The sequence below is a fragment of the Tursiops truncatus genome, chromosome X, assembly GCF_011762595.2.
Source record: "Tursiops truncatus isolate mTurTru1 chromosome X, mTurTru1.mat.Y, whole genome shotgun sequence".
In the NCBI taxonomy this organism is placed as follows: Eukaryota; Metazoa; Chordata; class Mammalia; order Artiodactyla; family Delphinidae; genus Tursiops; species Tursiops truncatus.
In genome coordinates this window covers 96,701,847-96,990,204 of record NC_047055.1, presented here as the reverse complement: position 1 = coordinate 96,990,204, position 288,358 = coordinate 96,701,847, and the positions used below count along the sequence as shown (strand labels likewise).

Below are 288,358 nucleotides of genomic sequence, written 5' to 3'. Positions count from 1 at the left end.
CTGTACAGAGACAGTGGAGAGCACTTGTTCATTAGGTGAACTGGGTGAATAGACATAGGTTTGTTAAATGAGCTCATGATACATTAAATACGATATAAAGTACTTCCGTACAAAAGAAATCTGAACTAGAAAGCACGGGTGGCCTGACACTTATGATCTCTCAGTCTCCCAGGACTTCGATTAATTCCTTGTACAATAGTGAGAGCGGAGTTACCCATGGAAGGGCTATCCTAGATGAGGGAATCTCTTGGGATTCCTTGGGGGGTGGTAGAGGAAAAGGGAGAGGAAATGCACTTTTCTAGTGCATTTCACGACCTCTGCATATATTACGGAACACAGGGTTCTCTCTAGACCACACAAGTCTAAGGTCCTTATTTTAATCAATGCAAATTAAAAGGCTCCTTCTGTAAAACAAGATTACTTTTACCACACAGCAGTTGGCCAAGACAAATGACATTTTACAACTGATTATAACAAATTAAAGTTTAAAAAAATCCTGCATGCCAGATGTCTTCACTCAACCCTGGTTAATATAGTACTCATATTACACAGGTTTGTTTGTTTTATTATTGAGATCGTGCTCTACAAAATGTGAACCTAGTATGTGTTTTTTTGGTAAAGATGGCGGAGTCTGAAAGGTTAAGTCTCATGGTGGAGAGAAAGAAATTCCTGAAGTCAGGGAAAAAATGGGTTGAATGAGGTGTGTGTGTGTGTGTGTGTGTGTGTGTGTGTGTGTTTTCAGAAAATGTGAGTCACTGCTTTCTTATCCCAAAACAGTTTGTAAGTGGATCAGGTGAGAGACTATATATGAGAGAAACAAACAAATAAAAAGCAAGAAAAAGAGCAAGTTTTAAATAAGAAAAAGTAATCATGTATACTTTATTTTAAAGTGCCTTTTTAAAATTTCTGTTGTTTTCGTCTACCTCTTCCTCTCCCTCCCTCCTCCCTCCCTCCCTCTCCGTTTCATAGAGGGGCTTAGGAATAAATATTAAATAAATGAAATTAGAAAAGACTAAGAATTTAAAATACATCATAAATGAATGTAGAATTAAGAAGCATGGAAGGAAAACTTTTATCTATTTATTTTCTCATACAATATTTTACAGTGAACTCAGAAACTGGAACAGTAAATGAAACCAAACTTGGTTTTTCTGTGTGCACATTTTGCTTCTTTCTCTTCAGATGAAGCCTGTCTCTGATATAAAAAATAAAAAAAACATATTCCAGGACAATCATGAGTATTAGGGGTGCCCATCAATTCAGTTTACGGAAGACGATGTGGCCCCCAGGAGGCACATACTAAATCTTAAAACATATGACCAAATGAGTGTTCCAAGACTGAAACAAAAGTGGCAGTGAATTGGTAAAAACATTCAAACCATTAAAAAATTTATTTCAGTAGGTACCAAAAAGAATATATTGAGGGGAGAAAATATCTGAATGTGATCATGATTCACTTTATCCTTCTTACTTTATTAAAATTTGTGACAGCTTGTCAAGTAAAGATACTGAGGTATAAGAAACTCCAGCTTCCCTTTTTGTACTCCAAGGCAATAGTTAAAAAAAAGACTCTGCTCTTCATCACTGTGATTCTATGCCAGGCACGAAAAACTGCTCCCTACAGGGTTATCCTCTTGTCTTTCAGTCTTAACTGTCAACTCTAATGATCAATAATGCTTATTCCTCTTTTATTTTTTACATGACCTACCAACTATTCATATAAATTGAACCTTTATAAATTTTATCAAAAACAAACTGTCTTTCATCCTAATTCTCTCTCCCTTGTCCAGTTCTCTAGATTCCATTCAGAATAGCTCTTCCACCCAATAAATTGGGGAGATGGGAGCTGCCCTCAGGTGCTGAGTCTACCGGAACAGCTCTTATGCAAGGCAGAACTGCTGGGGCCTGGGTACCATCTCTAGTTTGAATGCCATGGTGTCCCACTATTCTTACGTAGTTTTCATAGGTTTTGTTAAATAAATGTTTTTCTCTTTGTTGTATGCCCTTTGATGCATGTTTATCCACGAAAGACTTTAAATGCGTGTCTATGCCAATTTCACCAGCTCAACAGACATATCTCCAAGGAGAAGATTTCCCCAAATTCCGTACACCACCATTCTGGAAGTCCAACCTCGCTCAGAACCTTAAGGGTGGGTATTTGAAGTGCCCTTGGAAGGGCATCATTATTTATCTTTATCCATCAGTTACCCATCACCAGATGCATGAGCTGCAATGAGAATAACAGCTCTGAGAAGTGGGAACATAATAAAGCAAGGTGGCTGAGAACCACTGAGTCTAGAATACACTGATGCCAGATAAAACAAACAAAGCTGACTCACCATTTCCAACTGGACCAAGTCAGTGGCAATAGAGCGTGCTGACAAGTTGACATGAAATAAACACCTTTCTCCTGGTCACCAGGTAATGTGTTGAAGAGTAGGGTACAAAATGTTGAATTTTTATTCTGTTAGCAACTGCTTTGAATTGACTTCTTTTAGTACAAGTTGAAGCTGGAGAGACCTGAGAAGATTCTGTAGATCAGTCCTTCTCAAACTTTACCTTGTGCATGAATCACTACGTATCCCATTAAAGTACAGATTCTGATTCAGTTGGTCTGGGGTCCGGCCAGGGATTCCGCATTTCTAGCAAACTCCCCAAGGATGCCAGTACTCCTGGTGTCTGTGGACCTTACTTTGAGTAGCAAGGATTTAGAGCCTTAGGGATGGAATCCACTGAATGAGCAGATGGAGAGTGGAGGAAGGGATGGCACTGACAGAGAAGAGAGGACAGATGTGGATTCTGAAGAGACAAGCAAGGTGTGAAGACTTTCCTCTTTATTATGTAGAACCCCTTCCTCATGACTTCGCAAGTCGTCAAGATTAGTAATTCAAAACTATATTTTTCTGGGGAAAAACAATCTTTTCGACAGTGCTCAGAAAACTGGATACTCACGTGCAAAAGAATGAAGCTGGACCTATACCTTACGTCATATAAAAAAATAACTCAAAACGATTCAAAGACCTAAATGTAAGAGCTAAAACTATAAAACTCAGAAGAATATATAGGGGGAAGCTTCATGAAAGCGGCTTTGACAACGATTTCTTGGATAAGATGCCGAAAGCTCTGGGAACAAATGAAAAAGTAGATAAATTGCTTTTCATCAAAATTTAAAGCTGTCGTCATCAAAGGACAGTATTAAGAGAGTGAAAAGGCAACCCATAGATTGGGAGAAAATATTTGCAAATCATATATCTAATAAGTGATGCATATCCAGAATATATACAGAACACCTAAAACTCGACAACAACAATAACGAAATCAACAAAAATACCCAATTTAAAAACGGGAAAAGAAGGTGAATAGACGGTTCACCAAAGAAGGTAAACAAAGGGCCAATGAGCACATGAATGTTCAGCACTAATCATAAGGGAAATGGATGTTAAACTACCAGATACCACTTCCCATGCATTAGGGAGGGAGGGAGGGAGGGAGGAAAAAAAAGATAATAAGTGTAGGTGAGGATGTGGAGAAATAGGAACCCTTGCTGGAGTGAAAGTAAAATGGTGTAATCGCTATGGAAAACAGTATAATATTTCAAAACATTAGAAACGGAATTTCCATATGATGGAAACTTTACACTTCTGAGTGTATACCCAAAGCAGGTAAAAATCAGGATTTGATCAGATACTTGTAAACCAGTGTTCGAAGCAGCAAGATTCACAAGAGCCGAAAGGTGGAAACAACCCAAATGTCCACTGACAGGTGAATGGTTTAACAAAACGTGACATATGTGTATCACACACTCAATGGAATATTTCTCAGCCTTAAAAAGAAATTAAATTGTGATGCATGCTACAAATTGGATGAGCCTTGAAAACATTATGCCAAGTGAACTAAGCCAAAGTAGTTTTACAAATCCACTCATTTGGGATACACGAGAGGGGGACCACTTCCAGGAGCAAGGGGTGGGGGCGGGGCAGGCTTGAGCCTCTCCAGTCAGGAGCCAGAGCTGGACCCTGAGCCATCAGGATGCAGAACTGCAGACCCTCCCCGGTGGGCAACGCCTCCAGCAGCCGCGGTGGGGCCGGGGCGGAGCGAGCACGGCAGCGGGGCAGAACGCTGCGCGGGGTCGGCGGCGAAGGTTCACGGCGGGAACGACCCGGTCCCCGGCCGGCCGCCCGGCAGATACACCTTCGTGGCGCGGCGGAAAGCGCGCGGATCCCTGAGGGAGTGAGTCCCCGCGCGTGGCGGCTCGGCTGCTTCTCTCCGTGGGAGGTCGGGCTCCCGGCTCTCCGGACCCGCCTGGCATCCTAGTCTCCGGCGGGGCGGGCCGACTGCGGCGCCCGGGACATGGCTTCGGCGGGCAGCGGCATGGAGGAGGTGCGCGTGTCGGTGCTGACCCCGCTGAAGCTGGTCGGGCTGGTGTGCATCTTCCTGGCACTGTGTCTGGACCTGGGGGCCGTGCTGAGCCCGGCCTGGGTCACGGCCGACCACCAGTACTACCTGTCCCTGTGGGAGTCCTGCCGGAAACCCGCCAGCTTGGACATCTGGCACTGCGAGTCCACACTCAGCAGCGGTGAGGGCCCGGCGCGCCGCGACCCCTGCCTCCCGCCCCGGACCTCCCCGCGCCCTGCTGCCTGGACAGCTACTGCCTCTACCCGCCTCTCCTGTGTCCCCCACCCTAGTCTGCCCCCTCCATCCTGGCCCTTCGCGGATCCTCGGGCTCCAGCCAACTCCCTGATCTCCACCCCTCACCTCTCCCCAATCCCGGTCGCCAAACCCAGTGCAATGTCCCACGCCCTCTCCTCCCGTGGCCATTCCTCGGGCTCTGGAGTAACACGTATGCTATTTTGGGTAATTGTTATCATTTAAGGCGAGAACCATGTGGCTGTGTTGAAAATGCAACGCCTTCCACACCCGCGTTAAAAAAGACACAAGCAAAAGCGTTCCACCTCCACCAGGATGCTGTGGGTTCTCTCTGCCTTCCCCACTCACTTCTCCCTCCTCTCTCGAGAAAGACTTTGCCTGAGTTTACCTCCTAGTGGCCCCATTTCTGCCTGTTCTACTCCACTTTATCCAGAGTTTTCCCCAGTGAGTTAAAGCTTGGATTTCACATCCTTAAGTTTTTGAGGGATGTAGCGAGTGGGGTAAGGAACAGGCTTAATTTCCTTTCCTTGTTTGGTGATACTGTCCTTGGTTGCAAGGTGCCCCTCCTTCTCTCCCACTCCAGTGCCTCCTCTGTCCTCCAGAACTTTCTTTTTCTTCTCCAGGAGCTACTCACAGAAGCCTGAAAAGTTGTGGCTTATTCAGCCAGCACTGGAAGCTGCAAATGGATCTTCACTGTGAGAGCTCGTCAGTTGATGTCAGAATTAGATCTTGGAGTGAAATAAAAATGCTCCAAAGGACATTATTGGAATGATTCTTGAGTTCAAATAGGGATATTAGATAATATTAATCAATGTTAAATTTCCTGATTTTGATCATTAATAGTGCGTGAGTAAACTATTTTTTATTTTTTATCTTTTTAGGAAATACACAGTGAAGTGTTCAGGAGTAGAGAGGCACAGTATATCCAACTTTCTCTGAAATGATAGAAACAGTGTGTGTGTGTGTGTGTGTGTGTGTGTGTGTGTGTGTGTGTGCGCGCGCGCACACGCGCCTACAGGGGAGAGAATAAAGCCAATGTGACAAAATGCAATTGGCAGGTACTGGTAAATGGCATTGTTTGTAGTATTCTTACACGTCCATTTAAAATTTTTAACTTAAAAATAATATTGTTCACTGGTATCAAGTACTTTCAGCCCAGTGCATTTCAAAGGAGGATTTCCTTTCCTTTAAACAAAAATGATAAAGTAGGATGAAAAGTCATTAGCTTTGTGAAAACTCTAGAATATCTGCAATGTATTTTCCTTGACAAAAACACAATATGAACAACCAGATTTTGTTTATGTTTTAAAAACATGAGCAAAATTGTACTCCAAACATTCTGTGATATTTGGTATAGGTAGTGAAGGTTCTAAATAGCATGTAGGTCACGACTAAGATCAGCACTTTATTCTATTTAGAGGATTTCATAGCTCGTGATTGGTCTAGGAATATGGCTACTTTAAGACAAAGCCAGTTATGTTAAAATACACACACACACACACACACACACACATTGACCTACACACACACACACAATCATCTGAAGCATCTGAGAGTGAGAATCAAGATGTATTTGAATATCTTTAGCACATCTGACATCACTTGTTTCGTATATAGTGTTATTCTCATGGTTGGTGCACAGGAGTGGATCTTTCTATAAAGGTGCCTCTGGTAATGTCATTTGCAAGCGTGGAGCAGTTCCATAGAATTTGCACCAGTGCCTTCTGCTTTCCCATCCCTGTTCACCTTGAACAGCAATTGGTCTAGAGTAAAGAGAGGTGGAGAGGTGTCTTCTCAGAGTGGGGAGGGGCGTTCTGATATGCCTTTTCCTTTGTAGGAGAAGTAAAATGTTTTAATACAGTGTCACTACCTATTAGCTTCCTCTGCACTTTGTCTGTGGTCAAGCATGGTATGGTCATGACGGTATCTGTAACTTTACTGAACAAAGCCTTGTGTAAAACATGCTTCCACCTTGCTGAGATGATCATCTCAGCTCAGCAGGGTCCTATGGAAATGGAGCTCTCAAAGACAGACCAGCACACAGGGGAAGTGAACCTAGGTCTGTCACCCACACAGTATTCTTAGGTGCCACATTCAGAGTCCTCTGAGAGGATAGTTTTTAACTGATAGCAATGCACACAATTTGGGAATGCAGATTTCAAATATACACCATGAAGGTAGGCAAATCTGTGAACATTTTAAAGAAATTGAAAATTTACTTATGTTTTTTTCATTATTTTCAAACTTGTCTTGATTCTTCGAATGTGCAGTCTTCTTTGCATTCACACTCAATAATTCCCTGTCTTATGTCTTCAAGAAGTTCATTAGCTCTTGAGTTGCCTTTTAATACTGAGTTGTTTTTTTCTCCTGTGAAGAAAACTAAAAAGAGCTATTATTATAAGCATAAAAATCATAATAAAGAACCATGTGGAAACTTAACCTATAAGATGAAATCTGCTAAATGCTCTTTAGAAAATATAGCCAACACCCTAAACCTCTTTCTCTAGGTCAGCAGTGAAGTGACTTTCAGCTCTCAACCACCACATCTGCTGTCTTCCTCATCATGTGAGTGTGTCCTTTCAGTAGCCAGTTGCCCTGGGCAGGGACAACGACATGATTAACGATGTTATATCCAGACTTTAGCACATTCCTGCCAACCATGGGTGTTTAAATATAGCAATAATGATACCAGTACTTGTGCTCATTACTGTAAGAGGATGCCCCCAGGTGTTCTGCTGTTGGATAGCAGCAATGAGATCAAAATCCAGTCTGTGGACTATCAGTCTTTGTCTGCCTAACTAAAAATAAATAAAACTCCAGTTGACCTAATATAAACCCCGAGACCCTTAGCTGTATGAAAAGAAGAGATAACAAAACAGCATTGAGGGAAAAAAAAAAAAAAAACAGCATTGAGGACTTAAGATAAATGTGGCCATATCTATATCAAGGAAGAACTAATTATTTTTTTCTAAAAGTACTTGAGTAGTATATAGTGTGATGCTTTCACATATCTAACCCCATTCCATTCGCCTTCAGCAAAAGAAAGTTCTTCTGTGTGATCTATAGAGATATTGCACACAATCAAGATGAACACCCAAGATAGCCTATGCAATTAAAAGGCCATACACACACACACTTACGGGGAATTCTTTTTATTTTTCTATACAAGTAAATATAAGCTATAATTAAATTACATAACTCTAACAAATATTTCTAGTGTGCAGACATAAATATAATGCCACCAGCATTTAATCCCTGTTAATGTAAAGGGTTTAGAAGATTTCTTAACCTTATAAACTCTAAGACTGAGAAAGGCACATTACAGACATTTCCTGATCATTTTTTAGTCTGTACTTTGCAACAAATTTTGTTAAAGTATTTGTTTTCCAAAGGACATGTTGAAATACATAAATGGAGAACAGAAAGTGGAAGTATCCAAACTGGAATCACCTAGATGCACTTGCATGTGGTAACAATGGTCAACCCACAATGACTGTTTCCACCCTTCCAACCTTATCATGGTAGCCATCTAGAACACAGACTTTGAGCGTGGCTGAATGAGCTCAAATGAACGAGCGTGGTAGTCGGCCAGTTCTCTTCCAAAAAAGTAACGACAAACTGGAGATAACCATTTCAGTACTCTGGAAGTTGATAAAAAGCATACAACAAACGAAGAATGTTTATGCAAGAATAACTGAGAATTTGTGGCATTCGTAGCCTAAGCTGCTCCTATTCTGCCTCCCCGCCCCAGGACTGGCATAGTAGTTCCACTAAGGTATAGGAGGCATGAGGCACAATGGCCTAGATGATCGAGAGGGTTGATTTCATTTACATGTGGAAAAATCTATGCTGAGGGCTGTTACTGAGAACAGTGCATATCTCTGTGCCAAACCCTTTGGGAAGAGCTACATCACAGCTACCCTGGGGGTGCAGTCTGGGTTGGTGTGAACTAAAAATGGGAAAATCAGCCATAAATTTAACAGAGACTTCTGGCAACAGGGCAACTATCCTACACTTAAGAAGCTCCCACATATCACAGCCATTCTGGAAGGCTGTGTGCACTCAGGAAGGACCAGACAAGGCCACAGGTAGCTACCCGTCGCTGGCTGAACATGAGGCCTTGCATACCCAGGAAGTAAAAGCCAAGGCAGACTGGTAAACTTCCTGAACTTTGAGTGCCTTCCCCAATTCATGAGATACATCCATCAGGAAAGGCTGAACTTCTTGGCTCAGGTTGTATTATGGACAAGAAGTTTGTGTCCCCTCGAAATTCATTTGCTGAAGCTGGAACTCACAATGTAACTGTATTTGGAGATAAGATCTTTATGGAGGCAGTTGTGTGGGGCCCTGATCCTATAGGTTTAGTGACCTTAGAAGAATAAACACCAGAGCCTTACTTTCCCTCTCCCCCATGTGAGGACATAGCAGGAAGGCCACCATCTGCAAGCCAAGAGAAAAGCCTCAGAATGGCCTACCTTGCCAGCACCTTGATCTTGGAACTACCAGCCTCCAGAACTGTGAGAACCCCAGAACGGTGGCTTTGTTTAGCCGCCTGATCGACGGTATTTTCTTATGGCAGCACCAGCTGACTAAGGGTGTTGCAGCACAAAATCTGACCAATCAAAGCCGACCACTAAGGTATACTGACACTTGGGTGACCTCTAGGTAGCCAGGTTTGAAAATAAAGATAGGAATAAAGAAATGAGCGTACATCAGCATTCACACACTACAAGGGAGACAGCCTCTACAGAAGAAATCCAGGCAGAAGTTGTAGATGCTACAGTACAGGATCTAAAATGTTCACTTTTTAGAAAAAATTGTGAGATATGCAAATAGATAAGACATTTTGACAAACACACAGGAAATAAAGCAGTAAATAGAAACTCCCTGAAAGGACTTAGATAGTAGACCTAGAAGACAAAGATGTCAAAGCAGCTTTTATTAATACATGCCAAAAAATTAAAGGGAAACGTATTTAAAGATTAAAATGGGGCTTCCGTGGTGGTGCAGTGGTTGAGAGTCCGCCTGCCGATGCAGGGGACACGGGTTCGTGCCCCGGTCCGGGAAGAGCCCACATGCTGCAGAGTGGCTGGGCCTGTGAGCCATGGCCGCTGAGCCTGCGCATCCGGAGCCTGTGCTCCGCAATGGGAGAGGCCACAACAGTGAGAGGCCCGCGTACCACAAAAAAAAAAAAAAAAAAAAAGATTAAAATGACAGTATGAATAAAATGATTTGTCAAGTAGAGGATAAAAATTGTCATACAGTAATTTTAAAAGAAACGAACTTGAGATTTTGGGCTCCACGAGTACAATAATTGAAATGAAAACATTCACCAGAGTCCTCACAGCAGATTTGAGCCGGCAAAGAAAAAAAATCAATGAAGTTGAAGTTAAATCACTAGAGATCATATAATCTTAGGAACAGAAAAAGAAATAAAGAATGAAAAATGAACATCGATTCAGAGACCAGTAGAACATCCTCAAGCATGTGAACATATGCATAATTGGAGTCCCAGAATAAGAGAAGAAAGGGGCAGAAAAAGTATGTGAAGAAATAATGGATGAAATTTTCCCAAATCTGCTGATAAACATCACTCATCCAAGCTGATCAACCAAATCCAGTTAGGAAAAACGCAGAGATCCACCTCTGGATACATCATAGTTTAATTTCCAACACAGAGACAAGGAGAAAATATTGAAAACGGCAAGGAAAAATTACTTGAGACGTAGAAGAGAGCCACAATATACCCTAAGCTGTCTTCTCAACAGAAACAGTGGAGGCCAGAAGGCTGTGAGATATTCAAATGGCAGAAAGGAAAAAAGAAAGAAAAACCTGTCCACCAAGAATACTTTAGTAAGCAAAATTATCATTTAAAACTGAAGGCAAAATAAAAACAATTCCAGATGAATGAAGACGGACAGAAATCATTGCTAAGAACCTTGTCTCTTTTTTTATATAAATTTATTTATTTATGTATTTTTGGCTACATTGGGTCTTAGTTGCTGCGCACGGGCTTTCTCTAGTTGCGGCGATCTTCGTTTTGGTGCGCGGGCTTCTCATTGTAGTGGCTTCTCTTGTTGCGGAGCATGGGCTCTAGGCACGCGAGCTTCAGTAGTTGTGGTGCTAGGGCTTAGTTGCTCCGCGGCATGTGGGATCTTCCCGGAGCAGGGCTCGAACCCCTGTCCCCTGCATTGTCAGGCGGATTCTTAACCACCGCGCCACCAGGGAAGTCCAGAACCTTGTCTTTTAAAAAAGTTCACAAGAGTTACCCCATTTGAAAGGAAATAACACTGGGCAGTAAGTAGAATACACACAAAGAAAGAAAGACCACAGATAAAGTTAATTAAATATAAAACACTGTAGAAATATTTTTCTCCTTTTTTTAGTTGTTTTTAAAGAGAATTCATAATTAAAATAATTAAAGCATTTTGTTGTTGGATTTGTACCATATATAGATGTCTATGAGAGTAGCAGCACAAAGAAGGTGTAAGGAGTGGAAGGAAGCTGGAAGAAAGTTTCCGGGTTTTACTGGAAGGTATTAGTATTAAGGTGAAACATAGGTTGTGGTAAGATACACATTGTAATCCCTAGAGCACTCACTAAACAATAACTAAAACATAAGAAAGCAAACCAACAAATGAATTAAAAAGGTAAAATAGGGAGCTTCTCTGGTGGTGCAGTGGTTGAGAGTCCGCCTGCCGATGCAGGGGACACGGGTTCGTGCCCCGGTCCGGGAAGAGCCCACATGCCGTGGAGTGGCTGGGCCCGTGAGCCATGGCCACTGAGCTTGTGCGTCCGGAGCCTGTGCTCCGCAACAGGAGAGGCCACAACAGTGAGAGACCCGCGTACCGCAAAAAAAAAAAAAAAAAAAAAAAAAGTAAAATAGGGAAATATCTATTTCATACAAACATAGAGTAGAGGAAGATCAGGGAAACAAAAAAGACATGAGATGTACAGAAAACCTATAGCAATATGGCAGACATAAATCAACCGTATCAATAATAATATTAAAAGTAAATAAACACTCTAGTCGAAAGACAGATATTGTCACAAGGGATAAAAAAGGAGAGCCAATTACATACTGTTGACATGAGATACACATTATATTGAAAGATACAAACTGAAAATATAAAGAATAAGGAAGATATATCATGCAAAGACTGAACAAAAGAGTGGGAGTAGCTATACTCATTTCAGGAAAAAAAAATATATATTTTAAGACAAAAACTATTACTATGTGCAAAAGGAAACAATTTATAATGATAAAAGGCCCAAATCATCAGGAAGAGATAACATTATAAACAAACATACACATAACTAAAGAGTCTCAGATGCATGAAACAAAAACTGACACAGTAGAAGGATGACATAACTAAGTCAGAAATAATGGTTGGAGTCTTTGATTCCCACTTTCCCTGGTAGAATAACTAGGAAGAAAAGCAACAAAGAAGTAGAAGACTTTACTAAAACTATAAACCAACTAGACCTAACAAATATGTATTGAACACTGCACCCAACAACAGATGAATACTCATTCTACCCAAGCACCTATGAGATACGCTCCAAGATACAGTTGATACAGTATATTAGGACAAGCCTCAATAAGTTTAAGAGGATTACACTCTTGCAAATAATATTTTTTGAGCAAAATGGAACAAAATTAGAAATCAATAAGAGAACACACAAATATGTGTATCAATAAGGAAATGAAATCATATGAAATGTGCATCAATAAGGAAATTCACAAATATATGGAAATTAAACCGCAAACTTGTAAATAACCAATGGGTCAAGGAAGAGATTACATGGGAAATTACAAAATACTTTGAGATGGATGGAAAAGAAACACAGTATACCAAAACATATGGGATGTAGTAAATGCAGTGGTTAAAGAAAAATGCATAGCTGTAAATGCTTATTTAAAAGAAAGAAGATGTCACATTACATCATTTTCCAAATTAAAAAAAAAAAGATGACAGCCAACTACACTCAAAGGAAGCAGAAGTAAGGAAATATTAAAGATTAGAGCAGAAGTAGAAGCAATGTAGGACAGAAAAGCAATAGAAATAATCAAAAAAAAATCAAAGGAGGTTCTTTATAAACTCAAACAGCAGCCTCTGGGTAGACTGTACAATAAGAAATAAGAGAAGACACATTATTCAAATCAGGAGTTTATCTGCATTAGATAATTACATATAAGGGAATACTATGACCCAGAGCTAGGTACGCCACCTAGATGAAATGGAGAAACTGCTAGGAAGACACAAACTACAGAAACTGACTCAGAAGAACTAGAATATCTGAATAGACCTATACTAGGTGAAGTGATTAAAATAGTAATTTTAAAACTTCCCACAATCAAAAGCCCAGGCCCAAATGATGTCACAGGTGAACTCTATGACGTATTTAAAGAAGAATTAATACCTATTCTTTGCACACTTTTCTGAAAAATACGACAGGGAACATTTTCTAACAATTTCCCTGAGGTAATACTTACAGCACATTCAGAAAAAGGCATCCCAACAATACTACCGACCAATATCCCTTATGAATATAGATACAAAAATCTGGATTTGGGTCGTGGGCTGTAGTTTGACAACTCATGTTATAAAACAAACCAGTTTGTGATAAAATAGCGGAATGGACAAAATCCTGTGTGTGTGTGTGTGTGTGTGTGTGTGTATGTGTATGTGTAGTCAGCAACTGTTGATTCAATAATTGTTGAAGTTAAAGTAAATTTTTAGTGTGATTGGTCCAGGACTTGCATGATGGTCTGACTGAGTGAGTTGTGTAAATCGAGGCATCATCATTATTTTCCAGCTCTCCAGGTGATTCCACAGTGCAGCCATGTTTGAGTACCAGGTTGTTAATCCACGTTTTTAACACTTCAGAGTGCATATTCGTCACCTGAGATCTTGTTGAAATATAGATTCTGATTCAGTAGGTCGAGAGTGGGGCTTCAGATTTTGCTTTTCTAACAAGTGGCCAAGTGGCTTCTGATCCATAGACTATACTTTGGGTAGCAAGGTGCTCACACTGGCTTCCACTGCCTGGGATATCAGGGTCCTGCCCCAGGGGACTCTGATGTACTTGGTCTGGGAAGTGGCCTGTGCATCAAGAATTTTAAAAGCTGCACAGGCGACTTTAACGGCAGAAAAAGCTAAGAACCTTTGTGCTAAAGTGCATGATGTTTTATAAATTTTAATTTTTGTATTATTGGGAGCCCTAATATGGTCCCTTTTGCCTGTTTCTTGCCCTATTGTACACTCTTCATGACAAACATCCATATATATGGTGGGAATCAGAGTGAGCCCTTTATCCTGCTCTTGTCCATCTCTGACGAATGAGAAGTAGTTCAAGATGGAAAGAGAAGGATCAGGTAAGCCGGATTGGAGAATAAGCTAATCGTGTCTAGGGGGCTCTTTACAAGGAAGGTTGGTTGAGACAAAATGGGCGGATTACCACGGAAATTTGTCACAGTAAAACTCATTTCCGGGCTTGGCTTGGGGCAACATAGACAAAAATCTTCCTTCCTGAGTCCTGGCTGAACCTGACAACCAGAGAAGCGGCAAAGGATTTTTTTTCCTTCTCAATACACAAGGTGACACGGTTGGCCAAAATGCAAGAGAGAATTCCAATGGCAAAGTCTAGACATGCGGTCTTTTCCGCCAAAGCATAAAGTACAACATGGAACTTAAAAGTGACTGGAGACTGATGATAAAGATGGTGATGTTTATGGTAATGATGACGACCAGATAGACGGCTAACACATAAAGTACTTCTACTGTGCCAGGTGATGTTCCAAGAGATTCACAAACATTAACTCGTTTAATATTCACAGGAACCCAGTGGAGTCGACACTTTTATTATCCTTATTTTAAATGTGAGGAAACTGAGGCACAGAGAAATTAAATGCCTTAACCACAGTTAAGATGAGTGGCTAAACTGGCATGTGAACCCAAGCAAACTGAGGTTAAGAAACCCTACAGCAGAGAAGCAGGTCTGTTGTTTCCTTGGGAAATCTTTTTACTGGGGAATAATTTCTTTCTACCCATAGCCAAGACAAGGTAATAGGCTAACGCCTCTCCACATGTAGAAAGGAGAAACCAGCGGCCACACTGAAGTTAGGAACAGGCTTATTCTGAGACAAGCTCTGAGCAGACACAGGTGGCCACAGTCTGGAATGAGGTAATGGTCCAGGTGGGGCCAGCAGCCCTCCGGATGTTCCAACACCTCATCCCATCCTCTGAGTGTTAGCTGCCCTGGGTGTGGGGCTGCCTGTGCCATAGTCTCTCTCCACGCTTTTGCTAGTGAGTTTATCCACTCTTATGACCCCAGCACCATCAAAAGGATGATGTCTCCCCTTGTTTATTTTCAAACCTGATATTCCACCTTGTTACTCAACCAAACTCTGGTCCACTCCCCCAAAGCACAGTGAAGCCAGTCTACTGGCATTGGTTTGGTGAAAGAAAGTACATTTTTTATTACAGACCAAGCAAGGAGAACCAGCCACTCATGCTGAAAAGACCCGAACTCTCCAGCTACTTTACGGGGAGGGTTTTTAACAACAGTGTGAGGGAGAGGGTCTCGGGGTGTATGATCAGCTTGTGCTCAAGTCTCTGATCGGTTGATGGTGAGGTAACAGGGTGATGTTTTCAGGAATCTCAGTCATCAGCCTTATGGTTTCAGCAGGTCTGGGTTATACATTCTTGTGGTCAGCATGTAGTTAACTTTTTCTACCTGGTTGGGTTTTAGTATCTGCAAAACAACTCAGGGATATGGCTCAGGATATTATCTAAAGCCCTGGAGAAGAAACTGAAGGTCCTTGACTTTGTTTTATGGCTAAGCTCTTATTTTGTCTTAGTTGACTGTTTTCATTTGTTTCTGCACATTCTCGCTTCTCTGATGCAATTTGCTCTAAGCTTTTCTACAAACAAGAGGTGGGAGGGGGGCCTACGGGGTCCTATCCCCAGAAATGACCCGCAGAGTAGTGCTTGATTTCAACCTGAGATTCACATTCAGTTTTCTGGCTACGTGCAAGACATTTCCACTTGCATATCTAATAGGCATCTCAGACTTACATGACAGGCTTTCCCCCATCGTTTTTGTATCGCTGCTAATGTTCCCAGATGAATTTATAGCAACACCTTCAACCCACGTGTTCAAGTCCAAACACTGGAACGTAGATTATTTTCCCTCATTTCCCATTCCTCACCTCTTGCCCATAGCAAATCTTGTGTCCTTGTCCAAAATCCATCTGGAATGTGTGCAGGTCTCTTCATTTCCTCAGTGACCACTGTATTTCAACCCACCACTCTCTCTCTGGACCTGCTACAATGCCTCCTAACTTGTCTCCCAGCCTCAACTCACCCTCACTCCCCTACATTCCTCAAAGCAGTCAGAATCACTGGCTTAACATTCAGGGAGTTTTATTCTATTTTATATTCAGTATCAAAAATTTGACCTTCACAGTGAGCACATATTTTTCAGCCCTCCTCATGAGGTAATTTGAGCTTTTTTTGGTACTGTGTTAGTTTAATGGAAGAAAGGATACAATGGAAGGGGGGAAAATATATATATATATGTATGTATATATACATATGGATGTTTTTTAAGGGCAATTTGCATGACTAGCATGTGACCTAGGAAGTCACTCCCATGCCTATGGGAAAGTCAGCCTCTGGCTCAGTTACCATTATCACTGTTGTCCTGGGTGACATTGTCATAGAGGGACCCTGCCATACCTGTTCAGGACCCCAGGCTGCTACCCAGAAATGATAAATGTTCACATTCACATAATTTAATGAACTAAAAGTTTTCAGGAAAAGTTGAAGACACCCTTTATTTTATTTCCTGTCCAATCCGATTCTTCACTTCTTCCTAAGAGGCAACCAGTATTTTGTATTCCATACTAAGGTTTTTTATATATTGATATATAATTTTACCATGCACAGGTACCCACATAGACTAGGGCTTAGAAGACCCACCCCACCCCACCCCTCTACACTGATTTTGTTTATAAGGGGAAGATCGATTTTGTGTTTTCCAGGGTCCCAAGGAAGACCATCTCCCTCCCTCTGTGGTGATCCTGAGCTGCATGTGGACCAAGCCGGGATGTGTTCAGAGACTCCTGGATGCCTGCTTTAAAATTTAAAAGGTGAGAGATTTGCCCACATGAATCAACCAGAGACCTTTATTTATTTATGAACCAATAACTTTATTGGAAGAAACGGAAAAACTGGAAGAAAAAAACTTAAGTGAACTTCTTCTGCAAGGGCACTATTGCCGTCTGCATGGCAGGCACGGTGACCAGGGCTCTGGTCACCCCATGGCTCTGGGGAAGTCCAGTCCAGGCTCAGTTCTTGTCGCTGTCGCCCAGGGTGAGCTTGTCAAAGAGGTACCCTGCCAGGTCGACGTCCGGGGCCCCCATCATGCTCAGGGTGGTGACACGACCCTCCAGCTCTCGGATGAACGCCACCTGCTGGCGGAGGTAGTGAGTTTCCAGGAAGTGGTGCAGGTGGGGGTTGCTCTTGTCGGTGACCAGCTGGTACAGGTGGAGCAGGCGTTCACAAGCTTCTCCAGGAACAAGGCGCACTTCATGGCCTTGAGGCCGCTCTTCCACTTGTCCCTGACTGGCTTCCTGATGTGTTGGAAGTCGAGGCGGCCCCCGCGCTGGTTCTGCGGGCGCATCAGGCCCTGGGCCCGCCCGCTGTGCTCGTGCGAGCGGCGCAGGAGAAACCGGGTGAAGTGCTTCAAGGCCACGTCGTCGCGGTCGAGGTAAACGGCCGCGGCCAGGCACACGAAGGAGGCGTGGAGCTCCAGGGTGAAATGGCTGTTGATGGCGGCCTCGCAGTCGGGGTGGTAGCTCTGGCGCACCTGCGAGGGCGGCGCGGGCAGCGTGGCAGGCCTGAAGGCCAAGGTGAAGGCGAAGCCGCTGGGCCCGCGGTAGGTGCCTCAGAGCACTCCCATGTGGTCGAAGACGGCGGCCGCTCTGCGATGGACTGGAAGGCGCGTCCATTACCCGGGTTTGGGAGGGGGGAAAGGAGTTTCCGGTTCCGTTACGGGGGGTGGGGTCAGGGGGCGGGGGGTTGGGAGGGTGGATGTGCATGGAGGGCGGGGCGCGAAAGCTGTGTCCCAGGTTCCATCCAGGCCTGGGTGAGGCAGGCTGACTGCGCTGAGCACCTGGCATCTATTAATCTTTAAATTTTGCAGTAATATTTCTATTTTCCCAGGACTTTCTCTTGTTCTCTAATTGCTCCCTTTTACAGCACCCTGTTCTCATTTTATAAACCGACTGTCTTCCTTAAAATTCTGAGAATATGAATTTGGATTTTTTTGGTAAATTCTTTTCCGTTTCCTGTATTATATTTATTTTTTCTCCAGAAATACTTCTGTTTGTTCATCGTGATCTTCTCTTTCACTTTCCTCAAGTATCTGGCAACCATTTGTCCATTCATATTTGGGAGTAAAGGACTCATGTGATTAGCCTAGGTAACTAGCATGGATCTGATCTACAGTTGGGACGTCCATTTCATTAATAGGCATCTCCTCTGTATGGGAGAGTGGAGCATGTCAATTAGGGAGCAGTCTTCTCCTTTGCGAGTACGTGGCATAAAACTCTCAGGTAGTATAGGGACCCTTCCAAATGCCCAAAGCATGGCATTTCTCTGACATCGGAAGACTTAAGTGGATCTCTCTTCAGATAGATGTGTCCTTCTGTTTTGTTTCCCTTCTGTTGTGCGGGTCTGCAGTTGTCTCAAATCTGCTCTAATTTGGGTTCACTTCCTGGACAAGTAATTCACTGTCTTTGGAGTATAGTTTTGGGAGATTAACACAGATCAGATGCCACTTTAACTTTGTCCAACGTAAGAAAGATTGGCGTAGGGTCAGAGCATGGTAGCGGCAAACAGAACTGTTGTTCTGAGAGTAGTTCTTTAATCTAACAGTCCACTCAGTACCTTCTGCACTGCTTTGATTTCATTGACTCTGTTCTTGAACTTTCTTTGAATGTGCTCGGCTTTCTACTACAGGTATATTGTTTTATTTTCCTTTATTTTTAAAACTTGAAGTATAGTTGATTTACAGTACTATATCAGTTTCTGGTGTACAACATAGTGATTTAATATTTTTATAGATTATACTCCATTCAAAGTTGTTATAAAATATTGGCTCTCTTCCCTGTGCTATACAATATATCCTTGTAGCTTGTTTATTTTATACATAGTAGTTTGTACCTCTTAATCCCCTACCCCTATCTTGCCCCTACTCTTTTTTTTTTTACATCTTTATTGGAGTATGATTGCTTTACAATGGTGTGTTAGTTTCTGATTTATAACAAAGTGAATCAGTTATACATATACATATGTGCCCATATCTCTTCCCTCTTGTGTCTCCCTCCCTCCCACCCTCCCTATCCCACCCCTCTAGGCGGTCACAAAGCACCGAGCTGATCTCCCTGTACTATGAGGCTGCTTCCCACTAGCTATCTATTTTACGTTTGGTAGTGTATATATGTCCATGCCACTCTCTCACTTTGTCACAGCTTACCCTTCCCCCTCCCCATATCCTCAAGTCCATTCTCTGGTAGGTCTGTGTCTTTATTCCCATCTTACCCCTAGGTTCTTCATGACATTTTTTTTTCTTAGATTCCATATATATGTGTTAGCATACGGTATATGTCTTTCTCTTTCTGACTTACTTCACTCTGTATGACAGACTCTAGGTCCATCCACCTCACTGCAAGTAATTCAATTTTGTTTCTTTTTATGGCTGAGTAATATTCCATTGCATATATGGGCCACATCTTCTTTATCCATTCATCTGTCGATGGACACTTAGGTTGCTTCCATCTCCTGGCTATTGTAAATAGAGCTGCAGTGAACATTTTGGTACATGACTCTTTTTGAATTATGGTTTTCTCAGGGTATATGCCCAGTAGTGGGATTGCTGGGTCATATGGTAATCCTATTTGTAGTTTTTTAAGGAAGCTCCATACTGTTCTCCATAGTGGCTGTACCAATTCACATTCCCACCAGCAGTGCAAGAGTGTTCCCTTTTCTCCACACCCTCTCCAGCATTTATTGTTTCTAGATTTTTTGATGATGGCCATTCTGACTGGTGTGAGATGATATGTCATTCTACTTTTGGTTTGCATTTCTCTAATGACTAATGATGTCGAGCATTCTTTTATGTGTTTGTTGGCAGTCTGTATATCTTCTTTGGAGAAATGTCTGTTTAGGTCTTCGAGCCATTTTTGGATTGGGTTGTTGGTTTTTTTGTTATTGAGCTGCATGAGCTGCTTGTAAATTTTGGAGATTAATCCTTTGTCAGTTGCTTCATTTGTAAATATTTTCTCCCATACTGAGGGTTGTCTTTTGGTCTTGTTTATGGTTTCCTTTGCTGTGCAAAAGCTTTGAAGTTTCATTAGGTCCCATTTCTTTATTTTTGTTTTTATTTCCATTTCTCTAGGAGGTGGGTCAAAAAGGATCTTGCTGTGTTGTATGTCATAGAGTGTTCTGCCTCTGTTTTCCTCTAAGAGTTTGATAGTTTCTGGCCTTACATGTAGGTCTTTAATCTATTTTGAACTTATTTTTGTGTATGGTGTCAGGGAGTGTTCTAATCTCATACTTTTACATGTACCTGTCCAGTTTTCCCAGCACCACTTATTGAAGAGGCTGTCCTTTCTCCACTGTACATTCCTGCATCCTTTATCAAAGATAAGGTGACCATATGTGCGTGGGTTTATCTCTGAGTTTCTATCCTGTTCCATTGATCTTTCTGTTTTTGTGCCAGTACCATACTGCCTTGATTACCGTAGCTTTGTAGTATAGTCTGAAGTCAGGGAGCCTGATTCCTCCAGCTGCGTTTTTCGTTCTCAAGATTGCTTTGGCTATTCGGGGTCTTTTGTGTTTCCATACAAATTGTGAAATTTTTTGTTCTAGTTCTGTGAAAAATGCCATTGGTAGTTTGATAGGGATTGCATTGAATCTGTAGATTGCTTTGGGTAGTAGAGTCATTTTCACAATGTTGATTCTTCCAATCCAAAAACATGGTTTATCTCTCCATCTATTTGTATCATCTTTAATTTCTGTCATCAGTGTCTTATAATTTTCTGCACACAGGTCTTTTGTCTCCTTAGGTAGGTTTTTTCCTAGATATTTTATTCTTTTTGTTGCAATGGTAAATGGGGGTGTTTTCTTGATTTCACTTTCAGATTCTTCATCATTAGTGTATAGGAATGCCGGAGATTTCTGTGCATTAATTTTGTATCCTGCTAGTTTACCAAATTAATTGATTAGCTCGAGTAGTCTTCTGGTAGCATCTTTAGGATTCTCTGTGTATAGTATCATGTCATCTGCAAACACTGACAGCTTTGCTTCTTCTTTCCCCATTTGGATTCCTTTTATTTCCTTTTCTTCTCTGATTGCTGTGGCTTAAACTTCCAAAACTATGTTGAATAATAGGGGTGAGAGTGGGCAACCTTGTCTTATTCCTGATCTTAGTGGAGATGCTTTCAGTTTTTCACCATTGAGGATGATGTTGGCTGTGGGTTTGTCATATATGGCCTTTATTATGTTGAGGAAAGTTCCCTCTATGCCTACTTTCTGCGGGGTTTTTATCATAAATGGGTGTTGAATTTTGTCGAAAGCTTTCTCTGCATCTATTGAGATGATCATATGGTTGTTCTCCTTCAATTTGTTAATATGGTGTATCACGTTGATGGATTTGCGTATATTGAAGAATCCTTGCATTCCTGGAATAAACGCCACTTGATCATGGTGTATGATCCTTATAGTGTGCTGTTGGATTCTGTTTGCTAGTATTTTGTTGAGGATTTTTGCATCTATGTTCATCAGTGATATTGGCCTGTAGTTTTCTTTCTTTGTGACTTCCTTGTCTGGTTTTGGTGTCAGGATGACGGTGGCCTCGTAGAATGTGTTTGGGAGTGTTCCTTCCTCTGCTGTATTTGGAAGAGTTTGAGAAGGATAGGTGTTAGCTCTTCTCTAAATGTTTGATAGAATTCACCTTTGAAGCCATCTGGTCCTGGGCTTTTGTTTGTTGGAAGATTTTTAATCACAGTTTCAATGTCAGTGCTTGTGATTGTGATTGGTTTGTCTATATTTTCTATTTCTTCCTGATTCAGTCTTGGCGAGTTGTGCATTTCTAAGAATTTGTCCATTTCTTCCAGGTCGTCCATTTTATTGGCATAGAGTTGCTTGTAGTAATCTCTCATGATCTTTTGTACTTCTGCAGTGTCAATCGTTACTTCTCCTTTTTCATTTCTAATTCTATTGATTTGAGTCTTCTTATTTTCTTGATGAGTCTGGCTAATGGTTTATCAATTTTGTTCATTTTCTCCAAGAACCAGCTTTTACTTTTATTGATCTTTGCTATCGTTCCCTTAATTTCTTTTTCATTGATTTCTGATCTGATCTTTATGATTTCTTTCCTTCTGCTAACTTTGGGTTTTTTTCTTCTTCTTTCTCTAATTGCTTTAGGTACAAGTTTAGGTTGTTTATTTGAGATGTTTCCTGTTTCTTAAGGTAGGATTGTATTGCTATAAACTTCCCTCTTAGAACTGCTTTTGCTGCATCCCATAGGTTTTGGGTCATCGTGTCTCCATTGTCATTTGTTTCTAGGTATTTTTTGATTTCCTCTTTGATTTCTTCAGTGATGACTTCGTTATTAAGTAGTGTATTGTTTAGCCTTCATGTGTTTTTGTATGTTTTACAGATCTTTTCCTGTAATTGATATCTAGTCTCATAGCGTTCTGTTCGGAAAAGATACTTAATACAATTTCAATTTTCTTAAATTTACCAAGGCTTGATTTGTGACCCAAGATATGATCTATCCTGGAGAAAGTTACATGTGCACTTGAGAAAAATATGTATTCTGTTGTTTTTGGATGGAATGTCCTATTAATATCAATTAAGTCCATCTTGTTTAATGTATCATTTAAAGCTTGTATTTCCTTATTTATTTTCATTTTGGATGATCTGTCCATTGGTGAAAGTGGGGTGTTAAAGTCCCCTGCTATGAACGTATTACTGTCGATTTCCCCTTTTATGGCTGTTAGTATTTGCCTTATTTATTGGGGTGCTCCTATGTCAGGTGCATAAGTATTTACAATTGTTATATCTTCTTCTTGGATTGATCCCTTAATCATTATGTAGTGTCCTTCTTTGTCTCTTCTAATAGTCCTTATTTTAATATCTATTTTGTCTGATATGAGAATTGCTACTCCAGTGTTCTTTTGGTTTCCATTTGCATGGAATATCTTTTTCCATCCCCTCACTTTCAGTCTATATGTGTCCCTAGTTCTGACGTGGGTCTCTTGTAGACAGCATATATATGGGTCTTGTTTTTGTATCCATTCAGCCAGTGTGTGTCTTTTGGTGGGAGCATTTAATCCATTTACATTTAAGGTAATTCTTGATATGTATGTTCCTATTCCCATTTTCTTAATTGTTTTGGGTTTGTTTTTGTAGGTCTTTTCCTTCTCCTGTGTTTCTTGCCTAGAGAAGTTCCTTTAGCATTTGTTGTAAAGCTGGTTTGGTGGTGCTGAGCTCACTCAGCTTTTGCTTGTCTGTAACAGTTTTAATTTCTCCATCAAATCTGAATGAGATCCTTGCTGGGTAGAGTAATCTTCGTTGTAAGTTTTTCTCCTTCATCACTTTAAATATGTCCTGCCACTCCCTTCTGGCTTGCAGAGTTTCTGCTGAAAGATCAGCTGTTAACCTTATGGGGATTCCCTTGTGTGTTTTTTGTTGTTTTTCCCTTGCTGCTTTTAATATGTTTTCTTTGTATTTAATTTTTGACAGTTTGATTAATATGTGTCTTGGCGTGTTTCTCCTTGGATTTATCCTGTATGGGACTCTCTGTGCTTCCTGGACTTGATTAACTATTTCCTTTCCCATATTAGGGAAGTTTTCAACTATAATCTCTTCAAATATTTTCTCAGTCCCTTTCTTTTTCTCTTCTTCTGGAGCCCCTATAATTCGAATGTTGGTGCATTTAATGTTGTCCCAGAGGTCTCTGAGATTGTCCTCAGTTCTTTTCATTCTTTTTTCTTTATTCTGCTCTGCAGTAGTTGTTTCCACTGTTTTATCTTCCAGGTCAGTTATCCGTTCTTCTGCCTCAGTTATTCTGCTATTGATCCCTTCTAGAGTATTTTTAATTTCATTTATTGTGTTTTTCATCATTGCTTGTTTCCTGTTTAGTTCGTCTAGGTCCTTGTTAAATATTTCTTGCAGTTTCTCTATTCTTTTTCCAAGATTTTGGATCATCTTTACTATCATTATTCTGAATTCTTTTTCAGGTAGACTGCCTATTTCCTCTTCATTTGTTAGGTCTGGTGGGTTTTTATCTTGCTCCTTCATCTGCTGTGTGTTTTTCTGTCTTCTCATTTTGCTTACCTTACTGTGTTCAGGGTCTCCTTTTTGCAGGCTGCAGTTTCATAGTTCCCGTTGTTTTTGGTGTCTGTCCCCAGTGGCTAAAGTTGATTCAGTGGGTTGTGTAGGCTTCCTGGTGGAGAGGATTAGTGCCTGTGTTCTGGTGGATGAGGCTGGATCTTGTCTTTCTGGTGGACAGGTCCACGTCTGGTGTTGTGTTTTGCAGTGTCTGTGGCCTTATTGTGATTTTTGGCAGCCTCTCTGCTAATAGGTGGGGTTGTGTTCCTGTGTTGCTAGTTGTTTGGCATAGGGTGTCCAGCACTGTAGCTTGCTGATCGTTGAGTGAAGTTAGGTGTTTGTGTTGAGATGGAGATCTCTGGGAGATTTTCGCCGTTTGATATTGCGTGGAGCTGGGAGGTCTCTTGTGTACCAGTGTTCTGAAGTTGGCTCTCCCACCTCAGAGACACAGCACTGACTTCTACCTGGAGCGCCAAGAGTCTTTCATCCACACGGCTCAGAATAAAAGGGAGAAGAAGTAGAAAGAAAGAAAGAAAGAGAATAAAAGAAAATAAAGTAAGATAAACTAAAATAATGTTATTAAAATAAAAAATAATTCTTAAGAAAATTTTTTTTTTGAAAAGTAAAAAAAAAAGAAAAAACGGATGGACAGAACCCTGTGACAAATGGTGAAAGCAAAGCTATACAGACAAAATCTGACACAGAACCATACACATACACACTCACAAAAAGAGGAAAAGTGGAAAAAATAATAAATCTTGCTCTCAAACTCCACCTCCTCCATTTGGGATGATTCGTTGTCTGTTCAGGTATTCCACAGATGCAGGGTACATCAAGTTGATTGTGGAGGTTTAATCCGCTGCTCCTGAAGTTGCTGGGAGATATTTCCCTTTCTCTTCTTTGTTCGCACAGCTCCCGGGGCTCAGCTTTGGATTTGGCCCCACCTCTGCGTGTAGGTCGCCGGAGGGCGTCTGTTGTTTGCTCAGGGAGGACGGGGTTAAAGGAGCCGCTGATTCGGGGGCTTTGGCTCACTCAGGCCGGGGGGAGGGAGGGGCACGGATACGGGGCGAGCCTGCGGCGGCAGAGACCAGCAGAAGGTTGCACCAGCCTGAGGCGCGCTGTGCCTTCTCTTGGGGAAGTTGTCTCTGGATGACGGGATCCTGGCAGTGGCGGGCTGCAAAGGCTCCCGGGAGGGGATGTGTGGATAGTGACCTGTGCTCGCACGCAGGTTTCTTGGTGGCAGCAGCAGCAGCAGCCTTAGCGTCTCATGCACGTCTCTGGGCTCCGCTCTGTTAGCCGCGACTCACGCCTGTCTCTGCAGCTCCTTAAAGCAGCGCTCTTAATCCCCTCTCCTCGCGCACCAGGAAACAACGAGGCAAGAAAAAGTCTCTTGCCTCTTTGGCAGCTCCAGACTTTTTCCCAGACTCCCTCCCGGCTAGCTGTGGGGCACTAGCCCCCTTCAGGTTGTGTTCACACTGCCAACCCCAGTCTTCTCCCTGCGATCCTACCGAAGCCCAAGCCTCAGCTCCCAGCCCCCGCCCACCCCGGCGGGTGAGCAGACAAGCGTCTCGGGCTGGTGAGTGCTGGTCGGCACCGATCCTCTGTGCGGGAATCTCTCCACTTTGCCCTCTGCACCCCTGTTGCTGCGCTCTCCTCCACGGCTCCGAAGCTTCCCCCCTCCGCCACCCGTCTCCGCCCACGAAGGGGCTTCCTAGTGTGTGGAAACCTTTCCTCCTTCACAGCTCCCTCCCACTGGTGCAGGTCCCATCCCTATTCTTTTGTCTCTGTTTATTCTTTTTCCTTTTGCCCTACCCCGGTACGTACGTAAGGAGTTTCTTGCCTTTGGGGAGGTTTGAGGTCTTCTTCCAGCGTTCAGTAGGTGTTCTGTAGGAGTTATTCCACGTGTAGATGTATTTCTGATGTATCTGTGGGGAGGCATGTGATGTTCGCATCTTACTCTTCCGCCATCTTTCCCCTCTCTGCCCCTACTCTTTTCTTTCTCCTTCTTCCCTCTTCCTTTCCATCTCCCTTTTCCTACTAGTGGAGCCTATTAACCACTAGTTTGTTCTTTATATCTGTGAGTCTGTTTCTGTTTGTTACATTCAATCATTTGTTTTATCTTTTAGGTTCGAAATATAAGTGATAACATACATTATTTGTCTTTCTCTGTCTGACTTATTTCATGAAGCAGAATACGCTTCAGGTCCATCCATGTTGTTGCAAATGGCAAATTTCATGTTTTTATAGCAGAGTGGTATTACATTGTAGTATTACGTACACACATCTTTATCCATTCATCTGTTGATGGACACTTAGGTTGCTTCCATGTCTTGGCTATTGTAAATAATACTGCTGTAAACATTGGGGTACATGTATCTTTTCAAATTAGTGTTTTTGTTTTCTTCAGATATATGCCCAGGAGTAGAATTGCTGGGTCATATGCTAGGTCTATTTTTAGTTTTTTGAGAAACCTCCATACTGTTCTCCATGGTGGCTGCACCAATTTACTTTCCCACCAACAGTGTATAGGGTTTCCTTTTCTTCACATCCTTGCCAACACTTCCTATTTGTGGTCTTCTTGATGGTTGCCATTCTGACAGGTATGAGGTGATTTCTCAAGGGTTTTTGATTTTCATTTCTCTAATGATTAGCTATGTTGAGCATCTTTTCATGTGCCTGGTGGCCATCTGTATGTCCTCTCTGGGAAAATGTCTACTCACTTCTTCTGCCCACTTTTCAATTGGGTTGTTTGGGTGTTTTTCTTTGTTTTTTTTTTTGGATATTGACTTGTATGAGCTGTTTACATATTTTGCATATTAACCCCTTATCACCCATATCATTTGAAAATATTTTCTCCCATTCATTTGGTTGTCTTTTTGTTTTGTTGATGGCTTCCTTTGCTGTGCAAAAGTTTTAAGTTTAGTTAGGTCCCATTTGTTTATTTTTTCTTTTGTTTCCTTTGCCTTAGCAGACAGGTCCAAAATACTGCTACCATTTATGTCAGGTAATGTTTTCTCTTCTATGAGTTCTGTGGTTTCTGGTCCTGCATTTAGGTCTTTAATCCATTTTGAGTTTGTTTTTGTATATGGAGTGAGGAAATGTTCTAATCTCATCCTTTTACACATAGCTGTCTAGTTTTCCCAGTACCACTTATTGAAGAGACTGTCTTTTTTCCACTGTATATTCTTGCCGCCTTTGTTCTAGATTAATTGACCATAATGTGCATAGCTTTATTTCTGGGCTCTCTATTCTGTTCCATTGATCTATGTGTCTGTTTTTGTGCCTATTTTAGCTACTGCTTTGATACTGTAGCTTTGTAGTATAGTCTGAAGTCAGGGAGCATGACAGCTCCAGCTTTGTTCTTTTTTTCTCAAGATTGCTTTCGCTATTCAGTGTCTTTGTGGTTCCATATGAATTTTAGGATTATTTGTTCTAGTTTTGTGAAAAATGTCATGGGTATTTTGATAGGGATTGCATTAAATCTGTAGATCGCTTTGGATGATATGGACATTTTAACTATTAATTCTTCCCATCCATGAACATGGGATATTTTTCCATTTCTCTGTATCATCTTCAGTTTCCTTCAGCAGTGTTTTTATAGTTTTCAGAGTGTAAGTCTGTCACCTCCTTGGGTAAGTTTATTCCTGTGTATTTTTTGATGTGACTTTAAATGGGATTGTTTTCTTGCTTTCCCTTTCTGATAGTTCACTCATTACTAATTCAAGTTTACTACTAGTGACCAGTCTGTTCACATTGTTTATTTCTTTCTGATTCAGTCTTGGAAAATTGTGTATTTATACAAGTTTATCCATTTATTCTAGGTTGCCCAATTTGTTGGCACATAACTGTTCATAGTATTATGATTTTTGTATCTTTGTGGTATCGGTCATAATTTCTCCTCTTTCATTTCTTGTTTTGTTTACTTGGGTCCTCTCTTTTTTTTTCTTGAGGAACATGGCTAAAGACTTATCAGTTTTGTTTATCTTTAAAAAAAACAGCTCTAGGTTTTATTGATCTTGTCTACTGTGTATTGAGTCTCTATTTCCTCTCTGATATTTATTATTTCCTTCCTTCTACGGACTGTGGGCTTTGTTCTTATTTTTATAATTCCTATAGATGGTAGGTTAGGTTGTTTCTTTGAGATTTTTCTTGTTTCTTGAGGTACGCCTCTATCACTATAAACTTCTCTTGTAGAACTGTTTTCGTTGCATCCCATAGATTTTTGTTGTTGTTATTTTGGGGGGGCATGCACTGCGCAGCATGTGAGATCTTAGTTCCCCAACCAGGGATCTAACCCACACGCCCTGCATTGGAAGCATGGAGTCTTAACCACTGGACTGCCAAAGAAGTCCCCTCATCCCATAGATTTTGGAAAGTTGTGTTTCCATTGTCATTTGTCTTGAGGTATTTTCTGATGTCCTCTTTGATTTCTTCATTAACCCATTGTTTTAGTATTTTCCCATTTTTCTTCCTGTAATTGATTTCTAGTTTTATACTACTGTGGTCTGAAAAATGCTTGATATAATTTCTGTTCCCTTAAATTTGTTGAGGTTTTTTTTATGGCCTAGCATGTGATCTATCCTGGAGAATGTTCCATGTATACTTGAAAAGAATGTATATTCTGCGGCTTTTGAGTAGAATGTCTTATAGATATCTAAGCCCAACTCTTCTAATATGTCATTTAAGACTACTGTTTCCGTATTGATTTTCTGTCTGGATGATCTGTCCGTTGATATAAGTGGGGTGTTAATGTTCCCTACTATTATCGTATTATTGTCAATTTCTCCCTTTATGTCTGATAATACTTGCTTTATATATTTAGGCGCTCCTATAATAGGTGCATATATATTAACAAATGTTATATCCTCTTCTAGTATTGACGTTTTATCATTATATAGTGCCCTTCTTTGTCTTTTGTTATAGACTTTGTTTTAAAGTCTCTTTTGTCGGATGTGAGTATTGCTACCTCCACTTTGTTGTCATTTCCATTTGCATGAAAAATCTTTTTCCATCCCTTCACTTTAAGCCTGTGTTTGTCTTTAGCTCTGAAATGAGTCTCTTGTAGGCAGCATATAGATGGTCTTGTTGTTTTTTTTTTAATACAGACATCCACCCTTTTTCTTTTGATTGGAACCTTAAGTCCATTGATATTTAAAGTGATTTTTGATAGGTATGTACTTATTGCCCTTTTGTTATTTGTTTTCTGGTTGTTTTTATAGTTATCCTCAGTTCTTTTCTTCTTTTAGTTTATTCCCTTGTGGTTGGATGGTTTTCTTTAGTGACGTGCTTGTGTACCTTTCGCTCTAGTTTTTGTGTATATGTTGTAGGTTTTTGATTTGTGGTCACCCTGGGGTTCAGATATGTTGACCTGTAACTATATCTACCTGTTTTAAACTCGTAGTTATTTAAATTCAAATACATTCTAAAAGATCGACAGTATGTTAACTCCCCTCCCCTACATTTTGTGTTTTTGATGTCATATTTTACATCTTCGTATTTATACCTTAATGGTTATTGTATTTATATTTGATTTTTCAATTTTTTGTCTTTTAACATTTGTACTAGCATATTTAAGTGGTTGATCCGCAGCCTTTACTATATATTTGCCTTTACTAGTGGGATTTTTTCCTTTTCTATAGATTCTTACTTCTTGTTGTAGCCTTTGATTATCTACCTAGTGGAGACTCTTTAACATTTCTTTTAGGGTAGGTTTAGTATTGATTAATTCTTTTAGTTTTTGCTTCTCTGGGAAGTTCTTTATCTCTCTTTCAATTCTGAATGATAATCTTGCTGGGTAGAGTATGTTACGTTGTAGGTTTTTCCCTTTCATCACTTCAAATATATCATGTCTCTCCCGTCTGGATTGCAAAGTTTCTGCAGAAAGATCAGCTGATAGCATTATAGGTGTTCCTTTGTATATGACTCTGTTTTTCTCTTGCTGACTTTAGAATTCTTTCTGTGTAACTTTTGCCATTTTAATTATGATGTGTCCTGGTATAGGTCTTTTTGCTTTCATCTTGTTTGGGACCCTCTGTGCTTCCTATGCCTAGATAACTGTTTCCTTCTTCAGTTCTGGGAAGTTTTCATCCATAATTCTATCAAATTCATTTTTGACCCCCCCCTTTTTTTTACTCTTCTCCTTTTGGGACCTCTATAATGAGAATGTTAGTGCACTTGATGTAGTCCTAGAGGTCCCTTCAATTGTTCTCATTTTTTAAACCTGATTTTTTTTTTGTTCTGATTAAGTGGTTTCCATTATATCATCTTTCAGATTACTTATGCATTCTTCTATATCACCTTGTCTGCTGCTAATCCCTTCTAGTTTTGTTTTTTTTGTTTTTGTTTTTTTTCATTTCACTTATTGTATGCTTTGGCTCTGACTGGTTCTTTTTATATTTTCTAGTTCCTTGTTAAAATTCTCACTGTGTTCATATATTCTTTTTTTTTTCATATATTCTTTTCTGTAGTTCAGTTAGCATTTTCATTACTAATTCTTTGAACTCTTTATATGGTAAATTATTTTTCTGTTTCAATATTTTTTTCAGAGTTTTTTTCCTTGTTCTTTTGTGTGAAACAAATTCCTTTGTCTTCTCATTTTGTTTAATTTTGTCTCTATGAAATTAAGTGAAACAGTTACCTATCCCATTCTTTAAGGAGTGTTGTTGTGTGGGAGCATCCCTGTGCAGTTTGTGTGTGCCCAGTAGCTTTGGTGGCATAGCTGAATCTGAAATGAGCACAAGTCACATCTTCCCCCAGGGTTTCCTGGCAACTATCACCTTGGTGGGCAATGGGGCTGGAGATGGAGGAGCTCGAGTCAGAGCCAGATATGAGGTGGGGCTTCTGCCGTGCTCAGTGGCCAACACCACCCTATTAGGGGTGGGGTTGTGTCCCAAGGTGCTGGAGCAGAAGACTAGAAAGTCGGCTCTGAGCTAGTTATGTTCCCTCTAAGTGTATGCTATCCTTTCTCCCAGCATCGGCAGTTTTGCCCTGGAAGGGAGCAGTGCTGGATCAAGAGGGGCCAGAGTGGGTTCCTGGTGTGGGCTGGGCTTCTGCTAGGGTGGTCCCAGCACACCAGTCTGAGTTCCAGATGTTCCTGATCTGCTGCCTCCTGTATGCCAGCAGTGGCTGCCCTTTCCCCACTGAGATGTAGTGCTGGTTCTGAGCCAGCTCCATACCCCCCAACTATGCACTCTCTTCAGCAATGGCAGCCTTTGCCCTAGTGGGGTGCTGCACCATGGAGCAAGATGGGCCAGAGCAGGCACTTTGTGTGGACTGGGGCATGCACTGGGGTGGTCACAGGGAACTGGCCAGGGTCCCAGTCAGTCTCAATCTGCTTCCTCCACCTTGTTTTGACAGCAAGCAAACGTGTACATGAGTGAAATCTAAGTATCTCACAGCACCCTTGCCAGTACTATTGGTCTTCAAACCAGCCAAGGGGACTCATCTTCCTGGTGTCATACCCTAGGTCTGGGGTGCCCAATATGTGGTTTGAACCACTCACTCCCCAGGGAGGACCTCCAAGCATGTGTAATCCTCCCCCTTCTATGTTCCCTACTAAGGGCACAGGTCCCAATCCTATTGCTTCTCTTCCCTTCCTTCCTGACTGTGTGTATCTTTCTTCCAGCCTTCATTGTAGAAGAGCCTTTCTGCCAGTCTCCAGTTTGTTTTGAATGAGAATTACTCCACGTGTAGATGTATTTTTCATCTGTTCATGGGGGGAGGTGAGCTCAGCCTCCTCCTACTCTGCCATCTTGATCTCCCAGTAGCCTACTGCAGGTATTTAAAATTCTCTGGTTTTATCATTGTGAAAGCATCTCCTGTTTTTATCTTCCAAGCATTCCTCACAATCTCTGGTTTGCTAACTATATCCTTTGTCATTTGTGTACGTGTAGATAGTAGTTTTTGTGTCTAGTCTACCACTATGAGTAAGTTATCACTTTTTACTTTTTGAAAATACAAATACTTATTTTTTGAAAAGTTAATGCATCTGTATGGCTTAAAACCCACATAGTTTTCTCTCTCTAGTCAATCAATGGCGTATTACTTGTTGTAATCAGGAGAAGAAAGAGGAAGAAAAAGAAGAAATAATACTCATGTTAAGAAAATCATAGACACATAAGAGAGGAATCTTTAGAAACATATTCTTCAGAAGCATATTATTTTTGAGTACATGTGGAGCATTTACCAAGACAGACTGTATTCTGGGCCACACAACAGGTCTCAATAAATTTTAACAGATTCAAATCATGTGAGATATGTTCTCTGACCACGATGGAATTAAACTAGAAATCATTAACAGAAAGATGTCTGATAAATCCCCAAATATTTGAAAACTAATAGTAAAGTACACTTCTAAACAATCCAAAGGTCAAAGAAGAGGTTAAGGGGCATTAAAATTATTTTGAATGGAATGTAAGCAAAATACAACATATCAACATTTGTGAGATGGAGCTAAATCAGTGCTTAGATGGAAACGTATAGCCCTAAATGCCTATATTTAAAAAAAAAAGGAGTCTCAAATAAATTATCTAACTTCCAACCTTAAGAAACTGAAAGAATGAGGAACAAAATAAATCTAAATCAAACAGAGGGAAGGAAGAGTTTGTTGCAAGCCAGGAAGTGTTTTATAACCTGGGACAAAGCTAAGATGTTGAGGACTCCGAATAAAGCAACGGTGAAGCATGTCTACTGTTATTGGGGATTGGCCCCAGGGAGAGGCCAGTGGGCCATATTTAGGGTCTGTGGTTGAGCTGGTCATTTCAAATAGAAGTCTCAGTGAGAACTCTTTCTACCGTATGGTGACAAAAGATACTGAATCAAAGACCTAGGACAGACTGAGGGTTCCTTTTAGGCTTTGGGCCAAGGTAAATTGAGGTGACTACCCAAGGCTTGGTCCTTTGAATGACATGTACCTGTATGCCTGGAAGCAAGTGACTGGAGAAAAAGAGCCAATTCAAAATCATATATCCTTCTTGTCAGTTATCTTTCTAACTTCCTGCCCCTAGGGAAAAAAATGGAAATCCAACCTTCATGCTAAGATTGCCCTTGAATAATGATACTTCTCCTTTCTAGATTTTCCTTGATGTTTCTTTTAATGTTATTTTACCTGTGTCAAAGTGTTCAGAGTAAGAAGAGAGCTAACAGCATAATTTTACTTAGGCTCTGCCCTGGCCCTCTCACTGGGGAGGATCTACATATTCATATAAAAAATGAAGAAGAATAGACATGTGCTGCTGCTTTCTAGAGGTGATGTAATGGTTTCTCCCCAGGCCAAATTCGACATAGAATGTAAATTTAAAAGAGGAGTGGTAGTGATGGTGGTGGTCATAATGGTGGTTTGGTGCATGTCAGAGAGAGAGAGTGTGTTTGTGTGTCTGAGTGTATATAGGCTAAAGTCACAGTCCAGGGAGTTCTGGAGAGTTCAAGTTGACAGTCTTAAGATCTGTGATAAGGACACAGAATTTAAGTTAACAAGTCAAGATTGCTTAGATATTATCATATATGCCCATCAGAGCTGAGATTATGTTCACCTTTCATTCCTTTAGTTTCACTCTCTCTTTCCTTTATTCTCAGTTTTACTCTTCCTCTTTCCTTCAGTGAGTAACTAGAGATCCAGAAAGTGAAGTGATTTGGGGAAAGATGAAAAAATCATATTTATTTAGCAACAGAACAACCTAAGGAAAGTGGAAGAATTAAAGTGGCATAGTGTCAGAACCCGAACCAGACAAAGCCATCACAAGAAAAGAAAATCACAGACAAATAACATTAATAAACATTGCTGCAAAAATTCTGAACGGAACACTAGCAAACTGAATTTAGCAACATATAAAAATGATTACATACCATGATCAAGTGGGCGTTATCCTAGGAATGCAAGGCCGTTTCACCATATGAGAATCAGTCAATGCAGTGCATCATATTAATAGTATAAAGGACAAAAACAACATCTCAATAGATGGGGGAAAAGAATTTAACAAAATCCACCACGCTTTTATAAACAAAACAAAACCAAAACCAAAACCAACTAAGAAGAAAAGGAAACTTCCTAATCCCCCACAATTAACATCATACTTAAAGGTAAAAAACTAAGTATTTCCCCTAATGTCTGGAACAAGCCAAAAATGTCTGTTCTCAGCACATCTATTCAACATTGTAGTGGAGGTTCTAGCCAGGTATATTAGGCAAGAAAAAGAAATAAAAGGCATTCAAATAGGAAAGAAAGAAGTAAAATTATACTTTTTCTTGGAATCATATGATATGTAATTATATCTCAGTAAGGTTATTTTTTTAATCAAAGGAACAGTGTGTCAGCCAAAGATCAGGCTGTGCAATGGAGATGAAATTCAGAGTAGTGACTACGCAGCTCATTTGTCATGAAATAATATTACTTTCATGATTTGGCAATACTGAAGGAAGCAAATTTTCATGTTAATGATGGCTTCTTTTCTACCACCCAGCAGTATAATAAGATGAAGAAAGCATTCAGAAAAAGGGGCTTAATACTTCTTAAGGGAAAAGGAACCTGGTAAAATTGAATTCATCAATAGTTACTTGTTAATTTCTGTATGTGAGGCTCTGTTCTAGGTATACCATAGAAGAAAGAAATCCTTGAGAAACAAATTCCTAGCCTATAAATATTTTGTCCTTAACATAGGTTAAATTTGACTTTTCGGCCATAGTCATAGTAGATGTACTGTTTGTTTTCGCTTTTGTTTTTCCTGTAACATGCTTTATTCATCCGTCTTGAACAGTGGCTCTTGGTGGCCACTAGATGGAAGCCTAACAACACCCCACATTTTCAAATGCTTTTTTTTTTTTTTTTTTTTTGTAATCACTTGATTTGTTCAAACTAGATTTGAGGCATGAGCAAAAGCTGTCATTGGCTTTTTTTTTTTTAAGCTGTCGTTGGCTTTTAAAGTCTGAATTGTCATCTGTGTTTATTGCATAATTGCCCAGTGTGAGTACTTTATTGTTGCTGTCACTCATTGCAGTCATCCAAACCATAAGTCAGTCTAGGTCTGCCACCTGTTTGGAGACCCAAGATAGAGTGAGCTTGGGCTCTTACCATTCACCTTCTCCATGCCACTCCAGGAACTCTGTTGTACTCTCTTTCCTTGTGGTAGGTTGTATTATTTACTCACATTTCTTTCTTCCCTCCCTGTCCTAATCATGACTTCACTGGTGGTGGTAAATACTTCCTTGCTCCCTGATCTTGGGTGTCCCAAGTCAACTTTTTTAGACAGTAGTATGTGAGAAGACATAAGGTTTGCCAAATTTGACCAAAAGATGTAAATGTCCCTGCATGGTTGGGCTTGGCCTCTTATGTATCTTGCATCCACCATTTGAAGAACATGTCCTGGGCACATTGCAGAATAATGGGACATGTAGAACAGACATGAATCCAGCCCAACTAAACTCAACCCATACATAGCCAAACCTAGCAGGTACCAGCTGACTCCAGCAAAAGTCATTCTGTAGACCTGTGAATGAGATTTTGAGGTTGCTTGCTAGACAGCTTTACTGCAGCAAAATTGCCTAAGGCAGCTCCCCCAAAATGCAAGTTTCATACCTATTATACTAACAGCAGCCAGAATTTTGTTACTCTCAGTTATGCATACAGTGGCTATTAGCCATTGCAGATTGGTGCCTGGTAAAGTCAATTTTCATGTTCTAATTCACCTTAGCAAATGGTTTAATAAAAATTTGTCAAAGAGGAACTTTACCTTTATGTAGTTTCTAAGACTCAGTTACCATGAAAACCAGTAAACTTCAAGGAGCAACATGGCACTGTATTATACACACAAAGAAAAAAGTACCTCCTAGGTGCAAGTTATTTGGCTTTATTTCTTTTTTTTTTTTTTATAGAACATGTACAGTCTGTTTCTTGTATAAAGTAACTTGCGGTGGAGATGGTAGACAGGCACATGAAAAGATGCTCAACATCACTAATCATCAGGGAAATGCAAATCAAAACCACAATGAGCTATCACCTCACATCTGTCAGAATGGCTGTCGTCAAAAAGCACAGAAGTAACAAATGTTGGAGAGGGTGTGGAGAAAAGGGAACCCTCGTGCACTGCTGGTGGCAATGTAAATTGGTGCAACCACTATGGAAAACAGTATGGAGGTTCCTCAAAACACTAAAAATGGAGCTACCATATGACCTCGCACTTCCACTTATGAGTATACATAGGAAAGAAACAAAAACACTACTTCGAAAAGATACATGCACCCCAATGTTCATAGCAACATTATTTACATTAGCCAAGATGTGGAAGCAACCCAAGTGCCCATCAACAGATGAGTGGATAAAGAAGATGTAATGTATATATGTATATATATATATACACACATACATATATATGTATATGTATATACAATGGAATACTACTCAGCCATAAAAAGAATGAAATTTTGCCATTTGCAACAACATGGATGGACTTGGAGGGCATTATGCTAAGTGAAATAAGTCAGACAGAGAAAGACAAATACTGTGTGGTATCACTTATATGTGGAATCTAAAAAATAGAGCAAACTAGTGAACATAACAAAAAAAGAAACAGACTCATGCATATAGAGAACAAATTAGTGGTTACCACTGGGGAGAGAGCAGGGAGGAGGGGCAATATAGGGGTAGGGGATTAACAGGCACAACCTGGGCTTCCCTGGTGGCGCACGTGGTTGAGAGTCTGCCTGCCAATGCGGGGGACACGGGTTCGTGCCCTGGTCTGGGAAGATCCCACATGCCGCACAGTGGCTGGGCCCGTGAGCCATGGCCGCTGAGCCTGCGCGTCCGGAGCCTGTGCTCCGCAAAGGAAGAGGCCACAACAGTGAGAGGCCCGCGTACCGCAAAAAAAAAAAAAAAAAAAGAGGCACAACCTATTATATATAAAATAAGCTACAGGGATATATTGTAAAACACAGGGAATATAACCAATATTCTATAACAACTATAAATGGAGCATAACCTTTAAAAACTGGGAATCACTACATTGTACACCTGCAACTTAGGTAATATTGTATATCAACTATATTTCAATTAAAACAGGAAAAAAAAAGTAGCATGTGGTAGGCAGAATAATGTCCCCCCAAAGATATTTACACCCTAATCCCTGGAATTTGTGAATATATTACTTTACATGCCAAAAGGGAATTAGTCTGTGTGATTAAATTAAGAGCTTTGAAATGGGGAGATTGTCATGAATTACGTGGGTGGGCAAAATCTATTCACATGGGTTCGTAAAAGAGGAGAGATTTCCCAGTCAATAGTCAGAGGAAGATGTAACTACGGAAGAATAGTGATAGAGATGGTCATTGCTAACTTTGAAGACTGAGGAAGACGGATACAAGCCAAGGAATGTTGGAAACCTCTAGAAGCTGGAAAAGACAAAGAAACAGATTTTACCCTGGAGCTTCCGGAAGGAATTAAGTCCTGATTACACCTTAATTTTAGCCCAGTGAGACCTGTGTTAGACTTCTGACCTACAGAACTATAAGAGAAATGTATGTTGGTTTTTTTGGTTTTTTCCCATGGAACATGTTCCTTGATTTGATTTGATTCACAATGTTGTGTTAGTTTCAGGTATACAGCAAAGTGAATCAGTTGCACATATATCCTTTTTTTTTTTTTTTTTTTGTGGTACGCGGGCCTCACTGTTGTGGCCTCTCCCGTTGCGGAGCACAGGCTCCGGACGCACAGGCTCAGTGGCCATGGCTCACGGGCCCAGCCGCTCTGCGGCATGTGGGATCTTCCCGGACCGGGGCATGAACCCGTGTCCCCTGCATCGGCAGGCAGACTCTCAACCACTTGCGCCACCAGGGAAGCCCTATCCTTTTTTTTTAAAGATTATTTTCCTGTATAGGTCATTATAGAGTATTGAATAGAGTTCCCTGTGCTATACAGTAGACGCTTATTAGTAATCTGTTCTATATACAGTAGTGTGTATATGTCAATCCCAATCTCTCAATTTATCCCTCCCTGCTGGTAACCATAGGTTTGTTTTCTACATCTGTGACTCTATTTCTCTTTTGTAAATAAGTTATTTGTACCATTTTTTTTAGGTTCCACATATAAGCGGTATCATATAATATTTGTCTTTCTCTGTCTGACTTACTTCACTCAGTATGACAGTCTCTAGGTCCATCCATGTTGCTGCAAATGGCATTATTTCATTCTTTTTTATGGCTGAGTAATATTCCATTGTACATATGTACCACATCTTCTTTATCCATTCCTCTGTCAGTGGACATTTAGCTTTCTTCCATGTCTTGGCTATTGTAAATAATGCTACAGTCAACATTGGCGTGCATGTATCTTTTCAAATTATGGTTTTCTCTGGATGTATGCCCAGAGTGGGATTGCTGGATCATATGGTAGTTCTCTATTTAGTTTTTTAAGGAACCTCCATACTGTTCTCCATAATGGTTGTACCAATTTACATTCCCACCAACAGTGTAGGAGGGTTCCCTTTTCTCCATACTCTCTCCAGCATTTATTGTTTGTACACTTTTTGATGATGGCCATTCTGACTGGTGTGAGGTGATACCTCCTTGTAGTTTTGATTTGCATTTCTCTAATAATTAGAGATGTTGAGCATCTTTTCATGTGCTTTTTGGCCATCTGTATGTTTCTTTGAAGAAATGTCTATTTAGGTCTTCTGCCCATTTTTCGATTAGGTTGTTTGTTTTTTTTGATATTGAGCTGCATGGGCTGTTTGTAAATTTTGGAGATGAATCCCATGTCATTTGTTTCATTTGCAAATATTTTCTCCCTATCTGTGAGTTGTCTTTTCGCTTTGTTTATGGCCTTTTATGTTACCCTTGATTTCAATACTGTACTTCTGACTTACAGATGACATTTCTGTATATATATGGAGGTGGTTTTCCATCCTTTTTCAATGGGAAAGATCAATAGCATATTGTCAAGGTAAAGAAGAGATTTGGATTGCCTTTCCTTGTTGGACTAAAACTAGTTTTAGGGAAAGGTGTTTGACCCCCTTCTCCCAACCTAGTTTTCCTTGGTCAATTCAACTAATAGGCATTACTATTTCTATATGCTTATTTCCAACGAGAGTGTACTTTGTGAGGGCTGCACAGTATTTTATCCCCCCCTCCCCTCTCAACAGTTTGGAACACATAATAGGTCTCAAATAATTGTTTAGTAGATTAACTACTAGTTACTTGGATTAACTAAACCAGCACTTCAAATGTGGCCCACAATTACCCACTGCCATTTTTTTCTATTATTATTAGTTTTTAATTGAAGTACAGTTGATTTACAATGTTGTGTTAATGGCAAGTATTCCAAATTACAGGTAAGAATTGTTTTTTCTATTCATGCTGGAGTCGAGGGAATAAATAAATGCGCTCTTTGTTTCCCTCTTGAGCCAAAAACCAGTTGAGACATAAGACACAAGAATCAAACAGATAAGCGAGAAAAATAACAGCTTTGTCACTCTAAGATTGAATTGTACAATGAAATGGAACATATGGCCATAATGAGTCCCCCAGAACCTCCCTGCCTGACAGCATGTCTGAGAATGCAGCCTCCCACTTGCAGGGGGAAATCATTCCCGGGGAACTTACCACAGGGAGTTTGTGAGAGAGGGTGAATCTTTGGGGTGGCGGAGGAGAGAGAGAGAGACAGACAGACGGATGGACAGAGAAGGGGTAAAGCTACAGAGCCACACTGTGTTTGTTGGGTCTCCTGAGAGGGCGACTCTGAGACACAGGAGTGCAAAACTTTTATTGAGAGGTAAAGTTTTGAAAGATAAAAGAAGGAGAAAGCACAATTGGGCAGGAGAGCCTGGGATCTCAATGCACATTTGGCAGGACGTCTGCCAACCCATTGGGGAGCTCCACAGCAAGCACTGTCTATTAAAGGGGTACCACCTTGGGCTGAAATGCCAGGCCTTGGCACTCCTGCTACGTTCAGTCATTGGTTGGGGCTGCCCAAGAAGAACATGGCTTTCAAAATCTGGAGGCTGTCAACTAACTTCACTCGTTGCAACTCACTGTCAAATTCTTTCTTGAAGGGGGATCTGAGTGGCATCCCTCCAGGGCTGCCACACAGACCTACTGTGTTCCTTTTCCTACTGTCTCTGATTAGAAAAGTTACTCTTTCATCCCTGAAGAGGAATGGACAAGGGAGCAGAGAGAAGCTAGCTATGTTGCTCCCATGTGTTTCTTTCTCAAGGGATGAAGTGGAAACACAGAAAGAAATACCGGTTAAGGAAAGGTCCTTTACACAAACGTGAGACATAAGAAATAATTCCCTCTGCTTCTTGCAACCAATACCATGTCATCCCACTTGCCTTCTCAAAAGGTCCTGTTAACTGGAGACCTTTTTATGTTGCCGAGCTAGAGATCTGGAGGGGACTCTGCGTAGCAAGAGGAAAGAGAAAATAAGTAGGGGTGAGGATGACAAGAATGGAGCCAATGACGCTGGGCACTGTATGGAGGAAGGACAGAGAGAAAATCATTGTATCAAAGAAGGCTAAGAAGGGATTTGGGAGAAGATAAATGTCAGAGATATTAAAGTTGATTACTTTGGGTAGCATGATATCAATTCCTTCTTGATCTCCACTGTGGAATCTTAAGAAAGGCTACATTGCCCTCAGCTGCCCTTGTGCGAGTGGATTCTTCACAGGATCCTCGATGAGGTATTGACATGTATGCCTGGAGGAATAAGACCACGCAACAGAACTGAGTAGCTGAGACACAGTCTACCTTAGGTCTGCGTGATGCCCAAACCTATGCTCTCAACTGCTCAGCTTATACTGCTGTTGGTTGGCTTCCAAGGAGGGTGGCAGTGGTTCACAAAGTCAGCGGAACAGCTTAAACATTCTTTTGCCCTGAATATGCCAGAATTGTGGAGTTCCTTCTCTAATGGGCTTGTGTTCCAAAACCCGGGGTGTGGACCCAGAGAGTAGAGACACACTCTTCGTTTTCCATAGTTGCTCCAGAGTAACTCTGCCTGGTTAGTCAACCCCCAAGGGTTGACGTGACTTGCCAAAGAAGATAGCCGTGATCCTTCCTATCGTTGCATTCAGCCGTTACCGTGGAGTTTCTCCTGGGTCCCCCCTGGAACAGGTTACAGGTGATCAGAAGCAGTCCCTCTGGGCGGAACTACAAGGCCAAACAGCCAAAGCAAAGGAAAGAAGATGCAGTCTCTGGTGAAGAGCAACGGAGAGAAGCTAAAAGCACAGATCCTGGATATAGAAAGTGAATACCCTCCAATCCTCCCATCACCGCCATTATTGTTATGACTAATAACAGATCAGTTGGAGGAGTCAGAAAAGGTCTGTTTCTCTCTCTTCCTTTTCCCCTAGGCTGCAGTGAGTATTGCTCGCCCTGCTTCTGTCCAAACCCCGCTGCGTCTGATTCTCTCCGGTCCTCATCCCCTGGCCTCGTTGCCCACTTTTCTTCTTCCGCCGCTAGTCCACTTTCTCCTCTTCCATAGGCCAGCCTTTGGTCTCCTCTTCCAATAAACATGGCAGCACAGAGCACGTAGTGTACTGAACTGCCACAGACAGAGGCCAAACAAGAACGGGACAAGTATTGACCTCACCTCTGGTGAGCAAGCCCCATGTTTCCTTTTTATTTTATATATATCCATATATATATTTTAAAATTGCAGTATAGTTGATTTACAGTGTTGTGTTAATTTCTGCTGTATAGCCAAGTGATTCAGCTATACATTATATATATATATATATATACACACACACACACATATATATACATATATATTCTTTTTCTTTACATTCTTTTCCATTATGGTTTATTATAGGATATTGAATATAGTTCTCTGTGCTATGCAGTAGGACCTCGTTGTTTATCCATCCTATATATAAAAGCTTACATCTGCTAATCCCAGCCTCCCACTCCATCCCTTCCCCACCCCCTCCCCCTTGGCAACCACGAGTCTGTTTTCTACATCCGAGATTCTGTTTCTGTTTCATACATAGGTTCCTTTGTGTCCTACTTTAGATTCCACATATAAGTGATATCATATGGTATTTGTCTTTCTCTTCCTGACTTACTTCACTTAGTATGATAATCTCTAGTTGCATCCATGACGCTGCAAATGGCATTATTTCATTCTTTTTTATGGCTGAGTAGTATTCTATTGTATATATGTACCACCTCTTCTTTATCCATTCGTCTGCTGATGGAAATTTAGGTTGTTTCCATGTCTTGGCTATTGTAAATAGTGTTGCTATGAACATAGGGGTGCATGTATCTTTTATCATTATAGTTTTGATTATATATGCCCAGGAGTGGGATTGCTGGATCATGTGGTAATTCTATTTTTGGTTTTCTGAGGAACCTCCATACTGTTCTCCATAGTGGCTGCACCAACTTACATTCCCACCAACAGTGTAGGAGGGTGCCCTTTTCTCCACACCCCCTTCAGCATTTGTTATTTGTAGACGTTTTAATGATGGCCATTCTGACTGGTGTGAGGTGGTACCTCACTGTAGTTTTGATTTGCATTTCTCTAACAATTAGTGATGTTGAGCAGCTTTTCATGAGGCTCTCGGCCATCTGTATGTCTTCTTTGGAGAAATGTCTACTTAGGTCTTCTGCCCATTTTTGGATTGGGTTGTTTGTTTTGTTGTTGTTGAGCTGTATGAAGCTCCATGTTTCCTTAATTCTCAAAAAGGAAACCATTGAACAAAATATAAGCCAACAAAAGTAAGCTATCATCATGACAATTCTAACATGTTCCATGTTAGGATTCCATAAAGTATGGTTGCCTCATGAGGCGTACTTCAGAAAAGAGGTTAGCTGTTTAAAATATGTATTAGTACCCATCCAACACCATGGAGAGGAAGGTTGGTTGGTTTCTACAGGACCAGTTCCACTTATTCAGAAGAATTCCTATAGTAGAAAATTTACTCATTAATTCATATTACCTTATTGTGACTATCACTTGGGAGAAAAAAGGAGTAGCAGATGCTGTTGATGCCCCACTCATATCGCCTTGACATCTCCCATGTCCATCCATGCTGCCCAACTTCCAGCTGCCAGCACCTGCCACTCTTTGCCTGAATCCTCTGTCTGGACACTGGAGCCCTGTCTGCCCTCTGCCCTCCCAGAAGCAACCCTCACCCAATGGCCGATGGAGTTACTGGATAAATATCCCCACTCCCTTGCCTCAGGAGTAGAATAAATCTGAGGCCTGTTCTATCAGGAAGTTGCCCTTAGTGATCCTTGTCATCGATGCAAATTTTACTGGCTTCCTTCCCTTCCCTGCTTTTTACACTTCTACTTGTTACTGGTATTTCCAGGGATTTTCTGCCAAGTAAATACTTGGCATTTAAACCGTTTTCTCAGCGTCACTTCTGGAAGAACAAAAACCAAGAAAATTTGCCTGACCCACTGCTTACTAAGCAGCCTTTTGATGTGTAGTAGAGTTACATTAATGGCTAATTCCTGGTAGGACGTTCTTGGGAGGTAATCTGTCCTGGTCATATGTGAGTCTTATCTGGCTGATGAGTGACTCTTGGAAATACTGTTGGTGTAAGTCAATCTTCTAGAACAGGGATTGGCAAACTACAACCTGTGTGTCAAATCTGACCAGCCAGCTAGTTTTATAAGTAAAGTTTTATTGGGACTGCAGCGACACCCATTCATTTACATATTCTTTGTGGCTTTCACACTACAGTAACAGAGTTGGATAGCTGTGACTAAGACCATAGGTCTGTAAATTCTGAAATATTTACGCCTTAGAGAAAAAGCCTGCTGATCCCTCATGTAGAACTGTTCACATTTGGGTTCACTGAGAAAAAGCAAGCCATGTATTTGTAAAGATGAGGGTCAGAACTTGGACCAGTGGCTTCTCACCAAATGGCAGCAGCTCAGCCTGAAATCCAGACTGATCACCACCCTCTCAGTTTGTCCCAGTGTTTGGTTATAGCATGTCCAGAATCATGTCTTGAGAATTCTAGAGTAAAAATGAGCAGGAGGGCATGGGCTAGAAAGGAGTATTGAGAAAGTGTCTTTGATTTTATTTTACTTTTTTGTTTTGTACAAAGATAAAACCATTTTTATGTTATGTATTTTTTCACATCTTTATTGGAGTATAATTGCTTTACAATGTTGTGTTAGTTTCTGCTGTACAACAGAGTGAATCAGCTCTATGTATACATATATCCCCATATCCCCTCCCTCTTGAGCCTCCCTCCCACCCTCCCTATCCCACCCCTCTAGGTGGTCAGAAAGCACCGAGCTGATCTCCCTGTGCTATGCAGCAGCTTCCCACGAGCCATCCATTTTACATTTGGGAGTGTATATATGTCCATGCTATTCTCTCACTTCGTCCCAGCTTCCCCTTCCTCTGCTGTGTCCTCAAGTCCATTCTCTACGGCTGCATCTTTATTCCTGCCCTGCCACTAGGTTCATCAGTACCGTTGTTTTAGATTCCATATATATGCTTTAGCGTATGGTATTTGTTTTTCTCTTTCTGACTTACTTCACTCTGTATGACAGACTCTAGATCCGTCCACCTCACTACAAATTAACTCAATTTCGTTTCTTTTTATGGCTGAGTAATATTCCATTGTATACATGTGCCACATCTTCTTTATCCATTCATCTGTCGATGGACATTTAGGTTGCTTCCATGTCCTGGCCATTGTAAATAGTGCTGCAGTGAACATTGTGGTCCATATCTCTTTTTGAATTATGGTTTTCTCAGGGTATATGCCCAGTAGTGGCATTGCTGGGTCATACGGTAGTTCTATTTTTACTTTTTTAAGGAACCTCCATACTGTTCTCCATAGTGGCTGTATCAATTTTCATTCCCACCAACAGTGCAGAAGGGTTCCCCTTTCTCCACACCCTCTCCAGCATTTATTGTTTCGTAGATTTTTTGGTGATGGCCATTCTGACGGGTGTGAGGTGATACCTCATTGTGGTTTTGATTTGCATTTCTCTAATGATTAGTGATGTTGAGCATCTTTTCATGTGTTTGCTGACAATTTCTATGCCTTCTTTGGAGAAATGTCTGTTTAGGTTTTCCACCCATTTTTGGATTGGGTTGTTTGTGTTTTTGATATTGAGCTGCTTGTGTATTTTGGAGATTAATCTTTTGTCAGTTGCTTCATTTGCAAATATAGAAAGTGTCTTTTCAAATGTGGTTCATCCGCACACTTGAAAATTTCTCTCCAAAAAACGTTCTTTCTTGATTGACATGGTGCTTGCTTATCATCCCATTGTGCTATACCCTCTTGGATCTTAGAGGCTCAGCATTAATTATTAACCAATTTGAAACTGGTTAATGGAGGTCCTCTGTATGTGATCCTACGCTGTGGATGCCCTGATTCTAGCTAGCTTGAGCTCCTTCTGCATAGAGACACTTTCTGTTCTTTCTTGTCAACCGTCTAACCCCCAACAATTGATCAAACAGTATTCTATATATAATAAATGCTCAGTAAACTGTGTCTCATGTCCATCACACACAGAGTCCTACCCTTGAGCCAACATGGTAATAAAACTGGAATCATATGCCAAATATGAAGTAATTGTGCATAACGGGTGAGCGATAAGGAATATAGGTTGGAAATATGCGAACACAGTGGGTGAAATCCTTCGTCCTGGCCATCCAGGCTTATGTTCAGACATTCGAATGGAACAAATTGCTAAGTCACAAAATTTTAAACCTGAGCCCTTCCTGAGTAGGTAATAATGAAACTAGAAAAGAAAGAATAAATCTGACCCCTTTGGGAAATTAACCAGATTGCATAAACTTTATGTCTTGTTATGAGATACTTTTGGCCAGAGACTAATTACTAAAAACTTGTTTTTGCTCTATCATCCACAATCTAGTAGGGGGATAAAATAGGTACGCCAATAACGACCTTTAGAAAGACATTTAGAAACGACGTTGGAAAGAATAGCCTAGCACTACATTTATTGTCTCGTCTCTCTCACTTCTATGCATTTTTTAAACCACTGTGATCTGGCCTTTATGTTCAGTTAGGTTCAGCTTACCATTTTTTTTAAAGTTCCTATTACATGTATGCTAGTGCTTAAGGAGAGGGGAAAAGACCCCACATACTCCCTGCCGTCAAGGATTCTATAGCCTATTAAGGAATGTGTATAATGTGCATGTGTATAAAAAAATTGTCATACAGAGTGGTAAGTGTGATTGAAAGAAATGAAGTAGGAGTTGTATTGCCTGTGTTTAAGGGTGGATTTTAGGTTGAGTTTTCTGGAAACAGAGCCCGAGACAGGGGTTTATTGAAGGAGTATACTCAGGGGAAAACTGTACACAAGTAAGGGAAGCCGAATAGGGCAGGAGAAGGAATCAAGCAAGGATGTGATCTTAGGCAAAATCTAACCTTGGCTTGACACAAGACAGATTCTGGAGCACAAATCTCACTGCAGAGACAGGGCCAAGTGTTCAGGTTCTTTTGCCTCTATCATTGGCCGTCCCAGTTAGCCAGGGGCACTCCTGAGAACATCACAGACGTAAGCTGTCAGCTGCAGCACGCACAAGCAGCTGGGGGTTTGGCTGTCCTGGCTGGTCAAATTGATCTGGGCAGAGCACCAATAGCGTCTACAAAAGGAGGGTTAGAAAAAACTAGATGATATGTTTATCCCTTTGGACAGCTCAACATCTGAGCACCCTTCCTGTTTGGTGAAAAATGTCAAGGCTGGAAACACTCCCATTTACCATTGCAACAAAAAGAATAAACCTAGGAATGAACCTACCTAGAGGAGGTAAAAGACCTGTACTCAGCAAACTATAAGACACTGATGAAAGAAATCAAAGATGACACAAACAGATGGAGAGATATACCATGTTCTTGGATCGGAAGAATCAATATTGTGAAAATGACTATATTACCCAAAGCAATCTACAGATTCAGTGCCATCCCTATCCAATTACCAGTGGCATTTTTTTACAGAACTAGACCAAATAATCTTAAAATCTGTATGGAGACACAAAAGACCCCGAAGAGCCAAAGCAGTCTTCAGGGAAAAAAACGGAGCTGCAGGAATCAGACTCCCTGACTTCAGACTATACTACAAAGCTACAGTAATCAAGACAATATGGTACTGGCACAGAAACAGAAATATAGACCAGTGGAACAGGATAGAAAGCCCAGAGATAAACCCATGCACCTATGGTCAACTAATCTGTGACAAAGAAGGCAAGAATATAAAATGGAGGAAAGACAGCCTCTTCAATAAGTGGTGCTGGGAAAACTGGACAGCTACATGTAAAAGAATGAAATCAGAACACTCCCTAACACCATACACAAAAATAAAGTCCAAATGGATTAAAGACCTAGATGTAAGGCCAGACACTCTAAAACTCCTAGAGGAAAACATAGGCAGAACCCTGTATGATATAAATCACAGCAGGATCCTTTTTGACCCACCTCCTAGAGAAATGGAAATAAAAACAAAACTAAACAAATGGGACCTAATGAAACTTCAAAGCTTTTGCACAGCAAAGGAAACCATAAACAAGACGAAAAGACAACCCTCATAATGGGAGAAAATATTTGCAAACGAAGCAACTGACAATGGGTTAATCTCTAAAGTATACAAGCAGCTCATGCAGCTCAATATCAAAAAAACAACCCTATCCAAAACTGGGCAGAAGACCTAACTAGACATTTCTCCAAGGAAGATATCCAGATTGGCAACAAACACATGAAAGGATGCTCAACATCACTAATCATTAGAGAAATGCAAATCAGAACTACAACGAGGTATCACCTCACACGGGTCAGAATGGCCATCATCAAAAGTCAACAATAATAAATGCTGGAGAGGGTGTGGAGAAAAGGGAACCCTCCTACTCTGTTGGTGGGAATGTAAATTGGTACAGCCACTATGGAGAACAGTATGGAGGTTCCTTAAAAAACTAAAAATAGAACTACCATATGACCGGCAATCCCACTACTGGGCATATACCCTGAGAAAACCATAATTCAGAAAGAGTCACGGGCTTCCCTGGTGGCGCAGTGGTTGAGAGTCTGCCTGCCAATGCAGGGGACACGGGTTCGTGTTCCGGTCCAGAGGATCCCACATGCCGCAGATCGGCTGGGCCCGTGAGCCATGGCAGCTGGGGCTGTGCGTCCGGAGCCTGTGCTCGGCAACGGGAGAGGCCACAACAGTGAGAGGCCTGTGTACCGCAAAAAACAAAAACAAAAAAAAGAGTCATGTACCACAATATTCATTGCAGCTCTATTTACAATAGCCAGGACATGGAAGCAACCTAAATGTCCATCGACAGATGAATGGATAAAGAAGATGTGGCACATATATACAATGGAATATTACTCAGCCATAAAAAGAAACGAAATTGAGTTATTTGTAGTGAGGTGGTTGGACCTAGAGTCTGTCATACAGAGTGAACTAAGTCAGAAAGAGAAAAACAAATACTGTATGCTAACACATATATATGGAATCTTAAAAAGAAAAATGGTTCTGAAGAACCTAGGGGCAGGACAGCAATAAAGACGCAGATGTAGAGAATGGACTTGAGGACATGGGGAGGGGGAAGGGCAAGTTGGGACGAAGTGAGAGAGTGGCATGGACATATATACACTACCAAATGTAAAATAGGTAGCTAGTGGGAAGCAGCCACATAGCACAGAGAGATCACCTTCGTGCTTTGTGTCCACCTAGGCGGGTGGGATAGAGAAGGTGGGAGTGAAGGAGACACAAGAGGGAAGAGATATGGGGATATATGTATACGTATAACTGATTCACTTTGTTATAAAGCAGACACTAACACACCACTGTAAAGCAATTATACTCCAATAAAGATGTTAAAAAAGAAAAAAAGAGGGAGGGGATATGGGGATATATGTATACGTATAGCTGGTTCACTTTGTTATGCAGCGGCAATTAACACAAGAACGTAAAGCAATTATAGTCCAATACAGATGTTAAAAAAAAGAAAAAAGAAAACAAGGCTCTGCTCCATATGATGCTTCCCATTTTCTGAGCAAAGTTCTAGGGCTTCCCCATCGGCTACCAGACATCCTTCTAAAATGCCTTTTCTGTTTTGATGAGCCAGGGTCCCATTTTGTGGTTTGCCACCAAGAACCCTGACAAGTACAGAGATTATGGAAATTGTTAGATCATAGATGATTAGAGCCTGCAAAAGATGGGGGTGTCAGGTAAGAGAAGAGCTAATGGAGAGGAAAGAGATGTTCAGACTGAGTAAGACCAGAAGTCTAGGGTCGACTCTGAAATGTTTTACTTGTGACACTCCCAGAAGGTGTGTCAAATCTAGGGGGAGTTTAGTGAAGGGGCAGTGAGTTCATCTGGGGACTTGGGGAATCTGAGTTTTCTGGCGACATCCAGAAGGAGATGTTTCACAGATGGCTGTGCAAGTGTTATAATCAAGGGAAGCGTCTGGGAGTGGGGGCAGAGGGAGAGAGAGAGAGAGAGAGAGAGAAAGATTGGCCCATGGATGTGGCTGAATTGGAGGGGAAATATATATTGAACAAGGGTTGAAGAGGCCAACAGCAGAATGCAGGAGAATGGTTCGCTTTATATAGTTCTCTATAGATAAACCTTAGGTAAACCACGAAAGGACAAGGAAGGTAAGAAAAGAAGGACACTGTTAAGAACTGCGGAATGATCAAGCAGAGCAAGTGCTGAAAAGGACTTTTGTGATGTGAATTAGTAAGCCAGTGATTACTTTTGAGAGAGGAGTTTTGGGAGAGTTCCTTAAAGGGGAAAACTCTCTCCCTCCTCCTGTGTCACGTAAATCCACTGCCTCTCCCCTGTCTCCTCTGGGTCTTCTCTCATTAACTGTATCCCAGTCCACTCCTGAATTTGTAACCTTTCCCACTCTGTTGGCTCCTCTGCAGTAAATGAACATAGCTAAAATACCCTTTCCACTCTTCTCCACTCGTAGAACTCCAGTTCCTCTCTGAAGACTCCGTGTTACCTCCACAGCGGATGTTGCCTTCGACCCAGGTAAGATCCAGACTCTACCCTTTCCTCTCCTGCACTCACACGGCACCTTGTAAGCCTCCTCTTTTAGCTCTTACTCAGATAGATGGGTGGTATCTCTCTGTGTGTGCATCTTTTCCACCACGCTTGTGAGCAGGAACTGTGCCCTAGTCATATTATATTCCTAGTGCCAAGCATAGCGCAGAAAACTTCCAAGAATCCAGGATAATTTGTTGAAAGAATTTGGCTAAAAAGTCTTGGCTATTTTAATTGGGCCATTTGGCTAAAAATGTCAAAAGCTGCATGAATGCTCCCTCCTAGAATGTTTTCTTTTAGGTTTGTTTCTTGAATTACGGTTCTAAAACATATTTTAAGGTGGAACTTTTACTTCTCCATCAACTTTATAGAAGAATTAAACTTTGGGGAGAAAAAACAATCATGCCCAGGGAATTAGCGCACAGAAAAAAAAGAGAGAATAAATCTCCTCGTTGCATGTGGCACAGTTAATATCAGATATAACATGTTGTAAACCAAAAGAAATGTTACCAAAAAATAAACGTTAAAATACAGATGAAAGGGAAGGAGTCTATTCCTCCTCAGGCAAGGCAGTCGCTTTGCATATTAATGAACCTTAAATGCCTCACAGTAAGAAAAATGATTGGAATGGATTGCAGTAACTTAAAAATGAGTACACTTTAAACAGCTTCTGTGACGAATATGTGATTATGGAGAATCAAAATGGCTAGTCCCACTCTGATGCTCCCAGAAGAGAGATGACTGCTGGCCCTTAATTAACAAAGCCACATGTGGAGCCCAGGAAACTGAAGACACAAAGAAAGTTGACAGGTTGACGTGCTGAAATTCGCAAAGATGTCAGTCTGGACGGTGACAACTACAATTCTGGGGAGTGTGAGGGTTAGGGATGTGTATAAAATATTATAAACATCCAAGCCATTCTGGAATATTCATTGAAAGCGACCCAAAAATGGAAGGAAACGGGAAAAGACAAAGAGCTGCATAAAGACAGGTGAAAAGTTTAAAATATTTGATGGCTTGAGATGACTTCAGGGCTTGCGGCAAATTACTGTAAAACATGGCTTGGCAAAGATTTCCTGTAACGTGTTAGGCTTTGCAGGCCACACGGTCTTTGTTGCAATGGCTGACTCTGCAGTTGTAGTGCTAGTGCGTATGTCGCCACAGACAATGGGTAATTGATTGGGTGCGGCAGTGTTCCAGTAAAACTTTGTTTATCAAAACCCTTTGGGGCCAGATGTGGCTTGCAGTCTGTAGTTTGCCAAGCCGTACTCTAAAAACACCAGTTTGTGACAAAACAGCACATTGCGCAAAAGCCGGTATGTAAATATGTGTGTGTGATCGATAGTTGTTGGTTCAATCATTGTTGTTCGGGTTTTTATTGTGCTTGGTATGTTTTTGTTGTGCTTGGTCCCGTACTTACATGAGGGTATGGCTGAGTGAGTTGGTTAAATCGAGGCATCAGTGTTATTTTCCAGCGTCCCAGGCGATTCCAAGGTGCAGCCACGTGTAACAAATAGGATGCTGAAGAATGCTGCGCAAAATTCAATGTGCATATTATTCGTCACCTGGGGTCTTGTTAAAATGCAGATTCTGATTCGGGAGGTCTGCGGTAGAGCTTGGGATTGTGCATTTCTAACAAGCTGTCAGGTGACACTGACCTGCCGGTCCAGGGACCACATTTTGAGTAGCAAGGTGTGCTTGCACTGGCTTTCAATACCTGGGATGTCGTGGTCCTGCCCCTGAGACTGATGTAATTGGTCCTGGAGGTGGCCTGGGCATTGAGAGCTCTAAAAACTCCCAGGTGGCTCTAAGGTGCAGCAAAGCTTGAGAACGTCTTTGCTAAATCAAGTGCGTGGTGACATACATTTTCGTTATTATGTTATCAGTAGCCCTGTTGCCCGTTCTCCCCTTCCAATCCACCCATTCCTCTCCTTTTCAGGTCCCAACATCCAGAAGATGGGTGGGATCAGGATTAGCTTTTCATCCTTTCAGTCTTTCCCACCTCTGAGGAGTGGACTGTAGTTCAGGATGGAAAGAGGAGGGAGGCTCAGGCAACCTGGGTCGGGGAAGAATAAGCAAAACAATTGTTCTAGGGGCCGACTTAAAGGGGAGGCTGATTGAGACAAATGGGGAATTACCACAGAGGGTTGTCACAGCAAAACTCACCTCCAGGCTTGGGCCTGAGTTTGGGGCACTGAAAACAGCAATCTGCCCTCCCTCAAGCCTGGCAGCAACTGGCAGCCAAGCAGCTAGGAAGGATTTCTCCTTCTTGATATGCAGAGTGACACAGTTGGTCGAGATGCAAGAGAGCCCCCTAGTGGCAAAGTATAAATGTGAAATCCTTTCATCAACAAATCATAAACACCACAAATGAACTTAGAAGTAAGTGAATGATAATGATGGTAATGATGATAAATGGTGGCTTACAAATATATGTACTATATGTGCCAGGCACTGTTGTAAGTATTTAGAAAATATTAACTCATTTAATCTCAGCAACCCAATGGGGTTGATGCTTTTTAAAAATTTTAGTTGATTTACAATATGTTTCTGGTGTACAGCAGAGTGATTCAGTTATACATATATATCCGTTTTTCTTATTGTTTATTCCAAGATATGGGATATAGTTCCCTGTGCTATACAGGAGGACGTTGTTGTTTATCTGTATTGTATAGAGTAGCTTGAATCTGCTAATCCCAAACTCCTAATTTATACTGCCTCCCCCCTTCACCTTTGGTAACCATAAGTTTGTTTTCTATGTCTGTGAGTCTGTTTTTGTTTTGTAAATAAGTTCATTTGTATCATACTTTAGGTTCCATATATAAGTGATATCATATGACATTTGTCTTTCTCTGTCTGACTTAACTTCACTTAGTATGATAATCTCTAGGTCCATCCGTGTTGCTGCAAATGGCATTATTTCATTCTTTTTTTACGGCTGAGTAATAGTCTATAGTATATATATATACACCACATCTTCTTTATCCACTGATCTGTCGATGGCCACTTAGGTTGCTTCCGTGTCTTGGCTGTTGGAAATAGTGCTGCTCTGAACACTGAGGTGCATGTCTCTTTATGAATTATAGTTTTGTACAGATATATGCCCAGGAGTGGGATTGCTGGATCATGCTGTAGCTCTATTTTTCGTTCTTTAAGGAACCTCCAGACTGTTCTCCACAGTGGCTGCATCAATGTACATTCCCACCAACAGTGTAGGAGTGTTCCCTTTTCTCCACACCCTCTTCAGCCTTTGTTCTTTGTAGATTGTCTGATGATGCCCATTCTAACTGGTGGGAGGTGAGACCTCATTGTCCTTTTGATTTGCATTTCTCTAAGAAGTAGTGGTGTTGAGCATCTTTTCATGTGCTTCTTGGCCATCTGTATGTCTTCTTTGGAGAAATGTCTTCTGCTCATTTTTTGATAGGGTTGTTTGTTGTTTTTGTTACTGACTTGTATGAGCTGTTTGTATATTTTGAATATTCAGCCCTTGTCAGTGGCATCATTCGCAAATATTTTCTCCAATGGGGTTGACACTTTTATTATCCCTGTTTTACATCTGAGGAAACTGAGGCGCAGAGAAGTGAAATAACATGCCCAAGTTCCCCCAATTTAGTAAGTGGCTAAACTGGGATTTGAATCCAGTCACCCTGTGGTGAAGGATCCAAGACACCGAACTGCTTCTCCACAACAGGAGAGTAAGAAGGATCTTCAGTCAATTTATAGCTGTAAACACTGATGAACAGCTGCTCAGCCTGTGCTTCCTCATATCTAGAGGAGAACAGTTTATATATATATATATGTATACATATATATATGTGTATATATATATATGTATATATGTATTGAGACTGTATCAGAGAGAGAGCAGGGACCTTAAAGCAGACAGAGAAAGAGTGAAAAAAACAAGTTTGACTAAAAAGAGTAAAGGGGGAAATACCATTCAACACCATTTTCTGGAAACTAAACTCAAAGGACCATAATCCTCATTTTTAAGAAAGTATTGAAGCAGAGTTATAGGGAAATGTAGAAAGAAATTACTCCTTAGCTACACTTGTTCATATTTCAGTAAATGTTAAAACAATCTAGTTAACTCTAAAATGACTCAAGCTACTCATGTGTCTTTGAATATAGGATACGAAGTCTGAAAATTTCTAACTCTGACCCTTGTAAACTATACAGGACACAGAAGAAATTATATGTTTTGAGTATTTTTTCTCAGACCTAGACAACCTTAGGGTTTACATGGGAACAGATTTCATCTGCTGAAATAGAGAATGGACTGAGAGAGGGGAAGAGTTGTAAAAGGGGAACGGAAAAAAAACCAAAAACCAAACATAGAAAAGCAGGTCTGTCGTTTCCTTGGGAAATCCTTTTACTGGGAAATAATTGTCTTTCTACCTATAGTCAAGAAGACAAGGTAATAGGCTAACGCCTCTCCACGTCTAGAAAGGAGAAACCAGAGACCACGCTGAGATTAAGAACAGGCTGCTTTTGAGATAATCGCTGAGCAGACACAGGTGGCCACAGTCTGGAATGAGGCAATGGTCCAAGCGGGACCAGCGGCTCTCTAGGTGTTCCAGTGTCTCATCCCATCCTCTGAGTGCTGGCTGCTCTGGGTTTGGGGCCGCCTGTGCCATCATCTCTCTACTTCCTTTCTGGTGAGCTTCTATCTACTCCGTGACCTCAACCCATGTATGTATATATAGGCTAATATGTCCCATATGTATTTTTCCAAACCTGACATCCCCCCTGAGCTCCAGATTCATTTTTCTGGCTACCTGCATGACAGTTCCACTTGGGTATCTAATAGGCACCTCAGATTTTACATGACATGCCTTCCCAGCTCCTCGAGTCCCCCTGCAAATACGCCCAGCTTAATAAATAGCACGACCAGCAGCCAGGGTGTTCAGATCCAAACTTGAGCCTAGATTATTTTTGTCCTTTCCCATTCCTCACCTCTGGTCCATATAGCAGATCCTGTAGACTCATCCAGGTCATCTGCAATTTGTCTGCATCTCTTCATTTCCTCTACCAACACGCAGTTCAAGCCACCATTGTCTCTCTGGGCCTGCTACAGTGATCTCTTAACTGGCCGTTCAGCTTCAACTCTCCTCATCCTCTACATTCTTCACAGCAGCCAGAGTCAGAGTAACGTGGCTTAACATTCAGAGAGCTTTATTCTACTTGATATTCAATATCACAAAGTGACCTTCAGCCGGGACCTTATATTTTTCAGTCCTTCTGTTGAGTAATTTGGGGTTTGTGGTACCATGTTACCTTAATGGAAGAAAGAGTACAGTAAAAAGCCTACATTTGCATGTGTTGTAAGGGCAATATGCATGTCCAGCATGGTGACGAGGGAGTCACCCCTGTGTTTGTGTGCAGGCCAGCCTGAGGCTCAGTTACCATTATCACTTGCTCAGGGTGAGCTTGTCAAAGAGGGACCCTGCCAAGCCGGCTTCTGGGGTCTCCATCTTGCTTCCCAGAATCAACAGACACTAACATTTGCATATTTTAGTAAACTCGAAGTTTTCAGGTAAAGTTTTAAGGACCCTTTATTTTAATCCCTGTCCCACCCCATTCCCTTCATTCTTCCTCCAGAAGCCACACTACTGTGATTTTTATACCGCGTTTTTATACTCCTGCTATTCGCAGGCACCCGCATTCAGCAGCGCCTCACCTCACCACCCCTATATACCCACACTGTTTATAAGGGGAAGATGGATTTTGCACTCTCCAGGGCCCCATGGAATGCCTTCTCCCTCCCTCTGTGGAGATCCTGAGCGGCATGTGGGTGGGGCATGGGTGGGTGGAGAGCCTCCTGGATACCTGTTTTAAAAAGTGAGCGATTTGCACACAGGAACCAAGGAGAGACCTTTATTTCTTTAGGACCCAAATAAGTTTATTGGAAGAAGTGGCAAAGCTGGAAGAAAAAAACTTAAGTGAACTTCTTCTGCAATGGCACTATTGCCGTGTGCATGGCAGGCACGGTGACCAGCGCTCTGGTCACCCCGTGGCTCTGGGGAAGTCCAGTCCACGCTCAGTTCTTGTCGTTGTCGCCCAGGGTGAGCTTGTCAAAGAGGGACCCTGCCAGGTCGACGTCCGGGGCCCCCATCATGCTCAGGCTGGTGACATGACCCTCCAGCTCGCTGACGAACGCCACCTGCTGGCTGGGGTAGTGAGTTGCCAGGAAGCGGTGCAGGTGGGGGTCGCTCTTGTCGATGGCCAGCTGGTACAGGTGGAGCAGGCTGTGGTTCATGAGCTTTTCCAGGAACAAGGTGCACTTCATGGCCTTGAGGCCGCTCTTCCAGTTGACACTGACTGGGCTCCTGATGTCTTGGAAGTCGAGGCAGCCCCCGCGCTGGTTCTGCAGGCGCATCAGGCACCGGGCCCGCATGCTGTGCTCGCGGGAGCGGCGCAGGAAGAACCGGGTGAAGTGCTTCAAGGCCACGTCGTCGCGGTCGAGGTAAAGGGCCGTGGCCAGGCACACGAAGGACGCGTGGAACTCCAGGGTGAAATGGCTGTTGACAGCGGCCTCGCACTCGGGGTGGTAGTTCTGGCGCACCTGCGAGGGCGGCGCGGGCAGCAAGGTGGACAGCAAGGGCATCGTGGCGGGCGTGAAGGTGAAGCCGCGGGGCCTGCGGTAGCTGCCTCGGAGCGAAGAGGGCGGCCGCTCTGGGGTGGACCGGAAATGGTGTTCGTTTTGGGAGTCAGGCGGTGGGCTCCTGGTCCTGTTACCGGGAGAGGTCGCGTGGCGTTGGCGGGGCACAAACGCTGCACGCACGTTGCGTCACAGGCTGGGTGAGGCAGGGTGACTTTGACGTACGCACCTGGTATCTATTACGTTTTTAACGTTGCAAAAATATTTCTGTTTCCAAGGGCTTTCTCTTGTTCTCCAGTTGCGCCCTCTTATAGCACCCTGTTCTCATTTTATAAATCCACTGTCTTCCTTAAAATTCTGAGAATATGAATTTGTAAGTTTTGGTAATGTTCTCTTCCGTTTCCTGTATTATAGTTGTTTTTTTCTCCAGAAATAGTTCTGTTTGTTCATCATGATCTTCTCTTTCACTTTCCTCAAGTATCTGGCAACCATTTGTCCATTCGTATTTGGGAGTAAAGGAGTCATGTGATCAGCCAAGGTAACTGGCATGGATCTGATCTACAGTTGGGACGCCATTTCACTAACAGTCTTCTGCTGTGAATGGAGGGGCTCAGTGTGTCAGTTAGGGAGTCTTTTCTATTTGGGGTACATGGTGTGGAGCTTGTAGGTAAGATAGGGACCATCCCAAGTGCCCAAAGCTTGGCATTTTCTGACATTAGAAGACTTTCGTGTATCTCTTCTGTAATAGATCGTGTCGTTCTCTTTTGTTTCTTCCTCTTCTGCTGAGCGGGTCTGTGGTTATCTCGAACCTGTTGTCATATGGGTTCCCTTCCTGAGCCTTTGAATGACACAAGGAGACTATCACCCCATCGCCTGCAGCACCACTGTGCACTGGATCTTGGTAAGAACAAAAAATAAAAATGTACTGTCTTAGGCCAGCAAGACTTGGGATATTTGTGACAGCAGTGAGCCTACCCTGACTAGTTACCCAAAGGAAGTTCTGGCTGACTACGGGTTATAAGCCATTGTAAGCTTATAGCATTTCCTCTTGGTGGAAATGCAGATGCAAAAGTTAAAAAGTCTAGATAGAGCCAAATCATCTTGCTCTTCTTTCTTTTGCTAAATTCATCAATAATATGTATCAGTCCTGCTCCCTTTTTCCCTCATGGAGAGTGGAATGAAAAATCCCTCAAAGACCCATGAAGCACAAGGAGTAAGTTTTTCCGTTTCCCTCAGTGCTGGGGAAGAAACCCAGGCTGGTCCTCAGGTGGCCGGCCTCAAGCCGACAACAGGAGGCGTAAGGGGTGGGAGTGGGACTGGCTGACTCCTGAACCAGTCAGCTGTGGTGAGGGAGATGTGGGTCACGTAGGAACGGGGGACGGCCCCAGAACCACATAACCGGAGGATGTGTTTGTGTGGGGCAGCTCCCCCGAAGAGGAGGATACTGGTCCAGAGCTGGCAGCGGAGCTAGGGAGATGGTCCAGGGATTGTACCAGTTAGCCTTCCCGATTGGAGTGTGAGGGCTGGAGGCTGGAGGGAGTACCAGACCTGTGTGTGTCCTCTCCACCACACAGCACGCCGGGCGCTAAGCACCTCATTCACTGAGCAGTTGTTCGCCTTTGGAAAAGCGTAGAGAGAGAGAAAGGAGCAACAACAGTGGGCTCAGAAAGGCCTGGAACAACCAGTTTGAGCCATCTGTGGGGGTGGAAAATGGCTTCAGCTCCCAAACGCAGCCTCGGGAGGCCCTGGGGCAGCGCTCTCCACGAAGGGCAGGGTTCGGGAGCCTGGCCGCAGTGAGCACCGGCTAACCAAGGGGACCAGGGCGCCATTCCCAGGGAAAGATTTGATGAGTCCTCACCAGACCCGGTGATTCCCTGCCTTCTCACTAATCCTCGCGATTCTGTGAGGGAGGATTGTTTATCATCTCCCACACGAGGAAACTGAAGTCTGCGATATAAACTTCTTGAGCAAGATGATGTGGAACCTGGAGTAAAGTCAGATCTGACTCTCAGCTACACCCCTGGTGACCTCAGTCAATAAAATGGGGTATACACAGGACACTGTCATGTGGATTCTTGAGGCCTCTCCCAGGTTTCCATAATGAGAGAACAAAGAGGTGCAGACAAACAGCTGTTCTGCTTCTGTAGCAGCTCAGTTACCCGCCTGCCCCCCTTCTCGGCACAGTCCTAACCTTCAGCAAGGCCAGGTTTCCCATACGCGGCCATACAGGACAGTCTCTTCTTGCTCAGCTTCTACTAGGAAAGAAGTTTAAGTAAATTTTTGAAAATTTGTGAAGGACCACAGTTTGAGATGGAACAGAACTTTTCCTCAGCAGGCCGCCAAGCCCCTGACCATGGCCGGACGAGGGCGTTGAAGTTGGGCATCACTCCTGTCATGTGCCTCCTGGCCAACGCCTCCAGCGGGGTTGTTCTTGATTTACATTCTGCTGGTCTAATTGATAGGTGACATCTCCTCTGAAGTTTGTGATCTCTCATCCTCTTTCAATGGGGGTAATCAATATTTCATCCTAGGGTTAGGACAGAGACTTGGCCTGCCTGTCCACATAGACTAAAATCAGTTTTCTAGAGAATTATTTAGCACCTCTCTCCCAAACTCCTGTCCCTTGGTCGATTCTCCAAATAACCATTGACACGTGTGTATGCTTCTTCCCAACCAGACTGTACTTGGTGAGGTCTTGTGAAGATCACCACCCGTCTCCCTCTCTCCACAGTTTGATGCACGTAAATCCCCCCAAATTGCTTACTGGTTCTGTGTACCTCTTTGGTGTAAGTAAACCACACTTCTCAAATGTGGACGGTAAATCTTCACACCTGAGTTTTTAATCTGGGGTAGGGGTGGGGCTGACATGTCCGAAAACCACCCATGTTCTGCACTTAGTGGCCAGCAATGGACTCAGACCCATTTCTTGGAGAAACGAGCGCAAAGAGCGATGGGGATCATCCCTGGTCCTCCGTGCATTTCTGACCGTTACTTTATGATTGAGCACGTGTTGTTCAAAAATCCAGTACCTCAGTTGTACTTCTTCATGCAGAAGGAGTTCAAATGATTCGTCTGTCACGTGTGGCCAGAGACTGTGACTCTCTTGTGGAGAGTTGTAGTCTAGCTGTGGTCCTGTGGTTACTGACTGCGTATCAAAGGATCCATTTGACCCAAGGAGGGGTGAGGAAGAACCCCTCCAGGAGGAAGGTAAACAACAGAAGTCTTGGGGGTGGGCTCAGCCTCTCAGTAGTGATGCTATTGTCCAGAAATGCCTGGGGCACTCACCTGGGCCATACTGCTTGAGGCAGCCCTCACAGACATTTCCCCTTTGGGAGCCAGTATTGTGATTGGACCCGCCGTTCCCCCCCACCCCCCACCCCCGCCACCTTGCGGATCTTATTATGATTGCAAGACACACTTCAGTAACAGCCATCAGAGAACTTTGAAGAAAAAACATGATTTATTACTCACAGGTCCTGGAGGACACATGGCATGCGTGGAAGCACGCAGCGAGGTCATGGGTAGAAAGAGTACGTGTGCAGGCCTGGGCTTCTTTGACTTGGGTCTAGCACGGGATGCCTAGGGGTTCACAGGTTCAGTCTTTATTGGTGAATTTAAAACATGAGCGGGAATTACAATGCCAGAAGGGAAAAACAAGTGGTCAGATGGTCAGTTCCCTAAGTCGACCAGAGATCTCCGAAACAAAGGAAGCTTCTGGGGCGGGGCCGCCTGACTCTTCCTCTAGTCCTGTAGCTGGCAGTGTGTTTATTCAAGATAGCTGTCTTTGATGTGGGTGCCTAGGCAATCCGAAGCTTAAGGTCAGGCACTTGCATTACAATAAAAAAAAATACTAACTCAGCTGCTTATAGTAGAATCCCCCCTGTGATGCTGAAGCATCTGAGTTAGTGGTGAGGACGTTAACACCCTTCAGTCACTTGTAGGCGGGGAGCTGTCTGGTTTGGAGCGCACATTGTGGCCTGCTTCCGTGGGGAAATATGATACAGCGCTGTCCTGCTGTCGGCGGGGGACAAACTCACAGTCTGGCGAGCCTCTTGGTATAGGGTAGGGTCAGCCAGCAAGGACCTAGCAAGTTCTGCAAAATCATATCATAGTAGGTCATCCCCCGATGCCATCAGGGCAATGCGTTTACTCTACTGTTTCTGGGAAGTCTTAGTCTCCGTGGCAGTGTTCCGCAATATAAACTTTACCTTTTTGAGCTTAACTTTCTACGTATGTAGTAATGTATATCTTCGAAGGTTAACTGAATCACAGGGAGATTGTCATTGAAGGCTGTTTTCCCTAAGCAAGTGGGCAGCTGCCCATCCAAAACATATAATAAATACAGAGGCACATTGTAAATCAAACTGAAATAGGGCAGCCTAGTGTAGTGGCTAAAAGGATGGATTCCGGAGCCTGATGCCTTGGTTTCAAATCCAAGCTTTATCATTTAACAGATGTGTGGCTTCAGGCAACTTATTTCATCTTGTGGCTCCAGTCTTCTCATTTATAAAGTGGGAATAACAATAGTACATACCTCAAAAGCTTGGTGTGAGGATTAAATGAATTAATACGCTATAACACTTAGCACAGTGCCTGGCACATACTAGGCGTTCAAGAAGGCTATCTCCTCTTATTATTGATACAAGTGTTGTTAACACTACTACTAATAAATAAATAAGTAAAGATGATAGATGTAGAGATTGAGATAAAGGATGATACCTTGGTCTCTAGCTTCAGCAACTGGTTCTGTAGTGGTACCATTTATTGAGATGGAGAAAACCGGGAGAGGAGTAGACTTGGGCATAAGTTTGGGGAATGGCAAAGTTTAGTTTTTGATGTGAATGTGAGGTGCCTGTGGAATATGAATATAAAAGTTTCAAATAGGCAGTTTTTCTACAGGTCTGGGGTTCACAGAATTATGGACCAGGGATATACTTTTGAGAGTAGTCAGTATACTGTAGTTTTAAGATTATGACACTGGATGACATAACCTAGAGAGAGAATTTAGAAAGAGAAGGAATGAGGGTGTCCAGGATCAGTCTCTGGGGGTATGGCTAATGAAGAACCAGTGAAGGAGATGACGAGGTATGGCAAAAATAAAAGAAGGAAACCTACCTTTTAAGTAGGTTTCAAGAAGGAGGGCATTGTCAACTGTATAAAATGAGGGCAGAAATATCCATTGAATTGGACCCTTTTGAGAAGTTTGGTTATGAAGAAGCATTAGACTAATGAGGATGATAGCTGGATGTGTCATCAAGGAAGGATCTCTTTTTTAAAATATCGAAAATTCTAGCACATGTTCATATGTCAGCAGAGGTGATCTGTTAGAGAAGGAGCGATCAAGGAAGAGAAAACAGGAGGAGATAGAATCCAGAGCATAAATGGAGGGGTTGGCCTTTGACAGCGGCAAGAACACTGCCTTTATTTCTATGAGATAAAGCGCATAGCACAATGCTTGACATATAGTAACTGCTCAGTAATTAGTAGCTGTTATGCTTGTTGTTTTTGTTGTAAGCTCAAGAGCCATGCTGACTTGGACATGGAAAAGGCAGTTTGAGTATGCTCAGAGCCCAAGCCTTAGTGGAAGGAAAGCCTGGGTAAGGAGTTGGCATTTAGGGTGTGCTATTCTAAACAAAGACCCAAGAAATGTGAATTTTGAGATATAAATGCATTTGGCTAGGTTGCCCCACCTAACCTAGCCATATATTTTATATCAGGGGAGGGTACGAGGCATCTCTGATTATGACATGGACAAAAGACTAAGTACTTTTATTTTATCAAGTATACTTCAAAGACGTGGCTCTGAGAAATGGGCAGATTGAGCTCCATTGAGATTCACTGATCAGCATCTCTCATAGTGCGTGTTGTCCCTGTGACACATGTAATTAAGGAGAAAGTGTTCCCATCCATTATATGTACCTCAGCAAAATGTGCTTCCATATGATGACATTAAGCAGTAAGTGCTTTGTGATTTATGCTGTTTCTATGATGTCATTGTCTGTGCTCTCAATATAATAAGCTGAAGGCGTTTTAGCTATTATTCCTTTAGAGACAAGTACCTTTTGTTAAGGGCCGATTTTTCCCAGCATCCTGAAATGCCTTTTGCCTAATCATCTCTGAGCATAAATGCAAGCTTTGTGATTTTTCAAAAATGCTTCAGAATATCCTATAAATGTGTGCTTTTTAATTCTTTCCTCTAGTGGTCTTTGTGCAACCAATAGAAGTCTAAATGTTTGATTGTTTTTTTCACCCTATGTTTTGTAGATTAAAAAAAGAGTTTGATTGGCATTAGATAGGAAAGATAGAATACGCTTTAAAGCTTTCAAACTGTTCTTTGAGATCAGTATTAGAGAGAGAGGCTCTTTCAACAACTATCTGTCGTCCTGGTTAAAGTGTGTAAGAAGCTACCTGGCCAGGAAATGGGCTGCATTGGTTTTGAACCTGCCTTGTTATTGGTACCATCTGTCTGTTCTCCTAAATACTGAGCCAGGCCCTTTGGTTTCTGTGAATTTCCAGATTCCTGCATATTTGCCTTAGTCTCTAGGATTTAGGCCTTTCTAGTTCCCATATCTTTGCTTGGTCTGGCCTGTCATGCTTTGTCCTGTGTGTTTCAGATATGTGTGTGCTTGCCTGGTGTAATTCACTAAGTTTTCTCAAATGCTCAATCAGGTATGCCTTCTGACTTTTGATTCCCGGGACTGATCTCTGTCCTGGAGTACCAGCTTTTTACCCTGGCCTCCATGTTATACTGTAACTCCCAGCACCGGCATTGAGAGCTGAATAAATCACTGATCTGACCCAGTACAGCATTTCTGATTTTCATAGCAGTAGTCGTAGAATGTAAAGGATGCTGTGCTTGACGTTTGAATCTCTGGGGTTAAACTCTGGCACTGCCAGAAACTCACTAAGTGTCTATGAGCAAATAGCTTAGCTTCTCTGAATTCAGTCTCTTCTTTTGTAAAATAGGGATAATTTTTGCTTCATTCACTTTTGTGAGGATAAAATGAGAAATAAGATATCATATGTTGCAAAAAAACCCTAACATGATAACTAGCACATGTCTGTTAAATCTGATATTTTCATACACAATTGTGTGTCATTAAGTAGTTTCTTTTTACAGGCAAGTACTTTGTTTTCAGAGCAAATACTAGCCCATAAGTAAAAAGTATCAGTGACAAAAATTTCCTGCTTAAAAGTCAGAAAGATATTACCACACAAGTTCATTTTAACAATGATCCCAAGTTTCCCAATTAATTTATCTTCAATTCTTATGTATTCTGATCACCAATTGCATTATGTCCCTTCTGAAAACAATTCATAGGACAACTTGTAAATTTCTTGCAGAGAAACTGGATATTCAGAACTGAACAAAAACATGACAGTGATCATAAGAACAAATATTTGTGTATTTGGTGGTGAAGCTTTTTGTTATCCAAGAAATCATTTGAACTTTTGTCCATTTATAAGATGTGATTTGCTTCTTATGTTCAATGTGCCATTCATTAAAACAGCAACATAACATGCCATTTTAATCTATATATTTTTGGTGAAGTCATGCTCTTGAAATACAACTTCATGTGATTACAATGATTGCTGTCACATTATCTAACCATAAAGAAGATGAGAAAGTAAATCAGCTCTTTTCGAGTACTTGGTGCATAGAGAGGTATTCAATATACAGCATTCTGTTCAAAGTTCAGGGAGGCAAATATCATTATTCCTGATTTACGGATGTGAAAACTGAAGCTCAGAGAAGTTGAGTAACCTATGTTTATACAGCTAGTTCAGAGTGTAGCTGAGATTCGAACTCATGTCTTCTTTATTCCAGTTCCATGTGTCCTTTTCACTACTTGAGGTAAACTACTACTGTCTCCTGATGCCAGAATGGTAGGGAAGACCCCCTGTACTTGGAGCTGTTCAACGGTTAATCCGATTCCTGGCAGTGAACACATACAACTGAGTGTGAAAGGATAGGTTAGTAAGGGAACAGAGAACAGGCAAAGGCTGAATAGCTCACATTCAGAGGCATGTTGTATTCAGCTAATCCATAAACACTGCACATTGGACCTGCAGGTACGTAAAACTCAATGATTGCAACCTCCCGTGTTCAAAAAAGGGAAGGTCAGTGTAGAGGAAGTATATCATATGTGGAATGAATCTGTAAGTCATTTTAGTGTCACGTCATTCCTGTTACTGTCTTACTAGGGGATGGCAGCAGTGTTTTTTACTCGATGTGTGCATGTGTGCAATTGTTTTCACTGGGAAATAAATCAGCAATGCTATAGTCTTATGACCCTAAGAGAAGTGTATAGGTTTGTAATGCATCTATCATGGATCCTACAGAGAACTTTGCCCAGGACAATTCAGCCATCAGTTTCATTCTTGTTGTTAACATATACGACATCCATAATGTTATAGTGTAGATCAGGTTTCGTATTTCAGCTCTTCCATTTTTGTTTAAGTGTCCATGATCAATTACTTAATGTCTCTGAATCTCAATTCCTTCTATGAAATAGGGCTAAGACTACCTTATAGATGTATAATAAAGAGGAAATGAGGAAAAATAGATGGACATATTCCCTTATATTCTGTTCAAATGTTACATGGAGATGAGTGAAAGCCAGTTCCATTGCTGTTCATGACAACACTCTTGTAGTAGCTTAAGTTCCACTAGCTCTGCACTGCTCATGGAAGCTATTATGTGTGTATGTGTGTGTTTTGTTTCCACATCTAGACTGCTTTGCTCTTGAGGACAGGGCAAGTGTCTAATAACATTTTTGTATCTCTAGGGCCTTTCATAAGTATTTAATACATGGCGGTTGCTCATAATGATTACAAAGTGTGTGCCTACAACAGCAGTATTCAGATCGCCTTTCTTTGTTGTCCACATTCCATTCCATAAACCACCAAAGCTGATGCAGAGATGGAGCTCCTTTAGGCCTACTCATTCATTCATTCATTCGTTCATTTATTTATTTATTTATTTATTTCCATAGCTCTTTGCAGTGACTATCCTAGAAAAGTTATATCGTTATATTTTGAAGATATATTATTTTGAAGATAATTACTAAAATTTTAAACTATTTTCACTAGGTATTTTTTCTGCAATTAATGAAAGCTATAGGTGGGAGTGACTTTCATTATGTCATGTGGTTTGACTAATAGCCTTTTACTGCAAGAGTAGTTTATTGAAGACATTTTTTTCCAAAGATGGAAATTCCTATTTAAATAGCTAAAATTAAAGATTCTTAGTAAACACGGTATTTTAAAACTAGCTAACTAACAATTATCAAGTAGTAATTATGTGTCAGATTCTATACTAAGTCCTCTGTGCACATTAAATTATTTAATCCTGATAATACCTCTGTGAGGTAGAATATTGCTGTGATCCACATTATACAGATAAAGAAACTAAGGCACAGAGAGGTTAAGTAACTTGCCCAAGCTCACACAGCTAACATGGGCAGAGATTCACACATAGGTGATCCAATTCCAGAATCTGCTCCTAGTTTCAAAATTATGCTGCCTCTTACTATACCTTGGTACTAGGTTTTTAAATGAAATGAACTCTGGCTGTCATTATCATTGATGCTGAAACATTATGCATTTATTCCAGTTCTTGGTCTCAGTCATAGACCTTAATTAGGATTTTTCCTTTATAATTTGCTTTGCTTCTCTTAGCTGGGAATCCAAAACTTTTGTTTTGTTTTGTTTTTCCCAACTTTGCATCAGAATCCATTGCAGGGATGTGGAATATTCTCATCACAAGAAAAAACTGTGAATATGTGTGGTGACAGATGTTAACTGGGCTTAACTACGGTGATCACTTTGCAGTATATACAAATATCGAGTTATTATCTTGTACACCTGAAACTAATATAATGTTATGCTAATGATACCTCAATAAAAAAATCTATTGCAGTTACCTTTCTTCATGGGCTGCCTAATTAAAATATTCCACTTTGACTGTTCCTATATTTTAAAGATATGTTTATAAATATACTTATATATTTATCCATCCACATTTTCTGATATTTTCTTGCTATTCTGCCTATGTGAAATTGAAGCTCACAGGTGTCTGTCTCATGGAGACTTAACATTGACATGCAGTTAGATATGCAGTCAAAAGAGAGCAATTTTAAATTGTTTTCTTCAAGAGTATCTCTTTGCCTGTCTGCCAGTATAGGAATCTGTCTGCTGTGTTCAGTGTTATTTGACATTTCTATACAATGTGTTAGCCTTTTATAGCCTTGGCTACATACTGCTTTAGAAACGCACTTGTCATATGAATTTAAAAACCAACAGATATGTATGCCTCCCAGACAAAAGATATTTTGAGGATACATGTAAAGCATTTTCATCATAACGTTTGAGTGAGTCCTTTGGTTTCCAGACACTAAAACATTAAACATGTCTGTTCAACTCCAGTTGCCTTTTATTAATCATTATGATGTTTTCAAAAATATTATTTAAAGGTAGCTAATATCTGATTTTAGGTTCCACATATAAGTGATATCATATGACATTTGTCTTTCTCTGTCTGACTTAACTTCACTTAGTATGATAATCTCTAGGTCCATCCGTGTTGCTGCAAATGGCATTATTTCATTCTTTTTTATGGGTGAGTAATAGTCCATTGTATACATATATACCACATCTTCTTGATCCACTCATCTGTTGATGGCCACTTAGGTTGCTTCCATGTCTTGGCTGTTCTAAATAGTGCTGCTATGAACACTGGGGTGCATGTATCTTTACGAATTATAGTTTTGTACAGATATATGCCCAGGAGTGGGATTGCTGGATCATGCTGTAGCTCTATTTTTCGTTTTTTAAGAAACCTCCAGACTGTTCTCCACAGTGGCTGCATCAATGTACATTCCCACCAACAGTGTAGGAGTGTTCCCTTTTCTCCACACCCTCTCCAGCCTTTGTTCTTTGTAGATTGTCTGATGATGCCCATTCTAACTGGTGGGAGGTGAGACCTCATTGTAGTTTTGATTTGCATTTCTCTAAGAATTAGTGATGTTGAGCATCTTTTCATGTGCTTCTTGGCCATCTGTATGTCTTCTTTGGAGAAATGTCTTCTGCCCATTTTTTGATAGGGTTGTTTGTTGTTTTTGTTACTGACTTGTATGAGCTGTTTGTATATTTTGAATATTAAGCCCTTGTCAGTCGCATCATTCGCAAATATTTTCTGCAATGGGGTTGACACTTTTATTATCCCTCTTTTACATATGAGGAAACTGAGACGCAGAGAAATGAAATAACATGCCCAATTTCCCCCAATTTCGTAAGTGGCGAAACTGGGATTTGATCGAGTCACCCTGTGGTGAAGGATCCAAGACACCGAACTGCTTCTCCAAAACAGGAGAGTAAGAAGGATCTTCAGTCAATTTATAGCTGTAAACACTGATGAACAGCTGCTCAGCCTGTGCTTCCTCATATCTAGAGGAGAACAGTTTATATATATATATGTATACATATATATATGTGTATATATATATATGTATGTATGTATTGAGACTGTATCAGAGAGAGAGCAGGGACCTCAAAGCAGACAGAGAAAGAGTGAAAAAAACAAGTTTGACTAAAAAGAGTAAAGGGGGAAATACCATTCAACACCATTTTCTGGAAACTAAACTCAAAGGACCATAATCCTCATTTTTAAGAAAGTATTGAAGCAGAGTTATAGGGAAATGTAGAAAGAAATTACTCCTTAGCTACACTTGTTCATATTTCAGTAAATGTTAAAACAATCTAGTTAACTCTAAAATGACTCAAGCTACTCATGTGTCTTTGAATATAGGATACGAAGTCTGAAAATTTCTAACTCTGACCCTTGTAAACTATACAGGACACAGAAGAAATTATATGTTTTGAGTATTTTTTCTCAGACCTAGACAACCTTAGGGTTTACATGGGAACAGATTTCATCTGCTGAAATAGAGAATGGACTGAGAGAGGGGAAGAGTTGTAAAAGGGGAACGGAAAAAAAACCAAAAACCAAACATAGAAAAGCAGGTCTGTCGTTTCCTTGGGAAATCCTTTTACTGGGAAATAATTGTCTTTCTACCTATAGTCAAGAAGACAAGGTAATAGGCTAACGCCTCTCCACGTCTAGAAAGGAGAAACCAGAGACCACGCTGAGATTAAGAACAGGCTGCTTTTGAGATAATCGCTGAGCAGACACAGGTGGCCACAGTCTGGAATGAGGCAATGGTCCAAGCGGGACCAGCGGCTCTCTAGGTGTTCCAGTGTCTCATCCCATCCTCTGAGTGCTGGCTGCTCTGGGTTTGGGGCCGCCTGTGCCATCATCTCTCTACTTCCTTTCTGGTGAGCTTCTATCTACTCCGTGACCTCAACCCATGTATGTATATATAGGCTAATATGTCCCATATGTATTTTTCCAAACCTGACATCCCCCCTGAGCTCCAGATTCATTTTTCTGGCTACCTGCATGACAGTTCCACTTGGGTATCTAATAGGCACCTCAGATTTTACATGACATGCCTTCCCAGCTCCTCGAGTCCCCCTGCAAATACGCCCAGCTTAATAAATAGCACGACCAGCAGCCAGGGTGTTCAGATCCAAACTTGAGCCTAGATTATTTTTGTCCTTTCCCATTCCTCACCTCTGGTCCATATAGCAGATCCTGTAGACTCATCCAGGTCATCTGCAATTTGTCTGCATCTCTTCATTTCCTCTACCAACACGCAGTTCAAGCCACCATTGTCTCTCTGGGCCTGCTACAGTGATCTCTTAACTGGCCGTTCAGCTTCAACTCTCCTCATCCTCTACATTCTTCACAGCAGCCAGAGTCAGAGTAACGTGGCTTAACATTCAGAGAGCTTTATTCTACTTGATATTCAATATCACAAAGTGACCTTCAGCCGGGACCTTATATTTTTCAGTCCTTCTGTTGAGTAATTTGGGGTTTGTGGTACCATGTTACCTTAATGGAAGAAAGAGTACAGTAAAAAGCCTACATTTGCATGTGTTGTAAGGGCAATATGCATGTCCAGCATGGTGACGAGGGAGTCACCCCTGTGTTTGTGTGCAGGCCAGCCTGAGGCTCAGTTACCATTATCACTTGCTCAGGGTGAGCTTGTCAAAGAGGGACCCTGCCAAGCCGGCTTCTGGGGTCTCCATCTTGCTTCCCAGAATCAACAGACACTAACATTTGCATATTTTAGTAAACTCGAAGTTTTCAGGTAAAGTTTTAAGGACCCTTTATTTTAATCCCTGTCCCACCCCATTCCCTTCATTCTTCCTCCAGAAGCCACACTACTGTGATTTTTATACCGCGTTTTTATACTCCTGCTATTCGCAGGCACCCGCATTCAGCAGCGCCTCACCTCACCACCCCTATATACCCACACTGTTTATAAGGGGAAGATGGATTTTGCACTCTCCAGGGCCCCATGGAATGCCTTCTCCCTCCCTCTGTGGAGATCCTGAGTGGCATGTGGGTGGGGCATGGGTGGGTGGAGAGCCTCCTGGATACCTGTTTTAAAAAGTGAGCGATTTGCACACAGGAACCAAGGAGAGACCTTTATTTCTTTAGGACCCAAATAAGTTTATTGGAAGAAGTGGCAAAGCTGGAAGAAAAAAACTTAAGTGAACTTCTTCTGCAATGGCACTATTGCCGTGTGCATGGCAGGCACGATGACCAGCGCTCTGGTCACCCCGTGGCTCTGGGGAAGTCCAGTCCACGCTCAGTTCTTGTCACTGTCGCCCAGGGTGAGCTTGTCAAAGAGGGACCCTGCCAGGTCGACGTCCGGGGCCCCCATCATGCTCAGGGTGGTGACATGACCCTCCAGCTCGCTGATGAACGCCACCTGCTGGCTGAGGTAGTGAGTTGCCAGGAAGCGGTGCAGGTTGGGGTCCCTCTTGTCGATGGCCAGCTGGTGCAGGTGGCGCAGGCTGCGATTCACGAACTTCTCCAGGAACAAGGTGCACTTCATGGCCTTGAGGCCGCTCTTCCACTCGATACTGACTGGTCTCCTGATGTCTTGGAAGTGGATGCGGCTCCCGCGCTGGTTCTGCAGGCGCATCAGGCGCCGGGCCCAACCGCTGTGCTGGAGGGAGCGGCGCACGAAGAACCAGCTGAAGTGCTTCAAGGCCACGTCGTCGCGGTCGAGGTAAACGGCCGTGGTCAGGCACATTAAGGAGGCGTGGAACTCCAGGTTGAAATGGCTGTTGATGGCGGCCTCGCAGTCGGGGTGGTAGCTCTGGCGCACCTGCGAGGGCGGCGCGGGCAGCGTGGCGGACGGCAAGGGCATCGTGGCGGGCGTGAAGGCCAAGGTGAAGGTGAAGCCGCGGGGCCTGCGGTAGCTGCCTCGGAGCGAAGAGCGCGGCCGCTCTGGGGTGGACCGGAAATGGCGTTCGTTATGGGAGTCAGGCGGTGGGCTCGCGGTCCTGTTACCGGAAGAGGTCGCGTGGCGTTGGCGGGGCAGGAACGCTGCACTCACGTTCCATCACAGCCGGGGTGAGGCAGGGTGACTTTGACCTGCGCACCTGGTATCTATTACGTTTTTAACGTTGCAAAAATATTTCTGTTTCCAAGGGCTTTCTCTTGTTCTCCAGTTGCGCCCTCTTATAGCACCCTGTTCTCATTTTATAAATCCACTGTCTTCCTTAAAATTCTGAGAATATGAATTTGTAAGTTTTGGTAATGTTCTCTTCCGTTTCCTGTATTATAGTTGTTTTTTTCTCCAGAAATAGTTCTGTTTGTTCATCATGATCTTCTCTTTCACTTTCCTCAAGTATCTGGCAACCATTTGTCCATTCGTATTTGGGAGTAAAGGAGTCATGTGATCAGCCAAGGTAACTGGCATGGATCTGATCTACAGTTGGGACGCTCATTTCATTAACAGTCTTCTGCTGTGAATGGAGGGGCTCAGTGTGTCAGGGAGTCTTTTCTATTTGGGGTACATGGTGTGGAGCTTGTAGGTAAGATAGGGACCATCCCAAGTGCCCAAAGCTTGGCATTTTCTGACATTAGAAGACTTTCGTGTATCTCTTCTGTAATAGATCGTGTCGTTCTCTTTTGTTTCTTCCTCTTCTGCTGAGCGGGTCTGTGGTTATCTCGAACCTGTTGTCATATGGGTTCCCTTCCTGAGCCTTTGAATGACACAAGGAGACTATCACCCCATCGCCTGCAGCACCACTGTGCACTGGATCTTGGTAAGAACAAAAAATAAAAATGTACTGTCTTAGGCCAGCAAGACTTGGGATATTTGTGACAGCAGTGAGCCTACCCTGACTAGTTACCCAAAGGAAGTTCTGGCTGACTACGGGTTATAAGCCATTGTAAGCTTATAGCATTTCCTCTTGGTGGAAATGCAGATGCAAAAGTTAAAAAGTCTAGATAGAGCCAAATCATCTTGCTCTTCTTTCTTTTGCTAAATTCATCAATAATATGTATCAGTCCTGCTCCCTTTTTCCCTCATGGAGAGTGGAATGAAAAATCCCTCAAAGACCCATGAAGCACAAGGAGTAAGTTTTTCCGTTTCCCTCAGTGCTGGGGAAGAAACCCAGGCTGGTCCTCAGGTGGCCGGCCTCAAGCCGACAACAGGAGGCGTAAGGGGTGGGAGTGGGACTGGCTGACTCCTGAACCAGTCAGCTGTGGTGAGGGAGATGAGGGTCACGTAGGAACGGGGGACGGCCCCGGAACCACATAACCGGAGGATGTGTTTGTGTGGGGCAGCTCCCCCGAAGAGGAGGATACTGGTCCAGAGCTGGCAGCGGAGCTAGGGAGATGGTCCAGGGATTGTACCAGTTAGCCTTCCCGATTGGAGTGTGAGGGCTGGAGGCTGGAGGGAGTCCCAGACCTGTGTGTGTCCTCTCCACCACACAGCACGCCGGGCGCTAAGCACCTCATTCACTGAGCAGTTGTTCGCCTTTGGAAAAGCGTAGAGAGAGAGAAAGGAGCAACAACAGTGGGCTCAGAAAGGCCTGGAACAACCAGTTTGAGCCATCTGTGGGGGTGGAAAATGGCTTCAGCTCCCAAACGCAGCCTCGGGAGGCCCTGGGGCAGCGCTCTCCACGAAGGGCAGGGTTCGGGAGCCTGGCCGCAGTGAGCACCGGCTAACCAAGGGGACCAGGGTGCCATTCCCAGGGAAAGATTTGATGAGTCCTCACCAGACCCGGTGATTCCTTGCCTTCTCACTAATCCTTGCGATTCTGTGAGGGAGGATTGTTTTTATCATCTCCCACACGAGGAAACTGAAGTCTGCGATATAAACTTCTTGAGCAAGATGATGTGGAACCTGGAGTAAAGTCAGATCTGACTCTCAGCTACACCCCTGGTGACCTCAGTCAATAAAATGGGGTATACACAGGACACTGTCATGTGGATTCTTGAGGCCTCTCCCAGGTTTCCATAATGAGAGAACAAAGAGGTGCAGACAAACAGCTGTTCTGCTTCTGTAGCAGCTCAGTTACCCGCCTGCCCCCCTTCTCGGCACAGTCCTAACCTTCAGCAAGGCCAGGTTTCCCATACGCGGCCATACAGGACAGTCTTTTCTTGCTCAGCTTCTACTAGGAAAGAAGTTTAAGTAAATTTTTGAAAATTTGTGGAGGACCACAGTTTGAGATGGAACAAAACTTTTCCTCAGCAGGCCGCCAAGCCCCTGACCATGGCTGGACGAGGGCGTTGAAGTTGGGCATCACTCCTGTCATGTGCCTCCTGGCCAACGCCTCCAGCTGGGTTGTTCTTGATTTACATTCTGCTGGTCTAATTGATAGGTGACATTTCCTCTGAAGTTTGTGATCTCTCATCCTCTTTCAATGGGGGTAATCAATATTTCATCCTAGGGTTAGAACAGAGACTTGGCCTGCCTTTCCACGTAGACTAAAATCAGTTTTCTAGAGAATTATTTAGCACCTCTCTCCCAAACTCCTGTCCCTTGGTCGATTCTCCAAATAACCATTGACACGTGTGTATGCTTCTTCCCAACCAGACTGTACTTGGTGATGTCTTGTGAAGATCACCACCCGTCTCCCTCTCTCCACAGTTTGATGCACGTAAATCCCCCCAAATTGCTTACTGGTTCTGTGTACCTGTTTGGTGTAAGTAAACCACACTTCTCAAATGTGGACGGTAAATCTTCACACCTGAGTTTTTAATCTGGGGTAGGGGTGGGGCTGACATGTCCGAAAACCACCCATGTTCTGCACTTAGTGGCCAGCAATGGACTCAGACCCATTTCTTGGAGAAACGAGCGCAAAGAGCGATGGGGATCATCCCTGGTCCTCCGTGCATTTCTGACCGTTACTTTATGATTGAGCACGTGTTGTTCAAAAATCCAGTACCTCAGTTGTACTTCTTCATGCAGAAGGAGTTCAAATGATTCCTCTGTCACGTGTGGCCAGAGACTGTGACTCTCTTGTGGAGAGTTGTAGTCTAGCTGTGGTCCTGTGATTACTGACTGCTATCAAAGGATCCATTTGACCCAAGGAGGGGTGAGGAAGAACCCCTCCAGGAGGAAGGTAAACAACAGAAGTCTTGGGGGTGGGCTCAGCCTCTCAGTAGTGATGCTGTCGTCCAGAAATGCCTGGGGCACTCACCTGGGCCATACTGCTTGAGGCAGCCCTCACAGACATTTCCCCTTTGGGAGCCAGTATTGTGATTGGACCCGCCGTTCCCCCCCACCCCCCACCCCCGCCACCTTGCGGATCTTATTATGATTGCAAGACACACTTCAGTAACAGCCATCAGAGAACTTCGAAGAAAAAACATGATTTATTACTCACAGGTCCCGGAGGACACATGGCATGCGTGGAAGCACGCAGCGAGGTCATGGGTAGAAAGAGTACGTGTGCAGGCCTGGGCTTCTTTGACTGGGGTCTAGCACGGGATGCCTAGGGGTTCACAGGTTCAGTCTTTATTGGTGAATTTAAAATATGAGCGGGAATTACAATGCCAGAAGGGACAAACAAGTGGTCAGGTGGTCAGTTCCCTCAGTGGACCAGAGATCTCGGAAACAAAGGAAGCTTCTGGGGCGGGGCCGCCTGACTCTTCCTCTAGTCCTGTAGCCAGCAGTGTGTTTATTCAAGATAGCTGTCTTTGATGTGGGTGCCTAGGCAATCCAAAGCTTAAAGTCAGGCACTTGCATTACAATAAAAAAAAATTAAAAAAAATACTAACTCAGCTGCTTACGGTAGAATCCCCCCTGTGATGCTGAAGCATCTGAGTTAGTGGTGAGGACGTTAACACCCTTCAGTCACTTGTAGGCGGGGAGCTGTCTGGTTTGGAGCGCACATTGTGGCCTGCTTCCGTGGGGAAATATGATACAGCGCTGTCCTGCTGTCGGCGGGGGACAAACTCACAGTCTGGCGAGCCTCTTGGTATAGGGTAGGGTCAGCCAGCAAGGACCTAGCAAGTTCTGCAAAATCATATCATAGTAGGTCATCCCCCGATGCCATCGGGGCACTGCGTTTACTCCACTGTTTCTGGAAAGTCTTAGTCTCCATGGCAGCGTTCCGCAATATAAACTGGGAAGTCGGGCCATCTGGGTGAGCAGCTAGGTCTCCAGCTGGTGCCACGGCCCTGGGGTGTCATGTCTGGTATAGGACGCATAGGCATCTCCAGTGGTGAGCTCTTGGGCTGGGGTGGTATTGTCTGGAATGGTATCCTCTCCAGCAGTGAGTCTGTCTCACTCAGGGGTGAGGTCCTCTGGAGTGGTGGCCACCCAGGGGCGGGTGCATCCTCCCATGTGGCTGTGCAGTTGGGGTGTTGATCATGCGCTGGGCATAGGCTAGCCTGATATAACTTAGAGGCTTCCCCGAGGACCGAGCTGCACGTCTGGTGCCTGCTGCTAGTGGAACAAATGGTTAAGAGCTCTCTGGGGTCATCAAGGGCACCTTTAGCAACAGAGTGGGATGCTGTCCTTTCCTTCCCGGAGGAGCTCATCCAAGCACATAAAGATTCTGGGCACATTTATATCCCAGGCTACGGGAGATCTTATGGGTGCTCCTTAGGCATTCCTGGGCTCAAGCCGTGAGGGCAATCAGTGGACAAATCCTGGGAGCACAGTCCCTGTACCCAGGTGGGTTTTATGTACGAGCAATCATAGGGCCAGTTAGCTTGTAGCAGTGTTTGATGTTGAAACTGGGCGAGTGTCATTTAGACATTGCTTCCAGTGGGCCCCTTGCCTATAAAGGGATGCGATCCCCTTGCCGCTCAGACTCAGTGGCACACTAGCCTGAGCCCTTCCAACAGGGCTCGCCAACATTCCCTGCTTTTCCACCCTGTGGTGCTACTGTGGGCCGCAGCAGTGTTTTTACAGCATTCTATCTGGGTGAGGGTTAGGCCCAAGGGCTCTACCAGTAACCCTATCACCCAGGCGGTACAAAGCAATAAGAATAGCCATCAGCAGATGGAGCGCTGACGTTCGAATGAGCTGGGGTCAGGTTCCTTCTGGATGAGCTCTCTGTGTATTGCTTAATGGCTGAGCGCGGTTGCTTGGTGGGGGAAAGTACTGGGTCGCCTTGCCTGGCGTGGGGTCAGGCCACGACTTGCAGCTTGCTCGGCATGTTCTCATCCCCAAATGTGGCCTGCGTCCACCAAGCAGAGTTCCTTTCCCTCTTTCAGACACCCAAAGTGCGCCACTGGTTGGTCCCGGGGCGCTGACTTCTGCTTCCTCTAAATTAGCCGGGGCGTTCAGTTTCATCAGCCAGCTCTCGTGGCCACTGTATTTGGTGAGAGCGGCCGGTGTGGAGGTGGCTGCTTTTGGAGAGTCGTCACCGTTGGCAGGATTTCCAAAGAGATGATCTCGCACTGACCTGGTGGGCTTGTGGCCTGTGGGGCATTCAGTGGTGAGGGGACCATATAGGACTCTCTGCCCTCGATCAGGCTATATCAGAGGGAAGCGGATGGTCAGATGATGAAAAAGAAAATCATAGCAGCATAGGGAAGTGGAGTCAGAGGTCAAAACGTAAAGGGCGTCGTGCTAGAGTGTGAAAGCTTGAGGACTGCCAGAAACGACCCGCAGTGGCATTTGGAGGGTGTGTGATAATTGTGTAATCATTGGTATGAGGGGTATAAAGGCTCAGGGGGTGAGAATTAAGCAAGATGAGGGCCTGCGGCAAGAGTTGCATCCATTTCGAGAACCACTTGCTTGCAAATAATTTAAGTGGTGTCTCTTTAAGGAGGTCATTAAGATGCTTGATGAGGCCAGCCACCTGGGGGCGGGATCCTAGATGGAAGTTTGGAAGAATGTTGGGTGGGAGAGCCCACTGTTGAACGTCCTGAGAGGTACAGTGGGTGCCCTGGTCAGAGTCAGCAGTGTTTGGCCATCTGAAGGGAGCAGCATTGAAGGTAGTAAGGAAAGAGATTACCTGTTTTGAGGAGGAATTGTGGGCGGAGTTCATCAAGGGAAGCCTCGTGTTAAGTATCAGTGATGGTGATGGGTTATCTGGAAGCCCCAGCAGAGCGGGAGTATGGTCGGTCTCCCCGGGGGAGTGGGTCCCCGTTGTTCGGTTTGGGTGCAGAGAACGCGCTCATCTATCACCACCTTGGCTGCCGCTGAAGAGGGGGGCGTCCCCTCGCATGAGCACGAGTTGTTAAGGCACGAATTCCCCGATGACCTGAGGTTGTGCGGGTCCATTTCGCAAGCTGGGGAGAAGGGTCGGTACCCTGAGGCATCTACAGGGCAGAGAGTGGAGGGCTGAGTGAGGGGGTCTGACTGCAGTATTCCTAAAATGGCCTCGGGTGTGGAGTGGTTAGCGTGAGCAGAAACGTGAGAACTGATGATAGGGATGGGGGATTCTGCTAGTTCCTTGCGTATCTTGGAGCCCCAGATGGCCTTGCCTTGTATGAGAAAATTGTCCCGTAGCCATTGGCCAGACCCAACTGCAAGGCTGTTAGCAACAGCCCGGAAGGCTGTGAAAGGCCCCTTTTGGTGGCCTCCTTAAGGGCTGGGTGAACAGCTACAGGTTCTGCCAGTTGGGCTGAGCCAGGAGTGTCCTCCTCGACTAGAAAGGTGCCCGAGGCCGGGTGGATGACGCAGCCCTCCAGCGAGCTGCATGGCATGCAGCGATGGCACTGCCCTCGGTGAAGAGCACTGACTCCCTGTCCATTTCAGACAGGTGGTCCCAAGGGGCTCCCCAAGTAGCCACAGGAGGAGAAAGCGGGGTGGGGTGGGGATGGGGGCTGTCACCTCTCGAGGCTCTCCGGCAAGGGGCTGAGCATGGGGGAAACCACATCCTCCTGTCATTTGGAAAGGCCTTTGACATCAGGTTTAGCCCTCCCCTGAAGGTACCATTTCCCTGTTACCAAGGAGGCATCAGTGGCCGTGCTGAGCTTTTCTCTTAAGAGGCATCTCTCACCCAGGGCACTTGAGGAACTTGTGTTCAGAGTGATACCTGGTGGGGGCTGGCTAGGGGCTCAGTTCCTAAAAGAGCCCGAGAGGCTGCCAAAAGCTGGTGCCCAGGGGGCGTCTATGGGCCTGCCGCTGGGGTAGGTGCTTAGTCCACAACCCCATAGGAAGCCAGGTAGACTCCTGTTTGGTCCCGAGACTGCAGGAGGCCACTTGACATGGAATGTGGAGCCAGTGGGGACTAAAGGTAAGACTTGCTGGACTGCGTGCTGGGCACCTTGCAAAGCACACTTGTCGGGCTTTGCCCCAGTGGAAGGTGGGTGACTTGTGTGCGATTGCGTATACGATAGGGCGGGATGAGGGATGTGTTGCCTCCAGAACAGAAAAAAGCCTGATATGTGTTGTGCTTGTCTGAGTGTCGTGGGTGGTTGAATGGTGAGTAATTGATGTTTGGCCGTTGGGGAAATTTCTCAGCCCTTAGAGGACTAGATGATGCCCAGAAACAAGACAGATGAGGCCGGGCCTTGGCTCTTGGGGTCCGGGTGGTGTGCGAAGGGATGCGAATCTGCTCGTACTGCTTTCTCAGAGGAACCCCTGAGCGTAATGTCATCAGCGTAGTGCCCAAAGCGGCACCTTTCCAACTGTAAGGTGCTTAAGTCCTGGTGGCAGAGGTTATGTATGGTTGCAGGGCCGTTTCAGTATCCCACTGGGAAGCACGTAAATGTATAATCTGCCCCCTTCAAAAGTGAAGGCAAACGGAGCCTGGGATTCCTCCAAGGTGGGAACAGAATAGAAGATGTTAGTAGGTCAGTGAACACAGAGGACGCTCCTTGGGCCGACTGGACATCCTCAGTCAGTTCTATGTTATTAGGGATTGGAGCCTTACTGGGGAACCTGAGCCACTGAGGTTTTGATGGGCAACGGTCAGGTGCCTTTGGTTGGTGGCTGGCTTAAGTACTGGCCAAATGGGGCTACTGAACGGGGAGATGGTGGCTTCGTGACTCCAGTCTGAAGCACCTCTTTAATGACGTAGGCGTAGGCCTCCAGCGGCCTGTTTAAGTCCCTACTGGGGAAGGTTTACCGTCTTGACCAGGGGACGAAGAGTCCCTGGCGTCCATTTGGAGAGTCCCACCAGCAAGGCCAAGAACTTGGGCTTATTCCATGTGGCACGGTGTTGTGTCAGTGCCTCCATGCCTATAATAGGAAAGAACGAGCTGGGGGGCCACCACCAGAGGAAGCCATTTGAGGTGAAGGGTCCCAATAGTGATATCCGAATAGCTTTGTGAAGCTTTGATTGTTTTACCAGCAGTGCCCTGTAGGTGGAAGGGCTTCCCTTTTGGGGATACAGAGGGATTGCCTAGAATGACAGTGACTTGGGTCCCCATGTCTAGTAGGGCCAAAAAGGACTGCATTTTTATTGTCCTAATGGACCACCAGAGTGGTACAGGGGTAATTGTCCCCAGGTGGTGGGACAAGCCCCTGGGAGCGGCTGATTTCCTAGGGTAGGAGCTTAAGTGGCTGCCAGTCCTGGAGGTTAGGGAAGGGGGCAGAGCGGGTAGCGGGGACGGGCTTGGGGCTAGAAGATGGCCGGCAGAAGAGGGCCGTAGCTGGGAGAATGTGAGTTTTGGGGCCTGGAGTTTAGAGAGTGGCTGTCCAGAGGTTAAGTAGCCAGGAACCCCAGGTTTTCCTAACTCCCAGTAGAGGTTTTGCCTGTGTATTCCCATAAGGGACAAAATTAAATCAGAGGTTTATTAGGAAGGGAGTGGGGAACCCTTCCCATTGAGGGACATTTGTTCGAGGGAGACCTTCCTGGAGCGGTGGTGACGGAGGGCCTTGAGTGTGACGTATTGGGGCATCTGGGCAGCAATCTCCTCTGTGTCTAGCAGCCATGTCAGTGCCCTCCAGTTGCCTGATGGATGGTTTCAGGAGTCCCCCCGAAATGTAGTAGCGCTGCCCTGTGATTAGGGGGGTGCCTTGTAAAAAGGAATTCTCTGGGCTTAGGGTCAGATGGGGCCTATTCAGGGTTGGAAATTCAGGGAGTCGTTTGGGTCACTGTGGTGATGGAAATGACAAAGCCATTGGATCATGCCAATTTTGCACAGCAGGAGGCACGGAGGACCCTCACGTGCATGAATGGTCAATGAAGGCCTTTTAAATTAGTGGTCTGACTGTCTCATTCGACCGTATGGCCTTGATCACGGCTGCTCTGGGGAGATCATTGAATTATTATGGCAGGAGTAACATTTTGGCGTGGGTACCGCAGGCAACACACGACAGAGGCGATATGCAAAAGCACGTAGCAGCATGGCAGACCTCCAGCAAGCGGTGTTCCGTTCCCAGGTGGTGTTCCCCCCCTGGGCTGGTCAGCTAGTAAGCCAGTCGCAGCTAACGGGTATTCCTCGTGATTAACTGCACAGGCAATCATGCAGTCCTGCCAACAAGGCCAATTGTTTTGTGCTGGTCTCAACCTATCAGTAGTGATCTATTGGCTAGAAATGCCTAGGGGCACTCACCTGGGACTGAGGTGAGCCCTCACAGACATTTCCCCTTTCAGAGCCAGTGTTGTGATTGGACCCGCCCTGGTGGTTCTTATGATGGCAACAACCATCAGGGAACTTTGAAAGAAAAAAAAAGAAAACCAAGGATTATTACTCACAAATCCTGAAGGATACATGGTACAGCTGGGGCCACTCAGCGAGGTTGCGGCAGAAAGGTAGTGGGCCTGGGGTTGTGTCTTTATTGGAGTCTAGGATGGGGTGCCTGGGGTTTCACAGGTTCACTCTTTGTTGGCGAATTTAAAACATACGGGTGGGAATTAAAACTCGGGAAGGGAAAAACAAGTGGTCAAATGGTGAGTTATCTAAGTGGACCAGAGATCTCCAAAACAAAGGAAACTTCTGGGGCCGGGCTGCCTGGCTCTTCCTCTAGTCCTGTAGCCTGCAGTGTGTTTATTCAAGATAGCTGTCTTTGAAGTGGGTGCCTAGGCAATCCGAAGCTTCAGGTCAGGCACTTGCATTACAGAAACAAAACAAAACAAAACAAAACCCAACTGTCCGGTGCTTACACTATATTTACATAAAGATGCCCTATCTTATTGTACATCCTCTAGGGCAGGGATTGGTTACAAAAATGGCTGAGGGAGCAAGAGTGTCCTTCAAATGCGTAAGTCTGCCATATGGTTTTTCTTCCAGGTTTACTGAGATATAATTGACGTGTAGCACTGATAAGGTTAAGATGTACAGCAGAATGGTTTGACTTACATAGATCATGGAGTGATTGCCAGTATGCGTTAGCATCGATCACCACATATAGATACAAGGAAGAAAACATGTTTTTCCTCGTGATGAGAACGCTTAGGATTTACTCTTAACAACTTGCGTGTATACTATAGAGCAGTGTTAATTATATTCATCATGTTGTATATTACATCCCCAGTACTTATTTATCTAAAAGCTGGAAGTTTTCACTTTGTGACCCTCTTCATCCAATTTCCTCTCCCCACATGCCCCACCTCTGGTAACCACAAATCGAATCTCTTTTTCTGTGAGTTATTTTGCTTTGATTCCATATACAGGTAAGATGATACAGTATTTGTCCTTCTCGGACTGATTTCACTTAGCACAATGCCCTCAAGGTATATTCATGTTGTCACAAATGGCAGGATTTCCTCCTTCTTTATGGCTGAATAATATTCCGTTGTATATACGTATCCCATGTCTTTGTCCGTCTACAGATGAAAGGATAACATTTAGGTTGTTTCCATGTCTTTGCTATTGCAAATAATGCTGCTCTGAGCATGGGGCGTGGGGTAGGGACAGGTATCTCTTCAACATAGTGTTTTCACTTCCTTCTGATGTATTCCCAGAAGTGGAATTGCTGGATCATATGGTTGTTAATTTTTTTGAGGAATCTCCGTACTGTTTTCCATAGTGGCCGTACCAATTCGTAATTTCGCCATCAGTGCATAAGGGTTCCTTTTTCTCCATGTGCATGGTGGCATTCGTTATCTCTTGTCTTTTTGATGCTAGCCATTCTAACTGGTGTGAGGTGATATCACATGTGGTTTTGATTTGCATTGCCCTAGTGCTGTTGAAAATCTCTTCACGTAGCTGTTGGGCATTCATGTATCTTCTTTGGAAAAATGTCTATTCCAGTCCCTTGCCCATTTTTTAGTTGGATTGTTTGTTTGCTATTGAGTTGTATGTGTTCTTTACATATTTTGGATATTAACCCCATATCAGATATTTGGTTTGCAAGAATTTTTTCCCATTCCATAGGTTGTCTTTTCATTTTGTTGGTCGTTTCTGTTGCTAAGCAGCTTTTTAGTTTGATGTAATCCCACTTACTTATTTTTTAAATTTTGTTTGCTTGTGCTTTAGTGTCATGTACAAAAAATTCATTGCCAATACCCATGTTAAGGAGCTTTTTACCTATGTTTACTTCCAGTAGTTTTATGGTTTCTGGGTTTACATTAAAGTCTTTAATCTATTTCCAGTAAATTTTTGTGAGTGGTGTAAGATAGGGGTCTCATTTCATTCTTTTACATGTGAAGATGCACTTTTCCCAGCCACAGTTATTGACGATACCGTCTTTTCTCCACTGAGTATTGTTGCCTCCCTTGTCAAATATGACTTGACCATATATATTTGGGTTTATTTCTGGGTTCTTGATTCTGTTTCAGTGGTTGAGGTGTCTCTTTTTATGCCAGCACCGTACTATTTTGAAGATAGTAGCTTTACAACATAGCTTGAATTCAGGAAGTGTGACGCCTCCTGGTTGGTTGTTTTTCAGGATTGCTTTGACTATTCAGGGTCCTTTTTGGGTCCATCTAAATTTTAGGATTGTTGCTTCTATTTCTGTAAAAAATGCCATTGGACTCTTGGTATGGATTGCATTAAATCTATGGATGGCTTTGGGTAGTGTGGCAATTTTAACAATATTAATTCTTCCAGTCTATGAATGAGGAGTCTCTTTCCCTTTATTTATGTCATCTTTGATTTTGTTCATCAATGTCTCATAGTTTTCAGTGTAGAGATCTTTTGCCTGCTTGGCTGTATTTTTTCCTAAGTATTTTATTGTTTTTGATGCTATTGTAAGTGGGATCATTTTCTTTGCTTCATTTTCAGATAATTCTTTGTTAGTGTCTAGAAACGCTACTGATTTTTGCATGTTAAATTTGAATCCTACAACTTTATGGAATTTATTGATTATATGGTAAGTTTTTTGGTGGAGTCTTTAGGAATTTTTTTAGATATAAAATCATGTCTTCTGCAAATAGAGACAATTTTACTTTTTCCTTTAAAATTTTGATGCATTTTATTTGTTTTCCTTGCCTGATTGCTCTGGCTTAACCATCCAGTACTATGTTGAATAGAAGTGGTGAGAGTGGACACTCTTGTCTTATTTCTAATTTTAGAGGAAAGCATTCAACCTTTCCACCTTTATTATTATATTAGCTGTTGGCTTGTCAACATTATGACCATGTTATGTTATTAAGTTGAGGTAAATTCTTTCAATACCTAATGTGTTAAGAGTTTTGTTTTAAATCATGAACAGATGTTGAATTTCATCAAATGCTTTTTCTGCGTCTATTGAGTTGATCATATGATGTTTTTTTCATTCTATTAATGTGAGGTATCACACTGATTATTGTGGATGTGTTGAAACATCCCTGCATCTCAAGATAAATCCCACTGGATCATGGTGAATGGTCTTTTTAATGTGCTGCTGAGTTGAGTTTGATAGTATTTTATTGAGAATTTTGAATCTGTATCTATCAGGTATATTGGCCTGTAATTTTCTTTATTGGTGGTGTCCTTTCCTGGCTTTTGTACCAGGGTAATGTTGGCCTCGTAAAATGAGTTTGCGAGTGTTCCCTCCTCTTTGATTTTTTTTGGAAGAGTTTGGGAAGTATTGGCGTTAATTGTTTATTTTTATTTCTTTTTTATTTTTAAAAATTTTATTGGAGTATAGTTGATTTACAATGTTGTGTTTCAGGTGTACAGCAAAGTGATTCAGTTATACATGTACAGACATGTATTCTTTTTCAAATTCTTTTCCCATTTAGGTTATTGCAGAATATTGAGTGGAGTTCCCTGTGCTATACAGTGGGTCCTTGTCGCTTATCTTTTTAAAATATAGTAGTGTGTATGTCTGTGACCGCCAAACTCCCAGTTTATCCGTGATCCCCACCTTTCCCCTTTGGTAACAACAAGCTTGTGTTCTAGGTCTGTGAGTCTGTTTCTGCTTTATGCATAAGTTCATGTGTATCTTTTTTGTAGATTCCGCATATAAGCGATATCATCTGATATTTGTCTTTCTCTGTGTGACTTACTTCACTTATGAAGTAAGTAGGAAGTATGATAATCCCCAGGGTCACCCATGTTGCTGCAAGTGGCATTATTTCATTCTTTTTAATGGATGAGTAGTATTCCATCATAGATATATGTACCACATCTTCCTTGTCCAGTCATCTGCTGATGTACATTTAGGTTGTTTCCATGTCTTGGCTATTCTAAATAGTGCCGCAGTGAACATTGGGGTGCGTGTATCCTTTTGAATCATGACTAACTTTACTGTTGTGTTTGGGTTCCTTATTCTTTTTTGTGTTTGTATCTATTGCAGATTTTCAGTTTGTGGTTACCATGAGGTTTTGACATAGCAGTCTATATACAAATAAGGTTGTTTTCAGTTGCCGGTCTTTGAATTTCAAATGCATTTCCAGTATCCTGCATTTGTACTCTCCTGTTCTCACGATTGCCGGTTTTGATATCACGTTTGTGTGTGGATGGTTTCATACCTTTACTTTATGTTTGCCTTTACCGGTGAGCTTTCCGATTCGTAATTTTCTTGATTCTAGTTGTGGCCTTTTCTTCTCCTCCTAGAGAAGTTCCTTTAGGATTTCTTGTAAAGCTGGTTTTGTGGTGCTGAATTCTCTTAGCCTTTGCTTGTCTGTAAAGCTTTTGATTTCTCTGTCGAGTATGAACGAGAGCCTTCCTGGGTAGAGTATTCTTGGCTGTAGGTTTCCCCCTTGTATCACGTTAAATGTATTGTGCCACTCCTTTCTGGCCTGCTGTGTTTCTGCTGAAAAATTAGCAGATAACTTTATGGGGATCCCCTTGTATGTTATTTGTTGCTCTTCTCTTGTTGCTTTTAATATTTTTTCTTTGTATTTACTTTTTGTCAGTTTGATGAACACGTGTCTCAGCATGCTCCTCCTTGTGCTTATCTTGCACGGGACTCCCTGCGCTTCCTGGGCTTGAGTGTGTTTCCTTTCTCATGTTAGGGACGTTTTGGGCTATATTCTCTTCAAATATTTTCTCAGCCCTTTTGTCTCTCTATCCTCCTTCTGGGACCCCTGTAATGGAAATGTTGGTGCGTTTAGTGTTGTCCCAGAGGTCTCTGAGAGTGTCCTCATTTCTCTTCATTCTGTTTTCTTTATTCTGTTCCATGGCAGTGATTTCCACCATTCTGTCTTCAAGCTCACTTATTCGTTCTTCTGCCTCAATTATTCTGCTACTGATTTCTTCTGATGTGTTTTCCTTTTTAGTTATTGTGTTCTTCATCTCTGTTGGTTTGTTCTTTAAATCTTCTAGTTCTTTGTTAAACATCTCTTGTATCTTCTCGATCGGTGCCTCCATTCTTTTTCCGAGACCTTGCATCGTCTTTGCTGTCATTACTCTAAATTCTTTTTCAGGTAGGTCGCCTATCTCCACTTCATTTAGTTGCTATTGTGGGTTTTTATCTTGTTCCTTCATCTTCCACATATTTCTCTGCTGTCTCATTTTGTCTGACTTTCCGTTTTCGTGGTCTCCTTTCTGCTGCTGCAGGATCATGGCTCCTCTTGCATCTGGTGTCTGCCCCCCGGTGGGTCAGGTTGGTCCTGAGGCTTGTGCAGGCTTCCCGGTTGGGAGGGACTGGTGCCTCCCCATTGGTAGGTGGAGCTTGTCCCTCTGGTGGGCAGGGCCGTGTCAAGGGGTGTGTTTTGAGGGGGCTGTGAGCTCAGGACAACTTTAGGCAGCCTGTCTGCTGATGGGCAGGGTTGTGTTCCTGTGCTGCTGGTTGCTTGGCCTGAGGCGTTCCAGCACTGGAGCCTGTAGGCTGTTGGGTGGGGCCAGGTCTTGATGCCAAAATGGTGATCTCTGTGAGAGTTCACACCAATCAGTATCCTCTGTGTCCTTTGCCACCTGTGTCCTTGCCCCCCCACCAAGTGAGCCACAGCTGACCCCCACCTCCCTAGGTGATCCTCCAAGACTCATAGGTATGTCCAGCCCAAGCTCTTATGGAGTTACTGCCTTGTGCTGGGTCCTAGTGCATATGAAACCTTGTGTGCACCCTTCTGCAGTGGCATCTCTGTTTTCCCCAGTCCTGCACCCAAGCTCAGCTGGCCTTCGAAGGCAAACGCTGTGGGAGTTCCTCCTCCCGATGCCAGACCCTCAGGCTGGGGAGCCTGACGTGGGGCTCAGGACTCTCACTCTTGTGGGAGAACATCTGTGATATAATTATTTTCCCGTTTGTGGGTCACCCACACCTGGTGGGTATGGGATTTGATTATGTCATGAAAGTGCCCCTCCTACTGTCTTGTTGTGGCTTCTTCTTTGTCTTTGACTGTAAGGTATCTTTGTTGATAGGTTCCAGTCCTTTTTGTCAATGGTTGTTCAGCAGTTAGCTGTGGTCGTGGTGTTTGCATGAGAGGAGGTGAGCTCAAGTCCTTCTGCTCTGCCGTCGTTTCCAGAATCGAGGGGCTGCTTTCAGTTTGCATGCTTGCTGCCTCTTTCCTCCGTGTGTGCTGGCAGTTCTCCCCTTGATATGGGGTGTGCAGGTGCAGCAGCCCTTGCGTGCTCCCAGGATGGCGGGGGCAGGGCTTGGCACCTGCTCACAGGTCTCCTAGGGTCGGCTGCGGTCCATGCACTCCCGGGACCTCAGGCGTAGGGCTTGGCGCCTGCCTGTGGGTCTCCTAGGGGCAGCTGCTCTCTGCGCTGTCCCAGGGCAGCAGGAGCAGCGCTTGGCACCTGCCCGTGGGTCTTGTGGTGATATCCTGTGCCCACTTCTGGAGCCCACAATAGCGTTGGTGACTCGCTCCTGCCCTGGGAGCTCCTGTAGTTGGTGTCTCGTTGCCTGGGAGTGCTCACAGGGAAAGAAGCTCTTACAGTGGTCCCACCCCTCTTCTCGTGTGCCCCCCAGTAATGGCACCTTGCCTCTCTGGCAGGCCCTGGCTTCTTCGGAGTACACCCTCAGTTGCCACAGTCCAGCCTCTTCAGGCTGTCTCCGCACAGCCAACCCCACTCCTGTCTCTGGGCCTGACCTCTGAAGCCTGAGCTTCAGCACCCAGCCCCCACCTGCAACAAGTGAGGCAGGGAGACTGCACTGAGCTTCTGGCCGGATCTTTTTAAATGTTATTCATGAATGTAAGTGCAGGCGTTTTGAGTTAATCACTTGTGTGATTTCTTATTTGAATAGTGCCCTAGTGTGATTCTTTCCTTAAACTGTTCTTTTGTGGTATCATTGGTTATATTTACTGTAGCAGAACTCTATTGGAAGTTAGCTCTCCTCAGTGACTTCAGCACCCATACTAATGACACTTCTGGTAGCCTCTTCACTGGGTTCCTGGACCTTATTAACTCCAGTGATCTCCACTTTTCTTTTTCTGTTTCTGGTCACGTTCACACTTGTCTGACAGCAGAGCACCACCTCCAAAGTCTCAGTGAATCTTGCCACCTCTCCAACTTTCACTCGTTTTGAACTTGGTCTTGGCTCCCTTTGTTGTCTCTCATCTCTTAATCTTTCAGCACAGCCCTAGAATCACAGCCCCTTTCACCTGATTTACCAATTCCTTCCTCTGGGGTAGGTACAGACTTCTGTTTTTTCTGTCAGAAAACAAAAGGCTTGGATGCAGTCTTAGAGAAAGCTCTTAACCATGTGGATGTATTCATCCTCTCCAACCTCATTTGTCCTTTCACTGCCACTCAGCCAGCATTTCTTTAACCCCTCAATTATGTTGTATGGAATGAGCCACAGTGGTAGGAAATACCATTGATCTCAAATTATCTTTCATTCATTCATTCAACAAATATTTATTGAATATTTATTATCCTTACAACTTTACTCCACAGATTTTTAAAATAATAATACTCTTGAATGGTTATATTCGTACTAAGGGGTGATAATGGATGGTGTTTCTCAGATATTTTATACCTCAGCATTACTTCCTAGGTAAGTAGGTAACAGTAGAATATATGTTATCGCTAAGAGAAACCTAAAACTTAAAAACTACCTTTTCTAAGGGAAAATCAACAAACAAGCATGGACTGGGACCTCAAATTTCCACAAAGGAAATATGCATATGTATAAACAAAAGCCTTTCATCCAGTGTTCCGTTAACGAAGAATGTAAACTAAGTAGAAAGACAGAGTGAGAAACCTTCAGAGCAGATAGATTGTATTTTTTTAATGTGATTATAGGACCATAAAATGAAATGTTTGTGGTCAGTATTTGTATTAGTCAGTGTTCTGCAGAGAAACAGAACCAATAGGATTGATTGATTGATTGTAAGAATTGGCTTACGCAATTAAGGAGGCTGACAAGACCCAAGATCTGCAGTTAACAAGCTGGAGACGCAGGAGAGCCTGAGTAGAAAGAGAAGCCAGAGGAGCTGATGGGTCAGTTTAAGTCTGAAGTCAAGAAAAAAACTGATGTCCCAGATCGAAGGCAGTCAGACAGGAGGCGTTCCCTATTGCTCAAACGAGGGTCAGCCTTTTTGTTCTTTTGAGGCCTTCAGCTTATCCACGCTAAGGAGGGCAATCTGCTTTACTCAGTCTACCAATTCAAGTTTTGTTTTTTTTTTTTTTTTCCCCTTGCGGTACGAGGGCCTGTCACTGTTGTGGCCTCTCCCGTTGCGGAGCACAGGCTCCGGCCGCGCAGGCTCAGTGGCCATGGCTCACGGGCCTAGACGCTCCGGGGCATGTGTGATCCTCCCAGACCAGGGCACGAACCCCTGTGCCCTGCATCGGCAGGCGGACTCTCAACCACTGCGCCACCAGGGAAGCCCTCAAAGCATTTTTTAAAATATATTTTCTTGGCCGCTGCGCCACGCAGCACGTGCACTCTTAGCTCCCCGACCAGGGATCAAACCTACGCCCCTTGCATTGGAAGCACGGAGTCTTAACCACTGGACCACCAGCGAAGTCCCTCAAAACATTTTAAAAAGTAGGTTCATTGGCTTATTCATATTGGGGAACGAATTAGGGACAATCAGTTGTCAACCATCACCTGCAAAAAATGTTCACATAAAAATAGCAAAAATTGGGAATTCCGTGGCGCCCCAGTGGTTAGGACTCAGTGCTTTCACTGCCGAGGGCGTGAGTTCAGTCCTTGGTTGGGGAACTAAGATCCCACAAGGCACACAGCAAGGCCGGGGGAAAAACAAAAAAAAAAAGCAGAAATTGTAGAAGAGGGAAAAGACTAAAGAAAATACAGAGTGACTGCGGAGGGGACAAAGATGTAAAAAACTGGGGTATTGTGTGATGTTGGGACAATGCAAATCACTGGACTTCTGTATTACATTTATTTTATCACAGGTCCCTTGGTGAAGAAGATCTTTGCACATGGTCACTTCTATCTCAGTGTGTCTTCTTCAGACAGTGACCACCAGGCAACTCTTTAAAGGAGCAGTTGCACAAATTAGTTGCATTCAAGGACTTTCATTTCTTCAGTTTAGCCCAAGGCTCTTAATCTCAGCAACAAAGTATATCTGAGACTGGTGCACTCAAGGAGTGTGTCATCTCAAGACAAAAACGCAGAGTACCATTCATCCATTGCTTTCTGTGCCACTGCCCACCTTCTACGCCTTAATACCTTTGATCTATGGCCAGGGCTCCTTATCTGGTTGACTTCCCTTTAGTCTCTTTCTCACCCCTCCAATAAATCCTCCATACTGACTCTAATTGTGCATCTTTCCAGAACCAAGACCCAGCATGGCGTTCTTCCTTCATTGGATTTCTGCAGCTAGAAAAAAACCCAGCTTCTCAGCCGGCCGTTTAAAACCTTCCCCAGCCTTCTCCTGACCTGCCTTTTCTACTTTGTCTTCTTTACCCCCTGCGTTCTATACAACTCCATGCTGTTGTAGCTACTGTTTCTGAATGCATCCTGCTCTCATCCACTTTCTGGGTCAAGCTCAAGCTTGCTTCTCAGCCTTGCTGCTAACCCCATCCCTTTACTGCCATTCTGACAATGGAGTCCTATCCATCCTCCGTGACCTTGTTCAAATAATTCCCTAGAGAATCCTCCTAGATGTCTGCAGTTGGAAGCAACCTACCTTTTGCTTATGTTCCCAGAACACTTGCACCTTTTTCAGAAAACTCTTCAGCAGCTGGCCTTTTTAGTCAATTACTACCACTGCCTCCCTTTCACTAGATGATGAGTGCCTTTGGGGCAAAGCCTGTGTTGTAGTCATCATTGTGTCCCTGATAGTACCTAGCACAGTATGAACATTTGATGGGGATTCAGGAAACATTTGGTGACAACCTAAGATAACATTACAGCAAGAATATCACACAAGTAATATCCAGGAGGTAATACTGAACATCCTGTTAGTTTTAATGGTAACTTTATCTCTGGCCCTATTTGTAAGACTGTTAGGCAATAAAGAACTTGCTAGATAAAACATTTCTATCCCCTTTACTGAAGATTGTCATTCTATCCATTTATGCTAAATCTTTATTAGGGAGGTCAAAGTCAAATAGCAGAAACAGTTGAGATTGGCATTTTAAATAGAATTTGGAGTTACCCAGGTGTAACGAAAATTTCTAGTATATGATTATTGAAAGTCAGTTCTCCTACCATTGTGTAATATATTTTTTAGCGCATTGGTCAAGTGTTCTTCCCTGTTTGTTTTTAGAACCCTCTCCCTCCCGTACCATGGCAAACAGACCAGAGAGAGTTAGTAAAGAGTACTGATAACTATCACTTATGTATGTATCTTTTTATCATGTTCTGAGCACTATACTGTATTTTAGGTTATTTAAACCTTCTAAAATCTCTTCAAGGAAGGATTTGTTTCCTTTCTGTGAATGATGAATATTAGGCTCAAAGAGCTTAAAATTTCTCGTCTCAGATCTAACAGTCAGCAAATGGCAGAAGCAGGTTCCAATCCAGATTTTCTGACTCAGAATAGCCTACTCGACCTTGGACGAGAGAAAGAAGAAGAGTTGGTCTATAGAAATATCATTTGCAGTCCATCCCCAGACCCAGCCAATATTCCCAGAATGTATCTAACCTCGAAAAAATCCGTGTAATGACTAGATTTCCCTGTATAACCAAACTTATCTATTTGTGTTTCAGCAATACCTGTATTACACTGAAAACTATCTGTGACCATTTTCCAAGATTAGTGTGGTTTGTTCTCTGAAAGAAAAACTTATACCAGAGCTTATTAGAGCTCCAAAATGGGGAAGATGGAGCTAATGCAAGTCTTGTTGTAAATTATCTAATTATCTTGACCTTCAAGAAAAGTTCAGAAGGAGCTTCCTTCATTCTCTCTTTCTATTATTTTACATTTTCACCGTTTTCTCAATACCAAAGAAATGTTTCTAAGGAGCTCCACTCCCGAGAACAGCCTGTCCGGGTCCTTTAGCTCCATCTTCTCCTGTATTCAGAGCCATCCCTATCTTTGCCTTCATGATCCTCAAATTCAGTATTTCTTAGCGAGCCTTTAATTTGCTCTCTTTTTGTTCTTCTCCTCACGGGGCCAGCAGGTCATTAGATGCCCTCTCTGTGTGTCTGCCAACCTAGCTGTACTTCCCAAGTCAAAATTGGGCTGTGTGGTTTGACAAATACAAGCATGCTCTTCGAGGTAAGGGAAATGGACATTAAAATTGAGATTGTCCCAAACCCTTTGGATGTATGGCCCCATACCTATCTATGTATATTTTGTGTTCCTTTATTCTGTAGCTGTAACTTACCTTCACATGAGAGCAGAGGAGAGGGACTTGGATACCCCCGTTCCTGACTAGATACGCGATTTAATTCTGTTACTTCTTCTTATTCACAACACCTCTCCACAGATTCCCTTGGAAAATAGAGACTGGCTAATTTAGAAGTGTTTCACGGATATGTCATCACCCTGTTTAGAGTGATCTTACTCCAAATTCTTGCACATAGCATTCAATAAGTATTGTTGAATGAATGAATGAACGAATTGAAATGAAACTGAGTTTATTTTAACTGTAGCACACAGGTACTCTTTGTGGTTAATATTCTTCTGTTGTCCATTCTCTGATTCTTGGCATGTGCCGCAAAGGTGAGGCAAAAGCTAACCCAGACTCTGAATTTTCCTGATAGTGTCTCTGATAAGGTTGGGCTACTTAGTGACATTAGTGAGATGTAAAAATCTCAAATGTTTCTGATGTGCATATCTCTCCCTCATCACCACAGATGATTCAGCCCCAGTTTTATTTGATCGGGACCCCGTGGATGTTGGGGATTTCCCCACTATGCATCTTTATCGCCGCAGACTTACACCAAGACTCAAGGTGCTTTTGTTTTATGACTTAAATCTGTAATATCCAGATCCTGACATATTTTTCTCTGCACTAAGTGAACTCAGACTTGCCCCGAAACTCAAGATGTGACCCTAGAAATGCAAAAGGAGCCTTTATGAGAGGCAAAAACACATCTTCATTCTGCTGCCTGCACATCAAATGCATTAGCTTGTTCCCGAGTCTAAAAGGAGGGTAAATGCTGAAGGTAGATGATTCACTGTGAAGTGTAGAGTTAATTAAAGTCGTTGGCAGATGTTATATGACAACAGGGGACTCTATGGAGTCTTAGTACCTCCTCAGTACCTTTCATATGTCTTGTGGTTGGGTGACCAGACATGATGCAGCCTAAACTTGAGTTGTCTCTTGCTCCTTTTCATTTCTTCCAGTGGTCATGCAAGATTGTTAATGTTGTTTTCAAAGAAATTCTAGATCGGTTACTTATGCCACTGAATTAAACTAGCTGGAGATCATGATCCTTTTGCTTTCCCTTGACAGTGATGTTACGACCGGGCCCGAGGCTCACAGTTTTCAATGTTCGCCGTCTCAGGACGTCTTTATTCCACGTTCCTTCCTTAGGTCTTTGTGTGAGTCTCACGTGATGGTGAGGAGATGGCCAAGATGAAGGGAAGCCGAAGGGGGTCAGGAGTGGGCATTCTGAGCTAAGCAAGGAGCATAAACAAAGGTGTCAGAGAGGAACAGCACAGGATGCTTGGGAAACCGCAAACAGTTGCGCGACCTCTGTAATTAGTCCAGAAATGGGAGGAGATGAAGCCGGACAGGTCGGCAAAGCCAGGTGGGGAACGACAAGGCCAGGTGGGGAGGGACAAGGACGCGGTGCGGTGCTGTGTGGGGGCCTCCTCATGTAGTACAGGGAGCCTCCCGGGGGTGAGCCAGGAGCGATGCTGTTAGAGTTACACTTACATGTGTGACTTGGGCAGCTGGGCGGAGGTTGGGGGGACTTTGAAAAGCACAGGCCTGGAAGAAGGAAGTCAGATGGGGAGGGAGCATGGAAGCCCAGGAAAGAGATGATAAGGGCCCACAGGAGGGTATTAGAAATGGGGAGGATGGGCTGAATCTGAGGGATATTTTAGGGGAGGGGAGAAGCGGGGCTGTTTGGCTGGCTGGTTGGGCGGATCTGGGGAGGGAAGGAATGAACCCCAGTTCTGGCGGGTGCAGGGCGAGACCACGGTTGTTGGCAGCTGGGACTGACAACTCAGGAAGAGCAGCAGCAGGGTCGTCCTTCAGTTCAGCAGGATTTACAGAGGGCCTTCCTCAAGGTCAGGTAGCTGGAAGATGGTGAATGGGGTGCAGGAGACGTTGAGTTTGAGGTTCTGGTGGCATACCCACGGACAAATGTCTGACGGTGGGAAATGGAACTTTGAAGCTGGAAGGAGGGGTGTGGGCCAGAGATAACAGATCTGTGAGTCTCCAGCTCATAACTGGTAGTCGAAACTGAGAGTCAATTTATCTACCCAGGGAGCACGTGGCAGAAGGGGAACAATGGGCTTGGTAAAACTCTAGAAGATGTAAACATTAAACTGTTTATAGAATTCCCTTTATCGTTTACTAGGTAATCCATGCACATTATATGAAATCCAAAGGGTCGGAAAGGCACGTAGAGAAAAGTGAGTCTTTCTCCAACCTCATCCCCTGGCTGTAGTGCTCCCAGCGCTGGGGGCTGCCACCTTTATTGGTTTCTTGTGTACCGTTTGAAAGATATTCTCTACATATGCACATATTTGCAAATATGTTTGTGGTTGTTGGGGTTATTTCACACAGTGCCGTCTAGTGTTCAGTCTGGTCGAGCTGCGGTCCTGGGGACCCACCCATGTGCAGATGTCTAACAGTCAGTGAGAAATAGACCTTTGAGGCTTGCAGGAGAGGTGTCAGCCAGAGATAACAGGTTTATAAGGCATCAGCTCACAGGTGGTAGTTGAAACCCTGAGAGTGGATTATCTAGTCACACACAGAGTGCTTATTTCCTCCTAGAAATGCAACAGAGAGGGGAAGAGAGGAGTGAGCGATAGAAAGAAAAAGGGGGAGAGAAAGGGTGTGAACCTGAGGAGAAGTGAAGAAGGGGAGGGACGTTATTGCTTTTAAGAAAATAAATTATTAGAGGAAAAAAAGAGAACAGTTCAAGTTGTGTTTTGTTCCAGATAGCTAACGGGGTGGGGGAAATAAAGCATTATGATAAAACGGACAGCATAGGGCTTTTGGAAGAGGTGGAGGGACAGACAGCACAGAGACACCCTTTCTCTGCTTGTTTAATTTCCTTAAGACTTACATTCTGGGAAGTCTCGCGAAGCCTTCAAACCTAGAGGCCTCTCAGTAGTATGCATTGAAAATACATGGGACGTTTTCCTTTTAAAAGCATTCTAGCAACACCCTCCTCCTTTTGAATGAACCGGCCTCATGATGTCAGAAGCGGCGCACTCCAGCTCGGAGGTTCTGGGCAGTGGCTTGCTGGCCTCTAGTGGCCAGGAAGGAGCCTCGCCGCTCCCGGCTCCGCCTGGCTTCACTGTGACTTCAGCGAGGAGAGGGGGATGTGGACAGGGGTTTATGCTAATAAGGGTCTTAGTTACTAACCACGTGGAGGGCTTCTTGGGAATACTGGAGACGATTGGCTTCTTCATGCAAACCCCCATTTACCTGGATAACAAACTTGCTTTGGCCCAGAACAGATTATGGAGGCAGCATTTAGGCCCAGACTCGAATTCCTTGTTTCTAAGACGTAGATAATATTCTAAAGATAGTGCTTTCCAGTTTCTCTGGTGAAAGGTGCAAAAGTAGATGGCAGGTAAGATAGGTTTGGAGCAGACTCGTGAGCATGTGAGGAGGCAGATCAAATGGAAATAACGAAAACCAAACAAGTGTGTAAACTCTAAAGGAGGATGTACATAGACAGCATTATTTTGAGGAAAACTCAGTGATCATGTGGCCTCCGTAATAGTTTCTTGAGCAACCTTTGCAACTTCTCCAGGCTTCAGCTTGCCCATCTGGGAATACCGGTACGTCCCACGTGTATGCGTTGCCAAGATTACACGAGTCAGAACGTGAAGGGCTTACTTTACCTTTCACTGTGCAGCAGTGACACTTATTAAGTTTTAATAAATTTAGCTATTATTATTATTTTACTGTTTTAGTATTATTATTCTCTAGGAGACACAGTCCCATCTTCAGTTTTAGGACGGACTGGGAGAATCTTGCCCTAAATTGAAATTCTGCTTGACAGTTTATACAGGTCTTCAAGTACATGTTGAGCCCACTTAATTAAAGGCAGCGCCTAAAATTCCTCATAAACTTCTCCTCAAATAGATGGAATGCTCCTTCTTCTAAGGGGAAAGATGTACTTGAATGGCCTCTTTTTTTTTTTTTTTTTCCCGCGGTACGCGGGCGTCTCACTGTTGTGGCCTCTCCCATTGCGGAGCACAGGCTCCGGACGCGCAGGCTCAGCGGCCATGGCTCGCGGGCCCAGCTGCTCCGCGGCATGTGGGATCTTCCTGGATCGGGGCACGAACCCGTGTCCCCTGCATCGGCAGGCAGACTCTCAACCGCTGAGCCACCAGGGAAGCCCTGATAGTACTTTTTGTTATTTATTTTTATTATCCCACTAGACTATAAAGAAAATGGTTGTTAGAAAACTCCGTTTTTAATAACTCAGTTTTAATAAATTCTCAAATACATAGGGACTTTAAAGGAAAAGCTTTTCATCTAACTTATATCATTATTTGTGGCGGTAAAGAGTGGGTTATCAATTGTTAAAAAAGAGAAAAGCCCTACCTGAAACATTGCACGATGAATGTTGAAGCTAATCCAAGGTTCCCTGTCAGCCATTCTGTAGGGTTCCATTGATCACTTAGGAGCACGAAAGCGAGTGTCTGGATACTGTTTCGAATGTGACTGCCTTTCGGGACTTCCGTGGTGGTCCAGTGGTTAAGACTCCGCCCTTCCAATGCAGGGGGCGCGGGTTCGCTCCCCGGTTGGGGAACTAGGGTCCTGCATGCTGTGTGGCGTGGCCGAAAAATAAAAAATAATTTAAAAAAAGAATGTTACTGCCTCTCAACTTTAAATAAACCTCGTCAATTACCTTTATTTTTCCAGAAGGAATTAACTTCTAGTTTTCAACTAGCTTGGCATTTTCATCTTCATTTCTAATATTTCCGGTATTCTCCAGCACAAGGGTCCTCACTTTTCTCCACGTATCTTCAGAATAGAACTCCTGTCTGTCCTCATGACTAAGCTTCGAACCACACGTCATCATACCCCAAAGACAGATTCATTCCTAGTTAGACACAAATCAAAAGTTTGTGAGTGATTTGACACTTATAATGTCCTTTATTATTTTGAATAAGTACATTATCACCAGGTACACCAAAAAACTGATATTGACATTACTTGTTTGCATTCAAGGCCACGGAACCAAGAGTAGGATGAAAACTGGAAGTGGAGAGAACGGGAGAGGATGACATCTTCCTGACTTGGCTAAGGAGCCAGACTTGGAGGAGTCGCAAGAAATCCGTCTGTCTTTGACTGCTGTGTCACTTTCCATGTATCTCCCAGTGCCCTAAGCCAGAGTTTCTTGCTCCCCGACGCACACTCCCCTGCCCCCCTCCCAATCAGAAGTCCTCTATTCTCAGTCTCTGTGGTCTTTGCTCCTTGTACCTGATCACACTCATGGGGTGGACAGTGCTTGCTACATTGTGCCGTTCATCTGTGGTGCCTTAATCTTCAGGCCTTTAGAAGAAAAGCAAAAACTTGTGGATAATGATGCCATCATGGATCTTTGTTTGAACATGGGCAATTCCTTGTGCCACAGTGTTGGTTTTGGCAGCCAAATGTATCTGATTCTTCTTCAGACTGTGAGTAAATCTGGAGATTTTACAGGGCTGCTAGCTCACGAAGTGTTTCATGTTAGACTTGTGGAGTCCTCGCTCACGTAACTTCCTAGTTACCCTAGACAAGCAAATCTGCGCTCCCCGTGACTTTCATGACAACAAAGGGAAGGTTCTTCTAGTATGGCAGAGGCCCCAGGGACAATTCTCCTGGTGATTTTAAGTTTTCCAAACACTGCTGAGTTTTCCTTATTATTCTCTTGGCCTTCTCTCTGAGTGGTGAGGTTACGCTAGAAGTGGAGCTTCTTAATCATAACATCACTACCTCATTAGCAGAAAGAAGTCAGGCCCAAAGAGCATGAGTCCTAGAAAGTTGTTTGCAAGCAGCCTCAGTAGTGGTGCTGCTGTCCTTGCCTGTCAGTGTAGAAGCCCAGCCGGAGAAGGCCTGGCCGGGACAGTAAATTAAACAAGGAGGCCCCTGGGCTGAGGTGGCTCGGAGGCCACTGTGAAAGTGAACTGAAGTCTAAGCCTGCATATGCCTCAAGGCTACTAAATTGAAACCTAAGGGCAACCAATCACAACAGGCCAACTAGGCTTTAAGCTGTAACCCATCGAAGCATTTCCTTTCTTTGCTTCCACACTCCTCTGTATAATCTTTCAGCAGAGCACCCCTAACAACTTCCGGTTTGGCACTGTGCCATTGGAATCAATGTTTGCTCGGATAAGCTCTTAAAATTTTTAATATACCTCAGTTTATCGTTTGACAACACCAAACGCTGAACACCTTCAGACAGGGACATTTATTTCCTCCCGAACATTCAGTTCAGTGAGCAGATTTGATTTCTGCTACGGTAGAATTCTGGCAAACAGGGAAAATAATCATCTTCTGTTTTCAATCTTTCTATGTTTTGCATTATATTTTTGATGTACCAGGGCGTAAAAGGCTTCCGTCAGTAATAGGGACATTCCATGAGGTGGCAGTAATTTTACTGAAGCAAGTGCATTGAAATTCACTTGAGGTTTTTCTCATTATCAAATTCTATGCCAAATGACTATTCCATAAATCCAAATGGATTACCAGTGGGATATACACTTGTTATAGAACAACATTACATATTTGGTCTACATCAGAAATAGTAAGCCTTGTTTGCCATTGAAAATGTCTTTATATGTTCCTTTTTAAACTTTTTAAACCATTTTTAATTGAAGTATAGTTAATTTACAATGTTGTGTTAGTTTCAAGTGTACAGTAAAGTGATTCAGTTATTCATATATATATATATATATATATATATATATATATACATATACATATTCTTGTTCAGATTCTTTTCCCTTCTAGGTTATTACAAGATATTGAGTATAGTTCCCTGTGCTGTACAGTCGGTCCTTGTTCGTTATCTATTTGATACATAGTAGTATATGTATTTTAATCCCAACCTCCTAATTTATCCTGCCCACCCCCACCCCCCCATCCCCTTTGGTAACCATAAGTTTGTTTTCCATATCTGTGAGTTTATTTCTGTTTTGTAAATAAGTTCATTTGTATCATTTTTGTAGATTCCACGTATAAGTGATATCATATGATAGTTGTCTTTCTTTGTCTGACTTCCTTCACGTGATAATCTCTAGGTCCATCCATGTTGCTGCAAATGGCATTATTTCATTCTTTTTTGTGGCTGAGTAGTGTTCCACTGTGTGTGTGTTTGTATATATATACATACACACATACATACACACATACCACATCTTCTTTATCCACTCCTCTGTTGATGAACATGTATTTTGCTTCTCTGTCTTGGCTATTGTAAATAGTGCTGCTCTGAACATTGGGTGCATGTATCTTTTCAAATTAGAGTTTTGTCTGGATATATGCCCAGGAGTGGGATTGCTGGATCATATGGCAACTCTATTTTCAGTTTTTTTGAGGAACCTCTATACTGTTTTCCATAGTGGCTGCACCACTTTACATTCCCACCCACAGTGCAACAGGGTTCACTTTTCTCCACACCCTCTCCAGTATTTATTGTTTGTAGATTTTTTAATGATGGCCATTCTAACTGGTGTGAGGTGATACCTCATTGTGGTTTTGATTTGCATTTCTCTAATAATTAGTGATGTTGAGCATCTTTTCATGTGCCTGTTGGCCATCTGTATGTCTTCTTTGGAGAAATGTCTGTTTAGGTCTATTCTTCCTGAGAGGCGCGTCTTAACTATCTAGGGCCCATTTTTCCAAAGCACAATGCTGTTGCATACTTAATAGACTCCAGCATAGTGTAAACATAACCTTCGTATGCATGAGGAAACCAAAAAATGTGTGTGACTGACTTTATTGCAATATTGGCTTTATTGCAGAGGTCTGGAACTGAACCTGCAGCATCTTCGAGGTACACCTGTGTTTGTAAAAAAGACTGCAGTAATATCCTCCCACTGTCCATACCCATGAGCACTTCCCTCCCACACTGGCTCTGTGCTTGCCCGCGTGACTTACTTTGGTTAATGGGGCAATAGCAAATGTGACATAAACGGAGACTTGAAAAGTGCTTGCCCTCTTTTGCTGCTCTTGGGAACCCTGTAATCACCACCATGCAACAGGCCCAGACTAGCCTGCTGGATGAGGAGGGACACATGGCCAAGTCATCCCCTGCCTCTCCTGACAGAGAGCCAACAATCAGACACGTGAAGGAGGCCATCTGGACCTAACCAGAGAAAGAAAATTTAAGATAAGATCTGAAGCCTACTAGGAGTTAGCCAGCAAGTCTCTCTGTGCCAGCCAGTGCCCAATATCAAGCCAGGAACTGCCTCTCAAAGAAGGTGGGCTGGTGCCAGACACGTAACAAGACCCTCCTCAGGAGGATAATAGTTATGTATAATGCCTGCACTAAAAGATCCTGGTAGATAACCTTTGATCAAGTGGTCACCTGGCCGTCATGTGTGTAATACTCGTGTGATAAACTGTATTCAGCATTTGAAGCTATAGTAAAATGATAGCCCAAAATTAACTTAAATTTGAGATACTTTATTCTTTAATAAAAACACAGGATCATACTATACAGAATTTAAATATGCGTGAATCTGAACAATTTCTTTTATCACAGTGAGCATGCAAGTGTCTACAAGATGAGCACTCTTAAAATTAGGGCCAGATGATAGCTTCAGTTAGCTGGTTCCAAGTTTCTTTTAACTCTTAATGTCTTGGAATAGAATCTCGAGTGAAGAAGTCCTATATTTGGCAATATCTTAATACACTTACTTCTATCTCAAGAGACCTAGTTACTACTACAGATGTGAATAATTCTAAACAGCAATACATGATTTACTTAGCTTCTGTACTTGTAAACTGGGAAAGGGAAGAAAAACAAAAAGTGTGGAATCATTTTAACATCATTAATTGTTGACTCTTAGTAAAAGTTACATATGGCCAGAAATATACATGGGATACAAGAACAGTAAGGAAAAGTTCTGCATCTTATTCCACTTAATCATCACACATGTAACAAATAATTGTAACTTTTATTGATATTTCATAAAACCAACTTTCACTCCCTTTTAAGTCCTCAACTTCATTTTCTTTTTTAAGGAAACTTTATTTATTTATATATAAACATCTTTCTTGGTATATAATTGCTTTACAATGGTGTGTTAGTTTCTGCTATATAACAGAGTGAATCAGCTCTATGTATACATATATCCCCATATCTCCTCCCTCTTAAGCCTCCCTCCCACCTCCCCCATCCCACCCTTCTAGGTGGACACAAAGCACCGAGCTGATCTCCCTGTGCTATGCGGCTGCTTCCCATTAGCTATCTGTTTTACATTTGGTAGTGTATATATGGAACTTTACTTTTATTTATTTATTTATTTTTGGCTGCGTTGGGTCTTCGTTGCTGCACGCAGGCTTTCTCTGGTTGTGGCTCGCGGGCTCTAGAGCGCAGGCTCAGTAGTTGTGGCGCACGGGCTTAGTTGCTCCACGGCATGTGGGATCTTCCCGGACCAGGGCTCGAACCTGTGTCCCCTGCATTGGCAGGCAGATTCTTAACCACTGCACCACCAGGGAAGCCATCAACTTTATTTTCAATCCCTGCTGTTAGCTTCATGCTTGGGACTTGCCAGATTAAAAATTTTATAACCATAATCGTTTCAGAAGGAATTGTGATTAATTTTGGTAGATTGTATAGTGGATTACCACCATCTCTATTTCCTCTCCCCTACCGTTTAATTCAGTTAGGCCGTAAAGCTTGTGAAGGATATGTTTGCTGTTTCTTTTTTGGCCTCTCCAGCACTTACCACAGTGTTTGGTAGGAGCTTAGTAAATGATTGTTGAATACTCAGAGGAAGTGCCTAATCCGTCCCTTCTTCTCCCTCACTTCCTCTTAGTCCTCAGTAAATTTTGGCGAATATGACTAAGACATGCTCAGAATCTGCGAGGGGGTTTAAGTCGGGATGCTTTAATGTCTCTGCACTTTGTCTCCATATTTTACTGCCTGTAATTCCATGACTAGTGATACTCCCCTAGAGATCTGGACAGTATGCTTTCTTCTTTCCATTTCTCATGCTCTCTCTGTGAATCCCCATCCATCCTACGCATCAGGGCCAGGGCTGAATAACGTGTGTATCTTTACCTGGGTCAGTTTTGCAAATGTAAGGAATTTGTTGCTTCAGTGATTTGGACAAATCAATTCAGGTGGTTTCATGCACACATTCAAAACTGTGCCCATGTAATCATTGGAAAGAGTTAGCAAGGAAGGAGGCAAGCCTGGGAGAGATGGAATGCACTTACATTTTTCATTTCCCTCTGCATAAATACGTGTCATAAATACATTTTCTAAAATTTCTCTCGAGACTTCCTCTTTCACTGGATTGTTCAGAAGTGTGGTGTTTAATTTCCAAAAGATTGGAGATTTTCCTTTCTGTTAATGATTTCCAGTTTAATTCCATTACGATCAGAGATTTTAATTCTTTAAAATGTGTTCATGTTTTATTTATGACCCAGGATGTGGCCTGTCTTAGTGAGTATTCCCTGTGTGCTTGAGAGGAATGGGTATTCTGTTGTTGTTGGGTAGAATGTTCTGTAGATGTCAGGTGGATCCCATTTGTTGATGTTGTTCGGTTCTTTCATACACTTGCTGATTTTTTATCTGGTAGTTCCATCAGTTACTGAAAGAGAGGTGTTGAAATTGTCAGCTATAATGCGGATTTGCCTATTTCTCTTTCAGTCATGTCAGTTTTGGTTTTGTGTGTTTTGCAGCTCTGTTGTTTGGGGTGTACATGTATGTGGGATTGCTACATGCTCCTGGTAGACTCATCTTTTTATCATTATATAATGTCCCACTTTATCCCCGGTGATGTTTTTTCCCCTGAAGTCTACTTTATCTGATATCAGTAGGTCACCTCTGCTTTCTTTTGAATGGTGTTTGTATGATACATCATGTTGCATCCTTTTATTTTTAACCTACCTATATCATTATATTTGAAGTGAATTTCTTGTAGACAGCATGTATTTGGGTTTGGGGAAACTTTAATTATTGTTTATTCTGCTCTTCCTTCCTGTTCATAATCTCTCAATCTCCTGTTTTCCCATTGTACTTTATTTGTATTTACGGTATAGCAGTTTATCACATTTTGTCTTATGTACGTATTCGAATGTGATTATAGAAGCAGTTTCTTATGTATTTGAATGCGATTATAGAAGCAGTTTCTTATATCTTTGATCCCCCATATGGAAGACAGGCAAATTTTGGTGGCTTGAGTTCAATATAGTACTATTTTTAAATTCGCTGTGCTCTATTACCTGGTTTTCTTTCATTGAAGTGCAGTTGACTTACAATGTTGTGTTAGTTTCTGGTGTACAGCAAAGTGATTCAGTTATACATATATATACACATTCCTTTTCATATTCATTTCCATTACGGTTTAATCACAGGATATTGAATATAGTTCCGTGTGCTATACATCAGGACCTTGTTGCTTCTCTCTCTTACCTGTTAATGGTAAACTTAAAGTGTAAAATCCATGAAAGAAATGAGATTTTACATTTTGAAAAATCTCATCCTTAGTTTACTTTAGGAAGGCATATTGATGTTTGGTTGCTACACATAAAAATGCTTATGTAAAAGATTTAAAACTTTATTTTTAATTCCATCAAAGGGAAATATTATATCAGAGAGTCATAGTCTCAAATTCTGAAATCTGGGAAATCTAAATTTAAGAAAATACAAACTCGAGTGTATTTGACATGAGAACTTCTTGGGTGAATTAACGTAAGATGGTTAGAGGATGAAGAACTGTGGTGAAGGAGGGGAGTAGGTGGGAAGAAGCAAGTGAAAACTCCTTTCGTTGCCAATTCATACCCATTCTCTGCAACAAATCAAATATTCTTACTCCCTAATTTAATGTCAATGCTAACATTGCCCCTCATATATATATATATATATACACATATATATATATATATATATATATATATATTTAAATCTTTTTTGGAGTATAGTTGATTTACAAGGCTATGTTAGTTTCCGGTGTACAGCCCTCATATGTTAATAATAGCAAAATATAGGGATTTCTGTTGGCTCATAAAATAATAGCCTCATTGATGAGAACTAATAATTTTCGCAGAAGTGTTTTAGTAACATGTAGACTATGGTAACATCAGGGAACATTTTGCTTTTCCTTCAAGGGTTGCAAACTCCACCGCCCACCTGGGTCAGGGAGGTCATTTAAATGTGTGAAATGGGTCAAGGGTTTACCAAGGAATGTTGAGGACTGTGGTAAAGTAGCAAGCGCATGCCCCATATAAAGGCATTCCATTTAAAACATTTTAAAAATTTTATGAAGGACATACAAAACACGTCTCCTGGCCAAGCCACCTTTGTGCGACCTCCAGTTAAATTACTTAGCCATTTCAATGGAGAAGAAAACTAGTCTGTCTTTATCACGTTCAGGGTGCCTTTACCTCACATGTAACTTTCTCGTTTCGGAGTCATGTGGAATCTCTGAATATGGAATCATCATATGGGGACATTTTACAGTATGTAGTGACTCTAAGACATGATGCTATGCCTCAGGAATTTCTGACCCCTAGAATCTTAAAATCAATAGGCAGATTAAAAAAATCAGGGTCCCAAAAAGGTCTAGTCATTTTTACTTTAAAACTTATTTTGTATATGAACATATATAATCTTTCTTTAAAATTAAGAATGGGACTTCCCTGGCGGTCCAGTGGTTAAGACTCCATGCTCCCCCTGCAGGGGGTGCACGTTTGATCCCTGATCGGAGAACTAAGATCCCACATGCTGCGTGATGCGGTCAAAAAAAAAAAATAAAAACTTAGGCTAAAACAGCAAATAATTAAAACACTTAGCAAAAAAAAAGAATAACAATTATTTTTAAAAATTAAATTAAGAATGGCATCAATGATTCAATATATATTTTGCTCTAGATCAGGGGCCAGCAAAATTTTTCTGTAAAGGTTCAGATAGTAAATATTTTAGGCTTGCAGGCCACATGATCTCTGTCGCGAGTAGTAAATTCTCTCATGATAGTACAGATGTAGCCACAGACAATATATGTGTGTGACTGTGTTCCAATAAGAGTTACTTATGGACTTTGTGATATTTTCACAGAAAAAAATTGGGGTACTAGTTTTTTAAAAACAAATGGGTAAAACCATTACCAGTTACCCAAACCTTTAATGCTCAGCCAAAATTAAGTTGATATGACCCTTGTTTCTGCACTCGAAGTGAGCTCCATTTACTATCAAAATCCCACAGGGTATTTTCCAGTTGTTTTGGAAAGAAGGTAATATCATGTCTCAGAGCCAGCCCAGTGGCGTACAATGACCAGGCAGTGGGAGTGTCTGCCCACATGGGAAGGCTTATGACTTGCACTGTTTTGCTGTGCCTAGTGATAATAAAATGCAGACAGATTTTAGTCAGGTTTATTTTTTATTATTCTTGAAATTGTCTGTAGTCAGTGAACCCTATTGTTGGCTGTACTCATTGCCTACACCAAGGGGCAGACCGCTTCCACGGGCCCATCCTTGGAATGCCACATGGGGCCAGCCTACATGACGTTTGCCCACATGGTATCATTGGAGGGCTGTAGGAAAGCCTCAGACAAGTCTACCATAAAACAGCTGAAATTCTGCCATTCATAACAGAAATAATAATGATAGAAGTGGAGAATTAGCATTCATTGACTGTCTACCATGTACCAGAAATTATGTGTTAAATGCTTTATTTATATTTGAAAGATGAGCGAATGGAGTTTCTGAGAGGCGAAATAACTTATCCAAGGCCACAGAAGGGGTCCAGATTCGGGGGGATTCGGGACTGGGTGCAGGGAGTGAGTAGGGTGGAGAAGGCAATGTGAGAAACCTCAGGAAAGAGGATGCATAAAGTCATGAGAAGAAACGGTTCTGAAGAACTTAGGGGCAGGACAGGAATAAAGACGCAGATGTAGAGAATGGACTTGAAGACACGGGGAGGGGGAAGGGTAAGCTGGGACGAAGTGAGAGAGTGGCATGGACATATATACACTACCAAATGTAAGGTAGATAGCTAGTGGGAAGCAGCCACATAGCACAGGGAGATCAGCTCGGTGCTTTGTGACCACCTAGAGGGGTGGGGTAGGGAGGGTGGGAGGGAGACGCAAGAGGGAGGAGATATGGGGATATATGTATATGTATAGCTGATTCACTTTGTTATACAGCAGAAACTAACACACCATTGTAAAGCAATTATACTCCCATAAAGGTGTTTAAAAAAAAGAGAGAAATGTATGTGAACAAACAGCTCATGAGATGGGAACTTGAAGTGGCTATTAAAAATTTGGGGAAAAAAGAAAGGAAAAAAAGTCGTGAGAAGAGAGAGTTGCATGAGGAAAATATGAAAGGGTAGGGTTGAAATGAACGAGTGTGTCACAAGTTTCCCATGGCTGCCTTTGTTCCCCGGTGTGTCCTTTCTCCTCATCTTGAGCAGTGTATTTACAGCTAACAATATGCAGAATGCTTCCAGATTGCTGCTATCACAGGAGCCAGGGGTTTTCTGTGTCCGCTGAGCCTGCGGAATGCTCACTTGTTCAGTTTGTCAGCTATGCTGCAAACAAAGACTATGAACCGTGTGACCAATCGTCATATAGAATTGCTCGAAAAGAAAACTTACTCCATACACATTTATAAAGAAGCTCAAATAATCATTCAAGCCTTCCTCCTAGCACTTTGACATAATATTAAAAAACAACAACACTGAAGCAACATTCACAAGCATCAGCATATTGTAGAAGAATTAATTACCATAGTTTGATTGTTATATAAGATCACCTTTTCTAACCCCTAAAAACTATTTAACACCTTTTGAAAAGTGAGGTGATTGGGTAAGATGTAAAGGTAGTTTTGGTCTCATAGAAAGATTTCAGCACTTAACAGGCTCAGGGCCTTCCTCGTTCAAAAGAGGTGTGTCTTATTTTGGCAACCCAGATCTTTTTCCTATGACTCTGTAAACATTTTAAGTATGGCCATAGCTGTCATGTAGTAAAAGACCTCAACTAAGATGAATACTAAAAGCATCTCTAGTGAGAAAAAGAAAGAGAAAAGAATAGAAAAAATAAGATGAAAGCATGTCTACAATTGGTAAAAAGGGAAGGGAGAGACAGGGAAGTTATCATATTCACTGAAATTGAAAGTAAATGTAAAATGGATAGAAAGTTTTAACGTTAGGAGTCTAAAAGTGGTCCTGCAACTTCAGTGTGCATCTCTATCACCTGGAGGGATTGTTAAAACACAGATCACAAGTCCTCACCCTGAAAGTCTCTGATTCAGAAGGTCTGAGGTGAGGCCCAATAATCTGCATTTTTAGCAAGTTTCCAGGTAATGCTGATGATGCAGGTATGGGGACCACCCTTTAAGAACTGTTGGACCAGAGCAATGCTGCTTACTCTTTTCAAACTAACTACTCCTGATAGCAGAGGAGAGCAGGCCACCATGGGCTGCATGTGTGAATCCTGTATCTACCATTCATCAATTGTATGACCTTGGCCTAGGTACTTGACTGCTCTGTGAATTTTGCATTCTACTCTGTGACATACCCCTGTTTTTTTCATAAAAGAATGACACCCCCTTAAATCTTTTGTGTAAAATGTTAAGTTCTAGGCTAAGGCACTGATCTGCAAACCCCACAGCACGCTAGAGTCACCAAGGGGACTCGAAAAAAATGCTGATGGCTGGTACCCATCCCCAGAGACTCTAACGTATTAAGTATAAGGTTAGTTTGGGAAGAGGCATTTTAAGAAAGTGGTTGGTGTAGTTATAACAGTACATGGTATAGATCGGTGAAAATATATAAGCCGAGGCTGCATGCATCTACATGGAGAAATAAACCCTCAAAAAAGCAACAGGAAATAGTCACATTATAACACAATAATACTTCTGTAAGGATCAAACACATTTAAAACAATTCCACATACATAGATGGTAAAAGTGTGAGAACGTGGACAGGAAACATAACGTACACCCCCAAGGTAATATTTGCCTCTTGTTAGGAAGGGGCTTGGAGGATGCCATTGAAGCGGCATACCAAAGAAACTTCTGGTGCAAAAATACTTGATTACTTTTAAAAAAAGAACGGGAGCAAGTATGACAGAATGTTAACATCTAATATATCTAGGTGGGAGTTAGATGAGTAATTTTTATATCATTATATGCATTTCTGTTGTGTATTTTCAAGTCATAGAAAGGGAAGCTACATCTTCTATGCTCAGGGAGTGTGTCAGTTGTGGACCCTGCTGTGTGGTACTGGAAAAGACAAAGGGGAATCTATTGCACTGAGAGAAATCTCAAAAATACTTGACACGGGGCCCTTTTATTCAAGGAGAGTCTTGTAGGATGAGAGCTGTCAGAACACATTTGGGAAGCACTGCTTTATTGAATGGTGGACACCATCATCCAACGTTCGGTGTCATATGTCACCCCCGATGAGTGAAGACACAGACTTAAGCTTGTAAAGGATGGACTGTCATAGTCAGGCTTGAGCTCCCACCCCTGCTTGATAGTAGGAATCAGGCAATTTAGATCTGCAAGTAGTTCAGAGTCGGGAGGTACGTCCCGGGTCCTCAGTGTTGCACCCAGGTTCAGAGATTCACTAGGATTCTTGGAAGAGGATTCTTGGAATCAGCATATAGTTGCAGTCGGGGCTGAGATTTATCACAGCCATGTCGTAAGGATACAGAGCCAGATCCTACGGGGACAAACACAGGCGGAGTCTGGAGGAATCCATGTGTACGCCTCCCATGAGGGGCCACACACAACATCCTCTTCCCCCAGAAATTAAAATGCAGCATCATGTGTGCAGTGCTTTTGCCCAGGGAAGCCCTTTGAGACTCAGTTTAGGGTTGTTTTTTGTTTTTTACTGGAGGCTGGTCACATAGGCACCCTCTGCCTATCATGTAGCAGAAGTCCAGACTTCCAGAAGGAAAGTACGTGTCAGAATAAAAGACGATGTTTGTATTCGGTCCAGGCACAGTAAAAATTCGTATCAATTAGGGAGTATTAAGTACCCCCCCCCCCGAAATCGAAGCTCCCAGACAGCAGCCAAGGGCCAAGTTTGCAAACAGGCCTTTCTGAGGGTAGCAGTCTCAGGACTGCTATGTTCTTGTGTCTGCAGAGGACAGTTGGTGGAAATCTCAGATACTACCATCGCTAGTATTAAGGAACCCTACAGGATAGAATGATGGGGTGAAACCAGCAAGGTGAAGCCTATGAAGGGAAAACAAGAGCTTTGCCTTAAAGTCCAAAAGATCAATTCCGAGTACTGGCTGGAGGAGACCCAGCTTGACAGCAGTTAATGTGAAAACCCCCAGGGGGTTTGCTGCTCAATATCAATTAACAGTGTTAACTGAGCCATTGGAAAAACTAATTGAAACTTATTCTAAATTAATGAGCGTGTCATGTCCAGATCAATGGATGTAGAACTCCCATGGTATTCTGAAATGACCAAACATCATTTGGAAAATGTATGCACTTCTAAGGCTTTTATTCTAATACATGGATGAATATATAAAAGATGTGGCAGTAGGTAGTGTGGGCTGCTAGAGTGACACATGTACGAGCAGCTTTACCTTTTTTTTTTCTTTGCGGTACGCGGGCCTCTCACTGCTGTGGCCTCTCCCGTTGCGGAGCACAGGCTCCGGACGTGCAGGCTCAGCGGCCATGGCTCCGCGGCACGTGGGATCTTCCCAGACCGGCGCACGAACCTGTGTCCCCTGCATCGGCAGGCGAACTCTCGACCACTGCGCCACCAGGGAAGCCCAGCCTTATCATTTTTGAAATGAGGTTTTGAACATTTTGAAATGAGTCTGGGAGATTCTCTTTTGCTCCATTTGGCAGAACTGAGACCATGGAGGCAGCTTTAGGAGACAGATACGGAGACAATATAAAAAAGGAATGAGGGCAGCCCAGCTATGGAATTAGCTGACTGGGGCAAGAATGTCTTCCCCAATAATGGAAATGTACACACAGCTGGATGAACATGTGTCTCTAGACTGGAGGAGACATTGAAACTGAAGATCTGTAGAGTCTCTTTCTACTCTACAATGCTTGACCCTGTGGTCCTATTAATTTAGACGTTTCCACTGTGCCCGTGGCTCAGAGGCTGCTGAATGGACGGTCAAAGGAAGAACGGGAGTCATGACCTTTGTCCGGTGTCTCAGTCTCATTTTGAGTGTTGCTGCAGGAACCCCGGGGATGCTCCCAAGCCCTGGGGGCTCATTTCATAACATTGCCTCATACAGGCAGGCCCTAAAAGTTTTGGAGACAAAACTTTTCACTGGCAAGATTCATGCTTGAAATTCTACCTCGAGAATTAATCTGCTAAGGATTCTGTGACAGACATCAAGACACTACCTCAGTGAAGGACTCTGTTAAATTTGAGATGCAATTTCAGTATACACCAGGAAGTTCCTTAGTCCCAACTGACCAGAGCTCCTCACGTTATACCATTAAGCATTCATTTTTCTGCATCTTACTAATATGTCAACTTTCACAAAACACCCACTAAAAATAAATACCCCTGGGTGAAGTAGTGCTTTAGCTAATCTCATGTAAATCAGGGTTCTCTAAATGCTTCATATTATGTAAAAAATATTGATTTCTATCAGGAAAAATTCAGTTGTATCAGTAAAAAAAAAAAAAAATTGTGTCCCCACCATGCCTATATCTATTTTATTTCCTCATATACTTGACTCCCTGGACTCAGCCTCATTCAAACTTACTTCCTTGAAACAACCAGAACCCTAGTCACAGCCAGCTCTCTGCCTGCCCTGCAGCTGTACCCTGCTAGTGCCTTTGGCTGGAGTAAAACTCACCGCCACGCAGACGGGTCTCTCTTGAAATTCATAGTGCAAACCTCACGTGGGCCCTTAGTGCAGCTGGGCCATCAGACTGTTCTTCCCCAATCTAGTCACTCTCCCGGAAGTATATCTCAGACTTGAGTGTGCTGTCAATCACCGGGGGTCTTGATAAATACACTTTCTGATCTTGCCATTGAGTATGAGAGCCTGTGTTTCTAACAGCCCTCCAGGTAAGGTACAACGCTGGTGACCCTCGAGTAGCAAAATCCTAGATGACTATTTCATACTTTATTATCTCTCTTCAAGCTTCTAACACTTGATCCCCGACCCCTACAACCAGCTAGTGACCTGCTTCTTACCGTACCGAGAAAGTGGTAGGAATCAGAGGAGGGCATCACAGACTCCGTCACCTCACCTACTGTCCTGCCAGCACCTGGACCCACGCATTCTGCCTTCCCGTCTGTTAACAGACATCTCAGACATACGTTGCTCAAGAGTGAACTTCTGATGTTGTCCCTACTATCTCCTCTACCAAGTTCCATGCGCCTGTCTCTGCTGGGCGCATCTCTGTCATTTCTCCAGTTGCTGAAATCAAAAGCCTTGAAGTAATCCTTTCTCATGTTTCTTTCCTTCATACCCTATATCCAATCCTATTTGCTTTACCTTCAAAACACATCCATAGTCTGACCACTTCTCGCTACCTGTACTGTTACCACCCCCTCCAAGATACCTGGATCACCATAATCATCTGGTAAATGGCCTCCCTGCTTCTAACCTTGCCCCATTAGGGTCTATTTAAAACTAAGCAGTCAGAGTGATCTTATTAAACTTACCATATGTTATTGAATCTAAGATGCCATCAATTGTAGGAAGCAGCCTTATTTTATGTATAAGTAAGTAAAGGGACATTGCCATGAAGTAAACTATGACGCTTTGCCTTAATAATAATCTTGTGCAAAACATCACTTAGTCTCACCAGAATCTGTCTGCTTTGAAGATATTTCACAATTCCAGGATACTTGACACTTTTTACTGCATGCAGATTCATTCATTGCTTGATGGAATGGTAGGCAATCCTTTCGGATGTAGATCATGAACAAAAGAAAACCCAAGTCCATCTACTCATTGATACATTTTTAAAGCACTTACTTGGTAATTGTTTTGCAGGAAGTTATGGACTTTCAGTCATTCCTCCAACGATGAACATTCATTTTCACTAGTATCCAATTTTACGCTGCTGCTGTGTTTCCCTGACTTTCTGTTGCACCTTAACTTTTTGTTCCAGTACCAAATCATCATATAATCTTTTGGAAGGCACTTGAAAAAGCGATTAGACTCAACATGGGTAGTACGGATAATGCACAGAACTCGCCTAAAGGGAGGAAAATGAGAACTTTCCTGAACAGGTTCCTCTGTGCAGGCAATGACAACTATGCCTGAACTGCCACTTGCCAGACAAGTATTCTAATACAATTTCTACAAGGATAATCCCGATAACCCCAGGGATAAAACGTAGGGAAAAAGTGATAAAATTCAGTACGTCAGATCATGTCCCTCCTATACTCGAAACTATCAAAGGCTGTCTATTGCATTTACCAGCATCTGTACCGTACCCTACAGAGTGTTATGCGTGAGCTCCCTGGCCCCCACCACAAGCACTTGGGTCTTTGCCCTAGAGGGGGTTTGTCGTTAGAGTAACCAGGTGGGTGTTTGGAATCTAGCCACGAGGATACTGAGTTGAGGATATATTTAGTTTGGACTTCTGCGCTGTATTTCAGTGGTTCACAGTCCTACCTAGAGGTAAGCTACTGCTAGCTTTCCCACGTACAAAATGGCTTCCAGAAATTCTCCTCGTGTCCGCTGTGCTGACTCACCTGTGTTAGGACATGAGGATGCAAGGCCAAAGGCTGTTTGGTAACATAACCACGTGCTCTGGCTCCTGGCACCGGGAAGAAGGGATTGACTGGCAGAGAAACAATTATCGGAATGCATGGTGCCAGAAGCTAGACCATGGGAAACTCTTCTAAGCACTAGCATATAAAATTGTAGGCAGAGTGGTTTACTCACATCAGTGCTTGTCGAACAGAAGTTCTCTCCTATCAGGAACATACATGAAAGTGCAGCCGTAAACGCCACCCCATACTTCAGGATTCTCAGTGTGTGTGCTGTTTGTCGGATTTTAGGGGTGGTAATATACTGCAGTTTCCTTTGTCATTCTACATAAATCTTTGATTTTGTGCCTCATCTTGTATTTGTGCCTTTGAAGTCTTTTTTTTTCTAATACTTTTATTGGAGTATGATTGCTTTACAATGGTGTGTTAGTTTCTGCTGTATAACAAAGTGAATCAGCTCTACATATACATATATCCCCATATCTCCTCCCTCTTGTGTCTCCCTCCCTCCCAGCCTCCCTATCCCACCCCTCTAGGTGGTCACAAAGCACCGAGCTGATCTCCTTGTGCTATGCGGCTGCTTCCCACTAGCCATCTATTTTACGATTGGTAGTGTATATATGTCCATGCCACTCTCTCACTTTGTCACAGCTTACCCATCCCCCTCCCCTAGTCCTCAAGTCCATTCTCACCATCTGTGTCTTTATTCCTCTCCTGCCCCTAGGTTCTTCAGAACGATTTTGTTTTTTTTTTTTAGATTCCATATATATGTGTTAGCATATGGTATTTGATGTTCTCTTTCTGACTTACTTCACTCTGTATGACAGACTCTAGGTCCACCCACCTCACTACAAAGAATTCGATTTTGTTTCTTTTTATAACTGAGTAATATTCCATTGTATGTATGTGCCACATCTTCTTTATCCATTTGTCTGTCGATGGACACTTAGGTTGCTTCCATGTCCTGGCTATTGTAGATAGAGCTGCAGTGAACATTGTGGTACATGACTCTTTTTGAATTATGGTTTTCTCAGGGTATATGCCCAGTAGTGGGATTGCTGGGTCATATGGTACTTCTGTTTTTAGTTTTTTAAGGAACCTCCATACTGTTCTCCATAGTGGCTGTATCAATGTACATTCCCACCAACAGTACAAGAGGGTTCCCTTTTCTCCACATGCTCTCCAGCATTTATTATTTGTAGACTTTTTGATGATGGCCATTCTGACTGGTGTGAGGTGATACCTCATTGTGGTTTTGATTTGCATTTCTCTAATGATTAGTGATGTTGGGCGTCTTGTGTTTGTCGGCCATCTGTATGTCTTCTTTGGAGAAATGTCTATTTAGGTCTTCTGCCCACTTTTGGACTGGGTTGTTTGTTTTTTTGATATTGAGCTGCATGAGTTGCTTGTATATTTTGGAGATTAATCCTTTGTCAGTTGCTTCGTTTGCAAATATTTTCTCCCATTCGGAGGGTTGTCTTTTCGTCTTGTTTATAGTTCCCTTTACTGTGCAAAAGCTTTTAAGTCTCATTAGATACTCTTTGTTTATTTGTGTTTTTATTTCCATTTCTCTAGGAGGCGGGTCAGAAAGGATCCTGCTGTGATTTATGTCATAGAGTGTTCTGCCTACATTTTCCTCTAAGAGTTTGATAGTGTCTGGCCTTACATTTAGGTCTTTAATCCATTTAGAGTTTATTGTCGTGTATGCTGTTAGGAAGTGTTCTCATTTCATTCTTTTACATGCAGCTGTCCAGTTTTCCCAGCAGCACTTACTGAAGAGGCTGTCTTTTCTCCATTGTATATTCTTGCCTTCTTTATCAAAGATAAGGTGACCATATGTGTATGGGTTTATCTCTGGGCTTTCTATCCTGTTCCATTGATCTATATTTCTGTTTTTGTGCCAGTACCATACTGTCTTGATTACTGTAGCTCTGTAGTATAGTCTGAAGTCAGGGAGCCTGATGCCTCCAGCTCCATTTTTCTTTTTAAGATTGCTTTGCCTATTCAGGGGTCTTATGTGTTTCCATACAAATTGTGGAATTTTTTGTTCTAGTTCTGTGAAAAATGGCATTAATAGTTTTATAGGGATTGCATTGAATCTGTAGATTGCTGTGGGTAGTAGAGTCATTTTCACAGTGTTGATTCTTCCAATCCAAGAACATAGTGTATCTCTCCATCTGCTTGTATCATCTTTAATTTCTTTCATCAGAGTCTTATAGTTTTCTGCATACATGCCTATTGTCTACTTAGGTAGGTTTATTCCTATGTATTTTATTCTTTTCATTGCAGTGGTAAATGGGAGTGTTTCCTTAATTTCTCTTTCAGGTTTTTCAGCATTTGTGTATAGGAATGCAGGAGATTTCTGTGCATTAATTTTATATCCTGCTACTTTACCAAATTCATGGTTTAGCTCTAGTAGTTTTCTGGTAGCATCTTTAGGATTCTCTATGTATAGTATCATGTCATCTGCAAACAGTGACAGCTTTACTTCTTCTTTTCCGATTTGGATTCCTTTTATTTCTTTTTCTTCTCTGATTGTTGTGGCTAAAAATTCCAAAACTATGTTGAATAATAGTGGTGAGAGTGGGCAACCTTGTCTTGTTCCTGACCTTAGTGGAAATGCTTTCAGTTTTTCACCATTGAGGATGATGTTGGTTGTGGGTTTGTCATATATGGCCTTTATTATGTTGAGGAAAGTTCCTTCTATGCCTACTTTCTGCCTACTTTCTGCAGGGTTTTTATCATAAATGGGTGTTGAATTTTGTCGAAAGCTTTCTCTGCATCTATTGAGACGATCATACGGTTTTTCTCCTTCAATTTGTTAATATGGTGTATCACGTTGATTGATTTGCATATATTGAAGTATCCTTGCATTCCTGGGATAAATCCCTCTTGATCATGGTGTATGATCCTTTTAATGTGCTGTTGGATTCTGTTTGCTAGTATTTTGTTGAGGATCTTTGCATCTGTGTTCATCAGTGATATTGGCCTGTAGTTTTCTTTCTTTGTGACATCGTTTTCTGGTTTTGGTTACAGGGTGATGCTGGCCTCGTAGAATGAGTCTGGCAGTGTTCCTCCCTCTGAATATTTTGGAAGAGTTTGAGAAGGATAGGTGTTAGCTCTTCTCTAAATGTTTCATAGAATTCGCCTGTGAAGCCCTCCGGTCCTGGGCTTCTGTTTGTTGGAAGATTTTTAATCACAGTTCCAATTTGAGTGCTTGTGATTGGTTTGTTTATATTTTCTGTTTCTTCTTGGTTCAGTCTCAGAAGGTTGTGCTTTTCTAAGAATTTGTCCATTTCTTCCAGGTTGTCCATTTTATTGGCCTAGAGTTGCTTGTAGTAATCTCTCATGATCCTTTGTATTTCTCCAGTGTCAGTTGTTACTTCTCCTTTTTCATTTCTAATTCCATTGATTTGAGTCTTGTCCCTTTTTCTGTTGTTGAATCTTGTTAATGGTTTATCAATTTTGTGTATCTTCTCAAAGAACCAGCTTTTAGTTTTATTGATCTTTGCTATCGTTTCCTTCATGTCTTTTTCATTTATTTCTGCTCTGATCTTTATGATTTCTTTCCTTCTGCTAACTTTGGGTTTTTTTTGTTCTTCTTTCCCTAATTGCTTTAGGTACAAGGTTAGGTTGTTTATTTGAGATGTTTCCTGTTTCGTAAGGTAGGATTGTATTGCTATAAACTTCCCTGTTAGAACTGCTTTTGCTGCATCCCATAGGTTTTGGGTCGTTGTGTCTCCATTGTCATTTGTTTCTAGGTATTTTTTGATTTCCTCTTTGGTTTCTTCATGATGTCTTGGTCATTCAGTAGCGTATTTTTTAGCCTCCATGTGTTTGTATTTTTCCTGTAATTGATATCTAGTCTCGTAGCGTTGTTTGTCAGAAAAGATAGTTGACGTGAACAACCAAACCAAAAAAGAAATTCACCAATGATAACAAGCGCTAAAAAACTATACTAAAAAAAAAAAAAGGAGAGACAGAACCCTAGGACAAATGGTAAAAGCAAAGCTATACAGACAAAAATCCCACAAAGAAGCATACACTTACATACTCACAAAAAGAGAAAAAGGAAAAAAAAATATATATATAAAAGGAAAGAGAGCAACAAAAGCAATAAACAAATGTACCAATGATAATCTCTAAATACTAAATAAAATAAACATAAAACCAGAAACAAATTAGATGCAGAAAGCAAACCCCAAGTCTGCAGTTGCTCCCAAAGTCTACCGCCTCAAGCTGGGGATGATTTGTTGTCTATTCAGGTATTCCACAGATGCAGGGTACATCAAGTTGATCGTAGAGATTTAATCCACTTCTTCTGAGGCTGCTGGGAGAGATTTCCCTTTCTCGTCTTTGTTCGCACAGCTCCTGGGTTCAGCTTTGTATTAGCCCCGCCTCTGCGTGTAGGTCACCTGTGGGCATCGTTTGGGAAGTCTGAGGTCTTCTGCCACATTCAGTAGGTGTTTCTGTAGGAGCTGTTCACACATAGATGTATTTTTGATGTATTTGTGGGGAGGAAGGTGATCTCCATGTCTTACTCCTCCACCATCTTGAAGGTCCCTTCAATTCTTTCTTTTAATTGTGGCAAGATTCATGGCCCCATGAAACCTAGATCTGTCCCATGCTCTGACATCTATACCATTACCCTTGGGCCCCTGTCCCCCACACGCTTGCCCTGAGCTCCTGCCGTGCTGGCCTTCTCACCATTCCTCAGACAATTCTGTCATTCCCTGGTCTCTGCACTGGTCCCCTGCCTGGAGCCTTCTTCCTCCAAACATCCACATTGCTTGCTTCTTCCCTTTCAGAAGTTTTTCTCAAATTGAACATTTACAGGGAAACTATATTCAATATCCTGAGATAAACTATAATGGAAAAGAGTATTTTAAAAATGTCTATGTATAACTGAATCACTTTGCTGTACATCAGAAACTAACAAAACATTGTAAATCAACTATACTTCAGTGAAGAAGAAAGAAAAAACAATTCACCTTCTCCGTAAGGCGCTCCCTGTCCTGTCCTCTCCTTTGAATATGAAGTCCATATCTATACACACTCCTGAAATTTCTTATTCCGCTTTCGTTGTCTCCTTTCTGTAGCATCTTTCACACTCTAAAGTAGATAGATTGATAATGATTGATCAAGCAATAGATAGATGATAGACACTATCAACAAACAATCAGGTTATTATGCTTCAAGCTAATCGCCTGCCCCTCCACAAGAATGTACTCAATAAATATTTGTTAAATGAATGAAACACTCCTTACATCAAAACCTGTGAATCATTTACTTAGGTCTCACACACACACACACACACACACACACACACACACACACACACACACACAGAACGGTCTTCTAAACCAAATGGATAACAACTTCTAGGACCTTAAGTGAATTGAAAATCAAGATGGAGTCACTATTGCTAAGAGAGCTCTCTAAAATGGAGCTGGGAGGCCATTAAGGAAGTGTGACTTATGCATGTCTCAGCCTGGATGGAATCTGATCTTTGGACCTGATGAAGCCTCCCAGAACACCGGCCAGAAACTCAAGATACTTATCTGACCGTGACCCTAAAGTAACTTGTGACAGTCTATCTATTATCGGACCCCTACCGTAAAACAACTTGTGTTCCTTAAGGACAGATATTTTCTGACTCAAGTCAGAGTCAGTCACCGTTCTCTCTCTCCAGGAGGCAACTTTTAACCAACCATCGTGTGGCTTTTTGTCTCTATAAGCCCCTGACCCTTTCTCTTCCCCAGAGCATTCTTTAGGGGTTACCCGAATGTGGGGGTCTCCCAAATTGCAATTCTTAGGATCCCAGATAAACACTTTTCTTATCTGCAGCCTCCTGCATTATTATTATTTTTTTTGGTTGACACCCTTTACTGTGCCTTGTAGAAATTTAATATCAAAATGATACTCTGTGCCCCAGAATGTGAAAGTGTGGAGAAAATGTGAAAGTGTGGAGAAAATGTGACTTTTGATAGAAAAAGGCCCAGGGAAATATTGTAGGGTTTAGTTGTAGTTGGTGGATGCATAGTCTTCTTTTTGGATTGTGTGAGGATTTTTCTTTTAAGACCATTTTTTTAGAGCAGTTTTAGGTTCGCAGAAAAATTGAGGAAGGTACAGACTTTTCCCATATACCCCCTGCCCAGAGGTTGCAGGTTCTTACTACAGAAAAAGGACAGGATGATTTTTATAGTTGAATGACTGCAGGACAAAAGACAAAAGCTGCCTTTGAAATAAAGCTTCTCAGACGCATGGCTCTCGGTTCAGGAAACCAGAGAATTCTATGGTGGTCATTATGTAGAACAGTGAGGAAAATGAGTACAGCGGAAAATGTGGAATGCTGTGAGCATTGGATACAAGCCAAACGTTTGAAATGATTGTTTATTAACTTCTTTTCTGCCTGAATTTGTTTAGCTTTTTTTTTTTTCTTCTCTTCTCGCCTTGAGAAGTGAGGATCATTTCTCCACACCTGCATGATAGGGGTAGCATCCAGGGCTCCATTTCCATCACAGTGCAGGAGGGGATGGCGGCAGGATCCTGACAGATCTTAATTTCGCTTCTGTCTCAGAACTTCACGTTTCAGGAAAAATCTTCCTCCTTGTCAACAACAAATTAAGTTAGTGTTCATAGCTATGTTTCTTGTGTTTCCCCTGGCTGTGGGCGGCTTCGAGCAACTTCTGTCACTGTGTGAGAGGCTGAATGAGAGGTCACGCTTCTCCTTCTCGCTGAAACAAAAGAAAGATTCAGTCACTATGTTTTCTGCTTGGCTTAGCACATACCCTGGGATGCTTACATATTTTGCATGGCGATTCTAGGGAAATGTTAATTTCAAGAGCAGGTATCCCCCATGAGGATCAGTTGTCAGGGTGGTTAACCACGTTTGTTCTTAATGTATATTTTACAAACGTATTTGTAACTTTGGTTCATGTCTGATACTGAGCCTTGCCACTTGTCAGAGAGCTGTAGCTTTCTGTTCACAGCATGATGAACTGGCAGGAGGGGGCCTCCAATGGGAGCTGATGGCTTGTGGGGGCCGAGGGAGGGGCCACACGTGCCAGGGCCTATGAGGGCTTATGAGGTTTGTTAGTTTGTTATCCAAGTGAATAAGACACTAGTCTTACTGCCTTTGTCCTGGTGCCCACACAGCAGGCCGAGGGACCCTGTTGAAACCGGAATCAGATCATGTCACTCCGCGGCTTCGCACGTTCCCCTGGGTTCTCATTTCACTCAGAGGAAAGACAGAGTCTTCACAATGGCCCCCAAAGCCCTCCTCGATCGGACCCATGCCCGCCTCTTACCTCTCCAGCCTCTTCTATTATTCTCCACCCCCCTTGCTCCATCCACTTGGACCACACCGGTCTTCTTGCTGGGCCTAGGACACACCAAGCCCATACCCTCCTCTGGTCCCTTGCATTTGCTGTCTCTTCTGCCTGGAATTCTCTTCCCCCAGATTTCCTCAAGGCACCCTCCCTCATCTTCCACAAATCTCTGCTTAGAAGTCATCTTCTCACGGAGGCTTACCCTGACTGCTACATTTTAATTAGCACCCTCCAGACACCGCACGCACACATATATACCTAACTTTTCTCTGGTTTCATTGTCCCATAGCCCTCTGTCATCATGTAACATTCTAGATTATCTTTCTTGATTGTTGTATCGTCTGTCTTTCCTACTGTGTACAACGTAAGCTCCAAGAAGGCATTGATTTTTACCTCGATATGATATTCACTGCTCTAGTCCAAGCCCCTGGAATAGCACTTGGAATATAGCCAGGTTGAGCATCCATTACTGGTTTGCCAGGACCGTTCCGGTTATGCCTGAGGTCCTGGTGTGATTATTAACGGCACTCCCTTCGCTGTGCAAAGTGTTAATGATTAGATTTATGGTCACTGTACACAGAGGAGAGGCTCAGTAACTGTATCTTTATTTATTTTTTTTTTCATTTCAGTTTATGGACAATGTACCTGCTAGGTTTTTTTGGTTATTTTTGTGTTTTTTTTTTGTTTTTTCTGGGGGGTGGTACGCGGGCCTCTCACTGTTGTGGCCTCTCCCGTTGCGGAGCACAGGCTCCGGACGTGCAGGCTCATCGGCCATGGCTCACGGGCCTAGCCACTCCGCGGCATGTGGGCTCTTCCCGGACCGGGGCACGAACCCGTGTCCCCTGCATCGGCAGGCGGACTCTCAACCACTGCGCCACCGGGGAAGCCCTCAATAACTATATCTTAATTGAGAGGCTGCTCCCTCAGGGGTAGAACCTTTTCTAGTTGTGGTTCAGGCAAATAGTCAGGACTGGGGGAAAAAATCAGAGCGCTCACCAGGATAAAGCAGCTGAGGCTCAGAAATGGTGGTATAGAAGAGCAGCTGGCAGCTGGACGGTCAGTCTTTGGGCTACAGTCCATCAGTCTCTGATATTCAGGAGCAGGGTACCAGTTTCCTACAAGGAGCACAGTGGAGTCACTGCTCCTGCCAGAAGCCTTGGGGACTAGAAAGTTGACCAGAGCAGAAATGTCGAATAGCATCCAAAACAGAAATCTAGCTTTAGAAACTGGGGTAGCAGCCAGGTAATCACACGCTCAGTTAAAGCGCAGCTAATGAAAAGGATCCTCGGGACTTCCCCGGCGGTCCAGCGGTGAAGACTTCGTCTTCCCACGCAGGGGGTGGGGCGTCGATCCCTGGTCGGGGAGCTAGGATCCCACATGCCTCGTGGTCAAAAAACATAAAACAGAGGCAACATTGTAACAAATTCAATAAAGACTTTATTTACTTTTTTAGTATTTATTTACTTATTTAATTTTATTTATTTTGGCCGCATTGGGTCTTCGTCGCTGCACATGGGCTCTTCCTGTAGTTGAAACGAGCGGGTTCTATTCTTCGTTGCGATGCGTGGGCTTCTCATTGCGGTGGCTTCTCGTTGCGGAGCGTGGGCTCTAGTCACGTGGGCTTCAGTAGCCGTGGCACGCGGGCTCAGTAGCTGTGGCATGCGGGCTCAGTAGTTGTGGCTCGTGGGCTCAGTAGTGTGGCTCGTGGGCCCTAGAGCGCAGGCTCAGTAGTTGTGGCGCACGGGCTTGGTTGCTCCGTGGCTTGTGGGATCTTCCCGGACCAGGGCTGGAACCCCTGTCTCCTGCACTGGTGGGCGGATTCTTAACCACTGCGCCACCAGGGAAGCCCTCAATAAAGACTTTTAAAATGGTCCACATCAAAACAAAAAAAAGAAAGAAAAACAGGATCCTTAATGCTTTACTCTCTTGAATGAATTCTGTGAAGCCTTTACGTATATTCAGAATCATCCTTTTCTTAATGAAGACTGTGGCTCCCCTTCTATTTGCCTTGTTAATCTGTGACTTTCCCTTGTTTCAAAATATATTCTTGAATATCTTTTAAATATATCTTTCACCTTGATTTCTCTTATTCCTGTATTAGTTTTCTGTTGCTGACCTAGCAGCCGGCCACAAGCTTTTAGCAGCTCAAAACAACACAAGTTTATCATCTCACGGTTCTGCAAGTCAAAAATATGGGTTGGATCAGCGGGTTTTTCTACTCTAGGTCCCACAAAGCTGAAATCAAGGCATTGGCTGGCCTGGGCACTTACGTGGAGGCTCTGAGAGCTATTCCCCTGCTAGGCACATTCAGGTTTTTAGCGGGATTCAGTTCCATGCTGCTTGAGGACTGACACCCCCATTTCCTTGCCGGCTGTTGTCTGGGAGTCATTTACAGCTCCTGGAAGCTGCCCACATTCCTTGGTTTGTGGTCCCTTTTTACCTTCAAAGCCAGCAAGAGGTGGTCGACTTCCTCTCCCAATTGGAATCGCCCTGACCTGTTCCTCCCTAGCATCTCTCCTCCATTCTCCTCTGCTGCTGCATCTCTCTGACTGACTTCTCAGCCTTCCTCTTTTGTTTCTCTGGATTCATTTGTTTCGAATGGGCCCACATAGATAACCCAGAATATTCTCCCTATTATAAGGTTAACTGATTAATCGCTGTTCATCAGTTATTGATGAACTGGTAATTGTAATAAACTGTAATAACTGTAAGAAACAGATGAATTACATCTGCAAAGCCCCTTCACAGCAGTACCTAGCTTAGTACTGGGTTGAATAAGCAGGAAAGGGGACTCTTGGGGGAGTCACCTTTAAGAATTCTGCCTGTCACACTCCTCCTGCTTTTGAAAATGTATATTTGAATCTCTCTTCAAAATGTTTACTGTCAGGCACTTGAGGTGTTCTTACTTGTGAGTATGAGGGCCTCCCTGCCCTGCAGCTCCCCAAATGATGCCTGCGAAGGTGGTAAAATGGGTGGGCAGAATCTTGGGCTGGACTTAAGAAAGTAGACTCATTTGGTGAGAACTGATTTGAGAGAGACCTCCGGCTTCTGGCTGGTACTCAGTAGCTTCATTCCTTCCTACCAGCAGAGTGTTCAGTAAATAGCAAAATTCGATGTCAACAATATGTCTCCAAGTCTCTGATTTCCCAGGCAGGGGAAATGGGTAGGAGGATGTGCACAGGGCTTAGAAAACTCCAGCACGGGAGCATAATTATCAAAACGGTGCACCCGGGAAGTGGAGGTGGGAGGATCCCACGGAACTGAGGCCCGCCAGATAGATGTGAATTGTGACAAGGGACATGTGGGTGATGATTCTGAAACTGCCGCAGTAACTCCTCTCTGGAGCTAGGATAGGTCAAAGGCGGTGGTTCTCCAAGTGTGAGTCCTAGACCAATCAGCGTCACCTGGGAACTTGTTAGAAGCGTCAGTTCTTGGGCCCCATTCCCTACCTATTGAATCAGAAACGCTAGGGATAGGGCCCAGGTGTCCGTGTTTTAACATGCCCTCCAGGTGATTCTGATGCAGGCTGGAAGGAGTCCAACAGTGATTTCAAAGGGATTCCAAGAGGTTCCCCTTTCTGAAGATTAGGCTGCTCTCAAGATAATGGAGAGAAAGGAAAGGGGTTTGCTCCCTGGTTGGGGTCCCCTTCTGTTTAGGCATCACACTGCACAAGAAACGGAAAGAGACACATTATCTGCAGGAGGTAAGGGTGTAAGGTTAAAATATCACGGACACTCTCAGTTACCTTTCATGCATAACACCGTGTTAGTGATTTTCTGAGAAGACGTGAGCACAGAATTACTTCCTCTAGAAATGTATACGCAAGACGCAGTTCCTTAACATCATATTTGAACATTCCTCTAGAACGGGAGTTTTTGTTGCCCGGAACCTCTGGGAACATTTTCCAACTTCAGTAATCTAGGGCTATACTTAGTGCCCAGGGAAAGAATATTTAAAATTTGAAAAACATTCCCCAAGAGATTCTGATCAAGTTCAGCGTTTCCTGGTCCTGGTGAAAGCCACGGAGGAAAGAGTGTTCACGTCACGGTTCCAACCTGAGCTGAAGGTGTTCCTAAGTCGTTCAACTGAAGCCCTTGAGGTCTGTCAGCTTTTCACTCACGACCCAGGGTGTGGAGGGCCCTGTTACCAATTTGGCTGCTAGATGGCTGGTGCTGAATAAAAGTAAGGGTCTAAACAGCAACAGTGAGCCCTGGCTCTCTACAGTGAGCTTCTCCTTTGACTGAACTTGGATGTGGGGCTGGCAAGTTGCCCAGACCATCAGCGAGTGAAAGAATTTATTGTGAGTAAATGCTTGAGGCGGAGGGAGTGGAAAAGGTCAAGGACACGGTTGAACTCAGACATCAGCTTGGCTTCATAAAGAGAGGCGTGGGCCCTGTTAAAGGAATTGAGGCTTTTGTCCTCTTTTTCTTTCTTTGCTAAATGCTGATTGACTCCCTTTTCACTGAGACGGTATGCTTTGGCTTTTGTTTTCCTCTGTTTTGTTTTCTGGTTGGCCTGGAAGCTCCATGACCCAAAGAAATGGCTTTTCTTGATGTTTTGTCTTCAAGTTTTGACATACCCAAGTAGCAACTCCTGAAACTTGTTCCTTGAGAGCTGCCTGCCCCCCAGCTCTGCCTTTTCCAAACTCTGTAAGCTTGGGCAAGTCACTTAGCGCCTCAGCGTCTCATCTGCAACATACAGATATAGTAGTTCTTACCTCACTGGGTGACTTTAAGGGCTGAGTGGTTCATAAATGCCAAGTGCTTACAACCACGCCTCCCACAGAATAGGCGCACAGCAAGTATGAAAATTCTTATTGCTGTCGTGGTGGCTGTTTGCCCTGCCCTGGGTCTCTTACTTCTCACACTTCCCATCCTTCACCCAGTATGTACCACGTGCCTGGTGGCCATAACTAGGGGAGAAGACAGACGCCATGGATTGGGGGTGAAATAGTTCCCCAAAGGCCACATCCCATCTGCATTCATAGTACCTCCTTGTCTTCTCTGACTGACCGAGAGTTCCTGAATGAAATGGTAGGAGAGTGAAAGAATAGCAAAGAATTACTTTAATGACCTGAAAACGTGGCCTTTTAGCATCTAGAAATGTAAACAGTAGAAACTAGCACAGACAAATTTTAAATCATTCCAACATAACGTACAGCCCGTGTCAGTCAGAATAGGCAACGTCTTGTGCAGGGAAGCCCGGCATTGTAAGAATGTATGACAACAAGGGCTTATTCCTTGCTCACATAACCAGTCTGTCCTGGGGAAGCTGGGTCTCTCCTCCATAGCGCTCTTCTCTGGCCGACTTGGGCTGTAAGGGCAGCCAGCATCGGGAGGGTTGCTGTATTGTCACCATGGCACATGAAGAAGGTCACGAGGGACTTCCCTGGGGGTCCAGTGGATAAGACTCCGGGCTCCCAATGCAGGGGGCCCGGGTTCGATCCCACATGCTGCAACTAAGAGCCCACACGCATGCTGCAACTAAAGATCCCGCCCGCCACAAGGAGGATCCCATGTGCCGCACTAAGGCCCGGTGCAGCCAAATAAATAAAGATAAAAGAAATATTAAAAAGAAAAAAGAAAAGTAAAGCTTAAAATAGGATAAACAAGAAAAAGAGAACAGTCACGAGGCAAATCATGTACTCGCTCTTAAAGCTGCAGCCCAGAAATCAGCCACTTCTCCTCACATTCCTTTGGCTAAAGCAAGTCAGCTGTCTATGCTTAACTTCCACAGGGTTAATCTTTGAAGCAGTATCCTAAAAACTATAAGCATTGTAAACTATTGCTTCAAAAGAAATAATGAAAAATATTTCATATTTAACAGTATAAGGACACAAATGAACCTGAAGTGAATCATCTCAACCCCAAGTGCAAATTATATCAAGTCAGTTTTTTCAGTCTTAGCTCCCTTTTTTTTGGCCGCACTGTGTGGCACGCGGGATCTCAGTTCTTCGACCAGGGATCCAACCCGTGCCCCTGCATTGGGAGAATGGAGTCTTAACCACTGGACCACCAGGGAAGTCCTTCATGTAATATTTACATGATTAGTATACTTTTTCAAAGCCATCACCATAAGCAGAATGATACAATTTTCAAACACTTCAGTTGTCTAAGAAAGAACTGCATAAAAAGATCAGTCTCATTCCGATTTTAGGACAATAGAGAGATAAGTGGAATTTTTCTCCCTGACTTATTTGTATTATCCTACATTTGTAGATATATAATTCCTAAAGTGTATTTTTCTGTAATGTCTTTTGTTCCTGGTGTTCAGTGTATGCATATATGTATTCCAATTGCTTTAATTCAAAGAAACTACTTAAACTTTAACTAAGGAAATATATTTTTGAGAAAGTCTATCAAGTTTACTAGGTTGTAAGCATGGACTATAGTCTTTTTCCTTTTAAGTTAACCTTGGTAATTCCAGCTGTATAGTTCAGTGTTTGCATTTAAAGCCAACTCTGAATTATCCACAGCCATGAAATGAGAATAATAATAAACGGTATCTTAAGTTACTGTTTTATATACTTATTTAATCCCTTCAATGCTCAGAAGGAGGTGCTAGTATCCCCCCCGCCCCCATTTTACAATTTTAGAGATTGAGGAGAGGCTAAGAGACTTAACCAGGGTGACACAGTAAGTGGCAGAGAGAGCATGCAAATCCTAGTCTCCCTGGGCACCGGAGTCGGTGCTCTTAATACCACTCTATGCTCAGGCGCTGACCAAGCCCCCCCAAAGTGAAATAAGATCATTTTGATTATCCAACTGAACTTATCCACATGGAATCCCTGAATATATAAAACAAACACAGGATTACTTAGGGCCAGATAAAAAGACATCCCAGTGAGTTAAGAGTAGGTATGATTTACCCAAAAGCATAACGATCACCTACCCACACAGGTAGAATGAGTCCAATACAACGATATCTATGTTTAAAGTATATAAGTAGGGAGTAGCAGGCTTTTGTAGGCTAAACGGATGAAAAAACAGTTGTGCTTAGAGATGAGCAGCCGAATTCTTAATATTAAAGGAAAAACAACTATTTAAAAAATTGGGTTAAACTGGTAGGTATGTCAAAGGCTTCTTTAGTGAAAGTAGAGATGAACAGCAAGGAATGTGCAATAGCTTCAACTCACCTATTAACACGTGAACCTCCAGGCCTGCCAAGAGACTTAGAGTGGCCAAACGTGTCATAATAGGCTTTTAGTTTTCAACAGGATCAGAGAGAAATCACATTTTAACTCCGATTAATTCCAACATCCTGTTAATTGAATACCTTGACAAGCTGGTTAATGAGACCGTGGACGGAAGAATGTAAGAGCACTTGTTTTTTTATTGTGGCTTTTCAGTTTACATTTCCTTCATAAAGAAAAGCTGATAAATGACACTGGAACATCTATATTTGTAACCAGAAAATAAATTGCTATTACAGTAACTTTGCCGCGGTAGGCAGGCTACAGTATAAAGGGAATTTATTTTTAGGTAGATTGCTGGTGTTCAAAAATGTTCTATTTGCAAGGCTAGCTTGGTTAGCTACTATGCAGAAAAGAGTTAAGATAACATGCCTGAGACTGCTTTCGGAAGAATGGTCTGTTAGTAAGGTTGGCCCTTGCCTGGCATCTGGGAACTTGGGTTTTGCGAGGGTTCCCACCAGTCCCAGAACTGCTAAGGGTGACTCACTGTGTCTAAGTGGTTTGTGCAGTGTAGTGCCTGCTGAACTCTGCTTTCCTTCTGGGGGGAGTTTTGATATATGATTGACAGAGGGGACCTACGTGACCAGCCCCCAATGAAAAGCCCAAATGCTAAGTCTCCAATGGGCGTCCCAGGGCAGTAACATCACACACGTGTTGCTGCATTTTTGTCGCTGGGGGAAGAGTGCGCTCTGAGTGACCCCTCATGGGAGGAATGAAACCAAGTAGGACCGTGTGGGCCCTCCCTGGCAGAAAAGCGCCTCTGTGTCCCCCGTTTCTTGTCTGTAGAAAAAGGCTTTAGTCTCCTAGACCCTTCGTGAGTTCCAAAGAGCAGACTCCAACATTTGCTCATTGGGGAAGTGAGGGAATGCAGAAACAAAGGAGGAGCAATCAAGCAAGAAAAGTAATGACAGCTTAAACAGTAGTTCAGCAATACAACAGAGTCTTAGTTCCTCCTCAAGAGATCCACATAATAATCTGACGTACACCTTTGAGTTGTTCTGCACAAACTAAGACTCCCCACCCAGGCGGAGGATGGTGACTACACGCTGACCACAAGCAAGTAGACCTGAGACTGACTGGAACCAGAAGTTTGGTGACTGATTGAGATTACCGAAACATCACCCTGTTACCCCACCACCAACCAATCAGAAGAAAGTCTTGCATCCTGCAGCCCTCCCCCCAAATGTTGCCTTCAGAAACCCTCCCCTGAAGCCACCAAGGAGTTCTGGTCTTTTGAGCATGAGCTGCCCATTCTCCTTGCTTGGTGTCCCGCAAATAAATGCTGTACTTTCCTTTACCACACCTGGTGTCAGTAGACTGGCTTTGCTGCTCGGTGGGCACACGGACCCAAATTTGGTTTAGTAACTGGAAGAGAGTAAAAGGAAGCCTGCATGTGGATTCCTCTAGATCCTGCTCGTGTCTTTTTCCCTCGTGATCTGGCTGTATACCCATACTGTATCGCCGTAATACATCTTAGCCATGTGTGCCACTATATGCTGAGTCCCGTGAGTCCTTCTAGTGAATCTGAAGGTGGGGATGGTCTTGGAAGCCCTTCAGCACAGCTACTTTCTACAGGCATTTTACATCCACAGGCTTTAGTTTGAAAAGCAGTGCTAAGTACGTGTGTTTCATCAGAAGCCTGTAGAAAGATGATGTCTTGCCCCTGTTCTGACCAGATAAATAAAACTCCAAATATATTTGCAATCTTTGATTTCAATACATCAGCCCGCAACAAACATTTCACACAGTAAGAAGCTCTGGAAGAGAATCAGGAAGGCAGTGAATGCACACAGCAGAAACAATAGTTCACTTTTAAAGAAAAGTAAGCAGAAATGTCATTGTTCCTTTAGCCTTGGGGCACAATTATTCTTTGTTCTGAGAATTGTAAAAAGAATAAAATCCAAGAAGCCATATGAAGATCTCCTGTGGACTTTTAAAAATATCAGCCAAGGGAGAAAGTGGGCAGAGATAGAGGGATCATGTTATTAACAAATGTTGTCTTTTTTGTTTGTTTGTTATTTTGTAATGCTTTTCTCTTCTTTTAAAATTTTTTTGCGCTTTGTGAATGTTGTCTTTTAAAATTACAATAACATTACCTTCACTACAATATCACTATGTGTTCTATCTACTCTTCTTTTTAGGTACTGGGGGGCTGTGAAATATTTGTGAACAAAGGAAGAAAAAAACATTCACACTGTATGTTTTGAAACGGAATTGAAAACAAAAGAAAAGAACAAAGCAGAGCATTCACTGAGATCATCACATGAAAAGAGAAGATGCCTGACAGGATTAAAATGCCAGTGCCTGGCATCAGGTAAAATTAAAATGTCAATTTCATAATAAATATGTCATGAAGAGATCCTGTCACACAGTATGAAATGTTAGAAAACGACAGTGCGGTGCAATGTACACCTTCTAAGCATCACTGTGGTTTTTTTCCTCATCCTTTAAAGCAATATGATTTTTCAGAATGCATAAAATACAATGTTAGGACAGCGTTTAACACGTTTCATATAGTTTCACAGGGCACTTCCAGAATATGAGTAATCATTTAAGGAAGATATTTCATCTATTGCGAGTAGGGTTTGACACTCTCTTCCTTTCCTCTACGATTCCTGTAACATTTATGCGTCTTTAGCATCGGCCTCCTGTGTTTTTCCGCTTGCCACCCACTGACTACTTTGTAATTAAGTTTATTTTTTCCTCCACAAACTGAAGATTTCTTAATGGAAGAAATGGTAAAAGACTGGCCTTAAAGGGCAATGGGTTTTGCCAGAAAGTTGCAAGAGGATAAGGTTAAAAAGAAGAAAGATAGTGAGAGTAATGAATAGTTTGAGGACTAGAGATGGCATGGAGTTACTGGAATTGCAATGCGAAGCCTATTGAAATGATCTGTCGTTAAAATAGAAGTGATGTGACAAATAGCTATGTCTATCAAAGAACTTTAATATTGCCTCAAAAAGGATTATTTTCCAATACTCTCAGTCCAGTTAGAATAGATAAATCATTTGTAACAAAGATATTTTTATTTCTGTTACATTCCTCATAATAAAGGTGAGTAGATTTGGCTTCACAAAATTATTTCTAAGACCGTAAACTCCTTTAAGGAAGGGAAGTGAATCCATTATTCCTGACTTGTATTTTTCTCCCCACGCCCTCAGGCTCTTCTCAATGCTTAGTTCATAAAAGGAATTTGGAGAAAAGTGGAGGGGGTGATGGGGGCAGGTTGCTCCTTTTGTTGATAGGTCGACTGGAAGAAAAATGCACAATATAAGAGTTGTGAGTTTGGTGTTTGTTTTTAACTTTTTATTTTATACTGGGGTATAGTTGATTAACGATGTTGTATTAGTTTCAGGTGTACAACAGAGTGATTCAGTTATACATATTACATGTATCTGTTCTTTTCCAAATTTTTTTTCCCAATGAGGTTGTTACAAAATATTGAGCAGAGTTCCCTGTGCTACACAGCAGGTCCTTGTTGGGTATCCATTTTAAATACAGCAGTGTGTACATGTCAAGACCTTGCTGGGGACTATTGCCCAGGAGACAGCCTCTCAGTAGTTCCGAGGGAACTGCTCTGAAGAGGAAGAGGAAGAAGCCTAGTTTATATATGATTTTTGGCTAGGGAATCTATGCAGTCAAGCATGCATCTTGGTAGAAGATTACTGCTGTTCACAAAGAACAGGTATCTCAGGTTAATGATTTCAGTGCTTTTCTGTGTATGGGTCTAACTATCTAAGGGGCTTGTTTTCTCCAAAGCACAGAGTGCCTCATCCTGATTTTCATCCTGAATGGTTCTCAGGGTACACTGTCAGTCAGTAACGACTTAGAGCTGGGTGCTGAGCAATGCTCTTTGCTCTTCTTTGTTTACAGCTATGTTATAAAAAATTAATTTTACTTTGTAATTCATAATTGAGAGGTGGACTGCAGCTCTATCTGATTTCAGTTCTAGAATTTCCACTGGGTTCTATTTATAGTTCATACTTCTTTGCTGAGAGTCCCTGTCTGTATATTCACTGTGGGGATACTTTTATTTACTTCCCCTGAGCATAATTAAAATAGCTCCTTAAATATCCTTGCCTAATATTTTGGACAACTGTGTCATCTTAGGGTTGATCTCTGTTGATTAACTTTTCTCCTCAACACTGGGCCACGTTCTCCTGTTTTGTTGTATAATTTTGGATTTTTCCCTGGATATTGTGACTGTTATATCATGGAGACTCTGGATTCTGCTCTAGTCTCCTGAAGAGTTGATTTTGATATTTTGCTTGTTTGTTTGTTTTTAAGTCGGGTATGTCATTTGGTTGGTTTCAGACTTCATGGTCTGAATCTCCTGAGGTGGCAACATCTCAGATTTCAGCTCTCTTAGATTTAGCTGTGTTAATTTGAGCCTACCCTAGCACCTGTGCAGATCAGGGGTCAGCCAGAGAATTGAGCGAAATTTGTAGAGAGAAATCGATGCACCTCCCTCTCTTGTCTCCTTTCCATTGTCACCCCCTTGCTTTCCAGTGGCTGTGGTTGCCCTGGATTCTATCCTCTATTTCTTCAGGCCAGAAATTCTGCAGATTTTCTGAGTTTTAGCCACTCCAGGTAGAGATACCTTTGTTTTTTCCTCAGTCTAACGGATGGAAAACTGGTACTGCGCTCTGTTCCTTCTTCCGAGTTTCAAATTCCCTCCAAGATCTACTGTTTTTGTTTATTCTCCTATGCCTCCCAGTCACTGTTTGTTTTATATTATTTTTGGTATTTTTTTCCCCAGCATCTTAAATTGTTTCCTGTGGCAGGGTTGGATCTAGTAGAGCTACTCAGCTGTACTGATAGCAAAACTGATAGCTCTATGTGATTTCAAATGTGACAACTATAAAATGAACTTTGTGACTGTAAAAGTTTCTATGGTGTTTTCGCTAGTGGGATGTTATAGTAAAAATAATCGGCCTAGCTATTAAAAGTGAGCCTACCAAATATAACTTTTCTATAAGCTATTTAAATATTTTAAAAATAGAACTTTCAAAAGATAGTAAAATAAAAAGTAAACAGAACAATAATTACTTGGAAATTCATATTATAAATTAAGGATATTTGAAGGAAGGATAAGTGGCATTACAGAAGACATAAGGTGAGGAGTAAACACAAAGGCTGTGACCTTGATTCTAAGTCATTACAGATAAAGACATTGGACTTCAGTATAGGTTTTCTCCCTCAAAGTCTGATGTGGGTTGGCAGGGGCTCTCGTCCATTTAGTGACTCAGGGATCCAGCGTCGCACCATCTTGTGATGTTGCCATGTAAACACGTGGCTTGCATGACCTCTGCTATAGGGAGAGAAAGAGCCAGAGAGTTGCTTGCACACAGGCTTTTTATAGCCGGACTTGGAAACGGCGTGCCATTTTTGTCTACATTCCATTGGCAAGAACTCAGTGAAATGCTCCCAGTCCATCTGCAGGGGAGGTTGGGAATGTTGTCTTTCTGCGTGTCCAAGAAGAGGAAGTGGTACGGTGAACACACGGCACCGTACGTGCAACGCTCTCCTTGTAATCGAGGCTACAAGAGGGGAAAAAAAAAGATACGGTTTTTAGTCCACATTTCTCTTCTTAATGGGAAAGAAAGTTGCTACTTCTTGCATATTACAAGAATACTGATAGGATCAAGATTACCTCAGAAAAGTATTTATGCAGTTGATCCAAAAGGAGCAGAGAGGCCCACTTACCGTAAAGAGTGACATCTGTAGTTATAGACAGACTGGTATTTGCGTACGAGGGCGGTGTTTTATAAGATGTTCTTTCTGCTCCCTTTTCTCAGTAGTTTTAGCAGCCTGCTCTATATTATAAGGGCAATACGGAGTCTGTAGTTCTTGTACAATAAGAGGTATAGGATATGTAGCTTTTATATACAAGAAGGTAATAGGCAGCCTATATGGAGGGTGGGAGCACTGAGAGCTCGCCACTGAGGGTTGGTGCAGCTGGGCTCCCTTCATGCTGATTGTCCTTCAACCCCAGGGAGGCTGGTGGGCTGGGCTTTGACCTTTCTCTCCTGGGGCTCTCTGCCCTGACATGTGGGAGTGGCCTACGTGTAATCCATTCAGGAATCCCAAAGCTTGAAAAGTTCTCCATTGATTACTGATTCTCCCTTCAAAAGTATTCCCTACGTCAGATTTGGGACTTACCGTGCATGGTTTGTTTTATTGTTACAGTTGGGTTTTAATTTTGTTTTAACTTAGAATATCTTAGCTGATCTTTCATAGTTTCTCTGGTGGGGTTCTTTGTATTGTAACGCACTTTAACCTCTTTCCTGTTTTACTAAGTAAATGTTTAACACAGCTTTTTTTAGCTCCTTTCATACCTATATACAGAGAGGGAGAGAAGTGGAGCGAGAAACCAAAAGATATAGGAATAGATGGCAATTTCTGTATCCGATACAGGATTTTTGTGCAGAAATGATCAAAAACTATTTTCTGAAAGAGCCAGTATCTCTGTCACAATCACTTTATGAAGAAATTATTTTATTATTTTAATACCGTACATAATATTTTCTGGAATTTATAATATATTTCTAGAATTATAATACATTAATATATTATTGTATATTAATATATTATATATCATATTTTCTAGAATTTATACAATGTAAAGTATACAAAAAATGCCCCAAAAAATCAAAAAGAAAAGAATCGCTCACAGTCCCATCATTCATTCACTGTTTACAATTTAGAAAATGTGTGCACTGAAAACTTGATGATATTTGTAAGGAGATAGAGGGCAAATCCGTTACAAAATCATGAACAGCTGGTTAGCTGAGGAGGCAGTCTGTAGAAATGGAGAGAATGGAAGATTTGAGACAGTGATATTAGAAGAGCATGAAGCAACTAAATGAATGAAGAGGCGTCAGAGAGGAAAATTTTTTCCTCTACCCTTCTGAGTTCTTCTTGCCGGTCTAAGAATTAATCTGACATGAGACAGATTGACAGCAGAAAATCAAACAAAAATTTAGTAACATGTAGACGTGGGAGAGACCCAGGAAAACTGAGTAACTTGCCAGAATGTGTGAAGCCCTCACCTTAAATACCATCTTCAGCTAAAGACAAAAGAGGATGTTGGGGGCAGTGGTTTGGAACTTCAACGGGGAGGAAGGCAATTCACACAGAGATGGAAAAGCAAATGTTCGCTAAACAAATGTTTGCTGGGCCTTGCAGAGATGATGCAGAAACAGAGTGGACCCTGATCTCTAGGCCCTGCTGAGTTTCCCCAATACATCTAGCCTGTGTTCTTTAGATACCTCTAGTGATAGCTCTATTCTGGGAACAGGACTTCTGTCTAAATTCTTTTAGGCAGTGAGGTGGAAGGTCAGAGATTCTTCCTGAGTCTTTTGGGTCTTGATGGTTTTCAGCTTGAAATAATCCGCATGTCAAAGAGACGCATTTTGGTGTGGCGAATTTTGTTCCCCTATAGAGTAAAAGTGTTATAAAGGTATAGTGTTAGGGCTTCCCCGGTGGCGCAGTGGTTGAGAGTCCGCCTGCCGATGCAGGGGACACGGGTTCGTGCCCCGGTCCGGGAAGATCCCACATGCCGCGGAGCGGCTGGACCCGTGAACCATGGCCGCTGAGCCTGCACATCCGGAGCCTGTGCTCAGCAACGGGAGAGGCCACAACAGTGAGAGGCCCGCATACTGCAAAAAAAAAAAAAAAAAATGTTTCTTAACCTCAAATGTGAAATGAGGATGATAATAAGTGCTACCTCAAAAAGGTACGGGGAGGACTAAAAGTACATGACACATTGTAAATGTTCACATGTTATTATTAATACTGTTACTGCTACTATGTATATGGTTTATTCAAGAATGACTACGGGGACCATCTATTAATGGAGCCATACTCAAAGAAGGCCCCCGGGCTTTAAGTCAAAAGACTGATAAATAAATGTACATATAGCTTTATGTTAAAATGAGGTTTTCAATTCTCCACTTTAGCCAGCTTTGCCAATTACCAAACCAATTCCAATCCTAATTGCTTTTTTTTTTTTTTTGCGGTATGCGGGCCTCTCACTGTTGTGGCCTCTCCCGTTGCGAAGCACAGGCTCCGGACGCGCAGGCTCAGCGGCCATGGCTCATGGGCCCAGCCGCTCCGCGGCATGTGGGATCCTCCCGGACCAGGGCACGAACCTGTGTCCCCTGCATCGGCAGGCGGACTCTCAACTACTGCGCCACCGGGGAAGCCCCCTAATTGCTTTTGATGAGGGAATTGTCCTACAAGCTGGTTTATTTTTCTGCAAATCATTAGCTTACAAACACAAAAATAAGACCCAAATCCTATGAAAATACAAAGCTCCCGTGACAGATAAGTATCACTTCACTCAACCCTTCCTTCCATAGTTTTTTAAAGATTAAGAGTTTAAAACAGTAATGCCATGTGCCTGTGGCCCATGGCATCCTGTACCAGTCCGGCTCCACCCTTCTGTCCCTATGCAACATTCATCTTATATAAAACAAGGGCCAAGGTCTTTTCAAGCTGAGGTTGCCTTCTGTAGCTGGTGTAGGATTCCCGTTGCACCTTGCTTTCAAACATTTCAATGTTGCCTCTCTCTTGTTATCTTACCTTAAAAAATCATATTGAAGTAAATGGTGTCAGACGTATCCTGAGACCTAGCCTATTGTATTGGCCTAGGTCACCCAGAGGGGTCTACCCACGAGAAATGAGGGAAATTAATCACTACCTCCCGACAAAATAAACAGAATTTCCTTTTTCTTATCCAGGATCATAATAATAACTACTTCTGGTTAGGCTATAAAGGGCTCAAGTGAAGAGGGCAATGGAATCCCAGGTTGCTTCTGATAGAATCATCTCAATGTTTTAGTAATTAGCAATTGGGCTTTTCTCAAATGTCTTATATGGAAAATCTGTAATTATTTGGAGAAAAATGTTCCCTATTTTGGGGGTCAGATTGGGAGAAGATACCCCAAAGTCTACAGCTATTGATCCAAAGGGAAGACAAATCAGAAGGAAGCAAATATCATCCAGTAATATTTATTAAGGTAGGGCTCTGTTGGGCTTCTTCCCAAAGGTAAAAAGAGACTCGGCCCCTCTTCTCCCGGTGATAGTAGATTTAAGAAAATCAGCTCAGATTGTGATGAAACAAAAGACATATTAGAGCTGAAGACAAAATGGCCAACAAACACTCAGACCAAACAGAGAGCAAATACAAAATCACTGAACGTTGTATCGATTTTTCTGTCTGAAAGCTGGATATATGTTTGACTATAGGATTTCAGAATTCAATCGAACGTCTTAGATTAAGAATCGTAACTCTTAGCCTTAAAAGGGATACTCATGATTTAGAGGCAAGAGCACCAAATGAGGTTTCAGAAGACCTGAATTCTAGTCCCAGCTCCATTCTGTATTTAGGTGAAGACACTTAACCTCTCAGAACTGAGTGAATTAGGATCACACACTTACTGGATTCTAATCTAGTCCTTGACCCTTAGCAGCCATGACCTTGGGCCCAGTGCTTAACCTTCCCTAGCCTTGGATTGGCTATTTGCAAAACAGGGATAATCATAGAACTAAACTGTTGTAGGTAGAAGTGATGATTCCATGGAATAAACATATGTAAAGAGCATAGCACTGTGGCCAGCATACAAGTACTCAACAAATATTAGCTGGAATTTACTTATTCACTTGTCTGGGAGGTGGTTAGAGAGACTGGCTGGAAGGAGTGAGTGTCAGAATCGGTGGCGTTAGCTCATTGAAAGGGAGCTATTTTTTTTTTAATTATTTACAATTTTTCAGCCTCTAAAGAAATGCTGGTACCCTAAGGCGTAGTCCTGGGTGACCACACCCTAGTCAAACCTCTCATAACAGATCTTGCTCTTTTGCATGAAGATCCAGGGTCTTTGAATGCCTTCTGTGTAGTACTCATTCTTTTTAACCAGAAACTAGACAGTTAGCCTGGGGAATAAAAGAGTATGCAGAAGTACCATTTATATTTATAGTAATTATTTTAGCTTTTATTCCAGTATCGACAATGCCATATTAATAGTATCCTTTTCCAACAATTGAGAAGTGTTTAGCCACCAAAAAGATGATCCAAATTTAATGCACTTAGGGCTTAGAAGAGTGCCTGTTTGGGACCTCCAGGAAGTCAACTCTGAGACAATCAGGATAAAAAGAGGTTTGGGGGAAGGATGGAGAAGTAACATCTCTGAAAGGTAAATGGCCGGGGAAGGCTTGGGCAGAGAAAACCTTGATCCTGAGATGCCGATTTGACACTTCTGAAAGGAAAGTGAGGAGCTTCAGACCAAAATGCAGATGTGATCAAGTTTCAGCCAACCCGAGAGGGAGCTCCAGACCAAAGATTGCTCCTTAGAGGAGTCCCACATTGGGCAGGAAGGGCCAGGTACCAGTGACCCACCATGCTCATTCACATGGTGGGGATTGCCCATCAAGCATGCATCGCCTCTGCTCCCACCTCCGAAGTTGAGGCGCATCCTGAAGGTGATATAGCTGGAGGCTGCCCGCTAAGCCTACTGTTTGTAGCTGAGCAAGAATTTTCTTTCTTGAAGGAAGATCTGAGAGGCATACCTGAATGGCTGCCAAAGAGAGTTCCCATAATATACACACCCTCAATATATTTTATTAGAATACAGACTTTTCCTGTTTTTATACCTTACATCATTTAATGTTTTGTGATTTAAATCTTTATATTTTTTCTTGAAATTTTTTTACCAAATTCTTGAGTAGTTAAATTGAAATAGCAAATTACAAATTATAGTAAAGGACTTTAAAGTATATATTTAAAAGTCGATTTATTTTATTTTTAGAGGCAACTAAGTAAATATTCATTCCTGTGTTCCCAGGTGTACCGATAAAGTTGGCATTTAAAATGCTGAGGTGCCTAACCATGAAATTTCATTTATATTTTGTATTGAATTAAAATTCGTACTTTTGAAGTCATATTTTTGATATTGCAAGCACATGTTAGATGCAAAAACAGCATTCTCTTTTAGTTTTCAGGTTCTTTGAGGATAGGCATTGTATCCGTATTGCCAAGTATTTTCCAAGAGGTTCTGTAGCCCAATTATAATGAACAGAGAATCACCTCATTTCTTGAATGTGATGAAGGATTATTTAAAATAGACATTTAACATTAGTGAGATATATAAAACATTCACTGAAAATGAAATATGTTTTTTACATAACCTTACCTTTTAGTGAATTCAGGAGGATGATAGACTATGCTTTTGGATTACTCTGTGATACAATGAAAGTTGTAAACAAAATGAGCCATGGACATTAGAAATGAAAAGCCATACTCTCTCCATCATGACAGTAAACCAGAGGATATTCTTTCATATATATTTTTACAGACATGTATGGACAGACAGATTGAATTCTGTAGATATACATTGGAATTTCCAATGTGCTTTAAGACCTTTTAAAAAATGTAAATATTGGCTCCCTGGATTATCTAAAGATTTAAATAAGTTAAGCTGCACATACATGGCAGTCATAATTATTATGTAACTAACTTTTGTATTCTGTAGCCAAAAGAAATTCCTGTATTCTGATGAGACTCGGTAAATATGGATAGAAAAAAAATGTTTAACATCTCCTAATTATATCACATTTTGCTGAGTATTTTTCCAATATTTTACTATAAAATTTTTCAATGATACAGAAAAGTGGGAAGGATTGTACAGTGAACACTCACCAAAGAGATTCTACAAATAACATTTAACTTTACTTGCTTTTATCTGTCCATCTATCCATTACTTCATCCTTGCCTCAGTCCAAATGATTTTCAACACATTTGAAAGTAGATCGTACATATCAGTATATTCCCCCTAAAATACATTAGAATTCATTAGAGTTTAATATCTGGTTGCATTTTTTTCTTTTGAGGTAAAATTTCGATACAATATAATGCAGATGTCTTGAGTGTGCCATTCGGTGAGGTTCCACAGATGCACAGATCTGTGCACCCAGAATACAGTATGTTAATATCATCCCATAAATTTTCTCATGCCTGCGTACCACTTCCCAGTGAATCTCCCAACACCCCACAGGGAAATACCATTGTCTTTTTTTTCCCACCATAGATGAGTTTTGCCTGCTCTAGAAATTCATGTAAATGGTATCATACACATTCTTTCTTTTCTTTTCTTTTCGGTTCGGTTTTGGTTTTGGTTTTGTATGTTTTAAATTAATTTTTATTGGAGTATAGTTGATTTACAATGTTGTGTTGGTTTCTGCTGTACAGCAAAGTGAATCAGTTATATATATACATGTATTCACTCTTTTTTTAGATCTTATTCCCCTATAGGTCATTACAGAGTATTGAGTAGAGTTCCCTGTGCTATACAATAGGTTCTTATTAGTTTTCTATTTTATATATAGTAGTGTATATATGTCAATCCCAGTCTCCCAATTGATCCACCCCCCCTTCCCCCTTGGTAACCATAAGTTTGTTTTCTACATCTGTGACTATTTCTGTTTTGTAAATAGGTACGTTTGTACCGTGTTTTTAGATTCCACATGTAAGCAATATCATATGATATTTGTCTTTCTCTGTCTGACTTACTTCACTCAGTATGATAATCTCCAGGTCCATCCATGTTGCTGCAAATGGCATTATTTCATTCTTTTTAATGGCTGAGTAATATTCCATTGTAGATATGTATATATGAGGAGTACAGGGTGGCAGTGCCGACCTTCTGTGCAGGTTACTCTCTGTTTTGCCTTCTGCAAACCAGTTGCTGTACTCTCCTCCTAGGCTCTGAAGCTCCCCCTCTGTCTAGGCTGATCTCCCTGCTGGTGAGGAGACTTCCCAGAGTGCAGGAACCTTTCTTCCTTCACAGGTCCCTCCCTGGGGCACAGGGCCTGTCCCAATTCCTTTATTTTTCTTTTTCCTTTGTCCTACCCAGTTACGTGGAGGTTTTCTTGCCCTTTCAGAAGTCTGAGGTCTTCTATTGGCGTTCAGTAGATGTTCTGTGTGAATCGTTCTACTTGTAGATGTATTTTTAATGTTTTTGTAGGAGAAGGTGAGTTCCATATCCTACTCCTCCACCATCTTGATCCCCTTCAGCATTAATGTTTTAAATGTCTGGTAAAATTCAACTGTGATGCCATCTCGTCCTGGGCTTTTCTTCTTTGGGAGATTTTTGATTACTGATCCAGTCTCCTTACTAGTAATTGGATTGTTCAGTTTCTATTTTCTTCCTGATTCAGTCATGGTTGATTTTATTTTTCCAAGAATTTTTCCATTTCTTCTAGGTTGTCCTCTTTGTTGGCATATAGTTACAGTAGCTTCTTATGATTCTTTGTATTTCTGTGGTATCTGTTGTAATGTCTCCATTTTCATTTATAATTTTGTTGATTTGGATCTTCTCTGTCTTTTCCTTGTTTAGCTAAAGGTATGCCAATTCTGTTTATACTTTCAAAAAAACTACTCTTAGTTTGCTTAATTGTTTTCCTGTTCTCAGTTTCATTTATTTCTGCTCTAATATAATTTTCCATTGTCTGCAAACTTTGGGCATAGCTTTCTTCTTTTTCTAGTTCCTTAAGGCATAGAGCTAGGTTGTTTATTTGAAATTTTTCTAGTTTCTTTTTTTTTCTAGTTTCTTAATGTAGGTGTTTATTGCTATGAACATCCTCTTAGAACTGCTTTTGCTATATCCCACAAATTTTGATAGGCTGTGTTTCCATTTTCATTTGCCTCAAGTTACTTTTTATTTCCTCTGCAATTTCTTTGATACATTGCATGTTCAGGAAAGTGTTTTTAAACTTCCATGTATTTGTGAATTTTCCAGTTTTCCTCCTGTTATTAATTTCTAGTTTCACACAGTTGTGGTCAGAGAAGATATTTGGTATGATTTCAATCTTCTTGAATTTTCTAAGACTGGCTAAACATATGGTGTGTCCTAGAAAATGTTCCATGCATGCTTGAGAAGAATGTGTATTCTGCTGTTGTCAGATAGAATGTTCTGTTTTTATCTGTTAGGTTCATTTGCTGTATGTTGTTCTCATCCACTGGTTCCTTATTGATTGTCTGTTTGGACGATCTATCCATTGTTGAGAGTGGGTAATTAAAGTCGCAATTATTATATTGTTTTTTATTTCTTCTTTAAACTCTGTTAGTTCTTGCTTTATATACTTGGGTAAACCAATGTTGGATGTATAAATATTGAAAATTGTTATATGTTCTTTGTCTCTTTTTACCATTTTTAGTGTAAAGTCAATTAGGTATTCCTGCTTTTTCTGGATACCATTTGCTGAAATATCTTCTTCTATCCCTTAACTCTTAGTATGTTTGTAATGCTAAAGTGAGTCTCTTGTAAGCAGCATATCACTGGATCTTGTTTTGCTTTTTATCGTTCTACGTAGTTTTTTTAAATTTTAACATCTTCATTAGAGTATAATTGCTTTACAATGGTGTGTCAGTTTCTACTTTATAAAAAAGTGAATCAGTTATACATATACATATGTGCCTATATCTCTTCCCTCTTGCATCTCCCTCCCTCCCACCCTCCCTATCCCACCCCTCTAGGTGGTCACAAAGCACTGAGCTGATCTCCCTGTGCTATGCGGCCGCTTCCCACTAGCTACCTATTTCATGTTTGGTAGTGTGTATATGTCCATGCCCCTCTCTCACTTTGTCCCAGCTTACCCTTCCCCCTTGCCGTATCCTCAAGTCCATTCTTTAGTAGGTCTGCATCTTTATTCCCGTCTTGCCCCTACATTCTTCTGACCATTTTCTTTTTTTTTAATTCCATATATATGTGTTATCATATGGTATTTGTTTTTATTTTTTGACTTATTTTACTCTGTATGACAGTCCCTAGGTCCATCCACCTCACTACAAATAACTCAGTTTTGTTCCTTTTTATGGCCGAGTAATATTCCATTGTATATATGTGCCACATCTTCTTTATCCATTTATCTGTCAGTGGACACTTAGGTTGCTTCCATGTCCTAGCTATTGTAAATAGAGCGGTATATGACTTTTTTAAATTATGGTTTTCTAAGGGTATATGCCCAGTAGTGGGATTGCTGGCTCATATGGTAGTTCTATTTTTAGTTTTTTAAGGAACCTCCATACTGTTCTCTATAGTGGCTGTATCAGTTTACATTCCTACCAACAGTGCAAGAGGGTTCCCTTTTCTACACACCCTCTCCAGCATTTATTGTTTGTAGATTTTTTGATGATGGCCATTCTGACTGGTATGAGGTAATATCTCATTGTAGTTTTGAGTTGCATTTCTCTAATGATTAATGATGTTGAGCATTCTTTCATGTGTTTGCTGGCATACTGTATATCTTCTTTGGAGAAATGTCTATTTAGGTCTTCTGCCCATTTTTGGATTGGGTTGTTTGTTTTTTTGATATTGAGCTGCATGAGCTGCTTATAAATTTTGGAGATTAATGCTTTGTCAGTTGCTTCATTTGCAAATATTTTCTCCCATTCTGAGGGTTGTCTTTTGGTCTTGTTTATGGTTTCCTTTGCTGTGCAAAAGCTTTTAAGTTTCATTAGGTCCCATTTGTTTATCTTTGTTTTTATTTCCATTTCTCTGGGAGGTGGGTCAAAAAGGATCTTGCGGTGATGTATGTCATAGAGTGTTCTGCCTGTGTTTTCTTCTAATAGTTCGATAGTGTCTGGCCTTACATTTAGGTCTTGAATCTATTCTGAGTTTATTTTTGTGTATGGTGTTAGGCAGTGTTCTAATTTCATTCTTTTACATGTAGCTGTCCAGATTTCCCAGCACCACTTATTGAAGAGGCTGTCTTTCCTCCACTGTATATTCTTGCCTCCTTTTTCAAAGACAAGGTGACCATATGTGTATGGGTTTATCTCTGGGCTTTCTATCTTGTTCCATTGATCTATATTTCTGTTTTTGTGCCAGTATCATACTGCCTTGATTACTGTACCTTTGTAGTATAGTCTGAAGTCAGGGAGCCTGATTAGTCCAGCTCCGTTTTTCTTTCTCAAGATTGCTTTGCCAATTCGGGGTCCTTTGTGTTTCCATACAAATTGTGAAAAATTTTTTTCTAGTTCTCTGAAAAATGCCAGTGGTAGTTTGATAGGGATTGCATTGAATCTGTAGATTGCTTTGGGTAATAGAGTCATTTTCACAATGTTGATTCTTCCAATCGAAGAACATGGTATATCTCTCCATCTATTTGTATCATCTTTAATTTCCTTCATCAGTGTCTTATAATTTTCTGCATACAGATCTTTTGTCTTCTTAGGTAGGTTTATCCCTAGATATTTTATTCTTTTTTTTGCAGTGGTAAATGGGAGTGTTTTCTTAATTTCTCTTTCAGATTTTTCATCATTAGTGTATAGGAGTGCCAGAGATTTCTGTGCATTAATTTTGTATCCTGCTACTTTACCAAATTCATTGATTAGCTCTAGTAGTTTTCTGGTAGCATCTTTAGGATTCTCTATGCATAGTATCATGTCATCTGCAAACAGTGACAGCTTTACTTCTTTTCCAATTTGGATTCTTTTTATTTCTTTTTCTTCTCTGATTCCTGTGGCTGAAACTTCCAAAACTATGTTGAATAAGAGTGGTGAGAGTGGGCAACCTTGTCTTCTTCCTGATCTTAGTGGAAATGGTTTCAGTTTTTCACCATTGAGGACGATGTTGGCTGTGGATTTATATGGCCTTTATTATGTTGAGGGAAGTTCCCTCTGTGCCTACCTTCTGGAGGGTTTTTATCGTAAATGGGTGTTAAATTTTGTCAAAAGCTTTCTCTGCATCTATTGAGATGACCATATGGTTTTCTCCTTCAATTTGTTAGTATGGTTTATCACATTGATTGATTTGCGTATATTGAAGTATCCTTGCATTCCTGGGATAAATCCCACTTGATCATGGTGTATGATCCTTTTAATGTGCTGTTGGATTCTGTTTGCTAGTATTTTGTTGAGGATTTTTGCATCTATGTTCATCAGTGATATTGGCGTGTAGTTTTCTTTGTTTGTGACATCTTTTTCTGGTTTTGGTATCAGGGTGATGTTGGCCTTGTCGAATGAGTTTGGGAGTGTTCCTCCCTCTGCTATATTTTGGAAGAGTTTGAGAAAGGTAGGTGTTAGCTCTTCTCTAAATGTTCGATAGAACTCGCCTGTGAAGCCTTCTGGTCCTGGGCTTTTGTTTGTTGGAAGATTTTTAATCACAGTTTCAATGTCAGCGCTTGTGATTGCTCTGTTCATATTTTCGCTTTCTTCCTGGTTCAGTCTCGGAAGGTTGTGCATGTCTAAGAATTTGTCCACTTCTTTCAGGTTGTCCATTTTATTGGCATAGAGTTACTTGTAGTAATCTCTCATGATCTTTTGTATTTCTGCAGTGTCAGTTGTTACTTCTCCTTTTTCATTTCTAATTCTATTGATTTGAGTCTTCTCCCTTTTTTTCTTCATAAGTCTGGCTAATGGTTTATCAATTTTGTTTATCTTCTCAAAGAACCAGCTTTTAGTTTAATTGATCTTTGCTATCGTTCATTCATTTCTTTTTCATTTATTTCTGATCTGATCTTTATGATTTCTTTCCTTCTGCTAACTTTGGGGTTTTTTTTGTTCTTTCTCTAATTGCTTTAGGTGTAAGGTTAGTTTGTTCATTTTAGATGCTTCTTCTTAAGGTAGGCTTGTATAGGTATAAACTTCCCTCTTAGAAATGCTTTTGCTGCATCCCATAGGTTTTGGGTCATTGTGTTTTCATTGTCATTTGTTTCTCGTTTTTTTTTGTTGTTGTTGTTTTGTGTGGTATGCGGGCCTCTCACTGTTGCCTCTCCTGTTGTGGAGCACAGGCTCTGGACACGCAGGCTCAGCAGCCATGGCTCACAGGCCCAGCCACTCCGCGGCATGTGGATCCTCCCCGACCAGGGCACAAACCCATGTCCCCTGCAACGGCAGGCCGACTCTCAACCACTGTGCCACCAGGGAAGCCCTGTTTCTAGGTATTTTTTGATTTCCTCTTTAATTTCTTCAGTGATCGCTTGGTTATTAAGTAGTGTGTTGTTTAGCCCCCATGTGTTTGTATTTCTTACAGATTTTTCCTGTAATTGATATCTAGTCTCATAGTGTTGTGGTCGGAAAAGATACTTGATACAATTTCAATTTTCTTAATTTTACCAAGGATTGATTTGTGACCCAAGATATGATCTATCCTGGAGAATGTTCCATGAACATTTGAGAAGAAAGTGTATTCTGTTATTTTTGCATGGAATGGCCTATAAATATCAATTAAGTCCATCTTGTTTAATGTATCATTTAAAGCTTGTGTTTCCGTATTTATTTACATTTTGGATGGTCTGTCTATTGGTGAAAGTGGGGTGTTAAAGTCCCCTACTATGATTGTGTTACTGTCGATTTTCCCTTTTATGGCTGTTAGTATTTGCTTTATATATTGAGGTGCTCCTATGTTGGGTGCATAAATATTTACAATTGTTATATCTTCTTTTTGGATAGATCTCTTGATCATTATGTAGTGTCCTTCTTTGACTCTTGTAATAGTCTTTATTTTAAAGTCTATTTTGTCTGATATGAGAATTGCTACTCCAGCTTTCTTTGATTTCCATTTGCATGGAATATCTTTTTACATCCCCTCACTTTCAGTCTGTATGTGTCTCTAGGCCTGAAGTGGGTCTCTTGTGGACAGCATATATATGGGTCTTATTTTTGTATCCATTCAGCCAGTCTGTGTCTTTTGGTTGGAGCATTTAATCCATTTACATTTAAGGTAATTATCAATATGTATGTTCCTATTCCCATTTTCTTAATTGTTTTGGGTTTGTTATTTAGGTCTTTTCCTTCTCTTGTGTTTCTTGCCTAGAGAAGTTCCTTTAGCATTTGAGGTAAAGCTGGTTTGGTGGTGCTGAACTCTCTCAGCTTTTGCTTGTCTGTAAAGGTTTTAATCTCTCCATCAAATATGAATGAGATCCTTGGTGGGTAGAGTAATCTTGGTTGTAGGTTTTTCTCTTTCATCACTTTAAATATGTCCTGACACTCCCTTCTAGCTTGCAGAGTTTCTTCTGAAAGATCAGCTGTTAACCTTATGGGGATTCCGTTTTGTGTTACTTGTTGTTTTTCCCTTACTGCTTTTAATATTGGTTCTTTGTATCTAATTTTTGGTAGTTTGATTAATATGTGTCTTGGCGTGTTTCTCCTTGGATTTATCCTGTATGGGACTCTCTGTGCTTCCTGGACTTGATTAACTATTTCCTTTCCCATATTAGGGAAGTTTTCAACTATAATCTCTTCAAATATTTTCTCAGTCCCTTTCTTTTTCTCTCCTTCTTCTGGGACCCCTATAATTCGAATGTTGGTGCATTTAATGTTGTCCCAGAGGTCTCTGAGAGTGTCCTCAATTCTTTTCATTCTTTTTTCTTTCTTCTGCTCTGCAGTAGTTATTTCCAGTATTTTATCTTCCAGGTCACTTATCCGTTCTTCTACCTCAGTTATTCTGCTATTGATCCCTTCTAGAGAATTTTTTATTTCATTTATTGTGTTGTTCATCTGTGTTTGTTTGCTCTTTGGTTCTTCTAGTTCCTTGTTAAATGTTTGTTGTATTTTCTCCATTCTATTTCCAAGATTTTGGATCATCTTTACTATCATTATTCTGAATTCTTTTACAGGTAGACTGCCTATTTCCTCTTCATTTGTTGGGTCTGTTGGGTTTTTGCCTTGCTCCTTCATCTGCTGTGTGTTTCTCTGTCTTCTCATTTTGCTTAACTTACCATGTTTGGGGTCTCCTTTTCGTAGGCTGCAGGTTCGTAGTTTCCGTTGTTTTTGGTGTCTTTCCCCAGTGGCTCAGGTTGGTTCAGTGTGTTGTATAGGCTTCCTGGTGGAGGGGGCTAGTGCGTGTGTTCTGGTGGATGAGGCTGGATCTTGTCTTTCTGATGGGGAGGTCCACTTCTGGTGGTGTGTTTTGGGGTGTCTGTGGTTGTTATGATTTTAGGCAGCCTCTGTGCTAATGGATGGGGTTGTGTTCCTGTCTTGCTAGTTGTTTGGCATAGGGTGTCCTGCCCTGTAGCTTGCTGGTCATTGAGTGGACCTGGGTCTTGGCGTTGAGATGGAGATCTCTGGGAGATTTTCACTGTTTGATATTACGTGGAGCTGGGAGGTCTTTTTTCGGCCAGTGTCCTGAACTTGGCTCTCCCACCTCAGAGGCACAGCCCTAACGCCTGGCTGGAGCACCAAGAGCCTGTCCTCCACATGGTTCAGAATAAAGGGAGGAAAAAAAAAGAAAGAAGAAGATCAAATCAAATCAAATAAAGTAAAGTAAAATAAAGTTATTAAAATAAAAAATAATTATTAAGAAAAAAATTTTTTTCAAGTAATAAAACCAAAAATGGACAGACAGGACCCTAGGACAAATGATAAAAGCAAAGCTATACAGACAAAACCACACACAGAAGCATACACATACACACTCACAAAGAGAAAAGAAGGGGAAAAATATATATATATCATTGCTCCCAAAGTCCACCTCCTCATTTTGGGATGATTTGTTGTCTATTCAGGTATTCCATAGATGCAGGGTATATCGAGTTGATTGTGGAGATTTAATCCGCTGCTTCTGAGGCTGCTGGGAGAGATTTCCCTTTCTCTTCTTTGTTCGCACAGCTCCCGGGTTTCAGCTTTGGATTTGGCCCTGCCTCTGCGTGTAGGTCGCCTGAGGGCGTCTGTTCTTTGCTCAGACAGGACTGGGTTAAAGGAGCAGCTGATTCGGGGTCTCTGGCTCACTCAGGGTTGGGGGAGGGAGGGGTACGGATTTGGAGTGAGCCTGCAGCGGCAGAGGTCAACACGACGTTGCACCAGCCTGAGGCGTGCCATGCGTTCTCCCGGGGGAGTTGTCCCTGGATCCCGGGACCCTGGCAGTGGCGGGTTGAACAGGCTCCGGGGAGGGGAGGTGTCGAGAGTGAGCTGTGCTTGCACACAGGCTTCTTGGTGGCAGCAGCAGCAGCCTTAGCATCTCATGCCCGTCTGTGTGGTCCACGCTGATAGCCGCAGCTCACGCCCGTCTCTGGAGCTCCTTTAAGCGGCGCTCTTAATCCCCTCTCCTCGTGTACCAGGAAAGAACGAGGCAAGAAAAAGTCTCTTGTCTTTTCGGCAGCTCCATACTTTTTCCCAGACTCTCTCCCAGCTAGCTATGGCGCACTAACCCCTTTAGGCTGTGTTCACGCCACCAAACCCAGTCCTCTCCCTGGGATCTGACCAAAGCCTGAGCCTCAGCTCCCAGCCCCCGCCCGTCCCAGGGGGTGAGCAGACAAGCCTCTCGGGCTGGTGAGTGCTGGTCGGCACTGATCCTCTGTGCGGGAATGTCTCCGCTTTGCCCTCTGCACTGCTGTTGCTGTGCTCTCCTCCGTGGCTCCGAAGCTTCCCCCATCCGCCACCCGCAGTCTTCGCCCGCGAAGGGGCTCCTAGTGTGTGGAAACCTTTCCTCCTTCACAGATCCCTCCCAGTGGTGCATGTCCCATCCCTATCCTTTTGTCTCTATTTATTCTTTTTTCTTTTGCTTTACCCAGGTACGTGGGGAATTTCTTGCCTTTTGGGAGGTCTTAGGTCTTCTGCCAGCGTTCAGTAGGTGTTCTGTAGGAATTGTTCCACATGTAGATGTATTTCTGATGTATTTGTTGGGAGGAAGGTGACCTCTGTGTCTTACTCTTCCGCCATCTTTAAGCTCCTCTCTGGATCTTTTTTTTTAATCCATTCATTTATTTTATGTCTTGTGATTGGAGAATTTAACCCATTTATATTTAAAGTAATTATTGATAGGTACAGACTTGCTATTGTCATTTTTAAAATTGTTTTCTGGCTGTTATGTAGATCCATTGTTCCTGCTGTCTTTGTGTGTGTGTGTGTTTTGATGTCTTTTGGTATCTGTATGCTTTGAATTCTTTATCATGTTCTTTTGTGTAACTCTAAAGGTTTTTTTCCTTGTGCTCACCATGAGGCTCACATGAAATAGCTTAAAATTATAACACCCTGTGTTACACTGATAACAACTTAACTTCACCTGAATTTCTAAGCTTTACATTTTCACTTCTCCTTCCCCTCACATTTTTGGTTACTGATATTACAGTTTACATATTATTGTATAACTAATAACAGATTATTATAGTTCTGGTAACTTTTACATTTGGTTTTTAAGTTTTAAACTAGAGCTGTAAGTGAATTATGCACCACTATTATCATAGTAAAGAATCTAACTTTGACTATATATTTACCATGATCAGTGAGTTTTACTCTACCTTCTTACATTTTTATGATGTTTATTATTGTCCTTTTACTTTCACTCAAAGAACTCCCTTTAGCATTTCTTGTAAGGCACGTCTAGTGGTGAGGAACTCCCTCAGCTTTTGTTTGTTTGAGAAAGTCTTTATCCCTCCTTCATTTCTGAAGGACAGCTTTGCTGGGTATAGGAATCTTGGTTAACAGGTTTTTATTTTTCCTTACAATATTTTGAATATATCATGCTATTCTCTCCTGACCTGAAACGTTTCTGTTGAGAAATCCATTGACTGTGTTATGGGGGTTCCTGTGTACATAACTTCTCTTCTTTTTGTGCTTTCAAAATTCCGCCTTTGTGTTTGACATTTGACAACTTAATTATAATGTATTTTGGAGTAGCTGTCTTTGAGTTCAACCTATTTGGGATCCTTTAAAGACTCATGGATCTGGATGTCCATTTCTCTCCCCTGGTTTGGGAATTTTTTCAGCCATTATTGCTTCAAATATACTTTCTGGCCCTTTGTCTTTTTCTTCCCCTTCTGGAATCCTATAATGTGGATATTGTTTCTTTTCATTGTGTCCCATATGTCCCATCAACTTTCTTTACTCTTTTTCTTCTTTTTTCTCCTCTGACTGGATAATTTCAATACTCCTGTCTTCTCAGCCACTGATTCCTTCTTTGGTATGGTTGAGTCTGCTTTTGAAGCTCCCTACTGAATTCTTCAGTTTATTCATTATATTTTTATATTTTTTAGCTCTAGGATTTTTTATTTTTTGTTTTTGATGGTTTTTATTTCTTTGAAGTTTTGTTTTTGTTCATGTATTGTACTGATTTCATTGAGTTTTCTGTGTCTTCTTGTAGTTCACTAAACTTCTTTAAAAGGATTATTCTGAATTCTTTGTCTGACAGTTCGTAATTTATATTTCTTTACAGTTAGTAATTGGAGTTTTCTTAGTTTCCTTTGGTGTCATATTTACTTGGTTTTTTATGATCTTTGATTCCTTACATTGGTATCTGCACATTTGAGTAAGTGGTTTCCTCTTCCAGACTTAACAGGTTTGCTTTGTCAGAGACAGTTCTTCAGAGCTGTTGGGATCCTGTACATGTCTGCTGGTAACATCCTTGGGCCACTGGGGCTTGCTGGGTCTATTTTGGGGTGAGGCCACTACATGAGCTCCAAGGTTGGGGGTGTGTGTGTTGCTGGCTGAGAACTGTTGGATAGAACTGTTAGCTTTGTACCCTGCCCACATGAGGTTGTAGGATGGGCTCCACAGTTGCCTGAGTTTTCTCGTCAGGCTTCCTAGATGGTGGGGACTGGGTACTATACTGACTAAGCAATAAGGTGGAGCTATGAATTAATATTAAAGGATAGCAACTCTGGAAATCAGATTCTTCCCCCTCCTCAGGGTTTGTTTTTGCTACTTGTTTTAGTTGTTGTTTGTTGTTTGTTGTTTTAGTAACATTTTAAACTCATTTTGTAAAGTCTGTATTCTTTGTCATATGTGGTTGAAGTCGTATGTGGCTGAAGTCTGTACTCTTTGTCATGTGATAGAAGTCTCGTTTCTGTTATTGTAGTGGTCAGCTAGTGACTTGACAGAGTTCCCTAAATGCCCCTCCCCCCAAAAAAGTGTCCTAGTTTTGGCAGATGGGCTCTTTGTGTTGGAGGAAACCTTCAACTGTCAGCCAAATAATATACAACTCTATCATAAACTTCACTTCTTGCTTATGGAGAACCTGAAGGTCAGACAAAGGTGAGAGTTTAAAGCCTCTCAATTTTCTTAAAATTTATTTATTTATTTATTTTTGGCTGTGGTTGGGTCTTTGTTGCTGTGCGCGTGCTTTCTTTAGTTGTGGTGAGTGGGGGCTACTCTTTGTTGCAGTGCGCGGGCTTCTCATTGCGGTGGCTTCTCTTGTTGCGGAGCACAGGCTCTAGGCGTGCGGGCTTCAGTAGTTGTGGCACGTGGGCTCAGTAGTTGTGGCTCACAGGCTCTAGAGCACAGGCTCAGTAGTTGTGGCTCGCAGGCTGTAGAGCATAGGCTCAGTAGTTGTGGCACATGGGCTTAGTTGCTCCGCAGCATGTGGGATCTTCCCGGACCACTCAAACCCGTGTCCCCTGCATTGGCAGGCAGATTCTTAACCACTGAGCCACCAGGGAAGCCCCAGCCTCTCAGATTTTTTAGAGCATGTACCCAGCTTTGGATATGTGCTTGGCCTTCTATTAATAGATTCCTAAGACTATGTGGGAGTTTTTCAAAGTCCTTATTCTCTTCATTCCCTAGCCTTTCCTCCCAAGTTTTTCATTTTGTCTATTGTTTATCCCAACTGTTACTCCTTGTCCAGCAGGTAGCAGCTAATGCTTTTACGTTTTAAGTAGTTTTGAACGTCCCCACCCCACCCTGGTAGCTGCCTCCACCTTGGGAAAGTTCTAAGTGAGGTGAAATAAACATCAGCCCTTTGAGCTGGTACTTCAGGAAGCCAAAATAAAGGGCTAAACAACCAACCTCAATTCTTTGAGAATAAGGTTCATTTTTCTCCTTCTGGTACTAGGAACCTATACCTGGAATGTGAGCTGTTGTCTTCCAAGATGCCACTGAGAAGGGAAGCAGGGGATAAGGGCAGGGTAAGTGAAAGTTTTTTTCTTGATTGGTTGCTATCAACTTTATTTCCAGAGTTCTAATGAAGTTGATTCTGACAGTTTTGGGCAGTTTATTTGCTGCTTTTGTGGAAGAACAGGCTTTCGGAGTACCCTGTCCATGCTATTTTCACTGACATTACTGTATGCTTATTTTAAAATGTGGTTTGTGGATACAATCAAACTATCATTTCCACAAATGCAAACGGACTGGGTATTGAAAATGTAGCAAAAAGTATGGTGATGATGGAAATGATGTAACCAAAGAATCAGGACTATTAACATTACATGGTGCTCTCCTCTGACAAAATTTTGATAGTGTTTGTTGGTGGCCAGTGCAGTATGCTGGGAACAGTTGGACCAGAAGGAACATTTTGAACCCTAAGCTGTGTGTTAGTGGAGGAGATTCTGTAGATTGCTTTTTTGCGTGTGTGGAAAAATGAGGGACTAAGAAATTGGACATCAATAGGAGATGTTATAGTCGTTTTCCAAGGAGATGTTATAGTGGTTTTCCAGTTATTTTCATCAAATTCGAATGTTTGCAGAGGGAACTTGGACTGACTTGAAGTAAGGGGGATTGACAAGGAAGGTCACAGATGGTGAGGTTCCAAGCTTCCCACTTCAGTAGTCAACCACAATAGTCTCATCTGTTTAATATATTAGGGCTCTATGAAAAAAAATTTCAAACTTAGTTTCCATTGTTAAAAACTTATAAAAATCACAACATAGCCTGCTATAAAGGACTACATGATAAAGATGACTGATTATAAATACCATAGAACTTTGGGCAAAAAGAATCTTTGTGAGATGGGGTAGAATTAGGGTTGCACTAAATTAGAAGATTAGGAAGTTATCCCAGTCTAATCCCCAGGGAGAAGGGCTATAGACACCATTGCCTTCTAATCCCATTAGTGTCTAACACAAGGTAGGTACTTTTGTAAATATCTATCATCTGAGCTATGGAAGGAAATAAGGTTGGATAAGCCTGTGGGGCCAGATTATAGCAGGTTTTGATCTGAAGGGAAAAAAAGTAGTGGATAAAGTAAATAAAATTCCTGAGAACAAAATGTTATCATACAAAGTTTAAGGAAATGGCATGTGATAAGAATTTTAGGACGAAGACAAGCATTAAGGGGACCAGCCAGAAAGGTACTGATCGTTTGGTTAATTTATAGTATTAGAAGAGTCCTCACTTTTAGGTATTTGGTGTATTTGTGGAAGGGAGTTAAAAGCATTAAACATAATTTTGGCCCTCAAAGAGCTTCAGGTATGTAGAAAAGGCTTAGAATGAGTAGGTGATTTCAAGGAGGGCCAAGAGATGGAAGAGCAGCTCTGGAACTTCTAGCTTGAAGTTTTTGGAAATTCTTTAAAAAAGGAAAAGGGGTTGGGCTTCCCTGGTGGTGCAGTGGTTGAGAGTCCGCCTGCCGATGCAGGGGACGCGGGTTCGTGCCCCGGTCCGAGAAGATCCCACATGCCGCGGAGCAGCTGGGCCCGTGAGCCATGGCCGCTGAGCCTGCACGTCCGGAGCCTGTGCTCCGCAACGGGAGAGGCCACAACAGTGAGAGGCCCGTGTACTGCAAAAAAAAAAAAAAAAAAAAAAAAAAAAAAAAAAAAGGAAAAGGGTCAAGTCCATATGGCCACAGCAAAGTATGAAATTTTAAAAACTGATCTTTTATGATCAAAGTGAGAATAGTGTTCTCTTTAAGGAGGGGACAGGGTAAGAGGGAGCCTTCTCAGGTCCTGGAAATGTCTAGATCCAGGTGTTGGGTTTCATGGATGTGTTAAGATGTAAGTTATGTAATTTTTAGAAATTGCTATATGTTTTTTTTTTTTTTTTTTTTTTTTTTGCGTTACACGGGCCTCTCACTGTTGCGGCCTCTCCCGTTGCGGAGCACAGGCTCCGGACGCGCAGGCTCAGCGGCCATGGCTCACGGGCCCAGCCGCTCCGCGGCATGTGGGATCTTCCCGGACCGGGGCACGAACCCGTGTCCCCTGCATCGGCAGGCGGACTCCCAACCACTGCGCCACCAGGGAAGCCCATGCTATATGTTTTTAAAAGTACCTTCTATGACATTTTGGACAATTCTCTGAAAACTTATGCTTATAAAATGTATATTTAGACTTATAATTTATACTTAAAATTCTTCCTTGGATATAAGTAAACAGTTTAAATTTTTTTATACCATGAAGCTCAAGTCATATTTACATTTGCTTCGTTAATGACATGGCACATCAGCTTTTAGTCTTTGAGGTAACTGCACTTAGGGAGATGCCCTGTGGTCACATATGTTTCTATCCTTTGCTTTCCTTTCTCATTTTCTCCTGTCAAATGCAAGCTATTCTGCTAAGGAGGAATAACCCAGCTCCTTTGTATCTGCAGACAACACTAGTCCGAATAATTGACAAACCACAGTATAGCGGGGAACTCAATGTATCCCTTTGGAGCAAGTGTTCCCATTCTGTATCATTCCAGCATCATTCACAACTAGTACAGGTGGTTCTTTCTTATGCTGAGAACAGCCTGAAGTTTTCACCAGGTAATTTTTGATTTCTTTACTGACCAATACTCCCTAAATTCATAAGAAAAAATGTAATAATTTTACCATGTTAAAAAGATCACAATTAGGGCTTCCCTGGTGGCGCAGTGGTTGAGAGTCCGCCTGCCGATGCAGGGGACACGGGTTCGTGCCCCGGTCTGGGAGGATCCCACATGCCGCGGAGCGGCTGGGCCCGTGAGCCATGGCCGCTGAGCCTGCGCATCCGGAGCCTGTGCTCCGCAACGGGAGAGACCGCAACAGTGAGAGGCCTGCGTACCGCAAAAAAAAAAAAAAAAAAAAAGATCACAATTAATAAGAGCTTGTTTGTCACCTAACCATAATATAGTTAACACATGGCAGAAGAAATTGCTTGGGTTTAAAAATAGCTTTATTTAGCATACCAAAAACACAGAAACGTAAGAAAAAACTTACCTAGAATAAACATAAAAATAGTTAAATACCATAATTTAATGTAAACCAAGTGTTTAAAAATGTGTAATATTATAAAATACATGCTATTTACACAGAACCAAGTTAAAGCTACCTCCACAGTTATCCTATCAGATCATCAATCTTGAAGTCATCAGTAACAGTGAATCAAACACAGCATCTGTATTTGTACTGGTCAATAGGAAAACAAGAAATCATTTAATTTACTTTAAACAGATACAGTTCATTGTAACATTCAAAGCAGGGAGGCGGAAAAGTGCCAGTTCTAGGATTCCAGACACAAGCAGTGCATGTGGAGGCCTGGAAACGGGTCCACTGGAAGGCCCAGAAGCCCATTCTTTCATTTAAATGCACATTGGTTGATTCAGTTTAGTTACTACTTAAGGAAGGTACTAAATATATCTGTAAAAATAAACCTTTATTAAAAATAATCAAAGGTGAATGTAATAATCAGGTAATAAGAAAGGCCAAAGCATAAAAAATATGTTATTCCAGATAAGCCCCATTAATTATAACAAATGTTAAGAAACGCAGTTTATAAAACCAGATGGGGTAGCAAAAGGGTTTCTAAAAATGTCAAACCCAAACCAATATCAAACAAAACAAAGTAACCGAAGAGACTGTTTCTTGAAGAAAGTATTTTGTTTATCTTAACAATTTACTTCTTCTGTCATTATCACCTGAATGCTGCCAGGAGACCTGTGGCTGATGCCAGTTATCACTGTGGAGTAGTGTGGTCTGTGACCAGCAGTCTAAAAAGCTGTAGTCATTGATCAGTTTAATCATTTGGCTTTTCCTTCAAGGATCAACATTCATTCTTATACTGAAATTCGGGTATCTCTACGAGGCAGCATTAAGTCCAATACCAGGAGTTTAGAATGTAAAATAAAATTGCAAGAATACATACTTAGTAATAGAACATCCTGCTTCTTTGTCTAATCCTGTAATTCTCAAACTTTTGGTCTCCAGACCCTTTTATACTCAACATTCGTTGGGGATCTGGACACCAAAGAGCTTTTTTTGTTTATGGAGTTTATATCTACCAGTATTTGCCATCTAAGAAAGTAAAACTGAAAAAAGTTTTAAGTATTCATTTAAAAAGTAAAAAGTCCATTACATGCTAACATAAATAACACTTTAAAGAAAATAGTTATATTTTCTAAAACAAAAAAAAAATTCATGGGAAGATGGCTTTTACATTTTTAACTACTTTTTGAGAGAGAGTGGAAAGACAGCTAATGTCTTGGTTATTATTATGAGAATACTTTTGATCCCACAGATCCCCTCAAAGGTTCTCAAGGACACCCAGGGGTTCACTGGCCACACTTGGAAAACTGCTGGTTTAATCTAAGGCCTGTTATTAATGACAAAAAAGTCCACACAAAAGGAGCCTTACTTTTGCTTTAAAAATAAACCAAAATACATACCTACACACATGCACACAAATCACTGGCTCCAACACTCCCACTCTCAGCTTTAAATAGAAGCCACAGATCACCATGTACTCATGACCAAATTCAAAATAATATTGTCATTTCTGCTGAGACCAGGTTCAAGATTTATTCATTTTTAGTCCATGAAAGCTATGAAACCTATTATCTAAACACAGACATCTTAGTTCCCTTTCCAACATTTGCTTAATCCTGTTTGTGCTGAGCTGGCAGTCGTCATTCGGTAGGCCCAGCATTGGTAGAGACCAGAGAATGACAGGTGTTTAACTAAGAGCCCACACACTCAGATTAGGAACATGTTAGCCATTTATGGAGCCGCCTACTCTACTTCCTCACTATGTGAAAACTCAGATACATTTTAGGGAAACGGGGAGAAAATTCTCCCTTCATAGGAGCAGTGAGAACGATGCTATGACCTTTCACCTAGAGAGCTCTTCACGTCTTACAAATGACTTTCATGCACACCATCTCATTAGATACCTTTTAAGCCCCAGGAGAAAGGCAGGGCAAAGGATACTATTGCTGTTTCAGAGGGGAGGAATTTGAGGGTCAGATGTGGGTCTTTGCCAAGGTAGACTGGCAAGTGTATGGCAGAGCGGAATTCAAATTCAGGTCATCTGACTCCTTAGTTCAGGGTCCTCCTTCCTTGGGTTTGGGGGAGTCTGGCTGGGCTGGAGATGGAGGCAGCACGGTATGACACTTCCAAAACCTGCATTCCTTCTGCCTGCTCAACCATTTTATCCAACACTACGCAGTCATGGGAGTGGCACAGACATTTCCCTGACCGATATAATGAATTTTCCATCAGTGCATGTATAACTTTTATTTTTTCCTTTCTGAGCCAGTTTATGTTGGCAGTTCATTCGCAGCCTGTTCCCCCTGCTCCAAGGGAAAAGTAAAAATCCTGCAGTTAAAAAAAAATCTGATGAAAATACAAAATGAAATAGCAACAATGAGGCCTGTGTGCAGGTATAACTAGATTTATTGTGCACCTGGCACAGCACAGACTTTGCAATCTTCCTCCACCAACTGGAGAACAATATAAAAATCACAGTTCTTAATTTAATGGAAAATTGCCTCCTAATCATCTTGAGACAAAGGCTTCACCCTATATAAAAACATTAAGAAAATAATTTCAGGAATTGTAACTAAATTCTTAGGTGCTTGAAGATTCTGTGGTGGTAGGAGAAGGAGTAGAGTAAAGGGCAATGAAACAACGAGAAACAAATACTGTTGCCAATGGGCAAAGGAGAAATCTGCATCTGTTCCCTATCATTAATACGTGTATCTACTTGAGAAATTATTCTTTTGCCAGGATATCCACTCCATCAAGATGTTAATACAAATAGCATGACACATGCAAAGATACTGAGCAAATACTGTTTAATTTTTGTGGGGGAGGCAGTCAATAACAGCAACAAAAATCCCTCCTATGAAACCAGCCAAATGCCACTAAGGACCCATGATTTTCTTGCTGTCCACTGAAATAAGCAAGGTATTGTTTATTGTGCCTTCCTTCTCTGTCGCCTTCTGAGCTGTTCCTAAAGTCAAGATTGACTACATGCATTTTTTTTTCCTTTTAAGGTAGTTGAAGAAGGTTAACAAAAGACTGTACGAATCAGAAAACATGCTAAGTTCATCTTATTTTCAAAATTCAACAGCATGTTGCTACCTGTTACACAAGTTGTTGGTGCCTTCTCCCCCACCCCGGTTTTGGTGAGTAATGTTCTAACTTTACAGGTGATTTAGATAGATGTTAATGACTTTTTAAGACAGTTGCCCGTACACTGGGCTGATGTACACACACACATATGTGCATGTACATATATACATAAACATATGCGTACACACATGTACATCTCCTCACACGAAGACCTCCACTAGTATTTTTCCCTCTTAACATATTTCCATTAGCAAAAATGAGCATTTATAGTAGGAAACAAAACTAATGAAAATCAAATCAGAGGATGTGAAGTGGTATGCTGTCAGAATCCAATAAGTCAAATGCACATTTATGTAGTGGTAAAGTGCTAGAAAGTTCTTTCATTAGTATTTTAAAAATGATTATAATAAAAAGAAGTGTGCAGTTTCATTTGATGGTGGTGACCACAGGCACCATAGCAATGGCACTGGCTGAGTTGGAGTTGATGATGTCCTCATACTCTGGGGGTGGATCTAAATGAGGTTCTGTTTCACTCCTCCGCAGGTTCACCTGACCAGTGGCTTCCTCGTAGGTCGGTGGGGGATCGCAGTTGGACAGGCGAGTGGAGACGGAATCTGAGCGCCCAACTACATATTCCAGAAAGCCTGGCGACAATCCGCTGCTATCAAAGACTTCATCTGGTGGAGGAGGCGGAGTGATAATATTGAGGTGCTGAGGGAAAGGAATATGGCCTTCAGTCACTGTCTGTCTGCGAGTTTTGTTTCTTAGGAAGCATCTCCAGATTAGGAAAATGACAAGGAGGATAATGAAGAGGCCAAAGATTAATGGAAAGGTAAGGTAAAACTGAAACCAGTCACTTCCTCTGTTACTCTCTCCTTGTTGTGCTTTTGTGTAAGTGTTCCAAAACTCCTTCTGAAAATACAAGACGAAATGAATTGAAAATCAGTGTAATCAAAAGATAGATAGGAGATAGCAAATGAACACATATCTGGGTTCTGTTAACATGATGAAAACAAAACCCCAAACCAGACTCGCTGGTTCAGATGACCTACAGCCTATATTTTCCCTGACAAGAAGTTACAAATCATGGTGCTCACTCCGGATCCTCCCCTACAATAGTCAGTCAGAACCAAAAGTCTTCAAGACTTGGTGTTATTTGTATTTTCAGTTATGACAGAAGGGGAAAAAAAGCATAAGGGATTTTCCTCTTTCCAAATATAGAACATAATCTTCCCTTTAAAATATAAGTTAAATACCATTTTCCATGTCCAATTACGAGGTTTTCATTCAGGCATCCCATCATCATTGTGCTATTTCTGGCTGTTGTAGGCTCTTAGTGTTCAAATGCTTCACAGATGAATGCCTTGTTTTCTTAATGGTTCTGTTTGGGATCCTCTTCTACCAGATATTCCTCCCCAGCCCCAAAGTACACAGCTCTAATGCATCTAAGTAAGTAAGTCCCTAGCATATAAACATTCAATGAGTAGTAGTGATTATAATGAATTCTTGTATATCATAATCAAGCCTCGGCTTCAAATTGACTGATTAACCTATATCCCAAACCTTGGTACAGACACCACCCCCAGTGCTACTGACTTTGTTTTCAAGGCTTAAACTTAGCCAATAATAGCTTTTTTTTTTTAAACAATATTTGCAGGCACTACAGGTCACTGATATTATTTAAATATCTGGCAGAAAGTAAGACGGTGGGCACTATAAAGCTGCTTGTTTTATAGTACTATATTTTATTAGTCATAAAGGCTTTTAAAATTCTCTGGGTATAACAAATGACCCACAGTCATCAATGTTCCACCCCTGAACTCAATCTCCTATAAGGTACATTATTATTCCAACATTCTGTGATTCTAAGATAAAATTTCAATGTTATAAGAAATATGGTATTTACTAAAGGCTATGTACAGATGAAAATACACAAGGTGCACTATTAAAACAAGCCAAGAGTAGAGACAGTATAATCCCAAATCATACAGCATTTATTTTAGGACAATACCCCAAACTGGAAATTATATTTTTATTAGTGAAACAATCACTTGATAATCACAAGTTGAAAACTCATGAAACACAGATACATGAAGTTTTTTTTAAACAATAAAACTGTACACTATTATCTTTTTTGTATAACTGTTACTTTTAGGATTGCCAACTTTACTACAGAAAATATATACTACATAAAAATTTACTAATGCAGAAACATCTAAAAAAGAAAACCAATCACCTGCAATTAATTACATTGCAAAGATATAATCACTATTAACATTTTTGGTTTACATCTACTCTTACTTCCAACTCACATTCGAATCCTTACACACATACACATTCTTTAGAAATCTGGAATCAAACTACTAAACCACAATAAACTTTTTAATAATGTACTTACAGAGACCTACCAAGTATCTGATTTGTAGTCGATTTTCTTTACCTATATAGATGAGGATCCCTCCTCTCTTCCTAATCTCTCAGATCACCGTCTCCTTCCCCCGCCCCGCATTTAATCTTAAGCACAAAACACAATAAGTATGTGATTTCAGATAATTATCTAATGTTAATCTTAGATAAACACAATAAAATGTGGATTTTTAATCTTGTCCAGTCACTTTGGGATAATCAAGCATCAATGATGCACATGAAAATGATTTTTTTTTTCATGCTTGGCTTGTGTGATTCAATTTCTGAGGTTTCTTCCGCATGCTCAGAAATAAATCTACAGACTAGTAATTTTTTTCTTTGGGAGAAAAAAAACTTTAAAACAAAGTCACACTTGTAGTTTCCAGGGTTAAAAATAAAGCTTAGGCAAAAATGGAATTACAACACCGATTTTTACTTTACCTATAGCAACTCAATTCTTAAGCCACACCCAATAATGAAGGTATAATTATCATCCCTACTTGCAGATGAGGAAATGGAGGCTCAGAGATGTTACCGAATAATAAAACCAAGGTCATTTAACACACAGATGTTGAGGCTGGGATTTAGAATGCCACAGGCCTGGCATCAGAGCAAACCAAAAAGCAATCTGCCCTGATGTATAAGGTATTTTAAACCTGGACACTTTCCTAGAAAATTCAATCTTCTCATCATGTTAAATGTGGAGTTGAAAGCAAGTTACACTGATCTGAATAAAAGGTACTGACAGATTTATTTCTTGGGAAACTAGCCTTACTTTGTCTTTGAGGCAAGAGAATTGGAGAAATATAGTCATGTGAAATCAAGTAAAATACTATAAATGCCATTCAAACAAGTAAAATAGTATAACTGTCCTTCAAACAAGTAAACCGAGTTTATGTGTTTCTGAGCTCTTTAGATTCTTCTCTGTCTCACTGAAAACAGCCAGAAGATATTCAGAAAGAGCAAATAAGTGACTTCAAGACTTGGTAAAAATCCTTAATCTTTACTGCAGAAGGTATTCATATGGATTAAGACTTGCCGACCAGGTGAGTGGCAAGCAGCCTGCTTTATGAAGAAGGTATTATTGATCTCCAATGTGAGGTAACAGGTTTTGTTGTTACTGATGCTTCTGTTTTGTTTTGTTCCTTCTTTCCATGATGGCTTTTACTTTTGTCATTTCTTAACCCTGGTCTGGATCTTTCAGATTACATGTAAGGATCAAATTTAACTTGCATGGAAAATAATAATAATTTATAACTAAATATAATATAATAATGATACACTATATTACAATGTGATATTATAACTAATAAAAATATAATATAAAAAAAGACTTGGTAAAACAGTGCTTTAGAGGGAATGAACATTTGTTTAATGAAGAAAAAATTTTAATGAAAAAGATTAAAGGGATTCAGTAGTTTTAGATAAGGCTAAAATGATACAGATAATAAATGTAATCAGAAGGGACCAGACAGGTCTGACAATCATTTCAGATATGCATCCCTGGACTAAATCCCACTTGCTGGTGGTGTATGATCCTTTTAATGTATTGTTGAATTCAGTTTGCCAGTATTTTGTTGAGGATTTTTGCATCTATGTTCATCAGTGACACTGGCCTGTAATTTTCTTTTTCTGTAGGATCTTTGTCTGGTTTTGCTATGAGGGTGACGGTGGCCTCACAGAATGAGTTTGGGAGTGTTCCTTCCTCTGCAATTTTTTGGAAGAGTTGGAGAAGGGTAGGTGTTAACTCTTCTCTAAATGTTTGATAGAATTTGACTGTGAAGCCATCTGGTCCTGGGCTTTTGTTTCTTGGGAGTTTTTAAATCACAGTTTCAATTTCAGTACTTATGATTGGTCTGTTCGTATTTTCTACCTCTTCCTGGTTCAGTCATGGGAGATTGTGCGTTTCTAAGAATCTGTCCATCTTATTGGCATAGAGTTGCTTGTAGTAATCTTTCATGATCCTTTGTATTTCTGTGGCATGTGCTGTAACTTCTCCTTTTTCATTTCTAATTTTATTGATGATCCTTTGTATTTCTGTGGCATGTGCTGTAACTTCTCCTTTTTCATTTCTAATTTTATTGATTTGAGCCCTCTCCCTTTTTTTCTTGATGAATCTGGCTAAAGGTTTATCAGTTTTGTTTATCTTCTCAAAGAACCAGTTTTAGTTTCCTTGATCTTTTCTTGTTGTCTTCATCTCTATTTCATTTATTTCTACTCTGATCTTTATGATTTCTTTCCTTCTACTAACTTTGGGTTTTGTTTCTTCTTTCTCTCTTTGCTTTAGGTGTAAGGTTAGGTTGTTTATTTGAGATTTTTCCTGTTTCCTGAGGTAAGACTGTATTGCTATAAACTTCCCTCTTAGAACTGCTTTTGCTACGTCCCATGGGTTTTGGATTGTCATGCTTTCATTTTCATTAGTCTCTAGGTATTGATTTCTTCAGTGATCCATTGGTTATTTAGTAGCATATTTTGTAGCCTCCATGTGCTTGGGTTTTTTTTACACATTTTTCCTTGTAGTTGATTTCTAATCTCATAGCATTGTGGTTGGAAAAATGCTTGATATGATTTCAATTTTCTTAATTGTAAACCAAGGTTTGCTTTGTGGCCCAGCATGTGATCTATTCTGGAGAATGTTCCATGTGCACTTGACAAGAATGTGTATTCTGCTGCTTTTGGATGGAATGCTCTATAAATTTCAGTTAAGTCCATCTGGTCTAGTGTGTCATTTAAGGCCTGTGTATGTCTATTGATGAAAGTGGGGTGTTAAAGTCCCCCGCTACTATTGTGTTACTGTCGATTTCCCCTTTTATGGCTGTTAGTATTTGCCTTATATATTGAGGTGCTCCTCTGTTGGGTGCATAAATAGTTAGAATTGTTATATCTTCTTCTTGGATTGATCCCTTGATCATTATGTAGTGTCCTTCCTTGTCTCTTTAACATTCTTTAAAGTCTATTTTGTCTGATATGAGTATTGCTACTCCAGCTTTCTTTTGATTTCCATTTGCATGGAATACCTTTTTCCATCCCCTCACTTTCAGTCTGTATGTGTCTCTACGTCTGAGGTGGGGCTCTTGTAGACAGCATATATACGGGTCTTGTTTTTGGATCCATTCATTCAGCTAGTCTGTGTCTTTTGGTTGGAGCATTTAGTCCTTTACATTTAAGGTAATTATCAATATGTATGTTCTTATTGCCATTTTGTTTTGGATTTTGTGGTGAAGGTCTTTTTTCTTCCCTTCCTCTTTTGGTCTCTCCTCTTGTGATTTGATGACTATCTATCTTCAGTTTTGTGTTAGGATTCCTTTTTCTTTGTGTGTGTGTGTGTGTGTGTGTGTATCTATCTATTGTACATTTTTGGTTTGTGGTTCCCATGAGGTTTTGATATAGCAGTCTATATATAAACAACAAGATTGTTTTAAAAGAAGTTACTGGTCTTTAATTTCCGATGCATTTCCACTATCCTGCATTTGTACTCTCTTCTTCTCATGATTGATTGCTGGTTGAGAGACAGCCAAGAGCTAGAGCAGGGTTGAATGATAAGGTTCATCCCCTACATGAGGCTACTCCTTCAAGACAGAGAGGTGGTTGTTTCATCTACTATATAGAAACCAATACAAAGAGTCAAGGAAAGTGAAGAAACAGAGGAATATGTTGCACATGAAACAAGATAAAAACCTCAGAAAAAAAATCCTTAATGAAACTGAGGTAAGTGACTTAGTTATCATCTGATAAAGAGTTCAAAATAAATAATGGTCATAAAGATGTTGCTGTACTCAGGAACATCAGGAAAGGAATGGATAAACTCAGTGATGATAACTTCAAAAGGAAGTCACAAAGCTGAAGGATACAATAACTGTACTGAAGAATACACTAGTGGGGTTCAACAGCAGACTAGATGAAGCAAAAAATGTCAGTGAACTCGAAGACAGGGCAGTGGAACTCACCCAGTCAGAGCAGCAAAAAGAATGAAGATGATAGCTTAAGGGACTGTGGGGACAACATCAAGCTGACTTAACGTTCACATTTTAGGGAGGTGCCAGGAGGCGGAAAGAGGAGAAAGGGACAGAAAGATATTTTGAAGAAATAATGGCTCAAACTTCCCTAACCTGGGGAAGGAAACAGACATCCAGATTGGGAAGCCTAGGGAGTTCCAAACTAACAAGATGAACCCAAAGAGACGCACACCAAGACACATTATAATTAAAAGTTAAGGAGAGACTTCTAAGAGCAGCAAGAGAAAAACAATTTGTAACATACAAGGGAACCCCCGTAAGACCATCAGTAGGTTTTTTAGGTGAAACGCTGCAGGCCAGAAGGGAGTGGCATGATATAGTCAAAGTGCTGAAAGAAAAACTTCCAACCAAGAATACTCTACTCTACTCTCCCCATCTAAGTATTGATAGTTAGTTGGAGACAGAAAGAGTTTTCTGGACAAGCAAAAGGTAAAGGAGTTCATCATGTTAAAGGAATTTCTTTAAGCTGAACAAAAAGGGGTACTAGTAACAAGAAAACATATGAAAGGATAAATCTCACTGGTAAATATATAGTAAAATGGTGGCTTAAAGCGAGTATGAATGTTAAAGGACAAAAGTAGTAAAAATAACTACAGACATAGTTGACCCTTGAACAACACGGGTTAAGTGTGCTGACCCTCCACCCACTTGAAAATTCACATATACCAGTTCCACATCCGTGGAGTCAACCAACTGTACGTTGTGTAGTACTATAGTACATATTTTGTAGTACTGTAGTACATATTTAGTGAAAACAAATCCATGTGTAAGTGGACCTGGGCAGTTCAAACCCATGTTATTCAAGGGTCAATGGTATGTAAGGGGGGGATATACGAGATAAAGAGATGTAAAATGTGATATGAAAAACATAACGTGGCAGGGGGAGGAGTAAGAATGTAGAACTTCAGAATGTGTTCAAAGTTAAAATATATAGACTGTTGTTATAAGTTGCTATATGTAAGCCTCATGGTAGACACAAAGCAAAAACCCTATAGTAAGACACACAAGATAAAGCAAAAGAAATCTAAGCATACTACTAAAAATCATCAAATCACAAAGGAAAAGAACAGAAGAAATGAGAACTATAAAATGGTAAGAAAAGAATTAACAAAACAGCAGTAAGTATATACCTATAATTCATTAACAAAGCAAAAATAAGTATATACCTATAGTTCGTTACTTTAAATGTAAATGAACTAATAAAGTCTGTAATCAAAAGGCATTAAAAAAAAGACGACCTATCTATCTATATGCTGCCTTCAAGAGACTCACCTTGCATGTAAGGACACAGAGACTGAAAGTGAAGGGATGGAAAAAGATACTCCATGCAAGCAGGAACCAAAAGAAAGCTGGGGTAGCTATACTTACACCAGACAAAATAGACTTTAAAACAAAGACTGTAATAAGAGAGAAAGAAGGGCATTACATAAAGGGGTCAGTCCAACAGGAGTATGTACCATTTGTAAATATGCACCCAACATAGGAGCACCTCAATATATAAAGCAAAGATTAACAGCCCTAAAGGGAGAAATAGCAGTACAATGATAGTAGGGGACTTTTATACGTCACTTTCATCAATGGATAGGTCAACCAGACAGAACATCAATAAGGAAACATCAGCCTTAAATGAGTGATACATTAGAACAGATGGACTTGAGAGAGATACAGATCATTCCATCCAAAAGCACTAGAATACACATTCTTGTTAAGTGCACATATAATTTCTTCCAGTATAGTTCATATGTTAGGACACAAAACAAACCTTAATATATTACGAAGATTGAAAGCTGCTATCAAGCATCTTTTCCAACCACAGTGGGATGAAACTAGAAGTCCGTTACAAGAAGGAAACTGGAAAATTCAGAAATTAAACAACATGTGAACAACCCATGGGTCAACGAAGAAATCACAGAGAAAAAAAATTCCTGGGACAAATGAAATGGTAATAAAACATACCAAAACATACGGGATGCAGCAAAAGCAGCTCTAAAGGGAAGTTCATTGCAATAAATTCCTACATCAAGAAACAAAAATTGTAAAAAACCTAATTTTATACCTCAGTGAACTCAAAGAAGGAAAAGCGAAGGCCAAAGTTAGTAGAAGGAAGGAAATAACAAAGATCAGAGTGGAAATATATGAACTAACTAGGGACTAACAAGACAATAGAAAAATCAGTGAAACTGAGAGCTGGTTCTTTGAAAAGCTAAACAAAGTTGACAAGCCTTTAGACTCACCAAGAAAAAGGGAGGACTAAAATAAAATCAGAAATGAAACAGGACACATAACAACCGATACCACAGAAACACAAAGTATGTAAGAGACTACTATGAACAATTACCTGCCAACAAATTTGACAACCTAGAAGAAATGGATAAATTCCTAGAAATGTACAAACACCAAGACCGGATCATAAAGAAATAGAAAATCTGAACAGACCAATTACCAGTAATTAAATTAGAGATTATTAAACAAAAAACCTGCCAGCAAAAGACAAGGACCAGACAGTTTCACTGGTGAATTACACAACACATTCAAAGAAGAGTTAGTACCAATCCTTCTCCAAGGCTTCCAAAAAAAAGGAGAGGGAACACTTCCAAACTCATTTTACAAGGTGAGCATAACCCTGACTCCAAAACCAGACGAGGATGCTACAAGAAAAGAAAGTTACAGGCCAATATCCCTGATGAACACAGATGCAAAAATCCTCAACAAAATACGAGCAAACTGATTTCAACAATATATGAAAAGGATCACACACCATGATCTAACCAACTCAGGTGGGTAACCCCATCTGAGAAAGGGCACTGCTTACCTGAGGTCTGTTGAGCTGCTATGTGCTTTCACATACTGCCTCTGTTGCATGTTGCTTGCACATCATGGCTGCTATCAACAGTATACCCAGAGCAGTGTGATCAAGGGCATGTGGTCTAATAAGGTGATTAGACCACTAACTGTAGAGGCTTTAATTGACTATGAATGTGTGTGAGGGTACTCCACACCTCAAGGCCAAGGAGAACTTAGGAAGGTGGACTGGATCACCAGGCTTTTGTCACTGACCAAGAGAGGCTCTGGGCTAAAGGCAGGATGAAAGGGTTCCTATAGGTAAGGAAGATAGGAGACTTCTGAAAATTGAGTTGGTGGGTCACGCCTGGACTGTGAGCCTTAACCCAGAACAGTGAAGTAGCCTCCTGACAGGAAACTGACGGCACCACAAAAGGGAAAATACAACAGAGGCCTGCAGTCTCTGTGTCACTGCTTCACTACTCACTACTATTGCTCTTCGCCTCCCAGACCTGATGAGATAAGCATCCCGGCCATGATGTTGCTAAACAATTAATGGACAAATATTTATAAATGTCCTCTCCTGAGCACCTGGTGCCAGCACCTCCTAACAACTCTAAGGAGGTGTACCAGCTCCTTGATAAATGTAAAACCCCATGGAAGCTTCCAGGGCATTACTCAGTGCCAGCATACCAACACGCCAAGACTGTGCTATTATGCTCCAGAGGCTCAGAGGCTTTTTCCAAAGGCCTTGTGCGTATCATGCTAGTGGAGGCACACCCTGGAAAGGAAAGCAGCTGCCCACGAAAAGGGCTCACAGTGATGTCATTCAAAATTTTCCAATAATAATTCTTAAGATTGAGGCAATAGGAAAAAATCAAGAAGTGCAACAGAAACAGATCAGAAACTATACCTTAACTAAATTCAAACCTTTCCTAAAGATTTTATGCAGCAGGAAGAAGAAGGGGAAGCTAACTGGCCATTGCAGGTTTTCGTGTTTTTTTGGGGGGAACAAACTCTGAATTGCTACTCATGGCTGCCAAAACGTGTTAACTGGTTGGTATCTCTGAAGATCCTAAAATCTATAACCTGCCCCTCTCCTGTATGATACCACAGATCCTGAGCCCCTCGGCTTTCCCCTGAATGAGGCAGAATGGAGAAACATGCCTCATGAGACATTCCTGCCACCAAAAGAAAAGCTGACGAGATTATCGGGGCCTCTACTGAGGAGGAGGAGGGAGAAGAGAAGGCAAAGGTTCCTAGAGCCACCGATACCTGTACCAGAGCCGTCCCTCTCCTTACTTGGCTATTTATTGCCTAGCACCATCCCCATCCTTCCACCACAGTGATCACTGCTAAGCATCACAGTGAATGGAAAACATCAAGACGAGAACCATCTCCTGCTGCACAAAATTGGCACAGTCCAATGGGTTGATGGTTTCCATGACCACAGTGACCCAAATGACCCCTTCTTCATTTCCAACCCTGAATGGGCCCCCTTGGACCCTGAGTCCAGAGAATTCTTTTTACAGGGTGTATTCCCCTAATTATTGGGGGTGTGTGTGGCACTACCTTTTATTGGGATTCCTGAAATGATCCAAAGGGCACTAAAACTCCTAGGAGCAAACTTACAATCTTTCTCTCTGTCCCTTGAAGATGTAAATCTTAGCTCCTGGGGAGATTATATTTCAAAGACATGGTAACTAAAACACTGCTCATAATCACCTAAGACTGAAGAAAAAGAGGGTGGGGGGGATGCTTTTAATAATGCAACTGCCTTCAAAGCTCTGTTGCACAAAATCTACTCCATAGCCTCCATAATATTACTTGTCAAGGACAAATACAAATCTTTAAAGTCTTCTCCGAAAATATTAGTAAAAAGCTTTAGCCACTGGAGCAGGTAATCCTAACTTGTTCCATCTGCCAGACACAATTTGGATTCAATCATTATTTATACACAAGTGAGTTTTGTATTGTATCTTATTCATGGCTAAAATTTGGAATGGAAGCTATAAGGTCTCTGTGGGTCTATGTATGTCTATGGATGCATGTTACGTATATGTGACCTTTTATCTACCTCTGGGTTATATTGCCAAAATTAATTTGTTTAAAACAATCTCTATAACATCACCTCACACTGGTCAGAATGACCATCAAAACTTGTACAACAGAAAAGACGAACCAAGATGGCAGAGTAGAAGGACGTGCTCTCACTCCCTCTTGTGAGAACGCCAGAGTCATGGCTAGCTGCTGGACAATCATCAACAGGAGGACACCGGAGCCCACCAGAAAGGGTACCCCCACATCCAAAGACAAAGGAGAAGCCACAATGAGATGGTAGGAAGGGCACAATCACAGTAAAATCAAATCCCGTAACTGCTGAGTGGGTGACTCACAGACTGGAGAACACTTATGCCACAGAAGTCCACCCACTGGAGTGAAGGTTCTGAGCCCCATGTCAGGCTTCACAACCTGAGGGTCCGGCAACAGGAAGAGGAATTCCTAGAGAATCAGACTTTGAAGCCTAGTGGGATTTGATTGCAGGCCTTCGACAGGACTGGAGGAAACAGAGACTCCACTCTTGGAGAGCACACACAAAGTAGTGTGCGCATCGGGACCCAGGGGAGGAGCAGTGACCCCAGGGGAGACTGAGCCACACCTACCTGCTAGTGTTGGAGGGTCTCCTGAAGAGGCAAGGGGTGGCTGTGGCTCACTGTGGGGGACAAGGACACTGGCAGCAGAAGGTCTGGGAAGTACTCCTTGGCATGAGCCCTCCCGGGGGCTGTCATTGGCCCCACCAAAGAGCCCACGTAGGCTCCAGTATTGGCTCGCCTCAGGCCAAACAACCAACAGGGAGGGAACCCAGCCCCACCCATCAGCAGACAAGCAGATTAAAGTTTTACTGAGCTCTGCCCACCAGAGCAACACTCAGGTCTACCCACCACCAGTCCCTCCCATCAGGAAACGTACACAAGCCTCTTAGATAGCCTCACCCACCAGAGGGCAGACAGCAGAAGCAAGAGGAACTACAATCCTGCAGCCTGTGGAACAAAAAACACATTCACAGAAAGACAGACAAGATGAAAAGGCAGAGGACTATGTACCAGATGAAGAAACAAGAGAAACCCCCAGAAAAACAACTGAATGAAGTGGAGATAGGCAACCTTCCAGAAAAAGAATTCAGAATAATGATAGTGAAGATGATCCAGGACCTTGGAAAAAGAATGGAGACAAAGATCAAGAAGATGCAAGAAATGTTTAAGAAAGACCTACAAGAATCAAAGAACAAACAAACAGAGATGAACAATACAATAACTGAAATGAAAACTACACTAGAAGGAATCAATAGCAAAATAACTGAGGCAGAAGAACGGATAAGTGACCTGGAAGACAGAATGGTGGAATTCACCGCTGCAGAAAAGAATAAAGAATAAAGACTGAAAAGAAATGATCCCACATGCCGCGGAGCAACTAAGCCCGTGCACCACAACTATTGAGCCTGCGCTCTAGAGCCCACGAGCCACAACTGCTGAAGCCCGTGCGCCCTAGAGCCCTTGCTCCGCAACAAGAGAAGCCACCGCGATGAGAAGCCCGCTCACCGCAACGAAGGGTAGCCCTCGCTTGCCGCAACTAGAGAAAGCCCACGCGCAGAAACGAAGACCCAACGCAGCCAAAAATTTAAAAAACTGTAGATTCTGATTCAGTAAGTCTGGGGTAGTGCCTAAGACTACTGAGTTTCTAACAGGCTCTCAGGTGAGGTTGCTGCTGCTGCTCTACAGACCACACTTTAAGTAGCAAGGTGCTCATGCTGGTTTGACTGCCTGGGATGCCTAGGTCCCGCCCCCAGAGACTGATATAATTGGTCTGGGATGTACCCTGGAGGTAATTCTAACGTGCAACAAAGCTTGAGAACCCCCATGGCGAAGTGTGGTGTTATTTATCAATTTTAGTTATTATTTTGTTAGTAGCTCTAATGTGATCCTGTTTGCCTACTCCTCAGCCCCCCATTTGTGCCCACTCATTCCTCTCCTTTTCAGATCCCAACCTCCAGATGACAGGGGGATTACGATTAACGATTAGCACTTCATCCTTTTGCTCTTTTCCATCTCTGAGAACTGAGCGGTAGTTCAGGATGGAAAACACAGACTTGGGCAACCTGGAATTGGGAAGAATAAGCAAAAAGTGTTCTACGGGGTGATTTAAAAGGGAAGCTCATTGAGACAGAATGGGGAGGATTACTAGGGAAAACTGTCATAGCAAAATTCGCTTGTAGTCTTGGGCCTGAGTTTGGGTTAGTGAAAATAGCGATCTACCCTCCTGAATCCTGGCAACACCTGACAACTAAGCAGCTACAAAGAGTTTTTCCTTCTAAATATGCAGGTAACGAATGTTGGTCAAAATGCAAGAGACCCACCAGTAGCAAAGTACAGACATGAAATCTTCTCCCCAAAGCATAAACAGCACAAAAAAACTTAGAAGTGGGTGGACAATGAGGATGGTGATGATAAACGATGACTAACACATAATGTACCTACTATATACCAGACACTGTTCAAAATGATTTACATATAGCTCATTTAATTGCAAAAACCCAATGGGATTGACACTTTTATTATCTCTATTTTACGTGTGAGGAAACTGAGGCACAGAGAAGTTAAATAACTTGGCCAAGTTTACCCAAGATAAGTAAGTGGATAAACTGGGATTTGAAGCCAGGTAATCTGAGCTTAAGAAATCGGTACAGCAAACTGCCTCTCCAAGTCAGGAAAATAAGGATCCTCAGTCAATTTACAGTTATAAACACAGCTGCTTACACTGTGCTTCCTCATATCTAGAGGAGTACAGTTACTAGGTAGGATCTGAGTCGAGGTCAGAGAGAGGAGGGGTCCTTCAAGCAAGCAGAGAAAGAAAGAAAGTAAAAACTGTGACCAACTTTGACTAAGAAGAGTTAAATGCCAATAGCATTTTCTGGAAACTGAACTCACAGGGCGATAATTTTCATTTTTTAAAAAAGTGTTAAAATGCAGTGATGAATTGTGGATGGTAATTACTATGTAGATAAACTTATTCACGTTTTATTAGATGTTCAAAGCAATCTGCTAGCTTTAAAAAGACTCACACTATTCCTGTAACCTTGAATACTGCATACAAAAATCTGTAATTTTCAACTTTTATCTTTGTAACACATAGGCGGCTCAGAAGAAACAAAATATTTTGAGAATTTTTTCCCCAGACATGGACAACCTTAGACTTTACATGGGTACAGATTTCATCTGGTCAAACACAGTGGACTGAGTGAGAGACTGAGGTTTTGAAAGGGAACAGAAAAAAAAAAGACATATGGAAAAAGGAGATCATTTCCTTGGGGAAGACAACGTAAAGAGCTAACTCTTTTTCACATCCTGAAAGGAGAAACCAGAAGCCAGGCTGATTTGGGGCCACTGGGTGTGGACACAGGTGGTCACAGTCTGGAATGAGGTAATGGTCCAGGTGGGGCCAGCAGCTCTCTAATGTTAGCTGCCCTGGGTGTGTGGCAGGCTGCCCCATGCTCTCTCCCCACTCCCTTTCTGGTAAGCTTCTCCAGTACCTTGACCTCAGCTCAACATCATCTGTAGCTGATGCCTCCCATATGTATATTTCAAAACAAGACGTCCTCCTGAGCTCCAGATTCATTTTTCTGGCTACCTGCATGACAATTCCACTTGGATGTCTAAAATATGCATCTCAGATTTTGTTTAGATGACATACCTTCCCCACCCTTCCACCTCCAATGTATCCCCAGCAAAAGTCCCCAGATTAATAAACAGCACTACCATCAACCCAGGTGCTCAAGTCCAAATCTCTGAATCTAGATTTTCTCCATTTCTTATTTCTCACTTTCAAATCGATGAACAAATCCTATCAGCTTATCCAAAATCCATGTGAATCTGTCTATATCTCATTTCCTTAGCCACCCCTGTCGTTCCAACTACCATGGTCTTTCACCTGGACCTCTGCAATACCTCTTACCTGGTCCTCTTGCTTCAACTCTTCCCCAAACCCAACATCCTTCAGAACAGCCAGAATCATTTGCCTGCTTAAACCCCTTTACAGCCTTGCATTTGCACTTGGAATATAATTTGGAAGACTACTCTAATACTGCTTACAAGACCCTACATCTCCACCTTACCTTGTACAACTCTACCTCAATTCATTATGGTTCAGTGACATACACCTCCTCCTTTCTGATGCCCTAACACCTAAAATGCCTTCCCTTGGCTATATTATATGCTGACTCTCACTTATCCTTTGGCCTTCAATATAACATCAACCCACAGAAGTATCCCTGATCACCTTATTCAAAATAATAATAATGTCTCCTCCAGCAAAAGCTATTCTCTATCACAGTAAACTAAATACTTATCTATGGTTTTAATCCCAATTGAAATTAATCATATTTATTTACTTATTTATTTTTAGGCTTTAAGTTCCTTTAAGACAAGGGCCTTTGTCTGACCATGCTATATCCTCATTGATGAGTATAGTGCGTGATACACAGTAGGCATGCACTAAATACTTGTTAAATGAACAATGAACAAAAAGAAATGAATGAAATTAGGGCAATTATATTCTCACTCGATATCATATACAATTAAAAATTAGCAAAAAGTGGTAATCCCAACATCTGTTTTAAATTTTATAAACATCTTTCTAAATTTCTTGAGTTAAAGGGAAAATAAAATTTGATATTCTAAGCTATTTAGAAACTAAAAGCAGTAAGAGAATTACATATTAAAATATGTTAGGATGGCCAAAATGGTATGTGGTGGCAATTAATATCTTGAAATCTAAGGAAGAATCTTGATAGATTACTAAGTATAATAAATAAGATTATCTATTTTTACTTTTCATTTATTCAACAGATATTTACAAGGCATCTATTACAAGTGATTTATTATTGTGGTAGAAAACATGTAACACGATATCTACCCTCTTAATTAAAATTTAAGTGTACAATACAGTATCTTCAACTATAATCCCAATATTGTGTAGCACGATATCTAGAACTTTTTTATTGTGCATAACTGAAACTCTATACACATTGAACAGCAAATTCCCAGTTTTCCCTGCCCCCCAGCACCTGGAAATCTCCATCCAACCTTCTTTTTATGAGCCTGATTACTTTGTATATCTTCTATTAGTGGAATAATGCAGATGTGTCCTTCTGTGATTGGCTTATTTCACTTTTCATAGTGTCCTCAAGGTTCATACATATTGGAGCATATGAGAGGATTTCTTTCTTTCCTATTTGTATTTTCTTCACTGCTTCTTCCTTATGCATTCATTGGAGTCCTTTGTGGTTTCATGTGAATATTTTTTTTAATAAATTTATTTATTTATTTATGGCTGTGTTGGGTCTTCGTTGCTGTGCGTGGGCTTTCTCTAGTTGTGGCGAGCGGGGGCCACTCCTCGTTGCGGTGCACGGGCTTCTCATTGCGGTGGCTTCTCCTGTTGCGGAGCACAGGCTCTAGGCGTGCGGGCTTCAGTAGTTGTGGCACGTGGGCTCAGTAGCTGTGGCTCGCGGGCTCCAGAGCACAGGCTCAGTAGCTGTGGTGCACGGGCTTAGTTGCTCCGCAGCATGTGAGATCCTCCCGGACCAGGACCTGAACCTGTGTCCCCTGCACTGGCAGGTGGGTTCCCAACCACTGCACCACCAGGGAAGCCCCTATGTGAATTTAAGAAAAAATAATACTAATCCTTCTCAAACTCTTCCAAGAAACTGAAGAGGAGGAAACACTTCTAAACTGATTTTATGTGGCCAGTATTACACTACCTCCAAAGTCAGAAAATGAAATTACAAGAAAAGGAAACTACAGGCCAATATCTCTGATGAATATAGATGCAAAAAACCTCAACAAAATACTAGGCAAACAAAATTCAACAGCACATTAAAGGGATCATATATCATGACCAAGTGGGATTTATCCCTGGGATACAAGGATAGTTGAATGTATGAAAATCAATCAATGTGACACAAAACATTGCTGAAAGAAATTTAAAAAGAAACAAATAAATGAAAAGACATACCATTTCATGGATTAGAAGACTTAATATTGTTAAAATATCCATACTACCCAAAGCAATCCACAGATTCAATGCAATCCCTATCAAAATCCCAAAGGCATTTTTTTTTTCACAGAAATAAACGTATCTATCTTAACAAAAAGAAAGCAAATCCAGATAATGTTAATGGGAATTCTACTAAACCGCCTAAGAACAAAACACCTATGATACGAAAACTCTTCCAGAGCATATAAACATGGAGAAAACTTCCCAGTTTGTTTTACAAGGGCAGAATGATCCTAACACCAAAGCAGGACAGGGGTGTTACTCACACATATTTTTTAAAAATCTACATGTTAAAGTATGAACACAGATGAAAAATCATAAGTAGAAATATTAGCAAGAGTAATGTCAGCATCATGGTGAAATAAGAGATTTATTGTTTTCGTCCCCCCTCAACAACAATTTGGCATCCATTCATGGACAACAGTGCCTTGTGGGAGCTGTGGGATGATGCAGCTCCATATGCTAAATGTCCCAGAAGGAGGCTCAACCACCCACACGCTGGGTAAAGGGCATATTGACTTGGTCCCAGGTATGGCTCCTGGGGTAGCCTGTAAACCAGTTCCAGCTCCTCTTGGCCACAGTCCAGGAGCCCCTGGAACACACTGTCTTAGACAATCACCCACAGATGTGAGAACCTTTGTGGAAGTCCAGGTTTCCAGAGGAAAAGTTCCAACACACCATTGGAAAAAATAATACAAATTTCAGACACATTGGAGAGGAATACTGAATTGTGAGCTTCATGACTGGGGGTCAAGAAGAAGCTGAGAGAGTGGCAGACAGGCCTCTTAGAGGGCATTAAAGGGACATGGATCCTAATAATTGTGTCTTGGACTCCATCAAGAAGCCTGCCCACAAACACTGGTTATGCCTTGCTCATGGATGACCCCAATTGACCTGTGGGTACCCTCAGTACTCAGCATGCCTCCTCTACACACACACACCCACACTTTGGTCAGCTCCCTGTGTGTGCTCCCAGTGGTGGTGGCAGGGTGAGCTTTGGAAAATGGCTAGTAAGCACGTGCAGAAAATCGCCCAAATCTGCAGGCTAGGGAAACACCACAAACTTGAGATTTAGTGCCACTTTTTGGAAAACAAAAGTGAGACTGTCATCACCTGTACTGGTGCAGCGCAAGAACAAGAGAAGGCATAAGAAAAACCTTAAGGGGCTTCCCTGGTGGCGCAGTGGTTGAAAGTCTGCCTGCCGATGCAGGGGACATGGGTTCGTGCCCCGGTCCGAGAAGATCCCACATGCCGCGGAGCGGCTGGACCAGTGAGCCATGGCCGCTGAGCCTGCGCGTCCAGAGCCTGTGCTCTGCAACAGGAGAGGCCACAACAGTGAGAGGCCCGCATACCACAAAAAAAAAAAAAAAAAAAAAAAAAAAAGAAAGAAAAAGCGTAAGACTTCTGCCACAAGAGGGAGGAAGAAGTATGGAGCAGCTATATCAATAGAAGGTCTGAGAAAGCCTCAGAATCACTACCAGGGCTCAGAGCAGGTATTTCTCTCCTGAAGGCAATTAGTAAAGACTGTAGGAGGTGACTACTGCTTCAAATGAAAAGACAGCAATGCAAAACTTCAAGGAACATGAAAAACATCAAGGAAACATGACATGACCAAAGGATCACAATAATCATCAGTAACCAATCCCAAAGATGCAAGGGAAAAACCTGTGTTAGATACAAAAAAAAGATTATAATAAAAGGAATCAAAGCATTCCACTACAAAAAGTCATCAAATCAAGACAGCAAGAGAGGCAAAAAAAGGAACAAAGGATGTACAAAACAGTCAGAAAACAATGAACAAAATGGCAATAGTAAGTCCTTACCTATAAATAATTATTTTAAACATAAAAGGATTAAATTCTCCAATCAAGAGACATAGGATGGCTGAATGGATTAAAAAAACAAGATCCAGTGATAAGTTGCCTACAAGATAATTACTTTAGCTTTAAGGACATACATATATAGAGAGTGTAGGGGTGGAAAAAGGTATTTCTAGCAAATATAACCAAAAGAAAGCAGAAGTAGCTATGCATCTATCACACAAAATAGATTTAAAGCTAAATATGGCAAAAGACACAAAGTCATTATGATGAAGGAGTCAATTCATCAAGAAGATATAACAAGTGTAAATATTTAGGCACCCAACACAGAATGCCTAAGTAATATAAAGCAAACACTAAGAGATGTAAAAGGAGAAATAAATAGCAATACAATAATAGTTGGGGCCTTTAATACTCTACTCTCAACACAGATCATCCAGACAGAAAATCAACGAGGAAAGGTTGGACTTTACTGTACTTTAGGTCAAAGGGGTCAAATAGATATATACAGATCATCCCATCCAACAGCGGGAGAACACACACATTCTTCTCAAGCACAGGAGAAACATTCTCCAGTGTAGATCGCATGATAAGTCTCAGAAAAAGTCTTAGCAAATTTAAGAAGACTGAAATCATACCAAGTAGCTTTCCTGAGCACAATGGTATGAAACTAGAAGTCAGCAATGGAAGGAAAGCTGGAAAAATCACCAATATGTGGAAATTAAAAAAACATACTCCTGAACAACCGAAGGGTCACAGAACAATTCAAAAGGGAAATAGAATATTATCTTGAGGCAAACAAAAGTGGAAACAGCATATGAAAACAAATGGGATGCACAAACAACAGTTCTAGGAGGGAAATGCATAGTGACAAATGCATACATCAAGAAAAAAATTAATGAAATTGACAACCTTTGGCTAGACTAAGGAAAAAAAAGACTCAAAATCAGAAATGAAAGAGGAGACATTACAACTGATACCACAGAAATACAAAGGATCATAAGAGATCCTATAAACAACTATACACCAACAAATTGGAACCTAGAAGAAATGGATAAATTCTGAGAAACATGCAACTACCAAGACTTTTATCAGGAAGAAACAGAAAATCTGAACAGAACAATAATGAGTAGGGTAATTGAATCACTAATGAAAAAGCTCTCCCAAAGAAAAGCCAGGACCAGATCGTTTCCCTGGTGAATTCTACCAAACATTTAAAGAAGAATTAACACCAATCCTTCTCAAACACTTCCAAAAAATTGGACAGGAGGGAACACTCCAAAAATCATCTTACAAGGCTAGCATTACCCTAATACCAAAGCCAGGTAAGGACACTACAAGAAAAAAAACTACAGGTCAATATCCCCGTTCAGTATAGATGCAAATATCCTCAACATAACCTTTGCAAACTGAACTGAGCAGCACATTAAAAAGGTCACGTTCTATGATCAAGTGGGATTTATCACTGGGATGGAAGGATAGTTTAACATATGCAAATCAAAAACTGATCCACTACATTAATAGAATGGAAGATAAAAATCATATGATCACCTTGATGAATAAAAATAATTTAATAAAATACATTCTTTCATGATAAAAATTCTTAAATTGGGTATAGAGAGAAGACACCTCAACATAATACAAGCCATATAGAGCAAGTCCACAGCTAACATCATCCACAATGATGAAAAGTTGAAAGCTTTTCCTCTAAGATCAGGAACAAGACAAGAATCCCACTTTCACCACTCCTATTCAACATAGTACTGGAAGTCCCAGCCATAGCAATCAGGCAAGAAAGAGAAATAAAAGGAAACCATATTGGAAAGGAAGAAGTCAGAATGTCTTTGCAGATGATATGATTATATATATAGAAAGTCCTAAAGACTCCACCAAAAACCTGTTATAACTAATCAAGGAATTCAGGAAAGTTGCAGGATACAAAATTAACGTAAACAGTTGTATTTTCTATACACTAACAAGACATCTGAAAAATAAAGAAAACAATCTTATTCACAATAAAATCAAAAGCAATAAAATATTTAAGAATAAACTGAACTGGGCTTCCCTGGTGGCACAGTGGTTGAGAGTCCGCCTGCCGATGCAGGGGACACGGGTTCGTGCCCTGGTCCGGGAGGATATATATATAATATATATATATTATATATATATACACACACACACACACACACACATACACAATGGAGTATTATTCAGCCATGGGGAAGAAGGAAATCCTGATGTTAACAACTAGAATGAACTAGAATTACTGAGAAGTAATAAACATTAACACTTGCATAATTTAATAAGCTAACATACTTCAGATAAAGTTGAAGACTCCATTTATTTAACCCCTGCCCAATGCCGTTTTTCACTTCTTCCTGGGAGGCAACCGCTATGATGCATTACAGAACATGTTTTTATCCACATTTTTACCATACACATGCACCCACAGACACCAGAGCCCCAAACCGCCCCTCTCACCTCACCCCACATAACCACACTGTTTATAAGGGGAAAGTAGAGGTTTTCTAAGGACAACTGCATGTCCTGCATAGGGGACCAGAGGAAGTCACCCTCACATCTATGGGGAAGACAGGCTAAGGCTCAGTTTCCCTTAACACTGTAGCGCAGGGTGAGCTTTTCAAAGAGGGACTCTGCTGTGTTGGCTTCCAGGGCCCCCCATCTTGCTAATCCAGAATTAACCATTAACATTTCAAATAAAGTGAAGACCCCCTTTATTTCAAGCCCTGCCCAATCTCATTCCCTTCACTCTTTCCCCTGATCAACCCCAATCATGATTTTCAGGGCATGTTTTTATACTTCAACTATGTAGAGACATCCACATTCACCAGGGCCCCAGGCCACCCCCACATTGTTTATTAGGGGAAGACGGATTTTGTGTTTTCCAGGGTCCCATGGAACACCTTCTCCCTCCCTCTGTGGAGATCCTGAGCTACATGTGGACCGGGCATGGGTAGCTGGAGAGACTCCTGGATACTTGTTTTAAAACTTTAAAGGTAAGAGAGTTGCACACACGAATCAACCGGGCAATTGTTCTTATTTGATCTCTTCTACCCTTGATCCTTTTCCCTTTCAGTGGACTCCGTAGTAGGGATAAAGAGAAAAATGTCATTTACTACCCTAGAAGAGCTATTTACTCTACTGTAAATACAGTGGAGGCTGGTAAAAGCGTGTTGATAATAAGACATATTAGCTTTGGTTCTCTTGGTAGCAAATAACAAAAACTAAATCAAAGTTAGATATATGAAACCCAAGGGCAGAAATACAGCCAGGCTCAGGGAAGGTCTAGGAAGCAGCTATATCATTTCCAGTAATGTGATCACCGAACTGCTTTTCAACAAAGGGCGTCTTCCTAAGCAAACATTCAGAATGTAGTCTAGAGATTCAAAATGAACTCTGCTGCTGGTTGGAATTAAAATACACACACACACACACACACACGCATGCATATATACACATCCGATACAAAGGAAAGAAAACATATATAAGTGGATGTTTTGTTATTACAACATGCATGCCAGGCATTGGTGACCATGGGAAGTCACCCCCGTTGTTTCTGAGCAAGACAGCCTACACTCATTTTTCCATTATCACTGTTGCCCAGAGTGAACTTGTCAAAGAGATACTCCACCATTCAGACTTCCAAACCCCTCCACCCCCCATCTTCTACTCATACTTAACAATTAGTATCTGCATAATTTAATGAACATGAACATTTCAGGTGAAACTGAAGACTCCCTTTATTTTAATCCCTGCGCAATCCTATTCCCTTCACTTCTTCCCCAGAGGCAACTGCAATCATGATTTTCAGGCTATGGTTCTATACTTTTACTATGCACATGCACCCACATTCACCAAGGACCCCTACCTCACCCCACCCCACCCCAGTCTACCCCCATATACCCACATTATTATAAGGGGAAGATTGATTTTGTGTTTTCCAGGGCCCCATGGAACACCTTCTCCCTCCCAGTGGAGATCCTGAGCTGCATATGGTTGGGGTATGGCTGTGTTCAGAGACTCCTGGATACCTGTTTTAAAACTTAAAAAATGAGATTTGCCCACATGAATCAACCAGAGACCTTTATTTATTTATGAACCAATAACTTTATTGGAAGAAACGGAAAAACTGGAAGAAAAAAACTTAAGTGATAAAGTCCAGGAAAAGAGTCCTGCACTTGTTGCAAAAAAAAAAAAAAAATCGAATTTCTTCTGCAAGGGCACTATTGCCATGTACATGGCAGGCACGGTGACCAGGGCTCTGGTCACCCCGTGGCTCTGGGGAAGTCCAGTCCACGCTCAGTTCTTGTCGCTGTCGCCCAGGGTGAGCTTGTCAAAGAGGGACCCTGCCAGGTCGACGTCCGGGGCCCCCATCATGCTCAGGGTGGTGACATGACCCTCCAGCTCGCTGATGAACGCCACCTGCTGGCGGAGGTAGTGAGTTGCCAGGAAGTGGCGCAGGTGGGGGTCGCTCATGTCGATGGCCAGCTGGTGCAGGTGAAGCAGGCTCTGGTTCACGAGCTTCTCCAGGAACAAGGCGCACTTCATGGCCTTGAGGCCACTCTTCCACTCGTCACTGTCTGGCTTCCTGATGTCTTGGAAGTGGAGGCGGCCCCCACGCTGGTTCTGTAGACCCATCAGGCCCTGGGCCCGCCCGCTGTGCTCGTGGGAGCGGTGCAGGAAGAACCGGGTGAAGTGCTTCAAGGCCACGTCGTCGCGGTCGAGGTAAAAGGCCAGGGCCAGGCACACGAAAGAGGCGTGGAGCTCCAGGGTGAAATGGCTGTTGACAGCGGCCTCGCAGTCGCGGTGGTAGTTCTGGCGCACCTGAGAGGGCGGCGTGGGCAGCGTGGCGAGCGAGAAAGCAAGGCCGCGGAGCCTGCGGTAGCTGCCTCGGAGCGGTCCCATGTGGTCGAAGAGGGCGGCCGCTTTGGGATGGACGGAAAGGGCGGCCCATTACCCGGGTTTGGGAGGGGGAAAGGAGGTTCCGGTTCCGTTACCGGGGGGGGGGGGGGGGGGGGGATTGGGAGGATTGATGTGCTCGGAGGGCGGGGCACGAAACCTGTGTTCCAGGTTTCATCCAGGCCTGGGTGAGGTAGGCCGACTGCGCTGAGCATCTGGCATCTATTAATCTTTAAATTTTGCAATAATATTTTTATCTTCCAAGGACTTTCTCTTGTTCTCTAATTGCTCCTTCTTATAGCACCCTGCTCTCATTTTATAAACCCACTATCTTCCTTAAAATTCTGAGAATATGAATTTATTCTGTTTCCTGTATTATATTTGCTTTTTCTGTAGAAATAGTTGTGTTTGTTCATCATGATCTTCTCTTTTACTTTCCTCAATGTCTGGCAAGCCTTTTTGTTCATTTAAACTTAGGAAGAAAGGACTCATTTGATTAGCCTCGGTAATTAGCACGGATAAGCTCTGGAGTTCGGACATCCATTTCACTTATAGTCTCCTCCTTGGAATGGGAGGGCAGAGCGTGTCAATTATTCAGTGGCCTCCTTTGCGGGAACATGGCATGGAGCTTTCAGGTAGGCTAGAGACCCTCACTGTTGCCAAAAGAAAGATGTAATTTCTCACATCAGAAGACAAATGTTTTTCCCTTCGAGGTAGCTGTGTCCTGATGTTTCCCTTCTGTGCAGGTCTACAGGTATCTTAAGCTCATTCGCTGTCTTTGGAGTGCAGTTTTGGGAGATTAAAGGTGGTCATATGGCACAGGTGCTTATGCCCAATGGAAGCAGGGGTGGGGGAGGCTCAGGGCAGGATGAAACATGTACCGTTCATAGAGTAGGTCTTTCATCTCACTGCTGACCTAGGACTCTGTACAATGCTTCAGTTTTGGTGACTGTTCCTGAAGTGTGTCTGAATGGCCTCAGTTTTCTACCGCAGATGTTTCAAATTCTCTGAATTAACTAATTTGACTGTATCTGCCATTTCCTATCTTCCAAGAATTCCTCATATATCTGGTGTGCTAATGATACCCTTTAGGGTATGTGGTGTGTGTGTGTGTATGCGCGCATGCGTGCGCGTAGATGTTTTTGGTGTGTTTAACCACTACCATGATTCAATTATCATTTTTCAAAAATTTCTAAAACTACAGAATTTTCTGAATAGGTAATATAGTCACATGGTTCAAAGCCACACTGGTCTCCTTTCTGCAGGCAACCAGTATGGTATTACTTCTTATAAATCAGGAGGAGAAAAGCAAAAGAGGAAGAAATAATACTCATGAAACAGAAGAGAAGAAACTTTTAAATATATTCTTTAGAAGCACATTCTTCTCAAGTACACATAGAATATTTACCAAGATCAATCATATTCTGGGCCATAACCAAGTCTCAATAAATTTCAAAGGATTCAAATCACACACGATTAAAAAAGAAAAAAACATGTAAAATCAAAAATCTAACCATCGCCCTTAAGGAACAAGAAAAAGAAGAGCAATAAACACCCAAATCAAGCATAAGTCAGGAACAATCAAGAAAGGAAAATTCAGTGAAATAGAAAATAAACAAAAAATAGAGAAAATAAATAAAACCAAACACAGACTCTTTAGGATTAAAGAAATTTCTAGACTGACAGATCAGGAAAAAAGAGAGAAGGCAAATTACCAATATCAAGAATGAGGGGGCTTCCCTGGTGGCGCAGTGGTTAAGAATCCGCCTGCCAGTGCAGGGGACACGGGTTCGAGCCCTGGTCTGGGAAGATCCCACATGCCAAGGAGCAACTAAGCCCGGGTGCCACAGCTACTGAAGCCCACGCACCTAGAGCCCTTGCTCTGCAACAAGAGAGGCCACCACAATGAGAAGCACGTGCACTGCAGCGAAGAGTGGCCCCTGCTTGCTTGCAACTAGAGGAAGCCCTCATGCAGCAACGAAGACCCAACGCAGCCAAAAATAGATTAAATAAATAAATAAATAAATTTAAATAAAAATTAAAAAAAAAAAAAAGAATGAGGGAGAAGACATTACTACAGATTATGGAAAGGGAACAGTATTGCTGTGATTAGTCATGGCAATGACTAGACTAGACCAGAATCATGATTAGACTATGATTCACCTCTAGCACCTGGGTATGTTATTACTCCCCCAAATTGGGGTTCTCTTAGCAAGGAAGAAGGGGGTAAAATGGTTCTTAGATCAACTATCTGCCACACAGATTGCAACTTAGAATACATTAATTCAGGCAATTACTTTCTTTTCTCACCAAGAATGTTGGTGGTAGGACAATTCAGACCAAACTGCAATGAGCACAGGATTTCTAGTATAATGGAAATGAGTAATACAACAGGTGGTGGAGTGGAAAAGGCAAAGAGAATGGCATATACTGGAACAAAGTATCTCTTTATAGTAAGTTGAAGAGACATTACAATTCTTAGTAAATAATTATTTATCTCAGTTTCGTCTAAAGTTTACCCTGGATACTTTTTCTTTTTGTTTTTTGAAGTATAGTTGATTTACAGTGTTGTGTTAGTTTCTGGATTTTAATATTTTAAAATACAAAATAGCAAAATGGAACAGTTTTAATGAAAAACTAATATAAATTCTAGATTTGTGGGGAAATTCTAGATTTGTGGGGAATTATTGTTCTTACTACTTTATCTCATTTTAGTTATTAGTATGTACCTGGATCTTTATAATGTAATCTGTCTTTCAAAGTAATAAAAATAAATCTCTATAGAATTGAAAAGTTTCACTAACTTTAAATAGAATTCTTTATCATCTCTTCTACCTCTTCAGACATTACTCTAGAATTATAATGAAACCTCATCAGTTTATTTAGCTTAAAGACAGCTCCCTTGAAAATGATCTCACCATTAAACCAAACAAGTTCAAAACTGTCCAAGAGTTCAGGTTGCCACTTCTCAGATAGTAACAGGAAATTTCAGCCAACCTCTGTATTCTTTCCCAGTTGGCCCTATTATATTGCAAGTTCTATTAGGTTTTCTTTTTCTTTTCTTCCTGCCTTGTGCTCCAACTATGTCAGCTACATGGTATGATGCTCCGGAGTACCTGATTAGGAATCAAAAGCCACGAGTTCCAACTCCAGTCAGAAATCAGGCGCATCATTGGTCTTTTTGGCACTCACAATATTGGTCTACAGATGCAAAGAATGTCACCTGCTTTGCCTGTTCTAATGCATTTTAAAACAGTAAAAATAAAAATACAGCTAAGAGTATGAACCAGCCACCAGTTTTTCCATTTCGATCATATCTGGGCTTGAATAAGCATATTGTGATGTGCCTTTACTAATGGCCTAATAAGAACTGGCATAAGAAGCCTAGAGGTAAATTGTTCCACTGTGAAACCCCAGCATAACCATCACCCATTAAATTAGGAGGGAACTGTGTTCAACGCAGAGGGAGGGGAAGGCAGGGCAGGGAGACCTGGGTCCTACTTGGGGCTGGACCAATCAATATCTTGCTGTGGGGAAATGAGCAAACAGACAACTTCTCTGAGGCTGTTATTTCCTTCTTTGTGAAATGAAGAGCTTGACCTATTTGGTTTTCCTGGACCCTATCAGTTATAACAATGACTGGAGCCTATTCCATGAGTCCTTTCTTCAATAATAGAATGGAAAGGAAAATCAGGCTTTAGTCTATTCATGATGAGCGGTGATTGGTATCAAATACTAGCTTTGGGAATGGGGTAATATTTTAACATTCAGATAGTAATGCTATGTTAAGTTATGACAGTGCAACCCTCTGAAGCATACAATTCAAGAAAAGGCGGAGCCCTCTTTGCTCTGCAGGTGGCTGTCTGTGCACTAGGGGAAGAGATGCCCTGTTTCAGCTTGATGGTACTTAAGACCTATGGCTGACAATATAGGGCTATTGCAAAGTTCTAATTTCCTTTGCCATGGATTTTACTGTACCTTGCAAGTGGCTAAACTGAATCTTTTTTTAATCAATAGTCACTTTATTTATTTATTTATTACATCTTTATTGGAGTATAATTGCTTTACAATGGTGTGTTAGTTTCTGCTGTATAACAAAGTGAATCAGCTATACGTACACATATATCCCCCCATATCGTCTCCCTCTTGTGTCTTCCTCCCACCCTCCTTATCCCACTAAACTGAATCTTATTTTTACAGTTGCTGATACTCCAACCATGAGAACCATGGTCAGAAGTCTTGCCTTGGGGGAGCTGCACCCTAACACTAGAGGAACTGTGCCCTAACGCTGGGGGAAAGGACCAGTTACCACCCCCAATATTAAATCAGCAGCCACCCACTGTAACAGAAATTGATTTACAGTAGTGGCCCCATCCAGATGGGAATCTCTGAGGAGTGTGCAGGGGTGGTGATTGGCTGCTGTATTTTATCAAATATACCATGAATTGAAAAGCACACTTTTTTTCTGTATTAAAAAAGAAAAAAACATGCTTTCAAACACATGTCATTGATTGTAAGCTGCAGCACCTCAATTTCACAGAAGTTAAAATGTGAATAAATGATTAGAGAATTGATGAAATATGGTAAAACATATTGGGTTTTGTCATCCACTTGCCTTAGTATATTTATCAAAGTAGCTACTTTTTAAAATTATTCATAATTGTTTAAACTTTTTGGTAATTTATTTGTGGCCCTAATGGTCCACAGTATTATGCATAAATATGGAAAACATTAATTTAAAAAAACTGGCATTTTCTGTTGGATATTGTATCATTTTACAACACTTCAGCCTCATCCTAGGATGGGTGGTTTCTGACTTTTTTCTTCTTTCTTTTACTTCTTTGGAGAGAGAGGTTTAATGTATTAGGCTAAGGAATATAATTCCTTGGGTAACAGGTAAAACCCTGTTCTCTGAATTCATAGCTAACCTCCTCCTAGCATGCCATGGGAGGCATGTGACACCATCTTTCAGATGAAATAACAGGTGCGTTAAACATTTACCAAGCAAAGTTGCTGATTTAGGGTTCTACTCAAATCCCAGTTTGAATGTGAAAGTTCCATTCTCATCAATTCCACTGACTGAACGCCACTCATTATTGGATAGCATGAGCCGTTTCTAACAGTGACTACTACCTAGCAAGCAATCAGGCACTCCAAAGCAGTGGCATGGTGGCTGACGGGGCCACTAGGATCACCACTGCACATGCTAGGTTGGTTGGTCACACTTTCATAAATTCAAAGTTACTGTTTAGACCCTAAGACCCTGAACTACTAAGGGGAGCTCTAAGAAAGCCACATGTAGGGTACTTGCAAGAGGAGAACACTAACAACCATTCCCCAAGTGGACATCTGCTTAAGCAGTGGAATGGCCGATGTGCCCCACTCCTGCCCCCTGTGCCCACAGGGTGGATATGAGGAAAAGCAAAGTGGGGAACAGGGTCAGCAATAGAGCAGACTACTTCCAAGGATTAAAATGAGGGTGTAAGTACTTCCCATAAGTTAGGTGGATACTGTGCAAAACTTGAGCTATGTTGCTGCTACTCTGCCCCAGAGGGCTGTTTGCCAGGCAGACGGCCTCAACAACGAGGAAGTGAGGTGTGCATACCAGGATAGGAGCCAGCTGGGGAAGGGTGCAAAAGAGGCCAGTGCAGAGTCATGAGTCCTATACTTGGAACTGTGTTGTGGGGAGGCTTCTTCTAGGAGCCCTTGAAGAACACTGTGCATCTCCCACCCAACTTATAATTAGGCCCACCAAAGAATTAGTGACAGCCAAGAGGGGGTGACAGCAATACCAGTTAAGTTAGAGACATCTGTCCCCTTTCCCCTTCCTTCTCCCAGGTCCTCAAAATACCAGAGGAGAGAGAAATGGGAAGGGGCAAGGGTTAAAGAGTAGATCATGACCGTTTCCTTCCTCCACGATCTTCAGGTCAAGGTCTAGCAGAAGCTGAAGGAGCAGAGGAGGAAAAGGTGAGCGCCTAAAGCGAATCCAACACTCAACTTTCAAGTGGAAGAATGGATAGGAATTTTTATGTCCCAAAGTGCCTAGAAAGGTAAGAAATTTGCCTGTCTTCAAGGAATAAGAGTCTACACTGTCAAACTAGAGTGGTCATGCAAGGCAGGGTCTTTTCAGACACCTGATTCATCACTTATGTGACCTTAAACTCTGGTGTGATATTCCCATGGAACCCTTGAATTTCTACCAGCTCTATTAGGAGAACTCCTTCTGGGCAAACTAATTCTAATGAGTATTGATGAGCTCTGAAATTCCACATGTGTCTTGAGGGTAATCAGGGGGTAAATAGCAGCATATTTGGAGGTTAAACAGGGCATCACTAACTGGACATTGCTGCCTAAGATACGCAGAGTTATATTAAATCTATGGTACAGATGATTCTACAAATGACAAAAAAAATGGACCCCTCAGCCCCACCAGTACCCAGTCTCTGAGGGGAAGTCTGTAAAAAGATTAACTGGCATTAAGACAGGAAACGTGCTGAGGTAACTTCAGGTCAAGGTTAACAGACTGCTGGCATGGGCAGGAGAGACCCACACTGGAGCAAGTCCACTGCTTTGTTAATATGCAGGCTGAAACCCTCCAAATTAAGTTACTACCATAACCTGAAAAGAATAACTGAAACTACATAGGATTTATAATCTACAAAAGGGCCCAACTGCCAGAGAATAAAATTCACCACGAATTTAAAAACAACATCGACAATATAATCAATAAAAACTTACCTTAAATGATCATATAATGGACAACATGCTGTCAGACCTTCCCGATCTTTCTGGTAGCTCAGAATACCAATTCCACAAAATAACAGACTTTGGTCCTGTTTAACTTACTCTCAAGAGATCCCAAAGGAAACAGTGACAGGGCTTCCCTGGTGGCGCAGTGGTTGAGAGTCCGCCTGCCGATGCAGGGGACGCGGGTTCGTGCCCCGGTCCGGGAAGATCCCACATGCCGCGGAGCAGCTGGGCCCGTGAGCCATGGCCGCTGAGCCTGTGCGTCCGGAGTCTGTGCTCCGCAACGGGAGAGGCCACAACAGTGAGAGGCCCGCGTATCGCACAAAAAAAAAAAAAAAAAAAAAAAGAAAAGAAACAGTGACAAAGCCCATGGGAGCCCCAGGAAATACCCCTTGTGGCTAAAAGGGAACTTCATATTTGGCTCCTCCAAGAGGGTCTGGGATGGGTCCAGGGAAGGTGTGGAAATATTTGGACGGAAATGCATAGAGTATGACTGGGCGACAGCCACACTGATGCCCCCTGTTTGGCCCCTATATGTCTATGCCCAGACTCGATTCTCTACCTTCCTAAATTCCCTCAGCTCTCAAAGGGCAAAGCTCTGAATCAGTAGCTCAAGGGCCATCAGTGGATCATGAGAAGCTAAGTGAAATAGGAGTTCCCCTAACAATGTCAAAGAATCCAAGTTTCTGCCTGCAGGTGTGACGAGTAATCTCCAGGGAACTAGTGACCAACTGTTAAATACCTCAGACACTGAGCACTTCTTGTTAATCACCATCTTCACCCAAAAATGTCTACATGCTACGTACGTCCTGCCGTGGGCTCTGAATTCAGAGATCCCCTATGTAGCTTTTGTAGCATATCCTAGTATGAAGGGGCACTGCATATCTCTCTCTTCAATTTCTCTTTTAATAATTTCCACACAAGACAAATTTAAGGCAACACTTTGGAATGAGAGGTATTATCCAAAAAGGAATAGCTGGACTTAGACTAAAATCCTTGGACCCAGTTTCTAAATTGCAGACACAGCTTGGGGGAGGAGTGGAGCATGGAGTGCACAGGGCATGGGACAGCCCCAGGCAGGACAATCGTCCGCACCCCCACAAATACTACCCGCTGCAAAGCTTTTTGAGTATTCCAACTAAGCAGTTTTAGTTAAACCATTTGCTTTACAATCTAACAAAATGTAATCGGCTGATCACCTACATTAGAATCCCCAGGACTGCTCATTAAAGCAGATTCCCTGGTCCTATGGAGACCTGTGGACCCTGGACTGTGCATTCTTAAAATAATTTTTTTTCTTATTTTGGAGTAATTTTAGATTTACAGCAAAATCGCAAAGATAGTACAGAGCATCCCTCTGTACCCCTCACCCAGTATCCCCTCATGTTAGCATCTTACATTAGGATGGCACATTTGTTATAATTAATTAACTAATATTGGTCCATTATTATTAACAATGGATTTGGATTTCACTGGTTTTCCCACTAATGACCTTTTTGTTCCAGAATCCAATCCACATTGCACTTAATCGTCATATATCTTTAGTCTCATCTGTTCTGTGACAGTTTCTCAGTCTTTTCTTCTTTTTCATGACCTTGACAGTTTTGAGGGGTCAGTATTTTGTAGAATATATCTCAATTTGGATGTCTTTGGTAATTTTCTCATAATTCCATTGGGGTTATTGCTTTGGGGGGAAAATATCACAGAGGTGAAGTCCCTTCTCATAACATGCTATACATGACTTATCACTGGTTATGCTAACTTTGATCACCCTGTCAAGGTAGTGGTTTGCCAGCTTTCTCCACTGGCAAAGTAAGTGGAGAAGTAAGGTATTTCCCTCCACTTTCCGTACTCTAATCTTTGGAAGCAGATCATTAAGACCAAGCAACCCTCAAGAGAGGCAGAGAATTAAGCTCCGCCTCCTGGAGAGGGGGGTATTTACATACACAGTTTGGAATTCTTGTGTACTGTAGATTTGTCTCTCTCACCTATTTATTCATTTATTTATATCATTATGGACTCAAGCATTTATTACATGCTTTAGGTTATAATCCAATACTACATCACTTATTTTGTTATTCAAATAGTTCTGCCTTTGGCCGTTGAGAACTCCTTCAGATTGGCTCCTGTGCCTCTTGGACATGCTCTCATTTGCTCTTTGAGTACTTCCTTACTTTCTGTTACTACAGTACACTTCAGCTCATCTTGTATTCTCCCTGCTCCAGCCCTCGAATCAGCCATTTCCCCCAAAGAGTCCTGATTTCTTTTGCTGTGGTATAGTATGAGAGACCCAGATCTGGGCATTGAGGGGGACTGTGCAGTTTCGAGAAGCAACCAAGCCGATTCTTAATGCACTCTTCAAGTTTGAGGACAGCCATTTTGGAAAGTCAAGCACAAATAAACTAGAAATAATTTGTCAAGAAAAGTTCTGAAATAGTTGTTTTAAAGAATTACTACTATTTGGTTCATGTTAGTTCAAGATTAAAACTTCCAAAATGCAAAGTACCCTGGGGGACCTATAGAGAGGAAAAGAGAGAAAACAATGGTAGAGATCGAATAATGATTCTGAAATAAAGTGATTATAATTCAGCACCTAAAAATTAGAATAAAATATATTTATGAAAGGCGTTCTCTGTGCCAGGCACTAAGCTAAGCGCACAGCTCCAAACATAATGCTGAGGGTGTAATTTCTCCTTTTTTAAAGGTACAGAAATTGAGGCCTAGAAAGGTGAAATGTTTGCACAAAGCAATACAGTCAGTAGGTGGCGGAGCTGAGACACCAAATCAGGTCCATGTAATCTTCCAAGCAGAGGATTTGTGCAGGGCATTCTGTTAAGTACTGCTTATGTGAGTATACAGGCTGTTTCTCCCAGATCTCAAATGCCAGGAGGGAGGATCAGCTTATTCACTGTTGTATGTCCTGTGTCTGTTATACAGTAGGCACTCAGCAGATAACATCCGAATAAATCTGACCAAATTCCTACATTGGTGAAGAGGAGGACCATGAGGTATAACACATTTTCTTCTATTGTATCTTATAATTAGACTTATGTTCCAAATTAGGTAAGAAATTACCAAAAAAGAATTTTTACTGAAAGCATACTTCTAACTTCACACAGTTCAGATTTGGGGATGATGAAAATTAAGTATGAGTAAAACTGTCCTGAGTGATAAATTTTAGTAAACAAAAAGATAGTTAGTATGTACTCTAAGACTAGAAAGCAAATGTCAAAAGTCATAATTTTCTTCACTGCCTGGATTAATCAAGTGAACTTCAAAGACAATACTATGTTATTCAAATGCTTCTTAACACAGAGTAGATCCTTCTTAACAAATAACAAACAATATTCTGAAATAGATGTTCTGAAATAGATCAAGGATCAGAATACCATTTCTATTACACTTACTAGACCAAAATCCCCTGATTACACCTTTCTGTAAATGGTATGGTTTCAATGGCATAAGCAAACTCAGATGACAGGCCGTAAACCATAAAGAAGGAAAGAAACCTAACACCAACATAATAAAAAATACGTTTTAAATTAAGTCCACATCTATCAGCTAACTTGTGAACAAGTTTCCGATCACTACTTCTATGAATTAAATGTACTTCATAACATGCCAATCCATTCGTTCATTCCTTCATCAAATATTTATTTAATTCCCATTATGTGCCAGCACTGTCTCAGATGCTAAAGACCACAGCTATGAACAAAACAGAAGAGAAACACTGCTGTCACAGAGCTAACAGTTCTGGGGGGAGAGCACCAGTAAACAAATACAACAAATAGATGTCAAATGGTGGTAAGTGCTGAGAAGAAAAATAATTCCCAGAAGGGTCAAGAGGTTGCAATTTAAAGTAGGATACTTCCTCACTGAGAAAGTGAACGGGGAGTGATGAGGGAGCTCAGAAACATCCATGTGGAATAGGAAAGAGCAAGTGCCAAAGCCCTGAGGCAGGACATGTGCTATGTGTGTTTAAGGAGCCACAAGGAATCCACAGAAAAGTGATTAAGGGGTGATGTGTCATAGGAGATGAGATAAAGAAGTACCTGCAGCCACAGTGGAGGTGTGGAGGGGAAAGGGATGAGGACTGATCGTTTAGTGCCTTGTGGGTGATTCTGAGCACTTGGATGTGTACTGAGGAAGACAGGAAGCCGTTACAGAGAAGACACTTTAAAGGATCACTCTAGCCTGCTCTTTTGAGAATGACCTATGAGGAGGGGGCCAAGAAATCATACGAGTGACAGAGTGATGGTGGCTTGGATGTAAAGTGGTAACAAGTAGAGAGGCTGAGAGGTGGCTCTATTCTGAATATACTTTCATGTTAGAACCAACACTGTTGGCAGATGGAGTGAGGATATGAAAAAGGGAGAAGAGCGGCTGGGCCCGTGAGCCATGGCCGTTGAGCCTGTGCGTCCGGAGCCTGTGCTCCGCAACGGGAGAGGCCACAACAGTGAGAGGCCTGCGTACCGCAAAAAAAAAAAAAGGGAAGGAGATTTCACAGAAGAGAATATATAAATGGAAAATAAGAAAGGCTCCTCAGAGAAACAGCCAATTCCAAGACTGGGGTAGAGAAAGTACAAGATTATCCTGGACACCTTGTTGGGCCAAAAAGTAAAAAAGTGCTAGAAAAACTGATAGGGACATGTCAAAGAGACAGAGAAGCCAGTTTGAAGAAACTTCCATTAACCAAATTTGAGACATTTTGATCAATTTACCCTGAAGATATACTTCCAATAATGCAAACCTTGGCAACAAGGTTTGGGGCTTAGCAAAGAGATGGATGGATGCGTTACTACTGCATACTGAGATCAGAAAGGCTGTGGCAGAAGCAGATTTGGAGGGAAGGGACACAAATTTGTCTACGTAGAAATGTATCCAATTCCAAGAGGAGATGTTGAGTAGGCAGTTAGTCACCCAGGTCTGCAGTTCAAGGTAACCCTCCAGGATATAAATTTGGGAGTTATTAGCATTTCAAGCCACAAACTAGGAAAGCTCACCAGGGGAGTGAGTACAGACAGAGCAGAGTTTCAAGAAATGAGCTGATTGCTGAAGGGAGATGTAGGGTGAAGAGAGTTTTTTTCCCTAAGAGGTGTGTAGGCTAATGAGAATGATTCTACAGAGAGGAAGAGGTGATGCTGGAGAGGGCGGAGAATTGCTTGAGCAATTGCTGAAAGAGTTTCTTCTTCTATTTGCTTCGAAGATTGCTGAAATGCAGCATCCTGTCTCTGAGGGCAGGAAAGGATACAGAGAAGCACTGATACGCATAAGGGCCAGAGAGGGAAGCAATAAAAACATCATCATTCACCTTGAAAGCAATAAAAGAGGTCGGTAAGGTAGTAAGGTATACGATTAACACATAAAAATCAATAGCCTACAAAACACATACCTGACAATGGATTTGTACCTAGAATATACAGAAAACTCTCAAAACTCAAAAATACAAGAAAACAATCCAATTAGAAAATAAACAAAAGACAGGAAAGGGGGCTTCCCTGGTGGCGCAGTGGTTGAGAGTCCGCCTGCCGATGCAGGGGACACGGGTTCGTGCCCCGGTCCAGGAAGATCCCACATGCCGCGGAGCGGCTGGGCCCGTGAGCCATGGCTGCTGAGCCTGCGCGTCCGGAGACTGTGCTCCGCAACGGGAGAGGCCACAACAGTGAGAGGCCCGCGTACAGCAAAAAAAAAAAAAAAAAAAAAAAAAAAAGGGAAAGGAGATTTCACAGAAGAGAATATATAAATGGAAAATAAGCATATGAAAAGATGTTCAACATTACTGGCCATTAAGGAAATGGAAATTAAAACCACAATGTGGTATCACTACACGTCTATCAGAATGACTACAAAAGGAAACACAGTAACAGCACCAAGTGCTGGCAAGTATGAAGAGAAACTGGATCACTCAAACACTGCTGGTGGGAATTTAAAACAGTAATTTATACAATGACAACTTAGTCTGTCAGTATCCTAAAGAACTATACATATACTTAGCATACAACAATTATACCCCAGAGAAATAAAAACTTATGTTCACACAAAAACCTGTACACAAATATTCATAGCAGCTTTATGTAAAATAGCCCCAAACTGGAAACCCAGATGTCCCTCAACGAGTGAATGGTTCAACAAACTGTGATACATCCATACCATGGATAATAAAAAATAATGAACTATTGATATACACACAACTTAGGTGAACTCAAGAGCATTATGTTGAGTGTAAACAGGCAATATTAAAAGGTTCCATATATATGATTCCATTTATATAACATTCTTGCAATGACAGAATTACAGAGGTGGGGAACAGATTAGTGATTACCACAGGTTAGGGATGGTGGTGGTGTGGGGGTGTGTGACTATTAAGGGAGATTTTGTACAAATGAAAGAATTCTGCATCTTAACTGTAGTGGTGGTTACAGGAGTCTACACAAGTGATAAAATGGCACAGAACTATACACACGGATTGTACCAATGTCAGTTTCCTGGTTTTGATACTGTACTACAATTATGTAAGATGTAATGACTGAGGGAAACTGGGTAGAGGCTACATGGAACCTCTCTGTATTATCTTTGCAATTTTCTGAGAATCTATAATTATCTCAAAAGTTTTTAAAAATCTAATGCATCCTTGTAAGTATAACTTGGACCACAGGATTTCTCAGAACTCAAGTCAAAATAAATATATGGTTTATTAATTTTAAAAAATCAATAACCTAGTACATGAGTGTTCATAGCAGCTTCATTTGTAATAACCCCACACAGGAAACAACCCAAATGTCCATATACATATAATGATATACTACTCAGCAATAAAAATGAATAACTATTGATATGTGCACTATGGACATCTGAACATAATCATGCAGAGTAAAAGAAGTCAGACAAAACAGTGCATAATGTATGATTTCACTTACAGAAAACTCTAGAAAATATAAACTAATCTACAGTGACAGAAGTCAGATGAATCATTGCCTTGGGGTGCTCTTGATCATGGGGAGAGGTGGGAAGGAGGAATTACAATGGGGCAAGAAGGACCTTTTGGGAATGAGGAATCTGTTCACTATCTTGACTGTGGTAATGGTTTCATAGGTGTATGCATATGTTAAAACTTACCAAGTTGTATACTTTATATATGTGTGGTTAATTGTATGTCAATTATAACTCAATAAGGTTTAAAAAAATCGGTAGCTTACACATTCACAAATAATAACCAATTAGAATATATCATGGAAAAGAACCCATGTACAGTAGCAACAAAGAAATAGTTAGGAACCAACCTAAGAACTGTGCAAAACTTATATGATGAAAACAATAAAACATTCCTGAAAGAGAGAAATACTGATTTCAACAAATAGAAAGAAATCTCTTCTTGTAGAGGGTGATTTAATACCTTAAAGATGTTAGTTCTCCCTAAATTAATTTACAAACTGAAAGAAATCCCAATAAAAATACTGACAAATGATTTTCTTCTGTGCTAGAAAAATTAATACTAAAATTTATATGGAAAAATAGGCATGTAAGAATAGCTCACAAAACACTGAAAAAGAAGAGCTTATAAGGAGAACTAGTTCTAATTTATACTAAGTATACTAAAAATCTTCTATAAATAAAACAGTGTGTCACTGGCATTTGAGCAGAAGGATGGACCAATGGAAAAGAATATAAAATCCTGAAATTGACTAGGCACATACTGAAATTAGGGATATGATAAGGGTAATTAAATCACTGGGGCAAAGAAGGATTTCATAATAAATTGTGTTTGGACAACTGGATAGCTATGTGAAAACAAATCAGATCCATAACTCACACCACACCCAAGAATAAACTGTAAGTGAATCAGAGATCTAAATGTAAAAACTCAAATATGTTAGAAGAGATTGGGTGAATTCCTCTATAACCAGGGCATAAGAGGATGGTTTTCTACTATGATTAAAAATCTGGATTTAATAAAATATTTCTTTAATTTATGGCTACAATGAAAATGAAAAAAAAACTGCATGATAAAAATCCATAAGCAAAGTCAAAATATAAATGACAACTGTAAGCAAATATTTGAAATATATCACCAATAAAAGCTATAGTATCTCTAATATACTTATTAAAAATTCAGGGAAAAAAGACCATAAATCTGATACAAAAATGGGCAAAAGGCAAAGACAATTCACAAGACAGATATAAAAATGGCCCATAAACACATGGCAAAATACACAACTTCACTCATAAGAGAAATGTAAATTGAAACACCACCAAGATACCACGTCACACCCAAAAGATTGAAAAGAATGTCAACGCTTTTAAAATACACTCTGCTGGTCAGACTGTGAGGAAATAGGCACTCTCAAATATCTGGTGGGAATGTAAAATAGTACAAGCTTTACAGAGGGTACTCTGGCAATATCTAACAAAAGTACATATGCATCAATCCTTGACGAGCAATCCACTTCTAAGAATTTACCCTGAAGATACACTTCCAATAATGCAAAATTATTTACTACAGCATTATCTGTAATTGCAAAAATACTGGAAACTACTTAATGCCTAAATACAGTAGACTGGTTGAATAAACTGTGACACATCCTTACTAGGAAGTACTATACAGATTTTTAAAAATAGGATAATCTCTGTGAATACATGAGGAGTGACTTCCAGAATGGATAGATGGATGGATGAATATAAATGTTTTCCCCCTCCCTATTACTATACGGGTATTAAAATTCTGAAACCACTGTATGTGTGTTGTAGAACTGGGCAAATGAGTTAACATATTGATGTTACTGAAAGTCAGGGAAGAATATCTACAAAGAATATCTACATCGCACCTACAAATACAGAATGGGGAAAACAAAGAAGAACCCTGAGGGGTATTGGAATCGGAGATCAGCAGGATGAATATGCAAGTCCATACACCACACACATGCACATACACACATTTATGTGCATACATGTGTGTAATTATTTTCCTACCTCTGTTGCTGGAAGGCCCAGAAGCAATGATACTCTGATAGCAATGAGAACACTCTAGCTCCCAGATCTTGGTTTCTAAATATTATTCCTAACTATAAGTAAGAAAGGCTCCTCAGAGAAACAGCCAATTCCAAGACTGGGGTAGAGAAAGTACAAGATTATCCTGGACACCTTGTTGGGCCAAAAAGTAAAAAAGTGCCAGAAAAACTGATAGGGACATGTCAAAGAGACAGAGAAGCCAGTTTGAAGAAACTTCCATTAACCAAATTTGAGACATTTTGATCAAAACACTGACAGTTGGGCTTCCCTGGTGGCGCAGTGGCTGAGAGTCTGCCTGCCGATGCAGGGGACACGGGTTCGTGCCCCGGTCCGGGAAGATCCCACATGCCGCGGAGCAGCTGGGCCCGTGAGCCATGGCCGCTGAGCCTGCGCGTCCGGAGCCTGTGCTCCGCAACAGGAGAGGCCACAACAGTGAGAGGCCCGCATACCGGAAAAAAAAAACAAAAAACAAAAAACACTGACAGCAATGAATTATAACTCACTGAATAAAATGATCTATGAAAGATAGATAAAGGGAAAGTTCCTGCCCATAGTGGAATGCCAACTAACAAACGTACACAGAATGATTGAGTCAGAAATTCACCATTTAGCGTTATATTAAACTAGAATTTAATTGATTCAGTCAAGAACTATCAACAGCAGACATTAAAGCTAGACGGTAAGGTTGGAACTCATTTGAAAATACAAAATAAGGGAAACAACACATAAAAAAGCTGTGGACTGATTGCACTCAAGATCAACTCTAGGAACGAGTGGAAGGAGAAATTCTACTGAAAAGGAAAAATAAAGTTGATTTCTACTTGTATCTCACAAATCTTAGGACTTTTAATAAACCCGTTATACATATTGCTATGATAATCTGAACTTAAACTTAGCTGAGAGGGGAAATGTATGTGAGAGCAAAATGCCGTGTAAGGTGGGCAGAAATCATGTCTGACTAATGTGTACGATCCACAGCCAGTGTATATTTACAAAGTTTATTTAAGTCCTGACATATTCCATAGTTCAATCTCAAAGTATTATACTTCATGTAGTACTAAGAATGCTGTTCGATGATTGTAAAAATACTAGTACCTGGAGAAAAGCCTAATGACATTTAAATATGCTTGTTTTTAATAATGTTCTGGATTCAGAAGGGAAATTCAGGCTCAAAATTCTATATGCAATAAAAAGATTACACACTAAAAAAACCCCACAAAAACTAGTAGGTAGAAGTTTGGTGGAGAACAGAATATTTACACAGTCTCAAAGTATCTTCCCACTAAAGTTCTTACCATTCCTTTAAAGGAGAATGATAAAGCAGGATGAAAAGCCATTAGCATTATGAAAACCACGGTAGAATATCTAAAATTTGTATTTTTTGGAAAATCACAATATCAAAAACTAAGTTCCATTTAAGTACATGAACTAGTTTTTTATTAAAACCTGCATGCTACAAAGCACCATTTATACGATAATCCTATTGTTCTTATTAAAAATTTATACTAAAAATAGGCTAGAATGATAAATACCAAAAGTATAAAACTGATGGTGCTAAGAATTCAAGTGATTTTATTCATTTTATGTTTTACTACATTTTCAATTTCTCTACAATGAACATATATTAAGAAGAAGAAAAAATGTGTAAAAAAAACCCTGCAAGAAGTAAGCAGATACAGAAGAAAAAAGCTGGAAAGAAATTAAAAAGCCAACAGTGCTTTGTGATTGCATAATGGCATCATGGGTGATGTATTCTTTTCCCTGTTTTTAACTGTGGGACTTAAGATTTAAAAGCCATGATGCTCACAACTTATCACTTTATAAACTGATTTTACCTTTGCTGTGCACACTGGAATCTAGCAATGCTGCCTCTCTGATAATCTCTCCTTGAACTCCTTCCTCTTACGCCCTGGATCCTTCTCTACCTAACAAGAGAACAAATCCTCTTTCTTTAAAACTTCTGCATCCACTGCTCCTGAGATTATTTGATGTCCCTTTATCACAGCTAACATCATTTGTTTCGCATGTAGTGTTATTTTCATGGTTAGCGTACAGGAATGGATCTTTATATAATGGCAACCACTGGTAATGTCATTTCCTACCATAAAGCAGTTCCAGAGAATGTATACCACTGCCTTGTGCTTTCTCATCCCTGTTCTCCTTGCATAGCAATTGGTCTAGAGTAAGGAGAGGTGAAGAGGTATCTTGTCAGAGTGGGTAGGGGAGTTCTGATATGTCTCTTCTTTTGTAGAAGTAAAACGTTTTATTATTTTTTATAACATCTTTATTGGAGTATACTTGCTTTACAGTGGTGTGTTAGTTTCTGCTTTATAACAAAGTGAATCAGCTATAGGTATACACATATCTATCCCCATATCTCCTCCCTCTTGTGCCTCCCTCCCACCCCTCTAGGTGGTCACAAAGCAGTGAGCTGATCCCCCTGTGCTATGTGGCTGCTTCCCACTAGCTATCTATTTTACATTTGGTAGTGTATATATGTCAGTGCCACTCTCTCACTTTGTCCCAGCTTACCCTTTCCCCTCCCTGAGTCCTCAAGTCCATTCTCTACATCTGCATCTTTATTCCTGTCCTGCTCCTAGGTTCTTCAGAACCAATTTTTTTAGATTCCATATATATGTGTTAGCATACGGTATTTGTTTTTCTCTTTCTGACTTACTTCACTCTGTACGACAGACTCTAGGTCCATCCACCTCACTACAAATAACTCAATTTTGTTTCTTTTCATGGCTGAGTAATATTCCATTGTATATATGTGCCACATCTTCTTTATCCATTCATCTGTCGATGGACACTTAGGTTGCTTCCATGTCCTGGCTATTGTAAACAGAGCTGCAATGAACATTGTGGTACATGACTCTTTTTGAGTTATGGTTTTCTCAGGGTATATGCCCAGTAATGGGGTGGCTGGGTCATAGGGTAGTTCTATTTTTAGTTTTTAAGGAAGCTCCATACTGTTCTCCATAGTGGCTGTATCAATTTACATATCCACCAACAGTGCAAGAGGGTTCCCTTTTCTCCACACCCTCTCCAGCATGAATTCTTTGTAGATTTTTTGATGATGGCCATTCTGACTGGTGTGAGGTGATACCTCATTGTAGTTTTGATTTGCATTTCTCTAATGATTAGTGATGTTGAGCATTCTTTCATGTGTTTGTTGGCAATCTGTATATCTCCTTTGGAGAAATGTGTATTTAGGTCTTCTGCCCATTTTTGGATTGGGTTGTTTGTTGTTTTAATATTGAGCTGCATGAGCTGCTTGTAAATTTCGGAGATTAATCCTTTGTCAGTTGCTTCCTTTGCAAATATTTTCTCCCATTCTGAGGGTAATCTTTTGGTCTTGTTTATGGTTTCCTTTGTTGTGCAAAAGCTTTGAAGTTTCATTAGGTCCCATTTGTTTATTTTTGTTTTTATTTCCATTTCTCTAGGAGGTGAGTCAAAAAGGATCTTGCTGTGATTTATGTCATAGAGTGTTCTGCCTATGTTTTCCTCTAAGAGTTTTATGGTGTCTGGCCTTACATTTAGGTCTTTAATCCATTTAGAGTTTATTTTCGTGTATCGTGTTAGGGAGTGTTCCAGTTTCATTCTTCTACCTGTAGCTGTCCAGTTTTCCCAGCACCACTTATTGAAGAGGCTGTCTTTTCTCCATTGTATATCCTTGCCTCCTTCATCATAGGTTAGTTGACCATAGGTGCGTGGGTTTATCTCTGGGCTTTCTATCCTGTTCCATTGATCTATATTTCTGTTTTTGTGCCAGTACCATACTGTCTTGATTACTGTAGCTTCGTAGTATAGTGTGAAGTCCAGGAGCCTGATTCCTCCATCTCCATTTTTCTTTCTCAAGATTGCTTTGGGTATTTGGGGTCTTTTGTGTTTCCATACAAATTGTGAGTTTTTTTGTTCTAGTTCTGTGAAAAATGCCATTGGTAGTTTGATAGGGATTGCACTGAATCTGTAGATTGCTTTGGGTAGTAGAGTCAATTTCACAATACTGATTTTTCCAATCCAAGAACATGGTATGTCTCTCCATCTGTTTGTATCATTTTTAATTTCTTTCATTAGCGTCTTATAGTTTTCTGCATACAGGTCTTTTATTCAACATAGTTTTGTAAGTTTTAGCCACAGCAATCAGAGAAGAAAAAGAAATAAAAGAAATCCAAATCGGAAAAGAAGTAGTAAAGGTGTCACTGTTTGCAGATGACATGATACTATACATAGAGAATCCTAAAGAGGCTACCAGAAAACTACTAGAGCTAATCAATGAATGTGGTAAAGTAGCAGGATACAAAATTAATGCACAGAAATCTCTTGCATTCCTATACACTAATGATGAACAATCTGAAAGAGAAATTAAGGACACACTCCCATTTACCATTGCAACAGAAAGAATAAAATACCTAGGAATAAACCTACCTAATGAGTAAAACATTTTAAAACAGCATCACTATCTGTTAGCTTCCTCTGCACTTTCTCCCAGATGAAGCACGGTATGGTCATAATGGTATCTATAACTTTCCCGAACAAAGCCTTGTGTAAATCATGCTTCCCCCTTGCTCAGATGATCGATCTCAACTCAGCAGGGTCCTATGGCAATGGAGCCCTCAAAGACAGACCAGCACACAGGGAGGTGAAACTAGACCTCCGACCCGCAGAGTCGGGTGGCTTAGTTAGAGGCCCCGTTCAGAGTTAGTTCTTTGGGAGGGTAGTTTTTAAATGACAGCAGTGCACACAATTTGGGAATGCAGGTTTCAAATATACATCACAAAGGTAGGCAAATCTGTGAACATTTAAAAAAGATTGCCGATATACTTACAGTTTTTTCGTTATTTTCAAAAGCTTCTCTTGCTTCTTCAAATGTGCAGACTTCTTCTTTGCATTCACGTTCAATATTGCCCTGCCTTATCTCTTCAAAAAGTCCATTAGCTCTTGGGTAGCGTTTTAATACTGAATTGGCTTTTTCTCCTGTGAGGAAAACTAAAAAGAGATATAATAATAAGCATAAAACTGTAATTTAAAAAAATGTGGAAAGTTAATAAACAAGATGAAATCTGCTGGATACTCTTTAGAAAACATAGCCAACACCCTAAACCTCTTTCTCTAGGTCAGCAAAGTGACATTCAGCTCTCAACCACCAATCTGCTGTCTTCCTCATCATGTGAATGTGTCCTTTCAGTAGCAGTTGCCCTGGGCAGGGACAACAACATGATTAACGATGTTATATCCAGACTTTAGCACATTTCTGCCAACCACGGGTGTTTAAATATAGCAATAATGATACCAGTACTTGTGCTCATTACTGTAAGAGGAAGCCCCCAGGCGTTCTGCTGTTGGACAGCAGCAATGAGATCAAAATCCAGTCTATGGACTATCAGTCTTTGTCCCCCTAACTAAAAAATAATAAAATTCCAATCGACCTAATAGAAACCCAGAGAACACTTACTTGTACGAAAGGAAGAGTTGACAAAATAATATCAAGAAATTAAGACAAATTTGGCCATAATTCATTCCAAGAGATATTAGTAATAATTTTGTTCTAAATGCACTTAAATATATTTTGACACTTTAATATATTTAACCCCATTTCAGTGTCCTTCAGAAAAAGAAAATTGTTCTGCATGACTTATAGGGGCATTTCATATAAACATTCAAAATGCACATTTATGATACCCAGTAAAATAAGGCAATGGTTATATGCATACTCATGGGGAATTATTTTTTTTTACGTACAGATTCATTTTAAACTATACTTCAATTACATTTTTCTAAAACTGTCCTGCTTGTTTGGAGAGATAAATAGAATGCTACCAGAATTTAATCTTTGCTAATGCAAAGAAATTACAAAATTCCCTAATCTTAAAGACCTCTGACATGAGAGAAGGCACATTACAGATCCTTCAAGATGTATTTTAAAAAAAAAAAAGTGTACATTTTGCAAAAAACATTTTGAAGTAAAATGAAAACCGGTAAATGCGCTTTTAAAAATGGCCACAATAGCAATGAATTTAAGGTTTACCTCATTTTAGAAGTGTGTATTTCACGTCATAGAAGATACGGATTCATTACTTAGGATTCTTTAAAGTATCCAAATTGATACCAATTAGATGGCTACATTGAAAACTACAGTAGGCCTTCCATAAGTGTTTCCTTCCTTCTGTACTTCAGAAGGGTACCCATCGATAAAAATTAATCACACAGTCATAAAATATCATTAGAAGAAATCTTAAAAAATAAAAAAATAAAAGGATGCTATTGAGTGGGAGAGTAATAGTAGAATTTTCTATCAGTGGTTTTCACAGTTTAGCAGCATCAGAAGCCCATGCTGGACTTATCACACATATTGCTGGGCCGACCTCCCAGAGTCTCTGATTCCATAGGTCTCGGGTAGGGCCAAGAAGCTGCATTTCTAGTAAGATCCCAGGTAACACTGGTGCTGCTGGTCCCACTCCCACAGTTTGAAACCACTACTCAAATGGGAGCTCCTTAGAAAACTAGTTCTGAGGAAGGTGTTTATGGAATGCTGGGATTAACAAATTTAAAAAAGATCTTTTACTGCATGACTTTTCAGGACCCTTAATATGCACTTAATATATATTTTAAATCTCCAGAAAACGAACATGACACAGGCATGTGTCATATTTATTTGACTGTGGAGCCCTTTTTCAAGGAACATTTCACTGAATTAACAACTTCCTAGCCATTGGTTTTATTTATGCCATGACAAACAATTCTCTTCCATATAATAGGCCAACTAATTCATGAAGACAGTAACTGATTTCTCTCGAGGCTTCTCTTTTCTAGGATAAACATGTCTAGTTCCTTCATCTGTTGGTCATATAAAATAGATAGGAGTCTCCGTACCGTCTTTACCTCATGAAATATTGTATTCTACACTCAGTGTGGTCTAACAAGTAAAAAACTGATCAGGGCTATTGGCTTCCTTGTTTCTAAACACAACAGATATGTCAATAAAGTCTAACACATCTTTGGCTTTTGGGACAGTTTTCTTGAAAATAAACCAATCAGTAATAATGTATTTTAAGCTTTTAAGAGGAAAAAAGAAACCTAAATTCTCCTAAGAGAAAATGTTATATACACTATCTCCATAAAGGGGTGAAGGAAAGCAGCTAACTCTTGAAACCAGAAAGCAGGCTAATTCAGAAGGTCAAGCAACTATAAGGTAATATAGCAAGACACAGCCCTTCTTATTCCAGCCGAATCAAATTACCAAGAGCATTCTACAAACACCTTCTGTGTATTTTCTTGTACTGGGAGGCAACATGATATAATACAGAGAACTCTAGATGGAATAAGCTGGCAAGTAGATTTTATCTCACCTGCCAAATGTGCTCAATTAGAAGATACCACCTAGAGTAAGAGTCTGACCAGTAGGAAAGATATTGTTACAGATTAGTTCCATTTGCCATATATTAGGGAATAGGAAGTTGTGGCAGAGTATTTGCTGTTCCTCATCAAGGTAATTTGGAAATCTCATGGGTGATACCAGAATTGGGACTCTTTCTATGTGGAAACAAAATAAAGAGAAAGGTGGCAGCTTGGACCTATAGGTTAAGATCAGACTATTTCTTCCTAAAACACTGGGCAGTTTCCACAATGCTAGGCCTTGTGTTTGGACTTAATGTTTGAAACTAAAGTTGATTACTTCCCTCTACCTCCTTCTCATCAAAATGTGTGAGCTGGGCTTCCCTGGTGGCGCAGTGGTTGAGAGTCCGCCTGCCGATGCAGGGGACGCGGGTTCGTGCCCCGGTCCGGGGAAGATCCCACATGTCGCGGAGCGGCTGGGCCCGTGAGCCATGGCCACTGAGCCTGCGCGTCCGGAGCCTGTGCTCCGCAACAGGAGAGGCCACAACAGTGAGAGGCCCATGTACCGCCAAAAAAAAAAAAAAAAAAAAAAAAAAGGTGTGAGTTACCCCACAGCTGTCCAGAATCATGTGTATGCCTTCATCAGAGATTACATGATGTGGCAAGTATACAGACTGTAAATTTACTTTGAGAACACAACACTAAGGTATTAATCAAACATGTTCTTTTCTCATTAAAGGACATAAAGAAAAACCTAAGCTGTTTCTTTAGATTCAGTTAGGAAACACCCTTACTAAAGAAAATATTTAAACTCTAAGTCTGGTAAACACATAAACGACCACAAAATAAGTATATTAATTCAAAAAACGTAACTACTTTTTCATAATTTCAAAATAAATAGCTCTCACCCATGCTTTCTCCTCAAAAGAATAAAGATAAATGAAATAAGATAGCTTCTCAAGTAACTCTCTAAATTACTGCCTTAAACCGAAATATGTAGTCATGTTACATATTTTTAATGCATTGCAGCATACTAAAACTGACATTTTAATGCCAAAAATCTTTATCTAGGCAAAATCATGTCCGTACATTTGCTGAAAAACAGCAGATGGTAAGGCCTGAAAATTAACAGCCCACATGGAAAATCTCTACTCCACTTATCTAATCAGTTCTCTAATCTTGGGTCTGGATTCATTGAAACAGTCATTATTTAAAGTTGCAAATGTTTACATTTTTCTTTTAAGTGAACAAAATTCCTTCTTTAGGACGTATTTACTGAACACAGACTATGTACAATGAGATCATGACAAGTCACAAAGATGAGTAGGAGACTGCCTTTGACCTCAAGGTTCTTCAGTGCAAGAGATAATGAAGATAAAAGAGATACAAAAACAGCTCTAACACAAGATGAACAAGGTAGATGCTCTTTGAGGTCAGCAGGCAGGCGTACTTCTACTGGGTAAGTGTGTTTCGGGATGGGAGAGGAACCTGGAGAAGGGCAAGTAAAAAGTATATTTGGGCTGGCCTTTTAAAAATTGGCAGGATTGGGGCATGCAAAGATGGTGAGGAAAGACATCCTAGGAAGACAAAATAGTGAGTGAGGGCCTGAAATCGAATAAACCTATGGCCATAAATGAGGAATATGAGCTGGTCAGTAGGGCCAGAGTACACGATTCAAAAGAGGGAGAGAGGGAGATGAAACCGGAAAGGGGCCTGATAGCCATGTCATGGAGGCATTTAATGTTAGGCTAAGATATTTAAACTATTCGACAGCATTCAAGAGTTTAAACCGATACTTCATGGAGAATAACCTAGAAAAATGTATAAGTACAACAGATTTGGGGGTAGGATGAAGAGAAAATGGACGGATAAAGGCAGGAAAAAGGCTACTTACAACAGACCAGGTTAAGAAATAATGAGATCATGCATTAGCATGGTGGCAAAAGGAAGGGAAAGAAAGGGACAGATGTGAAATATGGGTGATCTCTTTGGCCACTACACCCATCATGTACCTTATTCCTCAGTCAAACCAAATCTTACCATCCTTCATATAGGTTCTTTTTATGCCTCCATAATTCTGTACCTAATATTTCCTCTACCTAGCAAACTCCTATTCCATTCAGATGTAAAATCCTCTAAAAACTTTCCCCAGATTGTACTCCCCACTTCGTTAGACAGAGCTGCTATAGACTCTCAGTATTTACGTATACTTCAATTATAGCAATTAACTATATTGTAATTTTATTATAATTTTTGGTATGCCTATCTGGTTCCCCCTCAAGACTTGAGGGCAGGGCCCATGTATTATTAATATTTTGATCCAACATCTGTCTTTCATAATACCTAGTAAAGACCTTGGTACAGTACATGATTCAATAAGCGTGGAATAAAGGAAAAGGCAGAATGGGAGAAACTTGATATCTGAATGACTAGAAGCTGGGAAGCCATGGACCATGCCTCTAATTATGAGGCAGCATCGCAAACTTAATATATGATTATGAAATCAATACATTTACTGCAAAGTTTCTAGTGAGACAGCATTTGAATATCCTTTTGCAAGAGAAACTACCTTTTGAAATTTGTACAGTACTTCTGTTTGGGCTCCGCTTGGAGCACGTCTTTTTTTGTTCTGAAAGAACCATTGATTTGCCGTAATACTTATGTAGAGGGAGAGTAGCTGGACAACTACTGTTGTGGGAAGAGGGCACAGCCAGATGCTTTTTGGCTTGGCAAGGAACTAGCACCTTGGCTCTCCAGGGTGCTGCAGTGAATTCATGAAGAATGTGCAGGATATTTTACAGTTTTGGAGAAATGCATTGATACTTAACATCTGTTGGATACCACACAAACTATGAGCTTAAGGTAATTCACAGTTTCATTATTAGATAGTTCTACATTCCTTTCCTTTGTGAAACTGGATTTTCAGCTATGATTTTTTAAAAAAAAAGTGCTGTGTTTGACAAGAAGTGAGGTTTGAGAAGTGCGGTGCCCAACAGGTACACACATCCAATTAGTAACTGCATGGCTATTTTAAGATAGAAATATCGAAACAAAGCAAGTCACATGAGTTTTTTTGGTTTCCTAGTGCATTTATAAAAGTTACGTTTACACTATACTATAGACTATTAAGTATGCAATAGCATTATACCTTTAAAAAGCAATGTGCATACCTTAATTAGAAAATACTTTATTGCTAAAAATGCTATTACCTGACAACACAGGGTTGCCACAAACCTTCAATTTGTAAAAAAACACAATATTTGCAAAGTGCAATAAAAGGAGGTATGCCTCGGGCTTCCCTGGTGACGCAGTGGTTCAAAGTCTGCCTGCCGATGCAGGGGACGCGGGTTCGTGCCCCGGTCCGGGAAGATCCCACATGCCACAGAGCGGCTGGGCCCGTGAGCCATGGCCGCTGAGCCTGTGCATCTGGAGCCTGTGCTCTGCGACGGGACAGGCCACAACAGTGAGAGGCCCGCGTACCGCAAAAAAAAAAAAAAAAAAAGGAGGTATGTCTGTATTATTTTTTCAAATGGTTACCAAGCTGTCAGGATATAAATACCTATTAAGTTGTTTGGACCTAATTACTTAATAAATGGAACTATTAGGCATTTCTTTTGGCCTACGGCTGCTGTGAAAAAGTCCCTGCAATAACTAAGGGCACCTTAAACTCAGAAAGTTTGGGAACCTCTGACCTAGGGGTTCTAGAGGCTGATGGAGTCCTGCCACTGCTCTCCCAAATACATCTGACACACCATGCTTGAATGGGCTAGGAAGTTCCTTCTCTGAGGAAGGAAACTGAAATCCCTTTTGAAAGTTTACAGTTACTGAAACCTGTCACATGGGTTACTGTGGCCCTGATAAGAGCTAGCAGGAAAAGAATACAGTACAGTTCCCCCCCATCCAGTCAAACCCTTCAATTGTAGGTTATCCTAAGGTCTCCCTCAATTAGCCACTCTGGTTCTGTGAGCTTGCCTGGGAAAGAGGCCAGGGAGATGAAAATGAAACAACAGGGTCACTAGGTAGCCGGAACACCGGGCAATCGGGCCTCCTGTGTTATGGAGCAAGCACAGGTGAGTGAAATGCTGGGTAGAAAGGTGCCCTACTCTTTTCCTGGCACTGCTGGTAATTACTACCAGCCAAGCAAAGGCAACCTATGCCACAGTTCACAAAGTGACTCCTCTACTGTCCTTGGAATTGTCCTGGGTACCAGAAAGCCTGGTTTGAGTGCCCTGGTTTTAATGTAAGACTATACGCCGGCAACAATAGCAAGAACATGAAGATCAAGAGAGAATGGGAACTTCCTACAAATGCACCTAGCATTCCATTATCTTTCTTCAGTGCAGGAGGCAGGGCATACTCCTCTGTTTGTGGGAGAGGGTGAGCTTCATGTCCTACTACTCCGCCATCTTGATTGCTCCTCCCAGGGCGTACTCCTCTAGACCTCAGGTGCAACCCTAGAGTTCTTCAATTTCCCATGGGAATAGGGTTGGTCAGGGAAGGAAGACAGACATTCTCATATTTCCAGGGGCTGTGGCTATTTAATCTGAGTAACAAATGTGATCTCATTGGTATTCCAAGCTTGTTAAATGGTACACATCAGTTATGCATTTAGACAGTAAGAAAAAGTTGTTAAAGCAAACAGCTATGTGAGGAAAGCAAAAACCCTACACTTCCCTTCCTCATCCATAAAATTGGAATAACAGCACCGACGTCATAGTTATAAATGAGGTAATGGACATAAAGTGCTTTGCTCAGAGCTTGGCAAAAAATGGAGCTCAATAAACAAGAGTGTGATTTGCTGTCACCATGACAGCTGTCATGGTGGCAGTTACTCCATTAAAGGAAAAACAAGAGATTTACCAAGATGATAAAAAAAATACACTTAGAAAATAAAGAATAAATGATAAAGGATAGGGTTAGCTTTCAGTCAGTCTGTATGTTTAACTCCAGGGATGCCTAGAAGTTTCGTCCCCTTGGTCAAGATTGGGATGAAATGTACTAGCTTTATAAAGTGCTGTTTAAAGCCCTTGGGGGCACTCTGTACTAGCTTGTCTACACTGTTTATTGAAAATGTATAGATTGATGGTTTGCACTGATGGTATGCAGCCTAATTTCATCTGTATGACCATTGGGTATCAAAGATTCTCAGTAAACATGTGCCTTGGCTTCCCTGAGTCCAAGGTTATCTTGCATGTATCTCGACTGTTCACAATTAGAAGAAAAAGCATGCCCTGTGTGACTAAAAATGGCCTTAGGAGCCATCTTTCTCCTGCTGCACCATACCTTTAGACATTATTAAAGCCTTATGAGAGTCTCATAGGGCCTTTCAATTAGCTAATGTTGAGTAGTGCCTACTTTGATGAGTCATAAATATTTTGAGGATATCATGAGATTTAAAAATTTCAGAAGTTCTTCAGAATGTAAATTAAGGACTATCTCTGGTCCTTATTTAGAAGGACTTGATTTTGTAAGAAACTCATAAGCAAGTATCCTTTACCATACCTTATATGTTTACTTTTATTAACTTCAACTTTGATTAAATGTATGCTGATAGTCTATCATCATGAGAATTTTAATAATAGATCACAAAGAAGCTCTTAAGAAGGACAGATTAAGAAATGAGAATCATACACATGACAGATATATATGTTCAGTGAATCATGAATGAGTAGCTATAACAAAATATACTAAATAAATTATTTTCCATTGATACTTGGGTTATTTGATAGTTCAGGTAGCTATTCAATATTTGACATAATCACTGTGGATATTAAGGACAGTAAGACATTATTTATGTAGAAGTCACTCAAATAAATCCAGTCTCATAAACTTAGAAACAAAAGATGACCAAGGTCATGCATTATAACTTATCTTATGTTTTACCTACAGGGGAGCCTCAGCTCCCTTAGACTAATCAAGGATCAATTTACTCAACCCTCATCCACGAGCCTGGCTATAAGACTTGAAAGCCTCATTGCACATTAAAGCTGAGAAGTAGAAGGGACTAGGGGTGGGCTGAACTAGATCAACACACTGACAGCAACAAGAAGTGAAAGCTGATGAATCTGAAGACAAGAGGAAAGACAGACAGAAGGCCCTTTGAGGGTTATTGAGTAGGTCCTAACCCTGCTCACACTAACAGCTCCCAAAGCTGTAGGCATCAATGATTATGTTTATGATGGTGAACCTGACTCACCAAGAAAGGACCACATGATGTTCACGATATTGTTTAAGAAGGCAGTAAGGTATATGATCTATTTTAGAACTATTTCCATAAAAATAGTTTTTAAAAAGTTTTTTTTTAACAATTAAAAAAGGTGAGCATGAGCAGTCTGCAAAATGTATTTATTCAAGTGGAAACTTCATTCCTAGACAGTGCTGTGTAAATGTTGGTGTGCCACAGACTGAAACTATAATGAGTCCACATGCTAACCAGGAAGCTGTTTCTTTTCTGAATAAATCTCTGATATCTTGTTTAGTTGTGAATTTCTCATAAAAGACTGCATAAGATGCTAAGCTATCCACTTATTTGAGCCTTTTGTTAGTCATATGAAAACTGCCTTTTGAGGCTATCTTGCTGAAGTCTGAGAAAGCCAATATCCGTTCACCACTTTCACTAACCCTTTATTGAAACAAATGAAACTGCAGGCAAAGAGAAGAGTATGGTAGGGTGAAAAGGTCCCGAATTTGTAGTCAGGTATGCGGATTCCTGTCCAGCTCTGGCACTAACCTGGCTGCATGATTCTGCATTTGTTGCTTAATTTATCTGGGCCTGTCTCCTAATTTGTGAACCTAAGGTGTTATATGTATATGATTTCTTAGGTCCTTTGAGTTGTAACTGTGAAGTTCTATACTTGGAAAGATTTTTGTTAAGTGGGAGTAGTGTATCACATCCAAATTCTTTGGGGATATGAACACACTATTTTTCAGCCAAGCAACCACCATCCCACAAACCAACCAAAAAAAACAAACAAACAAGAAGCAAAAATCAACAAGAAGCGCACTAAATCCTGTGCTCAGATTTATATACTATAAAAGAAAATCTTATGAAGTGTCATACTCATAATTCTTTGTTTTCTTGCTTCTAAGCCATTTTGATACCATCATTTACTCAGTTGTGCGTGCATACGATGCCTTCAAGGTTTTTTTCCTGCTGAAATGGGTATTAAATAGGCATTTCTTATCAGACTGATGGATATAACTTTCCCTAGAAAAACAAAGTCTCACTAGAATTCTAAAGTGACATTTCACCTCCTAAAAACCAATATTATGCAAAAGAAAAAGATCCTATTTGGATTATCTTCCTATTAGTTAGGGAGGTGGAAAAATCAGATTATTTCCCAATTGTATTTCACCACTGTAACCTATTTGTGGAAATTAAAGGTTAATTTTTTCATAGCAGGTAGGTTTATAATTCAGAATTTGTTGTACAGTGGTGCTCATGTGCCCAAACAGGTTGTCACAAACTTACAGCTTAGTTAGAATGGCATGTAGTATATGTATTCACAGGAATTAGGAAGCTGAAACCCACTCAAGGACTGAGATATTTGAAAAATAATGTGAAGTTACAGGACTGAGCTAGTTAGAGTGGGGAGTCTCAGGGTTTGAGAGAAGAAGTAATTAATATCTTTAATATCCTGAACCTGCTTCTTAAGGACAATGTAGTGGTTATGATCACGAACTAAAACTTTAAAAAAAGATATCTTTGTGCTACCGGAGGTATGCAATGAAACGCCAGATGATAACAGGCAGGTTTCCTGGAATAACTGTGGAGAAAATGCCAGAAATGGATTTCTATGAGAGAGAAGACAAAACAGGTAATGTACGTCTATAAAGCCAATATTTTTTTAAAACAAAACAAATATGGTTCCCCCCTGCCGACTGGGTCTTGCTAACTCAATATGGTTTTCTTAACAGGTAAATTTTACATCAAATATTCAGATGTCTCTTGTCTAACAATTTTACGCTTTGTAAGGAATAATGAGATACAGAGAAAAGATCTAATAGATTCTCCCATAAAGGAAGGTAAAAGGCCAAATTTTCTTTGAAGGAGTTTTACAATTCATAACGCCTTATCAAAAAGAATTCTTAATGAAATAAGGATGACAGCAATCAAGTTAATAGCAATTGCAATAACTGGTTTAAATGTATGGTATGGTACTCTAACACATGATATTTATAGACTAGGGGCTGTGCCTTACCCACAGGAAACAAACATGGAATTAGAAAATGGTCTAATTTGCACAAAATTAAGCACACGATCAGGTGGAATCATGAAAACACGGGAATTCCAAAGATAGGTATTTCTCTTATCACTAGTGCCTCAACTGTTATCAACAAGAATATCATTAGTCTTAGAGTTTATAGTTGTCACGACCATAAAACTTTGTTTTTAGCTTATGGATCTGATTTACACTGATTACAGTTCTGTCCCATATGGAAGAAAATAGAAACAACTATAACAATCACCATTTAAATGGGGGGAAAGGCATGTAGAGAGACTCAGCAAATGTGAAATATAGTTTTAAATACATAGCTCTATGTTATAATCAATGCTTCACAATCTGTCAACATAGACAGTATGGTATTATCTATGTGATAGTTAGCTGTAATCTAGAGGTAAGGAGTGAATAGATGTTAGGAGTGAATAGTTGTCCTAATAGAACACATACTACATTTAATCAAAAAGCCACATTTCAGAGGTGGTTGTTCAGACAGCATTCAAAGATAGTATTCAGCTATCTTTCTCTTCTGTGCACAAACAGCAGAGCACGGTGGATTTCAGAAATGGCGTCTCATTGACAAATTAGTGCCTTTGTTAATTAGCACATGGATTTCAGAAATGACTTTTCGCTGGTGAAATCATTGTTATTTATATGTGAATTTGCTCTAGAAATGATAGAGTTCAAACTTTCGCTTGCTCTGTCTGAAGGGGAGGTACTACATACCAGGAGCTCTCTTTTCCTCCCCTTCTCTCATAGTGGCTCCTCAGGGACCCCTTTAGAAAACCTGGCGCTTCACTGAGCAACACTGGAAACCACTGATCCATCTCAATCCCTTCATTTTACACTGAAATCCAGAGGTTAAGTGACTTATCCAAGGACACAGCTGCTTGATTATAGGACCAGGACTGTACCTTGGTTTCTAGAACCATAATGGAAGAAAATTTCACATACTGCGGTATGGGAAAGTCATTCTGGCTTATATATGATTTAACTCGAAGTTTATGCTAACTAAAACAGCCTGTTTGTGGCCTATCAAACATGCATTGTACAGCTGCCTTAATCCTTAAAGAAAAGGGTGCACTGGCCAGAAGTAAAAAATGTCCACGTTAAAAATAAAGGTGAAATGCCTCCCTTCCTGGGTCGCCAATGCTGGTATGCTTTCAGTGATAAGACTCCCTTCCCAGGTGCCAAGGCCATACTGAGTCCCTGTGTATATGCTGATTTGTTGTGGCTGTTGTTTTGAAATCTTGAAGGAATGGATCCCTGACTTCTTTGATGTTCTTTGTTCTGACAAGATATAAAACTGTGCTGAAAACCATGCTTCTTCAGACTAGTTCCTCAGAGTTACCTGAGCTGCTGTCTACTGGGCTACAGTTCTTAGTTTGGCTCAAATAAAACTTCTTTCTATTCCTATCATAGATCAGTTTATTGATTATTTCTGTTGACAACCATATGCATTTGTCCCTCGGTAGCCATGGGGGATTCATTCCAGAACCCCCTATGGATACCAGATTCTGCAGATGCTCAAGTCCCTTATGTGAAATGGCATAGTATTTGCATATAACCTATGCACATCCTCTCATATACTATAAATCATCTCTACATTACTTACAATAACTAATACAATGTGATACATAAATAGTTGGAAACAATGTAAATTCTATGTAAATAGTTGCAGGCATGCAGCAAATTCAAGTTTCACTTTTTTGAACTTTCTGGAATTTTTACTTTTTTCCAATATTTTTGATCCATGGTTGGTTGAATCCATGTATGTGGAACCTGTGGATACCTGCAGACACAGAGGGCCAACTCTAGTGCTCTCCTTTAGACCGGAATTACTTCTATGAAAATCATAATATGTTAATTATGGCTTATCTCTAAAGATTTCCTTCCCTTTATTCTAAATCAGTGGTTTTCAATCTTGGGAGATATCGCACCCCAGGGAACATTTGGCAGTGTCTGGATACATTTTTGATTCTCACAACTTGGGGGGTAGGTGCCACTGGCATGTAGTGGGGAGATGCCCCACAACAAAGACTGACCTGGCCCCAAATGTCAATAGTCACTCCTACATGTATGCCCCAAAGAACTGAGAACAGATACTCAAACAAAAACTTGTACATCGAGGTTCACGGTAGCACTATTTAGAATAGCCAAAGGGTGGAAACAACACAAACGTCCACCAACTGATGAATGACTAATCACATTGTAGTATATTCACACAATGGGATATTATTCAGCCATAAAAAGGAATAAGGTACTAATACAACATGGATAAACCTAAAAACCATTATGCTACGTGAAAAAAGCCAGACACAACAAAAGGGCACATATTGTATTATTCCATTTAAATGAAATATCCAGGATAGGTAAATCCATAGAGCTAGAAATCAGATCACAGGTTGCCAGGGCCTGGGAAGGGAGAAACAGAGACTGTTTAATGGGTAGAGGGTCTCCCTTGGAGGTGATGGAAATGTTTTGGTACAAGATAGTTGTACAACACTGTGACTGTACAAATGCCACTAAACTGCACACTTTAAAATGGTCAATTCTATGTTATGTGAATTGTTTTGCCTACATTATGTGTTTTGCCTCAATTTTTTAAAAAAAATGTCAATAGTGCTAAGGTTGAGAAACCATTCTAAACTTACATACCAAAGTTATTTTCTTCTTGAATAGGTAAAAGGCAAAGAGGATTCCATCAAAGACAAAAAGCATCAAGCACTATAATGAGTTTTAAAAAAAAAAAAAAGCAGCCTGACCCTTAAATAGTAAGCTCATTTTTTTTCTGATGGAAAAAACTTGCCAGGAAAAAATAATGGCTGTTGTCAACCCCAAGCAGATTTGTTTTACTGTTATAAAATTATGAAGCTAGACAAGGGTTTACGATAAATTGGTGACATCATCTGAACTGCAGAGGCATGAATATGCTACCATAATAGAAAGACTCTGAGATTTAATATAGGCCAGAAAATGAAATAACTGTCTTTAAATGTGTGCCTTCACTTGAACTGTAAACTGGGAGCTGTCAAATAAAATTCGGCACTACATTACGAGACAGTCATTTTACAAGGCTTGTCAGTTTGAACACTCACTCATTCCCTGTTTGAAAACATGGAGCTGTATGCTCAGAATGAAAGTTTAGGATTGGCCTCAACTGAACAGTAGTTCACCAGTGACTCAAAGAGCTTAGAAATTTACTGTGGTAGCTATAAACCATCTTTCCTTCCATTAAGTCTTAATAAGTGGAGGGGACATGTTTGGGTTCTTTGAACTAAAGGAGCCAAGTACATCCAGTGACCCAAAGGAATGATGCTGCTATGTTTTAATAATAATAAAAAGAGTGTAACTGGTAGCACTGTCTCTGTTTCTCTACAGCACAACAATATATTCATGTATACTAGGACATCAAGGGCATGTTACCATTAAGCATGGAAAATGAAGATGGAAACTGACTTTGCAGATTAAGAATTTATAGACCTAGGGTTACCTACTAGGCTAGGTAAAAGCTATCTCCAAAGATTAAATACTGAAAGAGGAGAAACAGAAAAAATGCTAAGGTATCTTTTATATTTTTATGTTAATTATTCTTCACAAATAAGACCTGTCTGCCTGCTATCATTCAGCTATCCCAGATATTGTTTTCTACACAACAAAGCAAAATTAATCAGTTTGAAAATTCATGGCTAAATATTATTCCTATTTTGTAAAAGACGAGTAGGAACATCTTGTGGTTTGCTATTATTGAGGAAACATGATGAATTTCTTCCAGAAGCTTTGTTATTAAAGTAAAGACAGTGAAATTAGCCATCATAACTGCATATTAGAGTAATAAATACCATAAATTGCTGCTATAGCACTTAAAATATGCAGAAAGTGTGTTCTGACAGAAAAAAATCAGATGGAAAATAGGTGTGATTCAAAGTCAAATTCTACTCAAACATTGTAACAAAAACAACAACCCCCAAATTTTTTAGCAAGACATCTCCCAAGAAATTGCTTTGTGGAATACTGAGACTTTTGTCATTTTATCGTGAATGTACCAGTTATTCGGGGCGGGGAGGGTAGGGGTAGGGGCGGGGATGAGAAGGTAGGATAAAGTTTTACTTTCCATCTGAAGACGATTATTGATATATACTCTCTAGTATTATGTACATGATATTTGGTAAGCCTATATATACATATTTGCAAAATCCTTACATTCTCTTCTTTGTGAAAATGCTAATTCTCTACTAAAATCTTACACATAGTTTTATTTATACATGCTATTGTTTTTTTGTAACAGCATCTCCCCTTGTCGTCTACATGCTGTTCTGGTATTCCATGCTGTATTTTATTCTTTGTGTTATGAAGAACCACAAATATAAAAACCTATCAATCAAGAAGGTTGACTTTCACCACAGAAGTGGTGTCTTAGGCCCCTTACTTTGGGCACCTGCCACTGTGGGCTGTGTACAGCAAGCTTCTGAGCTGAATTATCCTGTTATCTAGCTTGGTGACTGCCAATTACTGCTGCTGCCTTTGAATTACTGCAGCCACGGACCACCGCTGCTCAGAGGATTTTTTTTTTTTTTTTTTTTTGCAGTACGCGGGCCTCTCACTGTTGTGGCCTCTCCCGTTGCAGAGCACAGGCTCAGTGGCCATGGCTCACGGGCCCAGCCGCCCCACGGCATGTGGGACCTTCCTGGACTGGGGAACAAGCCCGTGTCCCCTGCATCGGCAGGCAGACTCTCAACCACTGCGCCACCAGGGAAGCCCTGCTCAGAGGATTTTGATATTTGAGGCACTCTACTATCTGACACACGTGTTTTAGCTGTTACCATAAATGTTGATGAACACTGAGCCATTTCTCTTTTCCTATCTGCCCACTCCCCCCATGCTGTGAGAAACATATGAATATCATCGTAGTTCTAAGAAAATATTTTCTTCCATACCTTTCACAGCATCAGATAGCTCCTAAGTTTTTAATCAACTTTATACACTGCTGATGACTAGGGTGTTCAGAATACAATTTGTTGGAAGAAAATAAAAACTGGATATGACATAAGGAAACCCACGTTTGTCTTCTGACTCTTCATTTATAAACTGTGGACTTTAGATAAGACTTTCTCTCATGACCCTCAGTTTTATAATATATAAAATGAAGGTAATAATACCTATTTACATTATAGGGTTCTCTTACAACTCAAATAAGATAATGAAGGAGAAATATGTACGAGTTATGAAATGCTCTACAGATACTTGTTAATATCAAAATAATTATATATTCATAAAAGTCCTAAATACTAAATTCTAGCTAAATACTAAATCCCTATATAGTAAATGGGATTTCAATGCCACATACCACGGACACAATTTGTAAGAATTTGTTTATGAATTTTTTCATATCACATAAATAAAAGAATGATTCCTCTAACATATTTATAAATAATTTCTTCATCCAGTATCAAAGAATACTAAAAGAAATTCACCTCAATTTCATTTTAATTTTTCATCTACACTGTATGGTTTCCCAGCTGTGTTCTTTGTTTTCATGGCTCCTTAATTAATGAGGCTAGTGCCATGTCTTTGTGATATTTTCCTCTGCTGTCCCTTTGTATGACACATTGAGCTATGTTTGTGAGAATCTTTGCCAAATCTACTAAAAACTCCATTGTACACTGCCAGAAAAGGAAAAAAAGAGCCCACAGAAGCACCTTTTTTTTCACTAAGCACCCTTTTTTTCAGCAATTAACAAGTATAATCAGACAAACTAAGTAAAGCTTAGAGTGTAAAGGACAGATTCTTTGAGATTCAGGATTTTAAGGATGTTTTAAAAGTGCTTAACACAGTCAAAATGCTGCTGTTACACACTTCCATGTGTTTGTAAAAGTAGTATTTCTTTTGAAGCACTTCCCTTATCTCATCTCCAGGTTGGAAACATGCCCATCTTTGCAGATTACAGTACCATGCCCTGTCCTTTAGCAAGAACTCTATTAATTACCTGACCATTTAAACAAATACTTGGTGGGGCGCCTTTTAAAGCAAGCACCGAATGATCTCCCTGCTAATAACCTGATGACCATTGTGAAAAGGAAGAATGAAAACAAGAAGTAATATGTTGCCCTGTCTCAGTGCAGCTTTCTTCACCATATGGCCATGATGAAATCCAATCATCACAACATTCTCCAAATTCACTTGAAGCTTGGAGAAAGTGAGGATCAAACCATGATGAGTCACTCTGGAAGGTGCTGTTGACAGCTGACTTGGAGTTAGGACGTGGTATGGATTAGTCCCAGAACTTTGACCAGTTTTTTTTATTTAGTCATTTTTTAAAAATTTCTAAACTTTCAGAGATTGGTATCTTTTGTGAAGGTTGGGAAAGAACCAGAGTACCCAGGAAAGCACTGGAGAAAACACACAAAAGCTGGCTCATCAAGGTTCAGGAAGATATTTTCTATCTATAATCCTTGGGGCTGCCTACCAGGGCCCATACTGACATGGGGCGAGAAAGATGCCTAGAGCATAAACATAAGGAAGCACTCTCTGTCACTTGCACAACCCTGGTCCCAGCCCTGCTGCCTACAGAGGCATCTGATCAAATAACTTCATTTTAACTACTGAAAGACATAACCAATGAAGATATACAGTAAGGACAGCAACGAGCACATCACTGCACTCTTCCATTATACTTCAGAGTTCTCAACACGCTTTCATATATATTATCACATTATGACAACCACAATCTCCTGAGGCTAATAGTGCAGAATGTTTTTAATCCCACCTCAGAGATGAACAAACAAGTTTAGGGGAACAGTAGGATTTGATCAAGACAGTAGAGGTAGAACTTGAATTCAGGTCTTTGACCTATGTCCAGTACTCTTCTCATTATACTTCCCCAATACCAAGTCTTCCTCTGAGGTCCTTTATAGCATCAGATTTTTATGGTCTACATTGATTAGAATTATTTATGAAGTCACTGCAGTGGCTGGTTATTAACAACTTAAGAAAGAAATGACCTTAAATTTGTCTATTGTTCACTGCCCATATAACAGCCTTATGAGAAAGGAAAAATAAAAAGAATTCATCTAATGCTTCTTAATGCCAGGCTTAAACATTTTAGGGGCAACCAAAGCCATTTATAAGTCAACCTCACAGATGAATTTTTTACTATTATCACTGGTTGCACAGTACAATCATATTTTTGTTTATGTTATTATCAGCAAGGCTCAGAAACCATTAGCAGCATATGGGTTACTTTGCTAAGAGTTGTAAAGAAGCTGGGATTAGGGCAGGTTTATATAATATCAAGTTTGAGCCTTCTCTCCCTGTGCTGGAAGATGTCCAGAAAAGAGCAGGGGAAACAAAAGACCCTTTCCAGTGAGCAACATGTGATCTGTTGGTCTTTTTCTGCACAGCCCTGCTTCAAACGAAACCTTTCTAACACTAACCAGAAATATGATTTAGGTGTCCACAAAAAAAACAAAAAAGAACAAAAAAAAAACCAAAATACAAGCTTTGAGTTGCAAATCTAATTTCCTGGATATAGTGGATTAATGTGGAGAGAATCTAAGTTATTTAAAAGTAAAGAGAAACTTACTTCTCCCCATGTTTTCCTGTGGTCTCTGGTAGGTCCTTTGATGATGATTCCCTGTAAAAAACACAGCACACACACACAGTCAGATTCAAGTTCCATTAAAACTTATGTTGTCAACATGAGCATTTCATTCCAGTGCATTCCAATCTTACCCCCTTACCTAAATAAAACGGATATCTAACCTCAGAGGACAGAAACACAGTATTCTGGAAGCACGGGCTCTACATCAGCTTACTATGACCTTGTTTATCTGGCATTAGTTTCTGCCCTTGCCAAATAAAAGTCATCAAATTGGTCACATGGTTTATCTCTTAGGAAGGCAGTGATATCAGTAAAAAATGGTGGACAAAAATGCCAAAAGGCCCAATTTTAATAACAAGGCTAGCATGTTATTAGTTTGCCTATCCCTGGTTTCTCTTCAATGTCACTCTGTGACAAATCCAATACCATTTATAGTGTAACATTTTCCTGAATGGTGTCAAACAGCAGTACCTCTAATCAAATTATCCCTGCAGCAAAGCAGCCCACAGAGTTACTACCAATAAACAGTATGGATCAATAACTATGAGCTACTGACAACAGAAACTCTGGAGGAAAAAAATACATATTGCAAATGCAGGTGTGCATGGAGGAGCAGCAATTTATACTATAATGCTTTATTTTCTCACAGGGTTTAATCACAGAACTACCACACATCTATTGTTCACCTGCCACATTCCCAGTATGGAGCTAAGCACCAGAGAGGCAAAATTATAAGACATAATTTATCAATACGTTAAGGAATATATAATCTACTTGAAGTCAAGCATGAAGAGGAGAGTGATGTCATCAAGATGGTCACATAGATCATTCCCAACTTCAGTCTCCCTCACAAGAAGACCACCTAGCAACTATGCATAGAAAAGACTCCATTGTGAAGATGTTAGAACCTGAGGGTAAGGCTGAAGCACCCTGCTGGACAACAGAGACTGAGAAGGAGCATATTAGAAGGGTGAGAGAACTGGATATACCCTGACCACATCACCCTCCTCCCTGTGGGGAGAAGTGGGAATATGGATTCCATAATGGGAAAAGAGAGCCCGAGGTGGACAACCAGCATATGGGACACTTCCAGGAGGCCCACTCAGGTCTTGCCTCATGGAGATCATCAGAGGAATCTGCTAGGCTTGACTACTGGGGATCAGAGAGAGATGGAGAAGGGGGGCGGAGCTTACAGCAAACACTGCTCAGGCTCTGGAAAACGGCATTCCTGCTCATATCAGTGCCTGAGCAAAGATCCCAGCCAGCAACTCTGGCCATCTGCAGAGCTGAGCCAGTGGCCCCTTCTGGCTAGGGAGCTCAGTTGGTAGTTCTACCTGATTTGGACCCACAATCAATGGGCCAGACTGGAAATGGAGCCTGTTCTACCATCCAGCCCATGAAGGCAAGCAAATACTCAGCCTTGCCCAAGTGCTCAGCATAGCCTCCAGTCTCTCCTTCCAGGAAGCCTGGCCAGGGAACTAGAGCAGCCACAAGCCCATCGTATAGCCCCACTTGGTCAGGCAGCCAAACCAGCAGCCCTGCCCAACTGGTGAGAATAGCCACTGGCCCTGCAAAACCAGAGAGCTGGAACAGTGACCCTGGGTGACAAGGGAACCCAGCCTATGGGACTGCTAGAGAGGGAGAGCCCACCCTACAATCCCACTCAGCCATGGATCCCAGCCTTACAACCCTGATAAGCAGAGAAGCCCAGTCTACGGCCCTGACCAATTGCTGAACACAGTCTGCGGCCTTGCCCAGGCAGGAAGCCCAGCCAGTAATCCTGCCCAACCAAGAAGCATTGCCTGTGATCCCACCCAACAAGGAAGCTCAGCCTAGCGGCAGAGCACAGTCTACTGATCAGGAACACCAGAATGCAGCCCTGCTCAACTTCAGGGCACAGTCTGCGGCCCCACCTAATCGCAGAGCACAGCCTAAGGCCACGTCGAACCAATACGTCCTGCCTGGGGCCCTACTTAAACATAAAATCCAGCCAGCGGTACCACTTGGTCGTGGAGCACAGTCTGAGACTCCACACAACAAGGGGTGATTGCTAAACCCAACCCACAGCCCTGCTCAATCATGGAATCCAACCAGTGGCACCACCCTAGCAGTGAACACAGCCTGGGACTTTACCCAACTGGAGGTGATTGCAGAAGCCAGCTAGTGGCCCCAGCTGACTGCTGAACAAAACCAGTAGCCCCACCCAAACAGGGAGATGGTTACCCAGTGGTCCTGCTTGAACATGGAGCCCAGCCAATAGGCCTACCCAACTGTGGAGCCCAGCCAGTGGCATCCCCCCAACCTCAGAGCACAAGCAATGGCCTCATCTAACTAGAGACCCCAACAGCAAGCCCTGCTGACTGTGAAGGCTACCAGTTGACCTGTCCAGTAGCCTCAAGCAATCATGACTGGTGAAGGTCTTTCCCTACAGAAGTGAACGTGTAAAGTCTGGAGGAAACTGTTTAAACAATGCAAGGAATCAAGGATCACGAAGAAAATAGGTAAACATAACATGACACCACCCAAAGAAACTAATAAAGCTCCAATAACTGACCCTAATGTAACAGAGGTCTATAAGCTGTCTGAGAGAGAATTCAGAATAATCCTCTTAAAGAACTTCAGTGAACTACAAGAGCACATAGACATCTAAAGAAAATTACGAAAACACTACACAAACAAAACAAAAAGTTCAAGAAAGAAAGGGAAACTATCAAAAAAAAAAAGAAATCTTAGAGCTGAAGAATACAATGGCTGAAGAATTCAATAGAACAAAATGGCAATACCTATCAAAAATTACTTTAAACATAAATGGATTAAATTCTCCAATCAAAAGACAGAATGGCTGAATGGATAAAAAACAAGATCTCAATGGCATGCTGTCTACAAGAGATTCAACTTTAGTTTAAAGGACACATATAGGATGAAGTGATAGATATTCCAAGCAAGTGGTAACTGAAAGAAAGCAGGGATAGCTATACAAATAGCAGACAAGGTAGACTTTAAGCTAAATATAGTCATGAGAGACAAAGAAGGTCATTATATAATGAAAACGGGGTCAATTAATCAAGAAGATATGACAATTGTAATGTTTTAGCACCCAACACTGGAGCACCTAAATATATAAAGCAAATACTAACATAAATAAAATGAGAAATAGCAATATAATAACACCAGTTTACTTTAATATCCCACTCTCAGCAACGGACAGATCATCCAGACAGAGAATCAATCAGGAAACAGTGGATTTAAATAACACTATAAACTAAATGGATAAAACAGACACATATAGAACATTCCATCCAACAGCAACAGAATACACATTCTTCTCAAGTACAGAGAAAATTTTTCTAGGATTGATCATATGGTAGACCACAAAATAAGTCTCAACAAATTCAAGAAGACAAATTTTATCAAGCATCTTTTACAAACACTATGTTATGAAGGCAGAAATCAATAACTGTTAGAAAGCCAGAAATTTTTCAAATACATGGAAATTAAACAACACACTCCTGACCAACCAATGGACCAAAGAAGAAATCAAAAGGTAAATAAAACAAATTTTGAGACATACAAAAATGGAGAAGAACTTCAAGATGGCGAAAGAGTAAGAAGTAGAGATCACCTTCCTCCTCACAGATGCATAAGAAATACATCTACATGTGGAACAACTCCTATAGAACACCTACTGAACACTGGCAGAAGACCTCAGACCTCCCAAAAGGCAAGAAACCCCCCACGTACCTGGGTAGGGCAAAAGAAAAAAGAAAAAAACAGAGACAAAAGGTTAGGGACGGGACCTGCACCAGTGGGAGGGAGCTGTGAAAGAGGAAAGGTTTCCACACACTAGGAAGCCCCTTCGCGGGCAGAGAGCAGAGCGGGGTGGTGGGGGGGGTGGGGAGGAGCTTCGGAGACACGGAGGAGAGCGCAGCAACAGGGGTGCGGGCGGCAAAGAGGAGAGGTTCCCGCACAGAGGATCGGTGCCGACCAGCACTCACCAGCCTGAGAGGCTTGTCTGCTTACCCGCCGGGGTGGGCGGGGGCTGGGAGCTGAGGCTCCAGCTTTGGAGGTCGGGGCCCAGGGAGAGGACTGGGGTTGGCTGCGTGAACACAGCCTGAAGGAGGCTAGTGCACCACAGCTAGCTGGGAGGGAGTCTGGGAAAATGTTTGGAGCTGCAAAGAAGCAAGAGTTTTACTTGCCTATATGTTTCACGGTGCGTGAGGAGAAGGGATTCAGAGCACCGCTTACAGGAGCTCCAGAGACGGGCACAAGCTGCGGCTATCAGCGCAGACTCCAGAGACGGGCATGAAACGTTAAGGCTGCTGCTGCAGCCACCAAGAAGCCTGTGTGCAAGCACAGCTCACTCTCCACACCTCCCCTCCTGGGAGCCTGTGCAGCCCGCCACTGCCAGGGTCCCGGGATCCAGGGACAACTTCCCCAGGAGAATGCACGGCGCGTCTCAGGCTTGTGCGACGTCAATGCTGGCCTCTGCAGCTGCAGGCTCGCCCAGCACTCCGTACCCCTCCCTCCCCCCGGCCTGAGTGAGCCAGAGCCCCCGAATCAACGGCTCCTTTAACCCCTTCCTGTCTGAGTGAAGAACACACGCCCTCAGGCGACCAACACGCAGAGGCGGGGCCAAATCCACAGCTGACCCCCAGGAGCTGTGCGAACAAAGAAGAGAAAGGGAAATCTCTCCCAGCAGCCTCAGGAGCAGCAATATTAAATCTCCACAATCAACTTGATGAACCCTGCATCTGTGGAATACCTGAATAGACAACGAATCATCCCAAATAGAGACGGTGGACTTTGGGAGCAACAATATATATATATATATATATTTTTTTTTTTCCTTTTTCTCCTTCTGTGAGTGTGTATGTGTATGCTTTTGTGTGTGATTTTCTCTGTACAGCTTTGCTCTTACCATTTGTCCTAGGGTTCTTTCTGTCCCTTTTTTAAAAAAATTTTTTTTAGTATAGTTCCTAGCACTTGTTATTATTGCTGGATGTGTTTTTTGGTTTGGTTGCTCTCTTCTTTCTTTCTTTCTTTTTTTCTCCCTTTTATTCTGAGCTGTGTGGAAGACAGGCTCTCGGTGCTCTGGCTGGGTGTCAGGCCTGTGCCTCTGAGGTGGCAGAGCCGAGTTCAGTACATTGGTCCACCAGAGACCTCCCAGCTCCACGTAATATCAAACGGCGAAAATCTACCAGAGATCTCCATCTCAACACCAACACCCACCTTCACTCATGACCAGCAAGCTCCAGTGCTGGACACCCTATGCCAAACAACTGGCAAGACAGGAACACAACCCCACCCATTACCAGAGAGGATATCTATAATCATAATAAGGTCACAGACACCCCAAAACACCTGTCCACCAGAAAGACAAGATCCAGCCTCATCCACCAGAACACAGGCACTAGTCCCCTCCACCAGGAAGCCTACACAACCTACTAAACCAACCCTACCCACTGGGAGCAGACACCAAAAACAACGGGAACTACGAACCTGCAGCCTGCAAAAAGGAGACCCCAAACACAGTAAGTTAAACAAAATGAGAAAACAGAGAAACACACAGCAGATGAAGAAGCGAGGTAAAACCCCACCAGACCTAACAAATGAAGAGGAAATAGGCAGTCTACCTGAAAAAGAATTCAGAGTAATGATAGTAAATATGATCCAATATCTTGGAAATAGAATGGAGAAAATACAAGAAACGTTTAAGAAGGACCCAGAAGAACTAAAGAGCAAACAAACAATGATGAACAACACAATAAGTGAAATTAAACTTTCTCTTGAAGGAATCAATAGCAGGATAACAGAGGCAGAAGAATGGATAAGTGACCTGGAAGATAAAATAGTGAAAATAATTACTGCACAGCAGAATAAAGAAAAAGAATGAAAAGAATTGAGGACAGTCTCAGAGACCTCTGGAACAACATTAAACACACCAACATTCGAATTATAGGAGTCCCAGGAGAAGAAGAGAAAAAGAGAGGGACTGAGAAAATATGTGAAGACATTGTAGTTGAAAACTTCCCTAATACGGGAAAGGAAATAGTTAATCAAGTCCAGGAAGCACAGAGAGTCCCAAACAGGATAAACCCAAGGAGAAACACGACAAGACACAAATTAATCAAATTATCGAAAATTAAATACAAAGAAAAAATATCAAAACCAGCAAGGGAAAAACAACAAATGACATACAAGGAAAGCCCCATAAGATGAACAGCTTATCTTTCACCAGAAACTCTGCAACCCAGAAGGGAGTGGCAGGACATATGTAAAGCGATCAAAGGGAAAAAACTACAACCAAGATTACTCTACCCAGCAAGGATCTCATTCAGATTTGATGCAGAAATTAAAACCTTTACAGACAAGCAAAAGCTGAGAGAGTTCAGCACCACCAAACCAGCTTTACAACAAATGCTAAAGGAATTTCTCTAGGCAGGATACACAAGAGAAGGAAAAGACCTACAATAACGAACCCAAAACAACTAAGAAAATGGGAATAGGAACATACATATCGAGAATTACCTTAAATGTAAATGGACTAAATGCTCCCACCAAAAGACACAGATTGGCTGAATGGATAGAAAAACAAGACCCATATATATGCTGTCTACACGAGACCCACTTCAGACCTAGAGACACATACAGACTGAAAGTAAGGGGATGGAAAAAGATATTCCATGCAAACGGAAATCAAAAGAAAGCTGGAGTAGCAATTCTCATATCAGACAAACTAGACTTTAAAATAAAGACTATTACAAGAGACAAAGAAGGACACTACATAATGATCAAGGGATCGATCCAAGAAGAAGATATAACAATTGTAAATATTTATGCACCCAACACAGGAGCACCTCAATACATAAGGCAAATGCTAACAGCCATAAAAGGGAAAATCGACAGTAACACAATCATAGTAGGGGACTTTAAGACCCCACTTTCACCAATGGACAGATCATCCAAAGGAAAACAAATAAGGAAACACAAGCTTTAAATGATACATTAAACAAGATGGACTTGTTATTTATAGGACATTCCATCCAAAAACTACAGAATACACTTTCTTCTCAAGTGCTCGTGGAACATTCTCCAGGATAGATCATATCTTGGGTCACAAATCAAGCCTTGATAAATTAAAGAAAACTGAAATTGTATCAAGTATCTTTTCTGACAACAATGCTATGTGACTAAATATCAAGTACAGGAAAAAATCTGTAAAAAATACAAACACATGGAGGCTAAACAATAGACTACATAATAACCAAAAAATTACTGAAGGAATCAAAGAGGAAATCAAAAAAAATACCTAGAAACAAATGACAATGAAAACACGACAACCCAAAACCTATGGGATGCAGGAAAAGCAGTTCTAAGAGGAAAGTTTAGAGCAATCCAATCCTCCCTCAAGAAACAAGAAAAATCTCAAATAAACAACCTAACCTTACACCTAAAGCAATTAGAGAAAGAAGAAAAAAACCACAAAGTTAGCAGAAGAAAAGAAATCATAAAGATCAGATCAGAAATAAATGAAAAAGAAATGAAGGAAACAATAGCAAAGATCAATAAAACTAAAAGCTGGTTTTTTGAGAAGATAAAATTGATAAACCATTAGCCAGACTCATCAAGGGAAAAAGGGAGAAAACTCAAATCAAGAGAATCAGAAATGAAAAAGAAGTAACAACTGACATTGCAGAAATACAATGGATCATGAGAGATTACTACACGCAACTGTATGCCAATAAAATGGACAACCTGGAAGAAATGGACAAATTCTTAGAAAAAGGCAACCTTCTGAGATTGAACCAGGAAGAAACAGAAAACACAAACAGACCAATCACAGGCACTGACATTGAAACTGTGATTAAAAACCTTCCAAAAAACAAAAGTCCAGGACCAGATGGCTTCACAGGTGAATTCTATCAAACATTTAGAGAAGGGCTAACTCCTATCCTTCTCAAACTATTCCAAAATATAGCAGAGGAAGGAACACTCCCAAACTCATTCTATGAGGCCACCATCACCCTGATACTAAAACCAGACAAAGATGTCACAAAGAAAGAAAACTACAGGCCAATATCACTGATGAACATAGATGCAAAAATCCTCAACAAAATACTAGCAAACAGAATCCAACAGCACATTAAAAGGATCATACACCATGATCAAGTGGCGTTTATTCCAGGAATGCAAGGATTCTTCAATATACACAAATCAATCAATGTGATACACCATATTAACAAACTGAGGAATAAAAACCATATGATCATCTCAATAGATGCAGAAAAAGCTTTTGACAAAATTCAACACCCATTTATGATAAAAACCCTCCTGAAAGTAGGCATAGAGGGAACTCTCCTCAACATAATAAAGGCCATATATGACAAACCCACAGCCAACACTGTCCTCAATGGTGAAAACCTGAAAGCATTTCCACTAAGATCAGGAACAAGACAAGGTTGCCCACTCTCACCACTCTTATTCAACACAGTTTTGGAAGTTTTAGCCACAGCAATCAGAGAAGAAAAGGAAATAAAAGATATCCGAATTGGAAAAGAAGAAGTAAAACTGTCACTGTTTGCAGATGACATGATACTGTACATAGAGAATCCTAAAGATGCTACCAGAAAACTACTAGAGCTAATCAATGAATTTGGTAAAGTAGCAGGATACAAAATTAAGGCACAGAACTCTCTTGCATTCCTATACACTAATGATGAAAAATCTGAAAGAGGAATTAAGGAAACACTCCCATTTACCACCGCAACAAAAAGAATAAAAGACCAAGGAATAAACCTACCTAAGGAGACAAAACACCTGTATGCAGAAAACTATAAGACACTGATGAAAGAAAATAAAGATGATACAAGCAGATGGAGAGATATACCATGTTCTTGGATTGGAAGAATTAACACTGTGAAAATGACTACACTACGCAAAGCAAACTACAGATTCAATGCAATCCCTATCAAACTACCAATGGCATTTTTCACAGAACTAAAACAAAAAAATTCACAATTTGTATGGAAACACAAAAGACCCCAAATAGCCAAAGCAATCTTCAGAACGAAAAGCGGACCTAGAGGAATCAGGCTCCCGGACTTCAGACTATACTACAAAGCTACAGTAATCTAGACAGTATGGTACTGGCACAAAAACAGAAATATAGATCAATGGAACAGGATAGAAAGCCCAGAGATAAACCCACGCACATATGGTCACCTTATTTTGATAAAGGAGGCAAGAATATACAATGGAGAAAAGACATCCTCTTCAATAAGTGGTGCTGGGAATACTGGACAGCTACATGTAAAAGAATGAAATTAGAACACTCCCTAACACCACACACAAAAATAAACCCAAAATGGATTAAAGACCTAAATGTAAGGCCAGAAACTATAAAACCCTTAGAGGAAAACATAGGCAGAACCCTCTATGATATAAATCACAGCAGGATCCTTTTTGACCCACCTCCTAGAGAAATGGAAATAGAAACAAAAATAAACAAATGGGACCTAATGAAACTTAAAAGCTTCTGCACAGCAAATGAAACCATAAACAATACCAAAAGACAACCCTCAGAATGGGAGAAAATATTTGCAAATGAAGCAACTGACAAAGGATTAATCTCCAAAATTTACAAGCAGCTCATGCAGTTCAATACCAAAAATGCAAACAACCCAATCCCAAAATGGGCAGAAGACCTAAACAGACATTTCTCCAAAGAAGATATACAGATTGCCAACAGACACATGAAAGAATGCTCAACATCATTAATCATTAGAGAAGCGCAAATCAAAACTGCAATGAGGTACCACCTCACATCAGTCAGAATGGCCATGATCAAAATATCTACAAACAGTAAATGCTGGAGAGGGTGTGGAGAAAAGGGAACCCTCTTGCACTGCTGGTGGGCATGTACATTGATACAGCCACTATGGAGAACAGTATGGAGGTTCCTTAAAAAACTAAAAACAGAACTACCATATGACCCAGCAATCCCACTACTGGGCATATACCCTAAGAAAACCGTAATTCAAAAAGAGTCAAGTACCGCAGTGCTCATTGCAGCTCTATTTACAATAGCCAGGACATGGAAGCAACCTAAGTGACCACTGACAGATGAATGGATAAAGAGGATGTGGCACATATATACAATGGAATATTACTCAGCCATATAAAGAATCAAAATTGAGTTATTTGTAGTGAGGTTGATGGACCTAGAGTGTGTCATACAGAGTGAAGTAAGTCAGAAAGAGGAAGACAAATACTGTATGCTTACATATATATATGGAATCTAAAAAAGAAAAAAAAATGGTCATGAAGAACCTAGGGAGGATAATGGGAATAAAGTGATAAAGGGAATAAAGATGCACACCTACTAGAGAATGGACTTGAGGACACGGGGAGGGGGAAGGGTAAGCTGGGACAAAGTGAGAGAGTGGCATGTACACATATACACTATCAAATGTAAAACCGATAGCTAGTGGGAAGCAGCCGCATAGCACAAGGAGATCAGCTCGGTGCTTTGTCACCACCTAGAGCAGTGGGATAGGGAGGGTAGGAGGGAGGGAGACACAAGAGGGAAGAGATATGGGGATATATGTATATGTATAGCTGATTCACTTTGTTATAAAGCAGAAACTAACATACCATTTTAAAGCAATTATACTCCAATAAATATGTTAAAAAAAGGTACTAAAAATAAATGAAACCAAAAAAAACCCAAGAAAAATGAAAACAAAAATAGAAACACAACACAATAAAACCAATGTGATGCAACAAAGCATCTCACTGCTTTTGAGAGGAATGAGTTCTAAGAGGAAGTTTATAGCAGTAAACTTTTAAGAGAAAAGAAGGATCTCAAAAGAACAACCGACCTTTACCCCTCAAGGAATTAGTAAAAGAAGAACAAACTAAGCCCAAAATTAGAGGAAGGAAATACTAAATATCAGAGCAGAAATGAATGAAATAAAGAATAGGAAAACAATAGAAAAGATTAACGAAACTAAAAGTTGGTTCACTGAAAAGATGAACGAAATTTACAAATTTTTAGCTAGACCAAGGAAAAAAAAAAGGACCCAAATAAATAAGGTCAGAAATGAAAGAGGAGACATTACAACTAATACCACAAAAATACAAAGGATCATGAGACTACTATGAATAATTATACACCAACAAATTAAACAACCTAGAAGTACTAGCATAGGAAAAAAACAAAACAAAACAGAAAGACCCAAAGAAAAGAATCCAGAATCCAGAAATAAACCCAAGCATATAAGGTCAACTAATATTTGACAAGGGAGGAAAGAACACTCAATGGGGAAAAGACAGTCTCTTCAATAAACGATTCTGGGAAAACTAGATATTCACATGCAAAAAAATGAAAGTGGACCACCTACCTTACGCCATCGACAAAAATTAACTTGAAATGAATTAAAGACTTAAATGTAAGACTTGAACTCATAAAAGTCCTAGAAGAAAACAAAGGGAAACAACACAGGCAAGAAAAAGCACAAATAAATGAGACTACACCAAAGTAAAAAGCTTCTGCATAGCAAAAGAAATGATCAACAAAATGAAGAGGTAACCAAAGGAATGGGAGAGTTTATTTGCAAACCACATATCCAATAAAGGGTTAATATCCAAAATATACAATGAACTTACACAACTCAAAAGCCGAAAAACAACCAAATTTTAAAATGGGCAATGAATCTAAGTAGATATTTTTCGAAAGAGAACATATAAATGGCCAACAGGGATATGAAAAGGTGCTCAACGTCACTAATCATGAGAGAAATGCAAATCAGAACCACAATGATACATCACACCTCACACCTGTTACTATGTCTATTATCAAAGACAAGAGATAATAAATGCTAGTGAGAACATGGAAAAAGGGGAATCCTTGGACACTGTTGGTGGGAATGTAACCTAGTACAGCCACTGTGGAAAGGAGTATGGAAGTTCCTCAAGAAAATAAAAAAAACAGAAATACCATGTGATCCAGCAATTCCTCTTTGGGGTATATAGCTGAAGGAAATGAAATCACTATCTGGAAGAGATTTCTGTACCACTCTATTCACTGCAGCATCATTTACAATAGTCAAGACATGGAAACACCTAAATGCCTACCAACAGATGAATGGATAAACACACACACACACACACACACACACACACACACAAATATTATTCAGCCATAAAACAGGAAATTCTGCCACTTGTGACAAGATGGATGAATCTTAACGCATTAGGCTAAGTGAAATAAGTCAGATACTGAAAGACAAATACTGTATAATCTCACTTATATGTGGAATCCGAAGAGAACCAAACTCATAAAAATAGAGAGTAGCCTGGTGGTTGCCAGGAGTGGGGGCAGGGAGTGGTGATGAGAATGGGTGAAGATGGTCAAAAGGTACAAACTTCCAATTTTAAGATGAGTAAGTTCTGGGGATGTAATATAGAGCATGATGATTATAGTTATCAATACTTACTGTATATTTGAAAGATGCTAAGCAAGTAGACCTTAAAAGTTCTCAACACACCACACAAAAAATTATAACTATGTGAGGTGATGGATCTGCTAACTAACCTTACTGTGGTGATGGATATGTTAAGTAACATTACTGTGGCAATCATTTCACAATATATCTATGTATCAAATCATCACATTGTACACCTTAAACTTATACAATGTTATATATCAATTATATCTCAAATAAAGCTGGGAAAGAAAGAAATAAAGCATATATGAAATAGAGACAATCAGGGAATAAATATGCGACTGAAACCTGAGAACTAGTTGTGTAACACTGGAAAATTTTCTATCTCAAGTTCTTTGCAAAAGGAGGGAGCAGAACTAGATGAGTGTTTCCCAAATTGATGTCCACAGGATGTTAAAAGGTGCATTATTCAGAAATAGGGCTCTGATCAAATAAATGTAAGACATGCTGTCTTAAGGTTAAACAGGTTTCTTTATTATAAAACTTTTCAGAGCCTTAAAAATGCTAATAAGCAATGTGACAAAACTATAGTCTCTCAATGTATTTGGCTATACAATCCTTTTTGTGAGCAATCAGTATTTCTTAGGAGTTCTATTCTTGGGAGCTCAGTTTGGGAAACTGGACAAGATAACTGCTAAAACCTCTCGCAGCTCTGAAATTGCATTACTTTCTAACAAGGCATTAATTGTATGGAACAAAATTAACATAAGGTGAATCAAGAAAGAAGTCAAGGGGGCTTGATTCTCAGAGAATTTTGGAGCCAAAAGGAACTTGAGAAATCATCTAATGATTTCTCATCACCTCACCTTTTTTTTTTTTTTTTTTTTTTTTTTGCGGAACACAGGCCTCATTGTTGTGGCCTCTCCCACCGCGGAGCACAGGCTCCAGATGCGCAGGCTCAGTGGCCACGGCTCACGGGCCCAGCCGCTCCACAGCATGTGGGATCTTCCCGGACCGGGGCACGAACCCGTGTCCCCTGCATCGGCAGGCGGACTCTCAACCACTGCACCACCAGGGAAGCCCACCTCACCTTTTATTTAAAGCAACAGACTCACTCTCAAAAAATCTTATGCAGAACACTAATATATAAAATGGGTTAGGGCCAAAGTTTTCAGGTTGAATTGAAGTGGAGGGCTGTAGTCCCACTCACTGGGATTTCTCCTTGAGGTAGCCTAGAAACACCTTGTTGGAAAGCAAGAGTTTAGTGAGCCCTGACCCTTTGGATGAAGCTATTCTGGGAAGGCTTTAGGAAAGAGCTGGAACTCTCATACATATTCACAGGAAGGTCCTTCACCCTTCCCAGTATCATCTCAATTTTCACTGTCACCCCTCCAAATCAGATAAGTAAAATAAGCATTAAGTAAAGAGAATTATAAAACCTTTTTGACTCCAAGAAAAACCACAAGAAAGTCAATACACTAAAATGCAATCCCTATACAAACAAGATGCTATGAAAGAGCTAAGCCAGGGAGTCACATGGCTAAATTTGGATTTTAAGAAGTTGTCTGTGGTGGCAGCAGGGAAAGGAGATTTGACTGGCAAGGCTTCTTGTATTTTATTTCTTGTTTCTTCTTTAATATTTAATAGTCTTTTTGAAAAGAATCAAGCCATTCTCAGTTGTGTTAGGGGAAGCACAAAGGAAAGGGTTGTCAGGCATAGGCCAGGATTTTCAAGAGGACTTGCCTCTCCAGAGGTCAACATGGTGGAGAGAACAGGCTTCAGAGGCAGCTCTCTTCCAGGCGAAGACAAAACCAAGGAGGTAAAGATCAATATTACCCGTCAGCTGACTCACCTAGTGTTCCAGTAGTAAACTTGCAAAGATCCGAATCTTGTTTTAAAGAAGACAGTTTCCTTACAGAGGTATGGAATTTAAGGCCTACTGCCAATATTGCCCCCAAAACCCTGTATTCCCCCAGTCCCAGGTTATTACCCTGCTTCTTCTCCTGTTGCCAGGGTTTAGCTTTTTCTTTCTACTCTGATTCCCTCTTGCTTTATTCTCTTCTTTCGGCTGCTGTGTGTGTGTGTATATATCTAAGTCTGTATACCTCTCTAAGCAGCAGTATTCATCAATCTTGACTCTTAGTCAGATTCTCATCCCAAACTAAATATCACTTCTAAAGTAATGGCAACACACTTAAAAACAACAACAAAGCAGCTTTTAGCCAGACATTAGGAAATCTAAATGAAAATCACTGTTCCATGGACTTACCCAGCCTGGCATTAAACATTCTCGACAAGCAGGTTCCACCTTCATCATCAGTAGTCACCCTACACTGCAGCCAAGTGGCCTCTACTCATCCCTTAAGTATGCTTTAAACTGATCCAGCTCTACTCCTCTGTGCTTTTTCTCTGCAATGTACATACCTACTAAGATTCCATTCATCCTTCACTATCAGTAGTGTGGCCTTTCCTCATCACATGAACAGGAAGTAATCTTTGTTTCCTTTGAACTCGCATACAATATGGAACTTAGGTGCTATGTCATACAGATGTGCATACCTTACAGTATCCATCAGACTGTCCAGTTTTCAGAGGGTAAGCAATTTGTCTTCAACATCTGTGCCTAGGTTGTACAGGACACCAGATCATTCCCAATGAGGGCTCTAGGGGCCAGACTTAGAGGAGGCTCTCATACCTGGTATATTCAGGACACACTGTTTGCCCTTAGTATAGAGCAATGCATCAAACTCCAGTCATTTACATACCACCTTAATCAATTTTATGATTTTTGCTAAATGCATTTATTGTCTACACTTACTGTTTCCTTCAATTAAGCCATTTTTTTTAAACTTCAGTATCCACTTTAGCCTTGTCCTGTAAAATACTATGTGAAATCATGGGTTCAAAACGTTATCTTTTTCTAATGCATATAAAAATGCATAACTATTAAAGTTCTAGAACTTTTTCAAGGTTCCCTCTAGTTATCTTGCATATCACAAGCAGTACACTTTGTGGAACACCGTTCACTCCTGTCTTCAGTCAATTAAAAAAATACTGGGGGTCTTTTACTTGCCAGGCACTGTTCTATTCTTTAAAAGGGCATTTGTTCTCAACTGGAGACAATTTTCTCCCCAAAAGACGTTTAGCAATGTCTAGAGATATTTTTGCTGGTCACAACTGAGGAGGGGTGCTACTAACCTCTAGTGGGTTGAGGCCAGGGATACTGGTAAACATCCTACAATTCACAGAACAGTCCCCTACAACAAAGAATTACCTGGTCCAAGATGTCACCAGTGTCAAAGTTGAGAAACCCTGCTTCAGAGAAACATGGTAAACAAAAGAGAGACAAATTCTCTGCTTTTTTGGAGCTTACAATCCAGTAACAACGTTACGGATGCTACTGTCTTCCAGTACATTCAAGTAACATTCATCAGTCTACAGGTTTTTAGGATTTCTTCTCTGTGGTGTGAATTTCTTATATACGGAAGGCATGCTGGTACTGAGCAAATTTCCAGAACGGTGGCCTCTTAAATAATGGCAGGTTACGTACATCCCGACAAAAGCTCCCCCACCAGGTCAGAGTGTGGGCTTTGCCACCACATGTACCAGGGTTTGAGGCCTGCCTTGCCAATCACTAGCTATGTGGCCTTGTGCAAGTTATTTAACTCTCTAAGTCTCAGTTTCTCCATCCATAATGGAGTTATTATTGGTAGCCCTGATTTCACAGACTTTGAGGGAAGATTAAATGAGAACAGCTAGAACAGTTCTTGATAACAATAAATAAACAGTGAGTAGGACCTGTGAGGATCATAACAAAGACTTCCTTTTCCCAAAATGTCTTGGTTCAATGTAGTTCTGGTGGTCAATCTGGTTCACTACATTAAGTGTAAATATTACTACTTAAGACAGAGGGTAGAATAATATATATTTTATGACCTGAATTTTTAAAAATAAAATTTGATTTTACAGTTTTAGCTTCAGTTGCATGTCCTATTTAAGTTTGAAATGTGTGCCCTCAGTTCTTTAAGAGCCTCCTTCGCCGTTTTTGACGTCCTTACACGCTTGCCTCTCTCCTCCCAGCCTTTCAGTGACAATCACAGCCTGGAAACTCCTAATCCCAGTAGTGATTCTTCTTCCAGTAATCCTCTGCGATTCAATTATATCTAGCTCTTTATTAGTTCTGAAACACTGCAGGGTACATTTTAATTTGTAGAGAAGCACTTCAATGATGGTTTTATTTTTTAGCCACATGGCTCTCTCATGGTTGATTAGGTAGGTCAATCACTTCATTGTCCTCCACTGTGGAAGACACAGATATGCACTTGCATTAATTTCTGGCCACCTTACTAAAGGCTTTGCCAGTCCTAGTCTCCTGCTCTTCCCCAAGCCCCAAAGTCCTTCCAATTTTTAAGAGTAAGAGGGCCTAAGGGCCCTGTGGCATACTCCAGAGACAGATGAAGTCCATTGTCTCCTAATGGTGTCTCTTAAAGCCCCAGCTCTCTTCAGCTGCCTAAGGGCCCTTCTGTGAGAGATGGGCTTATTCTACTAGGTTTCTCAGAGCTTCCTCTCTGTACCTTCTCCACTTCCACATCCTTCAAATAATGAAGATTCAACTGGTATATGATGAATATCTACAACGGTTAAGACCATTTCACATACATCATCTTATCAGTGCTCACAACAACCTTATGAGATAGGTACAACAATATATCTTGATAACTGATAAAACTAAATTTCAAAGAAATTGACTCACTCATGTTCACATCATCAGTAAGCAGGGGCATCCCAGAATTGTCTTTAACTCATCAACACATCTGCATCAAAACTGCTCGGAAATGTACAGCTCAATGACTTCACAAACACACCTGTCTAACTGGCATCCAGATTAAGATTCAGAACACATTCCACAGGGTTTTAACCTAGGGGTTCTGACACCAAGTCTAGCGCTCTTTAAATCATGTATGTAGTCATTCAACAAATATTTACTTACTGCTTACTAAACGTCAGAAATTTGGTAAGCACTGCAGACTTGATGGTGAATAAGACAGACTTGATCCCTGCCTTAATAGACCTTAGAATCTATAAGGGGCCATAATAGTTAAAAAACAAAACAAACAAAAAAAACCCCATACATTGGGACTTCATTGGTGGTGCAGTGGATAAGAGTTCACATGCCACAGCTAAGGAGCCCACCTGCTGCAACTAAGACCCAGCACAAACAAATAAATAAATAATAAAATAAATAAATATTACAAAAAAACCTATACATAAAGGAACTTATGTTATTAAGGGAATTTAAAGAAGCTCAGTATGGCTTCAGCATGGCAAGCAAGAGAGAAGAGGTTGGAGAAAGAGATAAACAGTCAAATCATACAAGGATTTACTGGTTGAAAAATAGTTTGGATTCTAAATGTAGTGGAACACCGCTAAACAATACCCCTGCATTCATAAAACAACCTATTCCTAAAGAGCTTGCTTAATTCTTCAACTACTCTAACCTTTGGGTACTTACTCCACGCCACTCACTTCACTAGGCCTGTCGACCTCAATGTATAAATATAATAACTGACATAAAGGCTTTGTTTCGGCCTGTTCTCCAGTTATCCTCAGATTTGGGTAGAGTAATACGTAGCCAATTCAGCACAATCATTTCTTCAATTCCGCAAATATATCCTATGTGACTACTCAAATAAATATTGTGTTTCTACCACATGCCTAGGTACTGGGGAGACAGCAGTAAATAAAAAAGACAAAAATCCCTGCCCTCATGAAAGTTACAACCTAGATGGAAACCTGTGCTTGTTTACTGAAACAAGCAAAACATATAGCATACTAAATCGTGATAAACAGTGGTGCATACAAAGGATAAAAAAATAAAGCAGGAAAGGAAGACGGGATTAAAATGACTATCTGTGTAAACAAGCACTTCTTTCTGAATACTTGTCTTTTAGTAGTTTATCAATGACACAACTGTTGGTGGTGTATACCAGGGGTCAGCAAACTTTTTCCGTAAAGGGCCAGAGAGTATGTATTTCGAGCTTTGCAGGCCAATTGGTCTCTGCTACAATGATTCGATTTTGTTGTAGCACAAAAGCAAGCACAGAAATGCATTTGTGTGTGTCTGTGTTCTAATAAAACTTTATTTATGGATACTGAAATTAGAACTCTGTATCATTTTTCACGTGTCATAAAATTTCCTTTTAAAATTTTTCAACCGTTTAAAAATGTAAAAACGATTCTCAGTTCACGGGCCACACAAAACAGGAAGCAAGCCATTATTTGCCAACCCCAGGATTATACTGTGAAATGGCCTACTGAATTTCCATAAATCAACAAGTCAAAAGACATACAAGTAGGCCCAGGATAAATATTATTGAAATATAAAGATCTAGCACTATCAATAACAACAGTTAGAAAATTCTCTAATAACTTTTAAGTTAGAGATATTAATTTTATATGATAGTGGGACTTATATTTCAAGTACAGAATAAAATATTAAAGACAATGGTGTAGCTATCTAAATAAATCATGCTAATGCTATAGAAGTACCTCAGTGAATAAAAAGAAGTCATCACAACTTACATCAAGTAATCTAGATGCCCTATAAATCACACGATGAAGTCACCGGTATTTCCTAACAGAAACCATTTATTTCATCCACAGTAATGTTTCAATTATCACTTCCACCCCAATAAAATACAAAGCCATATATCCAGCCTTGACCTTTCCCCTAACTTCCATAATTCCAAATGCCTCAGAGAAATCTACACCTGGATATCGTGCCACCACCTGAAACATCACAGATCTAAAACCAAGTATTTTCTCCACCACATATATAAAATAGCTTCCCCTCTAAATTCCATAACTATATTATTGATATCATCATTATCTCATTCAACCCAAGTGTTGTGGGATTGACATTTTAAGGTATTTAAAGTTTTATTTCTCCCAAGAGTTCATTTTTTTCCTTTTCTTTCACCCTTACCTACTACTGCCTCCACAAGTAGCTAAGCCATTCTGTGCTCACTGCTTCAAATGAAAGATAAGCTTGGGTCAGAAAAAGAGAAAAAAAAATTCCTAACTTTGTCTTCCAAGGTACAGCAGACAATATGACTGAAGAATGTAACGAGAGCATGGGTTCCCCCTCCAATCCCATCCATTCATTCCCCCATCCCAGGCTAGAAAGGCTCCCTTAGGTTAAAGGGAGAAGTCAGTGGGCCATAGGACAGAAGGGCCAGATCTGCAGGGACCAAACAGGTGAGTAACGCTGGGCCATTTTAGTGAGGGGCATTACTTGAATGCCCAAGAGTCCCTTAGGAGTGGTTTTAGCATCAAAAGACCACAAGTGCAAGCATATGGACAGAATCTTTCCTGGTGGTGCACGGTGAGGGCTTCTCTCGGATGGTGCTCATCCCCTTGCTGACGACCTCCCTGCTAGAAGGATGCCTACCTATGTCTGAGGCTTTATTCAGTCCCCATCCAATGTGCCATGTAGATAGCCCACTCTGCAACTCCCCTGGACCATAAATCCTGAAGAACAGAGCCCCGATCACTCCTTGGAGGTGATGGTGGTAATGGTGGTTACGGTGATCAGGGCAAGCCCAGTACTCTGAATTAGCAAGATGAGGAAAGTGGGGGTGGAGGGGTAGGCACCTGTAACTGCTAACCTGATTTCTTACACCACAAATGAGTTTTGCGTGTTTTTTGATCTTCATTTAAATGGAATCATAGTGTATACTTTGGGAGTTAGCTTCTTCCACTCAACTTCGTGTTTGTGAACATCTATACTGTTGCATGTGGTTGTAGTACATTCATCCTCACTACCCACTCCCTATTAGTTATACATTCCTATTTATTTATTCATTCTATCACTGATGGAAATTTGGGTTGTTTCCAGTTTAGGGGAAGTAGTAAAACACACCCCTGTTACATGGTTTACAGCAGTGGCAGTATCCTCGGCTCAATCTAACATAAACAATCAGTAAGACATATTCACTCTTCCTTTGCTGTATCTCTAATACCTGATCCCAGTCTTTCCACACTCACTACTTCAAAACATAATCTTATTTCTTCAAGTTGATAGTAAGCCTCCCAAGGACAAAAAATATCTTAATTCTTTGGATCTTTCACAGGATATATACTTAGTATATATTCAAGGAATAATTATTGTACATGTATAACCACTACTATCAAAGTGACCACTAACAACATTTAAGGTAGAAATGCACGTGGCATTCTGACATCTTGACTCATAAGGTCTTGGGATTTTTAAAGCATCCTATTTTGGGTATCTCTCAGCAAATTAAATGTCCCTAAGACATCACCTAAATACCAAAAGAGCCTGGCATTAAATACATACCTTTCCTCATCTTTAGTAAGGAGCTCAGAGGGAGGTGATACAGAAGAAATAGGAGTGAAAGGAAGAAGTAGGTGCCAGTAATATATTTGAAGGTAGGACACTATCAACTCACAGCTTTAATATCATCAGGAGAAACTGAGAACCCAGGCTTTTAGCATAGCAACCCACGAGAACAATAACAACAGAAGACAATAACATAGTGCTTTGTCATCAGATCATTATGTATACTAATTCCTTTAATCTTTGTTATCTTATGAGTTAGGTATAGTACTAGCATTAGCAAGAGAGGTACAGATAAGGAATCTGATGCAGAATAATTAAGCAATTTGTCAAAGGTCATACAGTGTGCAAAGTGGCAGAGCTCAAATTCTAACCCAGGCAATCTGGCTTACGTGCTCTTGACTGGGAGAGGGGGATTTCTTCCTCCAAATGGGGTGAGAGTTCTACAATTTAAACAAAAAATCAGATTGAGCTACCTGTGAGCATACCTAAGTGTGGATTTTAAAGATGCTTTACATATGTAAATAAAACTTTTCAGCCATTAAAAAGAATGAGAGGAGGGATTATGATAAAGAGACAGGAGGAAACTTTTTGGGGTGAGAAGTTACTCATTATCTTGATTGTGATGACAGTTTCATGGGTGTATACATGCACAAAAAATTATCCAGTTGTACACTTTAATTATGTGCATGTATGTCAACTGTATGTCGATTATACCTCAGTAAAACTATATGCAAAAATGATGAAATAGATCTACAGATGAGCCAGTCATAAAAAAATGGATGCCCACAATGTATTGAGTGGAGAAAAAAATTATGACAGTATTCATTATAATTCATTAAATACATTTAAACGTGTAAAAACATTATACACACATATAGGTATATAAATAAATAAATGTGCAAATAAATGTTATCTGTGGGGTTTTCCTTTTTCCCAGTCTGTGGTAATATAAGGAGCTTTCAGTGAGGCCTCTGTCAACAGGTAGGTGACTGAGCCACCTTGAAGCAGATCCTCCAGCCCCATTCGAGGTGTCACATGACTGCAGGTCCCAGCTGACATGTTGTTAGCAACCTTGTGAAAGACCCTGAGCTAAAACCACCCAGCTTAGCTACTGCTGGATCATTAACTCTCAGAAACTGTGGGAGATAATTATTATTTTAAACTGCTAAGTTTTGGGGTAATTTGTTATGTAGCAGTAGATAAATAATACAGTACTTATTATTTGTTTATATAAAATATTATTAAAATAAAGCATACATACATAAAAGTGTACAAATCGTAAGTATATTCCTTGTTGAATTTTCATAAAGTGAGCACAACCCATGTAACCAGTGCCCAGACCAGAACACCAAACAGAATACTGGCACCCAAGAAGCCCCCCCAACCCCCCCTCCTGTCTAGTCACTACCTCACAGCAAGGGTAGCCACCAGCCTGATTTCTTACATCATAGATGAAGTTTGAGTGTTTTTGAACTTCATATAAGTAGAATCACAGTGTATACTCTTCTGGATCTAGCTTCTTCTGCTCAACATAATGTTTATAAGATTCATCCATATTGTTCCATGTAGTTATGGTTCATTCATTCTCACTACCAATTCCATGATAGGTATATATCCCCGTTAATGTATTCATTTTACTACTGATGGACATTTGGGTTTTCTCAAGTTTAGGTCTACTACAAATAGTGCTATGAACATTCTTGTACCTGTTTTTTTATGAATGTATGTAACTGTTTCTGCGTCTATGCCTAAAAATGGAATTAATGGGTTCATAGGCATGCCTATATTCAGCTCCACTCATTACCCGATCAACACTCTTCCAGTGTGGTTGGACCAATAAACACTATCAGCAGCACTAGAGCAGAGTTCCAGTTACTCCACATTTTCACAGACTCTTGGTATTGTCTTTTTCATCTTTCCTACTCTGGTGGGTGTTAATGGTATCATATCATATTTTCCTGATGAGTGATGAAGCTGAACACCTTTTTGAACATTACTTGGCCATTTGGACATCTTATGTGAAGTGCCTGATTCAAATCTTTTGCCCATTTAAGCAAATATTACTTTTAAGATGAGCAAAATGCCATAATTTTCTAAACTAATAGGTTCTCTGTGGTATTGTGAAAACAAGTACCTTTGAGCAGAAGAGAGCCATCAAAAATAAAAGGAAAGTTAGAACTAACAGCAGGAATATGGTTAGGTACCTCTTCTAAATCTAGAAATGTTTTGAAAAGAGAAGCAAGAAAAGCAGTAAGTCAGAAAGAACCTTCAACGTGGAAATGAGACAAAAAGGGAGAGGCTACTATGAAGATGATGCATGTGGGTAGGATTCGCTTCGTTTTGGCGGATGGGAAGTGCAGCACACACAGGACATAACTCAAGAACCATGTTAGCCATAGTCACTGTCCAGAAAAGCTTTTCTGAGGAAAACAAGGGGCACAGATGGGCTTTACCCCTATTATATAGTGCTATATAATTCAGAGCAGTTTAGTGCTAGTAGGGAAAACAGTAAATATCTGCAAGTGGAAAAGTGTATCACCTACAAGTGTGGTCCCATTACATTACACTTCTCAGAGAGAAAAAATTGTAATTTACATATATCTTTGAATAGCCAATAAATACATACTCACCTTCCTTTAACCTCACAGGCCCACATTAGGTTTCACTTTCTTCTTCTCTTTTATGAGTTACCAAAATGCACTATGGCATTAGCTGCTTATTTTTAGTTTACTGATTAAATTTTAATACAACTCTTCAGATAGCAGAACAATCAGTTAAAGAAAGTTAATACTGCTGGACAAGATCAATGCATAATGGACACCATGTGTGAGTGAAAAAGTAGAAGAACAAACAATGTGGCTTTGGTTGTATTACCTTAGGCAAACCACAGCACAAAATCTTAGCCCTAAATGCAACAATACTGGTGCTTTAAATGTGATCATATAAGTAATTCAGGTTTACAATTTTTTTAAATAAATGAGGTCAGATATACTAAATAACTTCAAGAGCTCAACATTTACAATTCAACAAGAAAAAAAATCCGTTCTCACATTTTTAACATTCCCACTATCCTACTGTGTATGCACATGACAAAAATGGCATTGAAATATCATAACAAATAGTATATCGAACAAATCTGATATACCTCTAAGGCTTTAGAAGGAAGAGCTCTTTCTATGACATGTAATAAGTTGCATCACTATTTAACAAAGTGTATCACTGTAGTGAATATGTTCAAGGATATTACAGTAAAGCTACTGGGAGAACCAAAATTTAATGGTTTGACATAGTCCATTAAACATTAAATTAAAACATTAACCTCAATTCTAAAGAAGGTTTATTTTGCAGGATGACTTTCCTAAATAAGTAACATTTATACCTTCTTCAATAAAAACTATTTCTGAGTAAAGGTCCATTTCCTATAAGCATCATTCAAATTTTTTTAAAGGAAATTTGTCTCGAGAACAAAATTAAGTTCGTAATGCGACCCAACAATAAGAATCACATTCTATAAAGGCTCGTGTCAGGTAAAACTAAAAAAATGTTTTTTTCCTTTGCAAACTAGTATCTTCTCCTGCAGAAGTAGCCCACACAAACTCACAAGGATAGATTTCTAGAAGAAGCTATTATACTGATGCCACTGGGCAGCACTGACCACATAGGTTAAAAAAAATAAAAATCTCAAGATGATGCGGAATGTTAGGCTTGAACTGTCTGTTGCTATTATTTTTAAATTCTACCACTCAATCTAATTGAACTGGAGAGCTATGAATTCCCAGACAAAAAGCAGAAGAGAAATGAAACCAAGGTCCTGGAGAATCCACAAACTAGAAAATGAGCTTAATCACATTTGACTACAAATCACCAATCCCCAAAGGGAGATTTAATTTCATAATCATGCCCTATTTTGTTTAATGCTGGCAGGGATCATGCATATCTTGTTTGATTCTATACCCTCACACTCATCATTCTACTTGACACACACTAGACATGCAAAATTTACTGAATAAAAAATTTATTGAAAAAATAAAATATTGTATTTTAACAAATTGAGCTCATATGATACTCCATTTTGTGTCCAACGTTTTTCATTCATACATAATAATCTTCCTATGAAATAAAATATTTCATAAACATGATTCTTGATGGTTACATTATATTCATGTACCATAATTTAATCATTCCCTAAATGTTCTACTATTCAGAAATAAACTTTGTCCCAGAGATAAACCCATGCACATATCGTCACCTTATCTTTGATAAAGGAGGCAAGAATATACAGTGGAGAAAAGACAGCCTCTTCAATAAGTGGTGCTGGGAAAACTGGACAGGTACATGTAAAAGTATGAGATTAGAACACTCCCTAACATCATACACAAAAATAAGTTCAAAATGGATTAAAAACCTAAATGTAAGGCCAGAAACTATCAAACTCTTAGAGGAAAACATAGGCAGAACACTCTATGACATACATCACAGCAAGATCCTTTTGGACCCACCTCCTAGAGAAATGGAAATAAAAACAAAAATAAACAAATGGGACCTAATGAAACTTAAAAGCTTCTGCACAGCAAAGGAAACCATAAACAATACCAAAAGACAACCCTCAGAATGGGAGAAAATATTTGCAAATGAAGCAACTGACAAAGGATTAATCTCGAAAATTTACAAGCAGCTCATGCAGCTCAATAACAAACAAAAAAACCAATCTAAAAATGGGCAGAAGACCTAAACAGACATTTCTCCAAAGAAGATATACAGATTGCCAGCAAACACATGAAAGAATGCTCAACATCATTAATCATTAGAGAAATGCAAATCAAAACCACAATGAGGGCTTGCCTGGTGGCACAGTGGTTGAGAGTCCGCCTGCCAATGCAGGGGACACGGGTTACTGCCCCGGTCCGGGAAGATCCCACATGCCGCAGAGCGGCTGGGCCCGTGAGCCATGGCCGCTGAGCCTGTGCGTCCGGAGCCTGTGCTCCACAACGGGAGAGGCCACAGCAGTGAGAGGCCCGTGTACCGAAAAAACCAAACCAAACCAAACCAAACAAAACAAAAAAACTACAATGAGATATCATCTCACACCAGTCAGAATGGCCATCATCAAAAAATCTAGAAACAATAAATGCTGGAGAGGGTGTGGAGAAAAGGGAACCCTCTTGCACTGTTGGTGGGAATGTAAATTGGTACAGCCACTATGGAGAACAGTATGGAGGTTCCTTAAAAAACTACAAATAGAACTACCATACGACCCAGAAATCCCACTACTGGGCATATACCCTGAGAAAACCATAATTCAAAAAGTGTCATGTACCACAGTGTTCACTGCAGCTCTATTTACAATAGCCAGGGCATGGAAGCAACCTAAGTGTCCATCAACAGATGAATGGATAAAGAAGATGTGGCACATGTATACAATGGATTATTACTCAGCCATAAAAGAAACAAAATTGAGTTATTTGTAGTGAGGTGGAGGGACCTAGAGTCTGTCATACAGAGTGAAGTAAGTCAGAAAGAGAAAAACAAATACCGTATGCTAACACATATATATGGAATCTAAGAAGAAAAAAAAAAAGGTCATGAAGAACCTAGGGGTAAGACGGGAATAAAGACACAAACCTACTAGAGAATGGACTTGAGGATATGGGGAGGGGGAAGGGTAAGCTGTGACAAAGTGAGAGTAGCATGGACATATACACACTACCAAACGTAAAATAGATAGCTAGTGGGAAGCAGCCGCATAGCACAGGGAGATCAGCTGGGTGCTTTGTGACCACCTAGAGGGGTGGGATAGGAAGGGTGGGAGGGAGGGAGACACAAGAGGGAAGAGATATGGGAACATATGTGTATGTATAACTGATTCACTTTGTTATAATGCAGAAACTAACACACCATTGTAAAGCAATTATACTCCAATAAAGATGTTAAAAAAAAAGACAAATAAAAGAAACTCTGTTACATTCATACAATAAAAATTTATGCAGCCATTAAGAACTGATTCTATTTTTTGCTGTCATAAATAATGCAGCAGTGTATATTTTAAAATATAAACTGTTATTCTCACTTCTGATTACTGCCTTGGGACAGATAAATGGGAGAAACTGGATTTAGATTATGTAGAGATAGAGCTATCTTATCCTTTGTGGCAAACCAGCATATATTACTAGGAAAATCAGAGGCAGTTATCGACTCTTCACACATGTGTAAATTAATTTAATCAGCTTGCTTCTTAATACTTAGCTGAAATAGACTACAAAAATTGGAGTTTTCCCATGCTAAAACAGAGATGATATGGCAATGAAAGAGTTGGATCATATAGGGTGGGTATGGGAGAATTGATCTTTTTTTTTTTTTTTTTTGAGGTACGCGGGCCTCTTACTGTTGTGGCCTCTCCCGTTGCGGAGCACAGGCTCCGGACGCGCAGGCTCAGCGGCCATGGCTCACGGGCCCAGCCGCTCTGCAGCATGTGGAATCTTCCCAGACCGGGGCACGACCCCGTGTCCCCTGCATCGGCAGGTGGACTCTCAACCACTGAGCCACCAGGGAAGCCCGGGAGAATTGATCTTGATCAAGGAATGTGCACTGTGCTACTCCTTTGTTCTTGTTACTTAGTGAATTGTGAGAAATATCTGGAACTGGGTTTCCTCTTCTATATAAGGCTTCCTGGTGAAATGAACTGAGACTTGAGAAGCTTGACAGGAAAGGGCAGATATAACTTGTGCATACCTTGAGGTATTCACTGCAGGGGTTATTGTAGGCATATGATCATTTGTTGCTTTACCTCTCATGCTATCTTATCTAAAAGTTCAATTGTTATATACTTCAGTAGATCACCTACGTTGGCATCCTACATCACCACCAAGTCATAATAAATACCAGACACCATTTCAACACATTAAACTTAACATTTCAGTATCAAATTAATTTTATTTACTCATACCCTACCTAGTTCTGGAAAGAATTAAAGATGATCTATATAAAATCAGATAATAAAAGAAGATAAAATAAAATTAAAAAACAAAAAGCATTTGAGGAAAATGTGACAAAGGGAAAAATCAAGAATAGAAGAGTTTCAGGATAATATAGCCTCAAGAGAGAGAACTAAGATTTGCATACAAAAAACTTGCTGAAAGGTTCTGTGTCTTTGTTAAAGAAAGAGATAAACCTCTTAGTAGCTAATGCCAAGAGAAAAACACTATTAGTTACATAAGCCATGGCATTCCTACCATAAAAACAAACCAATTGCCTAGAAGGCTTATCACTTATGATTTTGAGATTAGAGAGAAAAATTATCCCAAGTGTCATACTGTAATGAACAATATCTTCAACATCCATATGGTAAATACTATAAGGTTTTGTTTTGTTTTGTCTTGAACTTTTTGGCTGCACCACATGGCATGTGGTATCTTAGTTTCCCGACCAGAGATTGAACCGGTGCCCCCTTGCAACAGAAGCACAGAGTCTCAAGTGCTGGAGCGCCAGGGAAGTCCCTAGTACAAGGCACTTTACAACACAATTTCAATAGTTTCTTTGTTATAAGTAGGCCAATGGCAAGATAGCACAGAAGCAGTGTACTCTACATTTGTATAATATATTTAGAAATGGACCCACTCAAATGGCTTCCTAAAACTTCCTAGATACAATCAAAAACACACCAGGCCCAGAGGAATGCCCATGCCAAAGGAAACTCACTGCACCTGGCTGATTCTGACAAATATCCTGATGGCCACTCTATAAACAAATCCTAAATGATCTGACTCACTCTGCTGGCCCTTAGCCAAAAAAGAGTGGCAGCCCTGGAAAAAATGCCGATAAGCAAACCCAAGGGCCAAGAGAATTCAGAATATCATTCTACACTAAATAATTAAGGATGAGGGACTATAGTTCATCTGGGGGTAGCCTTGGGTCCCTCAGAATTACTACACCTCGGAAATACATTGTGAATGCCTGTCAAGTGAGTTTACCAAATCAGTACAGCCCTGGGACCAACTGGCCAAAACAAAAGAGGATGTTTGTTACAATATAATCATGGCTGAAAAGCAACCCCCAAATCTATACTGGAGTCCAACTGTCTGGGGACAACGCACTAAGTATTCTGGTATTGGGTGGGGGAACATTTTTCTGGACTATTGTCATGTCAGTACTCAATTTTCAGGTGGCTGCAAATTTCTCTATAAATCCTTTATTTCCCTTAGTTACATACCTTTTCATCAGAGTTGAGGTTGAGGGAGCAGAGGGTACAGAGGGGGTTCTGTCTGAAGATTTTTTTTGCCCTTCCAACACTGCGTCAAGAAGAATCTTTATATCATTTTACTTGATCTGCACATTAGAAACCCTATGAATTCAGTAAGGTGAATAATATCATATTTGTCTTACAGATGAGGAAACCAAGGCTTGGTTTGGTTGTAACCAAACGCTGCAGAGTTGCTGCTTGGTAGACCCTGTAGCACATCCTAGATCTGCTTCTCACTCTAATGCTGTCCCCACTATAGTAGTGAACCAAGAATGGAAAATTTTCAGCTCTCAGCTTAATTCCATATGTCCTACAGTGGATTTTCGAATACTAAAACTGACATTTTTGCGACTTGCAATTAAAAGCAACAAACACAACTACATGCAAAGCTGCATCAGAGGTCTGAAGACAAGGGTGACATTCTAGGCTGAGTACTGGTCCCTGTTAATTGTTTTTCCACTCCAACAAGAATCCTACAAATCAAGTCAAGCCAGCTGTCTACAAATACTATATACTTTCCCACTTCCAAGCCTTTGTTCATACCGTTCCCCTTCATTTAAATATGATGTCCCTTCCTTTTGGCATATTTGAATCCAAAAGTCATTATTAATGACAGTATAATTTCCTGCCTCCTTAGAAATGCATCTCTATCAGCCCAGCAGGACATAATCTCTCTGTCCTCCGAATTTCTATAGCATTCAAATCTGTAGTACTCATTTGTCAAATATTACTCTCTCTTGTTTGTTCACCAATTTTCTGTGTATTATCTCCCCCAGATCACAAGCTGCTTGAGGGATGAAGCCATCACTTGGCCTTTCTGCACCCAGGTGACACAGAGAAAAAACACGCAATAACTGATGGCTAAGACACCAAGACCCCTGAACAGCCTAAACAAACCAGCTGCCGACTTCACTTTCTTTCATTATAAACTCAACCAATCTTTTAATTTTCCATTTTCCCCTTTACCTTTCTTTTTCTACTTTAACTGTTCATAACACAAAACCAAATTTTATGTTTTACCATTGCACTGACTACCGATTCTTGCATGACATGTATGGGAAATATTTTCTACTCAATGATATATACATAGGGCAGACAACTTGGAACACACATAAATTTTCATCACTACTTCATAATCCACTGTATGAATAGTTATCATTTATGTAACCAGTGCTTTACTGGTGTTCATTTAGGATGGTTCTGTTTCTTTATTATAAATAATGTTGATATGTACCCACCTATATTTTTATGCACATCTTATTGTTTTCTGAGATTCCTAGGTTGATTGATACATATTGCTAACTTGCCCTCCAGAAAGTTTAAAGCAATTTCATTTTTACCACCAGTATACGAGAATGCTTGTTTACAGAAAGTGGCTGTCTCAGGTTGGCTTTAGGGAGGTTGACAGTGAAGGAAGGAGGGAGGAAGAAAGAGAACCAGATTAGGGAGGATTAGGCCTTTAAAAAAAGATTCGAAATAAATAAAATAGTAGACATAGAAGTTTTCATCATACTGGCTTCTCTACTTTTCAGTATGCCTAACCTTTTATAATTAAAAAAAAAAAACATTTAAAGACTATTTCTCACACTTGTCAACAATGAGTATGAGCATTTTGTTTTTCAAATTTGTGAATTGTATAGATGAAAAATGGTATCTCATTGCTTTAGTTTACAATTCCTTGATCACAATCAGGTTGAACAGATTATATATAATGTATATATGAGCTAGCTGTATTTCTTCTTTTATGAACCTATAGCTTTTGGTTAAAATTTTGTGCTCTCTGCTCTTTTGGGGCATTTATGCTCTGTTTTTAATTGCAAAAGCATGGATGAAGAACATTTTCTCTCAAAAATAAAACTTCTACCCAAAAGAACTACCTTCTAAGTAGGATCTTTACATGTGTGGCCCTTATTTGATCTCTTCCTCCTTATATATGTGGCCTTCGAAGGAAAAAAATTTGTCCACTACCAAAATGGATATAAATTTCCTAGAAGCAACTTAAAAACTGCTTCAGAAAACCTCCAGAAAACCTCCTGCCTTTCCTAGAACAACTAAAGGGAAGGACTGTGGAGGAAAGCTTGGTCTCTGAGGAAAGGGATTTGTCTAATAGATATGACTGTAGTGTTTCCCTGTTGCTGCCGTAAGTAAGGACAAGGGAATTTATGGCTGAAAAAAACATATATTTGGATAAAGAAAGAGACATTACAATTCACAACTATCTAGAGAACACAATAAGGAATGCAAATAAAGTCACGAATCACAGGAAGGAGTGCCCTAAGAAGGCAGTAGAGAATAGGAGTGGGGGCAGCAGCAACAAGGAGTAGAGGGTCCTAAGGGTTCCCAGATGCCCTCAGCTTCATTCCAACCAGTTTAAAGAGGACACCCAGAAACTATGTGTTGATACAGAAATTAAATATACTCACACTACAAATAAGGGGACCCATTAAGTGCTGCATCCCCTCCCTCTGTCAAATGCAATTCATAAAAGGAAAAAGGAATTGAAGGACATCTAGAAATCACAGAACCCTAGGAAGCAGAGAGACTATTTATGGAGTCCATCACTTACAGGGAAATGGTTTCCATACTGCTGGGGCCAAGTTCCTAGAACCACATTCTCTTGTACTACTGCTTATTTCCATCTCTGACCATAACCTTCATCTTGAAAATGGCCAAAGTAAGTTTAATTTGAAACCAAGAGCCAGACCACACTTTTAAAATAGATGCAAAGAATCTGAAGAAATAGCAAAGAAACAGATTTTGTTCTTGAGATTTAAAATGGTAAGCGTACTACTAAAATATGCTCAATATGTGACATAATTGGTTGGACATGTGCCAGGACATTTTTGAGGGAGACCCCAATCATCAACAGGAAACTGTAGACTACCTACACAAATGCCATCCACAATGCCTTTGCCCCCCAGCCTTTCTGTAGGAGGAGGGCTGGAAAAGTTCTCAGACTCCCTTGTAACTAAGGGTGTACATGTGACCCAGTTCTAGCCAATGTGATGTAAGGGAAGAGTCTTGTTTTCAAGACGACATACCTCTGCAAACCCTTCTGCCATTTGCCCTCTTTCTTCCTGCATGGAATACGGATGTGAGGTCTGGAGTATAGCCATCGTACAATAATGCGAATGAGAACCACATGCTAAACTTAATGGGTTGGAAAAACAGAAAGGTATGTGTCCTTGAAGACATCCACCCTGAACTGCTTACCTCCAAACTAATTTTGTGAGATAACTACACTCTTATCTAAGCCTCTATTAATTGCATTTCTGCTAATTGCAGCCAAACTCATTCCTACTAATATACCAAGGGTAAACAAACAAACTGTAATTGAGCTCCTCACTGTGGTATAAAGAGGCAGATACACTTCAAAAATGAAATTAAAATGTCATAGATGCTATAAAGGAAGTAAAGGATACATTAAGGGAAGAATGGTCAGGTTAGTGGTAACCAGAAAAGATATGAAGTCTTCACAGACCAGGCAACACTTGAGAGTCCTGAAAAATGACTTGTTTGCCAGGGGCAGGAGGGAAAGTCTACACGTCAAGCAACCTAGGACACTGCAACACAATAGACTTCCCATTCTTCTAACAAAAATGTAACAGGGTCTACCACAGCCAAGCGTCGTGCCAGGAGTCTGATTACCAAAATAACATAAAACCTGCCTTCATGTTGCTTAGTCTAATTGACTTTTGTCAAGGCTATCTCAATAAAACAAGTAGTCACAACTTGGTGGCTGCATAACTGTATCACAGATATACTGCTGTGTTTGGCCTATAAGAAGTCTGGTTTTCCAAGTCTTCCAAACTAAAACCTACACTTTGTTCCTTATCACCGAGGAATCGCCTCCCTCCTAGAACAAAGGGAAAGACATCGTGTTGTCACTTGTTTTCATTAAAAATCTCGGTGCAATTATGAAGCTGGCAAATATCCCCAGGAGATCAAATCAGTCTATTTTGTAACTCACAGCTTCAAAGCCTCTGGAGACTATCAGGATACAAGTACTAAAGAAAATTACCTCACCATCTATTCACTTCCTTGGAAACTGCTTCTGAAATGTCTGCAACGTCTTGCTTTAGCTACCAAGGAACACCAATCTTAAGGAAGGTTCCTCCCACATACCAATTTATTGATAGCTACTAATTTGAGGAGAAAATTCTCTTTGGAAAAGCATTTCACCAAACTTCATAATAAGCATTATAGGATTCTAACACCTCATGCAGTTTATTCTAAAACAGATTTTCTTCCTGTCCTTCTTATCACACAGACACTGTGAAACACAAGGAAAGTCCCGTGAAAATACAGCCCCTTACCACCCGTTGAACTGAAGCATTCATCTACCTCAGAGATGGGTAGGACAAAGGGACATAAAATGATGTGGTCTGGTACAAAACCAATAGGAAGGTAACTGGATGCTCAGAAGAATCAAATATAAATTCATTAAATTATAAGCGAATCTTTCAGAATCATCTGGAAAAAAACTGAATCCTGCTGGCAACACGCATGAATATCCATAAAGACATTCTTTGGCCTTACTTTGTTATTCTGGTCTATAATTGTTTTCACATTTTGAGTGCTCACTCATGCAATTCAGGCCTCAAAGCAGCTTTGGGGCACTGGATTTCAACCCCACAAAAGGGGTGCATACAGGGGGATCCATAGCTACAGGTCACTAGAGCCAACAGCAAGATAGCTACCACAGCCCCTTCAAAGTCCTAAGCCTTCTCAGGGTCCACCAATCTGCCTACAGCACTAAGTAAATGGAGACTTAGGGCAGAGAATTGAATGAGTTTCTGAGTTATGATGCTGAATACCTGGATTAATCTTAGGAAATAGCTCCATACTGCATCTCTTTTACAGTAACCACACTGACAAGTCAAGGCCAAATCTCTCATTTTAGTGACAGGCCAACATGGCTGCTTTGATCTCATTCCCATTCAATAGTGAGTAGCACCTACAGTACAGCCTGTGATTTACCATAACGCTATCAAGACCCCACATAACCTCTTACATGTGAATTTACAAGAGGATAATGAGCCAAAAGTATTGTGAGTTGTATTTTGATGAATTTTATACTTTGTATGTGTGCAGACATACAGGCAGAACACTTTAACCCCATCATTAGAGAAACCTTAATTCTTTGCTCTTCTATCATTGTAAATTCCTTGATGATTTCTATAAGTCTCCTAATTACTGTATGCATTCTTAAGGTGTTCAAGTTAATAATCTCATTTACTCTGGCTGTCATATAAGGTAGAAACTACAAAACGAACTTTATTTAATTATCTAGCTCACTATTCCCTACAGTCCTTCAGCAAATGAGTTAGAAGAAATAACCATTACAGGGACTTCCTCCCAAACGCATTTATATAGCACTATATAACAAAGTATATCATGGACAAAGTAATCTTATTTAAAATGGCTTGAAACATATCAGCTGCATATCTACATGAGTACAAGAAGAAAAAATATACAAATATATTTCTTTAATTTTCTTATTTCTGAGATAATCAAAATGCTCACTCTTAGTTAATTTATTAATGGTGAGTAATTTATTATGGTGAAACAACATTTACTGAATACCTACTACAAGCATTGTACTAAGCAGAGTAGAATCTAGCATTTGACTTAAAACAGCTCTAAATAGGTTTTTTAAAAATCTCCAGGCTTGGTGAAAAGTTATTCTATTTTCAATACAACTTAGTGAGGTGGGATCATATAGGTTGCTCATAGCCCTTAAAGGATTCTGCTTATCTCTAAAATGTCTCTGCCCCCTACTCCCTTTTGTATGGAAAACAAGAGGCTAGGACATCACAGGATTCTGTCTTACCAACATTCCCTAAAGGAGCACATGGTCTTGGATTCTAAGAGGTTATTCAGTAAATTGGTTTTTTGCCCTCATGGAAGTATTCCTCAAAACTTTCCATTTCTGGATATGATAAACTCAGAACCTATAGGACTCTCTCCGTCCCCCGCACATATACACACAAAAAACAACCACAAAACCTAGGTATCATAGAAAGAAATGAACTTAAGGTACTGGACAGTGAGCAAAAGCATACAGACTCTCACAGGGAACTCACAACTGCTGGGAGGAATAGAGACAGGGAACTATATCAATAAGTTTTACTCACCATGGCTTTTAGCCTGGGGCTAAGTGCAGCATTTGTGATGAACAGCAGCTAGTGGAGGACAGGGCACACATAGAAAAAACCCGACATAATCCTGGCGTAGGGAACCAGAAAAGGTGAGTTGGGAAAATGCTGAAGAAGTGAGGGAATCCCAGAAGGAAGACAGCCAGAGGGAACCCCCAAGCTCTGTATTCAATTACATCTGTAATTGAATCCTAACTATGGTGGTATGGAATAAATGCAAAACAAAAGAACAAATTTTGAACTAAGACTATAACTGCCACCCAGAAGGTGCTGATGAGTGAAGAGAAGCAGACAGACACTGGCAGATTGTGCACTCAGTTGAAGGAGAGGAGATGATGTGCCTTTTAGTCTGGATTTAGGTGAAGCCCAAGTGCTCACAGCAGAAGTATAAGCATGTGTGAAAAACCCAGTCATTCAGACCTGAAAAACCAGATAAAAAGAATCCAGGAAATCATGAGCATTGAACAGAAAGACCCAAAGAGTAGATCCCTAATCCCTGATTACCCACATCTCTGACTAAACCCTGAACAACACTTGCACAGGCTAGACTATTAACAGCCCATCCAAAAACAGCAGATCTGAACAAAGACAAGAGCTACTACACAGGAGTTAGCTGTTCAAGCCCAGCCAAGAAAACTGGCTGCTAAGATAAAGAAATAGTACTTATTGGATAAAAATAACATAGTCCAGAATTTCCTCAATTTAACATTCATAACATCCAAGATATAATCCCAAAGTAGCCAGCATACAAAGAATCAAGAAAATATCGCACACGCACACACACACACACAAAATATAACACATTATCAGGAGAAAAGAAAATCATTCTGGTCCAACTCCAAGATGAACCAGAACTAACAGACAAGGATGTTAAAGTGGCTATCCTCAATGAAATACAAGAAGACAATGTTTTCAATTCATAAAAACCTGACTTCTGACCTTGGTATAGAAGCACTTCGGAATTTATCACTCCCATTCTCACAACAAGAAAAAAGGTGAACAAACTGAAAGTCAACAACTCTTTCTAGATCCAGCAGAGCACTGAGCTCACAGGGCAAAACACTGCCCCCAAAACTGTAGAGACAGACAGGTGCATACAGAAAATCCAACTTACCAAAGCAGAGGCCCAGGAACAGAAAACTCCAGAACCAGTACCAGAGTAGAAAACCTAAACTGTAGTTGATTGCTAGAAGCTCAGTGTGGACAAGTTTGAGAGTTAAAAACTTCAGGGGGGCTTGATCTTAGGGGGACCCTCATACTTTTTTGAGTTGTACCACCAGGAGCCCTGCCAAGTTCTCACAGTGAAGATCAGAGAAAAATTCCCTCAGGCTTCCAGAAGTGGGAGGGGGAAAGTAGCCACTTTGTAATATGCCCAGAACATTCTCTATCTCTTTTTTTTTTTTTTTTTCTTTGCGGTACGTGGGCCTCCCACTGTCGTGGCCTCTCCCGCTGCGGAGCACAGGATCCGGACGCGCAGACTCAGCAGCCATGGCTCACGGGCCCAGCCGCTCCGCGGCATGCGGGATCCCCCCGGACCGGGGCACGAACCCGCGTCCTCCGCACCGGCAGGCGGACTCCCAACCACCGCGCCACCAGGGAAGCCCCCATTCTCTACCTCTTAACAAGGTCTGCCCTCAAGAGAAACTATTTAACAGAGCCTAATCAACCTTGGGGAAGTGAAATACTCAAATTGGCTCAAAATACCCAAATACCCAGTTGGTTCTAACTCCCTTTAGCCTTCCACATGGGGGAAGGAAATCACCCAATTCCAGCCCCCATCTAGCCTTCCTATTTCACCTAAGGGTGAAAAACAAATGCTGAGAAGCAGTCGTGAAGGTCACAGCCCAGGGGTACAGGCTCACTAAAAGACTGAGACCCAGTGTTAGGATTATAAAACACTTCCTCTCTCCCCACACCTTCCCACTACATCAGTAGAACTCTTGTATAATGACAGGGGAATAAAACTGAGCGAACAGCTCATCCCAGACCTTATTTAAGAACAAGTCCCTAGGAGAACCTGAAGACAATAGGGGAGTGAAAAACAAAGACACCAGCGGAAGGTTTATCCTCTGTCACCTACAGCTACAGTACATACTATACAGTCTAACTTCTAGCCAGATAAACATCAAACTTCACACTAAAGGCCTATTTACCTCAGCTCCTATTACTCAGTACATGATGGCCAGTTTTCAACAAAAAATTTCAAAGCATAATAAAACAAAACAATCTAGTTAGATGAGACAAAGAAAGCATGAGAACTAGACTCAATTATGGCAGAGATGTTGGAATGATCAATTGATGAAAACTTCAGCAGAGAAATTGGAAGTCTCAGCAGAGAAACAGAAACAATAAAAATGAAATTTTAGAACAACAAAAAAATATAATTTCTGGAAAAAAATCACTAGATTGACTAACATCCAAATGGATATGACAGAGGAATGAGTAAGTGAACTTAAAGACAAATCAACAGAAATTACAGAAGGTGAAGAATAGAGAGAAAAAATTAAACAAAATGAACAGAAGCTAAGAGACCTGTTAAATGATATTATACAGTCATAAATAAATGTAAATAGAATACCAGATGAAGAGGAGAGAGAAAAAATATTTGTAGAAATAATGGATAAAAATTTCCCAAAATTGATGAAAGAAATTCGCAGATACAAAATACATGAATCAAAGCAGGATAAACACAGAGAAACCCAGCCACGGTACATAATAAACCATTGTAAGGCAAAGATAAAGAGCAAACCTTGAAAGCAGCCAGAGAAAAATGACATATCACCAACAAGAGAACAATGATCTGATTAATGCTTAACTTCTCATCAGAAACCATGGAAGACAGAAAGACTGGAACATCTTTAAAGTCTTGGAGGGGGGGGGGGAAAGAAATGTTAACCCAGAATTCTGTATCCAGCAAACATATCCCTGAAGAGTGAAAACAAAATAAAGATACTTTCAGATAAAAGAAAACTAAAAGCATTTGTCACTGGCAGATCACTATAAGAAGTGCATTTGCTGGCAGCAGACTTGCACTGTAAGAAATGCTAGAAGTTATTTAGATGTAAGGCAAATGATACTAGATGGAATTGGGACACTCAAAAATGAATAAAGAGCATCAGAAGTGATAAATGGAGGAATAAATACAGAGGACTATATTTTGCTTTTTTCCTCTGAATTTCTTTATAAATCAAATAACTGTCTAAAACTAAAATGGTAAGTGTCTTGTGGAGTGTGTGTGTGTGTGTGTGTGTGTGTGTGTGTATGTGTGTGTTTACATGTAACAACTATAACAAAAAGGATAGAGGTGTGGACCTATAAGTTTGTGAGTTTTCGATGTTTTACTTGAAGTAGTACAGTATTAACTAATGTACTAAGTAGTACATTATTAACTAATTAAGTGGACTGTGAAAAGTTATTTTTGTATATTATAATCCCTAGGGCAGCCGCTATAAAAATAGTACGAAAAAGAATAGCTAAAATATCAAAAGACAAAATAAAAGAGAATTCTGAAAACATATTCAAATCCTCTACAAACAAGGCAGGATGAAGAGAGGAAGGAAAAACAGAGATGTGTAGAAGATAAAAAATATTAGGCCTAAGCCCAATCATGTCAATAATTACATTAAAGATCATTGAACTAAACACTCCAATTAAGAAGCAGAAATTGTCAGAAGGCAAAAATAAAACAAACTACACAAGTCTACACTGTTTACAAGACACTCATTTTAAATATAAATACACAGACAGGTTAAAAATGAGCAGATGAAAAACATACCTTGCAAAGAGTAATAAGCAAAAGGCTGGAATGGCCATTAACATCACAAGACAAATTTCAAAACCAAATGTATTACCAGAAATAAAGGAGAATGATAATAGAGTCAATAATGATAAAAGAGTCAATTCAACAGAAAGGGACCAACCCAAATGTGTATGCATCCCATAACAGAGTTTCAAAATACATGAAACAAGAATTGACAGAATTAAAGGGAGAAACAGACAATTCTCCAATCATAGTTGATGACTTTAACACTCCTGTCTCAGCAATGGATTGAACTAGAAAAAAAAAAGAACAATCAGCAAAGCCATAGAAGACATGCACAACATTATTAGCCACTTTGACCTAATATATATTTATAGACTGATATACCCCAAAATGGCAAAATACACATTCTTTTCAGATTTACATGGGATAGTTACCAGGAGAGATCATATTCTAGGTTATAAAACAAGCCTCAATAATTTTTTTCTTAAAAAAAACAAACCTGAAATCATATGGAGTATGTTCTCTGACCACAAAAGGATCAAATTAGAATACCATTTTAGGGCACACAGGACCACCCTCAAGTTTGTGATTCACCACGGAAGAGTCAACAGTAGGTTATATTCATGGCTAAGATTTATCACAGTCTAGGGTACAGAGTAAAAGCAGGAGGAAAAAGATATGCATTGGGTAGAATCCAGAGAGGTCACAGACCTTTTTATACATACTCTCTCTAGAAGCAAACTATAGGGATATATGCAAAATACCTCTGACCAGGGAAGAGCAGAAAGAGCAACTGAGTCTCAGCTTTCATGGCTTGTAAGAAAGGCTGGTCATACAGGCATATCCTGCTACTTGACCGCCATGGTAACTGAAACTCAGGACCCCCACAATGAAACTAGGTACACTTCATCAATCTGGATGTTTGTACAAAGCAGTTCTGACAAACAGGTACAGCACGGTCTATTGCTCCTGGTGTTCAAAACTAAATCAACCATTAACATAAAAATAAGCGGAGGGCCACATTCCCAGGGGTTAACCAAGAGTCAATCATGGTTCCAGGTTCCCTCAGAGACATGAAGGAGTCAGCAACCAGACCCCCTGTGTTAACACTGTCCTCACAAATACCAATATGTAAACCAGGAAAACACTACATATTTGGAAAGTAAACAATAAAACTCTAAATAATCACTGGATCAAAACATAAATTACATATATGCTAACTTCTCTTATGAAAGGGATCTGATAAGTTGAAGGAGTATTACTGTATTAGAATAAAAATTATAGTAGTATGTAGTGAAATGTATGTGACTGCATTTGGATAAAAAGCTTTCAACAAAGGGAAACACACAAAAAATCAATTACAAGAGAAATTAGACAATATTTTGAACTAAATGGTAATGAAAATACAACATAAAATCTGTGGAATGCAGTTAAAGTTGTGCTTAGAAGGAAAGTTATAGCCTTAAATGTCTATATTAAAAAAGATCATAATGCAAAATCAACAAGTACTATATAGAAAAATTTTCAAAAATATATAAGTAGAAATTACCCTCCATGTTGTCTTCCATTTTTCCCAGATCTAATGGCAGAATAGAAATGTTTGTAGGTGCTTGTAGGGTGAAACATTTGGTTTCTTTGGAAACCAAAATATCACAAAATCTATGAGCAAGAGGGAACCACCTCCTGAGTAGGAATGTACCATTTAAAGTACACCCTAACCCTAACCCTGGTAGTCCAGTGGTAGAGAATCCACCTTCCAATGCAGGGGACGCGGGTTCAATCCCTCATCGGGGAACTAACGTCTCACATGCCACGGGGCAACTAAGGCCACGCGCCACAACTACTGAGCTCGCGCACCTCAACTAGAGCCCGCGTGCCTCAAACTACAGAGCCCACGCGCCCTGGAACCCGCATGCCACAACTACAGAGAGAGAACCTGCATGCCACAACTAGAGAAAAGCCTGCATGACGCAATGAAGAGCCTGCTCGCTGCAATGAAAACATCCTGCGTGCTGCAACAAAGATCCCACATGCCGCAACTAAGACCCGACGCAGCCAAAAAAATAAAAAAATAAAGTACACCATTCTGAGTAGGCCCAAACACTGTGATTATTCTCTGTTTCCTACCACACTTAGAGAGATGTAGAGGCTGGGGGCGGGGGGAGGGAGGGAGGCGGGAGGCAGGTGTTAGGGGTCAGCTTTAGAATTTGTGTGGTCCTTCCACTTGTATAAAAAGACTTTCTGATGAACAGATTTTAGTATTTTTGTTGGCCTGGCAATGTGAGAAAAGGGTAATTCCAATAGGGGCTTCACTCTGCCCAGAGACGAGTACAAAGGCTCAAAGGGTAACCCATGGTACATATAGGAGCCGAGTGTTTGGCCAGTGAGAGCCCCACTGCCCCACTGCGTCACACAGTCAAACATTCCCAAAGCAGCAACTCAGTGGCTCACAGGGCCACAAGTATTACTAGTACAGCTATTAGGTTGGCTTGCCACACTTCCACAGGTTAGTCTGGTAAGGAGACAATGAGCTCAAATGGATTCAGAAAATTTATTACTCAAACACACAGCAAAAGCAAAATCAGCACGGTGTCAGTGTACCAAGCCCTTAATCCCACATGCTGACATCAAACAGGAAGGGCCAGATGACAGATGTTCAAGCGATGTGTCATGCTGCTGTCAAGGAGCCACCTCTAAACTAAATCCAAGCAGTTTTACAGACTTACAGAGACACCTCAAGGGTACAAGGTACAAGGTGGAGACCCCTGCACTCAGCTGAACAAGGAGATGGAAGAGAAATGGACTTATGACAGTTTCCCACAAGGTACGTTAGGAGAAACCACCTAGTGACAGCTCCTCACCAAGCTGCTTATCTCCCCTTGCTCCGGGAGGAACCACAGGGCATTTCGCCAAGACTTGAGTCAGACTGTGGTGAAGCATTGCCCACGTGCCCTGAATGAAGACGTGCAAGGTGGGCAGGGTGCTGCACAGAGAAGCTTTTCCACAATATGTTGATTTTATGTGCTTTTACTACAGTGATATTCAATGCCAAGAATTCTGAAGCACTCACTAAGAAGTGATACTGAGCATTTCAGCTGGGCCCTGAATTAACTGAAAGAAAGTCATGGAGGAGGACAGTAAGTGTGAAGTTTTTAACAGAATATCTTCTGTCATCTACCCATACAGGCTAATGGAATTAACCACTCCAAATACCAACACCCTTGAAGCAGGGGGCCTATTTGTGGGAGATATGTGTAGTGCACAAAGAAGGAAGCTGTGTACCAGCTATATGACTTCCTTAACCACTCACTCTTGGTCCTACAGAAGGATACTCTCAGGGTCTTGTAATACTCTGTGGTGTGGAATTAATGCTGCTACTTCTGGTCAAAAAGAATAAGGTCAGATCAAAGGCTGTGGTTCTAAAACAACCAGCGCACTATAATCAGCAATATCTACCCCAGACAGTGTGAGAACCTTAGGCTATAAACAAACCCATCTCAGAGCTCTCTGAGACAGTCTGCCTTAGTCCTGGCTAGCTGTGGAACCTACAACAAAATGAGTTTGGGTTTTTTTTTTTTTTTTGAGCCAATGAATTAGACAAGCTTTATGTTGATTAAAGACCAGACAAGATGCTAAGCGGTGAACCAAAATCAAAACAAACACTGATGCACAGTTTTGCTAAGAGAACTCTCTCTAGTAAGTTTAGAAAATGAGCACTACGGTTATATACCCTTAAAATAAACAGTGAACTTAATCATTATAGGTAGCTTAAAAATATTGATTGTGATCAGTGATCACACACTGCATGAAACAACTAACAAATTATTTAATATTCTCATTTTTTTAAGAAATGTAGAGAACAAAGGTATTTAATTATGTTTGTGTCCCAACCACTTACTGACAAATTTTCATCTTACAGTGAAATAACATACACTATAAAAATGATAATAACATCAAACAACTTTCACCTTTCACCAGACAATCTAACACTACATTTACCTTTTTTTTAACATTTTTATTGGAGCATAATTGCTTTACAATGGTGTGTTAGTTTCTGCTTTATAACAAAGTGAATCAATTATACATATACATATATCCCCATATCTCCTCCCTCTTGCGTCTCCCTCCCTCCCACCCTCCCTATCCCACCCCTCTAGGTGGTCACAAAGCACCGAGCTGATCTCCCTGTGCTATGTGGCTGCTTCCCACTAGCTATCTATCTTACATTTGGTAGTGTATATATGTCCATATATATACTACCACTCTCTCACTTCAACAAAATGAGTTTGAATTACGTTTCTTCAAATACAGATATGGACAGACAGACAGCGAATGGCCACATAGCAACTAAGATTTACCTACGCCAAAGTGGAGGCTAGATTTGCATTAACTTTTGGTCATCTTATAGTAAACATTTTGTAATAAAAAGAATAAAATACTCCTTATAAATTTCTCTTTAATATGACTAAACGTAGGAAGGAAATGCTTAAGATTTCTTTGCCAACATTATACACAGACAGCGACTGACTTGATTAAGGCTGTTTGAAGACATTTCATATACAGTTTTAGACAAATGGGTCCCACACAAATGTGATGAAGGAAAAAAGAGAAGCAAAACCACATGCCATTGTAGTAATGTAACAGGACAAAACATAACACTATCAGCTGAAGTCCAGTGACTCTAGCACAAGAAAGGGAAACCATGAATAGGCCCAGAGAAATAGGTAAGAGTTAACCGCACTGTGTCACTGGGCAGGCCTGCTGTGAGGACTGCAAGTAACAGGAAAAATAACTCACAAAACAACTTATGGTCTATTATCCAGCCAGGAAAGAAACAGACAATGGGGGAAAAGTCTACACAAACCTTGAGAGAGTTCTATGGATGTGATAATCAAAGTACATTCTCTCACACATCATGCTTGAGAAAGGAATGTAATGAGAAAGAGGCCTCACTCTCCTGTCATCCCTGCTTGCATCGGCAAGGAGGAATAGAAGGTCAGTGGCACAGAAAAGCACCAAAAGACAAAACTTGTTTGGAGGGGGTGATGTAGACCACTGTTAGCCCCTTAAGTTAGGGGGTCTTAAATCTAGGTCAACACTGATTTCTCCAAAGCAGTGGCTAAGGGAACCCCATGTGGTCACATTCGTAATTATACTGAGGCTGCTTCTTACCCAGAGGTCTCTGTCCTGAATACAGAGTTTCCTCCCCTTTAACAATACAAGACACAAAGGAGAAGCAGCAGATATATACACGGGGTAGTGGGCAGGGCGGGAAAGTTCTATGACATTTTAGTTTAAGGTAGACAGTCATTTACATGACCCTGGATCGTCAAGGAAAAATTCTGCCTAAAAAATTCTGATATAGCTGTGGGAATTGTCAGTGTGCAGAATGTAGCTGGTTATGAGAATTAATGGCATTATCCAAGGGCAAGGGCCAAAGTCAAGGAAGGAGTTTTAAGGAGTGAATAAGTGAGAGGTCGAGTAAGATGAAGTAGGTAAATGAAGCCTTCTACTGGAAGTGGAGCTCATCATAGGATATCAACTACTCTTTGAGGGATACAAAGGAAAAAAACATCCATTAAAACCCATCTTTTCTTCACCAGAAGACTAGATCTATCACTCAAATACTTATATTCATCATCATGTTTTAATAGAAGGGTGCACTGGATAATCTCATTAATTCAACAGTATCTGAATAATCTCATTAATTCAAGTATTTTTGAGCACCTACCGCATGCCTGCCACTGTGTTAAGCACAAAGAGATTGCCCTTTCTAACAAATTTACATAGTATCCTCTCATTCATTCATTTATCAATTCATTCAACAATCATTAAGCACCTAATGCTTGCTAGACCATAATGTTTGATGCTTGAAATGCATGCATAGTAAGTGTTCAATATATATTTTCTCTTCCTGAACACAAGAGTTTTACTGTATAAAGCTGAAAATGGAAAGAGGCAGCCCCAAAGCATGCTTCATGCACTGGGGCCTCCTGAAAAAAGCTACAAGCTTTAGTGTCAGAGAGCTGGACTGGAATTCCAGCTCTACCACATACCCCAAAGTGACCTTGAGCTCTTAACCTCTCTGAACTGCAGTGTCCTCAGTATACAGTGGGGGTAAATGTCATATCCCCTGCAAGGCAACAAAAATAATAAAAGTAAAATGTCTGGTACAACACAGAGGGGTTGTCATTGCTGTTATTATCACTATTAAGGAAGATAATCTGTGCGGTCAGGAGTTGCTTGAGAGATGAGAAGAAAATATAATGTGGGCAACCTTCTGAATAATGAACTCACTATATTCCCATGAAGGACAGGGTTGCTAAGAGTGTGCTTCGGTCCCAGAGGAAAAAACAAAATCCCATTCTAAGCAGGATTTACCCCAGTGCCCTTCCTTGTCTTCTGAAGGCCCTGATTATCTTCTTCCTCTTATCAGCCCTGATGAAGTACACTAGAGGCCACCCAATCTAGTGGCAAGGAGTCGCGGGGTGTTCAGAATCCTGATTCCCAACACTAACCAGGCAGAGACCAAGTAGTCAAAGACAACAGTGATGCTCTGACCCCTGGCTAATGAGGCTGAGATTCTGGCAGAGAACTAGCACCAGTTCATTAGTTAAGAACTGAAATGCAAATGAGGAATCAGACAGAAAAAGCAGAAGCCAGCTGCGGAGCACAGGCTCCGGCCACGTAGGCTCAGCGGCCATGGCTCACGGGCCCAGCCGCTCCACGGCATGTGGGATCTTCCCGGACCGGGGCACGAACCCGTGTCCCCTGCATCGGCAGGCGGACTCTCAACCACTACGCCACCAGGGAAGCCCTATACAACCTTTTAAGAAAGTAAAGAGGTCAGACTTTAGGGGTGGGTGGGGCTTTCTAGAAGCACTGTGAAGGGTGGTACCTGTAGGCTGGAGGCTTTCAGTATCTGTGGATGGGCAGATCTGCATTAAGCACTGGTAAGAAATGACTGAGGAGACCAGTAAAAAGGATATGATTATAGTGTTAGGAAAGAAGTAATGAACCCTGAACAAGGACAACAGAGTGGGGATGGACTATTGAAAACTTTGCAAAGGTCAATTTTGTAAGCTAGGTGAACATTCAGAGTTGAGAAAATGAAATATAAAAAGATGCTAATAATAAATATTAATATCTACCATTTGCATTTTAAGTTAAAGGAACTTTAAAATACAAGGAACACTAAATTTTGTATAGTTCATATTAATGCAAAATAAAACACTTGTATTTTCAGACTAACTGCTTATGAGTCTAAAGAAAGAATTTTATTTTTACTCCTCTATATAATAATATTTTCTTGACAAATCCTAGGGAAAATATGAGTGAGATACTGAAGTATGATAAAATTACACAGGAAAGTAAATATACTCTTGCCAAAATCATTATTCTGGTCCCATGAGTAATACTAACACAGAGGAAAAAACTAGGACTATATTCCATTAACTTTTTTTCTGCAGTGACAGCAAATTTTAAACTAGGCATGTGTTTCTAACTTTGCCAGCTTTCTCCCTGAAGCAAATGTGTCAGAGAGGATTACTGTGGCAAGTTAGTCATATGGATTTTTTTTTTTTTTTTACAAAATGGTAACACATAACATTAGAAACCAAACCACAAAGAACAGGCTCTCTAGAGCCAGACTGGAGCACATACACAGAACATACAGTGCTTTGAGTAACAAGGTTTTGTCACTCAAAAAGGAGGAGTTTGCTTACCTAGGATTCCAGGAAATAACACATATCTTCTAAGACACAAAGAAGGGAAAAAACAGAATGCAAGGAACTTATTCCAAGGCAGGAATATAAAAGAGAATACATTTTCCTAAAGAAATCCTAGATTTTAAATTCTGAGGCACTGAAAAAAACGTACCTAAGAAGCTCAAATTGTTATTTAAATTCTGGCCCATTTAACTGCCAAGACTTTCAAGAAGATAATGAATGCTATCAAAACTTCATCATAAGTATGTGAATGAGCTTGAAAAGAAGTATACCAGCTGTTTCCATGCAATAATAGAGAAAGCAAAGCAACCACTGAGCATCTTTAAGAGCTCTAATTATCTCTGCCTTGTGGAACTTTATTCGACTCTCACTTCATTATGCTCAATAACATTCTTGAGAAATATTTATGTTTCTGCTTTACAAAGGGTAAAGCATACCCCTTTCACAGCAAAGGTGTTCAATAAATGCTAAATAAAAGTTTGACAAACGTTGTATAAAGCCATTTCTTTAAGAGACTCTAAAAGTCAACTTGCACTGACACTATTATTTCAAGGTTTTCAGGATAACCCAATCACTTTGCCATTGTACGAAAGGTATTGCAATACCAAGAGGTTGTCTTCTAAACCCCGTGAAAAGGGAGAAAAATCAAAACAAAACCAGAGTCAGATATGGCAGGAACGCTGGAATTATCAGACCAGGAATTTTAAAATACTAAGAATAACATGCTATAGGCTTTAATGGAAAAAGTAAAAAACATGCAAGAAAAGATGGACAATGTAAGCAGAGAGATGGATATTCTAAGAAAGTATCAAAAAGAAATGCTACCAATCAAAAACGCTGTAACTGAAATAAAGAATGCCTTTGATGGGCTCATTAGTAGAATGGACACAGGTGAGTAAAGAATCTCTAAGCTTGAAAATATGACAATAAAAACTTACCAAAACTGAAAAGAATATCCAAGAACTCTGAGACAACTACTAAAGATGTAACGTATGTGTAATGAGAATACCAGAAAGAGGAAACAGAGAAAAGAACAGAAGCAATATCTGAAGCAATAGTGAGTGAGAATTTCCCCAATAAGTGTCCGATACCAAACCACAGATCCAGGAAGCTCAGAGAACACCAAGCAGGATAAATGCTTAAAAACAAAACAAAACAAAGAAACAGGGCTTCCCTGGTGGCACAGTGGTTAAGAATCCGCCTGCCAATGCAAGGTACATGGGTTCAAGCCCTGGTCCAGGAAGATCCCACATGCTGCGGAGCAACTAAGCCCGTGCGCCACAGCTACTGAGCCTGTGCTCTAGAGCCTGCGAGCCACAACTGCTGAGGCCACGTGCCTACAGCTCATGCTCCGCAACAAGAGGAGCCACTGCAATGAGAAGCCCGCACACAACAACGAAGAGTAGCCCCCACTTGCTGCAGCTAGAGAAAGCCCATGTGCAGCAACGAAGACCCAACACAGCCAAGAAATAAATTAATTAAACCAAAAACAAAAAGTTTAAAAAATACAAAAACAAAGAAACAAACAAAAAGCTATGTCTAGGCATGTTATATTCAAATTGCAGAAAATCAAAGACAAAAAAATCTGGAAAGAAGCCAAAGGGGGACAAAAAATAACTTACCTATAGAGGAACAAAGGTAAGTTGATCCTTGAATAACCTGGTTTTGAACTGCCTGGGCTCACTTATATGCAGATATTTTTCAATAGTAAATACTGAAGTACTACACGGCCCATGGTTGGTTGATTTTGCAGATGCAGAGGATACAGATGCAGAGGGATGGCTGTAAGTTATACTCACTTGGATTAACCCCCACATTGTGCAAGGCTTAACTGTACATCTGACTTTCCCTCAGAAACGAAGCAAGCAAGAAGGGAGTGAAGAGAAGTATTTACAGTGTTGAGATTAAAAAAATCCACCAATTCAGAATTCTGTACCCTGAGAAATTATCTTTCAAAAGGGAAGGAGAAATAAAGACTTTCTCAGACAAACAAAAACTGAGGAAACTTTTAGACAGATCTGTCTGACAAGATATGTTAAAAGAAGTTCTTCAGAGAGAAGGAAAATAATATAGGTCAGAAATAAGGATTTACATAAAGAAAGGAAGACCATCAAAAAATGAATAACTAAAGGTAATATAAAAACATTTATTTTTCTTATTCTTAAATGATCTAAAAGATAACAATTTGTTGAAAATAATAGCAACAATGTATTCAATTATGAATGCTTATATATGTAATATGCTTTTGTATAAGTGAAATGAATGATAACAATGATACAAGGAATAGGAGGGAGGAATTTGGAATATTTTGTTATTATACGGTACTTGTATTACCCATGAAGTGATACAGTATTATTTGAAAGAGGAATTGGATTAGTTGGAAATGTATATTTAGCCAATGCTAGGGAAACCATTAAAAGTTTTTTCAAAAAGGCATAATTGATACGCTAACAAATGACAGAAAATGGAATCATATAAAGTGCTCAGTTAAAACCACAGAAAGCCAGAAAAAGTATGAAAGACAAAAACAGGAACAAAGAACAAGGGCAGCAAATAGAAAACAGTGACAAATATGGTAGTTATTAATCCAACTATATCAATAATCCCTTTAAAATGTCAATAATCTAAATATACCAATGAAAAGACAGATTGCCAGAGAGGAAGAAAAAAACAAAACCCAAATATATGTTGTCTACAACAGGAGTCCCCAACTCCCAGGCCGCAGACCAGAACGGGTCTGTGGCCTGTTAGGAACCAGGTCACACAGCAGGAGGTGAGTGGTGGGCAAGTGAGCGAAGCTGCATCTTCCGCTCCCCGTCACTCGCATTACCACCTGAACCGTCATCCTGCTCCCACCCCTGTCCGTGGAAAAATTGCCTTCCACGAAACCGGTCCCTGATACCAAAAAGGTTGGGGACTGCTGGTCTACAAGAAACTCATTTTATTATTTTTTTTAACTTTTTACTTTATACTAGAGTATAGCTGATTAACAATGTTGTGACAGTTTGAGGTGCACAGCAAAGTGACTCAGCCATACATATGCATGTATCCATTCTCCCCCAAACTCCCCTCCCATCCAGGCTGCAACACTAAGCAGAGTTCCCTGTGCTATACAGAAGGTCCTTGTTGGTTATCTATTTTAAAAACAGCAGTGTGTACCTGTGAATCCCAAACTCCCTAACTAAACCTTCCCCTAACTCTTCCCCACGGGGAACCATACGTTGTTTCTCTAAGTCTGTGAGTCTGTTTCTGTTTTGTAAATAAGTTCATGTGTATTATTTCTTTTTAGATTCCACATATATGCGATATCACAGGATGTTTCTTTCTCTGACTTACTTCACTCAGTATGACAACCTCTAGGTCCATCCACGTTGCTGCAAATGGCATTATTCAGAAACCCATTTTAAATATAAAGACATATATACATGAAAAGTAAAGGCATAGAGAAAGATACACCATGCTAGTAATTAATCAAAAGAAAGCAGAAGCAGCTGTATCAATTTCAGACAGAACTACTTCAGGGCAAGGAAAGTTTTCAGCAATAAGAGGATAATACCATAACATAATGATAAAGGGGTCGATCCTCCAAGAAGACATAACAATCCTCAATGTGCATGCACATAACAACAAAGTGTTAAAATACATTTGGCAAAACCTGACAGAACCGGGCTTCCCTGGTGGCGCAGTGGTTGAGAGTCTGCCTGACGATGCAGGGGACACGGGTTCGTGCCCTGGTCCGGGAGGATCCCGCGTGCCGCGGAGCGGCTGGGCCCGTAAGCCATGGCCACTGGGCCTGCGCGTCCGGAGCCTGTGCTCCATGACGGGAGAGGCCACAGCGGTGAGAGGCCCACGTACCGCAAAAAAAAAAAAAAACAAACAAAAAAACCTGACAGAACTGCAAGGAAAAGTAGATGAATCCCCTATTATAGGTGCAGACTTTAACACTCCTCTAACAGAAATGGACAAATCCAGCAGGCAGAAATTCAGTAAGTACACAGTCAATCCCTACAGCACCATCAATCAATTGGATATAATAGATATCTAAAGACTACTTCATCCACCAACAGCAGAGTTCACAATTTTCTCTAGCTTGATGGAATATGCACCAAAACAAACCACATTCTGGAATATAAAACACAACCTTAACAAATTTAAAAGAATAGAAATCATAGTGTCTGCTCTCAGACCACAATGGAATTACACTAGAGATCAGTTAACAGTAAAATAACTGCAAAATCCCAAAATATATGCTGATTAAACAACTCACTTCTAAACAACACATGGGTCAATGAAGAACTCTCAAAATAAATTTTAAAATATTTTGAACTAAATGAAAAAGAAAATGCAACTTACCAGACACTATGGAATGCAGTGAAAGCAGTGCTTAGAGAGAAATTTATAGCACTGAATGCATATATTAAAAAAGAAGAAAGATCTAAAATTAACAATCTAAGGTTCCACCTTAGGAAGCCAGAAAAGAGCAAATTAAATTCAAAGTAAGCAAAAGAAAAGAAATAATAAAAATTAGAGCAGATAGGGCTTCCCTGGTGGCGCAGTGGTTGAGAGTCCGCCTGCCGATGCAGGGGACACGGGTTCGTGCCCCGGTCCAGGAAGATCCCACATGCCGCGGAGCGGCTGCACCCGTGAGCCATGGCCGCTGAGCCTGCGTGTGTCCGGAGCCTGTGCTCCGCAACGGAAGAGGCCACAACAGTGAGAGGCCCGCGTACCACAAAAAAAAAAAAAAAAAGAAAAAAAGAAAATTAGAGCAGATATCAGTGAAATTGAAAACAAGAAATCAACAGAGAAAGTAAAACCTAAACCTGATTCTTTAAAAGATCTTTAAAATTGGTAAACTTCTAGCCAAGCTAAGAAAAAAAAAGACGAATTACAATATTAGAAATGAAATAAAAGACATCACAACAGATTGCATGGAGACATTAAAATGTTAATAAAAGATTATTATGAACAAATCCATGCCCACAAATTTTATAACCTAGATTAAACAAACCAATTCCCTGAAAGAGTCAATCTGCCAAAACTTACACAAGAATAGACAGCATGAATAGGCCTATATATATTAAAGAAATTAAATCAAAAATTAATAACCTTCCAAAACAGAAAGCAACAGGCCCAGATGGGCTCACTTGAGAATTCTATCAAACCCCTAAGGAGAAATGATACCAATTTTCTACAATCTCTTCCAGAAGACAGAAACCAAACTAAGGGAATACTTCCTAACTCATGAGGCCAGAATTAACCTAATACCAAAACCAAAGACATTACAGGGAAAGAAAAGTACACACTAGTACCTCTCATGAACATACATGCAAAAATCCTCAAGAAAAGATTAGCAAATCAAATGCAACAATGTATAAAAAAGATTACACACCATAACCAAGTGATGAAGGAGAAGAACCTGCAACCAAGATTACTCTACCCAGCAAGGATCTCATTCAGATTAGATGGAGAAATTAAAACCTTTACAGACAAGCAAAAGCTGAGAGTTCAGCACCACCAAACCAGCTTTACAACAACTGCTAAAGGAACTTCTCTAGGCAGGATACACAAGAGAAGGAAAAGACCTACAATAACGAACCCAAAACAACTAAGAAAATGGGAATAGGAACATACATATTGATAATTACCTTAAATGTAAACGGACTAAATGCTCCCACCAAAACACACAGATTGGCTGAATGGATACAAAAACAAGACCCATATATATGCTGTCTACAAGAGACCCACTTCAGGCCTAGAGACACATACAGACTGAAAGTAAGGGGATGGAAAAAGATATTCCATGCAAATGGAAATCAAAAGAAAGCTGGAGCAGCAATTCTCATATCAGAAAAAACAGACTTTAAAATAAAGACTATTACAAGAGACAAAGAAGGACACTACATAATGATCAAGGGATCGATCCAAGAAGAAGATATAACAATTGTAAATATTTATGAACCCAACATAGGAGCACCTCAATACATAAGGCAAATACTAACAGCCATAAAAGGGGAAATCGATAGTAACACATTCATAGTAGGAGACTTTAACACCCTACTTTCACCAATGGACAGATCATCCAAAATGAAAATAAATAAGGAAATAGAAGCTTTAAATGATACATTAAACAAGATGGACTTAACTGATATTTATAGGACATTCCATCCAAAAACAACAGAATGCACATTTTTCTCAAGTGGTCATGGAACATTCTGCAGGATAGATCATATCTTGGGTCACAAGTCAAGCCTTGGTAAATTTAAGAAAACTGAAATTGTATCAAGTATCTTTTCCGACCACAATGCTATGAGACTAGATACTAATTACAGGAAAAGAACTGTAAAAAATACAAAATACATGGAGGCTAAACAAAACACTACTTAATAACGAAGTGATCACTGAAGAAATCAAAAAGGAAATCAAAACATACCTAGAAACAAATGACAAAGGAGACATGACGACCCAAAACCTATGGGATGCAGCAAAAGCAGTTCTAAGGGGGAAGTTTATAGCAATACAATCCTACCTTAAGAAACAGGAAACATCTCAAATAAACAACCTAACCTTGCACCTAAAGCAATTAGAGAAAGAAGAACAAAAAAACCCCAAAGTTAGCAGAAGGAAAGAAATCATAAAGATCAGATCAGAAATAAATGAAAAATAAATGAAGGAAATGATAGCAAAGATCAATAAAACTAAAAGCTGGTTCTTTGAGAAGATAAACAAAATTGATATACCATTAGCCAGACTCATCAAGAAAAAAAGGGAGAAGATTCAAGTCAATAGAATTAGAAATGAAAAAGGAGAAGTAACAACTGACACTGCAGAAATACAAAGGATCATGAGAGATTACTACAAGCAACTCTATGCCAATAAAATGGACAACCTGGAAGAAAGGACAAATTCTTAGAAATGCACAACCAGCCAAGACTGAATCGGGAAGAAATAGAAAATATGAATAGACCAGTCAGAAGCACTGAAATTGCAACTGTGATTAAAAAACTTCCAACAAACTGAAGCCTAGGACCAGATGGCTTCACAGGCAAATTCTATCAAACATTTAGAGAAGAGCTAACACCTGTCCTTCTCAAACTCTTCCAAAATCTAGCAGAGGGAGGAACACTCCCAAACTCATTCTACGAGGCCACCATCACCCTGATACCAAAACCAGACAAGGATGTCACAAAGAAAGAAAACTACAGGCCAATATCACTGATGAACATAGATGCAAAAATCCTCAACAAAATACTAGCAAACAGAATCCAACAGCACATTAAAAGGATCATACACCATGATCAAGTGGCGTTTATTCCAGGAATGCAAGGATTCTTCAATATACGCAAATCAATCAACGTGATACACCATATTAACAAATTGAAGGAGAAAAACCATATGACCATCTCAATAGATGCAGAGAAAGCTTTTGACAAAATTCAACACCCATTTATGATAAAAAACTCTGCAGAAAGTAGGCATAGAGGGAACTTTCCTCAACATAATAAAGGCCATATATGACAAACCCACAGCCAACATCGTCCTCAATGATGAAAAACTGAAAGCATTTCCACTAAGATCAGGAACAAGACAAGGTTGCCCACTCTCACCACTCTTATTCAACATAGTTTTGGAAGTTTTAGCCACAGCAATCAGAGAAGAAAAGGAAAGAAAAGGAATCCAAATCGGAAAAGAAAAAGTACAGTTGTCACTGTTTGCAGATGACATGATACTATACACAGAGAATCCTAAAAATTCTACCAGAAAACTACTAGATCTAATCAATGAATTTGGTAAAGTAGCAGGATACAAAATTAATGCACAGAAATCTCTGGCATTCCTATACACTAATGATGAAAAATCTGAAAGTGAAATCAAGAAAACACTCCCATTTACCACTGCAACAAAAAGAATAAAATATCCAGGAATAAACCTAAGGAAACAAAAGACCTGTATGCAGAAAATTATAAGACACTGGTGAAGGAAATTAAAGATGATACAACTAGATGGAGAGACATACCATGTTCTTGGATTGGAAGAATCAACATTGTGAAAATGACTCTACTACCCAAAGCAATCTACAGATTCAATGCAATCCCTATCAAGCTACCACTGACATTTTTCACAGAACTAGAACAAAAAATTTCACAATTTGTATGGAAACACAAAAGACCCCGAATAGCCAAAGCAATCTTGAGAACAAAAAAAAGGAGCTGGAGGAATCAGGCTCCCGGACTTCAGACTATACTACAAAGCTACAGTAAACAAGACAGTATGGTACTGGCACAAAAACAGAAAGATCAATGGAACAGGATAGAAAGCCCAGAGATAAACCCACGCACATATGGTCACCTTATCTTTGATAAAGGAGGCAGGAATGTACAGTGGAGAAAGGACAGCCTCTTCAATAAGTGGTGCTGGGAAAACTGGACAGGTATATGTAAAAGTATGAGATTAGATCACTCCGTAACACCATACACAAAAATAAGCTCAAAATGGATTAAAGACCTAAATGTAAGGCCAGAAACTATCAAACTCTTAGAGGAAAACATAGGCAGAACACTCTATGAAATAAAGCACAGCAAGATCCTTTTTGACACACCTCCTAGAGAAATGAAATAAAAACAAAAATAAAGAAATGGGACCTAATGAAACTTAAAATCTTTTGCACAGCAAAGGAAACCATGAACAAGACCAAAAGACAACCCTCAGAATGGGAAAAAAATATTTGCAAATGAAGAAACTGACAAAGGATTAATCTCCAAAATTTATAAGCAGCTCATGCAGCTCAATATCAAGAAAACAAACAACCCAATCCAAAAATGGGCAGAAGACCTAAACAGACATTTCTCCAAAGAAGATATACAGACTGCCAACAAACACATGAAAGAATGCACAACATCATTAATCATTAGAGAAATGCAAATGAAATTGCAATGAGATATCATCTCACACAGGTCAGAATGGCCATCATCAAAAAATCTAGAAACAATTAATGCTGGAGAGGGTGTGGAGAAAAGGGAACACTCTTGCACTGCTGGTTGGAATGTGAATTGGTACAGCCACTATGGAGAACAGTATGGAGGTTCCTTAAAAAACTACAAATAGAACTACCATATGACCCAGCAATCCCACTAGTGGCCATATACCCTGAGAAAAACATAACTCAAAAAGAGTCATGTACCAAAATGTTCATTGCAGCTCTATTTACAATAGCCCAGAGATGGAAACAACCTAAGTGCCCATCATCAGATGAATGGATAAAGAAGATGTGGCACATGTATACAATGGAATATTACTCAGCCATAAAAAGAAACGAAATTGAGCTATTTGTAGTCAGGTGGATGGATCTAGAGTCTGTCATACAGAGTGAAGCAAGTCAGAAAGAGAAAGACAAATACCATACGCTAACACATATATATGGAATTTAAGGAAAAAAATGTCATTTAGAACCTAGGGGTAAGAGAGGAATAAAGACACAGACCTAGTAGAGAATGGACTTGAGGATATGGGGAGGGGGAAGGGTAAGCTGTGACGGAGTGAGAGAGTGGCATGGACATATATACACTACCAAACGTAAAAAAGATAGCTAGTGGGAAGCAGCCTCATAGCACAGGGAGATCAGCTCGGTGCTTTGTGATCACCTAGAGGGGTGGGATAGGGAGAGTGGGAGGGAGGGAGACACCAGAGTGAAGAGATATGGGAACATATGTATATGTATAACTAATTCACTTTGTTATAAAGCAGAAACTAACACACTATTGTAAAGCAATTATACTCCTATAAAGATGTTAAAAAAATAAATAAATAAAAATAAAAAATGGGCAAAAGATCTGGACACCTGAAAAAGAAAATATACAGATGGCAAGTAAGCATATGAAACGATGTTTAATATCTTTTATCATTGGTGAATTTCAAATTAAAGCAATGAGATATTAGTACACACCTATTTGAATGACCAAAACCCAAAACACTGAAAAAACCAAATGCTAGTGAAAATGTGGAGCAACAGGAATTCTCATCCATTGTAGGTGGAGATGTAAAATGGTACAGCCACTTTGTAATACAAACTGGCAGTTTCTTACAAAGTTAAACATACTCTTATCATATGATCCAGCAATTGTGTCCACAAAAAAAGCCTACACATAGATGTTTACAGCAGCTTTATTCACAGTTGCCAAAACTGGGAAGCAACCAAGATGTCCTTCAGTAAATTAACGGATAAATTGTGATATATCCAGACAACTGAATATTATTCAGCACTGAAAAGAAATGAGCTATCAAGCCATGAAAAGACATGGAGGAAAGTAACGCATATTGCTACATGAAAGAAGCCAATGTAAAAAGTTCACATACTGTGGAATTCCAACAATTGACATTCTAAAAATGGTAAATCTATGGAAACAGTAAGAAGACCAGGGTTGCCAGGGATCAACAGGCAGAGCACAGAGGATTTTTAGGGCAGCAAAACTATTCTGTATGATGTTACAATGGTAGATGCATGTCATTAAACATTTATCCAAACCCACACAATGTACAACACCAAGAGTGAACTCTAATGTAAACTATGGACTTTAGGTGATAATGATGTGTCAGTGTAGGTTCACTGCTTATAACAAAGGTACCACTATGTTGCAGGATGTTCATAGTGGAAGAGTTCGTGTGTGTTTGTGGGTATATGGGAACTCTGTATTTTCTGCTCAATTTTGCTGTGAACCTAAAATGCTCTAAAAACCAGTTCATTAATGTTTTTAAAGCAAAGGAATAACCCTTTCTCTTTCCTTGTAATGATTTGTTCCATTCCCAGAGCTTCCTGTCCACCCATGCCACTCTCCTGAATTCCACCTGGATATCAAACAGTCATCTCAGACTCAGCATGCCTAGTACTGAATCCTTGGTCTTCCTTCTCTCAAATTTTCTTCTCCAACAATCTTCCATATCTCACTAAATAGCTACTCCATCCTTCTAGTTGTTCAGATCAAAATCCTCGGCGTCATCCCTGACTCTCATGCTTCGTCACATTCCCCTTCCAATTCCACTTCCAATAAATGAGCAGGAAATCTGATCACTTATCACTCCAGCATTATACTGTCTTGGTCCGAGCCACCACAACCTCTCCTCAAATTGGTCTCTTCTGTTCTTGCTCCCCTTATAATCTATTCTCCACAAAGCACTCAGATTGATCCTTGCAAAAAACAAATCAGATCACATCATTTCACTCTTCAAACGTTTCATGGCTTTCCTTCTCACTCAATAACCTTACAATGTCCTCTCACAAGGAGCTGAATAGCCCTACATGCTCTTCCCACCCTCCAACACACCTTCTTACTTATCTGACCCTGTTTCTTATTATTGATCCCCACTCATTCATGCTACTCTAACCACAAGGACTGTTTTGTGATTCCTAGCAAAAAGGTCTCAAAAAGGTACCACCTCAGGACCTCTATACTTGCTGTTCTCTGTGCCCAGAAAGCTCTTCCTCCAAATAAATGGTTTTCTCATCTCTTACAAGTCTTTGCTGACAGCGAAGTCTTCCCTGATCACCACCCTCCAATAGACTCTATTCAACTACTGGTGAATACCTATAGATGCTCCACTATTCACTTTCCCTACTTTGTATTTCTCCAAAGAATGCAACACTTTATAACTTTACATACATACACATATATACATATACGTGTATGTATATATATATATATACACACAGAGAGAGAGAGAGAGAGAGACAGCACACACATGCACACTTATATTTTATTTATTTATTTTATTATCTTCCTCCCTCAAATAGGATGTGAGCTCCTTGAGGACAGAAATTTCCAATAAAATACAAATATTTTATTCACTGCTGTATCCTTAGTTCTTAGAACAATGCCTGGCAACTGAGAGGTACACAAACATTTGTTGAATAATAATCATATAAATACTTACGATATGTCATCTTATGGCAAGGGCTGGGGCAAGAGCGTTACAGCACAGCAAGTCTAGACTTAATTTCAAAAAATTCTTCTAAATGAGAAAAGTTGTGAAAAAACACAACTGTGTAACCATTAGAGGGAGCTGGAGTAGCTGAACTGACTATTTTATTTACCAGCATTACTAACCTTGAAAAATCCATAGAGTTCATGGACTATTTAAGTTCCACTGAACAGTAGTGTGCAAACAACCTCCCTTAAGGAGTGTTCCTTCAACTTCTCCCCTCTCTACTTTTAGATTTATGTTTCTTCACTCATTCCTTTCCCCTCTATTCTCTTGGTGCCCGATTCTATTCCCTCCTGCCCTCTGGCTCCAGTTCTCTATTTCATCAATTATATCCCCTTAGCATTACACCTTCAAACACCCCAGCCGGCTTTTTACTTCTTTTTACACATTCCTGTTTTCTTGATCCCTTAAAATTCTCAAACTCCAGTGTTTTTCTTCCCTTCTCACTTCATCAACAATTTACCAAAAACTAGGTTTATTTTCACTGCTTCTACTTCCTGACCATCATTGTTCAAAGAAGTGGTTCTTAACCAGGGTGTACATGAAAATCTCCTGGAATTTTTTCATGCCCAGGTTCCACACACTGAAATTCTGACTTGATGAGTTTGCACTGGGGGGAAGGGCACTAAACATAAGTATGCTGGTGAAAACAACTCCCTAACAGAGTCTAATGCACACCCCGGATTAAGAACCATTACCTCAAATACCTGCCATATGTTTTTTCTGGTCATAATAATGATAATATTCCACCAACTGAGGAGTATAATTAAATCAACCCTCTGTATCTGACACACATGAAAAACAAACAAAAAGGCTCCTGGTCACCAAATCCAACTGTGTTCTCTTAGTTTTATCCTTTCCAAACTTTACAAGATATTTGATACCACCAGCTTTTAAGTATGCTCCTCTCTTCGATAACTTTTTGGTCTTTTATTTTTTTGGTCTCCCTTCCTCCCTGCCAATTTGTCTTAATCCATCTAGATCAGTGCCTCTCAATGTGATCCAAGGGTCAGCAGCATCACTATCATTTGGAAACTTGTAAGAAATGAAAACTCCTCAGGCCCCATCCCAGACATCAGAAACTCCAGGGATGGGGCCCAGAAATCTACGCATTCTTGTGATTATTATGCATGCTGATGTTTGGGAACCACTGTGCTAAGCCACCTGTTTTAGAAATATGGGAGGAATCTACAATCACAGAACTGAAGCTCCAACAGAGTAGATGTCAATACATCCATATTTTGAAGTTAACTGCTAGTGAAATTATAGTACTTGTCATAAGAAATGGCAATTAGGAATAACGATAGCTACCATTATTAGGGCAATTAGTATGTGCTAGATATTATGGTAAGCTGTTAATACACTTGATCTCACTTATCAGGTGTTATAATTATCATTTTTACAGATGAGGAAACTGACACTTAGAGAAAGATTTTTAACATCTTGCCTCCAAATTTCACGCCCTTGACCACCATATTATTGTCTCCTGCACAGAGTGGGAAAGAAGGAGTCTTGGACAGAATCCTAAGAAGACTCAGTGGAAGTGACTGAGGTTGACTGGTCAAAGAATGAGAGGAAAAACCAGAAATAAGGGAGGAAGTCCAGGTGAGGAAAGTTTTAAGTAGGAAGCCTTAATCACAGTAGTTGGGAATTTTTTTTGTTTTTTCAGTGAATCTACAGACCACAGAGGACGTAGAACTTTTTTAGAAAATGTTTTATGGCGGCTACTCATTCTCTCTGATTCCCAAGTTTTACTGACAAAAACCAGACACTAACTTGCAGTGTTTTGAGGGGAACAGTGGTTAATATTATATATATTTTTAAAAAGTGACATGAAGAAAAAGAGTTTTCTTCATGTGGAGAGGGGATAAATTGAGGGGAGAAACCTTACAAGTTTACTAAGAGCCAGAATAGGTTTTCTGCTTTGCAGGCACAGAAGCCTAGAGTAACCAAGTAGTCAATCCTGACTCATTTTTAAAACTAAAGTATCAATTTTCTTCACTTATAAGCTGAGTAAACATTTGCTCACGGTATTCTCTGCGATGGGTAAATCCATCTAGCAGACGAAAGCTAGGTGTAGGGGTGATGAGCTTGAGTGGTGAGGGGCAAGAGGAAGATAATCCCTGTTATGAGCCGCAGGTGACTAGAAGGCCAGTGGTGCTGGTGCAGTGAAGAGAACTGGCTGGCAGAAAATAGGACAAGCCTATTGAGGGCACTCTGAAGTGAAGAGACTCATTAGCCAAATACTCAAATCACCTTTTAGGAGGAGTATAATGCAATTGACTAGTCTCTCTAATTGGTCTAATAGGTTACAGCTTCTTTAGTTACATTAGCTTTCATAAGATACCATCTGGCCGGCTTAATCCGCTTACAAATTTCCTAAATTCCAGCAGCAACCTATTTGTGTCTTTCTACAAATGATTAATCTTCCTTTCATGTTGACTTTTCACTTGTTTCAGTGTCAGAAGTTGACCTTTTAAAAGAATTGCCCTTTTTCTGATGTCTATTTTGTCAATATCCGCAAAGCTTTTTCACCTCTTCTAGAAGGATAATCCACAGACTAATACATGGGAACATATTTCCATACTTGTTTCTTATCCATATTCCAAATAATGTTGTTCAAATACTAAATATAATTTCAGCAGTTTGAATTTCTTCCATTACCCCATGAACTTTATGTGATACAAATTACTATCTTTCCAACAGCACTTATTAACATCTAAGTGTATTCATTAGGCACTTAGTACCTACCCAGCAGCCCTAGGTACTGGGATAACACAGAAGACTGGCGTTCCAGTAGCAAGAGAGAAATAAGGCCAGTAGTATCAGTTTAGCAGAAAAGGGGGGTGACTAATTCATTCTGATGGATCTGGCAATTTTTCCAAGTGGTGAATTAGGCTGAGTCTGAAGGGATGAATAGGAGTTCATTAGCCACTGGAAAAGGGAAGTATCCCTAGCACCTCCCTCCCCAAATCTGGTAATGTTAGTGGCATTTAACTTAAAATAACAGTAAAAGAAAGAATAAAATGACAATAACACAAGAAGAAATCGTGCTCACTTCATGATTCGGGGGTTGGAGGGGGTACTGAGCCTTTAAACACACTTCAGATCTGAAAGTAAATGTTTATAAAACGGGATTCACAATCGAGGGAAAGGGGTGGAGGAGGAAGAAGTTCAGTTTGTTTTATTGTATTAAGTTAAACAAATGAGTAAAAATATCAACATCTATGCTTGGGAACACATACTACTTTCCATAAAGATCCTAAGCTTGAAAATGAAAGCCTCAGAATCTTATCTAAAATTACAATATTTGCCCTGGTGTTTTTTTTTTTTTTTTTTTTTTGCGGTACGCGGCCCTCTCACTGTTGCGGCCTCTCCCGTTGCGGAGCACTGGCTCCGGACGCGCAGGCTCAGCGGCCATGGCTCACGGGCCCAGCCGCTCCGCGGCATGTGGGATCTTCCCGGACCGGGGCACGAACCCGGTCCCTTGCATCGGCAGGCGGACTCTCAACCACTGCGCCACCAGGGAAGCCCCTGCCCTGGTGTTTTATATCCCCAATACCAAACAATCAACCACACCCTAACCAACTTCCACTTACTCTAACTTTCACATCTCCACATCCTTCAAAGTTTGGCTTAATTTATAGTATAACTATCTCAAAGCATTAATTTAGTTCTAAGTTTTGGCACTCCACCTCTTCATCCTTCCGTTCAATTATTTCCTCTTAAATTCCATTAATTTCGCCTTTCTCCTTAAGGGACACTTAGAAAATACATCAACAGCACAATTACAAAACCAATGGCTGCAGCCAGTCTGCACACACACACTCATTTCCACTCACATCCTTCTCGAGGCTGTTTCTACCACTGATCAAAATCAGCGGACCAGGAAGGAGGAAAAAGCTGAGCCAGGAGGGTTGTTCCCTTCCTTCCACTCCCCCCAAGCCTGCCCCCCCCCGCTCCCCATTCCCCCAGGGCCGCACCGCGACCTCGTGCGCCCCCCCCTCCACCGACCCGCCCCCGCTGTCACCAGCCACTGCCTAGAAAACAGTCATAGCCTTTGTTAAAACGTCCATGAGCACAATGTACCAGAAGACGGACACATTCCCGGGGGCGGGGTGAAGAAAGGCACACGAATGCCACTCCCTCCTTGGCACAAGCTTGGGGCGACAGCCCACCTCCTCCAAATCCTCTCCCCCCGCGACGCGGAATGTTCCTGGCAACTCTGCACTCCGAGACGGCAGCGCGGGGGAAGGGACAGGCCCGGGACGCCCGCCGCTCAGGGGCACCAAGCGAGGGTACTGAACTTGAAGCTGGGACACCCTCCAGCGCTCTTGGCGAGGCTCCCGGTTCTGCCAAGCCTGAGTCCGGACTTCCAGCCTCTGGAGCCCTTTCCTTCAATTTCTCCTCACACATACCCTCTCCCGCTCCCGCCACCACGCACTCAGCTCCCCACGCGGCCGGGGCCGGACACTGTCCGGCAGCGAGGCCAGCCCCGCTGCCGCACGTCTGGCAGGTTTCTCCTTATGGGGCCGACGTCTTCCCGGGCCGCCACCCGCACACGTTCCGAACCCTCCCCGGACGCCCGCCCGAACCACGTTCCCCGGCTGCGAGCCCCGCGCCGCCACCGCACTCACCGCGCGTCCCGCGCCACTACTCCGCGCTCCTGCCGGCCGCCAACCGCGCTTGCGCCTTCCCACCGCCGCCGAGCCCAGGAGGAGCCAGGAGCCGACGGGAAGGGCGGTGGGAAGCGGCGGGGGCGGGGCCCGGGCGGAGTTAGGAAGGGGAGGGGAGGGGCCAGGCAGGGTGGGAAACAGAGGGGCGGGGCCTCCGCCGCCTAGGTTCGGAAGACTTAGTGCTCAGGGCACCGCGTTAGAGCTTTCCACTCTTGAGATCTGTTATAAATAACACTGGCAAGAGAAGTCGTCGAGGCCCCTGGGTGCACCCCACGCACATTCACACTCCAGAAAGCCCAGCATGGCGCGGGGCCAAGCTAGCCAGCCCCCCTGCGTCAGCACGCCTCTCCCTGGACCCACCCTAGATCCTCGCGAGCCTTTCACCCCTTTACATGCCTACCTCCCCACACACTATTCCGCCCACTGGCCTCTCTCCTCATTGCGCGGTGTCCTCAGCCCATGGTAAGCGGCATGGAAATTTCTCACCCACAAAGCGCCTGTGCAGGGCACCCTAGTTAACATGTCTCTGCTGTGTGAGCCCAGAACGTGGTTGGTGACTTTCCAACCGTTGCCCACTGTTACAGTTCAGCCCTTTCCCTGAGAACAAACTCTTCTGCTGTTCTGGCCTTTTGCTGACAACATCTGCTTTTTCTTAAAAAAAAAAAAAAAAAGTCTTGAACAAACCTACCCAAATATCTTGGGGAGAAGAACACATGTTGTCAAATAAGACCCATTATTGACCCTGCTTTTTTAGGGAGCTACCTCAGAATTTGAGCCTTCTTAAAAGCCCCTCTGAGAAACAGAATATTCAGCCTGTGTTGTCCTGTGAATTTTGCTCTATTGGTTTCAGGTTTTCTGGCAGTTAGCATTTTAAGAAGCCTAACTTGATTATTATTCCATGCTGCATGCGTGCTTAGTTTTAAGTTCTGTACTTTTCTGTTTAAAATCTGGTAAGCTGTGGTATCTCACATGCCTTCAGATCAGCTATTAAAACAAACACACCTGAGTGAATCCAAAGTGAATTGGCCTGTGGGCCTGAAGTGATTTATTCCAAATTACTTTTCCTTTCTTCTTTTTACTTTAGTTATGATGGAACTAAGAAACATTTGGCTTATTAAGAATAATAGAATTGCCACAGGGCCACACCAATAGTCCTTCCCAGCAAGTATTCTGACCGAAAAGGGAAAGGAACATTTTTGGGGAGAGACTGGTCACTGCCCTTAGAGATCTGAACATCCTGAAATGCTTCCCATTAACCTTTGTGATTCTTCCGTTTGTGTATTTTACAAACCAGACTTTCTGAACTCATTTCTGTTTTGCTTTTGTCAAATAAGCATAGGGGGACTGCAGTAAGAACAGACTGCAAGAGGGTATGTATACTGGTAAATGTAGACAGACTCTGTAGGCTGAATAAATCTGTAAGTGCCTGGAAGTAGGACCTTGTCCTAGTTACTTCACTGGTAAAATGTTTTACATACAGAAGGTGCTAAAAGAAAAAACAACAATAATACTGTGTTAATAAAGATAATTTTTGCATCTTTAATAGATGCAGATATATGTTTGTTCACTTTCATTTGATTACGGATTTATTTTCTTATTTTATATCTGAATTTGTCTGAATATTTTTTTGTCTGAATATTTTGACTGAAGTGACGAAAACTAAAATGCAGTAGCTTAGGCGAAAAGAGAAAGTTATTGTGTAACCCAAGTTGCGAAAGGGAAGTCTATGATTGGCCTTAAGAATAAATGGAACCAGTAACTGAATGCTTCAAATTCCAGATTAGGCTCTCAACCCTGCCTCTCTTGGAAGGGTTCACTCTTCAGAACCTCCAAGTCATGTTCTGTACACTTGGAACCATGGCTTCGGACAAATTGTGGGCTCACATCTACCAAGCTGTCAGCAGACAGAAAGTACCTCTCTTCCCGAAGTTTCAATTTTTAGAACACCAGATAAAGAGCATGACTGGGTGAGGCTGAGTCATATAACCATTCTTGGAGAGAAAGTGCAGGTGGGACAGAAGAATGGTACCCCCCAGTAGAAACTCAAAGTTGGAGGAAAAAAATGAAGAGAAAATTTCTAAATGAAAACAGAAGGCAGAAGGAGATGCTGTCTTCAGAAGAGAAGCGCTAGAGAGACTGAAAAAAAAAAAAAAGTTCAATGTTCACCATGGAACAACTGTATTTAAGGAATACAGCCTTGGAATTATCTTTGATCTCTCTCTCTTTTATTCAAGTACTAACCAGTCTTCTCAATAATGTCTCTGTATTGGTTTTCCATGGCTGCTGTTAAAAAAATCACCACAAACTTCATGGCTTAAAACAACACAAATGTATTACAGCTCTAGAGGTCAAAAGTCTGAAAAGTGTCACACTGGGCTAAAATCAAGGTGCCAGATGGGTTGAGTTCCTTTATGGAGGTTCTAAGGGAGAATGATTTTTCTTGACTTTTCCACTTTCCAGACACCACCCACACACCCTGGATAATGGCCCTTTCCTTTCCATTGCTGTAAAGCCAGCAATGACATTCCTCTCTCACACTGACAATTCTGCTTACCTCTTCCACATTTGAGGACCTTTGTGATTATATCAGTCCCACCCAGATAATCCAAAACAATCTCCTTATTTTAAGGTCAGTTTTTTAGCAACCTCAATTCCATCTGAAACTTTAATGCCCCTTTGCCATTTAACATAATATTTCCACAGGTTCTGGCTACTAGCACATGGACATGGTGGGGGCATTATTAACCCTACCATAGTCTTTATTTTCATAAAAATAATAGAGCCTAAGGCATTGGTTCCCAAACTGGGACACTTCTAACAGATACTGATGTCTGGATACCACCCCCAGATCTAATGATTTAATTGGCCTGGAGTCCACTGGCCCTTAAACACACACACACACACACACACACACGATTGGATCAGGATGGACCCTCTCACCCATGCTGGCCCAATCAGAGAACTTGCCTGGAGATTTAGAACTTGCCTGGGGATTAGAAAGGGGAAATTAGCAACACTGGGTGTTTGGAGCTATAATATCAATTTAGGACCTATGGCATCAGGAGAAAGATAAAAAACAAGTCAAGAAAGGGAAGAGACACAAAGAGAAAGGAGGTAAACAGAGTGGAGCCAAGCCTGGAGTCTCAGTGGCTGTCCACCTCCTGCTTACAGTGGCATTCTTACCCTTGGCTGCTATGAGGCACCCCTGCATTCTCATAAGAAAATCTTATTTTGCTGAAGCTAGCTCACATTGGTTTCTCTTGCATAAACCCCCAAATGTTCTCATTAATACATGATGTGAGCTTAATTTTCCCCCAATTGCTTATTTATGAGATGTCTCTTGTTTAAGAAATGAAGCAAATTTCAGAACCAAACTGTCAGAGTTGGTATTCAAGAGCTGTCTACTTCACTAGTACCCCACCTCCTGGTTACCCTCCTTCCTCTTAATAGTTACTCAAAGGCCCAGAAGGGGACTCACAAGTTATCTCAGCCTTTTTCTCATTCAATAGTCCAGTCTCCACAAGACACACCAGGTGGATGTAGTTCTAGTTCTCTGCTTGACTGCTGGCAAGTAAATGACTTGCAAATCAAATCTCCGGCCTCCCCTTCTCCTAATCTTCAGTTCTATAGTTAAAACTGACTAATGGATCTTTCCTCCTCAACTGATAAGAAATGAAACTCAGTTTTTCTTCCAAATCCTGCTTTTGTCCTGCAATTTCTTTCCTTGTTAATGAAACCCCTACGCACCCCATCACACATTAGAAATGGGAAAGTCACATGCAAAGTAAATTAGTTATTGCTATTCCCCTTGCTCTCCTAGTACCAGCAACCCCCTCTTCTTTATGCCTGAATCTTTCACTTCACCCAGACCTCTGAGGCAGGGGAACAATGTAGCTCTGGCATTAATTACAAAGCCTGACACATACAAGGTTAGAAAAAATTCTTGTGGGAAATAAAGAAGGAACACAAGGAAATAAGATTCCATGCTGTCTTCTGCTCATGACTTGCCAGATCCTTTTTTCA

The 288,358-nt window shown here is 41.0% G+C and overlaps 2 protein-coding genes, 2 long non-coding RNA genes and 3 pseudogenes across 6 annotated transcripts; 3 read left to right on the top strand and 4 right to left on the bottom strand.

Moving 5' to 3' along the window:
• Positions 1-4,069: 4,069 nt before the first annotated feature.
• Positions 4,070-5,434, top strand: TMEM47 (transmembrane protein 47). Its single transcript, XM_073798787.1, has 2 exons — positions 4,070-4,576; positions 5,271-5,434. The coding sequence occupies exons 1-2, from the start codon at positions 4,351-4,353 to the stop codon at positions 5,417-5,419; spliced, it is 375 nt and encodes a 124-aa protein (XP_073654888.1). The 5' UTR covers positions 4,070-4,350; the 3' UTR covers positions 5,420-5,434.
• Positions 5,435-17,002: 11,568 nt separating this feature from the next.
• LOC117310216 (ferritin heavy chain pseudogene) lies at positions 17,003-26,024 on the bottom strand (annotated as a pseudogene).
• Positions 26,025-49,951: 23,927 nt separating this feature from the next.
• On the top strand, positions 49,952-151,925 carry LOC141277618 (uncharacterized). The gene is made up of 3 exons (XR_012329265.1): positions 49,952-50,015; positions 129,221-129,393; positions 151,844-151,925. It is a non-coding gene; the product is annotated as an uncharacterized lncRNA (long non-coding RNA).
• Positions 56,068-56,722, bottom strand: LOC117310215 (ferritin heavy chain pseudogene; annotated as a pseudogene).
• Positions 151,926-154,835: 2,910 nt separating the features above from the next.
• PRRG1 (proline rich and Gla domain 1) lies at positions 154,836-284,401 on the bottom strand. Of its 3 annotated transcripts, none has more exons than XM_019943613.3 (4): positions 284,297-284,401; positions 220,977-221,027; positions 202,666-202,826; positions 154,836-158,941 (listed from the first exon to the last, which is right to left on the bottom strand). In XM_019943613.3, the coding sequence occupies exons 2-4, from the start codon at positions 220,984-220,986 to the stop codon at positions 158,456-158,458; spliced, it is 657 nt and encodes a 218-aa protein (XP_019799172.1). In that variant the 5' UTR covers positions 220,987-221,027; positions 284,297-284,401; the 3' UTR covers positions 154,836-158,455. The 3 variants fall into 3 exon arrangements, with proteins under 3 accessions (XP_019799172.1, XP_073655340.1, XP_073655341.1); XM_073799239.1 differs by lacking the exon at positions 284,297-284,401 and adding an exon at positions 256,176-256,197; XM_073799240.1 differs by lacking the exon at positions 284,297-284,401 and adding an exon at positions 242,192-242,216.
• Positions 158,913-174,667, top strand: LOC141277617 (uncharacterized). Its single transcript, XR_012329264.1, has 3 exons — positions 158,913-161,481; positions 162,074-162,171; positions 172,423-174,667. It is a non-coding gene; the product is annotated as an uncharacterized lncRNA (long non-coding RNA).
• On the bottom strand, positions 181,081-182,199 carry LOC117310440 (ferritin heavy chain pseudogene; annotated as a pseudogene).
• Positions 284,402-288,358: the final 3,957 nt, after the last annotated feature.

Coding starts and splice junctions, on each gene's coding strand:
- TMEM47 (XM_073798787.1), top strand. CDS start 4,351: ATGGCTTCGGCGGGCAGCGGCATGGAGGAGGTGCGCGTGTCGGTGCTG. Junction 4,577..5,270: donor CGAGTCCACACTCAGCAGCG/GTGAGGGCCCGG, acceptor TTTCTTCTCCAG/GAGCTACTCACAGAAGCCTG.
- PRRG1 (XM_019943613.3), bottom strand. Junction 158,942..202,665: donor TTGAAAATAACGAAAAAACT/GTAAGTATATCG, acceptor TTGTATTTTCAG/AAGGAGTTTTGGAACACTTA.